The 288,358-nt window shown below is 38.6% G+C and overlaps 2 protein-coding genes, 1 non-coding gene and 2 pseudogenes across 3 annotated transcripts; 1 reads left to right on the top strand and 4 right to left on the bottom strand.

Moving 5' to 3' along the window:
• Positions 1-22,335: 22,335 nt before the first annotated feature.
• On the top strand, positions 22,336-22,474 carry LOC115032091 (U4 spliceosomal RNA). The gene has a single exon (XR_003837719.2). It is a non-coding gene; the product is annotated as a U4 spliceosomal RNA (small nuclear RNA).
• Positions 22,475-29,241: 6,767 nt separating this feature from the next.
• On the bottom strand, positions 29,242-29,538 carry LOC110302369 (elongin-C pseudogene; annotated as a pseudogene).
• A 68,715-nt stretch (positions 29,539-98,253) lies between these two features.
• On the bottom strand, positions 98,254-100,110 carry LOC147002068 (uncharacterized). The gene is made up of 2 exons (XM_085828318.1): positions 99,481-100,110; positions 98,254-98,976 (listed from the first exon to the last, which is right to left on the bottom strand). Exons 1-2 carry the CDS (start codon positions 100,108-100,110, stop codon positions 98,254-98,256), a joined length of 1,353 nt encoding a protein of 450 aa, XP_085684444.1.
• Positions 100,111-106,675: 6,565 nt separating this feature from the next.
• On the bottom strand, positions 106,676-239,117 carry Bmp5 (bone morphogenetic protein 5). The gene is made up of 7 exons (XM_021172253.2): positions 237,924-239,117; positions 185,044-185,236; positions 173,379-173,527; positions 140,428-140,622; positions 126,782-126,858; positions 112,997-113,107; positions 106,676-108,485 (listed from the first exon to the last, which is right to left on the bottom strand). Exons 1-7 carry the CDS (start codon positions 238,411-238,413, stop codon positions 108,336-108,338), a joined length of 1,365 nt encoding a protein of 454 aa, XP_021027912.1. The 5' UTR covers positions 238,414-239,117; the 3' UTR covers positions 106,676-108,335.
• A 21,273-nt stretch (positions 239,118-260,390) lies between these two features.
• On the bottom strand, positions 260,391-260,974 carry LOC110302623 (large ribosomal subunit protein bL35m pseudogene; annotated as a pseudogene).
• Positions 260,975-288,358: the final 27,384 nt, after the last annotated feature.

Raw genomic sequence — 288,358 nt, 5'->3', positions numbered from 1 at the left:
ATAGCTAAGGGAATAGAAAAGTTTGGGTGGAGAGAAAGTTCATTCACGAAACTGCCTCATCCAAAATTTTCCTTCCCTCCCCCCTTCTATTTTTTCTTTTAAAAGAAACCTTTTAGAGCAAAGTTAAGTAGGAGAAGGGAGTTGATCCAGTCACTGCTGCAGGCTCCAACACCAGTGAATGCTTTATCGACAGAGCTCTTGCCAAGTTTCCTACTGACAGAGAAGCCCTGAAATATGAACCTTGAAGTCAATTCATCAGAAAACAAATATTACATATAAATTAGCTGGAGGAGATGAAAACTGTACACATTCTCCAACTTCCATAATTATTTTGAAACAAAACAATCCCCTCCTACTTCTGCCAAAGTATTTGGCAAGCATACAAAAGTCGCTACAAATTAGCATAAAAAGACTTAAAACTGCATTTATCTTTCTAGATTAGTTTGAATAACTTCCCATTTCTTACGTTTTGTAGGTTGATATTTTGAAATGCTTTTTGGAGTACTTTTTAAAGACTCTGCATATAATTTCCAGACTCTTTAGGTGAAGACAAAAGGCAATTTTAGCTGCTAATATATTTACACTAGATACATTTATTAAAAATACGATGAAAATTCAAAGGATATTGACAATAAATATGCAGTTTTAAGAGTTTATTTTACTTTTGAAATTAATCATATATGAAATGTTTTATTGGAAATGTTCCACCAACCAGGAAATCTAAATCTATAGGGGAGATTATTGTTAGAATGGTGATAATAATAAAGATTATAACCTTTCTGGATGCCAAAGATTATATTGATATTTTATGCTCACAACCAGTTGCCACTACTTTACAGGGAATATTCTAAATTTATTCACATACATCAACTTTAATAATTCTTTTTTTAATTTGTTATTTTATTTATTTACATTGCAAATGTTGTCCCTATCCTGGTCTCACCTCTGCAACCCCATCCCCATCCCTCCCCTCTCCCATTTCCCTCTAAGAGGATGCTTCCCCACCTACCAACTCCCATCTCACCCCTTTAGCATGCCCCTAGGCGGGGCAACAAGCCTCCACAGGACCAAGGGCCTCCCCTCCAATTGATACCAGATAAGGCAATCCTCTGCTATATATGTAGCTGGAGCCATGGACCCATCCATATATACTCTTTGGTTGGTGGTTTAGTTCCTGGGAACTCAGGGGCAGGGGACGGGGGTCTGGTTAGTTTATACTTGTTCTTCCTATGGGGATGCAATCCCCTTTAGCTCCTCAGTCCTTCCCCTAACTCTTCTATTTGGGTCCCCAAGCTCAGTCTGATGGTTGGCTGTGAGTATCTACATCTGTCTTAGTCAGATGCTGGCAGAGCCTCTCAGAGGACAGCCATACTAGGCTCCTGTCTGCAAGCACTTCTTTGCTTCAGCAATAGTGTCAGGGTATGGTGTCTGCACATGGGATGGATCCCAAGGTAGGGTGGTTTCTAGATGACCTTTTCTTCAGTCTCTGCCCAACGGGGATGACATTAGCCAAAATACCCAACAGAATGGAGATAGAACCTGAAAGGCCACCTCTAGTAGATAGGCATGGCCCCCAGTTGAGAGATGGGGCCACCCATCTATCTCAAAATTTTTAACCCAGAATTACTCCTGTCTAAAGGAAACACAGGGACAAAAAACTTCAATAAATCTTAATGAAGGAAAACTAATTACATGACTTAATGTAGTGATATTTAAATTTATAATATACTCTGTGATTTTAAAAACTGCAGTTTTATTTTAAGTGGGGGAGAGCTAAAGAGATGACTCAGTGGTTAAGAGCCCTGGCTGCTCTTTTAGAAGACCCAGGTTCAGTCCCCAGGAACCACATGGAGTTCACAACTGTCTGTAACTCCAGTTCCAGGGGATCTGATACCCTCACACCAATGCACATAGAATATTTTTTCTTTTTTTTTTTTGTCTTCTATTCTTTTATATATATATATCTATATATACATATATATATATATATGTATATATATATATATATATATATATATATATATATATATATATATATCATTAGGTATTTTCCTCATTTACATTTCCAATGCTATCCCAAAAGTCCCCCATACCCCCCCCCCACTCCTCTACCCACCCACTCCCACTTTTTGGCCCTGGCATTCCCCTGTACTGGGGCATATAAAGTTTGCAAGTCCAATGGGCCTCTCTTTCCAGTGATGGCCGACTAGGCCATCTTTTGATACATATGCAGCTAGAGTCAAGAGCTCCGGGGAATACCTCTCCTGGGCATATATCCAGAAGATGTCCCAACCGGTAAGAAGGACACATGCTCCACTATGTTCATAGCAGCCTTACTTATAATAGCCAGAAGCTGGAAAAAACCCAGATGCCCCTCAACAGAGGAATGGATACAGAAAATGTGGTACATTTACACAATGGAGTACTACTCAGCTATTAAAAAGAATGAATTTATGAAATTCTTAGGCAAATGGATGGACCTGGAGGGCATCATCCTGAGTGAGGTAACACAATCACAAAAGAACTCACATGATATGTACTCACTGATAAGTGGATATTATCCCAGAATATTTTTTAATGGAGTTTGACATTCCCAATGAAGCCACGACTTCTAGAAGGTAAGCTTCAGTTGGCAGCACTGCCATCTACTTTAGTATAAAGAACTGTTTCCTCTACAGGAAGCACTTCATCCAGTGACCAATGGGGACAATGGTAAAGCAGTTTAGCCATTCCATCTAAAAACTGCCCAACTCTGACTACCCATAGCTCCAAAGGCCATGTTCAGCCTTAAACCTAAATTTGACTGCTCGCTCAACCCACTCCTGTTTCCTTCTCCCTTCCACAGACTGGGGTTCCAAGAACACTTCATAATACCTGTCTCACCTAGCAAGCTCCATCTTAACATTGGCTTTAAACCTAGCCCACAATAAATCATATTTCCACATAGTACTTAAGTGTGTTTGTGTTTATTTACAAACATTGATAAAAAATTTATACTCAGATGGTTATGATGATATATCTTATTTGGTGGTTAATATTTCTTGATTTTAGGATTCTATTTTTCTGAAGGTTTTTCTAACATAGTAAAATATATACTCACAAGAACACTATAATTTAAATTCTCACTAAAAACTGTAGATTGATTTCCATTTCAACAGTGCCAATTTCTGCAGCAAGAGAGAGAGTCCAATAAATGTTATTACCATATCAACTCTCTAACTCCTGAGAGATATACTTCAAATACCACTTCTTTTCTCAAAACTCATAGTTGTTATATAGATTCTATGTTATTGGTTTATTATAATTCTCCTCTGACAAAATAGCAATATATTGTTCTATGTTATTTTTTTCTTTTTGAAAGAGATGAAATAGAGCAATGCATTAACTTTTATAATTTTATTATTGGTTAGGCTAATATACTGGATAGTTTTGTATCAAGTTGAACCAACTACAATTATGTTGGAGGAGGGAATCTCAACTGAAAAAAAAAATGTTCCCAGACAATGCCTGCAATGTATTTTCTCCATGGCTTTTGCATCAGTTCCTATCTCTATGTCCCCACCTTGTATTCCAGTTCTGACTTGCTTTGGTGGTAAAAGCATTAGCTGAAAGAAACATTTTCCCCCCAAAATTTCCTTCTGTCATGGTGTTTAATCACAGCGATAGCATCTCTAAGATAGACAATGGTTCCAGGTCCTGGAGTATTGCTGTGATAGATCTAACTCTGCTTTGGGGGGAATCACGTTGGTAATGGAACTTTGAGCTGGGAAAGGAGCTGAGTGCTTGGAGATGAGTAGATTGTCCAGTGAGGAATTAGAAGAAAGGAAAGGTAATGGTTTAACTATGATGCATTTGTGTGTCAAGTTGACAAAGGGTCAATTGTACTTGCTAGTTTTATGTCAACTTGACACAAGCTAGAGTCATTTTGGAAGAGGAAACCTCAACTGAGAAAATGCCTCCACAAGAATAATCTGTGGCCAAGCCTAAGATATACTTTCTTGATGATTGATGATTGATGATTGATGTGGAAAGTATCAGTTCACTGTGAATGGTATCATCCTTGGGCTGGTAGTGTTAGATGCTATAAGAAAGCAGAATGAGCAAGCGACAAGAAGCAAGACAGTCAGCAGCATTTCTTTATTGCCTCCTGTGTAATAGTCTCCTCCTAGACTAAAATACTATATCCTGCAGGGAAACTCTTTAAACAAGAAGGAAACAACTCAAAATAACTGTGAGACCCAATATGGTGCCTGGAAGAAGCAGAAACAATCCAAAATGCCTGGAAGTTTGTGAATTTTCACCCATGCTGGTGTGAGCTTTGGTGATGCAGCTGTTTCTGAGCCATTTCTGCCCCATAAGTAACCTCTCACCCATATTCCTGCAAGTAACCCCAATAAAACCCATTGTTTTGCCAAGTTGTAAAGACATAGGTGATACCTATACCTTGGTCTGTAGAGAGTAACCAACCACTCTTGGTTTACTTCTGACTCACTTCTGTTCATTTAATGCTGTTAGTCCCAATCTTTGTTCTTTCCTGATGCAAGACCATTGCTTTTTATACTAATGCATTAAATTCATTTCTCACACTATCAGTAAATATTAGGCTAAACAATGGTTTTCTCCTCAGTTTTCTTAAATATTATGTAGTTTGTCCCACTCAAAACTGTTCTTGGTCAATTAGAACCGACTTCTCCTACTTAGTCTCTTACCCTTTCTTCAAAGACGTGATGAAATGCTTTTATTTTTTTCATTTCACCTCTATGTAACCCATTATATATATATATAGTACATGCCTCTTTAAAGAAGTTAGCAACCTACACAAGTCTCTGTCACATAAAAACTTTACTGGATGCATAAGACAATGGCTCCAGAGAGGTATGTGGGTGCTTCGATTTGTCTCTCTCCCCTAATCCATATTTAGGGGAAGGCCTCACCAAGTTTTGTGTCTTTGCTATGGAAATCAGACATTCTTTAGATAAAAGTTTTCAGAACAAAATTTAGGAGCAGGCACTAAACTAATCAGATTCAAGAAAGTTGATATTAGGGCAGCCAAGAAGATCAGTCATAAAATTGCCGTAAACTCTACAGAATAAGTTTGATTTACCCTGCTCTCATGACTTTTTCTAATCTTTTACCATACATTGCATGTGAAGAAATATAGAAAAAAGATTTTTTCTATTCTTATGTAAAATAATTTCTAAAACACTGTCAAGCCTAGAGAATAAATCTATTTGAATAATAATTATTAAAAGTTATTTTCTGTGGTGTTTTTCTACTTATTCTATAGATATGTGTGTATTTGTATGCAGAAATATGATGATGTATATGTAAATAAATTGCATTAGAAGGATTCTCCTAGTTAGGGTTTCTACTGCTATGATCAGACAACAGGACCAAGAAAGCAACTTGAGAAGGAGTTTATTTCAGCCCTCAGGTCACACTCCATCACTGAGATAAGCCAGAGCATGAACTCAAGGCAGGAACATCAAAATGAAGTACCATTCAACTCTCCCACAATCTTTTGTATTGGGAAATATTAAAAAAAGATCCAAACAACCACACCATCCAACAAAGGGGATATCAAATATCCATACTAAGAGCCACTTTAAAGACCTGATTCTAGATGCTTAAGTCCAAATGCAAAAAAAAAAAAAAAAAAAAAAAAGTAAAAAAATACAATATGTCTCCTCCAGAAATTAGCAACCAATTGTACTGTTCTCTCAGAGAAGCAACTTAATTAATAATTAATATACAGGACAATGATTTCAAAACAGCTATATAATATTTATATATTATAAATATTTTCAAGGAACTTAAAGGAGATATGAACAAATGCCTAAATGAGAAGTATGGAAAGGAAGAGAGGGTGAGAGAGAGAGAGAGAGAGAGAGAGAGAGAGAAACAGAGACACAGAGACACAGAGAAAGAGAAAGAGAAAGAGAAAGAGAAAGAGAAAGAGAAAGAGAAAGAGAAAGAGAAAGAGAAAGAGATAGAGGAAGAGGAAGAGGAAGAGAAAGAGGGAGACAGACAGAGAGACAGAGAAAGAAGGGGAAAGTTGGTGTTAATGGTGCTAACCTACAATTAGAGGGGCAGAACCCTAACTAAACACCTCAAGAAAGGAAATAAAGGCCTCAGCAACAAAAACAGGTGAGATGAGAGAGAAAGATTAATCTTTGACTAATGGGGTCACACAGACCCTCAAACATTACAAGCTATTGCCAATGCTATTGGTTACCACCCAGAACTTGTCAGTAAGACCCTATTGCTAAACATGCTACATATTTGAGACAAAAAACCTAGAAACATCAGGCTGGTACTCATCTGAAAGTTTTGTCCATATTAGTTCATGTTTGTTGTTGCCAGATGGTGTTATGCCCACTGCTGGAGAAGAAAAGCATTACTCAATCTCACCTAGCTGTGAACCAACCCTTCAAACCACAACAATGACTGTTCTGAGAAAATATGACCACTGGACCTACTGTGGCATGATGTTATAAAATTATCCAATCGCTCTTGGGTTGTATCTAAGGACCACTCTGTGAGATGGAATCCACACATGGAACTGTTAAGGTTGCTATATAGGCTTTATACAGGTTCTTCAGTCCTTTCTCTAACTCCTCTATTGGAGAACCCTTGCTCAGTTCAATGGTTGGTGGAGAGCATCCACCTCTGTACTTGTCAGACTCTGGGAGAGCCTCTGAAGAAACAGCTACATCAGGCTCCTGTCAGCATGCACTTTCTGGCATCCACAATAGTGTCTGAGTTTGGTGACTGTATATGGAATGGATCCCCAGGTGGGGCAGTCTCTGGATGGTCATTCCTTCAGTTTTTGTTCCACACTTCATCTCTGTAACTCCTCTTTGAAGGGTTTTTTTTTTTGTTCCCCCTTCAAAGAAGGACCGAAGTATCTATATTTTGGTCTTCCTTCTTCTTGAGCTTCATGTGGTCTGTGAATTGTATCTTGGGTATTCTGAGCTTCTGGGCTAATATCCACTTATCAATGAGTGTATACCATGTGTGTTCTTTTGTGGTTGGGTTACCTCACTCAAGATGATATTTTCTAGGTCCATCCATTTGCCTAAGAATTTCATGACTTTATTGTTTTAATAGCTAAATAGTACTCTATTGTATAAATGTACCACATTTTCTGCATCCATTCCTCTATTGAAGGACATCTTTGGTTCTTTCCAGCTTCTGGATATTATAAATAAGGCTGCTATGAACATAGTGGAGCATGTGTCCTTTTATTATGTTGAAGCATCTTTAGGTATATGCCCAGGAGTGATATAACTGGGTCCTAAGGTTAATACTATGTCCAATTTTCTGAGGAACCACCAAACTGATTTCCAGAGTGGTTGCACCAGCTTGCAATCCCTCCAGCAATAGAGGATTGTTCCTCTTTCTCCATATCCTCATCAGCATCTGCTGTCACCTGAGTTTTTAATCTTAGCTATTCTGACTGGTATGAGGTGGAATCTCAGGGTTGTTTTGATTTTTCCCTGCAGAATAAGGATGTTGAATGCTTCTTTAGGTGATTTTGGGCCATTTGATATTACTCAGTTGAGAAGTCTTTGTTTAGCTCTGTACACCATTTTTATAGGGTTATTTGATTCTCGGAAGCCTAACTTCTTGAGATATTATATTCTTTGTATATCTTGGATATTAGCCCTCTGTTGGATATAGGGTTGGTAAAGATCTTTACCCAATTTGTTGGTTGATGTTTTGTCCTATTGACAATGTCCTTTGCCTTCCAGAAGCATTACAATTTTCTGAGGTCCCATTTGTCAATTCTTGATCTTAGAGCATAAGCTATTGGTGTTCTGTTCAGGAAATTTTCCCCTGTGCCCATGTGCTCGAGGGTCTTCCCCACTTTCTTTTCTATTAGTTTCATGCTGTACCCAAAATAATTTTCTAATACCAGGTGATATGGAAATAATTATTAAATAATTTATTTGAATAAGATAAAATAAATAAAAAGGACAAAATCCTACCAACCTATCTATACCCTCTACTTCCTAGCTAAAATTTATTATTAAAACCCACAAAAAACCCAGCAGAGACAATTGTAAAGATTACAAAGTGAACACATGGATGTTAAGTGCATTGCAGAACCTGAGAAGAGGAAGCCCAAAGCTAACCATTAAGGAAGCATCAAAGAATTTAAAGACATTCAGTGCACTTTTTAAAATGCAAGCGGTATTGGGTTGGGGCACACCTTTAATCTCAGCACTCAAGAGACAGAAGCAAGCAGGTCTCTGTGAGTTTACCACCATTCTTGTCTACATAGGGAGTTCTTGGCTTGCCAGAACTAAACTGAGACTCTATATAATAGTCACTTTTCTATTAATGTAATAAAACACCAACTTAGAAGCAACTTATAGAAGGAAGACTTTATTTTGAGCTTGTGGTTCTATGATTAAGAGTCCATCACCGTCACTGTGAAGAAGCCTGGTATCAGGCAGACATGGGGGCAAGAACAACTGAAAGCTGCAAGTAAGAATGGCAAATGTCTCAAAGCCTTCTCCAATGAAACACATTGTCCAACAAGTCACACCTCCTAAACGTCCTCAAATAGAGTAACCACAGAGTAACCAACTGAGTACCAAGTGTTCAAATGCCTAAGATTATAGAGGACATCTCATTCAAACCAACACACCATGTCTCAAAAAAAAAAAAAAAAAAAGAGAGTGAATACAAGGAAATTGAAAGACAGAGGGGTTGCTAACCACTATCATGAGCACTTCTGACTTCATTATAGGATGACTGCCAAAAGGCTTGTGGAATAGCTTAAGTGTTAATTTAGTGTTTGAGGCCAGAAACCCATAGCACTTGAATTTTGCACAAGAATAGAAAATCTTATCCATAAAATATTTCTGAATAATATCATCAGGAAAATCTTACATCAAAACTCATTTTTAACTTCATGTGCTCAGAGGAACCTCTGCTCCAGGGTTGTAATTCTGAGCTTTCTCTGTTTTGTTTTGGTTTTGGGTTTTTTTTTTATTTACTTGGTTTTTCGAGACAATGATTCTCTCTATAGCCCTGGCTGTCCTGGAACTTACTTTGTAGACCAGGCTGGCCTCAAACTCAGAAATCCGCCTGCCTCTGCCTCCCAAGTGCTGGGATTAAAAGCGTGCGCCACCACTGCCCAAAACTCATTTTTAAAAAGAAAGATTTATTTCATTTTTAATTATGTATGGGAGGTTTTGTCTGTGTGGGAGTATGTACATATTAGTGCAGGCGTCTACGGAGGCAGACAGGCATGGATCCCCTAGCGTTGGGGTTACAGGTGCCTGTGATCTATCCGACATAGGCTCTAGCTAAATCTGTCATCTATGCCTCACTAGCAGGAGATCAGATACTTACTACCTGGAGATGTTAAGCCAGAGGGTCTACTGCTTCAATGTCAATAGAGAGAAAGGAGTGTGGGGGTGCAAATAGGTACAGGGAGTTCCCAAGAAATTCATTATTAGTGACTGATGTTGCTTTTCCAGCCCTTTCTCCCAACTGGAGCTTTGATAGCCAGACTCACATCCTTTAAAATTCACTCTTGCTAAAGTGTTCCTAAAATACTTACAGAATATGATATTTGAAAAATATTCAATGAAACAGCTGGAAGCCATTCCATTGCAGATGATAAACATAATCGCAGAGCTCATGCATCTTGCTCTATAATGTTACAGATACTCCCACTTAGAGATGGGAGCAATTCCTCCACCCTGTGTATCTGGGCTTGGTGTGTAGTTTGCTTTGGCCAAAAGAACATTTATAAACGCAATACAAAACAGATGCTTATAAGCCACTCGTGCATTAGGTCTTACTTGAGATACTAAGAATATCATGTAAATAAGCCCAATCCTGCAAGAGCAGAAAAAGAAATAATGTCTTGGACAACAAGCTGCCAGCTCCAGCCCATGAGGTCCTAGACCATCCACCTGCCAGCTGGCGATTAAGAAATATGGAGACAAAATAAATCAGCTGAGTCACTGAAGAATCAGATCCTATTTTACAAGTGGGGAATTGTGTTCAAGAATTGTTCTCACTGAAATCGCTGTGGTTATTACTATAAAACAGCCATTTACTGTATCCTGTAGATTCTGTTGTGTGGAAATCTAATTTAAGATAAACAGCTTAAAGCAACAACCTTTTCTCTTATTTTATGGTTATTTATTTAAGCTGTTTAATTTGAGTTTCTCTACAGGGCCATTCTACTGTAGTTTTTAACTAGAAAAATAATCACATACAATCAACTCATGTTAAGAATAATTAGAAGAGTAAGAATAAAACAAGGGGTTTGGTTTTTTTTTTTAATTTAAAAGAATTAGTAGAAAAACAAAACCAACAAAATACAAAGATCAAACTTTTGGATACTTCAACACCCTCAGAGTGACATGATGTTTTTTAATGTGTAACAAGATAAGTTTATTTAAAAAAAATGAAAAGCAAATACCAAAAAGTAAACCAGAACTAGAAAAACCATCACAACAAAAAGGTCTTAGATTAGAAATGGGAAAATAGAGGACACTGTCAGAAGATCTGAATGTGCAAATAGGAAAACAGAGATAAAAACTAGCAGAAACATGGAGGGGGCATGAGTGAGATTCCCTGAGGGTGTGAGCTTGGGAGATGCAACACTTGGAAGAGAAGACACTGCACCTCACCTGGACAGTGAAGAGAGCTGGCCCCAGATGGTATGAGCTCCAAAGAGCTGTCAGGCTGACCAGCTTAGTTACCACTAAAGACCAGATCCAGGCCTTTGTGTTGGCCCACTTCAACATCTACCCGTCTATGAACTGCTGGAGCCTGTAAAAGTCCTAGTCTTCAGAACCAAAGCTGCAAGATCTCCATGACATAGGGCAACAACAAGATATCCCAGAGGAGTCCTAGTGAGGACCAGTATTGATAGTGTAGCAGAAGTCAGAGACCTTGAACCGACCAAAGACTCACTGCAATGAACATATGCAAGAAAAACTGGGCAAAAGGGTATACTGAGTGACACACCATACATTTCAAGGCAAGACTTTTGTTTTTTCATTTGTTTCTTTTGGAGAGAGGGTTGCCTGGATGGAGGGTATGAAGGGATGAGGAAATGAGTAGGATTGGGGTGCATGATATGAAATTCACAAAGAATCAATAAAAGTTTTTTTTTAAAGTAAGAACATTTATTTATGAGTTTATTTGAGCATTTAAATATGTAGAGTAACATTTCAGAGAGAACAAAGAAAGAGAAGAAATTGTCAATACATAGTTCTCCTTAAGAAACAGAAAACATTAATTCCTATGCTAGTTTCAAAGACCAAAACTAGATTTATGATTTTGAAATGTAAAAACTTGACAATTAACTGCAAAACCGAAAAGGCTTACAAGAGGAAAAGAAAGAAAGGACAAAGTTATTCAAAGCACTTAAACTCAGCCGTCTGTGGGACTGTGAATGGGTAAATTCCTAGCTGCCTATTTTTTTTTAATTATTATTCTTATTTTAATTTTTTTTGTTTTGTTTTGTTTTTCGAGACATTGTTTCTCTGTATAGCCCTGGCTGTCCTGGAACTCACTTTGTAGACCAGGCTGGCCTTGAACTCAGAAATCCACCTGCCTCTGCCTCCCAAGTCATAGCTGCCTTTTATCAAATTTTGTAGACAAATTTCATCACGCTGGGAACACAAATGTTAATAACTAATACTTAAAGGATAGTGGAAGCTAAACACCTTAAAACTTCTGAAGAGAATTCCCAACTGGAAAAGTTAAAAATATCAACTCAAATATGAGAAAAAGTTATCAAATATGAGAGCTACTAATGAGATTCTCAGCTGTGCGGGTTTTAAAGATTTTACTGTCTATACATCTTTTCTCAGGAAGTCACTACAGGAGATAGTTCTTCAACAGATGAAACAAGAGGAAGATCAAGGCAGGAGAGATGTGTATTCCAGGGAACAACGGCCCCATCACAGATTAATGAAAACCTTCTGCATGCGTCAGAGGCAACAGGCCAAGTGGATGGCAGGAAGGAGAGCTCAAAGGACACAGAAAAACAGAGCTAATAGAATACCAGGATAGTATAGAAGGGAAAGAAAGAGAATGCCCATGCTTGGTGTGTGCACTCATGCATATATAAGGTTAAAACCATGAACTTCTTGTAGTGAAAATCACTTTGGCTTAGAAAGTCATTCTGTAGCCCAGGAAGATGGATCAGAAAGTAAAGGTATTTGCTGTGCAAACCCAGAGACTTAAGTTCAAATCCTGGAACCCAGGTAAATGGGGACAGAGGCAATTGACTCCACAGACTTATTTCCTGACCTCAAATAAATGAATATGTATGCTCACATATACATCATGAATATAAGCAAACAGTCAATAATAAATAAGCTTTTTAAAAGTATGCTATGTGTGGATTAAATGTAGATTGCATATATAATGGTTTCACAAAATGCTATTATTTGTTTTCAATCTGTACTATTTAAGAATGGGAAGTTGTTATAGGTAAGATGGGAGGTTGTTATAGGTAAGAATGGGAGGTTGTTATAGGCTATCTTTAAGATTCATCAATTACACGCACCTGCTTCTTCAGCAAACCAAGCTAGTAAATATTTCATAATAATTATTTTACTCCACCAACTTTAGAGACAAAAATTAATCCTAGAAAATCAGTAAGGTGTGGCTGGGTGACAAAAGCCACAGTACCCTGACAGCCTCTTGTATGCAGCTCTGACCCAAGATAGACTGTGCCCTCCTCTGGTGTCCACAACTCAGTGCCCTCCTCTGGTGTTCACAGCATGGTGCATGTCCCCTGAAGTCTCCTGATCCTAGAAGAGCACTCAAAAAAAAAAAAAAAAAAAGACAGAGGAAAGTCAGTCTACCATGAATTAAGGTGAATTTTTGTAATTCCTGTTTGTTTCTTTTTCCTTATTTTTTTAACTTCCTTTCATTCTTTTTATTTTCTTTGTTGTTATTGTTTGAGACAGAGTCTTACTTATACCTTATGTATTATAGTCCTGCCTAGAACTCCTTGTTTAACTGAGATTTTCAGTTGACCCTCTAACATACATCTGTCAATTGAAGACTAATATTACAGGCTCATGTCAATACACCTGGATTTCCTTCCAGTCTTCTTTATTTTTTTTTTCTTAATTTATTTATTTTTATTCTTTAACCCTTTTTTTACAGTCTAGTCTTTATTCCCCTCCTGGTCTGCCCCCTCCAACCACTTCCCATTCCATACCTCCTTCCCATGCACCCGTCTCCAAGAGGATGTCCCCACTCCTCATCACCCCCACCAGACCTCAACCACTCCCTGGGGCCTCAAGTTTCTCAAGGTTAGGTGCATCATCTCTCACTGAGATAAGGCCAGGCAGTCCTCTGCTGTATATGTGCCAGGGTCCTCTTATCAGCTGTTGTATGCTGCCTGGTTCAGTGTCTGAGAGATCTTGGGAGTCCAGGTCAGTTTAGACTGCTGGTTTTCCCATGGGGCTGTCCTCCTCCTCAGCTTCTTCCAGCTTTTCCCCAATTCAACCACAGGGGTCCCAGGCTTATGTCCATTGGTTGGGTGCTAGTATTTGCATCTGACTCTTTCAGCTTCTTGTTGGGCCTCTCAGAGGGCAGCCATGCTAGGCTCCTGTCTGCAAGCACACCACAGCATCAGTAACAGTGTCAGGGCCCCAGGGCCTCCCTTGAGCTGGATCCCAATTTGGCCCTGCCACTGGACCTCCTTTCTCTCATGCTCTTCTCAATTTTTGTTACTAAAGTTCCTTCAGACAGGAACAATTCTGCATCAGAGCTTTTGACTATGGGATGGCAACCTCATCCCTTCACTTGATATTCTGTCTCTCCACAGGAGGTGGACTCTACAAGTTCTCCCTCCCCACTGTAGAACACTTCATCCCAGGTCCCTCTCTTTGAGTCCTGAGTGTCTCTTACCTCCCAGGTCTCAGGTACATGCTAGAAGGTTCCTCCCACCCCCTACCTCCTGCGGTTGCCTGTTTCCATTCTTTCTGCTGACCCTCGGGGCTTTAGTCCTGTTCCCTTCCTATATTGATCATGTTCCCTCCTGCCCCTCTCCATCTACCCCACACACACCTCCATGACTGCTGTCTTCTCCCTCTCAAGTAGGATTGAGGCATCCTTACTTGGGTCCTTTGGCTTGTTAACCTTGAGTCCTGTGGGTTGTGCCCTGGGTATTCAAAAAGAATTTGAGGTAAAGCAATGATTGAAAAGCATCTGTAAGTCCTTTAGGGAGATAAGAAAATAAAGAATGGAAAACCTAGAGTACAACAAAGCCAACATGAACATCATACATTGCAGTTTAGGAAAAGAAGGCTAGAGGGCCAGAACGAACATACAATATCTTTGAAATCCTAAAAACAAATGTCTACTGTCAAATGTAAGTGCTCTGATGACTAAAGAAAGTAAAATATATATATATAGATAATCATTATAAACCAAACTAATCTAAATATAGCCATGATATCCAATTGAATCAGTAGAGTTCACTGTATTTATTTTTTAAAGTTCATCATTAATTAACATTAGTTGATACAAATACTTTATACACAATTATGCATAGGCAATAATTTGGTTAATTCAAAATAGGCTACTCTTGTTAATAAAATCTCAAAATAGAAAAGGCTTGTTAATATTGGTCCACACAACTGAAGCAAGCCTTTAATTAGTTTTACAGTTATATAATAAAAAAAAAATCTAGGTTAGGGTAATATTGTTAGCATACTCAAACATATCTATGTATCTTATCAACTCAGAAATAAGTGAATTTTGTATATAAGTATACCATATATCACAAGGAACATAAATCCCCCAAATCTGGATAAGATATTCACAGTATTAAATGCCATAGTTGGTAAGCAATTTATGCCCTTGCTTACATAAGATCATAATCATATTTTTTTAGAACCTTCCAAGAATTGAGGAATAGTTCCAATGCTGGTCCACCCTTATGGTTTTTATGAACTGACCAGGGAGATAGCAATACATAAAGAGGTAGGAAAGACATGTAAATCCTGCATGTGCACCCCTGACATTCCTAAAAGAATCACTAAGAGTCCATTTGAACCACTACATAGAAGAGCACTTGTATTTGGATGCCACTTTTCTCGTAAGAAAAAAAAAGTTTAGTACTTTACAAAAGACTGTAAGTATGAACATATCAAAGAGGTAATGTGTTAACCCACAAATTTACCAATAAGTGACTAGCTGACCTATATTCACTTCAAGTTATGTGTGGTTCAAATTTATGTAGTACCCATGAAATTATACAGAAAAAAGTGCATGAAGTTTCTGTGTTCTTGCAAAAAGTGAAAACTGTTAATACAAGTACAAGAATACCTGTGATCTAACACAGCTCACATGCCCCTTTCATTTAAAATAATTAATAAACCGATTTATATTTATTAATTATTCATAGGAAACATACATTTAGTTAGCACTATAAAAGCATTTGTTAGAATAAAGAGAGAATTTAAATCATAAATATAGGTATTATGTAGTCTCAAAGATAAAATAAGAATACTCAAAAAAAATAGTAAAGAAATCAATGAAATGCATCTAAAATATATATATCTAAAAGGGCAGGAAACTATAAAGGATATATTTTTATTAAAAGGATCATGGCTACATCGATGGTAACTTGAGAAATTCATCCTGGATGCAATTGGTTTTCCAGCCCGGAAACGATGTGAGCATGCAGTCTTGCTCCACAAGGCAAATCGAACCTTGATGAGCTTAGCGTGCTAAGGAGATTAGAACGTGGCAGCAGGAACAATCATCAGGAAAATGAAATGGCTAGAGCAGCAAAGAGGAAGTGAAGAGGAAGATAGAAACCTCAGAGGAACTGGAATGGTCTCATTGCTCAAGATTCTAACCAAACATGGGAACTCGAATAAAGACAAGAAATACATCATTTAACTGAATTTGCCCAGGTTTCAGAAACATCCTTCTAAGCAAGTTTGGAAATTTCAAACCTTCTCACTTGTGCTAAAAAGTATCTCTTGCAAATCAATTATGCATCTATGCATCTTGTTATATTTATCTCTTCACGTACATAGAAGATCTGTGCTTTGCCAGTTGGTTTGTACTCTGAACATCACTTGATTGAGCTAAAAGATGAGAATATTTTTTGAAGACTGCACTGAGCTTCATCCACTGTTCATATCCTACAGCCTGGTACCCTTGATTCAAAATGCAGCTGAGAAGGGAGACCATAGTCCTACCCAGAAGACAAACATTAGCGATGGATTTGGATCTTTGGTGAAAAGGTGTGTGCATCGTGGAGTGAATTGTTTGCTGAAACATCTGCTCAGCCACAGCATCCAACAAGAGTAACAGGAGAAATGAACATGAGCCACTGTACAATTCAACTCCCAGGTTCTCCAAGTAAGCTTGGGTTTCTTTACCTTAGCACTTTCTTTCAAGGTGACTGCTATGATAAACACCACCACCACAGCAAAAAGCTATTTAGGGAGGAAAGGTCTGTGTACCTTACACATCCTGGGTCACAGTCTATTGATGAAAGTTAAGGCAGGAAGTCAAGACAGGAAACTGGAAGCAGGAACTGAAGTAGAGGCTGTGGAGGAATGCTACTTGCTGGCTTCTCACCCTTGCTCAGCCTGCTTTCTTATACAGGCACAAGCCTGGCACCTTCCACATCAATCACAAATCAAAAGAATCCTCAAAGGCCAATCTTATAGAGACATTTCCTCAGTTGTATTCCTTCTTCTCAGATAACTCTAGCTTGTGTCAAGTTGAGAGAGGGGGAAAAAAGCCCCCAGAACAGATTGCAAATATTTTACTCTTTGTAATAAGAAATTATAAAATTACTAAAAATTGAAATGTTCTTACATTTGGGTGTCCACAATAATGAATGTAAACACCTCAATTTTCTTTCCCATGTACATCAATTTGTTGCTACCCTTCCAATTTTTATAGCTTTACTGGGTTGAAATAATAAGAACCCTTGAGGCCCATTGAGTCACCCATAATGGATATTAGATTCATATCTGAGGAAGGAGATTTCCTCAGAGGAGAATTTTAGATTACAGAATGTTATACTTCCTTTGCTTACCACCTAATTGGGCCTTTTGTGAATAAAGTCAACACAATTTCATACATGTGCATATAAATTTACATTCTGTGGAGATATTTTGTAAGTGAGGATTTCTAAGTACTAATAATTTATTACTTGTTAGACACACATATCCCAAGTTAACAAAACTCCAAACAAATGGATGATCAAATTTGCTAAATTCCAGCTAATACTTTCCATGATATTTCTAGGGCCTACAGGTAGCTTTCATTAAAAAAAAAATCATATGTTCATGACAAAACAGAGAAGAATTTATAAATGTAAAACAAAAATAAGTAAAATAAAAATGAAATGTAAAGTCTATTTCATATAGTCATACATTTTATATGGCTGCACAGATGAGAGAAAGTTCAAATTCATAACTTCGCATGAAACATGATGAAGTTATTGCAAAGGATTTGCTGATACAAAGACCAAAAAAACTCTTCGGAAGTAAAAGTTTCTTCGTCTTAGTATAATACAGTTGCTATAACAAAAATCTCAAATACTATGATGCTAGTCATCATTTGGACTGCATTCTTGCTGAATGTACATGTGGTTCTATTTTGCTTAAGTTAGATAAAAATGCACTATTTTGGTTCATTTCTCAGGTGTCTCCAAATGGATTTCTCTCTCATTTAATGACCAAGAAAATAACAGGTTAGAAAGCATGCAGAAAGCTGGGGGACAGGAGACCAATGTGGAGATTCTTAGTCTGGGCCCTGTTGACACGGGCTGTTTCTGAATGTAAGAAATGTTGGTGTTTAGTAGGAAGTGCTACCTGAAGATGAGAGTTAATGTTCTGGAGAAACTCTACTGCCAAAACAAATGCTCTCTGAAGTTTTTCTGATAACACAGCTCTGCTGTTATCACCCATGATCTAACCCTGATGTCAGTTTACTGGAAGCAAATAGAAGTCTAAGCTACCAAAGGCCTAAAGAGAGAGAGACCAAAAAAAAAAAAAAATTCTGTTTTGAAAAACGGTAAATCTCCTAGTCAAGTGAGCCACTGGCTATGGGACATTTTGTTTAATTTTCACAGCTTAGAGCATTACACAGAACCCACTCTTTATCCCATATTAATAAGAATGAAGGCTCTGGGCAGTGGTGTCACTCTTCTTTAATCCCAGCTACTTGGGAGGCAGAGGCAGGCATATCTCTTGTGGGTTCAAGGCCAGCTTAGTCTACAGAGTGAGTTCCAGGATAGAGAGGGCTGCACAGAGAAACCTTGTCTTGAAAAACAGAGAGAGAGAGAGAGAGAGAGAGAGAGAGAGAGAGAGAGAGAGAGAGAAGGAGGGAGAGAGAAAGGGAGAAAGGAATAAAGGAAAGCAAGAGAGGAGGGAAGGAAGGGAGGGAGGGGAGGGAGGAAGATGAAAGAGAGACTGCACAAAAAGAAATATAATCAAAGAGCAATGAAGAGGCATTTTACAGTTGGAAAAAATCATTTGAAGGCATCATTAAAATAATGTTTTGTCAATGATAGTGTGTCAAGTATCATACAGGTCTTGTGTGATACTATTTCTGGGGGGACAAATAAACAATTTCTCACCTCATATAGTGAACTAATGTGGGACAACAGACCAAAGTAGGGATACCACCAAATCCAACTTAGTAAAGCAATGTTTTATGGGGGGGTCGCTTATAGGAATGTGAATGTAGTGGTTTGAATGAGATGTCCCCCCAAATCTAAAGCATTTTATTGCTCCATCTCCAGTTGCTGGTGGTGTTTGGGTAGGTTTAGGAGGTGTGGTCCTGCCGCTGTCACTAGGGACAGGCTTACATTCTTAGCTCTTTGGTTAGTGGAAGCTAGTTGTCTGATAAGTCAATAGGTTTAAAAAAAGGCTGTTATCTATTAGTTGCAGAATGTTAGTTCTGACACAGGGATAGGCGAGAGCTGGCTATTTAGGGCTGTTAGCTAGCCCAAGATAAGATGATTAGCCTCTGGATCTGAAACATTCCAATCTCCCCAACCCCTGAAGCTCTAATCAGTCAATAGGTCTTTGCAGACAAAGCTTTTTCCTCAGAATTCTTGTTGCCACCCTAATTCTGCCTTGGAAAACTAATGCACATACTTTGTCATTATGTGTTGGAAGTATGTAATTTGCTTTTTTTCTTTTTTTAAATTTTATACATGGTTACAATTAAGAGATTTCCTACAGTCTTGGAAAAGACTTTGGACTTTGAACTTTTAAATACTGTTGAGACTGTAAAAGACTATGGTACTTTTGGAGTTAGACTAAATGCACTTTGCATTACGATATGGCCACAGGTCTATGGGAACCAAGGACTAGGATGTGGTTTGAATGGGATGTCCCCTGTAGAAGGACACAAGGTCCATGTGCTTGCAGATAAGCACTAGAGAAACTGGAATTGTTAAACACAGGCTTTTTCTTTTAATGAAGAAATTGACACTTGTTCACCGGGATGCTGTTGGCCTGGTGATCTTTTGCTAGTCACTGGAATCCCACAGACTACTGAGCACTGTTTCTCAAACAATAGACCCAATCTTCATGTAAGAGGTTCCATGTACTTTGAAAAAGTTTGTCATCATGCTTATTACAAACACTCTCTCTAGGCCCAGAGTCCTGAATACTGTCTCCCAATCAACAGAACCCATTCTTAGTAACAACCCTTCCTCCCTAGGCCCTTATCCTGAGAACTGCTTATTAGTCAATGGAACTCATCCTTAAGGGAATGGTCACAGGTGCTTTGCTAAAGAGATGAAGTTTACAAAGGCGTTTCAATGTAGCCAAGCCAAAAGCTTTGTTTTGATAGTGTTCACATGGAAACTTTTTTTTCAAAGCTTTGCTGTGTTTAAATATGTGAAAAATAAACTGTTTGGCATCAGACTCCAGAAGTTTGCACCAGTGCCTACTAACAGAGTTGAGCTTATCTAAGTTTCTGTCTTACCTCACCTGGATCATTTTTTGCCAGTCATGATGCTTGCAGGGACGCCATAGTCTCAGGCATTTGCATACTTGTTTTTTAATTAGTAGCAGTATTTGGGTAAGTTTCAGAGGTGTGGTTTTTCTGGAGGAATTATGTCACTAGAGGTAGGCTTTGAGGTTTCAAAGCTCACTTTTCTCCTTCTCCTTCTTTCTCCTTCTCCTTCTTTCTCCTTCTCCCTCTCCCTCCTCCTCCTCCTCTTCCTCCTCCTCCTCCTCTTCTTCTCCTTCTCCCTTCTCCCTTCTCCTCCCTTCTCCCTTCTCCCTTCTCCCTTCCTTCTCCCTTCTCCCTTCTTCTCCCTTCTCCCTTCTTCTCCCTTCTCCCTTCTCCCTTCTCCCTTCTCCCTTCTCCCTTCTCCCTTCTCCCTTCTCCCTTCGCCTTCTCCTTCTCCTTCTCCTTCTCCTTCTCCTTCTCCTCCTTCTCCTTCTCCTTCTCCTTCTCCTTCTCCTTCTCCTTCTCCTTCTCCTTCTCCTTCTCCTTCTCCTTCTCCTTCTCCTTCTCCTTCTCCTTCTCCTTCTCCTTCTCCTTCTCCTTCTCCTTCTCCTTCTCCTTCTCCTTCTCCTTCTCCTTCTCCTTCTCCTTCTCCTTCTCCTTCTCCTTCTCCTTCTCCTTCTTCTTCTTCTTCTTCTTCTTCTTCTTCTTCTTCTTCTTCTTCTTCTTCTTCTTCTTCTTTCTTCTTCTTCTTGCTTGTAGCTCAAGTGCTCACCCTCCCAGCTCCAGCCATCACACACATCTGCCATACTTCTATCTCTTGATGGCAACAAACTGTTAACTCTCTGGAACCATAAACCCAAATAAATCCTGCCTTTTATCTATTGCCTTGGTCATGTAGTTTTATCACATCAGTTAAAAAAAAAACTAATATAGTAGTTTACAAGGTACCTAAAGGAACAGAATTACTCAAAGTTAGCATCAGTACCAAGATCATTCCAATATTTATAGCAGCTCATGGAAGAAGTTTGGGGTTTACAGCACAGTGTAGAGGCAGCTGAAGCAGTTGGAGAGTTTTATTTCAATGCAGCTTGGTGGATCCAAGCCTTTTGCAGGCAGTTTGTTTGATATTTGCTTCTTCCATGCAGTTCAAGTGTTCTAAGCATGTCTCTCAGTCCAAGTCTTCCAGTATTTATATATATGCTTTAGAGGTGTTAAGGGCAGTGAATCTGGTCAAATTCAGGAACTTCCTTTTGAATTGTCTCTACAGGTGCACTCAAGTGCATCCCCACCAGAATGAATGTTTTACCCCAACATATTATTTTGCCTTCTTTTAATATCCTGCATCTTAACAAGCTTCCCTCCAAGATGGGTACTTTTATCTTGGATGAAATTGCTAAACAGCAGAAAAATATACATAAACATTCAGATAGATTTTGATCAAAAATCAGTGAGACTTTACGGAAGGAGAATGAAGACAAAGAAGAGCAATTAAGAGAGTTTATTAATCTTGCAGAGGATCTGAGCTCAGCTCCTAGCACCTGTGGTGGCTCATAACCACCTGTAACTCCAGATTTTGGGATTCCAACATGCTTTTCTAGTCTGTGGGGTCTCCTGCACACACATGGTGCACACAAATCTATTCAGTCTAATATTCATAGACATTAAAACTAAAACCAACCAAATAAGGAGTAAAACTCAATACAAAATATTCTCACAAAACTTAAATGTCTAGGTTTCTCAACTATGTCATTGGTAACTATTCAAATTTCTGTATACCCTTATTATTAGAAATGCATGCTTCTGATGCATTTATATGCATATTTATATATAACATGTTATATATAAATGTATGTTATAATTGAGTACAGAAACTTAATCTTTTAAATTCAATTGCTGACAAGCTAAATAGCTTATGGATTACTGTAGAGGTTCCTATTTTCCAACACTATGGAGAGTTGTTCCCCTTAGGGATGTGGTACCGTGTCACACTAACAAGAGCATCTCTACAGAGCTTTAACAAAGGGGGTGACACATCCTCACTTCAGGTCTCCAATGCAATTTTCTCATTACAAGTATAGGCAAAACTGTTATCACTTTTAAATATGAACAACAATAAAGATAAAAAGCTTAGAAGAGAAGGTGGTTGATGTTTATCAAGTTCAATGGAATGAGAAAAGCACTATGATGATGCATTGTAAAAAATGTTCCCTTTACCATTGCTCTAATATGATACACCCACTTGAAGTACAGTACTATATAAGAAGGTTCCTGTGTGATATAAGCTGAAAATCCTTATCTAATGTTCCTCAAAGTACAAATGAATGTAACAAAATTATTTCTCAAGCAAAAGTTTATTTGGAGATTGATTTTTTTTTAAAGTCAACTCTTAGCTTTGCTCAGTGGCAGTATCATACCCAATGAGGTTTATCCGAGGGGCAATTATTGCTAATTAAAGTCAACTCTTTAAAACACAAATAAGTATATATATATATGTATATATATATATATGTGTGTGTGTGTGTGTGTATGTATACATATATATATATACATATATGTGTGTATATATATACATATATATATAATCTCTTCTTCCTCTGCATATCCTTGATAATCTTATTGGGCTTTTTTTCAACCTAATAAGCTGTAAAGATAGCTGTTAATAGAGGTCTTATGGGAATTGTCAGGCTCAAGATTATTGAAGTTGTGCCAGTCAGCTTCAGTGCCAACCTGCAATAGCCAAGAATCACCCAGGAAGGAATTCTTAACAAGGAATTATGTAGGTCACTGCTCACACTGGCCTGGGACCCTGTCTCGGGTGGGAGACTGTTTTGATTGAGGGGTGAATGCATCCATTGTGAGTGGCACTACACAGGCTTGTCCCAGGAATGTGAGTGAGGAAAGATAGTACTAAGCAGCAAACCAGAATCCATGTTTTTCTTCTTTCTTGGCCCTTAACTGTGAATTCCATGCTTTAACTTCCTGTCTTGACTTCCCCGAAATAATGGGTGGCCTGAAATTATAAGCCAAACAGACCTTTCCCAGGGTGTTTTTTTGTCAAGGTATTCACCACAGCAATGAAAATGCAGCTAAGTCAAAATGACATCCACACCTTTGACTTCTCACAAATAACTTAATGCATTCGGTGTGCCCAGCTGACTTTAGTTGATCTCACACATACACATTCATTGATACAATATGCTTCACAGAATTATTCTGTAAAGTTGAAATTAAACCATGAATTGCAATAATGATATGGGGGAAAAAAGGACAAGGAGCCTGTACTTGTGGCTTCCCAGAGATTACGTTAGTTTAGTACATTACTAAACATGCCTAGAACCCAATTTCTTTTTTTATTAGATATTTTCTTCATTTACACTTCAAATGCTATCCCCTTTCCTAGTTTCCCCTCCGAAAATCCCCTATATCCTAACCCTCCTACCTACCCCCTCTCCCTGCTCCCCAACCCACCCACTCCCTGCTTCATGGCCCTGACATTCCCCTATACTGGGGCATATAATCTTAGCAAGACCAAGGGGCCTCTCCTCCCATTGATGGCCAACTAGGCCATCCTCTGCTACATATGCAGCTAGAGACACGAGCTCTGGGAGTACTGATTAGTTCATATTGTTGTTCCTCCTATAGGGTTGCAGACCCCTTCTGCTTCTTGGGTACTTCCTCTGGCTCCTACATTAGGGACCCTGTGTTCCATCCAATAGATGACTATGAGCCCAAATTCTTATCTTCAACATGCTTTGTCTAAATACTTTGATTCTAGAAGTTCACACAAAATAGATAAAATTGCATTTTTATTACATTTTTTATTATTGCATACTTTTTAAATGAATATTCACCAAACTGGAAGACTACAAATAGAATATTAGAAATTATAATCTTTAAAAATAGATTTTTATCTTTTAAGGTAGAATTTTTCAGTATTTGGGTTTCTGAAATACTTTAAGCCAGGTGTGATGGTATTTATCTATAATCTCCACACTCACGAGACAGAGACAGAGGAAAGTTTACCTAATCGACAGTGTTCTTGGACAATGACAGGAGATATGGCCCATGAAAAATATTATCTTCATGTATTCTTGAGCTTACTTTACTTTAGGTAGTTCTCAAAACCATATGGACTCAAAAAGATAATGTATGACATTTGGATAAATATAATATTAAGAATAGAAGAATAAATAAAGGAATATAATATCAACTTTGTACATATAGATGCAACTATTGTTGAGTGTCCCATGTAAATTCATCTGGCATCTGGCAGCCCAAACAGCAATTTGGAAATGACAATACTTACAACATTTAAAGGTGAATATTATATGTTGATGTAGTTGACTAATCCATCCCAAGCTTCCCCGGCAGCAGTGGTACAAGCTCCTCTCTACCTGCCCCAATGCTTTGGATTCTCAAATGAGTCTCTCTCTCTCTCTCTCTCTCTCTCTCTCTCTCTCTCTCTCTCTCACACACACACACACACACAGCCTTATATTTAGCATCTTTTAATCAGCTCAATGGCTGGGCCACTCCCAAACTTCCACGTTGCTGATGCCTCCCCTCCAATACTCCTGAATTATTACTTACAAAAATCTATATTCCATCTTTGCTACCCTAGACCCAGTGGGGAATGCCAAGACAGGGAAGCAGAAATGGGTGGGTTAGTGAGCAGGGGGTGGGGGGGATGGGAAAACATGTTTTCAGAGGGGAAACCAGGAAAGGGGATAACATTTGAAATGTAAATAAAGAAAATATCTAATAAAAAAAGAATTATACTTCAAAGCCACTATGATTTTAACAAAATACTCCAAGACTCACTAGTGAGTATTTATTCAAATACATTCATTATGTAATTGTTTTTAATGCAAACCTTAAGAATAAATTAATAGAAAAATGGGTATAAGAATTTGAGAACATCTAAACAGGAATTATGAAACCACTATAAATTACTTTTTTTTCCCTAAATTATGGTTGTAACGATGTAGTTTGGGAACTGTTCACAAGATCTCATTGGATGAAACAAATTTTTAAAATCCACATAAAACTGTCTATGGGAACTGCCTTTATCTTTGTATCTACATGAGTTTGGCTCTCAGGGCTCATTAGAGCAACTTCAGTTTTTAAGTGGATAACAGTTAATGCAGAGACATGAAGCACCTCAGAGTTCAGAGATTAAGGAATCACGTAGTACTCAGCCTAAACGAGACATCTACAACATCCTCCTTCCCCTTTGGCTGAGAAAAAAGTTCAGAAGAGGCAGAGGTCTAAGGGAAACTGTTTTGAAACAGGTATCCGTGGGACACGTCAGAGACCCAGGGTAAAACCGGAAACAACTGGTCGAAAATAAACAACACCAAAAACATAGAGCTAAAATGACTTCTAATGACATCTTTATAAGTCACTGAGGTGATTTGCCACCTCTAGATACAATTTCTACTCTAGCAGATGGGAACAAATACAGATAACCACAGCCAGGCATGCAGAGTGAGAGACCTTGGTACACTCAAACCTAAAGCGGACTGTCTCTTTCTCTCATCCCTACCCTCAGGGCTCAGGGAACCCAGTAGAAGAAGAAGAGGAAAGGGGGGCCTAAGAGAGCAAAAGAGCCAGACGGGATGGAGCATACCAAGAAAAGAAGACCCTCTAAAATCTACACCAACACAGTCTAAGCTCCCATGAACTCGGAGACTGCGGCAGTACGCCCCATTCTGTGCTAGATCCTCGGCACATATATTATGGCTTAGAGTTTAGTGTTCTATGGAATTCCTGAGTGTCCGAACAAGTTCATCTCTGAATTTTGTGCCTTCTCTGTGTCCTTCTTCCTTCTGTTTGCTTGTCTTGTCCAACATCGATGCTTTTTTTTATTTTATCTATTATATTTCACTTTGTTATGTTATATTATTGCCCCTTAGAAGCCCTTTTGTTTTCTACTGAGAAACAGAAAGACCAGACAGTGGATCTGGGTGGGAGAGGAGGAGAGGAGGAAGTGGAGGAGCAGAGGGAAGGGAAACTGTAATCAGGATCTTTATGCAAGCAAAGTCTATTTTCAACAAAAGGGAAAGAAGAAATAACATATAAGTAAAACCTTGGCTACAAAATGTCTAAAAATTAAAAACAAAATAGGCCATGAATTTGAAAAGGAACAGGGGGATTATGTAGGAGCGTTTGGAGGGGGTAAGGAAAAAGAGAAAACTTGTAATTAAATTATAATCTCAAAAAGAAAAACCTTCTATAATCATGATAAAAATGGAAAACATGTGAAAAAGTGAGAATGGAGGAAAAAATGAAGGCCGACCTTAGCCCACACAGTCCATGCTATATTTTCTATGTAAACTTCTAAAGTAGAACATTTCACTTAGCAGCAGGTAAATATGTTCCTGTTAGCTCAGCCAATACAACAGCTAGCACATCCCTTACTTTTTAACCATTTGCTCCGACTCACTGCTTTATTCTCAAATCATTATCTTCCCCCCCACCCCAAAGTCTTTTGTGGAGGAAATCCCACACTCGGAAGGAAAAATAATGAAATCCAAGCGCAAGTTCCCAATTCTGCTCCCTCTGTGCCCTTCTTTCTTTGTCCCAGTGATAAAATAAAAACAACAACCAGAAGGCCGGCCAACTCTACTCTGCCGTGGTTCTCATGCTAACCTGCTTTGTTTCCGTTGTAGCAATATCGAATTTTAAGCTAATAATTTCCTCCCTCACCGTTTTTATTGCATAACAGTCATCTGCTCTGAGAAGAATAAACCCTATCATGAGTATAAACAGGGAATGAGTTGGTTTTAAGAAATAAAATATAATTTTAAATAAAATTATGAAGCACAGAGCAGAAACATTTTAAACTCTACAGAGTTTGGATTTTTGGGACCCATATCTTGGAGAAGAAGTATTTCTTTTATTACAATTCTATTACCAAAAAAAAAAAATCTTACCTTCAAATAGTAGTGACACCTTGTAATTAAATTATAATCTCTACCTTTATAATTTAGATCATTTAAAAAATGATTTGGGGCTGGTGAGATGGCTCAGTGGGTAAGAGCACCCGACTGCTCTTCCGAAGGTCCAGAGTTCAAATCCCAGCAACCACATGGTGGCTCACAACCATCCGTAACAAGATCTGGCGCCCTCTTCTGGAGTGTCTGAAGACAGCTACAGTGTACTTACATATAATAAATAAATAAATCTTTAAAAAATGATTTGGAAAGTCGTCATAACCAATAACATTGATTCAGAGAAGGAAAATGCTTTCCCATCTTTGCCACAGACAACGCCCTTATGATAACATAACCAAATGGAACCCTGAGAAGGGAGGATGCAGAAGATCCTGAGCAAAGTGTTCCCTCCTGGCATGTATTATGGAAAAAAACTTTAGGAAGAGCTGGCCTCCTGGAAGTTGCATTTTTAGCATGACACTCAAGTACATCCTTAGTGATGGGGCATCTAGGCAAAAGAGAAGGCCTGTGTGATTCTCCGTGTCCTCAGGAAGCGTCCAACGGTACAAAGGATGAGCTGAGGATGTTTCACATCCTGACAAAGAGGAAAAGAGATGACAAAATAACAAGAAGAAGACAGACTCCAAATGGTGAGCATAGCAAGGTTTAGGATGAGTTTAAGTGCCAGGCCATAAAGCCAGTCATCTTATTATTATACATTTCAACAGAGCCTGCAAGAGAACACTCAGATAAACCCAAACTGTCTTTTCTAGGGACAAAGCACCACGTTATCCAGGTACAGAGAAAAGGAGGGCAAAGAACACCACTTTGAAGTTGATTTGCTTATATTCAATTTTTTGTTGAATTAGCACCCACTTAGTATGTCTAGCTTCTTTAACATCATAGTGGTATATTATATAACTTATTATTTTACTAAAGTTTCTAAACCAGATTCAATGTGATTTTGGAGCCAAACTTCAAAGTTATTTCTCCATATAGAGGAAATTATATGATGTGCAACCTGACATGTTGTTAATGGGCGCATGTCTCCCCTAGAACCTGACTCAGGTTGCTGGAAGACTTCAGCATGGAATTTTACATCTTTCTCTCCAGTAAAGGTATTCTCTCCACTAACAATCCCTAGATACCTTAATGCCCATGAAGGCAACACATCTACTAACAGTGTTTCATAATTCCTTGAGGTTCTCTTTGTTAGATTTCCTCTTTCTCAATCACATTTTATCTCAAACTAGTGTTTTGGGATGGGAGATAACTCCATCTGTGTGAGGTTAAATTTAAACTTCCCATTCATCAACAAGTCCCTATTCCTTTATTATTATTATTATTATTGTATTTATATTATTATTATTAGATATTTTCTTTATTTACATTTCAAATGTTATCCCCTTTCCTGGTTTCCCCTCCGAAAATCCCCTATACCCTCCTGCCTCCCCCTCCTCTCCAACCCACCCACTCCCATTCCTGGTCCTGGCATTCCCCTATACTGGGGCATAGAGCCTTCACAGGACCAAGGGCTTCTACTCCCATTGATGACTGAGTAGTTCATCCTCTGCTACAAATATAGCTAGAGCCACAAGTTCCACAATGTGTTTTCTTTGATTGGTGGTATAGTTCCAAGGAGCTCTGAGGATACTGGTTAGTTCATATTGATGTTCTTCTATGGGGCTTCAGTCCCTTTCAGATCCCTGGGTATTGCTCTGACTTCTTCATTGGGCAAGTCCCCAGTCCTTAACTTGCTTCTTTCTATTATGCTCTGGACAAAGAGTTCCTAACTCCTTCCCCTCCTGCTCTTCCTATATTCTTCCCACTTTGTGATATCAGAATGTACGTAGGCATCTGGCCATCATCTGGAACATTGGCTTCTCAGTGGCTTGCATTCTCTAAAGAAAACTGGTGTACTCCCTCTCCCAGTGGCCATCAGTAGCCAATAGAGCCTCAACTATAGTGGTACTTTGAGAGGCTTTCCTCATCTATGCTGGGATTTTTCTCTTTTGCAGGGATTACACATATACTCCAGATGCTGTCAATTCACATATCCCATGCCCTGTCTTGTCCATAAAACATATTCTCAGAAGTTTGCCACTTCCTTCTGATCTTACTCTTTTTATTTTTTAAACTGGCATTATTTATTTATTTATTGGATTGTGAAACATCCTTAATTTGTTGATATAGCAAATAAATTTCATCTCTGCTATGCAAATGACAGAAGGAATCTGCTCAGCAATTAACTTTAAAGTTCAATTTTATACAGGCAACATGCTATATGTGAAAAAAATTACTAACTGAACTACAGGTATTAAATACTGAAAAATAAACAGTTTATTATAATTTATTTTATTTAACAATCTAGGAAGTTCACGGCCATCAGCATTGCCAGTGCAATTTCAGGTGCAATTGGGAATTCAGGAATTTCAGTGGAGCTGTTAGCATAGCGGACCTTGTAGGCAAAATGCATGCACACTTTTGATAACACACATGAGAGGATCGCTCTAAAATTGACCTCCTTGGTTTCATTCTTAGCAAACTGACCTGGACCACTCAGTATGGCCTTTATTGTTCCTGGTGTTAATGCAAGTTCTCTTTTTACAATAAATTCATGACCATCAGAAGATAATAATTTATTCTTTTTGTACATCTTCTATGATGACACCAGAGTCCTGAGGAGATGGGGTATAATATGTATGCCTCAGTTAAGTCTGAGCAGCCCACATCTCTTATTCTCCAGACCTTGAACAATAGTGAGTCTTAATTGTCACTTCTGTCTCCGACCAGCAAAAAAGAGCGACGACACAGCGTTCTTCTCAAAGCAGTTTATTCAGGAACCTTTCAATATGCAAGCAGGAATCTCTCAACATGCAAGCAGGAATCTCCTCTAGCCCCCAATCGTAATCCCTTATATAACCCCTCAACCACACCCCATCAGCCCAGTCCGCATAATCTCAGTTCATTAGCCTTCGTCAAATGTGCCTTCGCAGCTCTCACAATGGATGTGGCTTATTTTCTGGTGTATGAGGAAGTCAGGTGCAAGTCATAAAACTTGGCTGCAGTCCCGGGTGCCATCTTGGGACTACCGCCACACCTGCTCCCCACACTTAATTAACAGGCATTTATGGGAGGACACTGTATGGTAATAAGCATCAGGTGAATACCATGTCTATTTAGCACAGTTAAGTGGTAGGTTGTCTGAAAAAGCCATGTGGAAACCTACTATTTTAAAGGCTTTCGAAAATATATACATATATCCTATAAATGAGAGACAGTGCTTCTTTTAGAAAGGCTATCAAGAAGCCCACTGTCAGGTGTCTGAGTAGTTGGCCAGTGAGACTCCATAGGGCATTACCAGCCACTGATGTTGTTTTTGGAGACCCTCTAGAGCTTGATTATAATATTTTATTTCTGAATATACCACATGAAAGAGCCATGGGACATAGAATTGGTGCTGACATGGAAGCTTTAGATAGTTGTCATCGTTCTGGAAGGTCTTTTGTGCACTATTGGATGATAAAAATAATTCATAGCATTGCTCATTTGTGAACCCTGAGAGCTACAATCATGATTGTCCTGACAAGATAGGCCCATTGGTACAATATGGACACAAATGTTATGGGGGTAACTAGCCAACCACTTTCTGATTTGGTATGAAGCCATCTCACAAGATAGAACTCACTGGAACTAAAAGACAAATTACTTATATAAATAATAAACCGTATTAAAACTTTATAAAGTAAGAGTTTGTATTTTTTAAATAACCAAGTATTTTGATTTAGCTGTATACTGCTTTGAAATAAATATACTTATCAACACACATAACACATATTATTTGACTATTTCTGTTGGCCCATAATCTGGACAAGGATTAATTAGGCCTCTAGTGAATCATAAGATGCACTCTAACTACTGACCAGGCTGTAGTCATCTTAAAATGACACCATGACTAAGCATTTGTTTCAAGCTCAGTCACAGAAATCTTGGCCACCCTGAATTTGCTTAGCTATTCACCAAGCTAATCTTCACTCCGTGGCATCTGCTTCTTGTATCTCAGGAGGGAGAGGGATACAGGGAAACAGCAAGAGAGAGTGACAGAAACAGAGATTAGGACAAGTTAATACAAGACCATGAATGAGACAAATGGAAATATTTAAATCTCCAATAAAAATTTCCTGCTCTATATTTTTGAATACCAATACGACAGAGGTAGACCTGTATCTCAATACTATATGAAAACACTGAATTTGTTTTCAAGCAACATTTTTGCTGATTGATATTTTAGAAGCTGAAAAATATCTGTTTAAAAAGAACTTGAGGGATATGTTTAGCAATCATATTAGACAATGTGATTTTAATACAAAGTCCTGTAGCTAAAGATATGCTAACCGGAACACACTCAGTTTCTTCTAAGGCCATTCCTTTCTATTTTAAAGATTAATATTTTAGTAGAATTATAGCTTATTGGGGAATATTAGGTTTGGGGGAGAGGGTGGAGAGATGTCTCAGAAACTAAGAGCACTGGCTGCTCTTGCAGAGAACTGAGTACAGTTCATTAGTGCTCACATGTGGCTCATCCCCTTTGTAAGTATAGTTCTGGGCATCTGACACTTCTTCTGTTCCTCATTGGCTCGTACACACATGTGCATACATGCATATATTCAGGCACACATGTGACACACACACAAATTAAATTTTAAAATATTAAAAACAAGCATTGTAGTTTGGTCTACATAGTGAGTTAAGACTAGCCAGCACTAATAACAAGACCCTGCCTCAGAGAGAAGTGGGGAAGGAGAAGGAGAGCAAGAGGCTTGGGAGGAGATTCGGAAGCTGGACCAAGTGTCTTGACAAGTTCCTGAGCACACTGTCTACCATCTTCCTGATACTATAACTTTGCAGGGACTTCCCAGGTATAGCTTGGGAAGGTATAGCCCTCTTCCAAGGCCAGTCCAAATCTTTACTTTCATTTTTCCTGGGAAATCCCTTTGGGTTTGCAATTAGAATTCAAACAATACTGTAAAGTCATTTGCCTCAAATCTCAGCATTGATGAAAAAAAAATACTTTCATGTTAACTGAACTAGTTATAAGAGGAATATATTTAGATCATTGTTTAAAATCCTCACTGTAACCTATCCTAAAATTTCTCAAAGTAAAATAGGTAAGATATGCTATTAAATTAAAACGTTTGTTTTTCTGAGCTCTGTTACATTTTATTAAAAGACATAATAAATATAATATAATGTAATATAATATATCTACTATGAAGTTGGGTAGATTGGAAAATTATTAGTCAGACTATTAACACCTACAGTAAGGACCATATATTGCCTCAACAATAGCTACATAAAAACCAGCTCTTTTTCCTAGAGCATATCCTTCCAAGAATGAAATAACAGAAACAGGCTGAGCAAGGCATCCCTGGCTCATAACTTTTCTTCTCACAGATTTCGCCCCGTAGGAATACACTTTCAGAAACCATTTTGTTTTGTTTGTTTAGTCGGTTGATTTGGTTCTGAATCAAGCACAGATACAAGTTCCATGCTAAAACCAAAGGAACCACTATAGCCTAACCATGTCATAGTCTTACAAAGAGAACCAAAACCATTAGCAGACAGACCTGTGCATGCCAACAGGATCATGTTTCAGGAATTCAAGCTTGGGATACTCAGTAATCGGTTAACCTCAGAATGGAAAACCACACGTGAAGTGTCCGAGATCAGGAACTGTTCTTTGGAAAACACCCAGGGTAACTGTCAGGGTTGGTACTGTTCCTGTGCCCTTGAGCAAAAGCAATTACATTCTCTTTTCTCACTTCTTAGCATAGGGAAACAGCATAGTATTACATACTACATACGGCATGTTGAAACCTTATAAAGATTATAGTTTCAACTTTTTTATTATGAAAGAACAAGCCATAAATTATCATTTACAGCAGGACTCATTTGTTTTACTTTAGTGTTGTGTAACTAACAGAGCATAAAGGCCTCACTCGGATTTTTTTTCCAAAGCAATATAATTCAAATCACCTTCTCTGACCTATCATCTTAAAGGTTTGGTTTCTACATAAAGGAAATGAATCATTGTGCATGCCTAGCAGGCAGTTCAGAAAGCAGTACTATTCAAACATTTCAAAAGCCTTGAAAACATTTTCTGGACCATGTTCTAGACATGACAGGAGACTGTTGTGTCCCCGCAACCATTTCTTCTTTAAAGTATTTTATGTGGAAGCCAAAAATACTCCCATTTTTTTCCAGAATTTTTTTTAAAAGTTTGAACTTTTCTACATTATGTCAAAAAAAAAAAAAAGAAAAGAAAAGAAAAAGAAAAAGAAGAAAAGAAAAGAAAAGAAAAGAAAAGAAAAGAAAAGAAAAGAAAAGAAAAGAAAAGAAAAAAAACCAAGGTCATTAAAGTCAGGAGCTGAGTTCCCATTAACCTTTGCCCTAACTTCTTAACTCTGAAGAGCATTGTGCACTGTGTTTTAAGATAAACTAAAAAGACATCTAGGAGACATATCCCAGATTCTAATCAACTGTTAAGACCTTGAAGAAGCAGAATGAAGGAATGCCTTAAATGTAAAGCTGTTCAATTTTCTAATCATTTACCAAGAGCGAGAGGATTGCTAATCACTAAAGATGCATTCATTGTAAACAGCTACTATTCATCTCACTCAAAATCACAAACAATTTTGAAAAGTTTGGAAGATGAAATAGATATATTTCATTAACCAGCTTTACAGTGTTAACAAAACTAAGTGTAACTGAAATTTACCAAATGTCTCTTCTGTAGCAGGCTTTGTGCCCTCCACTGAGTCCCTTCAGTAATTTCTCAGACTTGGAGCTGCCAGCCTTATCTGCATTTCAAAGATAAGGAGCCTCCAGGTCGCTAAGCTGGGTAAGAGAGGCAAAACTACTTAGTGGCTGGCTGGCTGCAAGGAAAGAAAGCATGTGTTTTCACTTCAGAGTAAGGGTGGTGAAGTACAAACTGCGTGATCTGTAGAGCTGGCTTCCTTCCCCAAGGCGTGCATCTTTAACCACTACACACTAAGGCTAAAATGACCTGGGCAGAAAGAATTGAGTTTGTGCTTCCTTGGTGGGAGAAGAAAGAAAATGTGGCATTACGAATCTGAAGTCACTTACTGAGGATGGTATGTTTGTAGTGTTTTCTCTAAATGCTTCCAAGCAATGCTACACAAAAGGACTTAAATGCCACACAGTTATACTAATTCTGGGTATTATTAACAAATAAAGCAAGATAGTGTAAATTCAACAGACATATGTCATGCATGTTTTCTGGCTGACTAACTCCTTTTGAATGCCCTGTTATGCTAGAAGCATTCTCTTCATGGAGTATAATCCATGAAATGTATTTCTTCAGGCTTTATATCATAGTTTGTTTCATCTTGTGCAATGTACTGTAAGTTCAGCAGACCTGTGCCCTGTTTCCTGGCTGGCCAGCAGCCTTTGAATACTGTTATGCTAGAAACATTTTCTTCATGGAGTACAATCCATAAAATATATTTCCACAGGCTTTCAACTTAGAAAACAAAACACCAGATATGTGCTTGTCTTGTGCTCAAACTGCACTCATCTATGAAAAACTAATTTTCAAGACAATTGCTGTAGCAAATTAGCATTTGGGGTTAAAGTGAATACTGCTTTGAGCTCTGACTTTGGAGGGAAATCCTTGCTGACAGCAGTGTCTCCTTTGCCAGTTAATGTCATTGACAGCTGACCCATGATCAAGAAGTTTCTGTCACAGGATTAATGGCATCAGTCCTCATGTGGCCTCTAGTCCCAGCCTTCAACACCCACTAATTCAGCAAGTTACTTCATAACATCTTTAAGGAGATTTGCCTCTTTTAAGCAAATCCAAAGTCAGCTTGGATTGTTTATTTTTTAAGAATTCCAAAACAGATTATGGTTTTAAATAAGATGGACATGAGAGAGACTGTCCCTGTCACCAAGCATGAACATAAGCTCTGTACTGACTGAACATACAGTATAATGAAGACTTAGAGAAGTATGTGGTAAAGACAAAGGGCAGACACCAAAATAAGGATCCAATGTGGCAAGTCAACACTGTTGTTGTTGTTTATAGTATTATTTAATCTAAGCTTACTACAGAGTAAGTACCAGAGCAGCAGGGTGCTGATTAGTTTTGTCAACACAAATGGGAGTGACCTGTGAATAGGGAACCTCGATTGTGAAAATGTCACCACTTGGTTGGCCTGTGAGCCTGTCTATGGGATATTTTCTTGATTAATGCTTCATGTGAGAGGAATCCAGCCTACTGTGTGCAGTGCTGCCTCTGGAAGGAAGCTCTGGGTTATACAAGAAAGCAAGCTGAACAAAGCACTCCAGGGCAGCTGCTGGCCAGCCAGGAAACAGGACACAGGTCTGCTGAACTTACAGTAAGTTGCACAAGGTGAGACAGAGGGATCCTTTTTTTTTTTTTTTTTTTTCTTTTCCATCAGTGAAATGAGCCAATTCAAGCCAGATATTACCTAAGGACCCAGCTCTACCACTCCTGGGCATATACCCAAAAGATTCTCCAACATATAACAAGGACACATGCTCCAATATATTCATAGCAGCCTTATTTATAATATCCAGAAACTGGGAAGAACCCACATGTCCCCTCAACAGAGGAATAGATACAGAAAATGTGGTACATTGACACAATGGAGTACTACTTGGCTATTAAAAGCAATGAATTCGTGAAACTCTTACGCAAATGGATGAAACTAGAAAATATCATCTTGAGTGAGGTAACCCAATCATAAAAGAACACACATGGTATGCACTCACTGTTAAGTGGATATTAGACTGAAAGCTCGGAATACCCAAGATATAATTCACAGACCACATGAAGCTCAAGAAGAAGGAAGACCAAAGTGTGGGTGCTTCGGTCCTTCTTAGAACAAAATACTCATAGGAGCAAATAGGGAGACAAAGTATTGAGCAGGTACTGAAGGAAAGGCTATCCAGAGACTGCCCCACCTGGGGATTCATCCCACACACAGTCACCAAACCCAGACACTATTGTGGATGCCAAAAAGTGCTTGCTGACAGGAGCCTGATATAGTTGTTTCCTGAGAGGCTCTTCCAGAGCCTGACAAATACAGAGGTGGATGCTTGCAGCCAACCTTGGACTGAGCATGGAGTCCCCAATGGAGGCTTTAGAGAAAGGACTGAAGGGGTTTGCAATCCCATAGGAAAAACAACAATTCAACCAACCAGGTGCCCCAGAGTTCCCAGGGACTAAACCATCAACCAAGGAGTACACATGAAGGGACCCATGGCTCCAGCTGCACGTGTAGCAGAGGATGGCCTTGACTGGCAACAATGGGAGGAGAGAACTTGGTCCTGTGAAGGCTCGATGCCTCAGTGTAAGGGAATGCCAGGGAGGGGTGGTAGGAGTGGGTGGGTAGGTCAGGTAACACCTTCATAGAAACAGGGGAGGGGAGATGGGATAGAGGGTTTCTGGGGAGGGGGAGTGGAACCAGGAAAGGGAATAACATTTGAAATGTAAATAAAGAAAATCTTTAATTTAAAAAAAAAGAAAAAATTAAAGCCAGGTTTATTGGGAAGTTGACTGAGGCCAGGGAAGACACCATGTGGAGAGTGGAGGAAGGGGGAAGAGAAAGAGAAAAAGAGCAAAGGAGGAGGAGGAGAATGGGGAGGAGAAGGGGAGAAGAGAGGGAAGAGAGGGAGAGGGAGGAGAGGAAGAGGAGAGGAAGGAAGAAGAGGAGGAGGAAGGGAGGAGAAGGAGGAGGAGAAGGAGGAGAAGGAGGAGGAGGAGGAGGAGGAGGAGGAGGAGGAGGAGAAGGAGAAGGAGAAGGAGAAGGAGAAGGAGAAGGAGAAGGAGAAGGAGAAGGAGAAGGAGAAGGAGAAGAAGAAGAAGAAGAAGAAGAAGAAGAAGAAGAAGAAGAAGAAGAAGAAGAAGAAGAAGAAGAAGAAGAAGAAGAAAGAGGAGGAGGAGACAGAGAAGGAGAGGGAGGAGGAGAAGGAGGAGGAGAAGAAAAAGAAGGAGGAAGAGGAGGAGGAGGAGGAAGAGGAGGAGGGAGGAGGAGGAGGGAGGAGAGAGGAGGAAGAATAAAGAAAGAAAGGGGAAGACCAAAAATGTCTGGATTATATAGGGAATAGCCTCTGGGGGAAGGCCAGGTCAGCCCTCAAGATGAAAAGTTCAGGGTTTGGGGCAAGGGTATGCCAGGTAATGACTGAGGGATGCTGGGAGAACCTGGAGGACAGGTCTGCATTTTTTTGTAAAATGTGCACCTCAGTCCCTTTTCCCTGGGTCTCAAACCAAACACAGAGACCCACCTTAACCCTGAACAAGAACCAGAGAGAGAAACTGGCAGAGCAGAGGGAATTTCCCAAGTGCTACTATGTTTTCTGTTCTGTTTTCTCTTTTGTCTTATCTGGGCAGCTCTTTGGTAGTAACTGCAACAGCCGTAGAGGCCAGGTTTGAGAATCAGCTGAGTCCAGAGTTCTATACAGAGAAATATCTCTCTAATGGAGATACTGGTCTTCAAAAGAGCAGAAATAACACCATTCCTTCTTTTCTCCTCTACCTGTGGTCTCAGAGCCTTAGACAAAGCACAGTAACAGAAATGGACAGTTTCCATTTAACAAACAAACCAATAAACAAGTGAGCCTTTGGGAAACAGAATATCAAGGAAATAATGGAACTAGAAGAACTCAAAAGCAAATCTAAGAAAGTACTTTTTAACTCCTAGAATCACACGCACATTGCAAATTCCTTAAATTCATTACCAGGATGGCAAAAACAAGATAGAAGGAAGAAAGAGGGAGAGAGAGAGAGAGAGAGAGAGAGAGAGAGAGAGAGAGAGAGAGAGAGAGAAAGAGAGAGAAAGGAAGGAAGAAAGGAAGGGAGGGAGGAAAGGAGGGAGGGAGGGAGGGAGGGAGGGAGGGAGGAAGGAAGGAAGGAAGGAAGGAAGGAAGGAAGGAAGGAAGGAAGGAAGGAAGAAAAGAAAGCAGAAAAAAGCTGATGCATGTGTCCTGGGCCAAATTTGGTCAATTGCCTGATAAGTCAAAAATATTAATTAACCTCACAAAATTTAAACAAAGCAAAACCCAGAGGTTTTTTTTAATCCAGAGGTTTTTTTTTTAAGATTTATTTATTTATTATTATATGTAAGTACACTGTAGCTGTCTTCAGACACACCAGAAGAGGGCGTCAGATCTCATTACGGATGGTTGTGAGCCACCATGTGGTTGCTGGGATTTGAACTCTGGACCTTCGGAAGAGCAGTCGGGTGCTCTTGCCCACTGAGCCATCTCACCAGCCCAACCCAGAGTTTTATAACCATCAGAATGTCCAGTAAATGATTCACAGTTACTTGTATCATGATACTCATGGTAAAAGATCATCAACAAACATCAATAACAAGACAGCAAGAAATCAAGCTGGAACTGAGCTTGAGGCTACCTCCCTGGTAGCTAGCTTTCATAGTGTCTGAGATGACATGCAGTCTGATAGAGTAGAAAAAAATCATCCTCTCTCTCACTCAAGTATGAGCTCTCTGTGCAATATTACTGTCCTACTGAGCAAGATGCATCCATGGGTAAACAGTGGTACTTCTGTTATGGGGGTCACCAACCACTTTATGATTGGTTTTGAGACCTGCTATGGAGGTCATATTTCTTACTTGGAAAGCTATTTATGTTGTTTTGCTAAATGAACATGGTGTACTAATTAAACTGTGTTCTACGTAACTGTGTTTCTGCCCATAGATTAGTACTTCTCTCAGCTATGGTCAAACAAATGTCTCTTTGTAGTGAGTCAGAGTTGAACTCATGTGAGTCATGTACTGACATAATTGTTTGAAGGACCTAGAATAAATGACTGTTGTTTTCCCAGACGTAAATGGAGTGTTTATATTACTCCATCCAAGGCTCAGGGAACATTGGAAAAGAAGTCACAGAAAAAAACGTAAGAGCCAGAACAAGGAGAGAGTATGGTGGAAACTATCTTCAAAGTATTGGTGTTCACTCACAGGAACTATGACTATCCAAACAAGATCTATGTAAAACTGTTGTCAATGTCTTGTTAATCCTGCAAGATTTGAGGGTAAAACCCTAACGCTGAAGCGATGACATACTTAAGTGATAGGACGTGAAGATATCAAGCTGGTACTCAGTGGAAGGTTCACCCGTTCCAGATAGGTTTTATAGTGCTAGAACGTGCTATGCATACTACTGAAAAACAAATTAATATTCGATATTGTCCAACTGTTAATTTTAGAGCTTCAGTGAGAACTCTGGCCTGCTAGTGCAATACTACCACAAATGTCATATGTGATTGGATATAAGGCCTGTTCTGCAAGACAAAAATCCACATTTGGCAATATTTTTAGGGCCAAGAACCTGTGGCTAGATAGGCCATATACTTTAGGGGAGAACTTACTACTATTATTCAAATAAATGTTCATAGTATTAAACTGACTTCTAGTAATTTATCATTATGTCCATAGATTAGTGTAGCTCTCAGCCTTCATCATAGACATGTCTTTCTGAAGTCAATGTATATTAATATAGAGACCTGCAACTGGACAAGGTGCAGGGAATAAAAGACTGTAGAATGTTAAACCTTAGATGGGTCATCTTTATCCCATGGAGGAGTCTCAAGACTTGGGGATCATTGGGGAAAGGGGCATAAAGAGTTGTAAGAGTCAGGGATGATATATAGCTACATAGAAGTAGTGTTTTCCTACAAGTAGGTAGTATATTAAATAAGATATGTATCACATAAATAAAGAAAATTCATATAGTCATGTTTCCATGTTCTACTGAATATTGATATTCAATATAATGTGAGCAGTTATATATATACATATACTCTTTAAAGTAACTAGTATAAAACATAAAATGCATGGGAACATAAACATCCCAACACTTAGGAGGCTGAGGCAAGACTACTGATGAAGCTGACCTAGGTGACATAGGGAGTCTCAAGCCAATCTGGGAAGAATAATTGAAATCTAGCATATAGCAAACTAACAAGCTAGAAAAGGAAGGAAAATGGGGAGTTGATCTAGAAAAGACATTATTAAAAATCTCTCAAGTTAGAAAATAACAACAACAACAACAAAAATCCAACAAAACCAAAAACCAACCAGAATTCCAACAAAAGTTAACACTAACACTCTTCAAGCTAATCCTCAAAATCAAAAACAAAAGGATTATTTTCAAATAATCCTTCATGAGGTCTGTACTGTCCAGATGCCAAAACTAGACTAAGAGCAAATAAATTTTAAAGAAGTAAATAAAAAAAAGGAAGAAAATTATACACAAAAATCCATGATGACTATAGATGTAAAAATTCTCAGTAAAATATATTTAAATTGAGTTTAAAATAAAAAATATTATCCATCATAATCAAGTTGGCTTTATCCCAGAGATGCAGGTATGGCTTGACTTACGGAAAATAATAAATTTAATATACCATATAAATCCTAAAGGATTAAAAAACACAAGATCCTCTCGTTAGATGTGAAAAGTCTTTTAATAAAATCCAATATTAAATTTATGATAGAAGTACTGGAAAAAGTGGGGATACTGAGTAAATATCTCAACATAATAGAGGCAATATACAGGCAGCCCGAAGCCATCATCCTAAATGGATCACTAAAGTAAAATTTGATATGTCACAAAATAAATATTTATAAATGTGCAGTATGAAAGCAGATAAAGCTCTTCCGGTCAGAAAAGCACCGGGGTAGCTAGGGCGCAGGGTCAGCTGACACTCACCAGCTACCCACAACACCCGCCACAGGATCTTAAGACTTCTGGTGAGTGGAACACAGCTTCTGCTCCAATCCAATAGCGCGCGGGACCTGAGACTGCATTAGTTAGGGAAGCAGAAACCGGCCTGAGTAGGGCCACAGGCCTCATCCAGCCGGACCAGCACCAGGGTAGCTAGAGTGCAGGGTCGGCTGACACCCGCCAGCTACCCACGACCCCCCGCCACAGGATTTTGAGACTGCTGGTGAGTGGAACACAGCTTCTGCTCCAATCTTTAAACAGTGACAACGACAACAACTAACCCCAGAGATTACCAGATGGCGAAAGGTAAACGTAATAATCTTACTAACAGAAACCAAGACCACTCACCATCATCAGAACCCAGCACTCCCACTTCGCCCAGTCCAGGGCACCCCAACACACCGGAAAAGCTAGACACGGATCTAAAAGCATATCTCCAGATGATGGTAGAGGACTTCAAGAAGGACTTTAATAACACACTTAAAGAAATACAGGAGAACACTGCTAAACAGGTAGAAGACATTAAAGAGGAAGCACAAAAATCCCTTAAAGAATTGCAGGAGAACACTGCTAAAGAGTTACAAATCCTTAAAGAAAAACAGGATAACATAATCAAACAGGTAGAAGTCCTTAATGAAAAACAGGAAAACACATCCAAACAGATGATGGAAATGAACAAAGCCATACTAGACCTAAAAAGGGAAGTAGACACAATAAAGAAAACCCAAAATGAGGCAACACTGGAGATAGAAACCCTAGGAAAGAAATCTGGAACCATAGATACCAGCATCAGCAACAGAATACAAGAGATGGAAGAGAGAATCTCAGGTGCAGAAGATTCCATAGAGAGCATCGGCACAACAATCAAGGAAAATGTAAAATGCAAAAAGATCCTAACTCAAAACATCCAAGAAATACAGGACACAATGAGAAGACCAAACCTACGGATAATAGGAGTGGATGAGAATGAAGATTTTCAAATCAAAGGACCAGCAAACATCTTCAACAAAATTATAGAAGAAAACTTCCCAAATCTAAAGAAAGAGATGCCCCGGGGCTGGTGAGATGGCTCAGTGGGTAAGAGCACCCGACTGCTCTTCCGAAGGTCCAGAGTTCAAATCCCAGCAACCACATGGTGGCTCACAACCATCCTTAACGAGATCTGGTGCCCTCTTCTGGAGTGTCTGAAGACAGCTACAGTGTACTTACATATAATAAATAAATAAATCTTAAAAAAAAAAAAAAAAAAGAAAGAAAGAGATGCCCATGAACATACAAGAAGCCTACAGAACTCCTAATAGACTGGACCAGAAAAGAAATACCTCCCGACACATAATAATCAGAACAACAAATGCTCTAAATAAAGATAGAATACTAAAAGCAGTAAGAGAAAAAGGCCAAGTAACATATAAAGGCAAGCCTATCAGAATTACACCAGATTTTTCACCAGAGACTATGAAAGCCAGAAGATCCTGGACGGATGTTATACAGACACTAAAAGAACACAAACTCCAGCCCAGGCTACTATACCCAGCCAAACTCTCAATTAACATAGATGGAGAAACCAAAGTATTCCACGACAAAACCAAGCTCACACATTATCTCTCCACGAATCCAGCCCTTCAAAGGATAATAACAGAAAAAAACCAATACAAGGACAGGAACCACGCCCTAGAAACAACAAGAAGGTAATCCCTCAACAAACCTAAAAGAAGACAGCCACAAGAACAGAATGCCAACTTTAACAACAAAAATAACAGGAAACAACAATTACTTTTCCTTAATATCTCTTAATATCAATGGACTCAACTCCCCGATAAAAAGACATAGACTAACAAACTGGCTACACAAACAAGACCCAACATTTTGCTGCTTACAGGAAACTCATCTCAGAGAAAAAGATAGACACTACCTCAGAATGAAAGGCTGGAAAACAATTTTCCAAGCAAATGGTATGAAGAAACAAGCTGGAGTAGCCATTCTAATATCTGATAAGATTGACTTCCAACCCAAAGTCATTAAAAAAGACAGGGAGGGACACTTCATACTCATCAAAGGTAAAATCCTCCAAGAGGAACTATCAATCCTGAATATCTATGCTCCAAATACAAAGGCAGCCACATTCATTAAAGAAACTTTAGTAAATCTCAAAGCACACATTGCACCTCATACAATAATAGTGGGAGACTTCAACACACCACGTTCACCAATGGACAGATCGTGGAAACAGAAACTAAACAGGGACACAGTGAAACTAACAGAAGTTATGAATCAAATGGATCTGGCAGATATCTACAGAACATTCTATCCTAAAACAAAAGGATATACCTTCTTCTCAGCACCTCTGGTACCTTCTCCAAAATTGACCACATAATTGATCACAAAGCAGGCCTCAACAGATATAAAAATATTGAAATTGTCCCATGCATATTGCCCGCCGCTTTTGTGTGTCCCCCTGGTAAGAACACGCTCAGGGCAACCGGAATCTTCTGCAGTACAAACTTTATTGCTTACCCCATCAGGAGCCAGTGGAGAAAGGAGCCAGAGAGAGAGCCAGAGAGAGAGCTCCAGAGAGAGAGAGATATGGCGGAGCCCCCTCCCTTTTATGGAGGACTGTCCTCCGCCTCGGACGTGTCACTCCCTGATTGGCTGCAGCCCATCAGCCAGAGTTGTCGTCACGGGAAAGGCAGAGCACATGGCGTGGAAAGCTACCCCGGCACATGCGCAGCTTGCTTGTTTACTACTTAGAACACGGGTGTCAGTGCCATCAGCGCCATCTTGTAATGGCAAATGTGAAGGCGGCTCCTTACACATGCATCCTATCAGATCACCATGGACTAAGGCTGATCTTCAATAACAAAATAAATAATAGAAAGCCAACCTTCACGTGGAAACTGAACAACACTCTTCTCAATGATACCTTGGTCAAGGAAGGAATAAAGAAAGAAATTAAGGACTTTTTAGAGTTCAATGAAAATGAAGACACAACATACCCAAACTTATGGGACGCAATGAAAGCATTTCTAAGAGGAAAACTCATAGCTCTGAGTGCCTCCAAAAGGAAACTAGAGAGAGCACACATTAGCAGCTTGACAACACACCTAAAAGCACTAGAACAAAAGGAAGCAAATTCACCCAAGAGGAGTAGACGGCAGGAAATAATCAAACTCAGGGGTGAAATCAACCAAGTGGAAACAAGAAAAACTATTCAAAGAATCAACCAATCAAGGAGCTGGTTCTTTGAGAAAATCAACAAGATAGATAAACCCTTAGCCAGACTCACTAGAGGGCACAGGGAAAGCATCCTAATTAACAAAATCAGAAATGAAAAAGGAGACATAACAACAGATCCTGAAGACATCCAAAACACCATCAGATCCTTCTACCAAAGGCTATACTCAACAAAACTGGAGAACCTGGATGAAATGGAGAAGTTCCTAGACAGATACCAGGTACCAAAGTTGAATCAAGATCAGGTTAATGATCTAAACAGCCCTATATCCCCCAAAGAAATAGAAGCAGTCATTAATAGTCTCCCAACTAAAAAAAGCCCAGGACCAGATGGGTTTAGTGCAGAGTTCTATCAGACCTTCAAAGAAGATCTAATCCCAGTTCTTCACAAACTATTCCACAAAATAGAAACAGAAGGTACTCTACCCAACTCATTCTATGAAGCCACAATTACTCTGATACCTAAACCACAAAAAGACCCAACAAAGATAGAAAACTTCAGACCAATATCCCTTATGAATATTGATGCAAAAATCCTCAATAAAGTTCTTGCTAACCGAATCCAAGAACACATCAAAACAATCATCCATCCTGACCAAGTAGGTTTCATCCCAGGGATGCAGGGATGGTTCAATATACGGAAATCCATCAACGTAATCCAGTATATAAACAAACAAAAACCACATGGTCATCTCGTTAGATGCGGAAAAAGCATTTGACAAGATCCAACACCCATTCATGATAAAAGTCTTGGAAAGATCAGGAATTCAAGGCCCATACCTAAACATGATAAAAGCAATCTACAGCAAACCAGTAGCCAACATCAAAGTAAATGGTGAGAAGCTTGAAGCAATCCCTCTAAAATCAGGGACTAGACAAGGCTGTCCACTTTCTCCATACCTATTCAACATTGTACTTGAAGTCCTAGCCAGAGCAATTGGACAACAAAAGGAGATCAAAGGGATACAAATTGGAAAAGATGAAGTCAAAATATCACTCTTTGCAGATGATATGATAGTATATATAAGTGACCCTAAAAATTCCACCAGAGAACTCCTAAGCCTGATAAACAGCTTCGGTGAAGTAGCTGGATATAAAATTAACTCAAACAAATCAATGGCCTTTCTCTACACAAAGAATAAACAGGCTGAGAAAGAAATTAGGGAAACAACACCCTTCTCAATAGTCACAAATAATATAAAATATCTTGGCGTGACTCTAACTAAGGAAGTGAAAGATCTGTATAATAAAAACTTCAAGTCTCTGAAGAAAGAAATTATAGAAGATCTCAGAAGATGGAAACATCTCCCATGCTCATGGATTGGCAGGATCAACATTGTAAAAATGGCTATCTTGCCAAAAGCAATCTACAGATTCAATGCAATCCCCATCAAAATTCCAAATCAATTCTTCAACGAATTAGAAAGTGCAATCTGCAAATTCATCTGGAATAACAAAAAACCTAGGATAGCAAAAACTCTTCTCAAGGATAAAAGAACCTCTGGTGGAATCACCATGCCGGACCTAAAGCTCTACTACAGAGCAATTGTGATAAAAACTGCATGGTACTGGTATAGTGACAGACAAATAGACCAATGGAATAGAATTGAAGACCCAGAAATGAACCCACACACCTATGGTCACTTGATCTTCGACAAGGGAGCTAAAAACATCCAGTGGAAGAAAGACAGCTTTTTCAACAAATGGTGCTGGCACAACTGGTTGTTAACATGTAGAAGAATGCGAATCGATCCATTCCTATCTCCTTGTACAAAGGTCAAGTCAAAGTGGATCAAGGAACTACACATAAAACCAGAGACACTGAAACTTATAGAGGAGAAAGTGGGGAAAAGCCTTGAAGATATGGGCACAGGGGAAAAATTCCTGAATAGAACAGTAATGGCTTGTGCTGTAAGATCGAGAATTGACAAGTGGGACCTCATGAAACTGCAAAGCTTCTGCAAGGCTAAAGACACCATCAATAAGACAAAAAAACCACCAACAGATTGGGAAAGGATCTTCACCTATCCTAAATCAGATAAGGGACTAATATCCAATATATATAAAGAACTCAAGAAGGTGGACTCCAGAAAGTCAAATAACCCCATTAAAAAATGGGGCTCAGAACTGAACAAAGAATTCTCACCTGAGGAATACCGAATGGCAGAGAAGCACCTGAAAAAATGTTCAACATCCTTAATCATCAGGGAAATGCAAATCAAAACAACCCTGAGATTCCACCTCACACCAGTCAGAATGGCTAAGATCAAAAATTCAGGTGACAGCAGATGCTGGCGAGGATGTGGAGAAAGAGGAACACTCCTCCATTGTTGGTGGGATTGCAAACTTGTACAACCACTCTGGAAATCAGTCTGGCGGTTCCTCAGAAAATTGGACATAGTACTACCGGAGGATCCAGCAATACCTCTCCTGGGCATATATCCAGAAGATGTCCCAACCGGTAAAAAGGACACATGCTCCACTATGTTCATAGCAGCCCTATTTATAATAGCCAGAAGCTGGAAAGAACCCAGATGTCCCTCAACAGAGGAATGGATACAGAAATTATGGTACAGTTACACAATGGAGTACTACTCAGCTATTAAAAAGAATGAATTTATGAAATTCCTAGCCAAATGGATGGACCTGGAGGGCATCATCTTGAGTGAAGTAACACAATCACAAAAGAACTCACACAATATGTATTCACTGATAAGTGGATATTAGCCCAAAACTTAGGATACCCAAGATATAAGATACAATTTGCTAAACGCATGAAACTCAAGAAGAATGAAGACCGAAGTGTGGACACTGTGCACCTTCTTAGAATTGGGAACAAAACACCCAGGGAAGGAGTTACAGAGACAAAGTTCGTAGCTGTGATGAAAGGATGGACCATTTAGAGACTGCCGTATCCAGGGATCCATCCCATAATCAGCTTCTAAACGCTGACACCATTGCATACACTAGCAAGATTTTGCTGAAAGGACCCAAATATAGCTGTCTCTTGTGAGACGATGCCGGGGCCTAGCAAACACAGGAGTGGATGTTCACAGTCAGCTATTGGATGTATCACAGGGCTCCCAATGGAGAAGCTAGAGAAAGTACCCAAGGAGCTAAAGGGATCTGCAACCCTATTGTTGGAACAACATGATGTACTAACCAGAACCCCGGAGCTCTTGTCTCTAGCTGCATATGTATCGAAAGATGGCCTAGTCGGCCATCAATGGAAAGAGAGGCCCATTGGACTTGCAAACTTTATATGCCCCAATATAGGGGAATGCCAGGGCCAAAAGAATGGGAATGGGTGGGTAGGGAAGTGGGGGGCGCTATGGGGGACTTTTGGGATAGCATTGGAAATGTAATTGAGGAAAATATGTAATAAAAATATTAAAAATCAAAAAAAGAAGAAGAAGAAGAAGAAGAAGAAGAAGAAGAAGAAGAAGAAGAAGAAGAAGAAGAAGAAGAAGAAGAAGAAGAAGAAGAAGAAACAAGGTAGGCATTCAATCACATTCCTATGATCTCAGCATTGAGAAGGTAGAGACCGGAAAATGCTTGACTATTTGAATCTGAGTCTCAGGTTCAGTGAAAGACCCTATCTAAAAAAATCAAAGGAGGAACAACTGAGGAATTAAACATGCATATACACTCACACCACCCGGGCCCACTCACACTCACCCACACCCCATACACCTACCCACACCCACCTACCATCACCACCATACACCCCACACACCCACACACTCATACCACCATACACCCCACACACCCACACAACCACACCACCATACATCCCACCTCCACACACACAGAATTCTTTATATTTCTCACTGGGGATTCCACTAAAGTATATCTTTAATTAAAGCTGGCCTTCAATGTGTTACAAAATATTATAATTCCTGCTTTAACCCTAAGACTGTCACAAAATGATCACATAAAGAGGTACTTACCTTGACAAATGACTTTCCAATCTACTTGCAGTCCAGTTTTATAATCCACTGAGACTAATGGTTAGAGATTCCACTGAAGTAACTCTGCAATTAAAGCTGGCCTTAGGGGAATTGCAGAATATTAAAATTCCTGCCATAAACCTAAGATGGTCATGAAATTATCACATAAAGAAGTATTTATCTTGACAAATATCTTATTGCATCTAACTGGAGTTCAATTTTATAATCCACTGGGAGTAACAATGAAATTTAAAAAAAACATATAAACAGTAGTATTGACATAGACACCTCTTTTCAAGGGCTGCCATATTAACTTCAGTTAACTTTCATGTTTATCAGTGAGGTCATTGTAAAGACATCCTATTTTATGTATTGTGGCTGCTTCAGCTCTTCCATTTAACAGTAGTCTTTTCCTGTGGTGATGTTGTTAATGTCATATGATTATAAAGGTGACATGCTTGAGACTGGCCTATTCCCATAGTATGTCGCTGAAACCAAGCATACAGCTGTGATGTCTAATAGCTAGGCAGCCTACCATATGTGAGGAAATATTAATTCCTTCATGTTAGGGCATTAGCTCTTAGATTGCAAGTACATTAAGAAAGAAGAGCTACAGCTGACGCCATATGCAATCAGAATTTTTAAAGTATTCCCTTAACATTATTCTGAGATTCTTGAATATCACGTGTTTAGGCCAAATGTCTTTAGTATCTGTAAGGTCCATTTGCTGTGTGATGTCATTTACTTAAGATGTTTTTCTGGTCTTTGCTTTTGTCCATATGATCAGTCTTTAGGAGAAAATGGGGTCCTGAATTCACCTACTGTTACTGAGTTGATATTACTCTGTGTCTTGAAGTACGCTTTGGATAAGATCGTGTACACCAAGATTTGGTACATATATGTTTAGCATTGTGATGTCATCTTAGACCACTTTTCCTTTATCAGAATGAAATGTTCTTCTTTATCACTTCAGATTAATTTTACTAAGTCCATTTTGTCAGTTATTAGGATAGTGATGCCTGATGTCTCCTGTTCCTATCTGCTTGGAATAGTTTTTCGACCTTTCACTCTCCTGTGGTGCCTTTCTTGAAGATGAGATAAATTTCTTATAAAATTTTTAAAGAAAAATGGACAAAGTTGCATTGCTTTATCTATTCAACTAACCCAAGTATTTAAATCTGGGAGTCAAGGCCACTAATATTTAAAGGTATTACTGAAGAGTGTGCATTGGTTGCTCTTCTTTCTTTTTGTGGTTAGTGTTCTTAACCCTCTTTATCTTTCAGTAGTTATAATTTGATTTCTTTTCTTTCTGTAGCTTGTTAGCTACACTTATTACCCTTTATTGCAGCAGCTGAGACCTTTATCACAATATTAAGTACAATATATGATGAGAAATTCATTGTCCTTCATGATCCCATCTTAAGTTTAGCAAAAAAAAAAAAAAAAAAAAAAAAAAAAAGCACCCAGCATGATGTTAGCAGTACACTTGTTTGAAGACATCCTTTACCGATTCTAGGGTTGTCCCATCTTTTTCTACTTGAAAGTCTATTGTGAATGAGTCTTCTTAACTACATGGGCATTTTGGAAATTTGCAGTGGATGTTTGGTTTTCTCATGTGCTTTTGATGAGTTTGCTGAGATGATCATATTAGGTTTGTTTGGTTTTTTTGGTTTTTTGTTTTTGTTTTTTACTATTCTTACATAGTAAATTACACTATTTTTCTCTTGTTAAATAAACCATTCATTGGATAAAACATGATTGGTTATAATATGCTAATAAATAAAAACATAAATACATACAGATATGTATATTTAATATATAATTGATAAAATTTTGTTACAATTAAATTTTAGTTTGGAATTTATAATTTTATCATTCATTAAAGAATGGTTTATAATTTCTTTCTTCAATTATTTTTAATTTTATTCATTCTATAGTTAAACAAGAGTTATTTGAGCTATTATAGATCTGGAAGAATGTGTATAATTAATAATATTTCAGTGTTGTAAGTTTAGAACATCTCTAAAGCTATAGTGGTTTGAATTTTCATTGTAAAAAATATTATTATTTGAATTCCATTTCATTGGTGGGCATAGTATTGAAGTGAGACATTTTTCTTGAATTAACTTTGATTGTTATATCATTCAAAACTTGACTATTTCATCTAATTTGACAAATCTGTTGATACATAGTAGTTCATAACCTTCTCTCTTTTGCCCTTTTTTATTGGATATTTTATGTATTTACATTTCAAAGTGTTATCTATCCCCTTTCCGTTTCCTCTCTGGAACCCCCCTCTCCCATTCCCCTTCCCCCTGCTTCTATGAGAGTGCTCCCCCACCAACCAACTCCCACCTTACTGCCCTCGCATTCCACTACACTGGAGCATTGATCCTTCACAGGACCAAGGACTTCTCCTATTGATGCCCGACAAGGCAATCCTTTGCTACATATTCGTAGAAGCCATGAGTCCCTCCATGTGTACTGTTTGGTTGGTGGTTTAGTTCCTGGGAGCTCTGGGTGGTTTGGTTGGTTGATATTGTTGTTCTTTCTATGAAGTTGCAAACCCCTCCAGCTCTTTCAGTCCTTTCTCTAACTCCTCCATTGCGGACCCCATGCTAAGTCCAACAGTTGGCTGCAAGCATCCACCTCTGTATTTGTCAGGCTCTGGCAGAGCCTCTCTGGAGACAACTATAATGGGCTCCTGTCAGCAAGCACTTCTTGGCATCCACAATAGTGTCTGGATTTTATGTCTGTATATAAGATGGACCCCCAGATAGGGCAGTCCCTGAATGGCCTTTCCTTCTGTCTCGGCTCCACACTTTGTCTCCATGTTTCCTCCTGTGAGTATAACCTTCTCTTATTGACTATCAATAACTTTAGATTTTCTAATGGTGTTTGGTTTCCTATCTAGATAAAACCTGTACCTTGTCTCACTTTAAAAAAAATTTCTCAATTAATTTGATAAGAAATATATATCAACTTTAACTATAATTTCAGTGAGTTAGTGCTAAGTTCATAAGTCTACATAGACTTCACTTTCTATTTTATTGATGTTGGCTGCACTCTTTCTAATATTTCCTCATGTTTTGCTTTTATGATGCCTTTTGTCTTTTGTTTTTTCAATGTTGAAAACTCAGGATAGTTTTCCTTTTTTTAAAATAGTACTTTCTTCATTATCCCCCAACAGTCACAGGTCATATAGATTTTAACACATGGTATATTTACATGTGTGTGTGCCTATGTATGTATGTCTATTTGTGTGTGTGTCTCTCTCTCTCATATGTGTGTGTATCTCTTTCTATACATCTCTATCTGTTTCTGTGTGTTTGTATGTCTGTCTGTGTATCTGTGTGTGTATCTGTGAGTCTCTCTGTTTCTCTGTCTCTCTATCTCTGTCTTTCTTCCTCTCTTTGTGAGGTGTGTGTGTGTGTGTATACATGCAACTAAAGTGTCAGTCCTCACCTTCTACCTTATATAAAGTTGGATTCCTTGTTCACCACTAAGTACCTGTCTTCTTGTCCCTTGAGCTTCCAGGTATTTTCTTGTCTCCACCTCCTACCTCGCTTGTAGGACTGGATTACACACACACACCACTGCATCCAGCTTTATGTGAATTCTGGAAATCCAAATTCTTATGTTTGTGCTTGCCCAGCAAGTATTTGACTCACTGAGAAATTTCCTCAGCCTATATTTTTACTTTATTTTTTGTTAAAAAGTAGTGTCAACATAATTTAAAATAAACTGTTCATTAAATTCCTCCCATTATGTCTTTCGTTTTCCATTTATATTAATATATTCTCAACACAAAGAGCCATAATCCACTCCCTTAACTTCTCTGGTACACCTATCTACCCTCTCTGGGACAGGAAATGTCAAGTTTATGTACTAATTTGGTTCTAGTCCATGAAGTTTAATCTTAACACATATGGATAGTATAGTCTAAATCGACAAAGAAAGATCCTGTGCATAATAATGTTGATGTATAGTTTTGGTCTCATACATAATTGTTCATTTAAAATACAGAACACTGACTCTCTGAAGGAATAATGTGTTAATGATTTAGGAAATGAATACATTTATTTTATCTTAATTTGGCACATCAAAGGTATTTAATTTTATTTTATGTTGGCCTAAATCAAGCAAAAAAAGTTAACTTATTTTTTTGAGAGCTTCGTGCATGAGTATATTGTTTCCACCCCTCCTCCACATCTAGATCATTCTGTATCCCCAACTCTCTCTTAAATTTATGACTTCTTCTTTAATTATCGTATATCTGTAATGGTCTCCATCAGGTACAAAAAGAAGCTTCTTTGATGAGAGGTGAGTGCTACACTTATCTGTAGGTATAGAAATTATATATACACACACACACACACACACACACACACATATATATATATATATATATATATATATATATATATATATATATGTATATGTATATATATCCTACTGAGTCCATTTAGTGTTGACCACATATATTTAAGACTGACAGCTTGGGATTAACTAACCCATCACAGGGCTTATTTATGGAAAATACTGATTCTCCCTGTCTCAAAGGTCAGTCTAAGGATACAGCCTTATGTGGTTTTCCTATGAACACTGGCATTTCAACTGGTATCATCATTAGGTCTGTCTTGTTCAGAGACCTATATTGCTGAGATTTCATGGATGTGACTTTCCTGTTATATATAGAATATATTATCTCACAGCAGATGTCCTGGTCCTCTGACTGTTGAAATTTCTCTTACCCTTCTTTTGCTGTTCTCTGAGTCTTAGATGTAAGGGTTGTATTATCTACGCGTGAATTGGGGGTGGACAACCAACAGCTGGATGGGATGATCTCTGCAATTTGACTAGTTCTGAGTTTCTGTAATAGTCCCCATCAGCTACAAAAAGAAGCTCTTTGATGAGAGGTGAGGGCCACACTCATCTGTAGATGTAGAGATAAGTCTTCAGAGTGCAGTTGGGGGTTATACTAGCTTAGGAAGTTGGTAGTAGTAGATCTTCCATTGCCTCACCAGCTGTGGATACTTGGCTAGATTTAGAACCAGATATATATCTTTTTCTATTGATTTCCTCTTAATTGCAATTAGACACCCCTCATTACAATTAGACTATCCCCCCACCAAGATATAAGTGCCACTACTTTACTCTTGGGAATATCTTCCCATGCAGGTCCTTAGTTTAGTTTGTACACTTTACACCTGGGTAAGACCCGTGGTGGCTTTTCCCGATCAGTTGTTTGCCCTTCACTTTCAGATACTATGAGAACTAGTCCTCAGAGAGGAGGCTTCCGGGTCAGTTCTAGCTCAGTTCCAAGCCCTGTGTCTGAAGTGAGTGGTATCCTCAACCGTAAAGTCTTACCTTCAGTGAGTGCTATCTTCAACAGTAGAGTCTTATCTTCAAGTTCTGGGAGTCAACTAAGGGTCTATATTACTTTGAGAATCTCTTAGACTCATCTCACATATTCAAAGAGGATTTTCCCTTAACATATACTGTTTTTTTTTTTTTTGGTTTGTTTGCTGTTGTTATTGTTGTTGTTGCTGTTGCTTTCACTCTTAGACAGTCTCTGACTCATGTGGGGAACATTGTCACATCAACCAGTGTTTCTTTGTGCAAACTATTTGTGTTATATACACCAATACAACAGTACATCATTTGTATATTTTAAGTAAACATAAAATAATATCTTTTTCTGTGGCTTTTTCAAAATAATAATACACAGGATATTTGAAAAACACGATATTTTTAATGAAATTAGATTTTTAATACAATACATTCTGATTATAGTTTCCTCTCCCCCAACTCCTCCCAAATCCCTTCTACTTCCCCACCCACCCAAATCCACACCCCTTCTTTTTCTTTCATTAGGATACAGACATGCATCTAAGATAATTAATAATGATGATGATATAAAAACAAATAAACCAAAATATGACAATACAAAAACAACAACAAAACAAACAAACAGATGAAAAGAAAGCTAAAGAAACATATATGGAAGCTGATACTCACATACACAGAAATCCCATAGAATATAAAACCAGAATATATATGCCGAGGACCTGTAAGAGAAGAGAGAAAATGAAGAAGAAGAGAAGAAGGAGAAAGAGGAGGAGGAGTAGGAGGAGGAAGAAGAGAAGAGAGAGAGAGAAAGGAAAGAAAGAGAGAGAGAGAGAGAGAGAGAGAGAGAGAGAGAGAGAGAGAGAGAGAAAGAAAGAAAGGAAGGAAGGAAGGAAGAAAGAAAGAAAGAAAGAAAGAAAGAAAGAAAGAAAGAAAGAAAGAAAGAAAGAAAGAAAGAAAGAAAGAAAGAAAGAAAGAGGGAGGGAGGGAGAGGGAAGAGATGGGAGGGGAAGGGGGAGGGAGGGGGAGAGAGAGAGAGAGACCCTGATAAAGCATGATGAGACCTTCAAAAAATGCCATTGAGTTGGTTTTGTCTTGAGCTTCTATTGCTGAGCACGGGACCCTTAAGACAGGTTTGCACGACCAGCGAGACTCCATTGAAGAAAATGATTTCTGCATTTGTGAGTGGTTATCTCACAAATTGGATATAGCTTGTGGGTGAGGGTTGATGACTTGTATCCATTTAGCCTCTCAGCACTGGGACCCCATCAGGCCCAGACTTGTGCAGGTCTTGTGCATGCTGTCTCAGTCTCGGTGAGTTCATATGAAAACATACTCTTTTTAAGGAGAGAAATGAAGGAGTAGATCCTTACTGTTATGTGCTTATATTAACGTAGAAGAGAGCTCTCCTAACTGGCAGGCATTGGTGATATTAAGCAGGCCTGAGGGCTATGAAGTGTTGAGCGTGCTCATGTGGAGCAACAGGCCACAGGAATGCAAATCACCCACAAAGCCAAGAGTGGAGCTAGCAGGTGGCTTCATCCATTCAGCTGATGTCAAAACACTTATGTCCATGCTCTTAACATCTGGAAAGACCCATTAATGCTTTTAATTAAGTAGAAGAGAGATCATACAGTGTTCCTTAATATAAGAAAACCACAGTAACAAAAGAAAAAGTATTGCCTATATTCTAAGAGTCACTTTCATTTTACATAAATAAATGCAGTCACTTTTGTTATATGGTACAGAGGTTTTACTTTCAGATTTTCCATACATCATTTCAATATTTTATGGAAAATATTTCTTTGACTTTTTGATGATTGACCAAATTTTTATAAAGAGAAAAATGTTTTTTTTTAACTTTCCTATGATTAACATTTGATACTTTTAAAAATATTTCCATTATAAGAACTTTGTAAGCCGAGCAGTGGTGGCGCACGCCTTTAATCCCAGCACTTGGGAGGCAGAGGCAGGTGGATTTCTGAGTTCGAGGCCAGCCTGGTCTACAAAGTGAGTTCCAGGACAGCCAGGGCTACACAGAGAAATCCTGTCTCATAAAAAACAAAAACAAACAACAACAAAAAACAAAAACAAAAAAGAAGTCTGTTAAAAAATCACTATATATTATTTCAGAATAATATATAGTGGAAGACTAACATATAACAGTAGAAAATCTCATTGTAGAAAAGCCTGCCTGTTTTAAAGTAAACAATTTATATATGAAATATATGTAAGGCCACACACGTACACATACATTCATACAAATACTGAAATTTTCAAGTTCTATCAGACAAGTCACCTACCAGAAACAACTTCGACTACCAGGCCCCCAACACATATGGGTTTAGTCAGAGAAGATGCACCTAATCCTCAAGAGACTGGGGACCCCAGGGAGTTTAGAGGACAGGGGGTGGGGGAAACGGTGGGAACATCCTCAAGGAGCCAGGAGGGCAGGGTGGAGGTATGGGATATAGAACAGTCTGAGAGTGGACTAAGAGGAGAATAAAATCTGGAGTTTAAAATACATTCATACATACATACATATATACATACATACATACATACATACATACATACATACACAAACCTAAAACTTACCAAATAAAAAAACCTTTTCTAAATGTGAAATTATAAAACTCATAATACATAGTGATTCTTTACATTATTAGGGCCATCTTAAGTGGGAAAATTTTAGATAGTTCATTTAGAATTATGTCACACAGCACTATATTTCTACACCACATCTCAAATGCCCCCCAGTTCAGTTGTCTCTCCCTGTACTCTCTCCCCGTACCTGATCCCCTCGCAGTCATCCTTAACTGCCCTCAGTCCACCTTCCTCCTGTAAAAACTATTTTATTTTCCTCTCCCAGGGAGAGGCTTGCATTTTCCCCTAGATGTCTCCTTTTTACTTAACCTCTCTGGATCTATGAGTTGTAGCTGTGTTATCATTTAGTTAACAGGTAATATACACTTATATGAAAATGTATTTTTTTTCAAATTGGCACATTTCTCTTTCTGAGTCTGATTACCTCACTCAGGATGATTTTTTCTAGTTTCATCCATTTGCCTATAAATTTTATGATGTCATTTTTTCAACAGCTGAGTAATATTCCATCATATAAATGTACAACATTTTTTATCCATTTTTCTTTCGAGGCACATCTAGGTTGTATTCAGTTTCTGGCTATTAAGATTAGAGACGCAACATGGTTGATTAAGTATCTTTATGGTAGGGTAGGTATATACCCAAGAGTAGTATAGCTGGATCTTAAGGTAAATGGATTCCCAGCTTTCCAAGGAACTACCATATTGATTTCAAAAGTGGTTGTACAAGTTTGCACTCCTACCAGCAATGGATAAAGGAGTGTTCCCTGTTCCACAGCCTCACCTGAGTTGTCACTTGTATTATTGATCTTAACCCTTCAGACAGGTGTAGGACAGGATCTTGAAGTCATTTCGATTTGCATTTCCCTGATGGCTAAGGATCATTGAACATTTATTTGTTTTTCAGTCATTTGAGATTCCTCTATTGAACATTCTCTGTTTAGGTATTTATCCCATTTTTAATTGAATTTTTTAAATGTCTAGATTCTTGGATTCTTTATGTATTTTAGATATTAGTCCCCTACTGGATAAAAATCTTTGCCCATTCTGTAGGATGCTGCTTTGTTGGAATAACAGTGCTATTTCCTGTCCAAGAGAGATTTTCAGTTTCATGAGGTCCCATTTATTGTTAATCTTAGTGCCTGCACTATCTGTGTTCTGTTCAGAAAGTCATCTCCTGCACCAAAAGCATTCAAGATTATTCCTCACTTTCTCTTTTATAAAGTTTAGTATATCTGATTTTATGTTGAGGTCTTTGATCCACTTGGGCTTCAGTTTTTGGTGAGGAGATAAGTATAGATCAATTTGCATTCTTCCAGTTTGATCAGGACCATTTGTTGAAGATTATGCTTTGTTTTGTTTTGTTTTTTTTTTAAATGTTTATTTCTGGCATCTTTATCAAAAATCAGGTGTCCATATGTGTGTGGATTTCTGTCTGGATCTTCAATTTCATTGATCAATTTGTCTGTTTTTATGCCAATACCATGTGGTTTTCATTACTATAGCTCTGTAGTACAGCCTCAAAATGGAAATAATGAGACCTCCAGAAATACATAGTGGGAAACTACCCATAATGCATGAAAGTCACCCTAAGGAGGACTCCTAGTAGTAGGGGGTACGGTGAGTCTCAGCTGGTCATCTCATGTTACCAGGTGAGGCTTCGAATGGCAGGACTTGGTTGCACTCGATTGAGTTGTTGACCAAGAGAATACTATGAAATTCCCCAAATAACTCAGGCTGTTGTTTAGACAAAGGGTTGCTCTCCCCAAATTGACAGTAGTGTCCCATTGCCAAGAATAATATGCATGCAAGTCACTGAACATGGAGAAGTTGAGCTGGTGCCTACACTGAATATTCACTCCTACATTCAACTCTCATTGGTAAACGAAGGTACTCTTCAGACTATGGAAAAAGAAACATGGATACCAACCCAGCCTCAAAGCCTTTGGCTAAAAATCTGTCCTGTGGGCAACTACCCTAGGGCAATGGTGACAAAGAATTTGTGGGAATGTCCAACCAATGTCTGATTTGACTGAAGACTGACTCCTTGAGAAGGAACCAACCAAGAACCAGAGACTAGCTAGCCCAGAGACCTAGGATAAAACCAAATGCTACTGTCCTTTTTAAAAAAAAAAATTCAATAAAATGATGCCTATTGATATTCTGCTATACTCGTAGATCACCGCCTTATACAGTGATCATCAGAGAGGCTTCCTTTGGTAGCAGATGAGAAGATATCATTATGGGGAAAGGAAGTCTAAATGAGAAGTCTCCATCAAATCCCTCCCCTCAGAGCACAGGGAATTCTGTGGAAATTGTAAGAGCCAGAGAGCATGGAGAACACAGGAGAACAAGGCCCTCTGGCAAAATTGAGCAAGGCTCATATGAACTCACAGAGACTAAAGCAGCAAGCACAGGGCCTACATGGGTCTGCACCAAGTGTTCTGCATATATATTATAGCTATTAGCTTAGTATTTTTATGGGGCCCTGACTGTGAGATCAAGTGGATCACTGACTCTTGTGCATTCTATTTGAACTTTTTTCTTCCTGTCTTCCTGGGTTGCCATGTTCAACTTCAATATGATAGCTTTTGCCTCATCTTATTTTATTGTATTTTGTAATGTTTAGACAAACATGACAAAAGCCTGTTCTTTTCTAATCAGGGAGAGAAAAGGAGTGGATCAGGAGGGAAATGGATGAGAAGAAACTGGGTGGAGTAGAGGGAGAGAAAGCTATAATCAGGATATATTGTATTAGAAAAGAATCTATTTTTAATAAAAAGAAAAATGAAAAACTTTATATTACACATTTGGTGAATTAATTTTATTTGTATTATTTCTTGTCATAGAAATGTGAAATTTTATATTTTGTGGTTAAAAGAGTTCATATCTTTATAGGAAAGTATTTTTCTTAACTGATTGCTATAAATTCCAAATTTGTTACTCCACAGTACAATTTGAAGTTGTGAGTTGTAATATCTCCAGCAATGCTTTGGTTTTCCCACGGTAAGTGTTTTGTGTTCGTTGAGGCTGTTCATAAATGTTGTTTTCCTGTTTAGTTCCTCCATGAGTTCATTGGTGATGCTATTTGTGTGTGTGTGACTTTTGTATACCAGAATTCTTAAATAATATTTATTGTTTACAAGATAACTAACAATGCTAGACACTTTTTCATGTATCTTATGGCAATTTATGTTTTCTTTTAAAAAGATTCAAAAATGTGAATAGATTTTTACTCACAAATTACACATTCAGTCTTTTATTCTAGAACACAATGTAAAATGAATTTCTGGTTGTTTTTAATCATCATTCATTTCACATTGCTTTACTAAACAAACAAACAAAACAAAACAAAACAAACAAACGAAAAACAAAACAGAAAACTAGCAAGTTAGAAATACCTTTCAGGAAATGGCTGCAGGAAGACAAATATCTAGAACAGAATAAAACACGTGGCATATTTTTATAATGTTGTTGTTTAAGGGTACATGTGGTATATATACACATGTGTGTGCAGATGTGTGCACCATTCAAATGTGTAGAAGCCAGAGGAAAACATAATGTTCTGTACTACCACTCCTTCATTTTTTTCCTTTCCACTGAAAATATCGTTAGAATGATGGTCTTCAATCCTCCTATTTTCCCTTCTTGCTCCCAGACTGTGGTTATGTGTGCATTCCTGACACAGACTCTAGGGATTTTTACTTCAGGCCCTGATACCAAAGCAAAAGCTTCTACTCACTGCTCCATCCCCCAGAGCCCTTTGCACTATTTTTTTATTACCTATTTTCCTTAATTACATTTCCAATGCTATCCCAAAAGTCCCCCATACCCTCCCCCCCCACTTCCCTACCCACCCATTCACTTTTTTTTTTTTTTTTTTTTTTTTTTGGCCCTGGCGTTCCTCTGTACTGGGGCATATAAAGTTTGTGTGTCCAATGGGCCTCTCTTTCCAGTGATGGCCAACTAGGCCATCTTTTGATATATATGCAGCTAAAATCAAGAGCTCCGGGATACTGGTTACTTCATAATGTTGTTCCACCTATAGGGTTGCAGATCCCTTTAGCTCCTTGGGTACTTTCTCTAGCTCCTCCATTGGGAGCCCTGTGATCCATCCAATAGCTGACTGTGAGCATCCACTTCTGTGTTTGCTAGGCCCCGGCATAGTCTCACAAGAGACAGCTATATCTGGGTCCTTTCAGCAAAATCTTGCTAGTGTATGCAATGGTGTCAATGTTTGGAAGCTGATTATGGGGTGGATCCCTGGATATGGCAGTCTCTAGAGGGTCCATCCTTTCGTCTCAGCTCCAAACTTTATCTCTGTAACTCCTTCCATGGGTGTTTTGTTCCCAATTCTAAGAAGGGGCACAGTGTCCACACTGTGGTCTTCATTCTTCTTGAGTTTCATGCGTTTAGCAAATTGTATCTTATATCTTGGGTATCCTAAGTTTTGGGCTAATATCCACTTATCAGTGAGTACATACTGTGTGAGTTCCTTTGTGATTATGTTACTTCACTCAGGATGATGCCCTCCAGGTCCATCCATTTGCCCAGGAATTTCATAAATTCGTTCTTTTTAATAGCTGAGTAGTACTCCATTGTGTAAATGTACCACATTTTCTGTATCCATTCCTCTGTTGAGGGGCATCTGGGTTCTTTCCAGCTTCTGGCTATTATAAATAAAGCTGCTATGAACATAGTGGAGCATGTGTCCTTTTTACCGGTTGGGACATCTTCTGGATATATGCCCAGGAGAGGTATTGCTGGATCCTCCGGTAGTACTATGTCCAATTTTCTGAGGAACCGCCAGACTGATTTCCAGAGTGGTTGTACAAGCTTGCAATCCCACCAACAATGGAGGAGTGTTCCTCTTTCTCCACATCCTTGCCAGCATCTGCTGTCACCTGAATTTTTGATCTTAGCCATTCTGACTGGTGTGAGATGGAATCTCAGGGTTGTTTTGATTTGCATTTCCCTGATGATTAAGGATGTTGAACATTTTTTTCAGGTGCTTCTCTGCCATTCGGTATTCCTCAGGTGAGAATTCTTTGTTCAGTTCTGAGCCCCATTTTTAATGGGGTTATTTGATTTTCTGGAGTCTACCTTCTTGAGTTCTCTCTATATATTGGATATTAGTCCCTTATCTGATTTAGGATAGGTAAAGATCCTTTCCCAATCTGTTGGTAGTCTTTTTGTCTTATTGATGGTGTCTTTTGCCTTTCAGAAGCTTTGCAGTTTCATGAGGTCCCATTTGTCAATTCTCGATCTTACAGCACAAGCCATTGCTGTTCTGTTCAGGAATTTTTCCCCTGTGCCCATATCTTCAAGGTTTTTCCCCACTTTCTCCTCTATAAGTTTCAGTGTCTCTGGTTTTATGTGAAGTTCCTTAATCCACTTATATTTGACCTTAGTACAAGGAGATAGGAATGGATCAATTCGCATTCTTCTACATGATAACAACCAGTTGTGCCAGCACCATTTGTTGAAAATGCTGTCTTTCTTCCACTGGATGGTTTTAGCTCCCTTGTCAAAGATCAAGTGACCATAGGTGTGTGGGTCCATTTCTGAGTCTTCAATTCTATTCCATTGGTCTACTTGTCTGTCACTATACCAGTACCATGAAGTTTTTATCACAATTGCTCTGTAGTAAAGCTTTAGGTCAGGTATGGTGATTCCACCAGAGGTTCTTTTATCCTTGAGAAGAGTTTTTGCTATGCTAGGTTTTTTGTTATTCCAGATGAATTTGCAGATTGCTCTTTCTAATTCATTGAAGAATTGAGTTGGAATTTTGATGGGAATTGCATTGGATCTGTAGATTGCTTTGCACTATTTTAAAAAATCTTTGTAGTGGGGTGTGTGGTGTGGCTATTCAATAACAAGCAAAGCCTAGAAGGAAACATGTTAGTTGTATAGAGCTTAAAACCTAATGCTATTTAGCAAGAGTATGTTTGCTCCCCAACAAAGAATGGAATGTTTAGCATGTATTAGAAAGAAGTCGGCATATATATAGCTGTCTCTTGAGAGGTTCTGCCAGTGCCTGGAAAATACAGAAGTGGATGCTCACAGTCATCCATTGGATGGAGCACAGGGTCCCCAATGAAGGAGCTAGAGAAAGACCCACGGAGCTGAAGAGTTTTGCAGCCCCATAGGAGGCACAACAATATGAACCAACCAGCACCCCCAGAGCTCCCTGGAACTAAACCACCAATCAAAGAAAACTTACATGGAGGGACCTGTGGTTCTAGCTGCATATGCAGTAGAAGATGACCTAGTCGGTCATCAATGGGAGGAAAGGCCTTTGGTCCTGTGCAGGTTCTATGCCCCAGTATAGGGGAATGGGAGGGCCAGGAAGCAGGGGTAGGTGGGTTGGGGGACAGGGATATGGGGGAGGGGATAGGAGGTCTTCAGAGGGGAAACTAGGAAAGGGGATAACATTTGAAATGTAAATAAAGAAAATATCTAAGAAAAAAAGAAAGAAAAGGAAGTCAACATAGAAGAAACAGTGGTGAAATGAAAAATAGAAAAGGGAATATTCCCACCATGTGTGAGTTTGGATCCAGGCAGCATAAATACAGCTTCCTGTTGTCTTCTTGATGGTTTTGTTGAATACATAAAAAACTATTCTCACACTTTGATATTTGTCTTGCTCTCCTTTCTTTTTCCATTTATACTTAAAGTAGGTTTCACTCACTTTAGCCAAAGAGGATCATAAACAGATATAAATAACTCTATTCTGAATTATATTGTCCTTAGCACACACAGTTTCTCTCAATTTTACCTCCTCGCTTTGTTGTATATTTGTAAAAGGGACTGAATGTGTAGGAGTCTCACTGGCTGCTATTGGAGTTAAAGCCATTATAATAACAGATGCCATCTGTACAGTCCATCAGGTAGGTTAGCAGGAATTCCAGGAATGGCAGTCTGTGGGTGTAGACACTATTTCTGACTTCTAGTCCTGAGTTTTCAAAGTTGCTTGATCTTGAATAGTAAATATAACATTCAGAGACAATAGTATCAATATTCCAAACGATGTCTATATTTTGGAGTCAGTATTATTTCCTTCACACCAAATAGACTATTAATGTATTAATTGTATTATATACTAATGTTTGATTGGTATATAAGTTTCTTTACAATAATATAAAGTCCTGTTTATCTACTGCTGCCATCCAGCTATATCTGAAGACATTTTTCATTATTTCACTGAAGAAATGTGATGGAGATAGTAGAGGTCAGATATTCTGCTCAACATCTGATAAAACACAGCACTCACATGCCTTTCTCTATGACAAAGAATGACAAAATTATCTAGCCCTAAATATCCATAGAGCAAATGGGGAAACCTGCAAATGGCGCATGAATCTGCCCAGTGATTCACTGATTGCAGCTGCTTGTCCTTTGTAATGGGATAGAGTAGATATGTTACTGCTGGGTTTGGGTCTTAGGCTCTGTTTATGATGTCTTAGAACACAGGCTTCACAACTGGCCTATAATATAACAAATTAGACTGCAGCTTTCTTAATTCCAAATGCATCTCCCTGTTACCTCCCCAAGTAAACTCAATTGTTCTGTTTCATTCATAAAAAAGATAGGTCATAGGATGTACATCTCAATTGTTTCATAGATTATTTACAGAGTATGTGCATTTGAATATAATTGCATTATCTATCTTAGCTAGCACATTTCTGCTCTTAAACATTTGTAAACTAGGGTATGATGTATCATCTCACTGTTATTTTTCTAAGTGCTTTTACAACTTACAGAACTATTAAAAATTACCAATATTGAGCTACCATTCTAGGTTCTTCTACAGCTTGCCTTTGCAACTCTTTATTCATTTTTCTACTAGTTCTTTGCTAACTTATATGAATTTTTATAATTTTCTAGAACTTTTTTCTTTAATTTTATTTATTTATTTTTATGTATGTGAGTACTCTGTAGCTATACTACAGCTCTCTTCAGACACACCAGAAGAGGGCATCAGATCCCATTATAGATGTTTTTCAGTCCCCATGTGGTTGCTGAGAATTGAACTCAGGACCTCTGGAAGAGCAGTCAGTGCTCTTAACCACTGAGCCATTTCTCCAGCCTCTAGAACTTTGTTTTCTTACTTCATGTATTAAAGTATTTAATAGCATTTCACCGTAAGTAAAATTATATTAATTAAAAACTATTCCTTAGAAGCTTATTAATTTTGGGGAGTATAATAATCAGCCATTGTACTAATAATATTTTCCTCTTTAGTAATTATTTTAATTATAATAGCTAACTTAAGTAAATATATTTTAGGAAAATGATCAATTATTTATTTTACCCTTAAATTGGTCTGTGATAAGTTGTGTCAGTTATCTCTTATTTTTATGCCATTTAACGTGACATAAGCTAGTTGTGCTGAAATTATAGTAACTTTTACTGAAGTAACTTTCCCAAAGTTCCCTTCTCATAAATGTTTAAAGAGGAAACTCAAGGGCAAGTTCTTCCTATAGCTAAGTAGAAAAGTGGCAAGTATCCAGTGGCCATGAATAGTCTAAGTGCTTAATGCGGATGGTTGAGAACAAAACCCATCTTTTAAGTCATCGTATTTCCTCGCTTCTACATCCTCTGGCATTCATGCATCTTGGCCTCAATTTTTTTCAGACATTTCTATAATGAAAATGTAGAGGTTTAGAAAGAAATATTGGGAAGATAAATTCATATGTAAACAATACGTCCACAGATTGTTACATAGCTCAAATTAAAACATAAGCAATGTTGTTAGGTATTCTTGCAATCAGAAGATAATGCTTCTGGATTTCAGAAGCTAGGGGGTTGTTTACAATAATGATGGCCTCACTAGGCCCAAACCTTAGCATGTGGATGTGTAAAAGCCAACAAAACAAATAAAAGTAAAAAGCGCCAAGACCAGCAAAACATTCACGTAAAACTCAAGCATATGATTGTATCCTTTAGCTCTTAAGTCACACCTACATAAAACAACACTTAATGGTTTGAAATTCACTTTATAGCAAAGTGGGGGATTATGGGAAATTAAGTCACTGTGAGCCCTCTCTTTTTTCTTGTAATACACAATAGAGAAAACCTTTTGTATTTAAAAGGAAAAAAACAGGAGCTATCGTTATGCTTAAAGTTCTAGGTATAAAACTTCCAGAAAACATAGAATTACACCTGCTGTCTATAAATCTCATATGATGAAAATAAAAATCGAATGGTTGATAATTTCAGGGAATTCCGATCTTATTATTCCATAAACTTCATTCACATTAAGAGTCTTTATTCCCATTTAAGGCATAATGCGTGTGTTGGTTTCATATCCAAATGATTACTATTTTTAAAAATGCAAACACCTAAACTTTGGAACTTTAGTAATTTTCCCTCTGTTTTTGTTTTCAACTACTGTGTTAGTACCAAGCCATCATAACATCCTGTTTATTATTACCTAGGTTAAAAGCTATGAAGCTCTGGACATCTCCATTATGAAAACACATTACTTCATAGCCATACTAAAAGTTTCCTCAGCCTAGACATTTCCAAAGCCTCTTCTCATCCAAAACTGAATTCTGAGCTGCCTGATGCACTCACTCACAGTTCTTGTTTGTTCCCTCACCAGTACATCTTTCCAGAAGCAGACATCTTTCTACAAGCTCTCCCTAACCATAAATCCATGAGTGACTGTGCATAGATTAGTTTGCACCTTGGAATTTTTCTTAATTAAAAATTGTGCACAATTTTCAAACTCCCTGATATTTATTTAAGATGTATAATCCCCAGATATATGTGTCAGTACTGATCCAGGAGAAAGTTTGAAATTAATTTCAGAGTGTAAATTTTACAGATAATGATAACCTACATGTTTAAAAATATTCAACAGAAGTTTCCCTGAAAGGGCCAGCCTTGGCTAGTTGTGTCATTTAGATACAGAGTCTATGGTACAGAGATTTTGTACCTTACCTTCTGTTAGAGTAAATGTGAATATAAAAATCAGATGATAAAAACTATACCAATTAACTTTTTTTATCATATAGCAGCTATCTGATTGACATTGTTAGAAGGTAAATATAACAACGTTTCCCTTCTCATTCCACCATTCTCATGTTCCCTATCTCACTCCTTAAACTATTTTTTGATATGCGTGTATGTACATGTGTGTATTATATCTGTATAATTATATAAATACCACCTGAGGAGACTTCCTGTCTTTTTTTTTTTTTTTTTTTTTTGGCTTTTCCGAGACAGGGTTTCTCTGTATAGCCCTGGCTGTCCTGGAACTCACTTTGTAGACCAGGCTGGCCTCAAACTCAGAAATCTGCCTGCCTCTGCCTCCCAAGTACTGGGATTAAAGGCTTGTGCCACCATGCCTGGCTTTCTTCCTGTCATTTTTATGTGCATGATTTTAGGGCTGGCCACTTGGTATTGGATAACCAGTTAAGGGGTTCAGTCCCTGGAGAAGATCAATTCCTCAGGAGCTGGGGCTGGGAGATTGTTGTGTAGAGTGTTGCTTCCACTACTCTGTTTAGAGTTTGTCTGCCTGATATAAACTGTTTTAGTCTGTTTGGATCACAAAAAATTCTCTCTCTCTCTCTCTCTCTCAACTACAGCAGATAGATTTGCTGAACACTATAGTGTAGGTTAGTAGTTACAGTAATTTAGAACATGAGTGCATTGTTCCAGGCATATGGGCTTCTTTCTTTGGTTGTGCATGCAATGTGAGATTCTAACTTGCAGGAGCTTCATGGCCAGAGCTAGACCAGGTAAAGCTGATACATGAACTATTGATTAGATCTAGGCCAGAGGGGTGGGTGGAGGTGCTCAGAAGCCAAGGTCTGAAGCTTTGCCAGGCAAATTATTTGACTTTTTGAAAAACACAATATAACCAATTTTAATTTTCTGTTCTTATTTTGTTTGTTTGGAGTGTTGAACATATATGAGATTTCTTCTCACCTATTCTCTATTCTTTGCCCTTAATTCAACAGAAGATAATCAGATAGTGCCTGAAATGGTCCAGTGACCTGGAACATGAAAAGACAAGAAAAAAGTAAGAACATATATAAATATATATGGTATAGAGATTTTGTACTTTACCTACTGTCAGAGTAAATGTGAATTTAAAAATCAGATGAAAAAACTACACCAATTAACTTTATATATTTTTATAAATATATACATTTTTCTCTGACAATGAGAACAATTAATACCATTTCTTATGGGACTATATAATCTCAGTGGTGGGAGATGAAGGATCATGGTGCCACATAAGGCTGGACAGGTAGAGAGAGGCCAGGTTAGAGGTGCCTATCTGTCATCTGAAGGAATTTTGTCCTCAGACATTAAGGTGTTTTAGGCAAACAGGTATATGTCTGTACACTCTATATTTTCACTTGGCTGCAGTGAAAATGAACATAAGGCTAGAGTGGTTATCTAGTACTGATTTAGTGGATTCTACAGTATCTACACAACAGCAATTTTTGTCTCAGTAGAAGATTATTCTGTGGAGGACAAAGAGAAGCTTGGTGTAGCTCCTCACTCTACTTAAAACATTCGCATTCCAGGAAATGTGCTTGCAAGCACTTTTGATTCTCATGCAGCCTCATACATGCCTAACTCAGCTGTGTCTAGTAGCCATCAACCAGGAGTCCTGTTCTCATGAAAGACATTTGTGAAGTTTTACAAGGTACCATATTTCATTGGACTTAAGTCAAAAAATTTTTACAAAGGGATCTTTGAAAGAGAGATTAAAACTAAATTATAGAATGAACAATGAAGAGAGTCTCATAGCCAAATGTACTCACTATCATGTAAACAATTAGGAGAGTTAAAAATATATACTAAAGTGACCTTTTAAGTACTTGATATATTTAAATTTTCTTCTAGAAATTTCATTCATTATATAAATATTTACTGAATTTGTTGAATGCCTGCTCTGTGCAGAGTTTTAAGACTGACTCTGGAAGGGCTAACTCTATATTTTCTATATATGCTATATTTTCTAACATAATGTAGGGTATATATCACTAAAGTCATCATTTTAGCTGTGCTCCATTTCCTGCCCCACAACTCTGTCTACTTTTCTGGATGCCTGCTTCCCTCAGAGACACCAACCAAGACCCCTGCCCCAAGCCCTTGCTCACCAACTCCCCTGAAAGTACACACAAGAGCAATAAACTGCACCTCATATCCTGTGCTCCATTTCCTGCCAGACAACCCTGTCTTTTCCCCTAGAGGTCACATAGGCACCAGGGACCACAGACCATGCTGGTAATAAGGACCTCAGAGCAACTTTAGGAAACAAAACCCTAGACTCCACACAGGCCACAAGACCCCCAGTGGAGACACCCTACTGTTCTTAAAGATTCTGTGGTCAGCAGAACCTCAGGCTACTCAGATCAGAAGACTGAGAGGAAACAGAAACCAAGGGGAGCAAACATCCAAAGTCTGCCCATCCATCAAAGAAAAACTCAGAAATCAGGACTTGAACCTAGAATAACCACAAAACCCACATGGCCAGAGGCCAACCTAAGAACACAATCAGCAACAGCTAGGATGACCTGACATAACCAGAGTTCAGCCCTGCTACTACAGCAAGTGGTACACATCCTAACACAGCTGAAGCATGAGAAAATGACCTGAAATCCAATCTTATGGAGATGATAGAGTCCTTTAAAGAGGAAATAATCCCGTGTAATAAATCCCTTAAGGGAATGTAGGAAAATACAATCAAATAGGTGAAGGAAATGAATAAAACTGTTCAAGAATTGAAAATGAAAATAGAAGCAATAAAGAAAACACAAACCAAGGGAATCCTAGAGATGGAAAACCTAATAAGAGTACAGGAGCTACAGATGCAAGCATCACCAACAGAATACAAAAGATGGAAGAAAGAATCTCAGGTGTAGAAGATATGATAGAAATACATTGGTCAAAGAAAATGTTAGATCTAAAAAGCTCCTGACACAAAATACCCAGAAAAATCTGGGACATTATGAGAGGACCAAATCTAAGAATAATAGGAAGAGAAGAAGATTCCCAGCTCAAAAACCAGAAAATATTTTCAACAAAATCATAGAAGAAAATGTCCTCAACCTAATGAAAGAGATGCCTATAAATATACAAACTTACAGAACAAGAAATAGATTAGATCTTCCTGCCACATAATAATCAAAATACTAAATGTACAGTATAAAAAAATAAAGAAAGAATATTAACTGCAAGGGAAAAGTCCAAGTAGCATATAAAAGCAGACCTATTAGAATTGCACATAACTTCTCAAGAGATACTTGAAAAGCCAGAAGGGTCAGGGCAGATGTCCCCCATTCTCTAAGAGACCACAGATGCCAGCCCATACTACTATATTGAGAAAATTTTTCAATCACCGTAGATGGAGAAAACAAGATATCCGTGACAAGACCAAATTATCTATGTACAAATCCAGCCCAATAGAAGATACTAGAAGGAAAACACCAACCCAAGGAGGTTAACTACACCTATGAAAACACAGGAAGTAAATAATTCCACACCAGCAAAACCAAAAGAAGAGAAACACACACACACACACCACTACCATTACCAACATCAAGATAACAGGAATTAAGAATCATTGGTCATTAATATCTTTCAAAAATCAATGGACTCAATTCCCCAATAAAAAGACACAAGCTAACAGAATGGATGAGAAAACGGGATCCATCTTTCTGGTGCATACAAGAAACACACCTAAGCATCAAAGACAGTCATTATCTCAGAGTAAAGGACTGGAAAAGATTTTTCAAGAAAACAGACCCAACAAGCTAACTGAAGTAGCCATTCTAATATCTAAGAAAATAGAATTACAACCAAAATTAATCAAAAGATATGGGGAAAGATATTTCATAACCATCAAAGGAAAAAAATCCACCAAGATGACATCTCAATTCTGAGTATCTATGCCCTAAATGCAATGGTACCCACATTTGAAAAAAATACCAAAGCTTAAATCACAATCAAACCCCTAACATTAATAATGGGAGACTTTAATACCCCACTCTCACCAGCAGACAAGTCATCAAGACAGAAACTAAACAGAGAAATAATGAAACTAACAGGCATTATGGATCAAATAAACCTAATAGACATCTACAGAACATTCCACCCAAACACAAAAGAATATACCTTCTTCTTACTACCTCATTTAACCTTCTTCAAAATTGACTATTTAATCAGTCACAAAGCAAGTCTCAACAGATACAAGAAAATTGAAGTAATCCCCTGTATTTTATCTGACCGCCATGGATTAAAACTGGACTTCAACAACAACAGAAACAACAGAAAGCCTACAAACTAATGGAAACTAAACAACTCTCTAATTAATGACTACTGGATCAAGAAAGAAATAAAGAAATTAAAGAACTCAATGAAAATGAATACACAACAAACCCAAATTTATGAGACACAGACAAGCAGTGCAAAGAGGAAAGCTCATAGCACTAAGGGACTTCATAAAGAAATCGGAGAGATATTATACTCTTGACTTAACAGGACATCTGAAAGCTCTAGAACAAAAAGAATCAAGCACACACAAGAGGAGTAGATGGCAGGAAATAATTAAACTCATGGGCAAAATCAATAAATTAGAAACAAAGAGAACAATACAAAGAATCAATGAAACCAAGAGCTGGTTCTTTGAGAAAATCAACAGATAGACAAATCCTTAGTCAAACTAAAAGGCAGAAAGAGAAAATATACAAATTAACATAATCAGGAATGAAAAGGGAAACATAACAACAGACACAGAGGAAACCCAAAGAATCATTAGGTCTTATTCCAAAAACCTCTATTCCTCAAAATTGGAAAATCTAAATGAAATGAACAATTTTCTTGATAGATACCATTTACCAAAGTTAAATCAAGACTAGATAAACAATTTAAATAGACCTATAACCCTAAGGAAATATAAGCAGTCATTAAAAGTCTCCCAACCAAAAAAGGCACAAGGCCACGTGGTTTAGAGCAGATTTTACAAGACTTGCAAAGAAGAGCTAATACTAATACTCCTTGAATTATTCTACAAAATGGAAACTGAAGGAACATTGCAAGATTCATTTTATAAGGTCAAAGTCACCCTGATACCTAAGTCACACAAAGATTCAACAATGAATTTCAGACCAATTTCCCTAATGAAATCTTATATAAAACTCCTCAATAAAATAGTAAAAAACTGCCAGACATGGTGGCGCACGCCTTTAATCCCAGCACTCTGGAGGCAGAGAAACCCTGTCTCAGAAAAAAAAAAAAAAGTAAAAAACTGAATGTAAGAACACATAAAAAGTGTCATCCACTATGATCAAGTAGGCTTCATCCCAAGGATGCAGAGATGGTTCAACATGCAAAACTCCATCAGTGAAATCATCATAAAAAATTATCATTTCAATAGATGCAAAATAGCCACTGACTAAATTCAATATCCTTCATGACAAAAGTCTTGGAGAAATTAGGGATACAATGCACATAAATAAATACAATAAAAGCAATATACAAGAAGCCAATAGCCAACTTCAAATTAAGTTGAGAGAAATTTAAAGCAATTACACTAAAGTTAGGGAAAAGATAAGAAAGAATGTCTACTCTATCATCATCTTTCAATAGAGCACTTGAAGTTTTAGTTAGAGCAATAAGATAATTAATAGAGATCAAGGGGATACAAATTTGAAAGGAAGAAGTCAAAGTATTGCTATTCACTGATGATATTGTCAGTATACCTAAGTGTCCCCCAAAATTCTACCAGGGAACTCCTATAGCTGATAAACACCTTCAGCAAAGTGGCTGGATACAAAATTAATTTTAAAAAAATCATTATCCCTCCTTTATACATATAACATGAGGACTGAGAAAGAAATTAGGGGACAAACACCCTTCACAATAGCCACAAATAATATAAAATATCTTGATGTAACTCTAACTATGCAAGTGAAAGATCTGCATGATGACAACTTGAAATATTTGAAGAAAGAAATTGAATGAGGCAAATGGATGAAACTATAAAAGACCAAGTGAAGTAACCCAGGCCCCAAAAGACAAGCTTGGTATGTACTCTCTTATAAGTGGATATTAACTATAGAGAACAGGATAACCATGCTACAATCCAGACCCCCAAAGGCTAAGTAAGAAGGAAGATCCTAGAGGAGATGTTTGAATCTCACTAAGAGGAAATACAATAGACATCAGGGGTGGATGCAGGGAGGGGAAGAGGAAGGGACCAGGAAGGATCCAGTGTGGAGAGGATGGAGGAAATGAGAAGTTTGGGAGAAAACTAATTGGGAGAGAGCATCTTTGGAACAAGCTATAAACCTAGGACAATAGAAATTCCTAGGAATCTATGAGGTGAACCTAGTTAAGACTCCTAGTAATGGGGAATAGGGAACCTTAAACAGCCATCTCCTGTATCCAGGTGAGACTTCCAATGGAGGGACACTACCCTAGCCACAAAAGATTGATCCACAGTTTGTCCTGCCTACAAGATAGGCAGGAATAAAGATTGACAGAATGACCAACCAATGACTGGCTCAGCTTGAGACCCATGCCATGAGAGGGAGCCCACCTCTGACACTATTATTAATATTCTGCTATAATTGCAGGCAGGAGCCTAGCATAACTGCCATCTGAGAGGCTTAATGCAGCAGCTGATGGAAACAGATGCAGGCCCACAGCCAAACATTAAAGGGGCTGTGGGAATCCTGTGAAACAAGGGAAGGAAGAACTGAAGGAGCCAAAGAGATTAAGGACACCACAAGAAAACTTAGAGAATCAACTAACCTGGGCCCATAGGGACTCCCCGAGACTGAACCACCAACCAGAGTATGCATGAGACGGACATCAGCCCTCTGCACATATGTTAACAGATGTGCAGTTTGGTCACCATATGGAATCCCTAACATCCAGAACAGTGGCTATCTCTGACTCTGTTGCCTGTATTTGGATCCCTTTCTGCTAACTGGCCTACCTTGTCTAGCCTCAATAGGAGAAGATATGCCTAGTCCTAATGCAGATATGTACGCCAAGGCACGTTGATATTCTTGGTACACCTTCACTTTTCTGAAGAGAAGGAGAAGGGGAGATAGGGGAGGGGAGGGGAGTGGGAGAGACTGTGGAGTAGAGAACGGAAGGGAAGATTGGGAAGTAAAGTAAACAAATTAATGAAAAAAGCAAAGCAAAACAAAACAAAAACCAACCTTCTGTTTACCTAAGACTAACAGCATTGCAAAAGCTGCATATGCAGCAGAGGATGGCCTAGTCAGCCATCACTGGGAAGAGAGGCCCTTGGTCCTGTGAAGATTCTATGCCCCAATACAGGGGAATGCCAGGGCCAGAAAGCAGGAAGTGGGTGGGTTGAGGAGCAGGGGGAGGGGGGAGGGGCTTTTCTGAGAGGAAACTAGGAAAGGGAATAACATTTGAAATGTAAATAAAGAAAATATCTAATTAATAAAAAAAAAAACAGAAACCAATAAAAATACAGAGTGGGTGATTGTGTGGCACCCAGCTCCAGCTGGTCTATTTACAACACAACTTCTTCTGCACTGAAGGCTCAGAGAGCATCATGGGAGAAGGAGAAGAAGCAATGCAAGAACCAGAGGAACAGAAAATGTGCTGTGAGATTTCATCACCTAGAAATGTGGTCAGCACTAACACTATGTACATAAAATAATATTGTACAAAGTAATCAGGTTGTATTTATTTATTTAGGAATATATGTAGATGTATAAATGTAATTAAAATGAAGAATTTGAGAGAGAACAAAAGCATATGTGGCAGAGATTAAGAGAAGTAAAGGGAAGGAGAAATGGTATTATTATGATTTATTTGAAAAATATATTAATTCAAATTTTTAGTTTAAAAACATAGGATAATATATAATACAAAGTCTAAAATTACAATAATAAGTAAAAGATAATAAATATTATGTATACATACTTAACTCACAGTGTTGGTATAGACAAAAGTCAGTCCTGTTTCAACTGTTGCTCCTTCTTTGCAGTGTCCTGTTGCTTCTTTGTCACTGACAGATCCTTGTAGAAATGTATCTTTACAATGTTGATGTTTCTTATCTAGGTTCATTGCCATGTATTTACTATGCTCTTCTGGGATAGAGAACAAGTGCTATAAAATCAGGAACCAGACTTATAAAATAAAAATGTCTGAAAATGCAAAAACAACTTGTCACAATAAAGTGAAAACTTTATTGTGAAACACACACACACTCATCATCATCTTCTTCGTCATCATCATCATCTTGTCTTGCTAGGTACCATCCTGTGTATTTTATGAAAGACTTGTTTTGAGTTATAGTAGGTATCTCTTGTAAGTCAGCCTCTACAAGTCATTACAAGTCATTTAGGGAGCTGAAGTTTACCTACCTAGAAATGAAGATAATAATGCTAGCTTGGAAATATAGACACTGAGTAGATAATACATCATAAATGTTCATGGCAGAGTCTAGCACAGTAGGAACTAGAAACCAAATCCATATTTGGAAGTAACACTTCCTCTGTCTTCATGGTTTATCCTCGAGAATACTCAGTCTGACACATCACTGGAGACAGGGCTTGCAGATTTATTAGATGTGGTGAGAAACATGGATGGAGTGAGCAGTGCTTTTTAGGAGTATGTCCCAAATGAGAGTTCATCCATGTCTGGGGGAAAATGTATATATATGAATATAATTGACAACTTACACATTTAAGATTTCCAGTGAATTTTCAATCGTTATAATCCCTTCAAGCATTAGTCTGATTTGGTAAAAAAAAAAAAAACAAATTAATGGTAAAAGGGTCAGAATTTCTCAGTAATGATAAGGATTCAAAGGACGGCACACTATTAAAACTATGACCCAGCTTCCCTGACATTTAGAGTCAGGACTTGATGCTTGCAAAAAGGGCAATGATGATTCACATCCAGTAGATCCATTTACTTTCAGCCAGTTATAATGACTGTCACAGGAAGATTGTTGACACTGCTACATGACCCTCAGGCATTGGCACCAAGTGAATGTGCAAACCGTGACCCAAATGATAGCTTTGCTAAATCCCCAGTGTTGTCAGATAGCAAAGTACACTGTCCCAGACTGACTTCCTGGAATAACCTTTGATCTTCACATCAACAGTAAAAATAATTACTAACTTTGGCCAAGCCAGGATTAGTCATTTCTTGTGAGTAGCTAGCTGCACAGCTGGGGCCAGACGTGCAGATCTCCCTTAGCAGAACCTCGCTGACAGTCCTCCTGCCTGTATATCAGCTTGTCATTCGTTTATCAGGGGCCAAACATTTTTCTTTGTAAATGTGTGTAAAACAGTCTCAGAATGTCAAACAATAACGAAGCAAGGCCCAGCACGCCGAGGTTCACAGAAAGGAAATTTCCCATCTGTGCACATCAAACAGCACCATGGGCAGAAACGTAAAGCCAAAAGCTGCACGTGCACACATACGTTAGTATACCTTCTCAATAACCCATCCAAGAAAAGAAGAAGACTCTTCAAGGAACATGCCCAATGTTTCAGCCAGAAGAAAAGGACTACAAAGGAAAATTGGAAGTAGTTTGTAAAATGTTTTAGTTCACATTTTTTGTTATTTTTCATTTCTATGTTGTAGTATTATTGTTATTTTAGGAAAATAACACACACCACAAATATTGCATATGAAGTTTCATACCTGTAGTTGATATTTGAAATTCTTGTTATCTAACTAGAAACCTTGGTTTCTTCAATTCGTATCATTTAGAAATCAGACTCTCTGCTCAGGCCTGTGCATGGAGAATACAAGCGAATCCATGACTCTTCCAGCTCAGGTGGAGACTGCCGGATGCTCCTGAGAAATGACAAAGTTCATTTAGAGTGATGGTTGGCTACTAAAAAGACAACGAGCAAAGCAGGGAGTATTAAAGGTGACGGGTGTGAGCAGACTGCTGGTGACTATTGAGGGTGACTGTCGTGAGCAGACTGCTAAGAACATTTGGACAAGAAGTCACTAGCATTGGTGCTACCAGACACAGCACTTCATCATGAGGAAACCTTGAACTGAATCTGTCTCTGCAAACAAAGCAGCAAGGACAAGTGTCCTGGGTGACAATGAACTTCTTCCTAACCCCACAGAAGACAGGAAAACAGGGGGAACCAGAGAAAGGAACCCATGGAAACTGGTCTTAGTCTGTTTTTCCTGGGCCTTGAAAGCTATATCAGCAGGTACATTTTCCTTAAATACATGTCATGTTTCAGGACATGTTTTGGATTCTTTTCTGGAAGGTGTTGCAAACACAGAAATGCTTGAGCTCCCTCAATAAGTAAGTGAATACAAAAGGAAAGTTTAAGAGTCAGGCTTACATTTTTGAAAAATAAATCCTTAACACTTTTTTTACTATATTGATTATATATATGGAATGTGTATACATATAATATATACAGAGAATATATATTATGTGGAATGTATATTCCATATATGGAATATATGGAATATATGTGAGATATATGATATATGAAATGTGTGTGTATGTGTGTGCATGTGAGTGTGAGAGTGTGTATATGCATGTGAGTGAGTGTGTATGCATGTGAGTGTGTGAGTTTGTACATGTATTGTGTGAGTGTGTGCATGTGAGTATGAGTTGTGTGTGTGTGTGTGTGTGTGCATATGTGTAAGCCAGCCAATGCATGCAGGCGGAACACTCAAACATTATCTTTTTTTACTAAAAAGAAAGTGAATATGATTAAAATATATTGTTTGAAATTCTCAAAGAATACAATGTTCTTAGATATATAACAAGAGGAGAGTTTTCCGGTTAGCTTTCACAGTTGCCAAGAGCCTCCAGAAGCCGATTTTTACATTCAGTTGAGTGTGTATCCTAGATGGTCTGCTTTTATTCAGGTATCACAGGAATACGTATGGAACCCAATGTCCCTGTTCCTGTTGCTAGAGCTTATCCTGGACCTGCTTATTGGACAACTGACATCCAGGTGACTGGACTGACTTAATACTTTAAACTATGCAACAATGTCACCTCCACCTTCAGATTAATGGTATTTTATTAAAGAATGTAGTGACAGAATTTTACCATTCTAAAATTGAATTAAAACCTGTTATGTGATTTGTAAATATTAGAAAAATGAACCAAAACCCAGACACACATGAGCCCTATTAGCCAGGAAAAGATAGTCAAATATTTATGTTTGCTTTATAGATACTAAGCCTTTAAAATTCATACTAGCTCCTCTTTTGTTATCTCTTCCCATTGTTTATCTTGATGCAAAATTAAAAACTATGAATGAACCATATATAACATAAACCAATACTATCCAGACCTTAAAATTGTTAGAGTTTCTTCCTTTTGCAAAAGCAAACACACACACACAGACACACACACACACACACACACACAAATTCCCTTTGCAAGCCTCTTGGTGCATGGTGTGCCTCTTTAGACCCAAGTTAAAGAGAGTTTCTGAGAAAACAATTGTCTAGGTTACCGCAGCTAATGCAACCACCAGGGGTCTTTATCAAGTTCATTTTTTTCTTACAGTTAAAGAATTGAAGATCCAATATATATAAAGAACTCAAGAAGGTGGACTCCAGAAAATCAAATAACCCCATTAAAAATGGGGCTCAGAGCTAAACAAAGAATTCTCACCTGAGGAATACCAAATGGCTGAGAAGCACCTGAAAAAATGTTCAACATCCTTAATCATCAGGGAAATGCAAATCAAAACAACCCTGAGATTCCACCTCACACCAATCAGAATGGCTAAGATCAAAAATTCAGGTGACAGGGCCCCCAATGGAGGAGCTAGAGAAAGTACCCAAGGAGCTAAAGGGATCTGTAATCCTATAGGTGGAACAACAATATGAACTAACCAGTACCTCCTCCCCCCTCCCCACCCCCACCCCCCGGAGCTCGTGTCTCTAGCTGCATATGAATCAGAAGATGGCCTAGTTGGCCATTGGTGGAAAGAGAGGCCCATTGGTCATGCAAACTTTATATGCCTCAGTACAGGGGAACGGCAGGGCCAAGAAGTGGGAGTGGGTGGGTGGGGGAGTGGGTTGGGGAGGTGTGGGGGACTTTGGGGACAGCATTGGAAATGTAAATGAAATAAATACCCCCCCCCCAAAAAAAAGAATTGAAAGACAAATCCAGGTGTGGTGGCGCACGCCTTTAATCTCAACACCTGGGAGGAAGAGACAGAGGGATCTCTGAGTTCAAAGCCAGCCTGGTCTACAGAGCAAGTTCCAGGACAGCCAGGGCTACACAGAGAAACCCAGCATCAAAAAACAAAACAAATAAACAAGAGGAAGAAGGTAGGAGGGAAGAAGGGGAGGGGAGGAGAGGAGAAAGATTCTTTAACACTATGGGAAAGAAACCAACTCTCTTCTATATAATTTATAGCACAGCCACTAATGCTCAAATCAGAAGCCTGAAGTGAGACATACTTCCCACGTGGATCACATTTACCGCCAGAACTCTGCCCTTTTAATTCCCCTCTGCTCGAATATCTGCTCAATTCTTTGCTAAATAATTTTTCTTGAGATATAATGTTATTCCCTAAAAGTTTAATCTTTAAAAATATTAAGTTAAATGACTTTGTATATTTAAAAGATTATATCACGAAGTCAAAAAATATTTTCATCAACTACCCCAAATGTCATTCTTTTGCATGTCTTTGAGGTTTACACTATGACATTATAATATGTAAATACCATAGTTGACTGATGGTAGGGAATGTCACTGAAGGAAGGTTAGATATGTGTCTAATGAATTTTATTTTTTCAGTTTGGTAGTATGTATATACTCGATTTATTAAACTTACTTTAAAATTATATGTGCATTTTATTCACATAGAATATCTATTTCATAATTACAAAAGTGATATTTCTCCAAATAAGTTAAGAGCTAGGAATCATTTTTTAACAACAACAAAAAAAATCACAACCTTTGCTATAACTAGCAAACATGTATGTTATAAAATATGTCTAAGCATAGACACTGGGAAACACAGTTACATCATGAAGTATGATTACCCAGAGGAACCGACAGAATATATATACATACATTTTTTCAATATATTTTATTACTATTATATATGTGTGTGTGTGAATATTATTGTATATGTACATAGATACCAAACATAGAAGAGGTAGAAAATTCAGTATTTTCTCAGTCCACAAGATTGAATGTCCCAACAATCCCAATCTGACATTGGAGACTAGAGGATTCCTGGGGAGCTGCTAGTCTTCAGTCTATGATAGACTCCTGAAGATGTTTCTAATATTGGTGAAGAAAAATGTGGCAACAATCAGGTATGTGAATGTGCCCTTGAGAGTGAGGTTAGCCAGTGAAAGCAAAGATCTTTTTCCATGTTCCTTCATCTGGGCTGCCAACAGACGATGCCACTCTCACATTTAGATTATGTCTTCCTGCTTCATGTAATCTGATTAAGAAACTCACTCACAGAGGTACTCAGCAGTGTCATATTTTAGTTAATTCCAGGTGCATTCAAGTTGACAGCCAAGACAGAACCATCAAAAATGGCTTTGAAGCTAAGGGAGATGTTTATAAAGGAACACTGACAAGTCTTTATAGATTATACATGTTAATTTCCTGTCTGATGCGTGGCTGATAGCATTTTTCTCCCCTTCTGTGTTGTGTCTTTACTCTGCTGATTGTTTCCATAGCTGCAGAGAAGTTTTAAAATCTCATGCAACCTTATTTGTCAATGACATTAACCCTACTCGTCAATGATATTATATAAAGAAATCAACCAAATCAAGAACAAAAGCCAAATAATCTAAGCAATAAATCGATAAATGAATTAGTTCTCTAAAGAAGAGGTATTAATAGCCAATCGATATAAAAAGAGATGTTCAAAATCCTTAGCTATGTGGCCATTCAAGTTAAATGGCAGTATGAGTCTATGTCATTCAGTTTAATCAGATACCATCACGAAATAAACCTTAACGAAAGCTACTAAGGATGTGTGGGGAAAGAAAATGTATACACTGTGGCTGGAAGTTTCAATTAGTGCAGCTGCTAAGGGAATCAGTCAAAAGGTTCCTCAAGAAACCAACAATAGCAATACTGTGTGATCCATCTATTCAACTCCTGGCTTTATTTTTGAATGAAACCAAGTCAGCACACCAGACATCCTGGCAAGTTCTTATTTATTGTAACTCTCTCCAAAACTAGTCTGTATGCCCACTCATACATAAATGAAGGAAGTCTTTCTCAATGGGTAAAAGCATTGCTGTGCAGGCCCGATGACCTGAGTTTGATCCCTGTAACCTGAGATGGAGGGAGAGAACTGACTCCTGAGACTTGTCCTCTGACCTCCAGATGTGTGCCTCTCAGACATGCGACACTCATACATATACACACACGTTGTGCACACACCGATAATAAATAAAATTAGAAGCAAAAAAAGAACATGTGGTGTATATACAGGCAGTGGTGTTTACACAACTGCAAAGGACAAAATTTCATCACTTGCAAGAAAATAGAAAGAACTGGAAATTGTCATTTTATGCAAAATAACCCAGATACTCTTTCTGACATATGGAATTAAGATTTCATAAAAATGGCATGAAAGGAGGGTGTCCATTTGCAAAGAGGAGCTGTGGGAGAGAGAGAAGGGTCAAGAGGGTGCTGAACATGACCACATCACTTGATGCATAGGTTGAAAACATCCCAATGAAACCTGCAATCTGTAAAGGGAATATATGTTACTAATAAGAAAGAATGCTAAAAGTGAATTTGTAAAACTTATTCTAGAAAATGTTTCATTTGTCAGAAAGAGTTGTGGCCAATTATAAGGTACTTTCAACTTTTCCTAGAAAAGCATAGTAATGTGCATTTTTAATGCAAAACTTAGCAAAGTGGTCCAACATCAACAGCATGATAAACTGTTGGTATTTAGGAAGAGGAAACTTTATGCCCAAATTTCAGCAAAAATTTAGAACTCATTAAATGTTGTTTTAAGTATACTTGTTCTTTTCATTAAAATTCTTACAAGTTTACAAGTGTTTCAATAATGTCACCCAAAAATTCAGGTGACAGCAGATGCTGGCAAGGATGTGGAGAAAGAGGAACACTCCTCCATTGCTGGTGGGATTGCAAGCTTGTACAACCACTCTGGAAATCAGTCTGGCGGTTCCTCAGAAAATTGGACATAGTACTACCGGAGGATCCAGCAATACCTCTCCTGGGCATATATCCAGAAGATGTCCCAACAGGTAAAAAGGACACATGCTCCACTATGTTCATAGCAGCCCTATTTATAATAGCCAGAAGCTGGAAAGAACCCAGATGTCTCTCAACAGAGGAATGAATACAGAATATGTGGTACATTTACACAATGGAGTACTACTCAGCTATTTAAAAACAATGAATTTATGAAATTCTTGGGCAAATGGATGTATCTGGAGGATATCATCCTGAGTGAGGTAACCCAATCACAAACGAAGTCACTTGATATGCACTCACTGATAAGTGAATATTAGCCCAGAAACTTAGAATACCCAAGATACAATTTGCAAAACACAAGAAAATCAAGAAGAAGGAAGACCAACGTGTGGATACTTATCCCTCCTTAGAATAGGGAACAAAATACCTATGAAAGGAGTTACAGAGACAAAGTTTGGAGCTAAGACGAAAGGATGGACCATACAGAGACTACCCCCCCCCCCGGGATCCATCCCAAAATCAGCCACCAAACCCAGACACTATTGCATATGCCAGCAAGATTTCGCTGAAATGACCCTGATATAGTGTAAGGCTATGCCAGTGCCTGGCAAATACAGAAGTGGATGCTCACAGTCATCTATTGGATGGAACACAGGGCCCCCAATGGAGGAGCTAGAGAAAGTACCCAAGGAGCTGAAGGAGTCTGCAACCCTATAGGTGGAACAACAATATGAACTAACCAGTACCCCAGAGCTCTTGACTCTAGCTGCATATGTAGATGATGGCCTAGTCGGCCATCATTGGAAAGAGAGGCCCTTGGCCTTGCAAACTTTATATGCCCCAGTACAGGGGAACGCCAGGGCCAAGAAGTGGGAGTGGGTGGGTAGGGGAGCAGGCTAGGGGGAGGGTACAGGGAACTTTCAGGATAGCATTTGAAATGTAAATAAAGAAAATATCTAATTTTAAAAATCATAAAAAAAGAAAGTCTGTGCGAACAGAAAACTGGCTTAAAGTTTTGGTGTTTTGAGGCTGATAATATTTGATAGATTTATTTTTTGTGTGGACAAAACAATGAGTTTCTGCATTTACTCTCACACGGGTGATGCATAGAGAGAGGTGCTAGAATAAAAAAGATGGAAGAATCTGGACCATAATGCTTTGGGACTCTATACTGTTGGCTGAGACCGTCCGTTAATCTGTTCTAAGGAAAATTTCAATGTGACCAAAAGAAGTAGCAGGCACACTTTTGCCTTTGAACCATCTTTTTAGAAGTAAAAGTACAAAAGAAATCACTGATACAAAACAGAGAAACTAATTAAATGTCCAGAGACTTATGAACACTTGACAGTTGTTGCTTAAAACTTCTGTGTAACTTTCTTTCCTGTGTGTTAAAAACTAATAACAACATACTTTACTAATATAGATATCGATTCACATTATATAGGATATTAAAAAAAAGTAAGTTTTTGTATAACAAGAGAAAGGGATTTTTTATATATATATAAAAGCTGAGAACTGTGTTGTCACACACATAAATTAGCCTCACAAAACTTATTAGCTCTAAATTCAGGATCTGGGTTGGCTCAGTCAGCGCCTCTGAGCTTCATAAAGAAACAGGTCAGCAGTACTGAGAGACTCGGGAGGATCCTGGCTCCATGTTCTCTTCAGCAGCGTCCAGTTTCTTGCGACACAAAGAATGGGGTCCCTGTTGCTCACCGGTTGGTGTTGATAGCTGTTCTCAGATTCATCCACGTTGCCTTATCCCTCCATCCTCAGAGCCAGCATTGCCTTTCCACAATTTAATCTCCTTTTTGGCTTCACCTTTTCATTGTGCCACTGCTGCTGCTGCTGCTGCTGCTACTGCTGCTGCTGCTGCTGCTGCTGCTGCTGCTGCTGCTGCTGCTGCTGCTGCTGCTGCTGCTGCTGTTCCTGTTGCTGACACTGACAACCAAAACGACGTTTAATGTGACTTTCTGGCTCTTCTGTCTCCACCACTTCATTTTAAGACTTCAAGTGATTACTTGAATTCCGTCAAGATGGTCCAGGTCATCTCCCTGCCCTACAGTCATCGGAGTAGCCACCCAAATTCCATCTTCAAGATCCCTCAATGAGGCCTTCAGGAGTCTAAATTATGACATAGAATGGGAATCTTGGAACGAAGTCTTTAGAAATCTACTTAGAGTTGTTGCACTAACAAAAACTGTGAGCAATGCTGAGCAAAACAAGCCTCCGCTTTGTGTTTCTTCTCTGACAGTTTCCCCTGCAGGGCAAACAAATGCCAGCTTCCTTCTCTAGCTATCTATACCCAAGCCCCTAGTATAGAGGCCTGCAGACAGATAGATATCTGTGAATAGTTGTGATAAATATCCATAATTGTTAAATGTTTGACTTGTCACACATTCTTTTCAGCTTTACTTTTAACTAGTATAAAGTCATATATTTTTACATTTAGTCTTACATTAAAATACAAATTAATGCAGCATCTTTAAAGAATTTTGTTTAAAACATAAACTTTATGATTCATTTCATTATCCCTAGATGCCCACATCGAAACTGCTATATCCTGACTTTTTTTTTCATCTTTAAACAGTACATTTTCATGCAGTTGTTCTGATGTAGAATGTATCCATTGCTTGACTATCTAAGAAGAAAAGAATTTACCCAAACCACACTTCATCACCCTCTCCACTTCCTTACCCCCCTAGTACATTGGTGACCTTGTCAGATTGTATTTTTTCAGGATAGCTGCATTAAGCTATCCCATCCCTCATCAGACACAGCAAAACTTTCTTTCGAGTTGAGACGTGGAATATTTGTTCCTCCCCTGATTCTCACATGCGTTTGGAAACAGCAGAATTGACGCTACTTGACTTCTAAGGGTCGGCAATAAAAGACAAAACAGCTTTCTCATGATTCTCTGGGGATGTTCTTTCCTGGAATGCAGCCATCATGCTCTGAGGAAACCCAGAGCACAAGGAGAGGTCATGTGTCGATGTTCCAGCCAACAGATCCAGCTGAGGTCCTAGCTGACAGCCAGGATCAACTGCCAGACATCTGAGGAAGTCTCGGTGATGACTCCAGTGCCAGCCATTGTCTGCCTATAACCACAGGAGAGACCCAGAGTGAATAGCTGGCTGAGCCCAACCATTTCTCAGAAGCAGGAGACAGAACAATGTTGTTATTTAAGATTGCTAGGTTTAGGGCCAGCAGTGTGAAACTGTTATAGCTGCATTTTGTCTATATTGTTACATTTTATTATTTCAGCATTCTATCTAGATTTAATTTATGTTTATAAAAAAAATTAAACAGTTTATTTTAAATCTTTTTCATCTTTTAACATCTTTAAGTTTCTAAATAAAGCATATTTTGTAAAAATATTTTTTCAGGACTCCCAGAAGGAGCATCAGAATTCTGCCTCCCTGTTTGATTGATGTCATGATCAAGTAATGTGGGTTTTATATATTTGTTGGTTTGACAAAACTCTATACTGCCTTGATGTTCATTATACTAACTCAGCTTTGCCCAAGTTTGGTGGCTGGATGAATTCACTGCCCCAAACAAACAGAAGAAGCAAAGCTGTTAGAAAATACTTGCATCTTTTGTATAATTACTTTTTTCAAAGTATATGTAGCCAAAACCTTACCGACAAGAAACGCCATAGTGGGTGTCTTTAATACAAGACAAAAATAAAGTGGATACTCTATTCTATTACTCTTTACCTTTCATATTGAATATTTTAACATAAGCAGAATTTAGTGAATTGTGAGTATATAAATGTAACATCATGACAAACTAAGAGACATTATAAAAACCTTACTGTCTGTCACTCAATCTTGCAAAGTGATAATGTTCTGCACTACAGTCCTGTATACTCTCACAAATGCCAGCTACCATTGTTCAGATATCTAAGGAAACCCTCTTGCTTATGTTTTGATATTTATTCATTTATTTGTGTGTGTGTGTGTGTGTATCTGTGTGTACAAATGTATGTATGTGCATGTGCTTCAGCACACCGGGAAAATCAAAGGACAACTTACATGAATTGGTTTTCTCCCATGTGGCAGATACCACGACCAACTCAGGTTATCCTCCTTGGTGCTAAGCATCCAACCCTCTGAGCCATCTTGCTGGCTTGCAACCTCTCCATACAGTACCTTTACTCTTCATTGTTCTTAAGTCAGATGAGGGTGCTAAGGAGGGAAATATTGTAAATTATGAAATACTAAGGTTTCTCTCTCATGCTCATTTTCTTGACAGTAGATCAGTATAGAATACCTCGCTGCTTGCGTCGTTTAGCTTAAAATCACTTGCTTGGTAGTGACTTGCTTTGGATTACTGGTAAGCACAGTCAACTCTCTATCCTATTGCCTTGCAAAACCACCTCTGAGTGCTTTTCTACTCTGCGGCCGACTCCACTGCACCGTTTCAGCTATGCTATAGACACAGATACGCTCTTGTCCATCTGTTTGGCAACTCATGGTATCTCACTGCAGTTTAGGGACATTTTCTTTTATTGCTTATTTGGTTTCCATAACCTCTTCCCTCTTCTCTGCTGTCAAATGTCTTAGGTCACCATCAAGATCTGCCGACTTTTCCCCTAATACCATAATATTTGTCTTAAGTTCTGCACCAGGAGGAAGGTCTTTGTATCTTCATCCTGTATCATTAGCTAGCTTTTCCACCCTGATCCATATATTCCATTTGCAAGATTTGTCTCAACTTTGGGAGATAATATTTATTTCTTACTATTTATGTATTTATAGATAATTGGGAGTGGGGTTATTTATGACCTTCTGTTAACTTCTTGATGTAAAATTCCCATCTATCTCATTGAATAAAGCCAGCAATTCTTACCATAATCTCCCCCATGAGAAGTACATGGGAGGATCTGGAGAGATTTTAGCTTGTCAGGGCTGTGAGCAATGCCGTAGGATCTCATGGGTAAAAGTGGTGCATGTTAACCAATATCTCATCCTTCAGAGAACTGACGCTCACAAAAAAAAAAAAAAGTCAGTTGGGCCAAAGTTTAAGAAGCCCCAGAATAAATCTATTAGAAATATGAAAAGTTCTGTTAATTCCTTGTTTCACACTTAGTGGATACATTTCCCATTATATCTTTGTATTATTTCTGCCCACCTCTAAGGGCATATTTAAACAAAGTATACATGATTGACTCAGATATTTTCTGGTGTTGTGGAACAGTATAAGTAGTATACGAAAATAAAAATTGAGAGGTCGGTCATGAATTATAAATTTGGAAATTTAAAGAAAAAAACAATCCCACAAATGAAAATACTAAATATTGAGATCAGGTTGCTAGGTACAATGGCGTTTGTCCCAAAACATAAGGCTTTTTTCCTTTGTTTAAAAAAGGAAACAAATTAAAAGGGTTTGTTAAATTTCTTCATTCTTTTATCTACTTATTTTTGATTAAGTGATGTTTATAAAATGTTGGCACCTGACTAGATATAAACAATAGGGATAATAGTACCCACATTGACAAATAACCTTTGCCATTAAGAAATAGTACCACCATGCAGCATGAATATAAACACATAAATACATATTTAATAGACAATGTTTAATATATCAAATATACTAGCTAAGTACTTTTACTTCATTGGTCTAAGATCAATAAAAGCATAATTTGTCAGTAGATGGGAGAGTAAACAACTGGTCTAGCACACAAACTTCTTCCCATCATCCACGTTCATCCTGACCACACACTGTGCTTCCATCAGATGATGTTTAAAGTTAAGATTGTTCCTTATCTTTGATGAATATAAAGTTGTCTGTTAATATTCAGTTGTGCAAAGGCTTAACCCACTCTTGACTATGGCACCTATTTATGTTTTGAATATATCTGCAAATACAAAATGAACAATGCAAGATGGGAATTAAAAGTGCTTCATGAAGTCCCATTTGTCAATTGTTGATCTTAGAGCCTGAGCCATTGGTGTTTTGTTCAGGAAGTTTTTCCCTGTGCCCATGTGTTCAAGGCTTTTCCCCACTTTCTCTTCTATTAGATTCAGCATATCTGGTTTTATGTGGATGTCCTTGATCCACTTGGACTTGAGCCTTGTACAGGGAGATAAGAGTGGATCAATTTGCATTCTTCTACATGCAGACCGCTAGTTGAACCAGCACCATTTGTTGAAAATGAGGTCTATTTTTTCCCACTGGATGGTTTTGTCTTCTTTGTCAAAGATCAAGTGACCATAGGTATGTGGGTTTATTTCTGGATCTTCAATTCTATTCCACTTATCTTTCTGCCTGTCTCTGTACCAATACCATGCAGTTTTATCACTATTGCTCTGTAATACAGCTTGAGGTCAAAGATGGTGATTTCCCCAGATGTTCTTTTACTGTTTAGAATTGTTTTCACTATCCTAGATTTTTGTTATTCCAGATGAAGTTAAGAATTGCCCTTCACACCGGGCGTGGTGGCGAATGCCTTTAATCCCAGCACTCGGGAGGCAGAGGCAGGCGGATTTCTGAGTTCAAGGCCAGCCTAGTCTACAAAGTGAGCTCCAGGACAGCCAGAGCTATAAAGAGAAACCCCGTCTCGAAACACCAAAAAAAAAAAAAAAAAAAAAAAAAAAGAATTGCTCTTCACATCTCAGTGAAGAATTGAGTTGAAATTTTGATGGGGATTGCACTGAACCTATAGATTACTTTTGGTAAGATGGCCATTTTTGCTATGTTAATCCTTCCGATCCATGAGCATGGGAGATCTTCCATCTTCTGGAGTGTTCTTGGATTTCTTACTTCAGAGACTTGAAGTTCTTGTCATACAGATCTTTCAGTTTCTTGGCTAGAGTTACACCAAGGTATTTTATATTATTTGTGACTATTGTGAAGGTTGTTTTTTTCCTAATTTTTTCTCAGTCTGTTTATTCTTTTTTTTTTTTCAATGTAAAGTTAATTTATGGTTGGAGGGATGGCTCAAAAATGAAGAGCACGTGATGCTCTTGCACAGGACTCAGGTTTGGTACCTAGCTCATAACTCTGTAACTCCAGTTTCAGAGACCTGATACCCTCTCTGAGCTCAGAGGGTACCCAGGATGCGCACACATATGAAAGTACATCTTGTAGTGGGCTTAAAATCATACAACCATACTTAACAATCAATTTCTTCTCCTTTCTTTGGTTTCTGAAATAGGGGCTTGCTACATAGCTGTCTGGTCTGCTACTATTTATCCCGAACTGAGGCCAATCCTTCTGTCCCAGCTTCCCTAGTGCTGAGATTAAAGGAGTACACAACCACTTGGCTGAGTCCTTTTTTTTTTTTTTTTTTTTTTTTTTTTTGAGACAGGGTTTCTCTGTATAGCCCTGGCTTTCCTGGAACTCACTTTGTAGACTAAGTTGGCCTCAAACTCAGAAATCTGCCTGCCTCTGCCTCCCAAGTGCTGGGATTAAAGGCGTGCACCACCATGGAGTCCTTCATTCTTCACCAATTGTTTTATCTCTTCACTTTTGGTGAGTTATTTTTGATATTTCAACTTATTCATTAAAAAATGACTTAATAACTGCCTTAGCTAAGAGAGTTATCAGAGGTATGCAGGGAAGGTATGGCTTACACCTAAACTATACATTTTATGAATATTTAAGATATATATATATATCTGAATATTTAAGATTAGCTAAGTAAGGCATATTCCTGAGCTAGCTAAGTGAGGCAAGGTTTTATCTCCACAAAAGTTCATTTGGTTTGTTGTTGTTTACATCTTTAAAGATGTATTTATTATATGTAAGTACACTGTCGCTGTCTTTGGATACCCCAGAAGAGGGCATCAGATCTCATTGCAAATGGTTGTGAGCCATCATGTGGTTGCTGGGATTTGAGGCCAACCTGGCCTAGAGAGTAAGCTTCAGGACATACAGGGCTACAACAGAAAGCCCACCCCTGGTTTAAAAGAGAACACACAAAACAAAACACCCTACTATTCACTCACAAAGCAATTCTGCAGGTACCCAAGAACTATGAAATACAGGGATGCACAGGGGATGGGGAAGGAATGATGTCTTTTACTCAGTGGCCTGAGGCACACTTCCCCTCCTCAGCCTCGGGAAGGGCAGCTGTAGATAAGCAGCACTGGTTACAGATGTGTTTTATACCCATCCAAAAGAGGCTTATTAACACCTCAGCTGTGTTTTTCTGCAGCAGTGTGTGGGGCACTGTTACTGCTAATCCCAGAAGCCCCCAGGGTGGCAGGGGCAGAGAGTGGGTAATTCACCAGAAAATGGCCCCTTGGATCACGCTCTTCTCCACGGCTCCTCTCAAGTGCTTAATTAAGAGCTGACTACTACAAACTAAAATGGAACTGCAGTTTTGAGAACTGTCCAGGGAGCCGCAATGATTCTGCAGGGAGAATGGAGGCACATTAGGAAAAGGAGCCATTTTCATTTGCCATGCCATTTCCTCTGTGGAATGGGGTTCCTGGGGCATCAGGTCCTTCGGAGTGTCTCTTAGTAACGACACTATTTCATTTAATTTCATCATGGACAAATCAGAGCAAGGAGCTGTCATGAAAGCAGTTGTCTAGCTGCCTTGTCCAATCTGCCTGCAGACCACATGGAGCTGAGTGCAGCTATGAACACAGGCTAACATGAAACCATGCTTTTACTCCTTGTAATTTACTGAATGGGTCTTGAGTGTATGAACTGTGTGTGGGGAGCTTTTGGAGCCACTTGGCAGGGATCTGACATTGGGACAGGACATGGAAGTGAGTCCAGGCAGGAATCTAATTTTAGGCAAGAACACAGCTTCAGGCAAGAATCTGATTTTGGACTAGGACAGGGATATCTTGGACTTCCTGCTGAGCCCTTAGAAACCGTGATCACAGGCAGGACTTACTCTTGTTTTCGTTGTTTGACTATTTGTGTTTATTGTATTGCTTCTTCCTCAACCTAGAACTGATCTTATTATCTGCATGTCATTAAAATGGCATAAAAAGCAGATTGGGGAAGAAAATAAACCCTCCTCAGAACTGGCTGGGGTCATGCTACAGTGTTGTCTAATTGTCTTCTTTTTAATCCTCCCTCCTGCCCCAGAGAGCCTGTTGACTGAGCTGGCTTGGTTATAAATCACAGTGCAATCTGTGTCAGGGTTGCTGCAGAACTGGTCTTCTCTGGGGAAGAAACCCTGAGGGCTGCCATGCTCTGGTAGATGGACTCACAGCCATGCATACATTCAAGTACAACCATGGGTGTGGAGGGTGGGGATGGGAAAGGATGGGGGGGAGGAACTTTAAATAAACCACATATGTATAAAGTAAGCAGTAAGATTGGGTGAGGGCTGGAGAAGGCTCAGGACTGTAATTCCAGTTCTAGGAGGATTTGGGTGACCAGATTGGCATCTTTACTCACAACTTCCCTATCCTGCCCCCTTGTAAAATTTAATAAATTTATTAGAATCTGTGTGCACAAGCATAAAGGCCAGGAGAGGGTGTCAACGCTCCTGGAGCTGGAGTTTGAGATGGTCATAAGCTGCCCACATGCGTTCTGAAACTCAGGTCCTCCTAACCGCTGAGACATCTCTCCAGTCCTTTACTGTTTATAGAATGTGTTAGCTCACAAATATAATCACAGCACTCAGGGCGACATAGAAATGGTCTTGGAAAAAAATAGGAAAAAATTTTTAAAGATTTATTTATGATATGTAAGTATTCTGTAACTGTCTTCAGACACCCCTGAAGAAGGCATCAGATTGCATTACGGATGGTTGTGGGCCACCATGTGGTTGCTGGGATTTGAACTCAGGATCTTCAGAAGAGTGGTGAGTGCTCTTAACTGCTGAGCCATCTCTCCAGCCCTGGAAATTATTTTTAATATCAAAAATTAGACTCGGAGACTGCATTAGTTAGGGAAGCAGAAACCGGCCTGAGTAGGGCCACAGGCCTCATCCGGCCGGATCAGCGCCGGGGTAGCGGGAGCGCAGGGTTGCCTGACACCCGCCAGCTACCCACGACCCCCGCCGCAGGATTTTGGGACTGTTGGTGAGTGGAACACAGCTTCTGCTCCAGTCCAATCACGCGGGACCTGAGACTGCTCTGGTTGGGGAGAGAGAAATCCGGCCTACATAGGGCCACAACCCTCTTCCGGTCAGAGGAGCGCCAGAGCAGCTGGGGCGCAGGGTCTGCTGACACTCGCCAGCTACCCACAACACCCGCCACAGGATCTTAAGACTTCTGGTGAGTGGAGCACAGCTTCTGCTCCAATCCAATTGCGCGGGACCTGAGACTGCATTAGTTAGGGAAGCGGACACCAGCCTGAGTAGGGCCACAGGCCTCATCCAGCCGGATCAGCGCCGGGGTGGCGGGAGAGCAGGGTTGCCTGACACCCGCCAGCTACCCACGACCCCCGCCGCAGGATTTTGGGACTGCTGGTGAGTGGAACACAGCTTCTGCTCCAATCTTTAAACAGTGACAACAATAACAACTAACCCCAGAGATTACCAGATGGCGAAAGGTAAACGTAATAATCTTACTAACAGAAACCAAGACCACTCACCATCATCAGAACCCAGCACCCCCACTTCACCCAGTCCAGGGCACCCCAACACACCGGAAAAGCTAGACACGGATTTAAAAGCATATCTCCTGATGATGATAGAGGACTTCAAGAAGGACTTTAATAACACACTTAAAGAAATACAGGAGAACACTACTAAACAGGCAGACGACAATAAAGAGGAAGCACAAAAATCCCTTAAAGAATTGCAGGAGAACACTGCTAAAGAGTTACAAATCCTTAAAGAAAAACAGGATAACATAATCAAACAGGTAGAAGTCCTTACAGAAAAACAGGAAAACACATCCAAACAGATGATGGAAATGAACAAAACCATACTAGACCTAAAAAGGGAAGTAGACACAATAAAGAAAACCCAAAATGAGGCAACACTGGAGATAGAAACCCTAGGAAAGAAATCTGGAACCATAGATACGAGCATCAGCAACAGAATACAAGAGATGGAAGAGAGAATCTCAGGTGCAGAAGATTCCATAGAGAACATCGGCACAACAATCAAGGAAAATGTAAAATGCAAAAAGATCCTAACTCAAAACATCCAAGAAATACAGGACGCAATGAGAAGACCAAACCTACGGATAATAGGAGTGAATGAGAATGAAGATTTTCAACTCAAAGGACCAGCAAACATCTTCAACAAAATTATAGAAGAAAACTTCCCAAATCTAAAGAAAGAGATGCCCATGAACATACAAGAAGCCTACAGAACTCCAAATAGACTGGACCAGAAAAGAAATACCTCCCGACACATTATAATCAGAACAACAAATGCTCTAAATAAAGATAGAATACTAAAAGCAGTAAGAGAAAAAGGCCAAGTAACATATAAAGGCAAGCCTATCAGAATTACACCAGATTTTTCACTAGAGACTATGAAAGCCAGAAGATCCTGGACGGATGTTATACAGACACTAAAAGAACACAAATTCCAGCCCAGGCTACTATACCCAGCCAAACTCTCAATTAACATAGATGGAGAAACCAAAGTATTCCACGACAAAACCAAATTCACACATTATCTCTCCACGAATCCAGCCCTTCAAAGGATAATAACAGAAAAAAACCAATACAAGGACAGGAACCACGCCCTAGAAACAACAAGAAGGTAATCCCTCAACAAACCTAAAAGAAGACAGCCACAAGAACAAAATGCCAACTTTAACAACAAAAATAACAGGAAACAACAATTACTTTTCCTTAATATCTCTTAATATCAATGGACTCAACTCCCCGATAAAAAGACATAGACTAACAAACTGGCTACACAAACAAGACCCAACATTTTGCTGCTTACAGGAAACTCATCTCAGAGAAAAGGATAGACACTACCTCAGAATAAAAGGCTGGAAAACAATTTTCCAAGCAAATGGCATGAAGAAACAAGCTGGAGTAGCCATTCTAATATCTGATAAGATTGACTTCCAACCCAAAGTCATTAAAAAAGACAGGGAGGGACACTTCATACTCATCAAAGGTAAAATCCTCCAAGAGGAACTATCAATCCTGAATATCTATGCTCCAAATACAAAGGCAGCCACATTCATTAAAGAAACTTTAGTAAATCTCAAAGCACACATTGCACCTCATACAATAATAGTGGGAGACTTCAACACACCACTTTCACCAATGGACAGATCATGGAAACAGAAACTAAACAGGGACACAGTGAAACTAACAGAAATTATGAATCAAATGGATCTGGCAGATATCTACAGAACATTCTATCCTAAAACAAAAGGATATACCTTCTTCTCAGCACCTCATGGTATCTTCTCCAAAATTGACCACATAATTGGTCACAAAGCAGGCCTCAGCAGATACAAAAATATTGAAATTGTCCCATGCATCCTATCAGATCACCATGGACTAAGGCTGATCTTCAATAACAAAATAAATAATAGAAAGCCAACCTTCACGTGGAAACTGAACAACACTCTTCTCAATGATACCTTGGTCAAGGAAGGAATAAAGAAAGAAATTAAGGACTTTTTAGAGTTCAATGAAAATGAAGACACAACATACCCAAACTTATGGGACGCAATGAAAGCATTTCTAAGAGGAAAACTCATAGCTCTGAGTGCCTCCAAAAGGAAACTAGAGAGAGCACACATTAGCAGCTTGACAACACACCTAAGAGCACTAGAACAAAAGGAAGCAAATTCACCCAAGAGGAGTAGACGGCAGGAAATAATCAAACTCAGGGGTGAAATCAACCAAGTGGAAACAAGAAAAACTATTCAAAGAATCAACCAATCAAGGAGCTGGTTCTTTGAGAAAATCAACAAGATAGATAAACCCTTAGCCAGACTCACTAGAGGGCACAGGGAAAGCATCCTAATTAACAAAATCAGAAATGAAAAAGGAGACATAACAACAGATCCTGAAGACATCCAAAACACCATCAGATCCTTCTACCAAAGGCTATACTCAACAAAACTGGAGAACCTGGATGAAATGGAGAAGTTCCTAGACAGATACCAGGTACCAAAGTTGAATCAAGATCAGGTTAATGATCTAAACAGCCCTATATCCCCCAAAGAAATAGAAGCAGTCATTAATAGTCTCCCAACTAAAAAAAGCCCAGGACCAGATGGGTTTAGTGCAGAGTTCTATCAGACCTTCAAAGAAGATCTAATCCCAGTTCTTCACAAACTATTCCACAAAATAGAAACAGAAGGTACTCTACCCAACTCATTCTATAAAGCCACAATTACTCTGATACCTAAACCACAAAAAGACCCAACAAAGATAGAAAACTTCAGACCAATATCCCTTATGAATATTGATGCAAAAATCCTCAATAAAGTTCTTGCTAACCGAATCCAAGAACACATCAAAACAATCATCCATCCTGACCAAGTAGGTTTCATCCCAGGGATGCAGGGATGGTTCAATATACGGAAATCCATCAACGTAATCCACTATATAAACAAACTCAAAGACAAAAACCACATGGTCATCTCCTTAGATGCGGAAAAAGCATTTGACAAGATCCAACACCCATTCATGATAAAAGTCTTGGAAAGATCAGGAATTCAAGGCCCATACCTAAACATGATAAAAGCAATCTACAGCAAACCAGTAGCCAACATCAAAGTAAATGGTGAGAAGCTTGAAGCAATCCCTCTAAAATCAGGGACTAGACAAGGCTGTCCACTTTCTCCATACCTATTCAACATTGTACTTGAAGTCCTAGCCAGAGCAATTGGACAACAAAAGGAGATCAAAGGGATACAAATTGGAAAAGATGAAGTCAAAATATCACTCTTTGCAGATGATATGATAGTATATATAAGTGACCCTAAAAATTCCACCAGAGAACTCCTAAGCCTGATAAACAGCTTCGGTGAAGTAGCTGGATATAAAATTAACTCAAACAAATCAATGGCCTTTCTCTACACAAAGAATAAACAGGCTGAGAAAGAAATTAGGGAAACAACACCCTTCTCAATAGTCACAAATAATATAAAATATCTTGGCGTGACTCTAACTAAGGAAGTGAAAGATCTGTATAATAAAAACTTCAAGTCTCTGAAGAAAGAAATTATAGAAGATCTCAGAAGATGGAAAGATCTCCCATGCTCATGGATTGGCAGGATCAATATTGTAAAAATGGCTATCTTGCCAAAAGCAATCTACAGATTCAATGCAATCCCCATCAAAATTCCAAATCAATTCTTCAACGAATTAGAAAGTGCAATCTGCAAATTCATCTGGAACAACAAAAAACCTAGGATAGCAAAAACTCTTCTCAAGGATAAAAGAACCTCTGGTGGAATCACCATGCCGGACCTAAAGCTCTACTACAGAGCAATTGTGATAAAAACTGCATGGTACTGGTATAGTGACAGACAAATAGACCAATGGAATAGAATTGAAGACCCAGAAATGAACCCACACACCTACGGTCACTTGATCTTCGACAAGGGAGCTAAAAACATCCAGTGGAAGAAAGACAGCATTTTCAACAAATGGTGCTGGCACAACTGGTTGTTAACATGTAGAAGAATGCGAATCGATCCATTCCTATCTCCTTGTACTAAGGTCAAGTCTAAGTGGATCAAGGAACTTCACATAAAACCAGAGACACTGAAACTTATAGAGGAGAAAGTGGGGAAAAGCCTTGAAGATATGGGCACAGGGGAAAAATTCCTGAATAGAACAGTAATGGCTTGTGCTGTAAGATCGAGAATTGACAAGTGGGACCTCATGAAACTACAAAGCTTCTGCAAGGCTAAAGACACCATCAATAAGACAAAAAAACCACCAACAGATTGGGAAAGGATCTTCACCTATCCTAAAACAGATAAGGGTCTAATATCCAATATATATAAAGAACTCAAGAAGGTGGACTCCAGAAAGTCAAATAACCCCATTAAAAAATGGGGCTCAGAACTGAACAAAGAATTCTCACCTGAGGAATACCGAATGGCAGAGAAACACCTGAAAAAATGTTCGACATCCTTAATCATCAGGGAAATGCAAATCAAAACAACCCTGAGATTCCACCTCACACCAGTCAGAATGGCTAAGATCAAAAATTCAGGTGACAGCAGATGCTGGCGAGGATGTGGAGAAAGAGGAACACTCCTCCATTGTTGGTGGGATTGCAAGCTTGTACAACCACTCTGGAAATCAGTCTGGCGGTTCCTCAGAAAATTGGACATAGTACTACCGGAGGATCCAGCAATACCTCTCCTGGGCATATATCCAGAAGATGTCCCAACCGGTAAAAAGGACACATGCTCCACTATGTTCATAGCAGCCCTATTTATAATAGCCAGAAGCTGGAAAGAACCCAGATGTCCCTCAACAGAGGAATGGATACAGAAATTATGGTACATTTACACAATGGAGTACTACTCAGCTATTAAAAAGAATGAATTTATGAAATTCCTAGCCAAATGGATGGACCTGGAGGGCATCATCTTGAGTGAAGTAACACAATCACAAAAGAACTCAAACAATATGTATTCACTGATAAGTGGATATTAGCCCAAAACTTAGGATACCCAAGATATAAGATACAATTTGATAAACGCATGAAACTCAAGAAGAATGAAGACCAAAGTGTGGACACTGTGCACCTTCTTAAAATTGGGAACAAAACACCCAGGGAAGGAGTTACAGAGACAAAGTTCGTAGCTTTGATGAAAGGATGGACCATTTAGAGACTGCCGTATCCAGGGATCCATCCCATAAGCAGCTTCTAAACGCTGACACCATTGCATACACTAGCAAGATTTTGCTGAAAGGACCCAAATATAGCTGTCTCTTGTGAGACGATGCCGGGGCCTAGCAAACACAGGAGTGGATGTTCACAGTCAGCTATTGGATGTATCACAGGGCTCCCAATGGAGAAGCTAGAGAAAGTACCCAAGGAGCTAAAGGGATCTGCAACCCTATTGTTGGAACAATATGATGTACTAACCAGAACCCCGGAGCTCTTGTCTCTAGCTGCATATGTATCTAAAGATGGCCTAGTCGGCCATCAATGGAAAGAGAGGCCCATTGGACTTGCAAACTTTATATGCCCCAATATAGGGGAATGCCAGGGCCAAAAGAATGGGAATGGGTGGGTAGGGAAGTGGGGGGCGCTATGGGGGACTTTTGGGATAGCATTGGAAATGTAATTGAGGAAAATATGTAATAAAAATATTTAAAAAAATAAATAAATAAAACACCAACTGGTCAAAAACAAAAACAAAAAACAAAAAAAAAACAAAAAAAACAAACAAACAAAAAAAAACAAAAAAAACAAAAATTAGACTCATTCTTACATTCATCCAAACTCAATTAGCTATGGAGAAAGCTGCAAGCCTACTTTCTTTCTTTCTTTCTTTCTTTCTTTCTTTCTTTCTTTCTTTCTTTCTTTCTTTCTTTCTTATATGTAAGTACACTGTAGAAGAGGGAGATTGTTACAGATGGTTGTGAGCCACCATGTGGTTGCTGGGATTTGAACAGTCAGAACAGTCAGAGTAGCCAGGGTAAGACTAAAACATCTCCATATGACATAATCCATGCTATATGTATAGAAAGGAACAGAAAGTGTTCTAGATAGAAGGAAGCCTTGTTTCCTCTGCCCACCCCCATTTTTCCTAAGAAAGCCAGGTGTGATTGGCGTACATCTTTGATCACAGCAAGCAGATCTGAGATTTTCTGTAGTTTTGAAGGACTGTAGCAAGGACCAAGGAAGATAAAGAAATTCATCACTTTATGGTGTTCTTGCTTGCTTCCCTCAAGGTTAGGATTGAGGCCCAAACACAAGTGCACCCAAGGCCTGACTGAATGAGGTAGGCATCTCAGAAGACAGTGACTTAGTGTCAACCAGCTGCTGTGAATCAGCAAGTACCTTCATCCTGGGCAGTGGGGATGACAGGCTGAGAGTCTGGTTGTGACAAGGTGGCAGCTGCTGTGTTCGTTCAATTTCATCTTACAGACAGACAGCTTTGCAAGCAGCAGTTCTGTGAACCCCTAATGATTTCTTGCTAGGCAGCCTTCTCTGGTAGGAACCACGTTCCAGTAGGAATCTGGCCCAGCACAGACTTGCAGGCTGGAGTGCTTAGTCAACGACAAGGACAGGAACCTTGTTCTTGGAGATCCATTTCTTGGTTGCTGGGATGGTCTTTATACAAAATGGACAATACAAATCTTGAGGCTCCTGCTGTTCCCAGTCCGGTGGGATCCTGACATGAAGAGGTCCTCCCTTATCACAAGATTTGTGCTTATAAAAAGACTAAGCTTGGGCTAACAGCTCTGCGTGGCAGGCTCTCGGGTTTAGCAGCTCCTTGGGGCCACGGGACTTTAGGCTCAGCAACAACTTGAGATGAAGAGACTTCCGGCTCAGCAGATCCTTGAGGTGAAGAGAAGTCTTGGTCATCCAGGAAGTTCTGCGGCACCTTGTACACATCATAGCATCGTAAAATCTCCATTAGCTTCTGCTGCTTCTTCAATGCTACAGCTTCCTTCTTCTCCCACATTTCCACTGTCTGCTCCAGAATCTTCTGGTGCTCATTCTGAAGCTCTTCTTCTCTGACCTCCAAGGCCTTATTTTCCGAGATCATCTTCTGGTTGTATTCTCTCTCCCGGTGCAGCTCACTCAAAAAATAGGCCTTCAGTTTCTCCCAGGAGGCCTTCTGTTTCTCCCAGGAGGCCTTCTCTTCCTCCCAGGAGGCCTTCTCTTCCTCCCAGGTGGCCTTCTCTTCCTCCCAGGTGGCCTTCTCTTCCTCCCAGGAGGCCTTCTCTTCCTCCCAGGAGGTCTTCTCTTCCTCCCAGGAGGCCTTCTCTTCCTCCCAGGAGGCCTTCTCTTCCTCCCAGGAGGCCTTCTCTTCCTCCCAGGAGGCCTTCTCTTCCTCCCAGGAGGCCTTCTCTTCCTCCCAGGAGGCCTTCTCTTCCTCCCAGGAGGCCTTCTCTTCCTCCCAGGAGGCCTTCTCTTCCTCCCAGGAGGCCTTCTCTTCCTCCCAGGAGGTCTTCTCTTCCTCCCAGGAGGCCTTCTCTTCCTCCCAGGAGGTCTTCTCTTCCTCCCAGGAGGCCTTCTCTTCCTCCCAGGAGGCCTTCTCTTCCTCCCAGGAGGCCTTCTCTTCCTCCCAGGAGGCCTTCTCTTCCTCCCAGGAGGCCTTCTCTTCCTCCCAGGAGGCCTTCTCTTCCTCCCAGGAGGTCTTCTCTTCCTCCCAGGAGGCCTTCTCTTCCTCCCAGGAGGCCTTCTCTTCCTCCCAGGAGGCCTTCTCTTCCTCCCAGGAGGCCTTCTCTTCCTCCCAGGAGGCCTTCTCTTCCTCCCAGGAGGCCTTCTCTTCCTCCGAGGAGGCCTTCTCTTCCTCCGAGGAGGCCTTCTCTTCCTGCCAGGAGGCCTTCTCTTCCTGCCAGGAGGCCTTCTCTTCCTGCCAGGAGGCCTTCTCTTCCTGCCAGGAGGCCTTCTCTTCCTGCCAGGAGGTCTTCTCTTCCTCCCAGGTGGCCTTCTCTTCCTCCCAGGAGGCCTTCTCTTCCTCCCAGGAGGCCTTCTCTTCCTCCCAGGAGGCCTTCTCTTCCACTTCCTGTTCTAATGTCTTACTGACCCTCTGTGTTGCTTCCAGTGCCACCTGCTTCCTCTGTAGCTGCTCATGGAGGTCAATGCACTTGTCTTTCAGCTCATGGTTTTCTTGGTAAAGCTCCTTGCTGCGCTGTTCCATCTCTTCTACCTTTTCCTTATCGAGAATAACCATTATGTCCTCGTCAGGGTCTGGACAGAACTGGAAAGGGACACTTGTTCCCCGGACCAAACCATCTTCATCCACATAGCAGAACTGGTAGCGCTCCACATCCTTGGGAAGGTAATAAGCTTTGAATTGGATTTCCTGCTGTGTGGCTGAATCCTTGTTTTGGTCTTTTGGCAAGGGAGCCCACATGAAGGTATAATACTCCTGAGTGGTCTTCCACCCTACTTTAAAGATGCCAATCCAGTCCTTGGGTCGAGGGATGAACTTTTCAGTGAGGGTGTAATAGCACATGATATCTCTTCTAGGAACATAGAACTTCTCCACATTGTTAAACAGGACCTGAGGGAAGTTGCCATGTTCCAGCAAGGTAGGTATGGGGCACTGGTCCATGGTGGAGTCCGGGCACAGCAGCCAGCAGCAGCAGGGGAGAGAAAGGCGGGTGGCCAGAGTTTAAGGACTGAAAGGATGGTCCCAGCCTGTTTATTCTTTGTGTATATGAAGGCTACTGATTTTCCTTTGAGTTAATTTTATATCCAGATACTTTGCTGAAGTTGTTTGTCAGGTGTACTAGTTCTCTGGTGGAATTTTTGGGGTTGCTTATGTATACTATCATATCATCTGCAAATAGTGGTACCTTGACTTCTTCCTTTCAAATTTATATCCCTTTGGCCTCCTTTTGTTGTCTAATTGTTCTGGCTAGAACTTCAAGAACTATATTGAATAAGTAGGGAGAGAGTGGGCAGCCTTGTCCCTGATTTTAGTGGAATTGCTTCTAGTCTCTCTCTATTTAATTTAATGTTGGCTGTTGGTTTGCTACATTTTGCTTTTATCATATTTAGGTATGTGCCATGAATTCCTGATCTCTCCAGAACTTTGAACATGAAGGGGTGTTGTATTTTGTTGAAGGCATTTTCAGCATATAATGAGATGATCATCTGTTTTTTTTTTCCCTTTGAAGGTCAGTTGACCTTGAACTTACAGTCCTCCTTCCTCTGACTTCTACCTGTTGGGCAATGGGAATATGATCACACCCAGATTATTGTTATTGGGTTGGTAAAGTTAATATAAACAATGCCTTATGATATTATGTAACAAAAATTCATATGCCCTCATATTTAAAAGAAAGCACACTACTTAGTTATAGTTTTTTCTAAAAGACAAACTTTGTTCAGATTTTATTCATACATGTCAGGGACAAAAGAAAAGATAAATTGCTTCAATATAATCATATATTCTTGCCAAAAATGTTCTTTAAGTTGCTGGATTTATGTTTTGAAGTTGGGTAAAACATTGACTAGAACGCATTATATATCATGGTTGTTCTACACATGACTACTAAATCATATTTGCTAACCAGGTACATTTGCCCTCTTCCAACTGATCCTATTTTTTTCCTATTAGTCTATTAATTCTTGTGAGAAATTTGCTAATATTTTTACAGAGAAAAGAGTACATTCGACCTTTATTAATGTAAAAACTTTCTTATTTATTTAAAGTTTTTACTTTTAACTATGTGCACATGTATCTGGGCATGGATCGGTGCATGTGAGTGCACTGCTCAAAGAGACCTGAAGAGGGAGTCAGATCCTCCTACTGCTGAGATTACAGGAAGCAGCTACAAGCAGCCAAATAGATGCTGGACTTGGATCTGCTGAAAGAACAAGTGTTCTTAACCGCTGAGCCATCTCTCTGGCCCCTAATTTTATAGTATTAGGCACATTAAAATTTTAAGAGTAGATGATGTTGAAAGCTCCGATGTGATATCTCTCATTGCCTCTAATAAAGATTTTTAAAATTGCAATGTAATTTATTTTATTACTATAATTACTCAGTTTCCTTTAGTGGATACTGTTCTAATATTTGTATGTCCCTTGGTGTTATCCTCATCTTTCCTGTAGTTTTAAATTTTAAGCATATTTCTTTTTAATTGCATGTCATGAACATACTTGTTGAAACAATTATTTAAAATCAACCAAGGCAGCAATGATCCCTTTAGTCTGTTTGCATTAAATGTTATATGATTATCTAGACCCCTTTCTGCTTTGCTTCTGTATGTATTATTTTGCCCCTTAGACACATTTCTTTCCTTTCTTTTCCTATTGTATTTGTGTGAACTGATTGAATTTTATGACATTGCAAGTACCTCCCATGCTGATATAGAGTGGCTGTTAGAATAATTTAGTTTGAGACCAATGTCATCCATACCTTGTTTCTGCAAATGAAGTGCTCTGCCACAGCCACCCTCCTCCCTTTGAGTCATTTCTTTAACTGCTTTGAAAATAGAGAAGCAAGTTTGAATAGTTATGTCAGAGACACAAAAGCCAAAAACTATAAGCTTTGTTTTGCTTTTTTAAAGAATTATTTATTTTATATATGTGAGTACACTGTCTCTGTATTCAGACACATCAGAAGAGGGCATGGGATTCCATTACAGATGGTTGTGAGCCACCATGTAGTTGCTGGAATTGAACTCAGGACCGCTGGAAGAGCAGCCTGTGTTCTTGACCACTGAGCCATCTCTCCAGCTGCAGTATACTTTTTATAGAAAAAGTTTAGATGGGACATACTAGTTTTCAGGTCTGGTTTTATCAGGAATCTTCACCGTGAATTCTGAGGAGAAAACTGAAGATGTTTTTAGTCATCATTAGACAAAACTATATTATCCATCACCTCAGAACAGTGTCACCCTGTCTCAAGCAAACAACAAACACCCTCTTCAATTACCAACATCTAAGCACGTGTATTTTATGATGATAGTGCCAGTCATTCTATCTCAACTCAATTTTAAATGCAATACAATTGGTTTTTTTTTTTTGAGGTACATCTTTTAGCAACAGACTTGCTTTTAATACTAAATTTTCTTTTAGTTTCTTGCTTTATTTGCCTTGAAATGCTTTTATATTGCCTAAGATTTGGGAAGATAATTTTGGCTAAATTCATACTTCTAAATGACATTTTTTTTTCCTTAGCAAAATTTCGAAGACAGGAAGTATGTGTTGACTGATTTCCAATTTGAGTATGATGCTTTGTTTGATGGGCCAAATATTAGCCCAAAACTCACCTTCAGTTCCCTGAAATAAACACATGATAGGGCATCCTTTGATACATATGAACTTTCAATTCCCCTGTAAACTGCCCTCTCTTCATCTATCTCGCTGTCGTCTTAGGGAAAATGTCTGCAGATCTAACTCACTAAACCAGCACATCTAATAAAGTTTAATTTTTTTTCCTTCTTGGACCTATCAGCCCATTTAAAATATTTCATATAAGATTTTGCTTTCCTCAAAAAGCATATCACATCTACACATTATCAAGGATATACTCAACAACTGGATAACCTTTCTGATTTGTGTTACCTATGTTGTTCTGTTTAACCCTTACAGTACTTCCTGCATATCACTCTGGCTATGAGCTTCACATGTTTTCAGTGGGTGGTCCTCAAGGCCTGGGATGACACCACAGTCCCCAGACAGCATCTCCCTGTTCTTTCTCCAATGTATTTTCAGATCCACTAGAGGACCGTGAAAATTCACAAGTGTGATTTCTGGTCACAAGTTCACACAAATATCCCAGAAGGCTCTTTTCCTCTCATCATGCAGAGACACATCAAATTTCTTTGCTATCTGGTTCTGGTTGATTTCTGGATTTACGGAGTGGTCTCTAATATGTTCTTTTCCACGGCATAGGGAGAAGCATTTGTTCCTGCCTATAAGGCTTGGTAACTAAAACCAAAGCTCCAGGCCACAGTGGACACTCCATTCTCTGGATTATATCAGCCTTATATCAGGCCTCCGTGGATTTATTCCTCGCTTTTAACAATTCCTTTCCTTTGTTTACAGCCTTGCAATGCATTTAAGAGTATGTTTTATAGATCAGGGCCTTGTTCAGCCCTCATCAGATGGGAACAAATACAGAGACCCATAACCAGACATTGTGCAGATAGTGAAAAACCTTGGAACACTCAGCCCTAAAGGGGATGTCTCTCTCAAATCTCTCCCCTAAGAGTACAGGGAATTGTGAGGAAGAGGATGTGGGTAGGTTGTAAGAGCCAAAGGAGATGGGGGACACCAAGAAAGCAAGGCCTTCTAAATCAACACAAGCAAAGTTCATAGGAGCTCACAGAGACGGAAGCACCATAGACAGGACCTGCACTGGTCTGCATCAGGTCCTCTGCTTGTATGCTATGTGTTTCTTATGGGACTCACTAGTATACTAATAAAATCTCTGACTCTTGTGCCTTCTTGGGTTCATGTCCTTCTCTTGGTATCTTTTACCTTATTATATTTTAAATGAATAAATTAATGAGTAAATAAATAAATAAATAAATGCCTAGCCACTAGGAAAAAGGTTAACAGCTGAACTGTCACGTATACCTACTGTAAGAATAAAAATTAGTTTTCTCCAAAAAAAGTGACCCTGGATATTTCTACCACTCCAGGGCAGGCCTCATGTTCAGCAGGAGTTGACCAGCACACAATGGACTCCACAGTTTTGTGAATGTGTGCTTCTATTTGATTGCAGTTTGCTGTTTTGTCTTGTTTAGGAGGTGTCTTATTTTGTTTTCTTGGTTTGGGGGTTTTGTTGTTTTATTGGGTTTATGTTTGTTTATTTTTTGAGAAAGAACTTAAAGTAGGGGTGAGGGGAGGATCTGGAAGGACTGGGAATATGATCAAAATATATTTAAATTTTAAAATTATTTTTAAACAAAAAGGTATGTATAAAAAGAGTATTATATATATATATGCACACATGTGTCTGGGAGTGGGCATATGTTCTTGCAAACAGAATAACGATTACTCTGTAACTTAAGCTATCTTACTGATCATACAGCTCAAGTTTTAAAAATTGTTCTTTCTGGGATATTTTTCAGGAAAACAAATATAATCTGCCATTTAAATTCTCTTTTACTGAATTTCACTATTCATTAGTAGCCATGTGTACTGAAAGGACATAATATTACCCACAATCCCCTCAATCAGGTCAGCTTCTATTTCAGCCCAGGCAACGTCTGGAAGCACCTAATGTAGTAGTCTCCTTTGTGTGTCTGTCTGTCTGTCTGTCTGTCTCTCTCTCTCTCTCTCTCTCTCTCTCTCTCTCTCTCTCTCTCTCACACACACACACACACACACACACACAGAACAATTAAATAATTTCCAGAGCTGAAGGTACAGTTCAGTTGTGTATCAACATCGACCTTTCATTAGAATTGAAAGTAAAAGGGCAAACTTTAATATAGGGTTTTACTTTTCTGAAATTTTGTGATTTGTAAAGGCTGTGGGTTCTCTTGATTTTCCTCTCTGAGCGCTTTGCCTTTCAGATGCCATTAACGGATATCCTCGTGGCCTGATCTTCTGAGCCCCCTTGCTCCTTCTACAACAGCCACCTTTATACCCAAAGCAAGTGCAGCCTTACTTTATACATAAATAAGAAGAAATACTGCCATCGCTCACAAGTCTTCATACTTTCTCCTGTTTTCATCTTCTCCAACTTGATAGAACACAGATGTAGACTCGGCGATGTGTCTGCTTTATCAACTGCCATATCTTCACTCTTCGCTTCAAACTTTCCAGCCTGCCTCCCCTCAAACAGGGGGGAATCAGAAAGCATACGAGAACATGTGACTCAAGACGGGATCTGAAAGATAGATTGAGCACTAGACTGGACAGCTACAAGGTGGTTGCCTGTGTTTGGGGATAAGGATTTCTTCTGCCCTGAGCAACACTGCAATGTAAGCTAATTATTCATTGTAAATGTCTTGAGAGATCACAGTTGCCAGCCTGTAGAGTTGCCAGCAGGCTCTGGCTCGGATTTGATGACGATGATACAGGGAATATGAAGTGGTGGTTCCTCGGCTGAAAAATAATTTTGGGTTTTCAGTCTGTTTTCTTTAGCTCGATGTAGAATTCTTTAGCCTTGGTTTCTTTTATTTAAAAAAAAAAACTTGAGTGTTTATGATTTATGTCCCCTTGTTTCCAAACTGGATAAAGCACTTTCACAAAGCAGAACACGTGAAAAGTAGAAACATTTCCAAAGTGCACAAAAACGCCAGCACCCTAGCTACTTATAAAGACTTAAACCTATTAAAAACTAAATTTTTGTCTCTGGCAATAGCTAGAATATTACTAAGATAATATTAAGAACTTAGGACAATTATTTGAGACCATCCTGAGTACACACACACATATAATTTTTGGAAGATGCGAAATCAGTGTCACTTAGAGTGTTTCTTTGTATGTACGCACGTGTGTGCCCCTGTGTTTTCAGGTATGCATGAGCACACATACAAGTGGAGGTTCAGGGCCACCTCGGATATCCCTGCTGAGGAGACACCCACACTGGTTTTTGAGACTGGATCTTTCACTGGGATCTGATTCTCGCCACCTGGGCAGGCTGGAAACGCCTGGTGATTCTCCCTTTCGTCAGCACTGAGACTTCGAGTGCACACCTCAGCATCCTGCTGGCTCTGGGGATTGACTTCAGCTCCTCATGCTGCTATGCAGCACTTCACTGAGCCACCTCCACAGTCCCTATTCTCACCCTCCTTATTTCTTGTTCTATACGAACAAGAAAAAAATTAACTGTTTTTCCACTCTTAATTATACTTACTATTTTAAATATGTCTTTAACATTTGGACAGATGTTTTTTTAAAGCTATAAATCAGAGACTGGTATTTTATCCACTTATTAGTTGAGTGAACTATGAGAAGTACAAGGATCGTCATCGACTGAAAGCAATTCATGACCTATTATAATTAAGAAACATTTTACATCTGATAAATATTATAGTTCAGGATGCATTTACATTTTTTTAATAAAGAACTATGCCACACATATACACACACAAATCACAACAGAGATTGACATTATGAGTTTAATAAATTTTAAATGTAAACATACATCCAAGTAGTACATTTAAAGAATAATATAATAGAATTCTATTTCTTAATCTCTAGCCTTATCCTCACTGATACACTATTAAGTTATTAACTAAAAATATATTACTTAGTGCATCCCCCAATATCATCAATATCATAGTTTCTATATTGTAAACTGTGTTTTAAAACATTGTAAAATATCTGAAATACAAACAAGCCACAATGTTTGAAAGTTAGTAAGGATGGATTCTTGCTTGAAAGCTACAAGCGGGGAGCTGGGAATGGCGCTCCATGAATATTTTCAGTTGATTGCTACAAGCCTCACCATGGAGCTCACAAAAAGTTGGAAGACTAGAGCCCCACTCCTCAGAAAGTCAGCGTGGGCTGGAGAAAGACCTTAGTAACCAGTCACCCTTCCAACAGAGATGAAATAAATAAACATCAGAGAGAAAAGTATGTGCGTGAACGCACACACGCATGTGCGCACACACACACACACACACACACACGCATGCATGCACACACGCACCACACTTCACACCACCCCAGAACCTTCCCTACCCTACTTACTCATGCTCAGAGGAAGTTTTCCAAAATCCCTTTGTAAAATTGGAGTTTTTCCACTGAGTTTTTTCCCAAAAATGTGAAAAACAGGATTTAGCTGTTTTAAAATGGTGGTTCTGTCAAAGCAACTCTGGGAATTTTTTTTTTCAGTTTAATGTCAATATTCTCAAGCTGAATAAAATCCCTTATATCACATCAGCTGACGATGTCTGTTATAAAGGCAAGTGACAGCAAGACACTGTGCTGGCGTGATGGGTTCCAGCACATTTTATGCATGAAATGACTCTTGTCTGTAGGGAATGGAATGGAGTGCATGCGATTATTTCCTTACTTTGGGTTAAGTTTTAAACAAGAAAGAAAGAAAAAAACCCACTGTAGCAGTAGTGTTCTAGACAATGGCTGGGCTGATTTATTTGAGGTACTTTTTTGTGTCAGTTTGGAAACAGGTGGAAGTAGACTCAAGCCTGAAGCTTTCATCCTCTTGCAAAAACAAAACAAAAGAAAAACAAGCAAACAAAACAAAACAAAACAAAACAAAACAAAACAAAACAAAACAAAACAAAAAAATTTGCCGGTCAGAAGCAAGAGGCAGCATGTTCCTAGAGTTCCACCAATTCCATTAAAGGGAACAGTTAAAAGAATTACAAAGCCTTCCAGCTTCTGTGTCTTGCCTACTGATCACTAACTCAAATCCAGTTCCACATTTTACTTTACCGAAGAAGCACAAATGGTAAACAATGTGGTTTTGAAAATTTTGGTTGTTAGTTACTTTATTTCTAGATATCCTATCTTAGTTTTAGTTAGTGCAATATGTCAGATATATTCATTTCCCTCCAACATTAAGCTGTCAAAGGAATTCTACTTAATATCAGAAAGTTATTTATATTAGCCTTGAGAAAAATGTTAGCATCGTGTTAAACTAGACCCACCACACCCCAACAAAAGTTAGAATAGGAATCTATTATATAATAGGGGGATCTTTAACAGGTGTTACTGGTAAGGTATCCAAAAGAGAATACATAATTTTAAATAAATAAGAAGTGTATATACATGATATCATACATAGAGAGATGAAATGACCCAGGTTGATTGTAGGAAATTCCCCATTCCCCTGCTTTTTATTGCGGTCATAAACATAGCACAGATCTGTTTTGTTATTATCACAGGCACTTCCAGCTAGTGGCAGCCACACGAACGTACTACCATATTTCTGTACTTTTTCAAAATGACATTGGAGCTGTCATCAAAATACAGGACCGAGATGGCATTTAGTTTGGTTGGAGCACAGCAAGGCTTGGGAACATGGTCAGGAAACATCAGGTGTACCTGGCAAAGAAAGAAGGGGGAAAAGAAGGAGATACGTCTGTTAGAGAAGTGCGGTGAACATTTATTTCATTGCCATCTTTAAGAATATGATGTTTCTATCACAACGCTTTGATGAGGGAACTCATCGCCTGACTCCTTTATACCCCGTTGATGACTGGGCGGGGGCTGATTGACAGGGCACATTCTCGATCAACAGTCACTAAGAATGAAACCAACAGGTCTAAGTAAGTGTGGGGATGGGGGCTTGTAATGCAGTTCATCCAATAAGGCAAGCTCTGGAAGGAGTATATTTTTTTTTCAGAATTTTTCTTAGAGAAAAGCATAACATTTTGTATTGCCCTGCTTGTAACTGACCCAGTCTCTTCTACACACACTCCTCGAGTAACAGAGGCTGTAGGCTCAAGTCAGAGAAGACACACTTGAACTTAAGAAAGTTCTAAGTCTGCAAAATATTGTAACAGGATAGTTAAACGATACCTCACAGACGCTGTGCCAACTTTTACTTTTCCACGGGAAAGATAAGCTAAAAACCACAATGAAATAAAATCTATATTTGTTTTGCCTGAACTCGGGACCCTTTTCCTCCTACTGGGTTGTCATAGCCAACTGTGATGTGAGCGTTTGTGCCCAGTCTTATTATATCTTGTTAGGCCATGTTCACTGGATATCCCTGGGAGGCCTATTCTTCTCCTCTTTCTTTCTTCCCTCCTTCCTTCCTTTCTCTCTTTCATTTGTTTGTCCATACATTCTTTCTTTCTTTCTTTTGTTGGAGGGTGAGGAACAGGAGAAGTGGACCTGAGAGAGAGGAGGTGAGGGAGGGGCTTTGAGGAGAGAAGAAAGAAGGAATTGTGGTGCCTCATAATGTTATGAGAGAATAAGAATTTTTTAAGAAATCTAGTCCTTGTTTTAGAGCAATAAGTTCAACTCCTTTTCAGCAGACTAGAGTTTAACATTATTTTCCTTTCCCTACACACTGCGCAGAAAACTGCCAAAAAGCAAGTTGAAACTGAAGCCCGAGACCCAGATAGTTCACAAATTGAATATCCATTCTCCTTAAGAGATTGAAAATGTAGCCGTGTGGCAAAGTGGAATGCTTAAATACAGGCTCGGGGCTCGTTTTGATCACACTGGAAGTTTGCCTGTACATTATAATAATTGAGCTAGAAGTCAGAAGATGGCTCCCACCTACTCTGGCCCTTTCCTCAAAGGAGTTTATGGGAAGTCCCCACGATGAGCCTTAAGGGATCTACAAATGAGCAAACACAACCTCTTAAAGTTTTGGCTTCACAGGGCCCTGGCTGAAATGGTCTAGGAGGCCTACGTGTGAGCAGGAACACAGGACAAATGAGTGATCCCACATGACCTTGAAATTTCCTAAGGCCTCACAAAACTACAAGTTGGAGAACGTCTCCGGATTTCAGATGCAGCTTATATTCCTCTTCAGCTTCGTCTCCTGTAACCCTCCAGGCATGACTGAGAAACCCCAGGCTTCAGTGGCCTTGGCAGCCTCAATGAGCAGCAGCTCCAAACAAGATGTCTTGTTCTTGAATGGTTCTTCGAATGTATTAGCCACTAACGTGTTCTTCCTTTACAAAGAGCATGCCTGTCTGGTTGCTCCACATGCTTCGCAGAACAAATGTAAAAACATTCACAATACCAGAAATACTAAAGTCAAACTCGAACGGGAACTTGAGTTTTGTAATGATGTGTCTAATATAACAGGGCAATAAGCAAGTCTTCCAATTTCACATCAAGATTTCTTTTATTTTTCCTTTAACTTCAATTCTAGACTATAGCCATAAAAAGAAAAGACTTATTTATATATTTATAAGAAAAAATTAGTAAATAAGGAAAGCAGATAACTTGATGAAGGATTTTTTTATTAGTAGCCATGCTTAGCCTGAGGGAACCTTGATATATTGAATATGTGTCTAAAGAAGCAGAATTCTGTTTTCTTACTCAGGCATTATTATTTTACAAATGGAAACAAAAACAGATCAAGAAGTGTTTGAGAAGTCAAGTAGCATTGTTTTATAAGCTGTCTTGTTAGAGTTTCTATTGCTGTAATAGGGCATTGTGGCCAAAAGCAACTTGGAGATAAAAGAGATGAATGCATTTTATAACCTGTAGTCCATCATCCAAGGAAGTCAAGGCAGAAAGCTGGAGGCAAGAGCTGAGGTAGAGGCCATAGAGAAATGCTGCCTTCTGGCTTATCCATCATGCTTACTCAGCCTGCTATCTCTTAGCACCCCATACCATCAGCCCAGAGGTGCCCCCCCACACACACATACACACTGAGCTGAACCCTCCCATATCAATCATCAATCAAGAAAATGCACCCGGGCTTCACCACAAGGCAATCTGACACAATTCTAGCTTGTGTCAAGGTTACATAAAACTATTCAGTGCACAAACTAAAAGCAGCTATTCCTCTCTGTCACTGCACACATAGTGGTCATACTGTCTCTTCAAACGATGAATCAGCACCATGCCTCATACAATCTACCAGAAGAAATCTAAGTACAGTATCTTCACAGAGCCAACCTGCTCCCCATTGCTCAAGGATACTAATCCATATTAAGGAGTATTTATGAGGAGAAGGCACATCTGACTTGAATTCTTCCTGGGGATTTGCTTTATGCCTCACACATAATCATTAAAGTAGCCTATCTCATGAAAAGGGCATTTTATATGTGGCTATTGAAACACTTATTTGATTTCTTTCTTTTCCTCTCCCTGGTTTTATTTCTAAACATTTTAATCAAATCCATGCTTACCCACCATCGACGAGCACTCCAGGACAGGCTAGTCTACAATAAAGTCAAGAGTGATCCCAGGAAATGAAAAGGATTTCCCAGGGAAATATAACATTGGCTCCCCTGAGATCAGCTAACATGTATGGTGGGCCACCTGTGTGTAACACTTGTGACTGTACAGGGACAGGGGAAAAGGTGGCAAATCAAGGAGCTGTGAATGCACACTAGGAGGGCCAGCCACATCAGCTGCAGAGATGAGTGTGCGGTGATGAGCTCGCAGACTAGTGAATGTGCTGGGATCCCCGGAAGGCAGAGTGGGAGGTTCAGTCCAATGGAAGGGTCAAGCAAAGGAGGACTAAGTCTGAAAGAGAGAACTGACCAGGCAGACGAGTGTGAGAGGGGGTGGGGAGATGCCTCAGTTTGGCAAAGTGCTTGCTCTGAAAGCATGGAGACCTGAGTTTTATCCCCTCAGCGCTCAAAAGAAACAAGTAAGCAAACTGGACACGGGACTGGAGTGGTGGCTCAGCGATTAAGGGTGCACACTCCTCTTGCAGGGGTTCGGTTCCCAGAACCATGATGGGAGGCTCACAACCACCTGTAAGGCCAGCTCCAGGGGTAGTTCAGAGTCTTCCCTGAGTGAAAATGAACCTTCAAAAGGAAAGTAATCCCAGGTAAGCATCAAGTGTTTTACTACTTGATAAGTATGCTTATATATTATCCTATCCTATCATATCATATCACATCATATTCTATTTATGATTCCTTATTTAGAAACTAGCTACTCTGTCCATCAGCTTTTGAGTTTAGATGGATGAAGGGGAAAGGTAAAATTTCAAGGTCAAGTGCAAAGTCTAAGAATTTGGAGCAAAACTTCCTAAATAACCCTCCCTCAAACAATAGCATCATTCTGCCATTAGCAAAACAACTCTACTTCTATCATGGCTTCCTGATTCTAAAACCATGTTCTCTTCTTCTTCTTCTCCCAGATACATAACCACAGTTATAATATTAACCCAGACACTAAGTAGCGATTCTATAACATAATTTAGTGCACCTCATAAGAGGTCGCTGATTTCCAGAGACCATCCCACGGATACATCAGGATGCTTAGAGAGGCTGTGTATGTTCAATAGATGTAGGATAATCACAGGTCACTGAGTCAATGTGTTCCTATCTCATGCACAAGAATATGCTGAGGATACTAGAAGTTCAATCCTTTCTAAATATCTGAAAGGATGGAAGAAGAAAACAGGGAGGTAATTTTCCTTTGGAAAAAAATAACAGGAAAAAGAGGAAGTGAGGATAAGGAAAAATCCATAGGAATTATTCTATTACGTATATACTATTTTCAGTGACTGTAGTACAAAAGTATATCAAGAACTTGCCTAAAATAATCATATCAAAAGCTCTCAGGATGAAGATCACGCAGCTGTTATTCAGTGTTTCAGTAAAGAGTACTAGTGAATTTCTAGTTTAGAAACTCATCTGGCTAATCATCGTGTAGTAATAAAATCTATGCAGGGCAGCAACATTATTTAATTACTTGAGTTTTCCCAGTTGAATTTGTACCAATTCTGAGAGCAGGATTATTGATTTAAGCCAATCTTAATTTCTTACTATACCCATAATTGTTACTCCAGCTACAAGTTACAAAGGAATTTAAGAACTTGAGGTTGATAATTAAATTTTCTCTAAAGCAACTCTATACTGTGTTTGTATTATAAGTCATCTTCATCCCATAAGCATAGAACATACCAGGGTCTGGACTATGGCATGGTTGGTGGCATTCATATGGGCATTAAGTGGAAAAGAACATTCTCCATCACAATAAAATGCAGCATATCCTTCTGGTGCTATGATCCAGTCCTGAAATATACAAAAGCAAAAAAAATAATATCATCTAAACGACAGTAAAGATAGATAATTCTTAAGCAGTAATCAAAGATACTCAACCTAAATAAGTTTCCTTTCTTAGTCCAACAATTATTCTAAAAGTTCCGCTTCTCCTATATCTTTTCATTTTTAGTTGAAATTTTCAACTGAAGTATAAATATTTTCACAAAAAAAAAATCCTTTCTAATTTCTCCCAAGAGGTTACTATATAAAACGTAGTATACATTAATCATTCAGCATTTGAGAATAAAACTATGATCACAAAATAACATTCTAAATATTGTTTAAACTGGGAATGATTAACTCTGGGGCATTCAAGTGAACCAGAAAATGTGGGGAGAGGATGAAGTCTTGAGGGAATCTGTGTTATTGACACGAGCCCAGCCAAGTCAAGGATCGCAGTGATTCATGGGAATAGCAAGGACTCCCCTCGGTTAGGCTAGAGGAATGGCAAGATGGTCCCTGGGTCAAGCTTAGAGGAATGGTAAGTCCTCCCCAAGTTGAAGTATGAATGTTGACAACATGTGCAGAAAGTATCAACCGCAGCTTCCTCCTCCAGGATGAATACAGGCTGAGACTGCTCCCTCCAGAGACCCCCTATCAGGATTACTTAGCACACCTCCATCTTGTTCGCCTGGATATATTAAGTTCTGAGTTTCCCAGCTGCTGCTGGTATGTCTCCATCAAAACACATGACCCACCCAACCCCAGATTTTCTGTTTATAATCTGTCACTTCTTCATTCCAAAGCTCTGCAGGCCAAGGCAAGTGGTATCCAGCATGGGTCCTTGACTACAGAGAACACACATTGGTCAGGCCAGGGAAAACTACAGAGGCAAGGGCAAGTGCATAAAGAAAGCATCTCTGTAAGTTGGGTGTGAACGGTGGGATGAAGAGAATCTGGAGATAGTTTGTGCTCTAAGGTGGATTTGGAGGAACTGTACATTATTTTGGCATCCACCCAATCTCCAGCTAGACAAAGGATCTTTATGAAACTATGGAAATTGGCAGCTGTCACCAAGCTTTTTAATATTACCAGTCAATTGCTGATCTCAGTGCACTCCATGTGGATAAAGGAGAGTTGCAGCCCTGAGATCAGACAAGATTTGATATGTCACACAGATTCCCACACATATGTATGACAGCAACTCTTATAATGAAAGCAAATATAATCAGTAATTAATTAAAACCCACTTGCAGGGTTTTGAACACACAATATCAATACTGCAGATATGGCCCAATTACATTGGCACATCCTAGAAATTCAGATGGCTTAGGGGCAAATTGTCCCCACTGCTAATATTATAAGAACTATCTTTAATGAGCTTCAGGGTTTCAATTGCTCTAACTTGTTAAAACTTTCCTTGTTGGGAAAAGTGGCTGTTTGTTCTTCATTTCTGCCATCCTTACAGTCTGGTATTGAGCATTGCAACAAAATACATTGGGACTAAAGGTAAAGACTCCCTAAACATCTAAGTAATAAAAATGGGCAGACATGAGGGGCAAATGAAGTCCAGAGGGAATGTATATTGCTATCATGAACATGGCCTTGTCAAAGACTCCAAGACCTCAAACTCAAGGGAATGGCAAGGCCTTCTTCCATTGGTTAAGTAGAGATATTGACAGTATATGCATAAGTCATCAGTCCTCAAGGATAACTGCAGCTGGACTCAGCTCACCTACAGAGACGACATACACACACACGCACACACACACACACACACACACACACACAGAGACAGAGACAGAGACACAGAGAGAAAGACAGAGAGAGAGACAGAGACAGAGACACAGAGAGAGAGAAAGACAGAGAGAGAGAGAGAAAGAGAAAGACAGTTTCTGGGCTGCTGCTGGTGCGTCTCCATCAGAGCATGCAGTTCATCTGATCCCAGCTTTTTTTCTAAGCACATCTGTCATTTCTTCATTACCCTGTTGCCCTAGTCAGGTCAAACCCAAAAGCCAAGCAGGCTTCAGCAGGAAAAGCCATGGAGAACAGGCTGATCTCATTCTCACCCCTGCTTCTTAAGTCATCCCTACTGTTAAGTCATCCCTACTCTTACATCATCCCTACTGTAAAGGTCTTGCAAGCTGATGGAGTTTTACCTTCTGTTTTATCCCCTGTTTTTCCTTTCATCCTTATATTAATCTACAGTCTTTTTAGACAAAACTAATTAGAGCAATTTCCTGAATACTGCACATGAAAAATCTTAGGAAGTTAAGAAGTATCCAATGATCTCCCCATTCCCACAAAAAACAAATATAAATATAATTTTAATCATAAAATGTCCCTTTTTATGCTGCAGAGGACACTCCATTGAAGAGGCAACCTACAGAATGGGAAGAATTCTTTGTCAACTATGTGTCTAACAGAGGGTCAATATTTAGGCTGTATGAAGAATCAAAACTATTAAACATTAAGAAAATAAACAACTCAATTTTTAAAATGTGAAAAGAACTTTAGTTCTCAAAATATGGCATACAAATACTTAAGAAACTATTTTTTTTTTAATATTCAACATTCTAAGCCACCAGAAAAAAGAAAGTAAAAAACTTTTGGAAATTTCACCTTCTATTAGTCATAATTCCTAAAGTAAAAACAAATATAAATGACAAATGCTGATATGGAGAAAGAGAAATATTTATTCACTGCTGGTGAGACAGAGACATACAGTCACTATGACTCTCATCACTGGGATGCCTCAAAGAGCTTAAAGTAGATTTAACCTATGATTCAACATGGCACTCTTAGACGTAAAACCAAAGGACTCTATATCTTACTATAGAAATGCCCACTCATCCACATTAGCTATTTATAATAAGTAGAAATTCAAGACAGCCTAGATGCCCATCAGCTGATGAATGGAAAATAAATTGTAGTATAATTATATTTTTGAATATCATGCTGCTCTTAATACAAATAAAATTAGCAGGTAAATGAATGAGTCTGGAAGCAATCATTATGAATGAAGTAACCCAGACCAGAAAGACAAATATCACCTTTTCTCTATTTTATGAATGTTACCTTTGAATCTTCAGATATGTGGTTTTTATTTGAAATATATGTAAAAGTCGAGAAATTATAAGGAGATATGGGGAGGAGCATTTAAGAAAAGTAAGGTGCAATGCATCGGTATAAAGTGTTAAATGGGACTAATGAAACAGGAAAGGTTAAATCTGAGTGGAAGGGGGGATTGTAGGGTAGAGGATGGTGTATATAACATTAAAGACCTTTTATTAGATTCCATATAGAAATATATCACTGTAGAATCTCCCTATGTATATGTATATATACTTACACATACAGAGAAAGTTTTAAAATGGAATTACTCTAAACAATGTCCCTACTAGACAAAACAAACTAACAAATAAAGAAACCAAGTGCCAGGGATGGGTTGCTTCTTTAAGAGTTGTTACCAGTGAGATTCTAAAGTGAGATTCTACAATGAGAAGTACCTGCTGTCAAACCCTGAATCATCCCCAAAACTGTATATAAGTCCGATCCGGGAAATAAAGGTGACCTAAGAGCTGAAACACTTGGGGAGAGATTGGCTGTCCCAAAACGCTGCCTGAGGCCCTGTGGCACTGCTCACATTAAAAGCTCCACACATTAAAAGCTATTCTCTATCAGTGCTCTTGGTTACCTTTCAGAACTTGGCAATATGACTCTGTTGCTGAAGATACCACACACTTGAGTCATAAAACATTGAGAAATCTAGTGGCATCTATCTGGATGCTTCATTTTTACTGGCTGGCTTAGTGCTAGAGAGTTCCATCCATATTAATTGTGGGGTGGTGGGCTGTGCACAGATAGCCTGGTCCCGGTTGAGCATAGGTCTGGAACCCCAGAGCCCCGGTGGGCAGAGATTTCCACCTACACTGGACTGCAGGAGTTTGGCCAAGCCTCCTGGGCACCTGCTCCTGTCACTTAGCTACAGCCTCCCACAGCCCCCCTGCAGAGAGGTATGAAGCATCAATCACATAGTACCAAGCCCTCCCACATGCAAATAAGGTTTCCCCAAACTCTCAGTCCAAGCCAATGAGAAGTACCTGCTGTCAAACCCTGAATCATCCCCAAAACTGTATATAAGTCCGATATGGGAAATAAAGGTGACCTAAGAGCTATAACACTTGGGGAGAGATTGGCTGTCCCAAAACGCTGCCTGAGGCCCTGCGGCACTCCTCACTGGCTTGTTGACTTCTCCTTGGCCCAGCCAGACCCAACTTAGTGCAGGGCAGCCTGGAATTGCAGCAAGGCAGAGATGGAGGTGGAGCTGACTGGCACAGCAGGGAAGCGACTTCCCCTCCCTGCCCAAATTTCCTTCTTTTTGCTGGAATCCTCACACCAGGTCTGGCCAGAGATCTCCATGGAAAACCTCTGGTACCCAGACGCACAATTAATCTCCCTACCTGTGAACTATATCAACTACAATGATGACTGGCCTGCCAAGACATGCCCACTGGTGCAATAGAGGTTCTAATGTCATAGGAGTAAACAACCATTTTCCATTTGGATATGTTACGTTCTACAAGATGAAAGTTACCTGGCTCCAGGGGAGAATCTACTGTTATTATGCTGATAAATGGACATATTGTTAACCAATTCCTTTTTTTTTGATTTTTAATATTTTTATTACATATTTTCCTCAATTACATTTCCAATGCTATCCCAAAAGTCCCCCATAGCGCCCCCCACTTCCCTACCCACCCATTCCCATTCTTTTGGCCCTGGCATTCCCCTATATTGGGGCATATAAAGTTTGCAAGTCCAATGGGCCTCTCTTTACATTGATGGCCAACTAGGCCATCTTTCGATACATATGCAGCTAGAGACAAGAGCTCCGGGGTTCTGGTTAGTACATCATGTTGTTCCAACAATAGGGTTGCAGATCCCTTTAGCTCCTTGGGTACTTTCTCTAGCTTCTCCATTGGGAGCCCTGTGATACATCCAATAGCTGACTGTGAACATCCACTCCTGTGTTTGCTAGGCCCCGGCATCATCTCACAAGAGACAGCTATATTTGGGTCCTTTCAGCAAAATCTTGCTAGTGTATGCAATGGTGTCAGCGTTTAGAAGCTGCTTATGGGATGGATCCCTGGATACGGCAGTCTCTAAATGGTCCATCCTTTCATCACAGCTACGAACTTTGTCTCTGTAACTCCTTCCCTGGGTGTTTTGTTCCCAATTCTAAGAAGGGACACAGTGTCCACACTTTGGTCTTCATTCTTCTTGAGTTTCATGCATTTAGCAAATTGTATCTTATATCTTGGGTATCCTAAGTTTTGGGCTAATATCCACTTATCAGTGAATACATATTGTGTGAGTTCTTTTGTGATTGTGTTACTTCACTCAAGATGATGCCCTCCAGGTCCATCCATTTGGCTAGGAATTTCATAAATTCATTCTTTTTAATAGCTGAGTAGTACTCCATTGTGTAAATGTACCATAATTTCTGTATCCATTCCTCTGTTGAGGGACATCTGGGTTCTTTCCAGATTCTGGCTATAATAAATAGGGCTGCTATGAACATAGTGGAGCATGTGTCCTTTTTACCGGTTGGGACATCTTCTGGATATATGCCCAGGAGAGGTATTGCTGGATCCTCCGGAAGTACTATGTCCAATTTTCTGAGGAACCGCCAGACTGATTTCCAGAGTGGTTGTACAAGCTTGCAATCCCACCAACAATGGAGGAGTGTTCCTCTTTCTCCACATCCTCGCCAGCATCTGCTGTCACCTGAATTTTTGATCTTAGCCATTCTGACTGGTGTGAGGTGGAATCTCAGGGTTGTTTTGATTTGCATTTCCCTGATGATTAAGGATGTTGAACATTTTTTCAGGTGCTTCTCTGCCATTCGGTATTCCTCAGGTGAGAATTCTTTGTTCAGTTCTGAGCCCCATTTTTTAATGGGGTTATTTGACTTTCTGGAGTCCACCTTCTTGAGTTCTTTATATATATTGGATATTAGTCCCTTATCTGATTTAGGATAGGTGAAGATCCTTTCCCAATCTGTTGGTGGTTTTTTTGTCTTATTGATGGTGTCTTTAGCCTTGCAGAAGCTTTGTAGTTTCATGAGGTCCCACTTGTCAATTCTCGATCTTACAATACAAGCCATTACTGTTCTATTCAGGAATTTTTCCCCTGTGCCCATATCTTCAAGGCTTTTCCCCACTTTCCCCTCTATAAGTTTCAGTGTCTCTGGTTTTATGTGAAGTTCCTTGATCCACTTAGACTTGACCTTAGTACAAGGAGATAGGAATGGATCGATTCGCATTCTTCTACATGTTAACAACCAGTTGTGCCAGCACCATTTGTTGAAAATGCTGTCTTTCTTCCACTGGATGTTTTTAGCTCCCTTGTCGAAGATCAAGTGACCATAGGTGTGTGGGTTCATTTCTGGGTCTTCAATTCTATTCCATTGGTCTATTTGTCTGTCACTATACCAGTACCATGCAGTTTTTATCACAATTGCTCTGTAGTAGAGCTTTAAGTCTGGCATGGTGATTCCACCAGAGGTTCTTTTATCCTTGAGAAGAGTTTTTGCTATCCTAGGTTTTTTGTTATTCCAGATGAATTTGCAGATTGCACTTTCTAATTCGTTGAAGAATTGATTTGGAATTTTGATGGGGATTGCATTGAATCTGTAGATTGCTTTTGGCAAGATAGCCATTTTTACAATGTTGATCCTGCCAATCCATGAGCATGGGAGATCTTTCCATCTTCTGAGATCTTCTATAATTTCTTTCTTCAGAGACTTGAAGTTTTTATTATACAGATCTTTCACTTCCTTAGTTAGAGTCACGCCAAGATATTTTATATTATTTGTGACTATTGAGAAGGGTGTTGTTTCCCTAATTTCTTTCTCAGCCTGTTTATTCTTTGTGTAGAGAAAGGCCATTGATTTGTTTGAGTTAATTTTATATCCAGCTACTTCACTGAAGCTGTTTATCAAGCTTAGGAGTTCTCTGGTGGAATTTTTAGGGTCACTTATATATACTATCATATCATCTGCAAAAAGTGATATTTTGACTTCATCTTTTCCAATTTGTATACCTTTGATCTCCTTTTGTTGTCGAATTGCTCTGGCTAGGACTTCAAGTACAATGTTGAATAGGTATGGAGAAAGTGGACAGCCTTGTCTAGTCCCTGATTTTAGAGGGATTGCTTCAAGCTTCTCACCATTTACTTTGATGTTGGCTACTAGTTTGCTGTAGATTGCTTTTATCATGTTTAGGTATGGGCCTTGAATTCCTGATCTTTCCAAGACTTTTATCATGAATGGGTGTTGGATCTTGTCAAATGCTTTTTCCGCATCTAACGAGATGACCATGTGGTTTTTGTCTTTGAGTTTGTTTATATACTGGATTACATTGATGGATTTCCGTATATTGAACTATCCCTGCATCCTTGGGATGAAACCTACTTGGTCAGGATGGATGATTGTTTTGATGTGTTCTTGGATTCGGTTAGCAAGAACTTTATTGAGGATTTTTGCATCAATATTCATAAGGGATATTGGTCTGAAGTTTTCTATCTTTGTTGGGTCTTTTTGTGGTTTAGGTATCAGAGTAATTGTGGCTTCATAGAATGAGTTGGGTAGAGTACCTTCTGTTTCTATTTTGTGGAATAGTTTGTGAAGAACTGGGATTAGATCTTCTTTGAAGGTCTGATAGAACTCTGCACTAAACCCATCTGGTCCTGGGCTTTTTTTAGTTGGGAGACTATTAATGACTGCTTCTATTTCTTTGGGGGATATAGGGCTGTTTAGATCATTAACCTGATCTTGATTCAACTTTGGTACCTGGTATCTGTCTAGGAACTTCTCCATTTCATCCAGGTTCTCCAGTTTTGTTGAGTATAGCCTTTGGTAGAAGGATCTGATGGTGTTTTGGATGTCTTCAGGATCTGTTGTTATGTCTCCTTTTTCATTTCTGATTTTGTTAATTAGGATGCTTTCCCTGTGCCCTCTAGTGTGTCTGGCTAAGGATTTATCTATCTTGTTGATTTTCTCAAAGAACCAGCTCCTTGATTGGTTGATTCTTTGAATAGTTCTTCTTGTTTCCACTTGGTTGATTTCGCCCCTGAGTTTGATTATTTCCTTCCGTCTACTCCTCTTGGGTGAATTTGCTTCCTTTTGTTCTAGTGCTTTTAGGTATGTTATCAAGCTGCTAATGTGTGCTCTCTCTAGTTTCCTTTTGGAGGCACTCAGAGCTATGAGTTTTCCTCTTAGAAATGCTTTCATTGCGTCCCATAAGTTTGGGTATGTTGTGGCTTCATTTTCATTGAACTCTAAAAAGTCCTTAATTTCTTTCTTTATTCCTTCCTTGACCAAGGTATCATTGAGAAGAGTGTTGTTCAGTTTCCACGTGAAGGTTGGCTTTCTATTATTTATTTTGTTATTGAAGATCAGCCTTAGTCCATGGTGATCTGATAGGATGCATGGGACAATTTCAATATTTTTCTATCTGTTGAGGCCTGTTTTGTGACCAATTATGTGGTCAATTTTGGAGAAGGTACCATGAGGTGCTCAGAAGAAGGTATATCCTTTTGTTTTAGGATAGAATGTTCTGTAGATATCTGCCAGATCCATTTGATTCATAATTTCTCTTAGTTTCTCTGTGTCCCTGTTTAGTTTCTGTTTCCATGATCTGTCCATTGGTGAAAGTGGTGTGTTGAAGTCTCCCACTATTATTGTATGAGGTGCAATGTGTGCTTTGAGATTTACTAAAGTTTCTTTAATGAATGTGGCTGCCTTTGTATTTGGAGCATAGATATTCAGGATTGATAGTTCCTCTTGGAGGATTTTACCTTTGATGTGTATGACGTGTCCCTCCCTGTCTTTTTTAATGACTTTGGGTTGGAAGTCAATCTTATCAGATATTAGAATGGCTACTCCAGCTTGTTTCTTCATACCATTTGCTCGGAAAATTGTTTTCCAGCCTTTCATTCTGAGGTAGTGTCTATCTTTTTCTCTGAGATGAGTTTCCTGTAAGCAGCAAAATGTTGGGTCTTGTTTGTGTAGCCAGTTTGTTAGTCTATGTCTTTTTATCGGGGCGTTGAGTCCATTGATATTAAGAGATATTAAGGAAAAGTAATTGTTGTTTCCTGTTATTTTTGTTGTTAAAGTTGGCATTCTGTTCTTGTGGCTGTCTTCTTTTAGGTTTGTTGAGGGATTACCTTCTTGTTGTTTCTAGGGCGTGGTTCCTGTCCTTGGATTGGTTTTTTTCTGTTATTATCCTTTGAAGGGCTGGATTCGTGGAGAGATAATGTGTGAATTTGGTTTTGTCGTGGAATACTTTGGTTTCTCCATCTATGTTAATTGAGAGTTTGGCTGGGTATAGTAGCCTGGGCTGGAATTTGTGTTCTTTTAGTGTCTGTATAACATCTGTCCAGGATCTTCTGGCTTTCATAGTCTCTGGTGAAAAATCTGGTGTAATTCTGATAGGCTTGCCTTTATATGTTACTTGGCCTTTTTCTCTTACTGCTTTTAGTATTCTATCTTTATTTAGAGCATTTGTTGTTCTGATTATTATGTGTCGGGAGGTATTTCTTTTCTGGTCCAGTCTATTTGGAGTTCTGTAGGCTTCTTGTATGTTCATGGGCATCTCTTTCTTTAGATTTGGGAAGTTTTCTTCTATAATTTTGTTGAAGATGTTTGCTGGTCCTTTGAGTTGAAAATCTTCATTCTCATCCACTCCTATTATCCGTAGGTTTGGTCTTCTCATTGTGTCCTGTATTTCTTGGATGTTTTGAGTTAGGATCTTTTTGCATTTTACATTTTCCTTGATTGTTGTGCCAATGTTCTCTATGGAATCTTCTGCACCTGAGATTCTCTCCTCCATCTCTTGTATTCTGTTGCTGATGCTGGTATCTATGGTTCCAGATTTCTTTCCTAGGGATTCTATCTCCAGTGTTGCCTCATTTTGTGTTTTCTTTATTGTGTCTACTTCCCTTTTTAGGTCTAGTATGGTTTTGTTCATTTCCATCATCTGTTTGGATGTGTTTTCCTGTTTTTCATTAAGGACTTCTACCTGTTTGATTATGTTATCCTGTTTTTCTTTAAGGATTTGTAACTCTTTAGCAGTGTTCTCCTGCAATTCTTTAAGGGATTTTTGTGCTTCCTCTTTAATGTCTTCTACCTGTTTACCAGTGTTCCTTTGTATTTCTTTAAGTGTGTTATTAAAGTCCTTCTTGAAGTCCTCTACCATCATCAGGACATATGCTTTTAGATCCGTGTCTAGCTTTTCCGGTGTGTTGGGGTGCCCTGGGCTGTGCGAAGTGGGAGTGCTGGGTTCTGATGATGGTGAGTGGTCTTGGTTTCTGTTAGTAAGATTATTATGTTTACCTTTCGCCATCTGGTAATCTCTGGGGTTAGTTGTTGTCGTTGTCACTGTTTAAAGATTGGAGCAGAAGCTGTGTTCCACTCACCAGCAGTCTCAAAATCCTGTGGCAGGGGTCGTGGGTAGCTGGCGGTACCCCGGTGCTGGTCCAGCCGGAAGAGGCCTGTGGTCCTACTCAGGCCGGTTTTCTGCTTCCCTAACTAATGCAGTCTCTGGTCTCGCGCACAATTGGATTGGAGCAGAAGCTGTGTTCCACTCTCCAGAAGTCTTAAGATCCTGTGGTGGGTGTTGTGGGTAGCTGGCGAGTGTCAGCCGACCCTGCGCCCTAGCTACCCCGGTGCTTTTCTGACCCGAAGAGGCTTGTGGCCCTACGTAGGCCGGATTTCTGCCTCCCCAACCAAAGCAGTCTCAGGTCCCGCGTGATTGGACTGGAGCAGAAGCTGTGTTCCATTCACCAGCAGTCTCAAAATCCTGTGGCGGGGGTCGTGGGTAGCTGGCGGGTGTCAGCCGACCCTGCGCTCTAGCTACCACTGTGCTGATCCGGCAGGATGAGGCCTGTGGCCCTACTCAGGCCGGTTTCTGCTTCCCTAACTAATGCAGTCTCAGGTCCCACGCAATTGGATTGGAGCAGAAGCTGTGTTCCACTCACCAGAAGTCTTAAGTTCCTGTGGCGGGTGTTCTGGGTAGCTGGCGAGTGTCAGCCGACCCTTCGCCCTAGCTACCCAGGTGCTTTTCTGACCGGAAGAGCTGTAAACCAATTCCTAATGACTTGTTAAACCCATAGGCTACTGTACCTCTCATTCCTTATCACAAAAGTTTGTATTGCAGTTCATAGTGATTAACACAGACATCCATACTAGACAAGAGACTGTGGAATGATCAGCCCTAAATGAAACATATATACTACACCCACCTCCTTCCAAAGCTCACACTGTGGAAGGAAGAGCAGAAAGATATTAAAAGACACAATTTGCAGTACTTGTGACAGCATGCACAAGACCCAAAGCCAGACCAAATCTCAGCGTGGAGAAGGGAATTGTATATGTAACCCCACCCCTAAATAAGTTTCTATTAAAATATTTGAACAGCACAAATTGGTCTTGGTTTCTTTTTTAAGAAATCTAAAGTTGGAAGAGTAAGGAAATGGGAAGGACCTGGGAAGAGTTAAGGAAGGAGAGTGAATATGATCAAAATATGCTAGATGAAAATTTCAAGGTAACTAATAAAATATTTAAAAACAAAAATACCAATAGAAATATATAGTTTCATCTTAATATTATTTTGTATCATTATTTTAATTTTGTGAATATAATACTCTGAAGGTTGCTCATAAACTGAGAATTTGTTATAATAGAATGTTGGGAGCTATTAAGATAACTCTATTGTCTTGATCTCCAAATTGGGCCTCTCCCCTGAGAAGAAAAGGGGGTCAAAAGCAGGTTACCAATGCACCATTCAGAGAACAACCACAGAATGTTCCAGCCCTAAGTCAGCGCCAGATGTCCTGACCACACCCTGATACCACCAAGTTCATGCTTCCCCGTGTAGCTGCCAAAAGAAAAATTTCCACTGCCCCACCCCTCCTGCTGAGAAATACTTCCTCTTTTGCTTGTGCATTTAAGCCTTGAGCCTTGCTGAATACAGTGACACCTTGATGCTACTCAGACTGCTTCTGCCCTGTCATTCCTGCACTTGGTGTCAGTCTCTCCTCCCCCCATTTGGTTCTTAGGAGGTCCCCTCGAGACCCTCGAATAACTGGACCTGCTGGACGGGTCAATAGAATACCAAAAGAAATCTGAAAACTTCATATTTAATTGTTTTCAGAACCGTTAAAGTTATTTTTCTAAATTTCCTCTTTACCTCGTTTGTGAAGCATATTTAAAAAAATAATAAGAGTTTCAAGTGAAAGAAAAGTATTCTTGCAAACTTGGTTTATGATTAAAACTTTATAGCTGGAATTTCTATTTCCTAAACAGAACTGTGATAGTAGTGGAGCTAATGTAGGCATTTATAATAATCCAAGCAAGTATTTTATCTTCATGAAATTAAAAGTTCTAGAGATGCTGTGAAGAAGACTCAATATGTGAGAGTGCTGACTGCGAAAGCACACAGCCTGAGTTTGGATACCCAACACCCAGGTAAAAATCTGGGAGACAAGGGGATGAGGGAAGGGAAGTCTGTCATGTGTTGGGGGTTTGATTTGTGCTTACAAGGAAGTTCACACTGCAGGTCCCTACCAATAGTTGGTTTGTTTTTTTGTTTTGTTTTGTTTTGTTTTGTTTTGTTTTGTTTTTTAACAGGTCAATAAAGAGCCAGCAGCCAATGTCTCAGCAGGAGGACTGAGGTGGGACTTTTGGAATTCCTGGGAAAGAGACGCAGAGAGAGAAGGAGCAGGATCGCCATGATGGGGAAGCAGAAATCAGACTTAGGAGCCCTCAGACAAGTAAGAATCCAGGAAATCGGCCCCAGGGGCCACTCCCCCAATTGGGTCTGGGGTAGCGGAGATGAAATACAGATTTAGCAAGCATCAATTCAAGAATAGCAAAGGGGAGTCCAGGAGTGACCCAGTCATTGAGCTAGTATGGCATATTAAAAATTACACAGCTTGTGTGTGTCTTTTCATTCGCAAATCCAGAGAACCCTGGTGTGTAATGTGATCATGCACTGGGAGCTCGGAGCAGTTTAATAATTTACCGCTATAGTCATGCTTGCTTGGAATCCCAGGATTTTCTACATTGAAGTAGGAGAGACATGACAATCATTGGCCCTTCCTGGCAACCATCATAGCCCCAAAGACAATGAGCTCCAGACTCAGTTGAGAGATAATTATTTCAAAGAGTTAGGTGGAAAGGGCTGGACACATGATGGTCTCTTCTAGCCTACACACATGCTCACAGACAAGACACACATGTGTGTATAAAAATGAACACATTGGTAAATATTTATTATATATGCAGGGCATGGTGGTACATGCCTAGAATCCTAATACATGGGACACTGAAGCAGAAGAGGGAATCAAAGACATCGTGGGCTGCATAGTGAGTTGCACGACTCATCTGCAAATGCAAAACAAAAGACTTGGGATTGTTAATGGACAGTATTGTCTTATTCCTTAGATAGTTGTTAAACCCAACCGATTATGTTCCAATAAGGAAAAAAAAAAAAAAAAAAACAAGAAAATGATATGTGTGAACCACATGCTGAATAGTCTTCAAAATGGTTATTATATAGGAACAATTACTAACAAAGACTAGACTTGCTAAGGATTTTAGATAAAACAGAAAAGAAGCCCCAAGTTGAGCAATCTTACCTGCCATCCCAGATCTCGGAAACTCACATAGAGTTCGTGCTTCTTGCAGGCTTGTTTTTGTTCACTGGTATTATAATCTACAGATTAAACAAAAACAAAAACTCAGGTTTTAAACAAATGACTGCCTACTAGGTATAGAGGTATATAGTTTCTGTTATGAGATTATAAGATAAGGTTTCCAGAAGATTTTGTTTTGAAGATGTAAAACAGGAATTTGAGACTTGACCAAGAATTTTGGCTGTCAATCAATTTTCATGTGTAGAATGTAGATAATATCATTTGCTTTATAAAGTTCTGAAAAGATTTCTATTGCCATCTATATTCAGGCATAGGCTGGTGCTGTAATTCACTGAGTTCTAACTTTAGCTGTGTCATTATTCATTAATCCAGTCCTACTATAGTGGTTATTTATATAAATATATGCTGCATGGTCATACAATATTTTCTGCCTAGATACTTTCAGAGGAGATGCCAATTTCTTTGGAGATCTTATTTAAATAAGTGCTGTCAATATAAAACATATATGCATAGTCACTTTAGGTATCTTCATCCATGACTAATGGAGGTACCCAGGCAAAAAAAAACCAAAAACCAAAAACCAAAAAACACAAAAACAGTCAGACAAATAGCTCAGACAACCCACTCCCTTCTCTCTTCATTCTCACGTCCAATCTGTCAGGAAGTCTCCCACACAACTTTCAATAGATTTCAAACCCACTTTCTTACAGTCTCCACCATTACTCCTGGACCAAGCCACCGTAACTAGCCAGAATTACTGTCATATCATGAGTGGTAGTCTTTCTCCCCTTGTACCCCTACAATAAAGTGCTAAGTGGGCTTTTATCAAATTAAATATACATTTGTCTGATAGAAGCCCTGCTATGGTTCCAGCATCACCAAACATGAGACATCTACAGAGTGAATACAGGCTTGCTGTGAGGTGGTCCCCTTACCTCTCTCACTCATTTCCAGTAATTCTTCTCCTCCTTGCCTTTGCTACCCATAACAGCTACCTCCTGTTACACACACAGAGTTGAATCTGGACCTCATTCAGGGCCCTGACTCTGCTGTACTCTTTTCCTGGTATTTTATTGCATGGATATCAACACAGCTGAGTGCTGTATTGTTCAGTTATTTTCAAGCACCATCTTCTGTAAAAGGGTTGTTCACTAACTAGCACGTTTAATATTGTAACACTGATGCCAACAGTCCCCATTGCTCTGATCACATAAACAAGTGATGTACATTTCACTTACACTCAGTGACCTTCTCTGCGATTGGTTACTCTTTACATGCATTACTTCTTATCTCTGTGCTCCCGTAGCATAAATCTTCACCAAGTCAGAAAACCTGCTAAACTCTGCTTCATTGATATATATCAAGTACTAGAAATAGCAATTGATACATAATATATATTTCATAAATATTTGGTGAATTAATGTACTTATTCCCTACAGTTTTCCATGAATAATTTGACAGATACATTATTTTTATTACATATTTTGCAATGTATTTTTAAGATGTTAAAATTTGTATAATTGTTTTAATAAATTAAATGTGAATGTAAAATTCTATTTTGCATCTGAAACATAGTAAAAATCATTTGTAAATGTAAAACTTTATAAAACATTTTCTGTGTTGTCTCTGGAATTCTCTCCCACTCTTTACAAATAACATTCTAAAATATTTGTATTATTTTCAATGAGAAAAAGGGAAATGAAGGAGAAATAGATAACATCCTTCAAAAAAATTTTGTGTCACTATTTCACCTTCCAACTTAATGACTGAATTGCAAATAAAAGAGTCTTGAACCAGAAACCAAATGCTGACTCTGTTATCTTTATAAATATTTCAAATGATTATTTGTTTGATATCAGTTTAGAAAATGAGATAGTATAATTTCCCTCTTATGTAATGACTGAATAAATATATGTTAATAGTGAGAAATAAAGAAAATTTTGTTTCAGTTTCTGTCCTCTCGTTTTCAGGGAAACTTCTTCCTTAATCTGAATAATACAACAGTTTTATTGAGGCAGTGTATGAGTATGTTTTTAACCAAAAATATAAAATGAATATATTACATACACACATAGATAGATAGATAGATAGATAGATAGATAGATAGATAGATAGATAATAGATGATAAATAGACAGATAGACAGACAAACAGAATATTCAGAAAATAGATGATAAATATAAACTACATGTATGGTTATTAGAATTCCATGCTTATAAAAAGGAAAATGAATAAAATTTAAAGGCCCAAATATCTCATTTCATTAATAGTTTCATAAAAAGTAAGTGATATATATACACATATGTATACACACATGGAACAATGGATTCTTGTTCCAAGATTCTGATGTCATGGAGAGTTATACCTGTATGCTTATTCTGTCAGAAATAAAAATTAATGGGCACTAGGTGAAGTAAATATTTTACCCAAATCAGCAAAATCTGTAGTTAGGGTCACTCTCAATAGTTGGCAGCGTAAGCTGCAGGAAGAAGGTCTAAGAAATGATGTTTATAGCTTTAAAAATATTGACTGGCAGCCCTTAGGAGATTAAATAAAATGGACATAATTCTGCTGTTGATGTACAGGTCTACAGATGAAGTCATGTGCCCAACCCCAGTACGCCCACAGATTGCCAAGAATCTTGACCTTCTCCTGGGGCTCCTTACCCCACTTTATAAATCACCAGACCCAGACCTTCAGGACAGGCCACATTGCATGAAGGCACATGCAACATATCTATACTCCCCTTCACAACTTCTCCCAGTTCTGATCACCCAGTTCTGATCTCCCAGTTCTGAGGGATTTGTGCCAGACCCCTCTTCAGGCTCAGCCAAGCCCACACATCCTGTATATGGGGCAAGCCTGGTGAGTCTGCCTGACCCTATCCTGCCTGTACATTACTTAATTTTAAGACCTGAAATCACAAGAAGAGCCTGAACCAGCCTGATGAGCCTGAAATATATCTTTCCAAGGCTCCAGGTTCAGACCAGGTGGCACAGCCTAAGCCCCAGCCTGGCATGCTGTGCCCACATTAAATATACAAACAGCAAAAGACCACATGACTAGAGCTCATATTAAAAATAATATGAAGGATAAAGACACCACCTCCACTACCCCACCAAAAATCCACCAACCCTCAAGAAATGTTCTCCAGCGAGAATTATAGATGAACCCCAGGATATAGAACTTTAAAGAAAAGTCATAAACTTTATCAAAAAATGAGAAATTTAAGGAAGACGTAAACAGCTCAGTAAAATTATAAAGAATAAACTCAAAGTGAGAAAGTACCTGAAGGATTTGCAAGGAAACACAAACATAAGTCTGAATGAAGTGACTGAATTCACAGAAGAGAGAGAAAACATTGTCAAGAACTCAAGCTGAAATGAAGTTGTAATTGAGAAACTAAATCACTCTACTAGAAAAGTCAAGGGATTCCATCCATCCCAGTAGAATGGGTTAAGTAGAAGACAGAGTAGGACTTGAAGATAAGTAGAGGAACTAGAACAAACTAGGAGAGAATATTATTTTTTTACTCATAGGAAAGGAACATACTGGAAATGTGAGATGCCAACAAAAGACAAAATCTTTAAATTGTAGATTAGGGAGAATAATCACAGGTTAATGTCAAAAACTGGATCTTCAATAAGATTATAGAAGAAAACTTCCATAAACTAATTAAAAGAATATTCATAAAGATGCAAGAAGCACACAGAATCCCAACAGGCATGCCAGAGAGGACCCTGTGGTAAATCATAGTTATGTCACAAATATACAGGAAAAAAAAACAAGAAAGATTCTTGAAAATTTCAAAAGAAAGAACACAAATCGCATTATAGAGGAAAAACCTACTAGAAAAACACAGCTAATTCCTCAGTGGAAACTTTTAAACCCAGAAGAACCTGAAGCAATGTATTCCAAGATCTAAATATCACAACTGTCAGTCAAGATTACTGTGCCCAGAAAAACTATGTGCCAGCATTAAAGGAAAAAGAAAAGCTTTCCACGGTTCAAATGGGCTAAGATATTCATAACTATCAGGCAACTCAAAGTAAAATGTGGAAGAAGTACTTTGGACAGAAGAAAGGAATAAGCAAAAGCAAGAGACTATAGAAATTCCCATAATTACTCAGACACAAAGTGTGACTAAAACCAGCAAAAAACAAACAAGATGACTACAACCAACACATACCTTTTGATAATAACTTTAAATATTAGTGGCCTTAACCCTCCAATCAAACGGCAATGGCTATTTGAATGGATTTTTAAAACTTTATCTTTCTGTTATCTCCAAGAAACTCAGATTGAAAGGTAGACAGCATCTGAAAATGAGAGGATGGAAAGAAGAATTCCAACACAAAGGGAGCAGGAATCAAACAAATACTACTCCTAATGCCTGGCAAACTAAACTACAAATGGAAATGTGCCAGTGTAGAGAGACAAAGACACTTCATTCTACTTAAGGGAACAATTAACCAAGAAGACATTGCAATCATATATATATATATATACACATATATATATGTGTGTGTGTGCATATACATATGTATATATACGTATACGTATATGTGTATATATATACATATATATATACACGTATACGTGTATATATATATATATGTGTGTGTGTGTATATATATATATATATATATATATATATATATATATGCACCAAGCTCTGGTAAAAACAATTTCATTTACAGAATTTACTACTGGAATTAAAGAAACAGATTAACATCAAACTATTAACAGTAGTAGGTGACTTTAATATCTCACGTTCTCCAATAGATAAATCATCTGGATGAAAATTAATATCATAATTAAATGGTATACATCATATGGAATTAACAGATATCTACAGAATATTCCACCTGAAACCCAATGATGTGTGTGTGTGTGTGTGTGTGTGTGTGTGTGTGTGTGTGTATTTATACACATAAACATATCCAGCAGGTCACGGAAGCTTCTGTAATAAAAAATACATTCTGAGACAGAAAACAAATCTTTAAAAAATTCAGAAATTTTGAAGTAACTCCATGTATCCTATATTGACCATAACGTAATAAAACTTGAAGTGGACAGCAAGCAAGTCTCTAGTTAGTGCACAAACCCATGGAAATCAAAAACATCATTTTGAGTGACGAATGGGCCAAAAAAGAGTCAAGCATAAAAGCAATCAAATAAATGAAAGTTAAAGCTACTTGAGATTTTATATCATCCCAGTCAGAATGTCAGGCAGTGGGTAGAACTAGAAAATAATTTTTACTGAATGAGCTAAGCCAGACTTAGAAAGACAAAAGCCACATGTCTTCATGTGAGGTTAAGTTCCTGGCTCCGTAGCATCACATGTCTGTTTGATAACCTGGAGAAACCAAAGAAACTCGGAGATCAGAAAGGTACCACAGAGGAAGGAAGAAGAATCACTAGAGACTGAGGTAGCAGAGCAAGTAAGATGAAGGATCTAAGGAAGGACTAAGGAAGTGGTAATGTGGTGAGTTCAGAAGGAATGGGAAGAAGGAGGTTAAAAAAAATCACACTAAAGGTGTTTGGAAGAGCCATAAAGGAACATACTATTTTTTTTACTTTTTCCTAAAATGCATACCATTGTATATTTACATATAGATGTACAGTTTACACTTGGTCCAACAATGCTCCTGAATAACCTTAGTCTGTCTAATACCATTCGTAAGAAACCCTGGTTTGAGTTGTTGATCAATCCAATTATACTCTCAGATGCAAAGATTGAAGGTAGCCTTGATGTTGATAACACTACACATGTAGGACACAGGACTTGGAGGATACAAGCGGAGTCTGACCATAGACCCACCTCCCTGGAGACTAACTTTCATAGTCCAGGATGGTGCTAAGTAAGCTGCCAATAGAGGAATTGCCAACAGTCTCACCCAGCTGCCAAGCCTATAAGTCACAACAACAAACATCAAGGCAAGTTATTCTCAAAGGTGCAATAGTGGCACTGGTAGCAGCAACCAAAAGCTGTCTGATTGAACTTAAGGCCCATCCAACAAGAGGAACACCATGTCTGGTGCCGAAAACCTAGTTAAGGGATTAGTGAGGTCATGGATATTAAGAGGAGATCCCAAAACCACCAGTTTACTAAACCAGCATACTACCTAAGTGCATTCAAAATACTTTCCTTATTCATACAGACCAGAGTAACTTCCAAGCCTCACCAAAGAAGCTTCCCTTTGCAAAAGATAAAGACCATTACAGAAAATCACAACTTATCATTATACAGAGAAGAACTGACCCTGGGAGCCCAGCCTAACTGGATTCATCTCCAACACCACTCCTACACTTATAGATGGCTCGGGCAACACGGAAAAAGAGAAGGCAGAAAGATTGTATGACCAGAAATAAAAGGAGAAGAAGATCAGGGAATCCACTGTGTGATTGTCTCCTAGAAACTTCCTTGACAGGGAAGCCTCACCCATTACTTAGCTGCCTATCTCAGAACAAGCACAGTAGACAGGTAACATGAAGCAGGAAATCTCTCACAGAACCTCCACCCCTAAACAAAGTATTCCAGGTAACTGAGGGATACTGAGAGCAGAAGGATCTTCCCTTACAGATAAGGCTCTAATAGAGATAAGGCTCTTAATTGCCTAGCCAATACCAAATGACCATCCCTAAAATCATGCGCTTGCAAACAACACTGAATGGAATCGGAGACTGAATTTTCATCTGTTTGTGTGTGTGTGTATTTGTGTTTGTATTTGTGTGCATGTGTTGATTATAACAAAGAAGTGGAGGTCAGGAATTTGAGATGGGGTGAAAAGGAGAAATGGGAGGACTACTGGTAAAGAAAAAGAACTAAAAGAAATTATATGTTTGTATTTTAATAAATAAAAATATATTAAAATTTAAAAAGAAGTCATGATAAAAATTACTAGTAAGTTCTGGTGCAACAGCCAATACTACAAACAATACACTAACTTACTTCAAACATATTTCCCTGGCATGGTTTTAACGGTAGTAGCATTGGAAAAATAATGTCAAATGTTGAAAATATTAAGTACTTAGGCAAATTTTATAACTGATTTCTAGAACAATACAAATTTAATTTTTATTTAAAATATCATTCTATTTTTTACCTAAAAATAATAATAATAAACCCACAATGAAATAGAAGTGGGGGAGTAAAAACCCTGAGATCTATATAAACTTTTAATGTTCTGAGCTCTGACTATTGAAACAGCAAATGAAGAGCTGCCATCGGAAGCCATGCTGAAGTCTGTGGTCTGACTGGGGTCATGTTAATCTGGGTGGCCTGAACTACAACCTGAGAGGGCCGTGTCTGGGCCTATGGTGTTATTGCAACTTGGGTCTGTGTTGATGTCCATGGTCTGGGTTACCACCAAAATCCATGCGGATGTCCGTGGTCTCTGCAGTGTGAGACCATGTTGACGCCCATGGGTCGTGCTGCCTCAGGGGCCACATCGATGTGAATAGCCTGTACTGTCGCCTGAGGTCAAGTGGATGTCCGTGGTCTGGGCTGTCCTCAAGGGCCTTGCCTGGGTCCAGGCCCTACCACATCTGGGGGCTATATCCGTGGTCTGTGCTGAAGAGTAACAGTCTAAACAGGAACCCATCTTAGAGAACTTTTAGAAAGTGTGATAAGCATGCTGAAGTCGGCTCCCCACAATCGGTGACTTCTGGTGGGGGTGTAGGAGGAAAAGGACTCAGCTTTACTTAAAGGGCAGGCCACTGAGAGTTTGACCGTGCTTCAGAGAGTATATGGATAACACATATTGGACTTGTTTTGGTTTTGTTGTTGTTATTGTTCACTTGTCTTTGTTTTTATTATTATTATTATCTGTTTTTTAATTTTTAAGTTTTCAGGGGGAGGTCACAAGGGAGTAGGACAAACATGTAAGGACTGGTAAATGAGAGTGATTGAGGTGCATGATGTGAAATTCCCAAATAATCAATAAAAATAAAATAGATATGAAAAAGAAAAGGCAAATGAAGATACACTGGGCTGAGTATATAAATGGAACGATAATTGACTAAATTAGGGAAAAACAAACAAACAAAACAAAAAACTTCCATATATCTATCAACAATGTTGCACTTAAGAGTTATCAAAGATAACTTCTAGATGATATATAGTAGGTATAGTTGATAGAGTAATGGTAGATAGATGCAGATATCTATATGTAAACATATTTTATATAGAGAGATTCAAAACAGAACAACATTTAAGCATGACAACAGTTTAAATTAACTAATATGTTGAAATGTTTTTCTCTTTCAAAGCAAATGATATTTTTTAACTTTCTCTTTTTAGTTTTCAAAAAAGAAGTAAGCAAATAGAGAATTAGGACAAAAATTAATTTATTCACAGAATATGATAAATATAGCCTAATGAAGCTCAAAACAGACTGTTCAATAGGGTGACTTTCACATATTCTTCAAGGAAACTTTTGATAAACCTAAAAAGAGAGTCAGGTTGCTACACTATGTGAATTACCAACTTGAATGTGTACAACATGCCCCAGAGGGACTGCTGCTTTCATTTATATAGGAATAGATGTGCTTTGGAGGGGATTAATCTGTGACACAAAACAGTAACCAATAAATTAACAGCTACCTGGAAGGTTTCCTTAATTCTGTTTAGCCAAGCATCCCTGAAACCACACCAGTGGCATCTACACCTTTGAGTAGCTGTACTCAACCTATGGCCCACAACCCCTTTGGGCATTCAATGACCCTTTCACAGTAATTATTTATCAGATATATTGTGTATCAGATATTTAAATTAGGATTCACAACAGTGGCAAAATTAGTTATGAAGTAGCAATGAAATAACTTCGTGGTTGGGTAATATGAGGAACTGCATTAAAGGGCTGCAGCCTTAGAAAGGTTGAGAACCACTGCCTTCGAGGCTGCTGACATCAAATTCTATCTACAAACTTTGGATTCAAACTAGCTGCTAGATTTCTCTAGACAAACGCTTCCCAAATGTCTCCATTCACTGTTTGTCCTTCTGGTCTCACTTTTGATTCCATACAAACTCTGAGTAGTTACGATCAACAGTCACCTAGTGGTCATATCCCAGACTACACACCTAGTAAGTGATGCAGTCAGTATTAATGGATAGATGATAGAAAATGAAATGTGCCAATAAGAAGCCAGGGTTAAGTAATGACATACTGGATGTGCCAGAGTAATTGCTTGGGAAAGATTGCTAAAACCTTTCACAATTCACAGAACAATCAATTTTAAATGTTAATTTCTATACAGATCATCTAGATTAGAAATATTTTTTTATATGTAGCATTGTGGGGGTTTTCCTTTTTTTTTTAACTTTTCATTGATTCTTTTCATATCATGCACCTCAATCTCACTCATCCCCTCTTGTCCTCCTAACAACCCTTCACCCATGCAACCTCCCCTCTACAGCAAAACAAACAAACAAACAAACAAACACCCTCATGGCAGAAGCCATAGTGTGTCACAGTGTGTCCCACAGTACACCCCTTTGTCCACACGTCTTCGCTTGCAAATGTTCATTGCATTGACTCATAGGTCTGGTACATGGCCACTGGCTTTTGCTCCTCTGTCAATACTGTAACTACACTGGGACTCTTGACAGATATCCTGCTGTTGCCCTAGGTTATGGGAGATTCTGTAGTTTTGGTTCTATAGGACCAGCCCCTTCATGCACCCCCGCAGTTCATCAATGGGGTAGATGTTGTGTTGGGGTGGGTCAATTCAAAGACCTGGATCTGGGCATGAGAGTTATCTGAGCTGCTCACCCTGCTGGTCTCCCTCTCTCATGCCCTAGGGGCTGGCTCATTGACATCCAGGGCCAGCTCTACTGTGCTGCCCAGGTGAGGAGCAGGCCTGCTCTCCCAGGTGCTGAGGCAGGAAAGTGGTAAGACCAGTTCTCCTGCTCTGGTGTCTTTGAGGTCAGTTCTCCTCCCTGCCATTGGTAGCAAGAGGCAAGGGAGGGACATCTCTCCCTCATCCAAGTCACCACAAGGCAGACAAGTGGCACACTCACACCCTCCCCGCTGGCTCACACGCACTGTGGGATTTTCATTCCAGTGTTAATTTTAGAGACTTCACTCAGAAACAAGTAAAATGTTCATTTAAAATTATATGATTACACTAATTCTAGTTTTATTAAAAATACTGTGACATTTTAAAAGAATCCGACCATTTTGCTAGGAATATGACTAAATCACATCTAAAATACATAAGATATCATTTATGATGGTTTTTTGGCGATGTATTTATAAAGCATCCTAGATAATTTAATTGAGTCTAGTCTCTTGTTTGGATTGATATGTTTCAAAAGGTATGTTTCCATTGTATACATTAGACAAGAGGTAATACTTACTTTATTTGAGAATACATGCAGAATGTTTGAGTTAGGATTAACTGTATGAGAGAACAACCCTGAGACACTATCAAGGCTTTAAGCAGGACCACCACATGACCAGATCCACTTTCAAGGACTCTTAGTACTAAGCATGTGGTAAAATGTTTTCCAGAGTTCTGGAGTGAGCTGGGACTTGGCATATTTCCTGTTAGCTTTCACAGACTCTTAATACTCTGCTGTTTGGAGTACTTTATGTAACTCTTGAAACAACATCATGGTCCATGGGTTCCTTGAAAACCTTATCAACCTAAAGCCTTTGTATCCTCAAGAATGGCTGGCTTAAAATGTAGCTAATGTCTTTTCTTCTTTCCTCTACCATCCAAATTTTAAAAAAGAGAGAGAGAGAGAGAGAAAGAGAGAGAAAGAAAGAAAGAAAGAAAGAAAGAAAGAAAGAAAGAAAGAAAGAAAGAAAGAAAGAAAGAAAGAAAGAAAGAAAGAAAGAAAGAAAGAAAGAAAGAAATTGGGCATGGTCAATGTGACATTATCACTATCTTCTACAGGATCCTGTTCAACCTTCTTGACAAAGGACCTGAGACTGGCAATCTCTGAAAAAAATCTAAAAGCAATGATTCTACAAATATTCATTTGAATTTGGAAGGTGGTTTTCCAGGCGCAATCATAAGTATTTGGTGGGCACATACTTTTCTAGCCTCTCCTGTAGGATTATGTACAGGACAGGGAACATTGAGAAGCCCTAAGGAAGGACTCATACTTTTCTCCTTAGCCCTCCTTCTGTCTTCTCCCTCCCACACTCACTCCCTTCATGCCTTCTTTTTATCATCTCTCTTTGTTTCTCTACTCCCTTTCCTCCTCCCCCCCTCCTCTTTTTTTGTTTTTACACAAACCCTAGAGAACTCAAGTTGGCTTGGAATTCTGGATTTCTAGCCTCAGCCTCCTAAATAATGGGATTACACAAGTGCCTCACCATGTCCAGTATAAGACTCTTTGAAACAGGACAAAAGTGAACTAAAATAGCCAAAATGACCTGTCCTGGATTTTGATTCACCTATGCCAAGTGCTTTTTCAGACTTCCAATACTTTATGAGATGCGTTTAAAACTGCAATTTGACAAACTTCTATCATTACTTTCTTTAACGTGCCTCTACCCTGTGTTCGTCAGGGAGTCTTTGTTCTATCATTTATTATAAAAGCCTGGTACTATTATAGCATCTATTATTTATATTTGGATAATTTTACATTTTCCCTGGCATTTCAAGCCTCACAAGTATCAAGTGTTCTGTTTATGTTACCATTCCCTCTCTTTCAGCCCCACCTTTTAACCCAAACCCTTGGAGGCTTTTCCAGTCTGCTTGATTATTACCTATTGAAAGGTTAAGTCTCACAGAAAACCAGCTACTTTCTTATTATCAAAATATGAATGAGCTTCAAAACCATCTACCACATATTTTACAGAGATGCTTGCCAAGGACAAACTTTGCAAAAAAGAAATATTAGTCTATATTATAATAAGCACATACACTAAACGTGTTGGGAAACTGGTGAAAAGGCTCCTGACTGCTGCTCCATATGTTTTATTCATCGATGGTTATAGAAGGACATTTGTTACTTTGTGGTCAAGAAGAGAAGATAAATAGAGTTGGCCCACATGGAAAAGGGCTTTGATGATTCTGGTTGCTGGAACCTTCTGCCAGAGTAATTATAAGCTTGACTAATAAGAGCATGGCTGTCCTTTGTGCTTTCCAGCTTCCTCAAAAATTATTGACGATTCTACTCAGTTTTAGAAAACTCCTTTCTTGATGCACAGTGCCACATTAAGTTAAAAATATTCCAGTCAAATTCAGAAACTTTCTATCTGAATATATATATATATATATATATATAAATATATATATATATATATATATATATATATATATATATATAAACTTTGACAAGGTAGTAGTTGCAAGAAGAGAGAGGGGCTTAGACTATTTTTCTCCATTTTCATATTTAGAGACTATAGTTTTTGCCAAACTAAATATTTTGTGAGGGTCTTTAACAAAGTAGTATAAAACTACCATTATTCTTCAATAGAACTCTCTTTGAAAGATTCATTTTATATATGTAGCATTTAAGTCAGCAAAACGTAGTACCATATATAATTATCTCCTATTGCCTCTTTTTCTAGGCATACCAAATGGATTTCTGCCTAACATGGTTAATCTGACAACTACACCTTAGGAGGGTGAATGAATTCCGTCTTTTGAGAATCTCGGCTTCTAGAAGATTTGTTACATTGAAGTAACCTCAAAAAAAAATGGAGATTTTAAAAATATTAGTGAAAGCTATTTGAAATTGGATTCCTAATTTGCTGAAATACTGTTGGCGAGAGTCACAGCTATTCTATGCATCTGTTTGTCCATTATGCCTTGCAAAGTACTGTGCATATATGGTGGTTATAAACATAGAAGCATATACGTCAGTAAACATATGCTAGGATTAGTCAGCCACCAAATCTATTTTTCATAGATGGATATAGATTATTTTAATAATGTAGACATCAGTTTCACCTCATATGAAACATGCTTGTAGCCTAGACTAACCAGGGCCCTTCTTGACATAAAGTATATAGTTAAGTCACAGGCGTTTGCCCACTCTCTAATCAGTGATGCTTTTATCTCCTCTTCTAACCAAAAGGAGATTAAATTAAAATCAAAGTAGATTTATATCAGCTGCACATCTGTAATGTTTTGCTGAAAAGTTTTATGTATGCACGAGATTGGATAGTCCAGGTATCAGCCCACCCAATAATAATGTGCCTTCATGTGTTGAAAGATTCCATTCAAACACATCCTGACTGTCTGACAGTCTGCCATGCTCCTGCTTCTAGAAAGAGCTACATGATTCACACCTAAACACGAAAGAAGGAACTGTATGCTGTATTCATCTGGTTGACCATTCCTTGAGGAAGTCAGCCTGCAAACTGTGTCATTTCATTTTGGCTAGACTTTGTTGACTTAGCCACTTCATAACTTTATTACTGCCAGCTTGATTTTAATTTGAATGGAATCTTTCAACACATGAAGGCACATCATAGTTATTTTTAAATGAATTACTGAGTGATTCACCAGTGAAACATTCTGGGGATGCTAGAAACATCACTTAGATGATTTAATGTACCAAATGAAGGTATATGCAGCTGGCAAATTTATTGTGGCAACTTGACTTGCAACATAGGACCCAATAATTCTCAGAGCACAACTGTCATGCTCATTCTATCTTACCTCCAGCACTGGGCATCCTGGAGGGGTCCTGATGAGAGTTAGATTTATTGCGGTTTTGATTTTTCCGTTTGCTGGCTGCTCTCACAGATCGAAGAAGTACCTCACTTGCCTTGAAGAAGGCCACCATGAATGGTTGTTTTGACTGAGGTCCATGTCTCCCCACAAGACCAGCAGATTTTACATTGATGCTGCGTCCTAGAACAAAATATATAAACATGTAGTTTATGAGAAAGATAAAGTAGTGTGAATGAGCCTGCAATACTTTGAAGAGGAGAAAACAATTTAAGCCTTATCTGAATGTTTTCTTTATAGACTTTATAAACTAAGGATTGGATTCTCATAAACCTTGATATTTATGATTAAATAAATATTTAGGCATATTTGTCTCTCTTGTCCCCTCTACCACAGCATAGTACACATAGAGGCATACCAGGTCGCATCCCATGGCTACTCTCGCTCACTGAATTCAAGGAAAGTGATAGACTTGTTTTCCAACAGCCTAGAAATTTCCACATCAAATATAGTTTCCAAAGTCAACTCTGGGATTTTCTGCATTAAAGGCCCTATAATTTTTTTCTCTAAGTGATAAAGATTGACATGCCTGAAGGGAATTTCTACTTCTTCCAGCCAGTTTCAGCTTTTCTTGGGTAAGTCAGCTCCGCTAGCCATTTCCCTCTCACTTCTGGCCAATATCAGGAAACTTCCCAAAGTTGTTTACTCTACCATTAGCATTCTCCCTGTCATTCTGGGAGACTTCTGGAAATACAGCCTCTTGTGAACTCCATTCTCATTGTAAAATGTTTTTGAACAAACGGAGATTTTTTTTAACTTTTTATTGATTCTTCACATCATGCACCCCAATTTCACTCATCTCCCCATTGCTTCATACCCACCCTCCAGCTTTGTAATCTCCCCACAAAAAGAAAACAAGATAGATAGATAGATAGATAGATAGATAGATAGATAGATACATACATACATACATACATACATACATACATACATACATACATAGACGTCTTGCTGTGGATGTTGTTGTGTGTCACATAGTATACCCTTTATTCATACATCTTGCAAATGTTCATTGCAATGAGTCACTGGTTTGGTTTGAGGCTTCTGACTTCTGCTACACCATCAATACTACATCTTAACCAGAACTCCTCTTGGATATCCTGTTGTTGACCTGAGTCATGGAGATCCTGCAGCTTTGGATCTGCAGGAGAGGCCCCTTTACATGCTTCAGCAGTTCATAGATGGGACGGATGTTGGGGTGGGACAACTCAAAGCCCTGGGTCTAGGCCAAGGTGGTAGCTGAGTTGGTCAACCTGCCAGCTCTCCTACACCCACATCACCAGGGTGTGTTCTCCCACTTTGCCCAGGAGAGGGGCTGGACCGGCACTCAGTAGAGTGGCCCTGCATCTCACCTGGGCAGTGCTGGAGAGATGGCCTCAGTAATGTGGAAATTTCTAAATTCCTCTCCCAGTGAGTTTCCATGAACTGAAAGTTGCCTGAGATTTCAGAAGACTCAAATGAAGTCTGGTAACTCTCAGTACAGAAGGAAATTCTACGTGAGCTTATCAATGCTTGCTTGATTTGTACTTAGTTTATATCTTAGACCCTTGTTAATCTATACATGTGGCTGCACACCAGAGAAAGAGGGAGAAACCAGAGTGTATTACAAGTCAGGGTATCCTAGGCTCTAGAAACTGAGGTGAATTAAACTGCCTTTCCCATGGAGTAGCAATAATATTTATAATTGTACCAGAATGTTTAGAGTACTTGCTCTGAGTATACTATATAATTTTCTGGGTGCTTTCTATGCATTATTTAAATATGGTTTCACAAACACTATAGGAGTGAGTTACTACTATGCTTCCAATTTAAAGTAATTGTCACTTTAAATTATATGTTTATATAAAATGAAACTAGATGATGTATATACTATATATGTAGTTAATATATATTCTGTGCTATATATACACAAAGAAAACCATTGATTGGTTTCTAGTTCCATGGAAATCACACACACACACCCCAAAAAGGTGAACTATTTAGTTTTCTGCTGTAGCTTTACATGGGAATTACTCAGACTTATTGCAGTTACTAGTCTAGATATGAAGTTACTGATCCTGTAAGGGTAATATATAACATGGCTTGAAATATGTGCATGATTGACTCTGGCTTGCCCCTTGAGAAATGTGCATGTTTTCTTAAAATATTTATTCAGCCAAGACTATGAAGCAACCTCCACTACAAGGTCCACTACAAGACCAAACCAACCAGAGAATAAAGAAAAGGGAAGCAAATCCCTAAGACAGCATCAGTGTCATTTGACCAAATAAGCCCTTGTTTCTAAGATAGTGTATTTTGGCAACATAAACAGTTTTTTGTGCGCATGAATTGTACAGAGAGACTTTCTACCATCAGAAAATAAGTGTGTGTTGCAAGAGTTCATACAGCTGTTGTAAGAGACACAGAGGTCCTTCACATGTTGCGATGCTAGTTCTTAAAAGAAAGTTTGCACCAATCCAGGCAACATGGGTATCGTCAACAATTGTCCTATAACAGAGAAAAGTTATCCCACAAGCCCTTCTGCAGTCAGTCCTACCAGGAAAAGGCTTACAAATAACCCAAGCAGTAAACCTTAAACAAATAAGCATACAAGTTTTCCTTTCAAATGCAAACGTATGGTGGCTCTGTGCCAGAGTGTATATACTTCTTAGAAAAACTGTATCATTGGCATAAATGAAAGAGGCAGTTTGATTTGTGGTTAGAGTAGTTTCCATTTTGCTTCCACTGTAACAAATGTATTAATTCAGCTCAGACTTCCTCCTTCTGGCAGTCCTTGTGCTGTAAAAAGAGAAATTAGAAGTTCCAGCCAAATACCATACCTTGAACTGACCCACTTCAATACATAAACACTTTTACAACGTGTTTATTCAGGTGTAGCCCTTGAAATCTGTTTAAGAGTTTCCAGCAACAGAGAGCTCAGCAAAAGAAAAGAAAATGCAAACTGAGAAACTTGACTGCTGTGGAATAGAACTGGCAAGCTGTTCTTTTTTTTTCTTTCTTTCTTTCCTTTTTTTTTTTTTTTTTTTTTTTTGGTCCTGTTTTGAAATATAACATAAAAAAGTATTTGTTGAAACGTTTACTTTGATATTTTAACGAAGTGTTAATTTAACAGTAGCTAGACTTTACTTGTATATGTTGATGACTGCAGGGACCATTTTTAATATATGATCTTTCTGATTCTGAAACAGGTTACTGTAAAGGACTTCACAGTGGGGAAAAAAAGGTTTTCTAGTCATTACAATATGCATTGACTTTTATAATTAAAAAAGCACTTAACTCCACATTCCAAGTTTCCTTCTGTTTGCAATGTTTCTTTTTTTTTTCTTAATTCCAAAGTCTCTCAGTGTTTTTGGTTTTAGCTATAGAAAAATAATACTGCTTTAAAAATTTATGTTCATAGAATATATTACATATAATAAAAATAGTGAAAATTTTAAAATTTAATTTATCATTTTTAATCTTATAATTAAATGTATAGTATATGTTAGGTATTGGAAATATGAAATAGATGGAACCTAAACCATTATCATTATTATTATTTAAGAAAACTGTGATTTTTATATTACCAAAGCTCTTCAAAGCTGTCCTTGTTTGTATTCGTTTCCAAGTTAAAAAAATAGACACAAGGACTGAAAAACAGATTGAATATGTAATGGAAATTAAATTGTGAAATTAAATGACCATTAATATAGGGAAGGTAAAGATGTTAGCCTGAATCCACAGTTGGGCACATTAGGACTCACACGTGTCATGCAATGGCAAAAGCTTAACAGCTTCAATCAAACAGGGATACATTTGAACAAAGCAACAGCCTACACAATGGGAAAATATTTTACCAACTACATATATGATAGTGGAATAATATCCAAATTATATAAACAACTCATCAAACTATATAGCAAGAAAACAAATAAGGCAGTTTTTTAAATGGGATAAAGATCTAAACAGAATTCTAAATGAGGAAATTCAAATGGCTGAGAAACATTTTAAAAATGTTCGCTATCCTTAGCCACCAGGGTAATAGAAATGAAAACTACTTGAGATTCCATCTTACACCTAACAGAGTGGCTCAGGTCAACAACACAGATGAAAGCCCATGCCAGTGAGGATGTGGAGCAAGGGGAACATCCACCCATTGCTGGTGGGAGTGCAAACTGGTACAGCCAGGCAGTCGTAGTCCCTCAGGAAGCTAGGAATTGATCTACCCTAAGATCCAGCTATAACACTCTTGGGCATATACCCAAAGGACACTTCATTCTACCACATAGACACTTGCTTAACTATATTCACGGTTGCTCTATTTATATTAGCCAGACATTGAAAGCAAGCAAGATGTCCCTCAACAAATAAATGTGTAAAGAAAATGTGGTACATTTGCACAATGAAGTAGTGTTACTCAGTCTTTAAAAAAAAAATGAAATCATGAAATTTGCAGAACAATTGATGGAACTAGAAAACATCATCCTGAGTGAGGTAACCCAGAACTAGAAGGACAATTGTATGTATGTATGTATGTATGTATGTATGCATGTATGCATGTATTTGCTTATATATAAATATTAGCTGTCAAATCAATGATAATCAAACTAGCATACATAGAACCATAGATGTTAAGTGTAGAATAAGGGACTAGGAAAGACAGATAAATCTCCCTAGGAAAAGGAAAAAGAATACATAGTTATGAATGACTGGGACAGGGTCTGGAATGGGAGGGACAAGTGGAGAAGAAAGAAGCAGATGAGAGAAGGAATATGGGGAGAAACAGCTAAAAATAAGAGCGATTTGAGGGGTAGTATGAAAACCAATGTGAAGATGTTGACCTGGTGTCTTCACCCCAGTGTTCTAGCTTCTTTGGACAGGAAAGTACTCTGCATACAACCAAAGGTAGAACATATACATCAAACCAGCTACAAACCCTTTGGTCTCCTGCCTGAAAGATATGTTAGTGAAATGACGGTACAAAACTATGGAAATAACAAGCCAATATCTGATTTAACTTAAGGCCTGCTCAAACCCAAACTCGGCACTGCTTGGGTAACCAAAAACCTGAGACTGGATAACCCAGGGACCTAGGTTAAAACCAGATGCCGCTGTCTAAAAAGTGGTTGGGGAGGACTCGTAATGACATTCTGCTATAATTATAAGTCAGTGTCTTGTTCAGTCCTCATTAAAGACGCTTCCTCCTGCAAGAGATGGGAACAAACACAAAGACCCACAGCCACACAGCAGAGAAAGAGACCTTGGAACACTCAACCCTAAACAGGATCCCTCCATCAAACCCTCCCCTTTGGAGCAGAGAGATTCCTACAGAAGAGGAAACAAAAGGAGTGTAAGAGCCAGGGGGATGGAGAACATCAAGGAATCAAGGCTCTCTAAATCAACATGATTGAATTACATATGAACTCCCAGAGACTGACGCAGCATGCACAGGACCTGCAGGGGTCTGCACCAGATGGGGTGCTAGAGCTGAAAGAAGAGGATGCATGCCCCCATCCCTAACCCAGAAGCAATGTCCAACTGATAACCACTTGCAAATAAGGATTTTAGTTTCCTCCATGGGAGACTCACTGGGGAGACAAACTATGCTTAAATGCAGGGTGCATGCCCAGGTTGGCCCACAGAAAACAAACTCAGAGGCATTTTTGGAGACTCCTGTCTGCAAGTGTCATAGTGTCTCATAATGTCATGTCAGGGCTTTTCCTGTTGAAAAACAGTAAGATTTTATTTATATATCTTCTTTCTTTCTCCCTTTCTTTCTCCCTTTCTTTCTTTCTTTCTTTCTTTCTTTCTTTCTTTCTTTCTTTCTTTCTTCCTTCCTTCCTTCCTTCCTTCCTTCCTTCCTTCCTTCCTTCCTTTCTTGCTTTCTTGCTTTCTTGCTTTCTTGCTTTCTTGCTTTCTTGCTTCTTTCTTTTTGTTGTTGTTGTTTTGTTTTATTTTTTCGAGTCAGAGTTTCTCTGTGTAGCCCTGGCTGTCCTGGAACTCACTTTGTAGACCAGGCTGGCCTCAAACTCAGAAATCCACCTGCCTCTCTCTGCCTCCCAAGTTCTGGGATTAAAGGCGTGTGCCACCACCGCCCAGTCTATATATTTTCTTTTATCTTGTTTTCCATTGCAGTATATGTTTGCATATTTATTATAGCTTCCAGTTTTTATGGGATTCCTGAGTGTGTCTCTGTTTCTCATTCCATCTCTTGGGCTTTCTTACTTCTGGTTGTTTCTTTTGTTCCATCCCAATGTGTGGGGTTTTTTTTTTATTTTATTTTATCCTATTTTAATTTATTTTATTAGTATTCCTTAGAAGCCCATTTGTTTTCTAATGAGAGATAGAAGAAGGTGGATCTGGATAGGAAGGGAAATGCGAAAGAATTGGGAGTAGAGAAAGAGGAAACCATAATCAGGATATATTATGTGAGAAAAAAGCATTTACTTTCAATAAGAGAATGGGGGAGGAATGAGCTATATAAAGCAAGGCACTAAAGACTATAAAGAAGTAACTTTTGAGGCTGAAAGTCAGAGTTGTTTCTAGCTCTATTACAATCAATTCGTCACTAAGCCTAGAAACAAAGAGAAAATATCGCATGCCTTTTAAATCTAAATTTCTGTAAAATGCTAGGAGCTAGTCCTACTTTGGGACTTGGTTAGCTGAGTGACACAGTAGAAAACACATTCTCCCTGTGTGAGAGGGATGGAAGCAATAGAATGAGGTCTAAAATGGTCTTCTGTATCAGAATCAGAGTTCAAAGAATCAGAGGAGCTCTCTAGATTAATAGACCAGCAATCAGAAGACATTAGCAGTTCTGTACTAATGCAAGAGATAATGCTAAAGGAGAAAATAGCTCCCTTGTAAAATACCTTGTCGGAAATCTATGTTCTGGGCAGGGGCAGAGATGCAATGAAAGGATAACGGGAGGCAAAGGACTTGGTTGTGAGGAGTTGTTCAAGTTTAGATACACATATACTCTCCCACACATGAGGAAGAGGGGGAGAGAGGTGAAGAGGGTTGAAGGCTTGCAGAAGAATGTGGCAGCCTTCCAGTGCTCTCACTAAAGGCTTCTAGAGACAAAGGGATGCCGTTTGTAAAGAATAAATTCAGCTGATGTTTAAGAAAATGCTTGGGTTATGAAACACAGTAATTAATTTTTTTTAAATATAGGAGCCTAGAATTTTATGCTGGCACTGGTATTATCTTTTTGCCTGTAGAATAAAGAATGCCCAGTCAATGGTGCCAGCGTTTGGAAGCTGATCATGGGATGGATCTCTGGATATGGCAATCACTAGATGGTCCACCATTGCATATACTAGCAAGATTTTGCTGAAAGGACCCAGATATAGCTGTCTCTTGTGAGACTATGCCAGGGCCTAGCAAACACAGAAGTGAATGCTCACAGTCAGCTATTGAATGGATCACAGGGCCCCCAATGGAGGAGCTAGAGAAAGCACCCAAGGAGCTAAAGGGAACTGCAACCCTATGGGTGGAACAACAATATGAACTAACCAGTACCCCGGAGCTCTTGACTCTAGCTGCATATGTATCAAAAGATGGCCTAGTTGGCCATCACTGGAAAGGCCCATTGGACTTGCAATCTTTATATGCCCCAGTACAGGGGAACGCCAGGGCCAAAAAGGGGGAGTGGGTGGGTAGGGGAGTGGGTGGGTATGGGGAACTTTTGGTATAGCATTGGAAGTGTAAATGAGCTAAATACCTAATAAAAAATGGGGAAAAAAAAGAATGCCCAGTCAATCTCTGTATGCAAAATGTCATCCTTTTTGTACCCTAAAATTGTTGTGCAGGTCCCAGGTGATAAAAAAGAAACAAGAAGTTGCTAGCATATGTGTGGGCATTTTGGCCACTGCTTGTTTAATTACAATGTGGGCAAGCAATAGGATGAAGGTGTCTACCAAAGAGCAGAGGATTGCCCTGAAATAGAAATCATTAGAAAGATAAATGAGACTGAACTCCATTCTACTAAAATTTGTTTTATAATAGAGAATGGAGATTTAAGATTTCAGTTTCTACCACTCCAACCTTACTGGTTTGAATAAACACTGAGAACAGAGGGTTGGGGCAAATTCACCAAGAACCCAGCTGAGTCTCTTTCAGATTTACCTTAGCAGAGAAGTTAGATCACTGTACTGTACCAAAGGCCTATCCTAAACTTCCTGCTTTATATTTCTAGGTGATTTCTTCTGGAAAAAAAATATGTAAAGTCAAACATCTTTAATTCTTTCAAAACAGGGTTGTTGAAGATATTCTGACAGAAAGCAGAGTCGAGCTGATGCACTGCTAAGTGCTTCTAAATCAGGGCATTTCATTTCCCTGGAGGATATGCAATCTGAAAAGCATTCATTTAAGAATTTATCAGAGTCTACGTGTTGATATCCCTATAAGACATTAGAATAAATTCTTTAAACCTTCCTGTAAACCTATTGCTGCTGACTGACTAACCCAGAACACCTGTGATGGAATATGAGCAAATTAAGTCCCCTGTCTTTGAAGCAAGACATACAACACCCGTTACTGCCGACTACACAGAAAGCCAATCAGTCCCCTGTTTTACATTGACATGTCTGCTTGATCTCATGTTCAGCCTGTGGTAAGTTTGATTCTAGTACACATAAGCCATGGATTCAGTAACTCTAAAATATACTTGGATTTTGCCCTTTTTGGAAATCAATTATTTTAAATGTATAGCGTTTTCTGCCTACCCTATATACTAAATTATGCTCATATTGCATTTTAAGCAGTTTAGTCAAGATATAATTTTATCTACTTGAATTCCATACATACTTAAAGTCAGTGTGGCCTTAAATTATGAATCTTCTAATCTAGCTACAGATTTCAACTTTGATGAAAATATGCATAGCTTGGGTTATATAGCAGAAAGGCAGACCTAGCTCCAGATATAAAAAGCATACGAACTTCCAGTACTCCAAACATAACTTAACAAGGCTGCTCAAGTTCTCACAGGATTCACACCTAGTCATAAATTCAAACACAAACAAAAAAGGCTTAGATTTTAAACTATTTTGATGTTACTGGAACCTGAAAGGTAGGTGGTATTTTGAAAAAAAAAATTTTTTGAACTTTAGATCACATGGTTAGATTTTTCTTTTAACAATTCTTCATATTCTGGTTAATAAGTAAAGTATAAGAATAATGTCTTTCCTGAAACTCTGGGCTTTCATTTTTAGAGTGACATTTAAACGAGCAATTTTAAACTAAGCATTTTCCTTTCATGTCATACATTTATAATTCTATGCTATTTTTAAATATGTCAAAAACAAAAGACGGAATGAATGGACTAACATACCAAACAGGTGTGGAACTCTGTGACTGACAAATTAGGACAAAATGGCCTCTCAAGGGGCTGGAGAAACAACTTAGTGGTTCAGATTTCTTTCTGTGTTACCACTAGGAACAGAGTTAGGAACCTCTCAGCACCTATTTAATAAGCAGAATATCTGACAAATGTCTGTAACTCCACTCCTGAGAGATCTGACTACCTCTTTTGTCATCGTTACATGTGTATGAGCAGGCAACACACACACAAATTCACACACATGGACACGGAAGCATACATACACATTTTTAAATATGCTTAATACAGAAGTCTCAAAAAATATTGACAAGCATGTCCTGACACACTGATATACCCTGAGAGCAGGAAATTTTCTGTGATTAATAAATATGGCAGCTGAATGTCGAGTGTAGTGGTGCATGCCTCTAATCCCAGCATTCTAGGGAGATAGAGGCAGGCAGACTTCTGTTAAGTCTAAGGCTAGCCTGTTTTACATAGTGAGTTCTGGGAAAACCAGAGCTACATAGTGAGACTTTATCTCAAAAAGGAAATCAAGGAAGGAAGGAAAGAAGGAAGGAGGAGAAAAGGAAGAGAAAGGTGGCAAGGTAGAAGACTGAGTACGGAGATGAATAACTAACACTGAAGAACTTTGAAAATGCTACAGACAGGCCTGAATAATCTATACACATCCATGCACATGCACACACACACATGTACATGCATCATGCATATATGGAGTATAAATGGAGTCATCCTATTAACAGGGGACAATGCTTCCCCCAGACAAGACAGAGAACCAAATAAAAATCTTTATGCCAAGTATATGTTACTTCTTTTCAGCTGTTTGTCAGTGAAGTCCTATAGACCATCCCTCCCTAAAATTATAAGCTATTGCTATTTCTCTTGGTTAACTTCCAGAACTTGATGGCAAGACACCCCCCCCCCCATTATGAAGAAACTAAATAGTTGAGTCATGGGATATGAAAAAAATCGAGCTGGTAAAGACTGGAAGCTCCAGCCGTTCCTACTGGCTAACTTTTGATGAGCTGGAAAATACTATGTATGTTACCAGCAAGGTTAGGTTATCAACAGTTTACCAGCTTCAAATCCCGGGAACTACAACCACAAATATCCTTCTAAAGTATGCCTTCTGGTGCAACAGTGGCAGAAGACCTGCACATTGTCAAACTAGGCAAACTCCCAGCATGGACAGCGGAGGGACTCACAAAGGCTCACATGTAGCTGAGGATCGATCAGCAACTGATGGCTGATAGGGCTAAGGGAAGTCACTTTTCTTCAAGGGCACAGTCCCTGATAGGCCACCCAGGCTTCACTGCATGGTCCTAAACCCATACAGACAGCACTAAGTGGACTAAGGAGGTTTACAAAAAATATAAAGTACATAAAATTTAGAGGAAAAATACTGGGGATGAAAGGGTGGGAACTTGAGAGGAGAGAAAGGGCTACAGATCAAAATGGATTGTACACAATTATTTGGAAATAATAAAAAAGGAAAAACAAAAATGCATCTCTTATACATAAGATCTCTTGTGCAATCCCTACAGAATAAATAGAGAGAGAGAGAGAGAGAGAGGGAGGGAGAGAGGGGGGAGAGAGAGAGAGAGAAAGGAGGAAAGGAAGGAAGGAAGGAAGGAAGGTAGGTTAACAGTCTTGAACATGGCAAACATGGCCCTGACAGGTTTGCCCTTACTCTACTCCCCTTTGCTAAACTGGTAGATAGCATTCCTAAAATGAGCCCCCAAGGTCCATTCCCTCATCTGGCCACTGACCCATTCCTGAGACAAAACACCATGATCCAACAATCAAAATTCATTATTTGTCTAACATATCCACCCAGAATTTACCAATTCACCCTAGCACAGACTCCTCCTATTCTCCTAGACTTGAGGTCACACAAAAGAGAGATGCTGTTGGGGGGCAGGTGGGGGAGGGAGGGAGGGTGGGTGGGCGGGTGAGGAGGTAAGCACCCTCTCAGAGGTAGGAGAATGGGATGAAAAGCTTGGGGTGGGGTGACATGAAAGGGGAACAACTTTGCAATGTAAATAAATAAAATGATTTAATAAATAAAAACCCACTCCTGGAAAAACAAAACAAAAAACACTTGCTGCTTCCTGCTGTCTGCTTTTGCATGATCCAGAGGCCCCACCATGACTTGCCCTGCTGGGGTAATAAATCTCCCTTGTGCTGAGAATTTGGTGTCTGGATATGTCCTATACTGACTCTGGGGGAGGGGCAAACCAATTCCCTCCTTACATTTTGCTATGAGTCTAGGCCAACTGTGTATAGCTGATATCATGCCAGGAAGTGTTACATAGCAAGCCCCTGTCTCACACAACAACAAAAGTAGTTATAAAATAGAGAAAGGGGACTCTTAAGGAAGGGGCTAGGGGATAAATACAAAGAAGGTAGGAGAAAGGGTTAAAAAAAATAATAAGGCTGGTAAGAATACAAAGTGGTGTAGCCACTCTGGACACTGTATAAAGAATCCTCAAAAAACTGAAAATAAATCTACTGAATGACCTAGCTATGACACTACTTTTCATACGCCCAAAGCACTCCACAGGTCCTAATCTATTCTCAATATCAATAAAATGGAAGCAACCTAAATTAAATGTCCTTCAACAACAACAACAACAACAACAACAACAACAACAAAAACATAGTATAAAATGTAATACTATAATGTAATTGTATAAAAAATGAAATCATGACATATTCAGGCAAATGAATAGAACTATAAAATCATGACATATTCAGGCAAATGAATAGAACTAGAAAAGGGGGTATTTTCTTTCCTGTTTAGATAGTTAGTTAGTTAGTTAGTTATTCGCCTTATATCCTGATCGCAGCTCCCCCATCTTGAAAGTTCCCCCCTCACATGGCCTCTCTGCCATCCCCCTTCACCTCTGAGAAAGGGGTGGTCCCTCCCTTGGAAAACAGTTTTGACCGAGATAATCCAGATCAAGAAAGGCACATGCCATATGTTCTTTCATCTATGGCTCATAACTTCAAAATTTGAGATGTGAGTATAAAACCTGAAGTGACCAGAGCAGCCAGGAGCATGGCAGGAGCAGACGAGTGATAGAACCAGCCAGATCTAGGTGATAGGATGGGGGAGCAAAAAATGAAGAGGAGGGTCTTTAATTGGAGAGAGAGAAGGGAAATAAATATAGAAGGAGAGGGATAGAGGAGGGAACCAAAATCCTTAGAAAATCATTATTTTATATTTACCTAAAATTAATATATACATATAAATGTATATTATTTTAATGAATAATATATCTATCACTTAAATGAAGTTATGCCACATACTAATTCTGATAATATTCCACGGAAAATCTATACTAATAACAACAACAAAAAAAGTACCAGGCATGAGAAACTTCCTTTCAAATTGATCATGATAGCCTAAGACACTCCAAAAAATATACTTTATTTCTATTTCCCTTGGTTGCCTCCCAGAGGGTGAAGGTATGTTTCTATTGCTGGCGACACCACTTAGGATGTAAGACTCAGAAGCTCTGAAATGGATCTGAACTGAAAGCTTCCCCCCTGAGGTTTAGGTTTACCTTTTACAATCCCAGATGGTGCTCTGCAAGCTGCCAAGCTGCGAGCATTCAAAAGTCCTACCAATCGTATGCCTACGAACCACAATGATAACTAGACTGCTGTGATATACTCAAAGGTGCAATAGTGGCATTCAGTCTTGGCAGAAACCAACAGCTGTCTAATTGGACTTAAAGCCTGCTCACAAAAGAGGAATGTTGCCTGGTACTGGAAACCCAGGGTTAATAACACTATGGATCTTAGAGGAGAACCTGTTACTGCACCTTTACTAAGCAGTATAGTTTCTAACTCTATTCTAATTATTCTCATGCTTTCAGGTAAGGGTAGCTCTTACCTCTCATCAAAACATCTTCTCTTTAAATTACCCAGAGACCACTACAGAAATCTACAACTGGTAATAACACAGAGATCAACTGATTTGAGGGTGCCCAGGCTCAGTGGATACATCTACTAAACCATTCATACAACAGTGAATGTTGCAGAACAAAGGGTATGAAGACTGTAAGAGTCAGAAGACCAGGGATTCATGGCACGTTTGTGTCTCCTAGAAATTATAGGAAAGCTACATCTATGATACTGCAATAGTATAGCTGCCTAAGAAAGACCTGAACAAAGACAAAACTAATACACAAGGCTATCACAAAAGAGGAGACTATAACTAGACCTATTCCAAGCAAGAACTGCAGGCAACTAAAGACAACGGCAAGCGAGAGAGTTAGTCTTCCCCAGGAAATAGCTCCCTAGCTGCTTCCCAATATCAACTGGTCATCCCTGAAATTGTATACATATGAGCAACACAAAACTGACTCAGCAGATTTTATTTACATATTTACACATAAACAAACATGCATGCTAATCAAGGGGAAAGTGAACTTGATTTTGAGAAGGAGTCGGGGAAAGGACATAAGAAAGTTTGGAGGAAGGAATTGCCAAGACCTGCACACCTTTGGGATTGACCTGGCAAAGAAGAACCAACAGATGCACACACACACACACACACACACACACACACAAACCTGGAATTGAGCAGATGTATACACTCTCACCAGCTTCCAGAAACTTCCTGCATTTCTAATGTACAGATAAACCGGAAGGCAGGTTTACTACAGCCAGCTGAAAAAGGAGGTGAGCTAGTGGTACTCCATGTACGGATAGTGCCCTTTGCGTGTACTGTTTATAGCCATAAGTTAACCAGTCATCAGTATCCGGACTTGAGTTGGGGAAGGCCTTGCCATTCTCTCCCTAACCCCTTACCCCACCCAGCCTGGCCTGGGGGAAGTCTTGCCATTTGCATGACTCTGACTCATTGGTGTCAACAATCCTCATTCATACAGGGAAGGATAGACTCAATCAGCATGGGGCGTTTGGTTGAAGGGGAGAAATGATATGATTATATTTTGATTTAAAATTTTTAATTAAAAGATAATAACAATTCCAAGTAATATAAAGCTTTTGAATAAACTCACTTTCCTCTGTGACTGGGACACATTCAGAGTATAGAAGCATGAAAGGGGAAGGAGTTTTCACTAAAGCTTGCCTCTATCTCTAAACACTTTGCATTAGAGGATCTACTCCCTTGACTTTGAGATGTGATGGGGGCTGGAGAAAGAAGTTATGCGTGTGAGCTGAAACACTGGCAAGGAGCTGGGACATGACCGGAAACACAGTTCTTGAGAACCAAAGCTCTGGAGACCCTAAGAAAGGAAGACCTGGGGAAAGAAAGGCTGAGACGCACAGAGGAGTAGAGACAGAGATCTGTGTCCTGTGTGGATGCTTTTCAGCAAATTCAAATATCTGAGAGTCTGGAGGTCAGGACTGGGGTGGTGGAAAACAAGTCCAGCCTCTTCCACAGGCTCAGCCTGAAATGAGAGCTCACTGCCTCCCGCATGGCAGAGCCCACCAAATGCTTCCTCCTTGGCCCCAATTTTCATCTGAAATATGAATCTCAGACCAAAAATTGCAGTTTATCTTCACAAAAGCTCTCAGTTTTTAATATCTCTTGTCTTTATATAGCCCCAGTCCCCCTGGGACCCTATGAGCCTTGCAGACACCATCCCTCTCATACCCCAGAAAGCCTGGCTAGCATTTTGTCTTATGGCCCTCATTTATTTTAAGAAAGCAGAAACATTCTTTTCACTAAACCTTAAGAAGAATGAATTATTTTTAGTCTTCTTTCCAATTACGTGACTTTTTATACTAAAAAAAAAAAAAAAAAGTATTACACTGAGAAAAAAAATTTTTTTTTCCTTAAAAAGAATAGAAGTAGATAAAGCTGTGGTAAACCACAGACTAGCAGGAATCTACCTGAGGACTCTAAACTCTTGATGAGTTTTGTTATCCATCAGAAATGCTTTTCAAATTGAAATTTGTTTATTTATTTATTTATTTTTACTTGTATCGGCCGTAAGATTTGCCTAGTGCTTGGTGTTTGGTTTACACGGTGACAACAGTCTTGGAAAAGCACTCAATGCAATGATGGTAAAGTTGTGGGTGTCTGAAGAAATCATCACTTTGCACTCACTTATCCAGAACTCTGTTATCATGGAGAACAGTGTACTTCATTAAAGATTTGACCTGATTTGACCTTAATTTTACATCCTATACCTGATCATATGCTGTTACTACTACCATGAAAATAGAAGGTCAATAAAATATTTTAACAATGGGAAAATAAGTGAAGAGAACAGACACCAAATACAAATACCTGATTAGCATTAAGTGTCCACATTCAACCCTTTCCCCCCGATATTGACGTAAAATACTTGGGGCTGGATATAGGGATGCATTCTTGTGATCTAGCATTCAGGGCTGCACCCGAAGCATGTGAGCTGCTATCAGTGTGAGGCCAGCCTGGACTATAGAGCAAGGTGCTTTCTCCAGCACAAACAAGTAACTAAACAGAAATGTATTTAGCAGTCATTTCTTTTATTTCCTTCATACATAGGAAGTAACAAGATAACAAGCATTCCTCTTAGGAAAAAAAAAAAAAGATGCAAACTTTCATTGACAATGTTCCTGTGCTCAGTCAACTCAACACTTCCGACACTAAAACAAGAGCAACAGATGCCCAGGCCTGAAGCCAGGTTACACCTGGTGCTGAGCAAGCATCTCCAACTCTATTCCTCACAAAGCAATGGTTGTATCTTTTTAAAATAACACTCAGAGTGGTCAGATTTTAAAATAATACTTATAATTTATTCTTTGAAATGTTTATACATATATACAAGGTATCCTGATTGTATCCTTTGCAGATCCCTCCACCTCAGAGACACTCAACACATCTCCATTCTAACACCAGGTCCTCCTTCTAAATTCATTATGAATAATTCATTGTAATAATTCACCCACTGATTCTGATTGGTGCTAATGACATGTACATGGTGGTATATCATCCACTTAGGCACAGACATCCTAACAGCAGTCAGACTCCTAAGGTAAAGTGACTCTTTCTGCCCCAGCAGCCATCACTGTCAAGAGCTGTGGATAGGGAGCAGGGTCCTATTTTAAGATCACTTTCAACCCTATAGTAGTATCTTTTCCCCTCTTGGTGCTAGTAATTTATTATGGTCTCTCAAGTCTCTCTATAAAAACACTCCCCACACTGTGAAGAACAAGAACAACTCTCATCATAGTCTGTCAATGGGACATGTAATATAGCTGTCAAAAACAAAAACATTTATAGTTCAGAAATAGCCAGTCCTGGAAAGACAGATTGTTTTCCCCAAGTGTCTATTTCACAGAAATGAAGACATCATACTATAAAGAAAGTAATAGCCCTTTGCAGGGCAGGGGGGGTGTTATGTGCGGGCTTCCAATCACCATTCCCTGCTTTAAGTATTAATAACCATGCTATCGACTTCCATTGTTAGCTCTTTGTTGGTCACTAATTTGAGTTTTCCCCTTGACCTTGTGAACCTACAGCAGGCTGTACGTTGAACTCAGCAGCACAGAACCCCTGAAAAGTCCCCTGACTTCGGACGATTTTTTTTTCTTTCTTCTTCCCAGTGAGTTGCCTGTAAAGCACTGTTGTCAATTTATAATTTACATTGGAAAGTGAGGTATCACCAAGAAGTTAAACTCATATAAAGAATAGAGATGTTATGTGGTATCATGTATAACTATTTCACAGTATTTGTGATGATGGCATTACTGTGAAAAATATTTTTCCCTCAGAGCTTCAGTAGAGCCATAGTGAAGAGCCCAGAATGGACGGGACCATGAGAAGCACTGGGAGATGTTCTGACGTATTTTTTGTCGAGCGTGTTGGTCCATAGCTACGTTTTTGGATTTACAGAAAATAAAACACAAAATATAGATGTAGAAGAAGTTTTTCATATCCATTTTCATTAAATGGAAGCTTTAAAATGACGGAATGGCCTGGAGAGATGGTTCAGTGGTTTAGAGTACTAAATGCACTTCCAGAGGACTCAGGTTCAATTTCTAGCTCCCAATGTCTCACAAATATCTGTAACTACACTCTAGGGGATCCAACAACCTCTTCTTGCCTCAATGGGCACAAGGAATGCTTGTGGAGCAGACATAAATGCAGAAAACACACACACATACACACACACACACACATATATATATATACATATATATATACACATATGTGTTTATGTATGTTTAGATATAGATATAGAAGTAGATGTAGATATAGATATATTAATAGTGAACTGTATCTTTCAACAATCTTTTTAAATCCACCAGTTCTAAGTAACACTTATCTTTAAATTTCTGCTTTTAAAACCTATTTCCATGTGTGTTCTTGAGTTGTAATGCTAAACTTTGGGTAACTAAATGAGAATTATAATATAGCCCTCATTCAGTAATAAATACATTAGAAATTAAAACATAAGACTTTGCTTTTAAAGCTAGCTGTTAAATTATATGAACATGATAAAATAGCTAGAGATATTCCTTTTTTGACTTGTTCAATTATTTTGTTTTGTTTTTTTTATATAATGTCTCATGTGGTCCAGCTGTCCTCAATACACAAATGAAGAAGACGTTGAATGTCTGGTTCTCCTGTCTCCATCTCCCAAATGCTGCTGTTATAAGTATGTACTTCTATACCCAGCAACTTCGCAACTTTAATAGACTACGGAAAGTATTCTATCACATCTATTCACAATGGATACATATACAAAACACTTCCACACCTAAGTCGTAGGGGACAGTGAAAGAGGTGGGGGCAGGGCAAAAGAAAATTGTAAGAGCCAGAGGATCAGGGAGTTTGCTATATAACTATGTCTCCTAATAATGTCAGCAGCTATATCCATAGAGTCTCATGAACATGGCTACTCAATGTGCACTGAACAAGGACGATACAAATGAACATTATGGATGGGGGAAAATTCCAGAGTCCTAAACCCTACCTACACAAAGAACTTCAGATGACAGAGGAAAGCTGGGAGTGGGAGGGGAGGTTCCATAATGGTTGCCCAGTGCCAAATGGTCAGTCTTAGAAACATACATACAAGTAGCATTGATTGCATTAACTGAGCAAATTCTATTTACACACACACACACACATATACACACAATACACACACACACATATATATACATATACATATATACACATATATACATACACATACATGCACATACATATATGAGTATGCTTGCAATAGCAATTGTGAGGAGGGGTGTGTGGGAGTTTTGAAGGCAGGAAAAGAAAGGGTAAAATGTAATTATAACCTCAAAAATTAAATAGTAAGTTATTTTCTATTTAGAAATAATTATACATAAATAAAACAGACCACAAATACAGTATATTTACAAGTATTGGGTAACAAAAAGAATACATAGCAAAAAACAAAGATTTTTTAAATATTAGAATCACGATTCTATATCATCAGTGATCATGCTCAGAATACAGGGTTTTCAAAACAGCAATTCTGCTTAGGGAATAAAACTATCCAAGCATGCTGACAAATAAAAACAGAATTTCTTTTAAACATTTTGGGGAAAAACATTTTCTGATACATTGCTTTCCCAAACATAATCTTGATAGCCAAGATCCCAAGACCAGGGATGTCACTGTCCACCGCTTAGCTTGGGTGTTGGGAGGATGGAAGGTGAGAAAGGGGACAGGGTAGATTCAAGGTTGATTTTTTTGTGTGTGTGGAAAAATAGTGAATTTTAGAAACTGCATGTTGGGCCCCCTTCAGAGTGGATTTGCTTTCACTGGATAAACCACAAGCTTGAGTATTCATTGATATGTATACGACTATGGGGTAATGGGATCCATAAAATAAAAGAATTGATAAACTGAACTTCACTAGGATAAAAATTCCTCTTCTGTGAAGGTAATGATAGACATCTTACAGATATGGAGAAAATGTTAAAGGACTATCACCCAGAATTCATAAATAACTTCCTTAAAAGACAACAAGGAAAGAAGGTAAGCCAGGATTAGAGCTATATGCTGCAACCCAGCACTCTAGACACAGAAACAGGAGAATCACAAAGTGAATGGCATTATAAGGTACAGTCAGGGTCTCTGTCTCAAAAAAGAAAAAAAAAAAGAGTGGGGCAGTGACTTAGCCACTATACCAAAGAGGGTATACAAAACCTATTGGATGTGAAGAGATGTTCACACCCAATGCCATCAAGATATGCACATTTACTGGCCAAAATCAGAAGAACACATGCTGTGTTTGTGGAAATAAAAAATTGTACAACACCTTTGGAAAGTTTGGTAAATTCTTATAAAACACTTTGTAGGTAATAAGGACTGAACATAGGCCCCCAGGCAATGCAAACATGCTATCACTAAGTTATATTCAAAGCCCCTTTATTTGTGTTTATTTTAGACATGGCTTATCTGAGCTTTCCTAGTCAGTCTTGAGCTTTCTGTACAGTCCAGGCAATCCTTGAACTTACCATGGTTCAAGGTAGCATCCTAACTGGCTGTAATCGCAGGCCTGTGCCACCAAGTCCATCTCAAAGCTAACCATGCTTTTACTACATAATGCTACAAACCTTGGCATAGAGTTAAAGATGTATGCCTACACAAAAACGTATTTATGGATACTGTATTAAATGTGCCAAGTTGAAGTTGGAAGCAACCATGATATGCTTCATTAGATGAGTGGATAAATAGGCTACAGTATATCCAGATGACAGAATAATATTTAATGATTACAGAGAAATGAGATCTCAACCAAGGAAAAATACATGGCGAAAACTTAAATGCATGGTCCTATATATAATAAGCTATACTAAAAAGGCTATGTCCTGCATGATACTAATTATGCTACGTGCCCAAGAAGGTAAACAGTGGTGAAATTTAGAACTCGACAACTGTCTAGGACTGTGGAATGCATGGGCAAAGCATGGGAGTCAATGTAAAATATTCTCTGACAATAGAATGGCAGATTCAAATCATTATAAGATTTTTTCAAATCCAAAGGTTACAAACTAAATGTGAGACTTAATGTAATCTATGGATAACTATTAATCATTGTAGTGTCCTCAACTGTAATAAATGTGCCAGCCTAGAAGGGATGTCTCAAAAGAAACAGGAAGATTATGGTATTTTAGGAGAATGGTAATAGTAGGTTCTCTTCTAGGGTATATGTCTTCTCCAGCCACTGGTAGTTGTCTGGGTTTATAATATCAAGCACAGATTCCCTCTTGTTGAACAAGACTTACATCGAACTAGATTACCATCGTTTACTCCCAAGGCAGAAGTGTACTGCACCATTGTGGAGATCTTCCCAGACCACTCACTTGTGTGATTTCTTGACCTTACATCTGGATAGGACTATTGGTTGCTTTATGCAAATATGTATTGGTTGCTTTATGCAAGTATCCATATTTGTTCTATTTTCTGCTACTAAACACTCTGAGAACTAATTCTCAAAAGCAGGTTTCCAGGTCAGTTCCAGCTCCATTCTTCTAAGCTGTTTCTGAAGTGCATGGAGCCTTCCATGATAAAGTCTTAGCTGCAGGTTCTGGGAGACAACCAAAGCCAATGGAAGTATCCTATATTGATTTGGAGGCCTCCTGTTTTTTGCAGCAGATGGAGACTATTACAAAGATCCACAACTGGTCAAGTGCACCATGGGATGTCCAATCCCAAATGATACATCTACAATCTAACCCCTACACATAAGACTCCGAGGAGATCTTGGTGGAAAGATGAGAAAGACTGTAAAAGCCAGAGAACCAGAATTCCTGCTGCAAGATAGTATCTTAGATATAACAGGGATGCTGCATCCATGAGATCTTCACACGGTAGCTGTCTAAACAAGACCTAAGTGACAACATCACCAGAAAACATGGTAACAAAGACAGAAGAAATTTAACAAAGCCACACTCCTAGGTGAGTCCCAGGCATTTAGTGGCTGCAAAAAGGGAAAATCAGTTTACTTCAACTATGTGCCCTGATAAATTACCCAATCTGAAGTAGTCATCCTATACCCTTGTATGTACAAGCAACACTAAATTGACTCAGTAAGTTGTGTGTTATGAGTGTACATATGTGTGTGTATGTGTGTGATAATTAATGAATGATTTGAAAGGGAGGTGAGGGAGGAATTGTAGTAAGGAGAAGGAGGGGTGGAAATTATGTTAATATAGCACTCATGCACGAAATTCTCAAAAAATAAAACCTTTAAATTAAAAAAAGAAAATCAATCAATCAAAAACCATTATTCATCAGCACAGAAATGAGAGAAAGAGGCTCATTATCAAATTCATGATAAGTTAAATTTGGCTTTATTTAACATTGGAGTGAATGACTGACAGAAGAAAAATATTTTTCTTCTAATTTATGAATTTAGAAAATCATGATGCTATAAGAAGCTGAAAGAAATATTGAAGTAGTTTAATTTTGAAAAAGAAAACATACCAGGAATGCTTCCACTTTGCAGGGGACAAATCATAATACTGGGGAAAGGTATAAAAACTCAGAGGACGTTTCTTGTTGAGCTTGTCTAAAATTCATTATTCTCCTGTAATGGTTATTTCAATACCATTGTTTTATTAGAAAATTCTAAAACGTATGGGATTTTTTTTCAGTTTGGATCTTATACAAGAGCTATAAAGTACACAGCTGAAGATGAAAGAAGCTAGCTCTGAAAATGGTTTTAGTTAATGGGCAAGATTCTTATTGTTCCTACAACTAAGTATCTTCATATGCAGAGGGAAATAACAAGTGTGGTTTCTTTAAAAACCTGATTTTAGAAGCTCAACATAATGCTTACTATTAGTGAGCTCCTGGCTGTTTAGTTTTTATAAATATCATTAACGTGATTTCAGCTAACCACCCCCAATTTTATTTAAATATTTATTTTAGATGAATTAAGAAGCTGGTAAGATTCTCAGTGGGTAAAAGTACTTGCTGCCAAACCTGAGGGTCCACTCAGTAGAAGGAGAGAAAGATTCCTGCAAGCTGTCCTGTGACTTCACACTAGCAATGTGGCAGACACGTTACCCTGATACCCGACACACAAACAGAAGAAATAAATTAATGTCATGATTTAAATGTATTAAAGGTATTGCTGGAAGGTAAAACCTTTATTGGCTTTGTAGGATTAAAAAACATGGAGTATTAGCACAGAACAGTTGATGTCAGTCTGAGCAATGCCCAGAATGAGAGCATAGGCAAGCAAACATGTATACAGAATGAAAATGTGATTTGCTAGAGTAAGCTCAAGAATAAAACATGTATAGTTTATGAAATTCACTATGTATTGTTTGGTTGGACAATGCATACATTTAACACTAATTATCATGTTTGTTTAAATAGTCATGAGAGACAAAGGCATACTGAGCTTCGGTCATTCTTTTGCAGTGGACAGAGGGCAACTGAAAAGTTTTTTAAAAAATGAGAAATCTGTATTCTGTGATAAGCTCTAAGATGTTATCCCACTCACAAAACCCTGGGGTCTCAACTTACATGGCTTTAAAAGGCTAAAAAATACAGACTTCAAACCCCAGAGGAAATCTCAACCATATTTATTTTTGTGTAGAAATCTTGCCATTTTTACCATGAATGTACATGGGTTTTTCTCATTGGATAATTTTACAAATATTAGTATTAAAATGACCAATGTATTTGTGTTCTTTGACCGCCTTTTAAATATCTAAGGCCATTACTCAAACAAAAGCCTGATTTTCAAAACTTTAGACATTATGACAGGCCATGCTTTAATGCCTTTTAAATGATATAAAAATATGATACAAACAGAAACCACTCAGAAATATGAAAATTTTTACACTGAATTTTATGATTTGCGTTGTTAATGAATGCTTTCTTAGGACACTATGGGGAAAAAAAAAAGAATATTAAGCTGGTGAACGCTGTAAGGTCTCTCTGGAAATGTTAACAATCACAGACCTTCAATTACAAAATGTCTATGTGGTCTCTTACATGACTCCTTGAGAATGTGTATATGCTTGGCATTTCTCCTCTGCACATGCAAGAAAAGCTAAGTGACCTTTCTTTCTTCCTTTGTCTCCAGCAATGTCTCCGTCTCTGATTTATGCAAGAAAATATTTTGACTTGTGGGCATAATGCGGCCTGTTTAAGATGATGGGTGTCTGTGCACTGTGTTCTTTCTGTGTACGGTGCTTAAGCGCTGGAGGTGCCTGAAGGGTAAGCGAGAGCTCAGGTTACCATCGGCTTGCTGTTATCTGATAAGATCTTAGAAAGTTTCTGAGTGCTGATCTCCTGTGATACAACAATTTACATTGCAACTAAAGGTCAACTAAATGGAAAATGTTTCCGGTAACACGTAGTTCATTACATAACAGAACAATCCCATGGTCATTAGCTATACATTTTTTTTAGACATTTTCTTCTCATATTTGGGCCCAAAACTCTGCTTGTTTCACACATTAATTTAATTTCTGGACTATAAAGAAAACAACTACTTTTGTCTATGCATTCTATTTCTTAAAGTATTTAAAGATAAACCTTCTTCAAGAGCGTATCCTCTTCATTTATCCTTATAACTCATTCAAAACTCATGCTCTAATTATCCCCAACATTAAACAATGTACAGAGGGTATATTCATCTAAAAGAAAGCATGGTCATGTATGTTCCTTTTCTACCTGGAACAGTGGGCAGGATGTGTGATTCATGTCAGTTCTAAGATTTAGAGACTTGCTATTTATTTATTTGAGACCAGCAGTCATTTTTGTTACCATAAATTTACCAAGGGGGTAGGCTCCAAATGACTTAATTGCTTTCTAAGATAAGATTCAGATAATGGAAAGGAATGCTATTAAATCTTTAAATGTTTTCTAAAATCCTTCAGTGGATATAGTTCAACCTTTTGAACTTCAATAACTTGATAGTGAGATACTGCATTCAAAACAATAGGGTCAAAAGAAAACAATTGCCCTTGGTCTATAATTTCTTCTGCTACTTATTTGCACTGTCAAAAGATATTCAGATTAATCAACCACATAGATCATCTGACCCTTGAAACAGATCAATAGTCATTTGGCAACACAAAGTAATATATGGATGTCTTCGTCTGAGGCTTCAATGACAGTTCCACATATAGTAAAGGTAATATAATAAATTCTATTAACCAGATGGTTCTATTTTAAAAGAATAGATTCAGGAAAGAAGAAAAAAAAAACAGATTCAATTTTCACTCATGCAAACTTGCTTGAGTGAAATTTACATTTTAGAATGTAAATTTGATAATTTGCACATTGGTCTAAGGTACATGAAACCATTAGATGCTGTCATATATGTTTCTGATTATAAATAAGCTAATGGACCACAAGTCACCATGAAACTTTTGGAAATTCTAATGTTAACAGAAAATATCTAGAAAGATATAGGACAATGTAGTATTGGGGAAGTAATTCATTGGTATGTTAAAATATCCTACATATATTAAGGAAAAATAAAATATTTTTAAATCCCTCAAGGTTATAGAAAAAGGCAAATACTAGCCCTTGTTAGCATCATTATAATAGTTGTGAAATTACAGAGATTAAAAAATAAAAATTATCAGTTAAGGACTAGAGAACATAAAAAGAAAAGCCTGGGAAATTAAAGTTTTAAAATACTCCAACTTTATAGTCCGAAAAGCTAAAGACATTTTTTTTAAGTTTTCACAATGACCTTAGTGAGTGAACAAATTTTTTTTACTATTAAGATAAAATTTTAAAAAGCTTTGTGAATCAATAAGCAGGAAAAGTGTTAACATCTGAGAAGAAGACAAATGTGTGTCTATGTTATCAATGTTACCAACATTTCTGTTCCTCTGGGAACTGCTAGCCCTTGTAAATTTACCTCAGGAAAAAGACACATTTGAACAATCTTTTCTACCTCTGGAAAGATAAACTTTATCCTATGATAAAGTTGTTCCACCGAGAGCTACCTCCACCCAAATGCAGAGCCAGGGACTTTTATTCCTACCCTACTGTGCACCAGCTGCTTCCATCGAATGTAGCTCCACACTTCCTTCAGAGTGGTCACTATTCCATTCTTTCATTGTTGTCAGAGTTAATATTTTAATCTATTGTGCTTGCTAGTGATTTTTTTTTCAACTTTATACAAATTAGAGTCATTTGGGAAGAGAAAATCTCAACTGAGAAAAACTTCCCACCAGCCTGGCATGTAGGCAAGCCGTTGGGGGCATTGTCTTGATCAGTGATTGATGTGGAAAGGCCCAGGTCACTACGGATGGTTCAACTCCTGGGTTGGTGATCTTGGGTGGAAAATAAATCAGGCTGAGCAAGCCACAAGGATCACGCCAATAAGCAGCACTCCTTCATGAGCTCCGAAGCAATCAGTTCCTGCAGCCAAATTCCTCCACTGGCTTCCCCTTAGTGATGAACTGTAATGTGGAACATTAAGCTAAAATAAACCCTTTTCTCCCCTCGTTGCTTTTATCCATGGCGTTTTATCAGAACCGTAGAAACCTTAACTAAGACAGAAATTGGTACCAAGATTGTGATATTCCTATGACAGGCCTGACCACCTGTTTTGAGGGAGAATTATGGAACGACTTTCAAATTTCGAGCTAGAAAAGCCATTGAGTGAGTGGTCAAAGGTTAATGAGCTCTTGTGGGAACTTAGATAAGTCCTGAGACTAGTGCAGCTGACGGATGACTAGCTGGTAACTTTCCAGAGGGAAGTATACGCATCCCTTAAAGACTCTCAGGGTCATTTATACATATTTTCAGTTCAGAACTACTAAAGTGAAACCTTTGCATCGCTGGAGAAATTGATACCAGACAGCTGGGGCTGAGAATCAGTTGTGATTAAGAATAGACCAACTTAATTGAGGACAAATCTTCTTGGAAGTGTTCCCTTGGGGTCAGCACAGGACACAGAAGCTGTGGTCCACAGATTCCAAGGTTGTACGCTGGGCTAGCAGCCTAACTTGGTAATGTGTAAGAGTCTCCCAAGGAGTACTCCTTTGAAGGCATAGAGTGCCTAGATAGCAGCTGAGGCTTAGAACTGTACAAGCCCATTGTTGAACACACAGTCTCACTTACAGTAAACAGCCCCAGAATTGAAAGCGTCAGGGAAGCTTGAGGATTGATACTATGGGTTAAGGGTCCCTGAAGAGAACCCATGAAAGGCTATCAGTGAAGGGCAGCAGATATCCCAACATATTGGAGATGCCAGTACCATGGAATGACCTCCACAGAGAGCAGCAGCCATGGAGTGAGACTACCTTGAACCTGTCAAACAAGCCATGTGTACTGAAAAATGCAAAGCTGGAGAAATGGAGTTCTTTGGGGCTCAGAGAGCTATGAGACCAGACCTCAACACTGAAGTTTTTGCACTGTTAAAGTGTGGTTTTGATTTTATTTGGTTGTGACTGTACCTTCCCTCTGGAAATAAGAAAGTCTTCAGCTTGTTATTTTGCCACTTTGGAGCCTTTAAAAGAGACTTCAATGTTTGGGGGGACTTTGGCATTGTAGAGAGACTTTGCATATTTTAAAGGGAATGGAATTTTAAAGGGTTTGCATTTTTTTAAAGACTGTGTGACTAAAAATTTGAGATAATGTTTTATATAGAAATATTAATACTAACATACCATCTGGAGGATCAGTGAGAAAAGAAAGGTTGTAGTTGAATAGTTATGTGTGTGCTTTTGTGTGAAATTGACAAGAGGTCAGTTGTGCTGGCTAGAATTTTGGCAATTTGACACAACCTTGAGTCATTTGGGATAAAAGAACCTCAATTAAGAAAAATCCCCCAGGACACTGGCATGAAGGCAAGCCTGTTGGGCATTTTCTTGATTAATGATTGATGTGGGAGGCCCAGTCCATTTTGAGTGGTGCCAGCCCCTAGGCAGGTGGCCCTAGACTGCATAAGAATGCAGGCTAAATGAGCTGCCCATGAGGAGAAAGCAGTAGTCCTCCATGACCTCTGCATCAGCTCCTGCATCCAGGTTTCTGCCCTGACATCCCTCAATAGCAGACTATGATGTTGAACTATAAACTGAAGTAAACCCTTTTATCCCCAAGTTGCTTTTTGTTATGCGTTTATCACAGCAGTAGAGACCCAAAGTACATCATCTATTTTCTTAATTTCTTCTTAGAGTCCCTATATATCCAGAGCAGTCATCCTGTTCAGTCAGTTTTCATCTTCTAATAAATTAATAGTTAAAAGTTTAAATTCTATAAGCTCTAACTAAATTTCTGTCTTTGACATGAATCAATTACAATGGAATTTAATTTTGATTAATACTCCAGTGGTCTTTTTCTTTTGATAGGGATACAAAATTTAGTGGTGTTTGTAAATCTCCTACTGTAAGCCCAAAGTTTTACTTTGACATAATGGATAATGACTTTCTTCATAAGCAAAAGGACTTTATAGGCTTATTTTTAAAAGCACTTTATATTATTTTGGGACATTAGACAGTATACTAACTAAGCAACATTTTGATGATTTGAATTCGAGTGAATCAGAAACATATGGGTTGGATTTTCCTTGACACACAAACAAGTTTGAAAATAAAAGAGAAAAAGTCATTGGCAAAATTCAACCTGAGTATTGCCAAATATAAAATGCCTAAAAACAGGGCTTTTAAACCAACATTTTAATGAACCCCAAAATACTGTCTTTGTTTTTCCATCCTTAAATTATTCTATAAATTTGTGTTTTAAAAAGAAGGAATTAATTTACTCGGAAGATTTAAACACATAAAGTACCAAACAATGGAAAATTACCATGTTAGGACGTTGGATGGAGATGTTAAGTCTTAAAAGTGAGATTAAAGTACTATCTGATAAACTATGTACATGTGTGTGTAAGAATTACATATATGTGTTAGAAATGTTCATAAATACCTAGTAAGTCCAAGAATTCTGTCTTCACAATTTAGAAAACTGAATATCTTAAGTAATAGAAGATCTAAGCCTGTTTACTATCTTTTTAAAAATAGTGCCATCATGAAAGAATGCTGGACAACTTTGAAAATTATTTTGTACACTGCATAAAATAGCGTATCTGAAGTTTCTGGATTTTGCAAAGGAAAAAAAGGAGATACATTTGATTTGTTTTGTAGAGACAAACAAATGGAGCTGAGAAAATCATGCGTAAAGCATGAAAAAAAATTCAGTAAAATATCTTTAAAGTTTCATGACAGATCCATTGCAGTTCATTTGTCAAATTGCTAAAAAGATGACTTCACAGATAGACATATTTTCCACAGGTTCTCTGAGTCATAATGCTGCTCTTTATTTCAATAGCCTTTTGATTTCCAAGATATATTTAGACCTGTTTTCCATTTTTCTTTATAGGGTAGGATAAATAAAATTTAATAATATATCTCTCTGGCTTTCTCCTTATTTTGTGATTGAAGCTATTTAACCACTGGACTGTGGTTTGCTCTTGTTGACATGTGGGATACAAAGGCCTTATTTAATTTTCAGGATAGTTTTTTAAGTATAGCGTATTACATTTTATTCACTTACTTTTGGGTGCATATGTATATGTTGGGGGGGGCTGTGAATATCATGATGCACTCATGGAAGGTGGAGGACACCTTGCAAGAATCAGTTCATTCCTTCTACTGCATGAGGCATTGGGGAGTGAAGTCAGGTCATCAGGTCTGGCATAGGGTGACTTTACACACTGAGTCACTTCACTGTCCCTCAAGACAGTTTGTGTTTTGTTTTGTTTTGTTTTAATGCATGTGTCCTGCACTGTGCCAAGCACAGTAGATCCAACTGTAAATGAGAGATGCACAATTCCTGACACCATGAAACTGACATTCACTCAAACACACAATCACAGATTAAGTTCCTGTGGTTGATCAAAGCAACAACTGTAATTTCCTATGACTCATGATCTAGTTGCAAGAGTATACTATACTTAACTCAGATTGCATTCTCCTTCAGTGATTCTGTTCACTTTCTTAATAATGCCTGCAGTCATGTTATACATGAAAGTTGTTCTGCCCAATTCTAGATGGTTAACTTTCCCCAAAGCAACCATCACTGCCATTCTCTTTATTTACTAATATCATTTCCTCTTCCAAGAATAATCAACTACCCCTCCAGTTTCCATGACTACTCCTCACAGCCCCCAAATATTCTCTCTTCCTCACTCCCTACTCCCCCCCCTCTCTCTCTCTCTTTCCTCCCCCTCCCCCTCTCTCTCCCCACCTCTGTTTTTTAAGATCCCACCCCAAATCCAGGAATGTAGAAGCCAGCCAGTGATTGTCTAGCATGCAGGAAAGCCTGAACTCTAACCCAACACCACATATATCTGGAAGAGTGACTCATGCGTGTAATCCCAACATGCAAGAAGCGGAGGCAGGAGGATAAGATGATGAACATCTCATCGGGCACCTAATACATTTGATACAGTGGGATACAAAGGCAGGACCTCCACAAAACATAGGACTTCACTTAAAAAGTATATTCACAATCCAATGTCGCAAATAAAAAGTGGTCTGTCGGCTGTGTGAATACCTTGTTCTTCACTCTTCTCTGCAGGAAAGGATGGAAGAAGCTTGACTGAGAGCCTTGAGAGCACACACCTTCACTGGGAATGTGCAAGAATGCAAGAAGCTTTAAAAGCTGCTTGAGCACAAAAGGGAAGCAAGCCTGGCACACTTGACTATTTTAATATGTTCACAATTGACTACTTCAGAAATTTTGAAAATCACAAAAGGTAGGATTCAAACCTAAATTTAAATTCTAAAAGTTTGAAGTATTTGAAAACAGGTTAGTGTTCGTTTATTTTAGGTTCAAATGATAAATACTATAATAGTTTTAAGACATAATTACTCATAAAATATAAGAGAAATAAATCAGGGACAATTATAAGGTCAATATATAAAGGCAAGAACCAATCCCTGACACTGTATACTGATAATCCCTGTATAATCCCTGATACTGTACTGTCATTGCAGACAGGAGCCTAACATAACTGTCCTCTGAGAGCTCTGCCTAGTAGTCAATGGAAACAGATGCAGACACCTACAACCAAGCATTAAAATGAGCTAGGGAAGTCTTGTGGAAGAGTTGGAGAAAGGAAGGATTGGAGGACCTGAAGGGGACAGGGACTCCACAAGAAGACCAACAAAGTCAACTAACCTAGACCCAAGGGGTGTCCCAGAGACTAAACCAGCAACCAAAGAGCAAGCATGGGCTGGACCTAGGCCCCCCGAACATATATAGCAGATGTGCAGCTTGGTCTTCATGCATGTCCCCCAAGAGCTGGAATGGGGGCTTTTTATGAATCTGTTGCCTGTCTATGGATCCTGTTTCCCAAACTGGGAGGCCTTATCCAGCCTTAGTGGGAGAGGAGGTGCCTAGTCCTGCAGAGACTCGATGTGCCTGGGTGGGGTGATTCCAAGAGGAAGCCCCACCCCCTTCTCAGAGGAGAAGGGTGGCATAGAGAAGGGGATGTGAAGGGTGCTGGGAGGGGTGCTGTGATCAGGATGTAAAGTGAGTAAGTAAGTAAATAAATAAATAAATAAATACGAAATCAAATTGGATAGTGAAAGAAATAGGCAATAGTGGGGGAAGGTGGGGGGAGAGCAAACTTTCAGAAAATGTGTGTGCAGTGTGAGGAGGGGAAGGAATTAAAGGAAACAAACAGGCTGATCATGTTTCATAGATTCTTGATTTGTTTAGTTAGACATTTCAGGCGTGTCCCCTGGGAGAACACTGGGATAAGTACACGACACTAATTTAATTTCTTCTCCTTTTGGGCCACATACCAAGGAAGAAACAATTGACTCCACCCCCACAAAGCTGATCTCCCAGTCTGTCCATAAGTGTACAGCAGTCTAAGACTGGGAGGATTATTGGAAACTCATTTAAATACATTTTCCTCAGTTTACATTTATGACACTTAAACTTGATGATTTCCAACAATAATTTCAAGTCCATACATAGAAAACATCCTACAATGCAACCAAATTGAATTGCTTACAACATTTTTTAATTCAGTATCACAAATGAAAAAATCTGTGGAAGAGTTTTCACTTGGGGGCAGAAGAGTCCAAGACTTTATCTAATAATACTTTCAATGAGAACTAATTTTTTTTTAGATCAGGATTTGGAGGCACATGAAACATTCACTTGATGAACCTCGTGACATATTTAATTTGTGACTGACCTCTCATTCCTTGGAGTCACACATTGTTTATCGTGTCACAGACAGTCTATGAACCTGGTTATGGGAGAAACAGAATCACCAGGAAATCTTAGCACATGCAGATGCTACACCTGTTGAGAGACTCCAGACAGAAACTAATTGGGTTTAAGTGTGCAGTCTATTATGGCGAGAGAAAGTGAGTCACATTCTAGATGCAATGTCCTGATCCTGAATTGGGGAGAAAGTATGGGTAGTGAAGCTTAAATAAGGCTATCGTCTGCTCAGTAAGGACTTTGAACCCCAAGCTTTCTGAACCTACGTGTAACATGAGAAGGATGTAGGGCATGAGATAACAGATACCCACAAAGCATATTTTGAAATATTTAAAAACTTTAAAACAAACTAACACGCTTTTGAATAATTATGTTCTACCTTCTTATTATGACAAATATAATTTGTGGCCTAAAAGTATAGGTTTAAATCAGAGTGTTTGGACTCTGTGTGATCAAGGGCTGACAAGGTTCTAAAACAAAAGAGCTTAAGCCTCCCTGCCCTTATTTGATTGCACCAATGTTCTTTCTATATAGTTTACAGAGGCTATTCCATTTGTCTGAAAAGCGCATCCCTACAACATCTACCACTAATCGTGTCTTCCTTGTCTTTTTGGAGTACTGCTCAGTTCTACTCACTATATTCTTCCCCCACACCATAGCAGGCTCAGTAACATCACCATGTGGCCATTACTTTGGGTCTCACCCTTGGCAAACTTCAGGAAGCCACTTCTGCATTTGCTTACTGCCACTGTATCTCTGGCATCGACGTACACAGCACATAGTAGGTCCTCAGTGAACACTTGGGTGCAGAAGAATTAGAATTTTGTCTGAGATTCCTAAAGTGACCCCTTCCATGGTTGATACTAGAACAATTATCTTTGACAAAATATCACAGCATGTTAACAAGCCCCTGAGATTGCACTGTGTGATTTTTTTGTGACCCTTGCTCCATCAGCATCCTATCTCCTTCCTTGTATTATTTATTGCCAGTTCTTCTGTTTCCTGAAAATATCCAATAGACTTTTTCTTTTTAAGATATATGTTTGAATAAAAATATGTGTGTCCCCAAGAACCACAACAAAGCCATAGGTCCATACACTTTCATGTTATATTGCAGTAGTTTTGCTAGTTTCTATATGCAGCTTTAACAACAGGTTGAAAATGTTCCTAAGAACAAAAGTGGTTCCTATGTTCTCCACCACTGCTCAAAGCCAGGCAATTCATATATAGTAGATAAATAAAACTCTATATGCTGATTTATGGATATTTTGCATAATCCTAAGTAATGTGTTGCCTTGGACATAAATAATAAAGGTTCTATTAAATAATACAAAAAGCCATGGGTCTAAGCAAAGCCTCATTAAAAGCATTTAGGTCAGGACTTACCATCCCCCGTCTCTGCACAGAGCTGTAAGCCCAAATTGTTCTGTGGATTGATCACCCAGTGATTGCTGGTCACAGTGATATCAAAGACAAGCCAACCCACATCTAAAGCTTGTGTCTTCCTTGTATCTAGCAGAAAAAGATCTGCATCCCTAGGAGAGAGGAATGAAAAATAAATTAAAGGTTTAAACGAAGGTCATAATTTCTCATATGAAAGTAAAAATATTTTAAAAGCACTTTAAAAGTAACAGGAGTTAATTAAAGAACAAGGATACGGGTGACTCCAATGGCAAGCGGTAAGACAGCCATTGCCTACCTCCCAACCCAAACCCAGGACTTATTAAGACTATCTGAAAGTCATTTCTATCTTTCTGTTTCTCATTGTCATTTCATGCTAACTTAATGATCTTAATTTGGTTCCTGGTCATCAGGATGCCCTCCAACAAACATCTGTAAGTACATACCCCTTAACAAAAAAGAAAAAAGAAAAAGAAAAGAATTAAAATGAATTTAGACAGAAATGAAAGTAGCTGCTCCAATTTGGATGAACGCGGACTCTCGGAGGAGCACAGGCAGGGGAGGTGTCAGCGTCTGTTTTGGGATAATTGATTTATACTTTATATTTTTAATATAATACTTTTGTGGATAGTGAAGTCCAGAAGGAGTCATTAAGTGTACCACTGCATAAAGAGGCAAGCCTCATGAGTGGAGAGACACAACCCACAGTGACAACGTGTGTCCTTCCCCTGTGAGTCCACGTTCCCTTGTAACAATCATGGCAGTGAACAGGAATGCATGTGCACTTGAACGATCTGAATAATGTCATGATTAACATTTATAAATACATGTCGATCTTAATTGTGCTATTAAGTTTATGAACGTATGTTTGTTAAATCACAGAGAATGGCTACACATGTTCTCCTTCTGCTACTGCAGAAATGCATTGTAAAATGCTGAAACTCTGCCAACATAAAAAAAAATCACTAGTATCATTTTTAAGTGAACTTTTCTACTGTTTTGAATCCTATTATTAAAGAGCATATTATATAGAGGGAAGAGTAAAGCTATGCTGTAATGACCTCCATAATGTCTCCTCAAAGATGTCTCTAAAATATAGAAATTTTGAATAACTAATACACAGATTTAAAAAAATCAAAAATTGAAGTATTTCTGACAAAAATGAAAGTGAAACTCTAAATCAATATTTGAGGCACTCCATAGTCACTACGTCAATTTTACTTGGTTTATACTACTCACTGAGCCTTCAGAGAAATTAAAGTAAGTGAATAGGACAATCAAATCACCTAGTTAGCAAATATGGCACTATAAGTATTCAAAGTGCTTAGCAGAGGAAGGCTGAAGACATGCTGAAGTCTGATGCAGGATATAGTTTGACATATTACAGACTTATGATGAGCAGGAAGTGCAAGGCAGAAAGATTCATATTGTACACAAGTTTTCAGGACCCACTGCATTCATTTATACTCGACAACATCAATCAACTTTCTTCTTCTCCTAACTTGGGAAAGCCACCAAATATATAGAATAAGTAAAATATTTTAAAAATAGGATTCCTCATAGTTTTACAGTATTTGATAATCATCTCTGAAGTTGTATTCTTTTAAACTAACCACTCTACTCACTACTTAAACGCAAGTCACCGTATCTTTGAAAAGACTCAAAGGCTACATAGCTCTCAAGATTGCTCCTTTCTAAAATATGATATAGTTTCCCAATCATTTCTTCAAAGATGATGGCCCCAATCATTAAAGCACTTGAAAAACAAGAGATTAAAAAGAGTGCCTGGCAAATACAGAAGTGGATGCTCACAGTCATCTATTGGATGGAACACAGGGCTCCCAATGGAGGAGCTAGAGAAAATACCCAAGGAGCTAAAGGGGTCTACAACCCTGTAGGAGGAACAACAATACGAACTAACCAGTACCTCCCAGAGCTGTGTCTTTAGTTGCATATGTAGCAGAGGATAGCCTAGTCAGCCATCAATGGGAGGAGAGTCCCTTGGTCTTGTGAAGATCATATGCCCCAGTACAGAGGAATTCTAGGACCAGGAAGCAGGAGTGGGTGGGTTGGGGAGCAGGGCGGAAGAGGGTATAGGGGACTTTGGGAATAGTATCTGAAATGTAAATGAAGAAAACATCTAATAAAATTTTTTTTAAAAAGAGGTAGCTTTGGATGTAAAGTGTATGTATGTGCACATGTTCACATACATATGTCCATGTAAGTGTATGTACATGCATTTGGAGGCCGAAATTTGATATGACATACTTTCCTCAATCACTCTCTATGTTGCTTTCTGAGATGGGATCTCTCCTGAGCCCAGAGATCACTTATTCTAAGGTGCTGGCCAGGGTGGTCCAGGGGTGATCCCGCTCCTGCCCCTCATCACTGAGATTGCTGCTGTGCATCACCTCTCCCTGCTTTTTACTTTTATTCTTTGACATGGGTATGAAGGTCCAAACTCAAGTCTTCAGGCTTAAGTGGCAAACAGTTTACCAACAGTGATGTCTCCCCAGAGCCCCACAAAGGGATAATTTTGATAGGTTACATCAACAAAGTTCTTCAGGTAACCATTTAGGTGATATTTTCTACTATTTTAAAACTGTATTACATCATCATTCCATAAGAGAAAAAAATATCTAAGGTCAAGTCACAAATCTTTCTAATATGTCCCTCTTTGCTACTAACAATAGATTTAATGCATACCTTTAGAGGGAAACCATGCCACAGACTTGTGCAAGCTTTAAACGTCTGCATTTCCATGACAAATTGCAATGTAACAGATGACAAATCCAAAAAGGGTGGTATCAAAAAACTATGCATTCTAGTTCACCTTGGAAGGGTTCAGATAGTCAACTGATTTCATAGGTACCAACATGGTTTCCTATTCTTGAACAAAACTATTTTATTCTGATTATTTCTTTTGTTTCTCCTTTTTCTATTTATATAAAAACTTGCACATTACCTCCAGACAATAAAATTTGCTTTAGGGTAATAAAGTATATTATCAATGAACACAGTGGCAGCCATTCTATGAGTTCATTCAAGTGTGCAAACCTTTTTCTTTTTTTTTCCAAGACAGGGTTTCTCTGTGTAGCCCTGGCTGTCCTGGAACTCACTCTGTAGACCAGGCTGGCCCTCGACTCAGAAATCCGCCTGCCTCTGCCTCCCAAGTGCTGGGATTAAAGGTGTGTACCACCACGTGCACCACCACTGCCTAGCCATGTATGCAATTCTATTCACAGTTGTAACTTAAAATAAACCCACTCTAACTCTATAGGAAATTAGGTGTGAATTCCTGTGTATTATAAAATTTCTCTACAAAGAACTTTTATCACTAAGAATAGTTTTTAAAAGCCTTATCATTTCCCATGAACAGTATACAATAAACCTGTTACATTTGACTGTTGTTCCTAAGGATCGTACTTAGGACCTCATGCATGCTAGTCAAGAGCTCTGGCAATGCGCCTGTACTGTGACTGGAAGAGAATAAAATCTTATTGTTTTAAGGTACCCAGACTTTTAGTAGTTTGCTATAGCCACTTCAAGGAATCCACACACTCACTGAATTGGAAGACTCCCCACGTGAAACAGAGAGTTCACTAATATAAAGTACTGAGGAAAACAAGGAGGAAAGCAAGCATGCCTATAAAATCCTTGGGCAGTGAGACTATCAGTGGATGACAGGCAACAGTAGAGTTTTAGAAATCTAACTGCAATGGCTGAGAAATGAATGAGAAAGTGAAAGGATTGGATTGTGATTTGGGGGGCTAAGGGACAACAGAAGCAAGTAGGAGAGGTTCTCTAATAAATGATAAATGATGTTGCTTATACAGTGCATTTAAAGACATACTCATAAGACAAAGCGTTTACTATGTTAACACAAGAAAATCTTGGGTAGACAATATTGGATCTCCTTTAAAACCAGCATGTACTGTTATGTCTTCATAGCACTACACTTGAAGTTCAAATACAAAACTTCTTTATGAATAAAATAGAGGCAGAGGATTAGCTAATATGCTTACTTTTGATCATAAACCAACAATTACAGTGACATTTGTACTGCTTTTATTTATATATTCTTTTGACCTTGCAATGGACAGCATCTCCATTTGCATTTTTCTGCATAGTTCTATGAAAGGTGCTGTATGACATACTTGTGGATAATGTGTTTTCTTGCTTCCTTCTCAATGCAACTGACACACATTTCACACTGATAATTTTCCTACAACCTAAAGCAGGAATGTAAGATTTTTGGATCCTCTGCATCTTTGTTAGAGTTTCCATTTCAGAGATAAAACACTGATCAAAAGAAACCTGCAGAATAAAGGTTTCATAGTCTAACAAAACAACTCTATCAGCTAGAAGACAAATATTCAAACATGTGAGCCTATAAGGGACATTTTATATTAGAACAGAATGTGGCCAAGAACAGCTTGGACAAACTGCTAGGACATTTGCCGTTCTACTTCATCGCTACAAGGCACAATCACATCTCCACACTGCCCAGGCTTTCTCAAATTGAAACTCTTTCATCATCTTTCTTGAGTTTTTCTTTGAATAACTTATAAATTCTAGGAAAATAATTTACTTACACGACATTCATATCATGGCTTATATTGGAAGGAAATTACTGGGTCAGGAACTCAAAATTAGTGATATAATCAGTTACCAAACAAAAATTCCTCAGCTGTCTCATCACATAAATATTGCCACCACACTCCTGAGGAATTAATCTGGTACTGAGCTCACTAGCTAAACATATCACAATAATAAATTATAGTTTCTGAACGCTGTCTTAAAGTTTGCCCAGTCCCCAGTGGATACATCTACCAGACACTCAGGGAGCCCGGCAGAAGAGTGAGTGCATACAGAGATTGTAAGAGGCTCATGGAGTTTGCTGTGAGATGGTGTAACGCCAGAAGCTATAGCCACAAAGTCTCACCTATTTGACAGCTTAAACATGAGCCAAACAAAGATGACACAAATGGATGTGCCAAAGACGATGGGAAAACCCCAGAGACCTCAACCCTACACAAAGAATGGACAACTAAATAAGCGAAAGGTGGGAGAGAGAGTTTTCCTGGGGGAAAGCATCACAGGTGGTTATCCAATACCAAATAGTCAGCCCTGAAAGCATACACACAGGTAACATTAAACACACTGAGCAGGTTGTATACAGGGATAGATAGATAGATAGATACATACATACATACATACATACATACATACATACATACATACATACATAGACTATATATATAGATATCTGTAGTAGGTTGTACTTAGAAACTTATTATATATAATTATATATTATACATATATTTATATATAAAATGTTGTATAGTTTTATATATTTAAATTTTATATTATAATAGATATATATTCCTAAATACAGCTTATATGTGTATATGCTATATATACATATAGCATATAACAACAATGAAAAATGCCATGAACTTGAAACAAAGCAGGAGGAAGTAACGGAAGGGCTTGAAGAGAGGAAATGGAAGGGGCAGTGATTTAATTATGTTATAATATTAAAAATAAAAGAAGTATATGGAAAAAAGGTAAAGTTTAGATTGTGTGCTGTTTTTAGATGTTTTTAGATGACCCTTACTATTTCATACAAAACAAACACGGACTTCTAAAATTCTGAAAATCATGAGTATCGGTATTCCAGAATATCTGATTCTGTGTCATATTTTAAATATTGAGATTTTAAAATGAGCACTTGGGATCAGATTATTCGTTGTTGGTTAAAGGAGATGCCTGGTGCCTTTTAGAAGGTTTTGTAGGACGCACTATACAAACTCAGCGTAACCACACATTCAATGCCTGTAGTACACACCCAAATCCCACACCATCCCCGTCAATGTGACAACCAAAAAGACATTCAGACATTGACAAATGTTCCCTAGGGAGCTGTGGGGCCCCAGTTGAGAACCAGTGATAGAATAAAGCTTGATCCCTGTATACCAAGAAATGTAAGCTGTGCTTGACTGCTGCCTTGCACTAGCAGAATCAACTCCACCCCCTTCCAGAGTCCTCCTCTGCTCTGCAAGTCTCATGAGGCCAGGAAATCGTCCAGTGTAGAAGCTGTCAACATACATTTATTTAGAAGAATGTCCACAGAAGAATCCCAAGTCTTAAAGAAGCACAAAGGGGGAGAGATGGTGTAAACGGGAAGCTGACTGTGGACTGAAATGATGACAGCAGAGCTAAATACACCAAGGAATGAAGGCAGCTAATAACATTGGGCAGTCTAGCCTAAAATGTTTGTGCAGTGGAGTCCAGAAATGTATGCCCATAGAGCATCAGACTCCTAAAAGGCTCGTGTGTGTGTGTGTGTGTGTGTGTGTGTGTGTGTGTGTGTGTGATTTTTAATTCAAATGTAACACTTTAGTACAGCATCAGACACATGTGTCTGTTAAATGTACATCACAACCTATGTGGCTGTTGATCATTTTGTTTGTATAATATGATTTAATTAATAACATTTTTAGGTATTTTAACATTTTAATGTATAGTATTTTAAAGTTAAAAATCCAACCCTTCCTCTGCCTCTAGAAAGTTCCTATCCACCCTGAATGATAAGTCCCAGAGCCCTCCCCTGAAACTGGTCCCCCACCCACGTGAAGAACTCATTTCCCTTCATTCACATTTCCACATCACTTAGTGCATACTTACATCATAGTTCTTAGCACATTGTATTATTGTTATTAAAGTCTGTGTGAGGCAAGCTGTCTACATCCCATGTCCCCCAGGCTATGAGCTTTTGAGATCTTATTTACTCGGCCTTGGGTCCTCTGTGCTTGCTCAACAAAAGCGTGCGTGTGGCGCTCAGCTGCATGAGCTGGAAAATTTAATAGTGTGGAAACCTCATTTCTCAATAATGTCAATATATGAGGTGTGACTGAAGAGCGGTGCGTTCTGTATGAGATTTGGAGTTGTTGGTTTTATATAAAACGATTAAAATAAATGAAATGATAGAAAAATGTGTTACCTCTTTAGCAGGAAAAATACAGACTTGGATGCCTATCAGAACACTTCTTTAAATTGCACGCATTTAAATGTGCATAAGCATAAATCAGGAATGTAAGAGATGGTAGGAATAAAATCTAGAATGTAAAGAGTTGTAGGTTACATAGACGAAACAAGTGGGAAAGTAGATGGCATTAGGGCTCTATCCACTTTGCAGTGAGGTTGCTTAACACTCTTTGAGGATTCACAAGCTAGCTGGCTAATCGATCAGCTGAGGTCTCTTAAGTGAAACATCCAAACATTAGACAAAGTGATAGCAAAGTTTCCACACACACATACACATGAAGGCAGGACCTTACAAACAGTGAGCTTCCATATGAGATAATGCATATGTGCTATTAAATGCACTGAACCAAAAAGTACAATCTATAAGAATCTCAACTGCTTCTGAAGTTTCCTGAAAATACATTAAAAATTTACAGTTCTGAGGCTAGAGAGATGGCTCACTGGTTAAGTGCACTGGTTTCTCTTCCAGAAGTCCTGAGTTCAATTCCCAGCAACCACCTGGTGGCTTGCAACCATCTGTAATAGGATCTGATGCCCTCTTCTGGTGTGTCTGAAGACAATGATAGTGTACTCTCATACATAAAATAAATAAATAAATCTTTCTGAAAAATTTACAGTTCTGGTGATAAAAGCTTTGAGATGTGACATACATTTTGAAAATATAAGAAAACTATTTTCTTTTCCTACCTCTATTTTAGTTATTTAAGGAGCAGCAGGTATATATTCATATGACAGACTACATACAGCAAATGATTTTGAAGATTTATTTGAATCTTAAAATTACTTTTTTGTATTGCAATTCTTTCTCTTTTAACTGATCATACACTGTGGAATGTGGCTTTATTTTTTTTTACCTTGATTCCTGTCTCACAGAATTAAAGTTAAATTAGCATGAAAAAATTCAATAAAATAAATAAAGAGAAAATATTAGTTCTAATTTTCATTGGGGAAAATTCCTTCCATAGCTTAAGAAATATAAGAGAAACATTTTTAAATCCTAGTATTTTGACATTCGTCCTCACTGAGGAGCAGCTGGGAATTCTACTTAGCATATATGTAGTATAAAGTTTTTTCCCTCTATCTCTTTCTCTTTCTCTATACCTTTCTTTTTCTCTCTTCCTCTTTCTCTTTCTCTTCATATGTGTGTACAAAAATATCGTAAGCACAAAGAATTATGGGCTTGAATTGGTCAACTTTCTATTACTACAAATGAAATATTTAAAATAATAAACATACAAATGGAAAAGAGTTATTTGGACTTGTTATTTTATCAATCCCAGTCCTGATCAAGTAGCCCAATAAATACTGAAGCCTTGTAGGGAGGAATGCATTGTGGTAGGGTTTTGTGGCTGAACAAAGTATCCATCAATCATGAGGTGATGCATGGACAAAGATTGAGTAAAAGTTTCAACTTTGGAAGCCATATCCCCACAGTTAAAAAAGAATCTCTGACAAAGCTCCTATCACCTCTTAGAGTCCCAGGGAACCTCAACAGTCCCCTTCTGAAGGTCACACCTTTAACATACAGGTCTTTAAGGAACATTTAACCTCAAAACTATAACAAGACCTGAAAAGGTGTCTTTTTATTTTGGTCAATATAAAATTTTATATTTAGAATCAGTCAAAATATTCAGAATGAGGAAGGCCAGATGTATTAAACATTCTTCTGAAAAAGACATGAAATGTTAAATAACCAAGAACAACTTAATGTCCATTAAAATACACCAGACTCCTCATCATAAATAATAGTGATGTCAAAATATTAATTCAGATCAAACAACTTAGTAGAACCAGGAATAAAAAGAAATGTTTACAACATCCTTCCTTCCACTGTAGAAAAGATAGTTATAAGTAAAATAAAATTAGAGTTGAGAAATATTAAGTAATGTTCAAAATACTATTTTCAATTATCACTTAACTTTGAAAGGTATACCATTATTTCATGCCAAACAGATGTTTTATAGGACTCATTACATGCACAGGTATTGTGCCTCTATTTTATAAGTAGAACCACTAGTATACTTTATGAGTCACACTTGAAATTCCATCACTTGATAGGCAGAGACATAGATTCTATAAGTTCTAAACTAGCCTGGACTACATACAAGATATTTTAACTTTAAGAACAACAATGAAAATCAATGATTAAAAACACCACTACAGTGAGAGTTTTTAAAAATATAACTCACCTGTGGCCAACAACTACTGTTAAGAAAATGACACAGATCTTTCTGACTTCTTATTAGTTCTCTTATAATAGCAGTGCATATAGAGCAAATTTTATTAAAATGATCCTCCTTAATTGGTGTTCCATGGGATACTAATAAGTGCTACACATCTAAAACTCAGTTAAAAAATAATTCTGAAGAAGGCCAGCTAAAACAATTTTTTTTTTACCCTTGAGATCTTTTTAACCATGTGACTTTCTGTTTAGCATCATGAGCATTCTACAGGTCGTCAAAGGTATTTGACTTCAATTTTTTATCTTCAATAAGTATTGTGAGAGACTAATAAATTGTTCTTTGGGAAACTATAACAATTAGAACATCAAGGAAAACCTAAACACTGGAAAACTATAAAGAGTTATCAAGGTAAAGAGTGACTACACATAGAACCTTAAGTATTTACCAAAGGACACAGAAGTTCCCCATGAGAAAGTTCTGATCTCCTGAATGGAAGCTACTGGCAGATGAAGAGCTTCTGGCTATAACATGTCAACTCTTCAACAAAAATAGCTAATCACTATCTCTTGTGAGGCTATGCCAGTGCCTGGCAAATACAGAAGTGGATGCTCACAGTCATCTATTGGAGGGAACACAGGGCCCCCAATGAAGGAGCTCGAGAAAGTACCCAAGGAGCTAAAAGGGTCTGCAACCCTATAGGAGGAACAACAATATGAACTAACCAGTACTCCCTAGAGCTCGTGTCTCGGGCTGCATATGTAGCAGAAGATGGTCTAGTCGGCTATCAATGGGAGGAGAGGCCCTTGGTCTTTTGAAGATTATATGCCTCATTACAGGGGAATGCCAGGACCAGGAAGCAAGAGTGGGTGGGTTGGGGATCAGGGAAGGGAAGAGGGTATAGGGGACTTTCAGAGAGGAAACTAGGAAAGGGGATAGCATTTGAAATGTAAATGAAGAAAATATCTAAAAAGATAGCTAATCACCACAAAGATGACTAACTAAAACATTTCTGTGTTAGATTAAAGGTCAGAGAACATGTTTATGAACTATAGTTAATACCTGGTTCTTCATTTGCATCAGTCCATTATCAGTGATATTTTCAGGCTCTTAATATTTTGATCTATCATCTGTTATCATGCAGTTTCCAAATATCTTTAGAAAGGATGGGCACTGGTTGTCTGTCAGAATCTAATATAAGTAGAACTATCTTTATTCAAAATACACATAACTAATTGTATAATATCCCACCCCTTACCTAGCAAACAAGTCCTTTCTGGTTTACAGAACTCTGATCTATTTAAATAATATTATATGAAATTTTGTGTAGGTATAATAAAACACAAATTTTCTTGACTGAAAGGCAAATTGACAAAATGAGACAAAGACAAAGAAAAAACAGAGAGAGAGACATGATGCCATTTCATACATGGATTGGTCAGTAGTAGAAAATTCTGTAAAATGTTGGAGGGATATTTTTTTCTGAGACAGGGTTTCTCTGTATAGCCCTGGCTGTCCTGGATCTCACTTTGTAGAGCAGGCTGGCCTCAAACTCAGAAATCTGCCTGCCTCTGCCTCCCAAGTGCTGGGATGAAGGCACGCGACACCACGCCCGGCTGGAGGGATTCTTAATATTTACTTATTCATTTCTTTTCATTTTTAGACATATTTTGACTTTTTTTTTTTTTTTTTTTTTTTTTTTTGGTATTTCGAGACAGGGTTTCTCTGTATAGCCCCGCTGTCCTGGAACTCACTTTGTAGACCAGGCTGGCCTCGAACTCAGAAATCCGCCTGCCTCTGCCTCCCGAGTGCTGGGATTAAAGGCGTGCGCCACCACGCCCGGCTACGATATTTTGACATTTTTATTCAGTATATATGTGTGTGCATGCATATCAGGTGTTAAAGGATATCAGTCAGAAGAGAAATTCAGTTAGGGTTAAAGGTGGTTGTGGGCTGCCTGAAATAGGTGCTAGGAGCCAAACTATGGTCCTCTACAAGACTGAGAGCTCTCAACTGCTGAACCATTTCACTAGCTCCTTATTCTTACTGTTTAGTGTTCTTTTTTTATATATATTTTTTTATTACATCTTTTCCTCAATTACATTTCCAATGCTATCCCAAAAGTCCCCCATACTCTCCCCCCCACTTCCCTACCCACCCATTCCCATTTTTTTGGCCCTGGCATTCCCCTGTACTGGGGCATATAAAGTTTGCATGTCCAATGGGCCTCTCTTTCCAGTGATGGCCGAGTAGGCCATCTTTTGATACATATGCAGCTAGAGTCCACAGAACTGTTTAGTGTTCTTTACCTGGCTCAGAATCTCCTTTCATTCAAGAAAATGTTGTAAATTACATAAGCTATGAATGGCGTTTTTACTAAAATCCAGTCCTTGCTAGGATAGTCAATATAACGTTGATACCTGTTTGTGTATTCCTTGATGATCTGATATATGCTGATCTTAATTGTTTCATTTTCAAATCGATGGTTTCCCTTGTCCTTATAAATCCGGAATTCGGCTGCTGTCACTGCTTCTCCATGTGGAATCTGGGTCAGATCAAACCGAAACTCTTTGTAATGCCTCCTCTGATGAGAAAAGTCCTTGTCTCTTTCAACTGAAAAAAAAAAAAAATAAGGAATGAAGAGAAAATGTTAGCTCCTTATAAAATATGGAAATCAATGATAAATTCTCCGCCTTTAAAAATGAAAACAAGCAGGATAGTATAAAACTGAGAAAACACTAAAACCACAGACTCATACATGTTTCCAGTTAAAGGAAATTCCACAAACCAACAGCCTTTTGGTTCAAATGCAATATAACCGTCTGGTTTTATACAAATTCCTGGATCCTAAATGGAAAGACTATCCAAAGAGTTTTTTTTTTTTAAGTGAAGGTTGTAAAGTGATTGCCAATATGTATCAAGTACCAGAACCTAGGTTTCATACAAGAACAAAAATGATGACATAGAAGCCTCCAGAGTTTCGAGTGAAGTCATAGCAAAGAGGGGAGGAGGAAGAGTCTGTAACACAGGACATTATGTGACATTTTTGTAGGCAAATAAATGAAGCAAAATCTTTTTCTGATTTAAAACAAATTTATTTTTTAGCTGATCCATAAAAACCGAATTTACATTCATGTGATGCTTCCTTTGTGTAATTCGGAGGTATATGCTGTCTAAGGTTTCAATCAGGAGAAATACATGTCCTCTAATGGGGATCATTCCTTTACAGCAATGCTTAAAACTCCTTCCTCCAGCTTTATGAAGCATATATTAAACAACATTCATTCTTCTGTGGGACAACATACCAGAACAGCTTTCTCTACCTGACTGCAATGTATACCAGAAGAAAGACCACTTCTGCAGTGACTTCCCCAGATGAGAGCAAGTTATCTAATTACTTAATATTTATTTACTTACTTACCTACCTACCTACCGACTTACTTACTTTCTTTCTTACTTATGTGAATGAAATAGCTTTCCTCTATTCTAAGGCTCTTGCATGGATGCTTGCTCTGGCGAAGTGTAACATCTTCAGACCTCTGTCCTCAGAGTGAAATGAGAACCCAGCTCCCCTCTTTTAACTACCTTCCACCAAATGAAATAAAAAATATAGCTCTCCTGAGAATAGTAAAAAAAAAAAATGCTGAAGGATTTAGAGCAATACATTTCAAATACATTGTAACACGATTTGACTTAGTGTGTGCTGTCTGACAGGTTTTTCCTAGTGGCTACCAGGCGTTCCTAATGAGCTAGTTACATAAAGGATTCATTTAGGAACATTCACTGTTACCTAATGGCTTAGTTTCTCTGGTTTTTGAGTTTTCAAAGATCTTAATCACTTAGGATAATATGATATATTATTATAAAAAAACTGCTATGATACACAATATCCAAGGCATTTTATAATTACCATCAACAGTAATTTTAACATTTTACAATGATTTTTTCATTCCTAAAATTTTATTGCAAAAAGGTTTAAAAAATACACACACAAGCACATACATACATACATACATATATGTGCTAGACTTATAAATTTAAAAAATTGTGTTAGGGTACAAAAATTTCTTTGAATTAGTTGACATGATTCTGATACTGTTGTAAGTATTCAGAACTTGGGGATCTAAACTAAAGAAAGGCTTATAGTTGGTGAAAGGAGAACATGGCTATACAGTTATGACACTACGGAACTGAGCATCAAAATGTTTGTGCTCCAAAGCCAGATGAGAGACACTTCTGAAGCAAGTCATGACTAAAACACATAGCATTCCTGGTCTTTGTTATTCAAAAAAAATCTCATGTTTATTTTCAGCCATAGTAGGTGATTTTGGGAGTCAGGGGCCCTCTGCCTACTTACAGCTCAGGCACTATGATTAGCCTCTGAAAACAAGAGGATGAGAGTTAGAGCCATCCCTGTGCTCTGGGGCTCACCGGAATGATGAATTTTAGCTCTATGACTCGCACTAGCGCTACTTAACATGATTTAGTGAAGTGTGTTCCTTTAAAATATCATTATCTTATTCCTAATAAAGACCTATGTTCAGAGGAAATAGGAGCACTTTCTCTAAATGAGGCAAATGAGGCTATCTTAGAACATTGTTTGGATTCATACTTCTGGCCGGCAATAGAATAGACAGAGTGTCCCCCACCTTCCTCTGTCCATCCACTCCTGCCTGAGAAAATGGCAGCAGTAATGGCAGAAAACGCCAGTTAACTGGGTGGCTAATCACTGAAAGTGCATTTCTGAATGTTAAATTTGCCACAATTTATGTTTTGAGAGGACTAAACTAAGCTATCTGAATTATTATTTTTGTATATAATTTAAATCAATGGATGGTGACACTGTCCCTTGACAGTAGTTAGTAGCATTTGTCTGGCATAAACTGATACATTCTGCTGTGCAGAACCTCATCTCAGAGCTGCTTTTCATTGTATTGAACATGGAGGAAATAAAGAGTGACACGAAAGTTTCATCCACGGTTGCTAAATGTCAGGACCAGCCTGCTACTCCACGTATACACTACTATTTCTTCCTGTTTTATTAGTATGAGAATAAATTCTTGAATTAACAACTCTAAAGAATTTTGTAAAAATTTCTTTCAGTCGGGAGGTGGTGGCGCACACCTTTAATCCCAGCACTCGGGAGGCAGAGGCAGAGGCAGGTGGATTTCTGAATTCGAGGCCAGCCTGGTCTACAAAGTGAGTGCCAGGACAGCCAGGGCTACACAGCGAAACCCTGTCTCGATAAAAACAAAACAACAACAACAAAAAATTGTTTCAGCTTCATTTGGTGACTAAACTGGAAGTCAACTTATATAAAATGATGTAAAGTCTCTACCTGTCCCAGTTCATCTAAATGTTTGCGTTTCTATATAAAGTCTGTGCATTATCTAACTAACCCCCTCCCAGGGCTGGAGAGTAAGAGCATTGGCTGCTCTTCCAGAGGTCCTGAGTTCAATTCCCAGCAACCACATGGTGGCTCATAACCATTTTAATGAGATCTGGTGCCCTATTCTGGTCTTCAGGCATACATGCCCGAGACTGCTGTATACATAATAAAAAAATATTTTTTTAAAAAAAGTAACCTCTCCTAGACCCTAGGTAACTAGTTCTCTACCTGACGACAAGTACCCACTGAGACATTCACAAATATGTTTACTCCATTCTACAAAGAGGTGATATCTAGTATTATAAATTATAGCAACCATTAATCAAATTTTCTTATTGAGATTTAAGTCAAAACTCATACCATAATCCTGGCTATGAGAGTTGACATGTGACTGTCTTAGTCAGCGTTTCTATTCCTACACAAACATCATGACCAAGAAGCAAGTTGGAGAGGAAAGGGTTTATTTGGCTTACACTTCCATACTGCTGTTCATCACCAAGGAAGTCAGGACTGGAACTCAAGCAGGTCAGGAAGCAGGAGCTGATGCAGAGGCCATGGAGGGATGTTCTTACTGGCTTGCTTCCCCTGGCTTGCTCAGCCTGCTCTCTTATAGAACCAAGACTACCAGCCCAGAGATGGTCCCACCCACAAGGGGCCTTTCCCCCTTGATCACTAATTGAGAAAATGCCTTACAGTTGGATCTCATGGGGGCATTTCCTCAACTGAAGCTCCTTTCTCTGTGATAACTCCAGCTGTGTCAAATTGACACACAAAACCAACCAGTACAGTGACCTTCATGGAATCCAATCTAAAGTATGCATTTCCAAACTGCAGATAATTTGTACTAATGTTAAATAAGCCATCTACTCTTCTGGAGTCTAGTCTGTTTAGCCCTCAAGAAGACAACCTTTCAGAGTTTAATTAAATTTGTATTAAAAGTATATCACACAGAATCAACCTATATTCTCTGATCAGAACAGCAATTGAAATTCCAGAGTACATTGAAGCTAGCAACCAAAGAAGACTTATTTATATGGACTTCAACACCAAATAATGCCCACAAAAACCCAGCATGGTAATTTAGGTTCCTGCAAAGAGTAATTCTAGAAAGGTGGCAAATATTAATACCTCTAAATTGAAAATAAGAAATTGGATAATGAAAACTAGGTGGTAACAAATGTCTGTTTTCCAAACATCACTCTACAACTTTCAGAAATCCAAGAAAAGCCATCCAACACTACATGTGTGTTGGATACTCATTTTGTTGGATAATTTTACTTTATATTATAACTGTTTTCAATATTAAAATGATGTGTAACTCTCCAGCTGGGTTGCTTTATACCTTTAATTTCTTCATGAGATCCCATTGAAAAAATCAAAGTTCCCAAAGTAGTTTTTTTAACAGAGGTATACATAAAATTAATGTTCTCAAAATTAATATTCTTGCCTTCTTAAAAGCAAAGTCTTACCTCTTCGTGTTGTGAAAATTTAGTAAATATTAAGCATTTTAATGGACCACAATGCATTATATGTTAAATGGCTTGGAAAACTTGGAAAAAGTACTCAAGAGCAAAACTCAGAAATTCTTCTTCTGTTGTTAGCGTTTATATTTGTATTATACTAAATGTTTTCTTTCATTTGTTCCTTCTGTGCTTGCTGAATCAACTAAATGCAAGGTGTTTCCTCAACCTTTTTTCCTATCATTTTTAGTAAAATCTGCTTCACTGGAACAAAAGATCAAATAACTATAAAATCCATAATCCTATTTTGCTGAGGCAATCTATTATAATCCCCTCCAAAGCTCAGGAAATATTAAAGAAGGTGCGGAAAGAATGTAAGATCACAACAAAGATAGAGAGAGAGGGGCAGGGCTCAGGGAGGGGGAGGGACACCAACTTCTGCCATGCTTCTGTTGGTGGTGAGTGTTAGCAGAAGCAGAGGCAACTGAATAAGGAAGAAGACACTTCCAAGGAGACATCAAGCAGGAGCTTGGAAGAAGTTTGGAATCTCAAAGGCCCAGTTCATAAAATATTGGAACTTTTAAATAGGTCATTTTCATATATGTCTTAGCATATTCTATCTGTTACATACTGGCCCCTTGGCTAGGGTTCCAGCCTTCTTCTTTGCCAATAAGTGTCTGCCATAGGCCAGTTTTGAACACCATGCTTTTCTGGATCTCATTCCCTGCCCACTCTTCTGTCTCAATTCTAGCTTCCTGGACTTTCCTGCATTAACAGTAACCACATTAAAGAACACAGACATTTTCTCAGCACCTCTAGGACACCAATGAATTGCAAGAATTCAATCACTGTGCTATTTGTCTTCTTCAACTTACTACAGAATAGAGCTGTATAAGCTGTGAGGCTATTTCGTTCTTAAACACACAAAGGTTCACACAAAACTGGGCACTTTGAAACCCTGTCATGGAATCTGGAGGATCCATGGCACCCTACCACTCCCTGGTTTAAATAAAAAATGATGGTTGGTGACAAGAGAAACATTTCCTTCACCGGAGAGATATCTATGTTCATGTAAACAAACTCTTGCCTCTAAGCTCCTTGCTCCTATTGCAACCTCAATACCCTGATGAGACTCATTCAGTCATTAGGTGGGTGGGAGAAAGAAAAAAAGATGTGAAAGAAGGATGAAGAGATGGCTAAGCAGTTTAGAGTGTTTGAGGGTTTTATGGAGTTCTGTTCCTACAACTGTGTTAAATAGCTCACAATTGTCTGTAACTTCAGCTACAGGGCATTGAGCAACCTCTTCTGGCCTCTGCAGATACTACTTCCATGCACAAACTCTCACACAGACACACACATACATAAGTATAGGTATGTATGTAATATATGTATTTTATACATATAAACATAAAAATAAAATAAAGCTTTTATTAAAAGACATAAGAGTAGATAGAGAGACATGAATGTCAGGAGGAAGATGGAGAACAGTCAGAGTTGGAGAAGCAATCAGGAGAAAATGGGGTAAATATGACTGATCATATATGTCATGTACATGTACTAAAATGCCATGCTGAAACCCATCATTAATGTATAATTGACATATGATAATAAAAGCATAAAAACTCTTTTTTAAAGATTTTTATTTATTCATTTCATGTATATGAGTACACTGTAGCTGTATACATGATTGTGAGTCATCATGTGGTTGCTGGGAATTGAACTCAGGACCTCTGCTTGCTCCAGCCCCACTCACTCCAGCCCCACTCACTCCAGCCCCACTCGCTCCAGCCACATTAAAACTCCTAATTAATGACAATATACATAAAAAATAACCAACATCAGTGGACTTAGCTCATTGGAGCCAAACTCAGATTTGTCAAAATAAATTGGAGAACACATGATACAACACTATGCTCTAGTAGAGAAAATTTCATTCCCTAAACTTATACATATTATTTATTTTGTATGAAGCAAAATTGAAACTATTAGGAAAAAATATAACTACATCTGAAGTCCATTGTATCAGTGTATTGAAATATAATTCCAATTAAAGCCCATTGTATCAATCAGTTCCCCTATGATCATTTTATTTGAAAAGAGCACTGCGGCCTTTATTAATGTCAAAACTCAGCAGAGCGCATTTCTCTAACAATCATATATTGGCTCTACTTTTTTGACACATTCTACTCCTGTTACCTTCCATTTGTGTCACTGGAATGTTTCAAATTGGAAAAAAAAAAAAAAAGCCCTCGTATGGTGTATGATGGTGCACGCTGTGTGTTCCAATGGACAGGACTATGTAGGCAATTGCACATGGTATCATGAGGAATTACCAATAAATCTATCAACATAGTATTGTTTATTTGAGCTCATGAATGTTAATGGATCTTTTAAAATTCCAATTTGTTTTACTGAGCACACATACACACCAAAAAAATCTATCAAAAATGTGATAATAGCATAATCTGTCAAGTCAGAATCATACAGGTAAGTCGAAATCAGAATCATTGAGCTTCTAGCTTTTATTATATGTTCTCCATACATTTTTATCTACATGAACCTCCAGACAAATCTGGGTAAAGCAATATAAAGCTTAACTACCTTAGTACACTGACACAAATGATTTCGTATTATGTCTGTCTTTAAAGCCAAACACCTAAATGTGATGATATAAAAGTGTATAAGAAGCCAGGCGTGGTGGCGCACGCCTTTAATCCCAGCACTTGGGAGGCAGAGGCAGGCAGATTTCTGAGTTCAAGTCGAGCCTGGTCTACAAAGTGAGTTCCAGGAAAGCCAGGACTATACAGAGAAACCCTGTCTCGAAACACAAGAAACAAAAAACAACAACAACAAAAAAGTGTATGAGGTAAGATACGAATCAGTAGATTCATACTCCATCATAGAATGAGTTTATAGTATGACATTGTTTTAAATTATTTTTACATTTTTAAATTTTAGTTTATGTGTATGAATGTTTTATGTGTGTGTATATATTCATATGCATCATGTACATGCCTGGTGCCAGCACAGGACAAAAGAAGGGGTTGGATCTCCTGGAACTAAAGTTATGTATGGGTGATTGTGAGCCATCGTGTGTGTGGGAACCAAACCCAGTCTCATAAGAGCAATTAGTCCTCTTAATTACTGAACCATCTCTACAAATCTCACTGCTGCCACCACTCCTTTGAGACAGGACTCACTGTGTAGACCAGGTTGGCCTCAGCTCACAGGGCTCTGCTTGGCATCTGCTTCTTGAGTGCTAGGATTATGGATCAGACCATGTTGTAGCTTAAAATTGTAAATTGTCAGAATTCTGAAATTAACAGGAAGCTGCTTCTGCTCAAGATACACACGCCATAGACATTTATTGTTAAGATAGTGTGTTCTCAAATAGGTTCCTTGCCTAATGATTTCAACACTGATGGAAACTGGGGAAAAAAATGTGCCCTGGTCTAAATGTTTTTATGTCTATAATAACTGATGACTGAAGTTGTTTGACAAGAGATAACAATTTATTAATAATTTATCTTCAGTTTTAGAAAAATATATCCCTGGGCAGTCTGTCTTAATCTCATAGTCATGAGCTATACCTGAGAAGACAGAAATATCATGGGTAGCTGCAAGACCCAGACAACCCTTTCTAAGAGGATGGCTAGATGCTGAAAGTATGGAAGAGAAGGTGTAACGCTGCTGTGTGAACACTAACCTGCATGACTTCTCAAGAATCCCTTCCTTGGTCCACTAAGAAGCATAACTGGGCCCTGGAAAGACTGTTTGCGGGTAAATGAATGCAGGTTTTATCTAAATGAACAATCATGCCAGAGGTCAGGCAAACTCCAGATTACAGAGCCCTTGGAGGCTCTTAGCACCACTGTGGTATATGACTGTGAGTATTAGTTGTCTCCTTAAATATTGCAAAGCATTCTACCAAGTTGGTATTCACATTTCCTAATGCTTGTATTCCTAAATGCTCACGACTACATGTAACCTTGGGCTTTTACACACACACACATAAATACCTAGAGCACAAGCTTTGGCTTATTCCTTGACTAGCTTGTGACTTATATAACCCATCCAACTTTCTCTGAGTCCAGGGCAAATCTCCCATCTCTGACTATCTCCCAGAATTCCAGTCACTTTACAGAAATTCCCACCTTCTACTTCCTTCCTTTTGCTAATAGGTCATCAGCCTTTTATTAATTAACAGGTGATGCTTCCACACAGTACACAAGAGATTATTCCAATTAATGGTCCAATATTTATGTAATATTTTGTTTTAAAACTGTTAACAATTTAGAAGCACAAGTTACTAATCTTAAGGAAGAAAAGGGTTGACAGTGGCTGTGCTCCACGGTAATTTAGGATACTAAGAGGATAGGCTATAAACATCAATTATTGTCTCAATAATTAATCATAAACAATGAAAGCAATAAATAGACAGGTGATTGGTTAAGTAAAATTAATATGATTCAAATTTTGCTTCTTCTCCCTTATGTGAACCAACAAGGTAGCATCTTCATTTTTTCCCATAATTTAGGTAAAATATGAACTTCTTCGATACTAAAATATTAGTTGATTACAAAACAAAGAATAGTCTCTAGGTCTTACAATTCCTTATTTGGTATTCTTTGCGACAAAGCTCTTAAAGTTGTTGTGTTATTATTTGCTTAGTTTTTGAGTTTCTGACATGACTGGCCTGAAACTTGTGATCCTCCTGCCCAAGGCTCCTGAGTATAGGGATTATATATGCAAGCTGTCCCACCCTATCCACACAGTTTCGCCTAATTATGATGACTAATCCTGTCTCAGTGTAAAATTTCCCAAGGCCAACCTTTCTACATGCTCACATCTTCATTTTTAATCATGCTTCCCTTTCTATGCATTTAGCCTTTTCCTCCTCTTTGTATCAATTCCCAGGACACAGCAAAATCCTGGAAACATTTTTCTATGAACAAAGTTGGGTTTATTGACTTTTTTCAATATACTTAGTGAGTACATGATTCAGGGATAGGAATATTAGAAAGGAGTCATGATTGTATGACAGATGATTTGGGCCAAGATTCCAGGAGGTTGTTTGTTTTATTTTGTTTCACTGTCTGAGCATTTGTAACCCAAGCTGACATCAACCTCATTATGATCCTGGCTTCGCCTCCTGAGGGCTGACACTACATATGTGAGCCACTTTGCTCAACTCAATTAATACTTCCCTTCTAGAGGATCAGGCTTTTTTAGCATTTGACATAGTGATGAGGAAGATACAATAGAGCTACAGTTCGTAAGGAAACAATAGCCAGAACTATAGTCTACAATGGGATATGATGCATAGCCATTTTGAGATATGCTTAAGGCTCTTATCCTTGATCTGTGCTTTGATATAGTTATGAAGTGGTCTTGCTCTTGTCTGCCTCCCTCATTGTCACAGAGGACATCTGCCCATTGCTGTTGTTCCTTGGTTCTATTTCCACTCACCCAGACTATGCCAGCGCCTCCCAGAAACTCCCATCTGAGCTGACAGATCCAGGATGAGTCCTGACACTATGCTGCTTTGTCTTCTTTCTCACTCTCCACACTCATCTTGCTTACCCTAAAATAGCTACTGCATCAATTTATATATTCAGTTATAAAATAATCACTCCTGGCATGTTCTAAAACAAACCTTAATACCTAAGGAGACAGAGGAATCAGAAAAGAGCCCAAAATGATCAAGAAGAATGGTCTTTTTTCAAAGTGTGGTTATAAAGATAACATGCTATCTTTTCATATAAAGGAGGAAGAAATGGGATGATAGATATAGAAGAGGAAGGGAGAGAAGCAAAGGAGGGAGGGAAGGAGGGAGGGACAGGGGGAGAGATGAGTGGAGGGAGAGTTCTCACCAAAAGAAATATCTCTTCCCTCTTGCATTATGATTACGCTGCCTTATACCTATCACATGAATAAAACGCTTAAGGGACTTATCTGTGCTTCCTACATTTCTGCTATCTTGATATGTTTCTTGATTCACACCAATAATAAATGGTCAATAAAAGTTAACTATCTGAATATTGCTTTCCTCATGTAGAATAAAGTTTTGTTAACTAAAAAAACATAACAATGTGGCTGTGTTTTTTTTTTAATTTTGTTATTAAAAGAAAACTCAAACTAGAATTCTAGGCGAGTAGACACAAAGCAATAATATTTACTAGGCATCCTATATGGATGCTTCATGGCTACAAGGGGACTACAGAGTGTTACATGTTACTCTCACGTTGCCAGGAAACATCAGTCCACTGAAAGTCACTAACTTCTGAAAGGATACTCACTTCATTATTTTCAAATGTAGTCTAGTGTATGGAAAATATTTTCTTCTTATATTATAAACATTTTTGTAAAGATAATTATTAATTAGAGGTTAAAGACAAATGTTCATATGTATGGATTAAATATTCATATCAATACTAATGTTAAAATTAATGTAGAACAATACAAAAACAGACTTGATTAGCAAATTTTATATAATAAAAAATGGTTTCATAATAATAAATGATGACATTTACTCTAAGTAAAGGACTGTGGTATCAATATGCAAAAATTTTTGAGACCAGTACACAGGCACAGCTTTCTTATAGGCACCTTTTAGCAAATGTTTAGAGTTTAGTTCTCATAGTCTCTCTGGCGGAAAAAAACTGGATCCTTTTATAGATTGCCTGCCTCTTGAGATCACCAATATGATTCCTTTGAACTTCACAGAATGACCTTGAGAAGTCTTAAAATACAACATTCCATATTTAACCAACCGAGAATAATATGGTTTAGAGTAAGGTCCTGCAGAATAAAAACTGTCGTTTTACATCTTGAAAATTGTGAAATAGCAGTTCATCCATAGTGAATATCTGTGATTGTCTGCAAACACGGATGAAAGGCTGAGTGAGTTTTCTTCTAATATCACTCTGTGGCTTCTCTAATAGGCTGATATCATAAAGGCACAGTGGGAGCATTCTCTGGGTGAGTGATAGAGAAGCACCTGACTTAGTACCTCAGTACTCATGCTTGGTTACAAGACCAGAGGGTCCTGAGTCACAAGACCTAGTAGCCATTGTGCTACTGTGAAAAATTAGATATAAAATTCCATTCTCCCAGACAGCTCTCTCTCAGTGCTGACCTCCACTCTTGCTTCCTTTCGTTACAATTCAGAGATGAGCTGCTGGTCATCTCACACATGTTGTGCAAGTGAAGCCACACACTGCTACTCTGTCCATGATTAGGGTCTGTACTTTATTTCTATAATAACAGACTTTCCACACCACACTTTTACTATATGCAATACTTATTTAGAAAAAAATAGGAACATTCTACTCATACCCTATGGAAAGAATCCTTGAAAAAATAAATAGTTCACAATTCTATTAAATGTATTCAGAATCTCTCTATAGGGGATAAAGTAAGTGTAAGACAGAGTTTCTATAGCTAAAGGGTATATTTTTTTTAGATAAGCAAACAAACGAATGCCATTCTCAAATTCACTGCTTCAACTGTTAAATCTGTCTGATAACACTCATGGAGTTTACTCAAGCTCAACTTACAATTCAAGCTGATATTTCCTTAAAGTATACTCTATGTTTTCAGTAAAGTCGGGCTCAGAGAAATGTGACTATTCTCGCTGACATCTGAAGTTCACCGTTATAACATCCCTGTCAAGGGAAAGATATCCTAAAGAGATTTACATGTGCCCTACTTTTGAATAGTGTAGGTAGAACAAAGGATCCCAAAGAATTAAAGTAAAGTATTTCTCTCCCTCAGTATACCCTTCTGGGAGAAAGAAGAGATGAATCTCTGGTATGAGCCAGAGGAGGAGCTAGCTAGCCTTAGAGGAAAAGATTTCACACAGTTATGGCATTTACATATTTGTCTTCTGTCTCAACTTTTCTATAAAATCGCTAAACTTCTACCACAGTGGTTCCCAACCCATGGGCCACACCCCCTTTGGGAGGTCACATATTAGATAGCGTGCATATCAGATAGTTACATTATGAGTCATAACAGTAGCAACTAGTTACAAAGTAGCAACAAAACAATTTTATAGTTAGGGGTCAGCACCACATGAGAAACTGTTTAAAATAGAGTTGCAGGGTTAGGAAAGTTGAGAACCACTGGTCTACAGAAAAGACAGAGAAAAAAATAGGTTTCTGTCTTCTGGGCTTGGCCAAACTGAAAATAAATCCAGTATTCTTATCCATTTATTTCCGATTTTCTTTCAGGAAACTCTAGGCTTATCAGCTTGAGTGCTTATCTAAGTGACAGTAGCGAGCCAATGACTTGTTTCCATGCTTCCTAAGGTAAGGAATAAAACTGTGAGAGTGAGGGATGGGGAGATGACTCAGCAGACAAGATGACTCACAACCATCTCCGGTTCTTGGGGCTCTGGGGCTTCTGTGGGCAACAGCCACATATATGGTTGCACATACATGCAAGAAAAAAGTACTTACACATAAAAAATTAAAATAAGTAAATCCCTAAGATATATACATTATAAGAAGATATTAGGAATGAATGCCTTCGAACGTAGTGCTCACTACTTCTGTTTAGGCAAACATCACTAGTGGCTGCAGGTGGTTGTACGTACAAGCTAACTCCAACCCCAGAGACTGTAAGGCTGCACAGCACTTCTAACAGGCCCGCTTGTCTACCTTCAGCTCCTTCTTCAATCCCTGACCCACAGTGACTGTTCTATGCATGTGCGGTCTGGGGTTGGGATGTCTTTCCACATAACGGTGGTAATTCAATTAGAGCTTTTCAATCACCTTTGCTTAAGTCAGTGGAGTTCTTGCCTCAGGAAATAGCATTATTCCAAATGATATATATAGCTTAGACAGAATCCTTGTGTCATATATATATATATATATATATGTGTGTGTGTGTGTGTGTGTGTGTGTGTGTGTGTGTGTGTGTGTGTGTGTATTCATTTTAACACTATGTTGTTACTTAATAATATATTCTAACCTGGTAGAATCACTATGATTCTTTATGGGTTTATTACTTTTGGAGAGAAGGGAAAGCTAATTGAAGCAATGTGTTTCTTTTAGAATAATTAATAAATTCTAAATAATTTTCAGAACAGTTTATAGATGATAAGATATTTTGAAAAAACATCTATCCCTTATGTTCTTGTAAACTGTCCTTTATAAATACATAAAAATCCTTGTTAATTTTTCTTGATATATGTGTGATGCATTCAAATTTTTCATACTTATAACGTTTAAATGTCCTTTTAAATTATTGAAAATTGTTTACTAAAAACTGTGTGTGTTTTTTTTCACACAACTCTAAATGGGATGTCTCTATCAAATCCCTCCCCTCAGAGCTCAGGGAACTGCACAAACAAGGAGGCAAAAGAGTATGAGCAAGAGGGAACGGAGGAAACCAGGAGAACAAGGCAACAGGGCTAAGTTCACATAAACTCATAGAGGCTGAAGCAGGAAGCACAGAGACTACATGGGTCTTCACCAGGTCTTCTGCATACATACCACAGCTTGCAGCCTAGTTTTTTTTCTCATTGTTTGTACTCCTGAGTGTATAAACAATTGGGTCTTTGATTCATATGCCTGCTCTTGGGGCTCTTATACTTCTATGTGTTGCCTTGTCCAGCCTCAATATGATGGGTTTTGTTTTATCTTATTATATTTTATTTTGTCATAGTTGGTTGCTTTCTCTTAAAGACCTGCCTGTTCTTTTCTAATAAGAGACAGAAGGGAATGTATCGGAGGGGAGAGAAGGGTGGGCAGAGAACAGGGGGACTGTGCTTGGGATTAGGAAAACAACCTATTTTCAATAAAAGGAGGAAAAGAAAACTAAAATTCAAAAAAGTATGGTTTTGTGACTTATTTGTTTAACTATTTTACCTGTCTTAAATTCAAAGTGAGTATTTATTGTTTCAGTCCTTATATTCAAAAATAGAAACTAGGATACATAATATATGACATGGGTAACAACTCTTGATAGCACATTTTCAAAAAATTATGAATGAGATGAATCACTGCATAAATATTAAAAGATTATTTTCTATAATTCAAGATCAACTTCAGAACAGTTTAATAAAAATACACCAGGTGTCAGAATCAGTAAAAAAAAAAAAAAAAAACACCCATGTGATTGCCTTACATCTTATCAAATGAAACTATACTGTAAAGATGGCAGAGGAATCCTCACTGGCTGATCTGGTTACACATTCCCAGGCACTTCTATGCTGGGATTTAAGGTTAAACAGAAAATATAAAGTTCATTTGTACATACTCTTCCAATGTATTCAAACTTAATAACTTCTTGAATCTCTGATCCAACTCTATATTAATTATCAGAAAATATGTTTTCTGACACTGTTGTTCAAGCTACACATATTCCTTATGTTATTTAGTATTAATCTAGCTAGTATATATGTATTATTACATAGACACTTGAGTTCACTAGCAGAATTGATGAGTTTCTTTCATGTGTTAAGAAAGCCTATTGTATTCATAGCACAAATGTTGAAAGGAGAGAGAGAGATGAAGGAAGAGAGGGAGAAGGGGAGATGGAGGGAAGAAGGAAGGAAGAAAAGAAGGAAAGAATAAAGGAAAGAAGGAAGAAAGGAAGGAAGGAAGGAAGGAAAGAAGGAAGGAAGGAAGGAAGGAAGGAAGGAAGGAAGGAAGGAAGGAAGGAAGGAAGGAAGGAAGGAAGGGGACAGATTGTAGAGGAGGGAGGGGAAAGGAGGAAGGGACAGGAGAGGAGATAAAGGGTAGGAAGGAGGGCGGGAAGGAGAGAGGGAGAGAGGACAAAATTAATCTCTTAGAGGTAAAGAGTATAATGACTGTCAAGCTCAGTTAGAAACACAGAAATTTTTTTCAGTAAAAGAAATAAAGTAGCATGGATCCAAAAGGGGGAGGAAATGGGGAAGAACTGGGAGGAATAGAGGGAGGGGGAAGTGGACTGAGATTATAATGTATGAGAAAAGAAATAAAAGAGTCACAAAAGAAGAAAATGGGAAAGGGTGATTAAAAGACAGGAGAAATGGTGTTCCAAATTCACCCAGATAGTAATGTCTCTGCAATAAATAATGAGGAAGAAGAAAATATAAAATAATTTGAATCATTTATTTGAAATAATGAATTTCATAAGTAAATATGTCTGGTGGATGCTTAGCCTACAGGACACACAGCTTAAAAATTTAGGATCCCGGAGGCAAACAAAAGATTCCACAAGTTTCTAGAAATCAAAATGAAAAACAAACGCATTGGCAGGGATAAAAAATCAAAATGCTTTCATACTAGAATTGGATATTTAGCCATATTGCCAAATATTACATAAAACAAAAGTGTGTCCTTACATGGATATATAAAATCATAAAACCTTTTTCAATAGTTTCCTGGCAAATTAGCTTCACCAGAACCAGAGAACAAACCAGCAGTAGACACTGTAACATTTTCTCTCATTGGAATCCCAGGTTCAATCATGAGATCTCAATGAATGCATGAAGCATATTTATTGAGATAATCAACAACATTCAGAGAATTATAAAAATATTAAAAAACAGTTATAAAAAATCATGAGAGACATCCATAAGATGTGCAAAACACTTATAATCTCGTCTTACATAATATATTTAATGGGTGAAAGAGAACCTCGTTTTTAGGAATATTTTTCACAATTAATTTTATGGAAGCCAAGACCCTGTCTCAAACTTCCATCAAATTCAGAACAAAGAATGTCTAAAAGTTCCTTAAAAACTTGAAGACGATTGAATATTGTGGATGGAACAAATGGCCAGTGAGAGTGAACAGACAGAATCTCTTTGATTTCTAGTGTGCATGTGAAAAGCTTAGCGGTGTAAAGCTAGCACATCTTCCACTCTGCCCATCAAATTGCAAATAACTCAAATGGCAAATAACTAAATAATTCAATTCATGTTGATTGACCACCTATAGTGTGCAGAGTGTTCACACTGAAGCTGGGAGAGAACAGCATGTATTGTCAAGAATTCAATCTATAGACACTATTTTTGGTCTACATACTAAGCCACATTGTTGAGGGCTCATGGGAGACATGGTTCTATTTTTCCATCCCTCTCTCTGTCTGAGGCTTGGATTCTGTCCAGTTTCCACCAACCCATTTTTTCCCTTCTAGAATGCCAATTATAGCTTTTATTTTGTTCAGAGGGAAAGCAACAGATAAAGGAAATTTGCAACACTTGAAAACCCCATCAATGGCAAGGGACTACGAAAGGAATTTTCTGTCAGAAACAATTTAGAGGAAGGAGTTACAAACACTTTTCAATTTGAATATAAAGCTAAAGTGGGAGATGAACTTGAAGTTAAACAGCCCTGCTTTAGAGCTTTGAAAAACAGACACATAATCAATACCACCATGGGTATGTTTTCAATATGGTTTGATTTGGCATAATGAAGTATTGACTTTCTTCTTTCTTAAATATCAAATGAAATTATGGGTGTATAAATGTGTATCTAGGCATGAGCTGCATGACTTAATTTCTACAAACAAAGCCACATAATTAGCCAGTTGGTGAAGTGAGAATACATAAAGAATTAAAGCATCCGAAAAATGAACAAATAATTTAATTATAGGTAGTATCCACCAAAAGTTCAAAAAAAATGCCATACCATAAATTAAAGACTGCAAGTACATTGTTTTAATAAATACTACATTTTTTAAAACTCAGTTGGCGCAGCTCATAATAATCTCAAAAGCCACAGTTACCTCATTTCTACAATAGCAGGGGTTGCCCTAAGTACTAAGAGTGAACCAAACAGGATTACATGGATTTTAAATGTTTACTCATTATTGCTTATTTATGTGTGTACAAATATTTTTAAAAACAAGGGTCTGTTTAAAAAGTAAAGTTTAATAAAGAAAAAAATTTTCTCCACCCCTCTAGAGAAACTTACTTGGAAGTAAACTCAGTCTATCGTCCAGCGGTATCATGGGATTTGATTGAGTTATGGACGGATCAGTAGTAAGAATGTCATCTTTGATTACTGACTTTGTAAGTTGCCAGTTGACAGTTTCTAGGCTGTGAAGCACTTAACACCAGACCTTCGTCAAATACACATTAATAAAAATAAATGTAAAGTAGATGTCATTGAGAAACTGCCCAGTGTGTGGTGAAAACTCTCCCAGCCACTAGATAAAGTCTTCAGGTTTTTTAAGTTTTAAAATAAGCATTCATGCCTTCATAAAATACAACTAATTGAGCAAAGAGGATAGAAACACAGACAGGCTTGATTTTACTCAAAATCATCTCTCTTTTAATGCTATTTCATTAAATATTGCCCTAAACACTTCTGGGAGTATTGTTCAGATCTGGAGCCTCTCCAAGTCATTTATATCTTTTGATACATCCTTTTGGACCCATTATTACCCTAGAGAAACTTCTCTAAAATCACAGTGTCATGGGGTGCTTAAGCCATACCCATGTACCACACTAATGCAAGCAATAAACAATAAAATCCATATCTCTTCTCATTGTTGTTGTATTTTATGATTTCACCAAATCTCAAGAAAAACGCTTTAACAAAAAGTATATAAATAAACATAAAACATATTTAGATAATATATTTAAATACTTTATTATATTCTTGTGGTGATTTGAATATGCTTGGCCTAAGGAATGGCACTATTTGACAGTGTGGCCTTGTTGGAGTAGGTGTGACTTTATTGGAGGAAGTGTGTCACTGTGGGTATGGGCTTTAAGACCCTCATCCTAGCTGTTTGGAAGCCAGTCTTCTCCTAGAGGCCTTCAGATGAAGATGTAGAACTCTCAATTCCTCCTACACCATGCCTGCCTGATTACTGCCATGCTCCTGCCTTGATGATAATGGACTAAACCTCTGAACCCCTAATTCTGCCCCAATTAAACATTGTCCTGATAAGAGTTGCCTTGGTCATGGTGTCTGTTCACAGCAGTAAACTACTAACTAAGACAATTCTTCAGTTAGACTGTGGTTGTATTGGACTCTTTAGGCAGAGAAAACTCAAAAGAGTAGAAAAACAATCCAACAGAAGCTATTGTTCATATGATTCACACAAACAGAAAAAAACAACCACAACAAACAATCCAATCTCAGCCACCTACATACACATAGACACACAGGCAGTCTCCCTTGGCCCATCCAAACTGCATGCCTGCTTTGCATTGCTGTGATGCATTTTCAGATGCTAAGAGACACCCACGTTTCAATAAACACTCATAAAATACATGCTGGCATATTTATCTATGCCAAAGTATGTTGCTTTCAGGATTGTAAAAAGAACTGAGGAATATGTTGTTTGAATTCATATACTGAATCTTTTTTTTTATTACGTATTTTCCTCAATTACATTTCCAATGCTATCCCAAAAGTTCCCCCATACCCTCCCCCCCCCCCCACTCCCCTACCCACCCATTCCCACTTTTTGGCCCTGGCGTTACCCTGTACTAGGGCATATAAAGTTTGCAAGTCCAATGGGCCTCTCTTTCCAGTGATGGCCAACTAGGCCATCTTTTGATACATATGCAGCTAGAGTCAAGAGTTCCGGGATACTGGTTAGTTCATAATGTTGTTCCACCTATAGGGTTGCAGATCCCTTTAGCTCCTTGGGTATTTTCTCTAGCTCCTCCATTGGGGGCCCTGTGATCCATCCAATAGCTGACTGTGAGCTTTTTAATAGAGCCATTTCTTAATGAGACAAATGACTTGAGAAGGTCAAGATTTGAAAAATATTCTCAGAAGTTTTTAAAGCAATATTTAATGAAATAGCATCTAAAGACAGATGGTTTGGGGTAAAATCAAGCCTATCTGTGCTGCTGTCATCCTAAATGTAGCAAAAAAAAAATGTTAATCATACACTTGGATGAATTTGAACAATCACAATAAGGAGATACCAGTGAAGATGAGAATTTGCTGCTGCTCAGCAGTATTTTAGAAATGCAGTCCTGTTTATATAGTCGAGGCTATTCATTCTTTCTCGGTGCTCTTACTCAATTTCATTCTGTGAATACATTAAAAGCATCAGAGTTTTGTAATCCTATTGCTAGACCTGTACGTGTATCAAACAGGAAGCTTGGATGGATTAACCTATGTAAATGTTGCTTTTCTTTCCTCCGATGCTGATGAGAGTTGTACACAAGAAGTGCCAATACATGATGTGAGCTGAGCCCAAAGTGTTTCTCTCTTCTATCATTAGGCCTTGGCCTGGAAGCTCGCTAGCCTCCATACAATCTAATATACTCAGATGACTGATTCAATCCAGCTTCTCTTGCCTTCTGACTGAATTGCTCTGCTTGGCATCATACTAATGTCAGCAATATGTTCTAATCTTCTGGCTCCTTCTTTCTCTGGTTCATTCTGTCTTCACCTATGTCTAGCTTGTTCTCTGTAACCTGTCTCTGCAAAACTGTCTTGGTAAAAACTACCATACACACACACACACACACACACACACACACACACACACCAAACCACATACCTTTCTCTCTTGATGTTCTTAAGTAGCATCTCTTTCCTGTACTTTTCTCGTTAGAGTTGTATGTATTCAATCTCTGACTCATTCTGCCAAATCTTTCTCTAATTCATCATTTTGTCTGCCCCTGAATTAGACATCACTTTCAAACATAGCTGCTTCCTTCTACAAACTAACTTTCACATTCATTGCCATGGATTAAAGATATATACTAAAATTGTGTCTGTCTTCTGGCCAGATCATATAGACCTAAAAGGTCTTTGGATGTGATCACTTTCCAGAGCAGTCATGTTACTGGATTAAAATTCCTCTACAAATCTGTGATACACATTCTAGTTGAAATCTCTTTGTAAGCATAGGCTATTTGTATCTCTTGAATGGTGCCTGAGTTGAATGAATTTCTAATAGTCACATTAGACTGTAATCTAATTTGGGGGAGGGCACTAAACAGTGTTCCAAAACAGTGAAATCATGTTCTAGTCCTGCTAGCAAGCAGCAAGAGTCCCAGTCATGGGACTAACGTTGATGCTGTCATTCTGGTTAGAATTTGCTATTCTAATCTATACAATTATAATTTGCCCCACTGAATATTGAATACTTTCTCATATTTTTTGCCAATCATGACTTTTGAAGTAACAGTTCAATTTTTATTTCTATACTGTTGGACATGCTTATAGAATTAACATATATTTTACTTTTATTTCTTTGTGTGTGTATGTATTCATATTCATGAGTATATGTGGATGTTTTCTGTGTAAATGTAGGTGGAAGTCAGAGATCAACATCTAATGTTTTCTTCAATTTCTCTCCACCTTTTTTTATTTTGAGAAAGGATCTCTGACCGAACCTAGAGTTCACCTATGCTGATACGCTATCTAGCCAGCTGGTACCTGCATCCTCTTGACTCTGCCTCCCTAGTGTAGGATTGGAAGTAAATGTTGCTGCTCTTGGTTATAAAGGTGCTGGAGATGACACTCAGTGCCCCATGTATGTGCAGCAAACTTTTAACCAATGAAGGCTTCTCTCCAACCTCCTACTTACTTACTTAGTGGTAATTTATGATTGGAAATTTTTCATTTTAATGAAATCTAATTATTTATTTTTAAGAAGATGATTCTGTTCTAAGTCAGGAAGACAATTTTATGGTTTTATTTACTAGGCATTGATGTATTAAAATAGCAGCTCGCATCTGAACATAACACACCAGGCCAAAACAGTTCCACTTGTGAGAGGTTTACTGGGAGATTGAGGGACAAGGAAGGTGGCTGAAGAAAGAGAAGGAAGAAAGAGAGAGGGACAAGGTGATGGCAGAAAGAGAAGGGGGGAAGGGGGGACATTCCGCTTATATATATGGATAATGACGTAACACAGGTAAAGGTGGGAGGTGAGCCAAGTGGATTCTGGGAATATGGTAGCTGCTGTCTTGGCAACAGGTCTGTAGGTCCCACCTATGTGATGTCACAGGGTTCGGAGGTCCTGATGTCAACAGGCATGATAGTTTGAACATTCTATTTGGTATTATAATCTATCTCTAACATACACAAACAGTAGAAAATAGTGGTTGGAAGGCCCTTCTTTCTCTGTATTTTGTTCAGCTGTGCCAGCATCATTTGTTGAAAAGAGCTTCTTTGACACATGCCAGTTTCTCTCCTCCTTGAACTGTTGGGCCCCATTTTGGCCCTGGTTTGGGCCTTTCGGACAAACCAGAGCCTGGCCCAAGTTTCTGCGGCCTTGTGGGAGAGCCTAAGCCTGGCTCAAGTTTTGAGACCTGTCTCAGTCACTTCTGTATCGGGATGACTCAGCAAGACCTGTTTGGGCCTGCCTCTGCCCTGCGGTTGCTGATGTAGAGCTTTGCCATTGGGCCTGTCAGTCACTCCCTAACTTCTGCTTCCCCACCTCCTATGTCATTTTACCCCACCAAAAATCCCCCTCCCTGTGTTCCAAACCTATTTAAGCAAGAGACTGATGCCATAGAGTTGAGTTCTGCTTTGATAAGTCTCTCCTTTTGGTGTGTTTCTCTTGGGTCATTCCACTCAGCCCCAGTGGCACCGGGACCTCTCTCCTCTCGCCTGGACCTGCCATCAAGGAGCCGGGATTGAACCATTACAGTTCTACCAGGTTATATTGGGACTATGTGCTACATCATTGACATATCCATCTATTCTTTTTGTTTCTGCACTCTCATGGTCATTGTGACTTATTCTGAAAATAGATAAGAAAATTCTTCTAGTTTTTCCAAGGCTATTTTGAAGATTCTAGATTGCTCACATTTGCATAGACCACTTAAGAGCTGTTCATCAATTTACATCTCTTTAAAAACTTTCAAATATTTGAATTTTGATATTGGATCTGTAGATTGAGTTGTAAGTCAACTCAAGGAAATTTGCTGTCTTAAGAGCCTTGAGTTCTCTAAGTCCTAATTCAGTTGTTCAAGTCTTAATTTTTACTATGCTTTATACAATTTTTACAGTACTTTTATTCTTCCTTTTATTGACCTTCTTTGGAGACTTTGTATGTATATTATTCAAAATAAGACAGTCTTACTTCCTTTTTAATCTTCATGCCTTTTATCTCTTTTGATTTATTTTCTGGCTTGGATCACCAGTGCAATGTTGAGTTGACAGTGACCATAGTTTGACTCATTTTATCTGGCATCTCAGTATCTTCTTGCTTAACTTTCAGGTATAATATATCTGGATTGTATGTAGACATTCTTGTGATACTGGTATGTTTATTCAATTTACTGAAATTTTAAATTTATTGCTTTTACCTCCTCTCTCTCTCTCTCGCTCGTTCTGTGTGTGTAAGAGAAAAGTGAGTAAAGGTTCCATGGAGGCCAGAGTGTTGAATCACCTGGAGCTGAAGTTACAAGACATAATTATGAGCATCCTGACAGAGGTGCTTCAACTGTGTTCTCTGCAAGAGCAATATGCTCTCTTAACTCTAAACCATCTCCATCCCCAACATGCTCCAAGTATCTTATCTGTGCCTAAAGTCACAATTCATATTTTCTTATTTAAAGAATCTCAGTTTTCACTCAGACAAAATAAATGTGTTTATTCTAACCGCACTTTAATATTGAAATGCTGGTTTGACTTAATTCATTATTTTAGAAATTCTATTCATTTGCCATCTGTTTTTCATCTCATGAGATGAGAAATCAGTCATCTCTCAAGTCATCCGTTTACTGGCTGCAGTGCATCTGTTTTCCTCTGGCTGCTTTCAATAATCTTCACCTGTGGTTTTCAACAATTCCAGGTTGATGTGGTGAGGTCTGGCATCACTGAGTTCATTTCTACTGATCTGGTTATGGCAATGCCACATTTTCCGTCATTTAGTTAGACATTGTGAGAGAGTCTGTATGTTCCCATTCTTTAAAGGATGTTGAATTTTGTACTAGTTGAGAATTAAATGCCTGTGATTCCTCTCAATTATCTCAGATCTTTTTTATAATTATAATTTCTTAGGATGAATTTATTGCAGTCATTAGTTCTAGGACATGATCCTATCTTAGTCATTCTTTCTCGTAAAGACACCACCTCTCTCTGGTGGTCTCTTTGGTTAGTTGGTTGGTTGGTTGGTTGGTTGGTTAGTTGGTTTATACTCTCTTAGAACTTGGTATGCAACTGAGAAGGACCTTGGACTTCTAATCCTCCTTCCTCCATCAGCTATGAACCACCACACTAGTTGATGTGATGCTGAGGATCAAGGTCAAGAGTTTGTGCAGGCCAGATAAGCATGCAACCAGCCTCATAGGTAAATAACTAAATTTTAAAGTAAACAGGCTATCTTAGTATGCTTCTTGGAAGAAGCATAAAAATTTTCAAACAGTTTAAATATTTAACCTTTATAAAACTAGATAAACTAAACTACTTTCTAAGTCAGTAAACTTAACCAGCTAAATTCTAGTAACTTATCTCTATTTTGTCAGTTGGAACTAAATTCATGCATATTGCATCTATCATTTGATTTTGTTTGCAATTTTCTTTTTGCCCCAATTCAGAGTTACATTGTTTTCTGAATTAATTTAACTCTTAAAGGCTGATTTCACAAGGATTAGACTTCCTTCATTGCTAAAAAGCTAGATGATCAGTAAGCACAAACATTCAGGAGAAGACTGAATTAAGCTAAGGTCTATAATAAATCAAGCTGCTATCTAAAGATACTTTGGAAAAAAACCTGATGAATTTGTTTAGACGGCTTCAGGTTTTAGTAGTTCAATGTTAAGTGAAAGAAATAAACTGTAATCTAATTTCTACTTTATAGATATTTTAGTCTTAGAATAACTTAACAAATGGGCAGTTTATAAAGTAAAGTTTTGTGGAATTATTTCACTAAACATTATAAAAGAACCCCCATTCTCGCTACACAGTGGATCTGCCCTTGACCAGGAATACTCATCTGAAGTGACAGAAACATTTTATCTGGTATATTATCCTGTCATATATAACCTTTGATGCCCAGTATTCCCTTAACAACCACACAGTGAATAAGTTTTTAAAAAAAAAATGGCTTTTCGAAGCTCTTGAGCCAAGAGTCAAATGCAGGGTCCAAAAACCTGCGTTTTTGCTACACTTCCTTGCAAAACAAAGCAGAACCAAAGAAATGATGGATTCTATACGTTATTTTAAATTTTAAATAGTGCAGTTTTATTTAATTAAAAGGAAATCTTAAATTATAATTTGTTATCAATCGTGGTTTCTTATGGTAAGTCAGGCCTGGCTGCACGCATGTTTGTGAATAGCGCATGCGCTGTAGGAACAGCTGTCAGTAACTTTCTTTGAATCTGCCTTTACATTCCGAAGGCGTCCCTTCAAATTTAATTTGCTTTCTGCCCTCCCTCTGGATAAAACTTCAGATTGGGTCTCTTAACGCAGCATGGGCATATGGGCTGATTATTCTGCCTCCTGGATTAAGTCATTTCTCCCATTAAAAGAAGTTTCGACTCCTAAGCAGGAGTCTGAGTTTGTAGATGGCCCACTCATGACTGCTCTCCTCTGCTGTGTGGCTACCATCAGACTTCATCAATCTCAATCTGAGCTCATTAATCAGATGAGAGCAATGCCAACATCATTTTCCTGAAACATCAGGAAAATGAAATTTTAAGAAGAAAGTGGTCTTTTTACAGGAAAGATGTCTTATCACGAAAGTACACAGTTTTATAATTAGACTATGGATCTTTGATACAGTTTGAGGGCATGTATATAAGCTAGAATTAATTTCAGTTTTTGATGGACTCTTTTTTGTTGTTGTTGTTTTGTTTTGTTTTTTGTTTTTTGTTTTTTGAGACAGGGTTTCTCTCTATAGCCCTGGCTGTCCTGGAACTCACTCTGTAGACCAGGCTGGCCTCGAACTCTTGAACTGGACCTCATGAGTTTTGTAAATCACCAATGTATACAAGTATTATCCAAACTTGAGACTCCAAAACAGGTCATAGACTATCATTAAAATTCAATGTGATTAATAAGTAGAAATCCAATACTTTTGCCTGTTTTCAGTAAACATTCTGAAAATTTCCTTTCTTGTGCCTTGAAATCTGGTATCTTTAACTTTTGCCACAGTTCTCTTGAATGCCCACAAAAATAATCATTAAGACTTTATATAAATGAAATAGTCAAAAAAATTATGTGGACAAAAAATATTTAATGGTAATTAACACCAACCAAATATTTTCTAAAGGGCTTAGATATTTATCTAAAATGTACACTTTGAAATATTGACTTTGTCACATTTAATTCAAGTTGATTTCAAAGACAAAAGAATGACACCTTGTATGTATATCACATAGCTTCAGTTTAATTCACCATGTACGTGACTGTCAGTTGTATTTATTATTTCCTATACACATGAAAGCCCATAAACAAATTCTATTCTGCAAGTTATTTGCAGCATAGTAAAATTTTAAATCCCCCAGAGGACATTCACCAAATTTTATGGCTAATATCTTTACACTGCACATGCACATAATGAGAAACAGAGCTGTCATATTTAGTTCAACGGACTTTTATAATGAGATTTATACTTTTGCCAAGAAGTCTGAGTTTCACCACAGATATGCTGAGACAATGGGAGACAAACGTGAAACTCTCTGTATGTTCCAAGGTAGGATTTTACAATGCAATTTACTTGCTATCTCCAAGTAAATGAAAAACTCTATAGAAACTTCACCTCATTTGTGAGCAGTTTTGGTGTGGTGATGTCGTCAGGAGGTAGCTTGTATTAATGAACTGGATGGTGTCAGTTAGTTTCTATCTGTTCACTTACTGTGAAATGTCTACTACTACTTTATTGTGGTCTTTATTACTATGAAAATTATTGAGCAATAGCAACTATTTATTTTAACAGATCTTACAAAGTCACTTATGTTCATTCATCTTGGTTAAAGATGAGGCCAACAGCCTACCATTAAAAATAATGCAGGAGTCCTTCCCAGGAAACATAGGGAAGCAAGAATCGATTCCTTTCATGAAAGGGACAAAGTTGTAGTGCTCTGGCCCTCTGTGACATGGATGTGTGCCCTACTCCTCTGAACTCAATTGAACAAATGTACCCAGTCACTCTTGGAAAACATACTAAACCATTGGACAGCTGTTTTAACTCTTCATTTGTATACTGATGTAGAATTTGGTGCCTGGGACACGAACACCAAACCCAATGTCTCCCTGATGTTCACCCCCTACCTGTCATCTCTTGCTAAGGAAATCAGAGGCTGTAGTGCTGTCCTGTAAAACAGTTGCAAAATTCATGGAGCATCAGAACACTATGGGAAAAGCAAGGGATATTTTGAAATATAAGTCATTGCAGTGAAGAATTTCCGTGGACCCTCCGCTGTCTTGGAATGCCTCAGCAGATAAAACCCCCTAACTACAAGTTGCTCATCCTTTAGCATTCAATAGCAATGAAGATATTTTATAGGAGCTGACCTGGAAGTTCAACAAGAAAGGAAACACGGAAGTAGAGCTAAGTCATTGTCTTATAATTTTTAGTTACTTTCTCCTCTCTATTTTCAACAATCAATTTAAATGCAGTACACAGACAATAAGTAACAGAAAAGCATGTTCAACTGTTGGTTTTGTAGTTCTTACTTGCTGTTGGTTTATTTTTATAGACACATGATCATGGTTGCAGATGGTCCTTATTATATCATGAGAAAGAAAATGAGACTCAAAGCAGTTTAGACGAGGTGGCAGCCTGGGGGGTTGTGATGGCATGATATACACCCTCGTGTCAGACACTAATCGTTACCCATCTCTTCCCTGCAGTAGCAGACCATTTCCCAGTCATTTATCTCTTTCTTCATTAAACTTGCACTTTATACACTAATTGCTACCCTCTTCCTCTGTCTGTGTGTAGCTGATCCAGTTTCTGGTTATTTCTTTTCCTCTCAATTTATATATTTGAATATTTGTGACCATCTGCACTTTTTATCATTTTAAATACATAATTATGCATATTTATGAAGCATAGTGGAGTGCTGTAATATGTGTGTACCCTGTAACAATAAACAGGATATCTTACGTGATTTTTCCTTTGTGATAAGAACAGGACATAAAAGCTTATCACGTAGGATGGGGACACACACACTGTCCGTGGAGGTCAAGAATGCCTGAAGACAGGTCTGTTTCCTCTCCCTTCTTTCTTCATTATCTGACTGAAAACTTCTGCATTAGAGGCCAGATACGAGGACTGGAATTTTGAGGAGGCCCCTAGACACCTGATTAGTTCAATGACCTCACCCACTCATCCCCTTCCCAGTCACCTCAGTTTCAGGCCTAAATTCATTAAAAGTCTCCCAGACTTGTAGCTCCTTGGTTCAGTGTTTCCTGGGACCCTTGTCTGCAGGAACTCTCCTTCCCCTCTCCCTCCCTCCTAAGATTCCAACTATGAATCTGTAATAAATTTCTCCCTAATGTTTTACCCACTGTGGTCTGAGACTTTGATTCTTCAAATCTGTAAGACAAGAACCCCAAAGCCACTGGCTAGGGTTGGCTTTGGTAGTCCTTGAGTTTCCTGGGAACTAGCTCCCAACAATGAGGAAGGCTCTGTTCTTCTCAATCCTATTCTAATATTTTCATGTCACTCAGACATTTAGATGTTTATGTGAGACGATTCCTTTCATTGACTGGTTTTTATACAGTTTCTATTTTTTAAGTTTTTTTTTTCATTTTGTGAATTGAATTGGTGTGTGTGGGCAAGGGAGTAGGTGTGTACATGTGTATGCTCACGAACACACATGTTTGTGCACATGCATGTGGATATGTGTGCCAGACACTCACATGGAAATCAAAAGATAACTTTCTGTTATCTTCTGAGGAGTCTGTTCTGTCCTTCCACCGTGTGGGTCCCAGGGATGGATCTCGGGTTATAAGGGCATAGAAGCGAGCATCCTTACATGCTGAGCCACCCCACCAAAACTATGGTACTTTTCTAGGGAAGTAAATATTGCTACTAACATCATAATCTCCTAAAAGTGAAACAGCACTTCAAACTTCCCCAAGGTAAATCACCGATCTTCTGTGTTTTTTATCTGAACCAGAGCACTCCCAGAGAGAGCTCTGTGAATTATATTCCAGTTAAATAGGGTAAGAATGATAAATGTTTCTAACATAGATAGTTAGGATTTTTATGAAACTACTTTTTAAAACTTTTTAAGAACTCTTATTTACTTCGGCAAAACCACTGGTTTGTTTACACTTCCTTGCATGAGGTCAAAGTTTTACTTAATCCAGAACCTTCTTTGTGTATAGTTCCGTAGCATTGCCTGTAAAATACTGTTTGTTACCCTGCTTCCTGGAAGACCACCCGAACTCAAGAATAAACACCTTGCAAACATCTGGAGGACTCCTAGTTTCTGGCTGACCAATTGCGGCGGCTTTGTTATAATCACTCAATCACCAAAAGAATGCAAATTTGTAAACAAAACAAAAACACCGCAACCCAGCTACTGCAGTTCATTTCCTGTTTTCACTTAGCACCGGCACACACGGGTTAGTTGACTGGCACACCGCTCATAATTCAATATATTCATACTGCTCATAAATCAAATCAGATTCAGCTACTGGAGCTTAAATGGCATCACAATGGGGAAAGGGTACTTGGTAATATGGTTTGCTTCTGTGACATTTGTATTGAAAACTGATGTTCTCTGGGGCACTCACAGTTAAGATGAACTAAGCAGCTTGAGCTGAATTCTCAGCCAGGTAAGCTTTTCTCAGCTCTGGACTGGTGGTGCATACATTTAATCCCAGCACTCAAGAGGCAGGTCTCTTGAATTTGAGGCTATCACATCTACATAACAAGTGCCAGAACAATTAGAGCTATAGTGACAGTCACACATGGTACCATTAGCAGACCAAGACTCTGTGGCTAGACAGATCATAGGCTCTAAGGAAGAACTTACAACTAGTATTCTGGTAAATGGACGTATTATTAGACTGATTCCTAATGCTGTATCTTCATACCCACAGGTCAATGCATCTCTCAACCCACACAAGGGAAGCTCCCTTTTCAGTAGATGGGGATTAAGAAAGAGACTCCATATGATTAACAAGTAAAGAATAAGGGATTGAGCTGGAGGACAGGAGTGGGTGGGTTGGGGAGCACCCTCATAGAAGCAGGGGGAGGGGAGATGGGATAGAGGGTTTCCAAACGGGAGATATTTCCATTTACACTGAAATGTAAATAAAGAAAAAAAATAGATGACTATAGGTAAGAATAACAAATTGCATAGTTTGAAACATAGAAGAAAGGATTTTGAAGTTTTTACCATAAAGAAATGATGTGTTTGAAAGATAAATATTTACCCTGATTTAATCACTACATAGTGCATACATGTGTGAGATTATCACACATCACATTATATAAATTTTTATATTTTTATATTTATATAAATACATACTTTTGATAGTTTTATACATCAAAGTAAACTTAAAAATAAAAATTTTAAATAAAAAGAGAGATTATAGAAGGCCAGACAAATGAGGTATCTATATCACACTCCCTACTCCTAGGCTCAGGGATGTTTGCAGAAGAGGGAAAGGAAAGAATATAAAGCATGGGAACAGTAAGGAATCAGGACACAACAGTGTACAGCAGGGGGGGATAACGGTAAGGAATCAGGACACAACAGTGTAGACAGCTGCACATGGGAACTCAGCAGTTGTGACAGCATGGGCAGGCACCTTGAAAGCCGGAGTGGGACCAAGTCTCAGCATGTGAGGGCAGTCAGGCCCGGAGTCCCATTCCTAATAAGAGGGCTAGTAGAATCTCACTACTACATGTTAACCACCAGTTGTGCCAGCACCATTTGTTGCCTATCTCCTTGTACTAAGGTCAAATCTAAGTGGATCAAAGAACTCCACATAAAACCAGAGACACTGAAACTTATAGAGGAGAAAGTGGGGAAAAGCCTCAAAGATATGGGCACAGGGGAAAAATTCCTGAATAGAACAGCAATGGCTTGTGCTGTAAGATCGAGAATTGACAAATGGGACCTCATAAAATTGCAAAGCTTCTGTAAGGCAAAGGACACCATCGATAAGACAAAAAGGCCACCAACAGACTGGGAAAGGATCTTTACTTATCCTAAATCAGATAGGGGACTAATATCTAATATATATAAAGAACTGAAGAAGGTGGGCTCCAGAAACTCAGATAACCCCATTAAAAAATGGGGCTCAGAGCTAAACAAAGAATTCTTACCTGAGGAATACCGAATGGCTGAGAAACACCTGAAAAAATGTTCAGCATCCTTAATCATCAGGGAAATGCAAATCAAAACAGCCCTGAAATTCCATCTCACACCAGTCAGAATGGCTAAGATCAAAAATTCAGGTGACAGCAGATGCTGGCGAGGATGTAGAGAAAGAGGAACACTCCTCCATTGCTGGAGGGATTGCAAACTTGTACAACCACTCTTGAAATCAGTCTGGCAGTTCCTCAGAAAATTGGACATAGTACTACTGAAGGATCTCACAATACCTCTCCTGGGCATATATCCAGAAGATGTTACAACTGGTAAGAAAGACACATGCTCCACTATGTTCATAGCAGCCTTATTTATAATAGCCAGAAGCTGGAAAGAACCCAGATGCCCCTCAACAGAGGAATGGATAAAGAAAATGTGGTACATTTACACAATGGAGTATTACTCAGCTATTAAAAAGAATGAATTTATGAAATTCCTAGGCAAATGGATTGACCTGGAGGGCATCATCCTGAGTGAGGTAACCCAATCACAAAAGAACTCACACGATAAGTGGATGTTAGCCCAGAAACTTAGAATACCCAAGATACACGATACAAAGCACATGAAACTCAAGAAGAACGAAGACCAAAGTGTGGACACTGTGCCCCTTCTTAGAATTGGGAACAAAACACCCATGGAAGGAGTTACAGAGACAAAGTTTGGAGCTGAGACAAAAGGATGGACCATCTAAAGACTACCATATCCGGGGATCCATCCCATAATCAGCCGCCAAACGCAGACACCATTGCACACACTAGCAAGATTTTGCTGAAAGGACCCTGATATAGCTGCCTCTTGTGAGACTATGCCAGGGCCTAGCAAACACAGAAGTGGATGCTCATAGTCAGCTATTGGATGGATCACAGGGCCCCCAATGGAGGAGCTAGAGAAAGTACCCAAGGAGCTAAAGGGATCTGCAACCCTATAGGTGGAACAACATCATGAACTAACCAGTACCCCGGAGCTCTTGTCTCTAGCTGCATATGTATCAGAAGATGGCCTAGTCAGCCATCAGTGGAAAGAGAGGCCCATTGGACTTGCAAACTTTATATGCCTCAGTACAGGGGAACGCCAGGGCCAAGAAGTGGGAGTGGGTAGGTAGGGGAGTGGGCAGGAGGGTATGGGGGGACTTTTGGGATAGCAATGTAAATGTAAATGAGGAAAATACCTAATAAAAAATTTTTAAAAAAATAAAAGGAATCTCACTACTGGCCAAGGAGCTATTGGCAAATGGTGGGAGGAGAATCAGTTTTCTCTAAGAATATAGCCATTTGTACATTGACAAAGTCCAGTAGAAGGCCACACATCCAAGAATAAATGAACAACACAAATTCAATTTGGGGAAGGGGGAACATGGAGTTCCCTATGTGGATAGGGAAGGAGATGTGGATCTGGAAAGAGTTGGGGGAGGGATAAATATGACTAAAACACATTGTACAAAATTATCAAAGAACTAGCACACACACAAGGTTGTATTCCTTTTCTTTCCAATCAAAATAGCCCACATGATTAGACCATCTTTTAAGTTCATGTAAACCAACTGTGGGTCCCTATTAATTGTACCCCAAAAGTCAGTAACTGCTTGAAGGAGTGAGTAGCAGAGTGGATATCACCTGTGTATCCACTTCACCTCAAACCCAAATATGACCACCAGTAACCTGCTGCATCCTAGAAGATGCCCTGCTGCACACCCATGCAATAACAACTCACATATTTTGATACAACAGTTATCACCACTGTGTTTTCCCTTTTCTAAGTTAAAAGGTAAATTATTGATCCATTTGATCTATATTTATCATGAGGCTACTGAGTGTAAGACACAGTTCCAAGGATTGGGAAGACAGCGATGAATTATCGTTACAGAAATCATAGTATCCTGTAGAAAACTGCAGTTACAGCAGTGAATGGTTAACGAACATACATATCACATGGTGGTTGGAGCCATCCTCTGTACATGTACACACATACACACATAGAGACCTGTATAAAGGCATAAAGAGTAATATGAGCACTGTTTCAGGTTAGGTGATAGAGGAGGAACTCTCTGAGGTAATGGTTGTCTAACCAGGTGAAAGGAGACTACACTGCTCGGGCAATGAGAACGGCAAGCACATAGGTCCCAAGGAAGGAGAGTGCTTGGCTTTCTGTAGAACATGTCAGTGAGCATGCTTGGTTGGAGCTGTGATCCATCAGCAGAGTGGAGGGAAAAGACAAGAGTGCTGCTTAGGGTCTCGGCCATTTGTACAATGTAGTAAGGAGCTTGGATGTTATGTTTCTAATGATGGAAAACCTTTGAAAGGCTTCCGTCAAGTGCTCCTAAACCAACTAAATGATTTGGAACAGATTCACAATCTGCATTCATTCAGTCCCTATTAACTTACTCTACTTTTTCTACACATATTTTAAATCATGGGACCCAAAAGCAAGTGAAAATAATCTCAGATCTTTCTTTGAAACCAGGAAAACAGAACTATTTCCATCTCCTCTTAATAATCTACACATTGACAGCGCCTGCACTCAAATTACATTTCTGGCAAAATATGTCTCTTCTTGAATGTGCAGCCAAACTTTTAACCTTCTGCATATATTACTTTTCAAGGACTGTAAGGGTTATGTTTTTATCTTGAGCTGGAGTAGAACTTCGTATTTATCTTTAAAAGGCATGTATTCTTTCTGATTTAAAATGTTTGGGATTCAAATGCCAGGTGCTAGCCTAGATCAAGCTAGAAATCCCTTCATCAAATATGTATTCATTCTCTCCCTCTTTCTCTCGCTCTCTCTCTCTCTCTCTCTCTCTCTCTGAGAACAATTCTCTGATAGAATGTAATTATATATTATTACATGTTATATGAGTATATTATATCTTGAATGTTATATTAATATTTAATATGACAAATATAATACTCAGAGAATATGTTTCATCCCATTTTCTGACTAGTTGCATAATACTAGCTTGTCCAAACTGCAAGTTTCTCATAGTCAACTTATATTACAGGGCTTATCATGGTTTAAATAAAAAGATATATAGATGTAGATATAGGTATAGATATATAGTCTGTGCGTTAAACATGTATCTAATCTGAAAACTCATAGTTATTTCCAAATTTGTTTTAACTTTAGGATAAAAGGAGTATTCCCAGAAGAAATTCCCTGTCCCTTCTTTCTGTACAATCTTTACAGCCAGGGCACCATGTCATGCAATTTTTCTACTATGTTGTGCTTAGTTTCTTTGTTATTTCAATGGAATAAAGAAAAGGAAAGTTGTTTTGTTGTTGTTGTTGTTGGTGGTGGTGGTGGTGGTTGGTTGGTTGGTTCTTTCTTCTGTCTTGTTTTTTTCTTAATTTTCCTTTCCCCCATCTAGGCAGCTAAACAGGTCTTTGTGCTGTTTCTTTTAGGGGATGTTTATATTTTATAACAGAAGCTACTTATAAAAACAAAACAAGGCAAAATCGAACAAAACCAAACCTACTAGCATGTCTTCGGACAGATTATACTGTATACATACATCTGGGGGCAGGCAAGAGTTGGTTGAATGTTTTAAGCAGGAGACAGGAAGGAGCAGTAAGCAGAGCTGGGGGCCTGACAGTGTCATTTTCCTCACCAAGGGGAGAGGCAGCCCAAGAAGTGGTGCAGAGGGAAATGTCAGCACAGATGCCACCTTGGCATCACTGGACTACTCTAGAAAACTCTGGGAGCTTAGGAAAAAGAGGCCCACAGTGTTTCCTACAAAAGTCAGAAGTATGAACAGCCTTCTAAGAAGTACATTTCGTTACAACGATATCTTGTATGCATGAATCTATAATGCAGCTAAAGAATTCATAGTAATTTTAGTAAACTCAAAGAGTAGTTGTAACTCAACTTTGAATGCCTGTCACCAATGACACAAACAAACCAAAAAAACTATCCATACTTACATACCAATGACTTAACAGTTTAACAGTTTAAGATCATTTTTTCATTTATATTTCTAGCTACCTTCACTATATAGAAATAACTCCAACTGAGTTATTGGTATGCTGTGTGCTTGGTAAAAAGAAGAGAGAACTATAAAAAGAAAGCATGCAAAAATACGTAGAACTTACATAATACCAAAAATAAAGAAACCACTGGACTTGATTCTCTTCCCTTTAAGGCTCAAACCCCAAAATTACAAGATTGAGCCACCAAACATAACTAAAAGTGTTCCTCCACATATATTTAATCAAATTAGCACTTGGCCTTGACCTTTTAAGTGTTTCCTTTTTCTTGGGGAGAAAATTGTTTAGTAGTGATCTAGTCCAATCTAGCCTATTAATAAAACTTTACCGTCTCTGTTAACAGCTCATACTTACCCTAGTGAACATTCTAAAACAAACATGATTCATTTTAATATTAATTAAATACTTAATTCCTGTTAGTTGTAAGCATGATGTATTGCACAGAAGTTTCTATATGTGCTAGTATTTCTTTCCTGACCACCCTGCTTCATGAATATCCCGTTATACCCAAGCCCTACACAGCAAATGCTGCAATGACATTGTAAGTCTTTATAGTTTTACAACAGTCTGTGTTAAGATTTGTACTGAGATTAATAAATTCCCTCTTCTTCCAGCTATGAATTTTATTCTAATTTCAAAATGAATGTTTTATCAGACACACTCTTAAATTAAAATGTCTGCTGTTGTTATAGTTAGGAACTTATATACATATACTTATATAGGCATGCAATAACAATTAGCAACAACAGCCACGACCCAAAAAGGCCATGAACTTGAAGAACAGGAAGAACATGGGAGGGTTTAGAGAGAGGAAAGGGAAAAGAGAAATGTTTCCATCAAATTATAACCTCAAAGATTAAAAATAAATAAATACTACCGCTAATTTATAATATCTCATCTTCCCCCTCTTTCTAAACAACTTTAAGTTTTAATGAATGCCATTACATTTCTACTAAGATCATTATGGATAGAAGGTTAGCCTTTGAGTCACTCTGGGTCTGGGAAAGAGGTCTGTTTTCTGTTGAGAATTTAAAAACAAGAACACAAGCAATTATATTCACTCTGCTTTTGCCATTATCATGCCTCAAAAACTCTGGACAATGTCAGTGATAAAACATCCCTTCCAGTAAGAACAAATGTGTTGATACAAGTTCAAAAATTGCCAGTTGGTACATTTTTATCATTTTTTTTCCTAATGAGCATTGGATTCTATGGATGCTCACAATACAGCACAATGACACCATGGGGAAACTCATAGCACAATACAGCACAATGACACCATGTGGAAGCTCACAGTACAGCACAGAGACACAATGGATCGTGAAATTTTTAGGTGCAGTTATACCTTTTCTATAATAAGCATTGTTAGTCATTATACCAAACCAACCAGTAATATAAATAAGCCACAAAATTCCAAATAATTATGAAATTATAATCAAACATAATAAAATTCTTATTAAGTTATTTTAGTGGAATATTTTCAAATATGAAAAACTTGAAAGTTTCTAGAAGCAGTTTAAAGAAATAAAACCAGGGGCTGGAGAGAATGCACCGCTGTTAAAAGTACATGCCACTTTTGCAGAGGTCTTGAGTTTGGTTCCCAACACTCATAACACAGCAAAAATGGCCATCCTACCAAAGTCAATCTACCGATTCAGTACGGTCTTCATCAAAATTCCAGTTCAATTTTTCATAGCTCATGAAAGGACAATTTTCAGCTTCATCTGGAAACTAAAAACCCAGGAGAGCTCACGAAATTCTCAATAATAAAAGAACTGTTGGAGGCATCACCATTCCCAATTTCAAGTTATACTACAGAAATATAGTAATAATAATGCCATGATATTGGCACAAAAAAAAACAGATACATTAATCAAATTGAAAATCTAGACATAAATCCTATATAGACACCTATTTTTAATAAGAAGCTACAAAAATATTCCAACAAATAATTCAGGTCAAACTGGATGACTTCGTGTATAAAAAATGCAAATAGACCCATGCTTTTAACCCCATACAAAATTAAAGTCTCAGTGGATCAAAGACCTCAACATACAGTCATCCTGAGTGAGGCAACCCAGAAAGACAAGCATGTTATATATCCACTTACATGTAGATATTAAGTTCATGATAACTGAGCTGTAATACATAGAGCTACAGAGGTTAGATATAGAATAAGGGATTGGGGGCAGGGAGACAGATAGATCTCCCTAAGAAAGGGAAATAGAATAGATAGTTATGGATGGATGTGGGAGGGGTTGGAAAGGGAGGATCGAATAGAAAGGGGAAGGGAAGAAAGAAAGCAAGGAGGGAATACAGGAAGAGACAGAAAAAGCTAAGGGTCATTTGAGGAGTTGTATAAAAATCTAATACAGTAGAAGCTTCCTAAGATATACATAAATGAAGGTGATCTAAATGAAGTCACCAAATAATGAGGGAGAGGCCAAACTGAACATTTGTTGTCACCAAATGAAGCCTCTAGTCCTGGGACTGGGTTACATCTGTTTGAGTTGTTGGCCAAAGGAAACGCCTAAACAACTTGGGCTGTTGCCAGTACTATAGGCTGCTCTTCACAGACAGCAAGATCCCATTGCTGGAAACAATACCTACACAACTCATTGAACATGGAGAAGCTGATCTGGTGCCTACATAGAGCCTTCACCTCTATGTGCTATCATCTTTGGTACAGGAAGGTATTCTGAATGCAACCAAAGAAGAAATAAACACAGAGCTATCCACAAACCCTTTGATCTACAATGTTGTCTTGCTTTCAAGATACACGAGTACAATGGTGGTACAGCGCTTGAGTGAGTGATCAAGCAATATCTGATTTGACATAAGGCTCATCCCTTATTCTTTGAGATCAAATCCATACCCAACATGACTTGGGCAACCAAGAAACTGAGACTAGGCAGTCCAGGAACCTAGGACCAAATACTACTCTTCTAAAAAATAAATAACATAGCAATAAAATGAGTCCTAATGACGTTCTGCTGTACTCGTGTATCAGTGCCTTGCTCATCCATCATCACAGAAGCTTCCTCCTGCAGCAGATGGGAACAAGTACGGAGATCCATGTCAGACATTATGCAGAAAGTGAAAGACCTTAGAACACTCAGCCCTAAATAGGACGTCTCCATCAAATCTCTCCCCTCAAGGCTCAGAGATCCCTGCAGAAGAGGAAACGGGAAGAGTGAAAGACCTCCAGAGGGGATGGAGGATACTGTCCTCTATGTCCATATGATCCATGCACATATGAACTCACAGACACTGAGACATAATGCACAGGGCCTGCAATAGGTCTTCACCAGATGTGGTCCTAGAGATGAAAGGAATAGACACATGCCCCCATCCCTAACCCGGAAGCTATCTCCAGTGGATAACCACTTGCAGAGGAAATCATAGTTTCCCCCAAGGGAGTCTCAATGAGGACACAAACTACTCTTAAAAGTGAACTGAATGCCCAGCAAAAGATGACCAACAGAAACTCACTCAACAGCATCCATGAAGGTGCCTTGTTCATAATGCCATGTCATGGCTCTTCTCATTTTTAAATTTTATCTTATTGTCCTTTATTTATATTTTTATTTTATTTATATTTTTCTTCTCTTTTTTACCGTAATGGGTCCTTTGTGTATATATCATGGCTTCCAGTTCACCATCTTTATTGGGTCCCTGAGCTTGTAAGTGAGAGGGTCTGTTTCTTGTACCTACTTTTGGGCTCATTTCTTCCAGTCTATTTTGTCCTATTTTGATGTTTTGAGTTTTGCTATTTTTTTATTTTATATTTTGTTATTTAAAAAAGAATCTAAAAGATTCAAAGCTTCCTTGACAAGAGGTGGGAACTACACTTGTCTGATGGTATAAGGACAAGGTTTAGACTGTAGCTAGGGATTAGACCATTTAGTAAAGTGATCACAGGCTCCTCTCCAAGATTCTTCTGGCATACTTTTAAAAGCAGAGATTATTCACCTAGTTCTCAGACATTTAGTTAAAACTTGATCATTTTTTAAAATGTTAATAAATTAACAACTACACCTCACATTTTGTATTGCCCCTGCTTGCTATCTAGAATTAAGGACAAGTGGGTAAATTCTCTTTATATATTCCAGCACTTTGTTTTGGAAAATATTTTTGTGTTTGAAATATTTTCTTTTGGAAATAAATTAATTACCCTAAATCTCAGCCTTTAGTTAACAAGATATGTGAGGGGTAGGAAAAGACAATGAACTTAGTATTTATACAGCACAGAGATAATAAACTAGCTAAGTTAACCCACTTAGCACATTAGTGGCATTCACTCTATAACTATGACAAATCGAGAGAGGTGCACCAAGTGCAGAGTTGTCAGTGTTATGTAGAACACAGAGGAGATTCCAGCCACAACTAGTGTGTGAGACCAAGCCTGTCTGTTTCTATCCGACCAGTCATTTCCTAATTTATAGACAACCATTGTCTTACAACCCTCAGCTTCCCCTCCAGCAGGTTTCCCAGGAGATTCACCAGTCAGTCTGGATCAGGGAAGCTGAAACACGACAGGGATCTTTAGCTGCAGACCAGCTCTTCCTGTGTGGCCTGCTGTACCAGCCAACTCAGTGGGGCCCTTCCAGCTTCTCACTGATTTACTCCGTCCGTCCTCACAATCTCCAGCCAGCCCTTCAAGGCCGATTTACTCTTTGCAACTCTGACATCCTAGCTGTTTCCTGTTTTGCCAAATGTTACTCCTTGTTCACGCCAGGTTTGTCTCTTAAATGTCGGAATCAACACCAGAGATAAATCATAGCTCCACCCCTCATAACCGGCAAGTTGTATAGCGTGGCACAAAGACTGGTACCCTCGGGGGCTGCAGGGTGCTTACCTTCTTCTCCCTCACGATTGGCTGCTTCCTTCAGAAGACTTTAGGCACATCATCCTTTACTCAAACTTCTCTAAGAGTTAGACTTCAAGAAGACCAGTGAAATCATCATTAAAGACTTTTTTCTAAAACATTTTATGTTGTATTTTAATATTTTATGTCCACCATTGATGTGTTGAAGACATTTCGTAGTCAATAAACAATACTGTTTGGAAAACACATGGACGGTCACAGAGGTAAAACAATATTCCTATAACAGCCATCCAATAGTACTTGTAAAGGCAGGGCAACACAGCAAAGAACAGTAGGAGCTCTCAGTCTAGCCTGTCCTATTATAAGATGTAGTATTTGCAACAAGTGACTTAACACCTCGGATTCTCACTGTTAGTCATGTAGTTCAAAGCAAGGAACACTTGCTATGTATTTAAGACACTGGATGTGTGTCTGATAGAGCAGAAACTGTTAAAAATCTTAATTTCTACTTCTGTCATTTCACTTTGATAATCTGGTATTTTGTAATGTGAATTATTATGTCAACACTAACAACTGGGTGATAATCTTCCTACAATTTGAGGCATAATATGGCTGAGTGTATAGAGGCCCTTGCTACTAAGTGTGATTACCTGAGTCTGGTTCCCAGGTCCCACTTGAGGAAAAAGAGAATACATACAGAATACATACACACAAACAGAGAGAGAGAGAGAGAGAGAGAGAGAGAGAGAGAGAGAGAGAGAGAGAGAGAGAGAGAGAGAGAGAGAAATGTATATATACATTTATATAATCAAAACATTTAAATCTACACTTTGCTGCTCTTTTGTCCCACAATAATAGTCAACTGTTAGTTAAGAGTAAGACAGTCATAGAATACTAGTCAGCTTCTTTTCAATTATTACCTAGTAATTACTGTCCAATGTTCAGTAGCATGAGCAGATTTAAGAGACTGCAAGGAAAAGATCCTCAAACCAGATCTTGGAACTCTCGTTTGTTTTAGGAGTTCTGAAATGTATTTCCATTGACTCATTATAAACTGAAGCAGTATCACATTCATGCTATAAAGCAACAAAATCAACATCGATCATCGTTTAGTTAACAATAGAAAGCAGGTTAAAAGGCTTAATCAAGTACAACTAAAGAAGAAACATAGAACCAAAGGTCAAGACATAGACCAAACATCTCAGTTTTGGAAAGCCCATTGTTTGGGTAAGTATTTGAGCTGTACCTTTCTGGAATGTACAGTTAACATCCACTGTGAAATGGAAACCTGCTTTAGCATGGCCCAAGCCTCCAGAGTCACACGCTCCTGGAGCTGCGCAGCTTTCTGATAGAGCCACGAACTCTGCTACAGTGTGGTCTCTCGACTGCTTCCTGCTTTTCCCAATAAAGGCTTCCTCGGGTTTTGTTCAAGGTAACACACTTATATAGAAAGAGCTGAGGCTTGAAAAATATTTTCTTTATGCCCAAGAGGTTAATTCAAACTAGATATTTAAATAACAATACACTCTTTTACAGGTTTGTGGGTATGTTTGGTTTTACTTAATGATGAATGTATTTAAACATTTAATGTGGAAGAGAAAAAAATTGAATGGTAAGTTGAATATATAGTCTTACTCTATGCTTGGAATGGTTATTTTTAGGATTTTTATCAAATCTATATTTTTCCACTATATGTGCTACATAATATCAAGAGTCAATGTAAATATTATGATCTAAGTTACATATACTCCATGGATACTTTTAGATAATTTGTAAGATAGTTATTGTAATTTAAACAAAATACCAAGACTTAGCTGTTATGGGGGGGGGGAGAATTAATCCAAACAAATAATTTAACAAAGTCACAAAATTTAAGGCTGAATTCTAAACTGAACAATGTTTGCGTTGAGGATGAGGCTGACACTGAGCGTCTTCAGAATAAGAAATTCAAACGTAATCTGAGTTACAGACAACAAAAAGGCCTCAAGGGTTTCATGATTATTTGAGCACCGTGCCTTTCCTTCTTGAAGGTCAAGAGTTCATTCACTCAAAACTTCATCATAAGACAGTCATTAAAAACGTAAGATCAAAAGCAAATTGACTTAGGAAAACATATATTAAACACTGCCACTTTCCCCCTCTTCTTCAAAGGACCGTTTGGAGAATGTCTATTTTCTTTCAATCAAAATCATTAAATTGTATATAGCTTTGGCTTATATTCTCTTTCGCCTACTTCATAATCTCTGCGCTAAAACTAAAATCACACAGTAGTCCCAGGAATCTGACAAGGGTAATATGAAAAGCACCTATCAGAAGCTTATCACAGAATCTATGCCTGTGGGGCTTAAAGGGGAGTACACAGTAGGTCTCCTGAAGGAGTTTCCAGGCTGACATCATCGGCCCTGCTTACGGAGCACAGGAGTCTTACTCGTTAGTTTTACGTTATTGGACCCAAGCAGGAGACAGAAAACAGTGTATGAGAACGGCTTATCTCGATTCATGATTTGAGAGACAGTTGTTCCATCATGGGTAAGCACAGCTTGAGAGCAGATGGCTTTCTGGTTGCAGAGTGGGTGGCAACTTCTCTTGTAGCCCCAATTAGGAAGCTGAGAATCTTTGTTGACAAAGAATTGGAACAATCATCAGTATCCACCCTCATCAGAACTCTTCCAACTGATCAGTCCTATCTGAACTATCCACACCCACACCCCCAAAACTGTACCAGCTGCTGGGGAGCGCGTGCTGGAACGCATGCGCCGGTGTTCACACTGTGCGTGAAGCCCTAACAGTCCTACAAGAAGGCAGTCAATGAAACTTGAGACTTCATTCTGGTTTTATTTGAATAGAGGAAAAGTGGCATGCATCTTTCAGATTGTTCCTGATGCATCTACTCTTCCAAATCCTGGTGGACTGTGAGTCTCCGTTAACCTTAGACACCTTAGCATCTGTTCCAGTAGCAGTCGCAGTGGAAAATTGACGACCTCATGTAGGTTCACAGGCCCGTGGCAGTACTTTATTAAGTCCAAATTACAATTTCTCTTATGATCTCTACTTCAAAAGGTAAAGGTAAAATAAAGTTATAATAAAGTGAAATGGTATGCTCAAAGATATTCCGTTTTCAAAGACAAAGCTGCTAGTCTCTGCAAACTCATCACACTGAAACCATGTTGGGAAGTGAAGGAGGATGACGTAGACCCTCCTCCCTCAGCTCAAAGAATTCGCGAAGGAGTGTTGACCCATATGGTGAGCACTTTTCCCTTTCTGCCCACTTGTATCCAGTTATATTCGCATAATGAAGTTCAAGTTGAACTGTCCTTTGCTGCTTACTTAATAGTGAAAGAAAAATGTAAAAATTTGGGGATAGGTAGATGGCTTAGCATTTAAAAGCATTTCTTGCACCTGCATACATCCCAGGTATAGTTCTCAGCACCCACATGGCAGCTAAGAGTCATCTGGAACTCCAGTTGCAGAATTTCTGTCTCTCTCTAATGGTTTCCTGGGGTACCACAGACACATAGTACACAGACATACAGGCAGGCAAAACACACATAAAATACAATAAAAGTAAATATGTCTTTTTATGAGACAAAATATAAAAATTTAAGAGGTAAAATAATAATACCTAATAAATTTGAAGGCGAACCTGAACTACTGGGAGTGAGCATTCTAGTGAGTGCTTCCTGGTGATTAAAGGAGAGGAAGGTGGTTTTGGCCTCAAGTCTCGGGGGTTGGTTATTTATGAGATGAAAATCGCTGAAATGCCTGCTGTTCTACTAAATTCTGCTTCTGTGACTCAGAAAAATTCTACCTAGGGAGAGCAGAGGTAGCAATCGAGAAAGACAATAATCCCAATTTACCTTACCATAACATTATGTTTTCTTGCAACATTAATTATGGAATGTGAATGTTGCATGTGAGGATATTATATGATTGCACTCAGAATCCAAACACTAATGTACAGACATGAATCATTTTAAAATAGCGGCTTAAGGGAAGCCTTGAAAGGAAGAAGTGATGTTCTCCATCCTTTGCCTCCCTGAATGTTGGCTCTCCTGTGTGCTCCGTGCTCAATCTCCTGTCTAGGTAACAAAGGCTCTTTCTGTCAATGCTATTTCCCTCTCTTTAGCAGTTCTTTGAGTATTTTCCATGTTTGTTTCATCCTTTAAGAACTCAGTTTGTTCTACAATAGCTTTAATGCCGAAATCAGCAGTCTACATACAATTTACAGATCTTATTTTTCCTCCAGCATGGAATGGCTGCTTTCACCAGTTTGTTTTTTCAACTCCTGAAATAATTCTCTGTCAAGAGAAAATATGATCCTCCCTTTAAATTTTATTCTAATAAAAAAATTCAACATGTGTGTAGCTTCTACTAAAAGAAAAATATTTCTAGAAGCAGAAGACCAAGCATCCAATTCTTTGTTCATTCTTTTGTGTCCAAAATCTCTAGTTTGTACCTCAAGAGTGGCTCTTTGCCACAGTTTGCAGCTCTGCCCTCTGCATCACAAGGGTTTCAGGGGCTGCCAGTGAGTTCTGTGACTCTCACTTAGAAGCATAGGTGGGAAACCTTGGCCAGGAATACAGCCTAGGAATTCATTGTTTGCTTCCCTTCCCTGCTGAATATCTGAGGGTTGCTTGGTGGCATCTCATTCCCAAGGCTACAGTTCCTCTCAAGGTCCCTTTACCATACATCTGTCCTGAGAGATTCTGGTAACAATTTCTAGCATGTGCCTACAGATAATGAAAAGTCCTCAGCTACTCTGAGTTACTAAACTATCGCCTACATTTTGTTGAGGCAATCTGATTACAACAATATAAATATTAATCAGATTTTCCTCAAAAATGATTCAGCTTACAAGTGTTTCCTCTTTTCTTCTGGGACTCTGGACAAACACTGGGGTAAGACAGGGATAGATGGGGTGTGGTTCTTACTGCTGACACTGGTAAGTAAACGCCACATTCAGGCGCCCAGTGTATGTGGGTGTAGATAAGATAGGCCTCAAGCTTAGTAGGGCCTTTTCTTTAGTCTCATATTCCGCTGGTACCATCTTTGAATTGCTAGGCAGTTTTAGTCCAGGGCTCCCAGGTTTTGTTTGGAGGGTTGATTGGTTGGTTGGTTTTTCTTTGTCTTGTTTCACATTATGCACCCCAGTCCCACTCATCTCCCCATCCCCTCCTACCCACCCTCCACGCTTGCAACCTCCCCCCCTACAAAGAAAATATAAGACAAACAAACAAAAATAAATAAATAAACAAACCACAGAAAACATCTCCGTGTGGAAGCTGTAGTGTGTCACCGTGTATCCCACAGTGTGTATCATCTGTCGACACATCTTCACTTGCAAAATAAAAATATTCATTGGATGGAACATCCAGAGACTGCCCCACCCGGGGGCCATAATCAGCCACCAAATGCAGACACTATTGCATACGCCAGCAAGATTTTGCTGAAAGGACCCTGATATAGCTGTCTCCTGTGAGACTATGCCGGGGCCTGGCAAACACAGAAGTGGATGCTCACAGTCATCTATAAGATGGAACACAGGACCCTCAATGTAGGAGCTAGAGAAAGTACCCAAGGAGCTAGAGGGGTCTGCAACCCTATAGGTGGAACAACAATATGAACTAACCAGTACCCCAGAGCTGAGTCTCTAGCTGCATATGTAGCAGAAGATGGCCTAGTTGGCCAGCATTGGGAAGAGAGGCCCCTTGGTCTAGCAAACTTTATATGCCCCAGTACAGGGGAATACCAGGGCCAAGAAGTGGAAGTGAGTGGGTAGGGGAGCAGGGCAGGGGGAGGATAATGGGGACTTTTGGGATAGCTTTTGAAATGTAAATGAATAAAATATCTAATAAAAAATTTTTAAAATATTCATTGGAATAAGTCATTGGTCTGTTTTGAGATCTCTGGCTTCTGTGACACCACCAATCCTGGATCCTCACCCGGACTCCTCCTGTTGTTCCTCTGTTTCATGGAGATCCTGCAGTTTTGGATCCGCAAAACTGGCCCTTTCATGTGCCCCAACAGTTCACAGATGATGTAGGGTCTGGAGTGGACCAACTCAAAGCCCTGGATCTGGGCCTGAGATGTAGCTGAGCTGGTCAGCCCATCAACTCTCCCCCATCTGCCCACCAGAGTGAGCTCTCCAGCACTGCTCTGGCTAAGCCACCCAATGCTGCCACTGGCTGGAAGTAGAGTCAGCTCTCCTGTTCTCATGCACTCCAGCCCACTCACCTGCTCCCACACCTAAAGGCAGGGCCCACACTCCCAAGTGCTACAGCCAGTAGGGGAAGAGTTAGTTAACCCAATCTCATGACCTCGGGGTCATCTCTCCAGGACTACTGTGAGTGGGAAGGGGTGAGGATGGGGAAGGAATTACCCCTGCGGAAGAGCTCACAGTTTTAGCCCACACTGGGATTCACAGATATTGTAGCCACTTTTATAAATATGCTATAAATGCTGAATACAAATGCAACCCAAATAACAATCCCAGATGCTTTTTCATGCCTTAATGTCTTTTAAACACTGTACTGGAAGCTATATACACAGTAATTCATTTCATTCTTTGACAGCCTGTGACAGGGACAGAGCCACAGAGAACTCAACCAGCTTGTGCAAGGCTATACTGCCTGCCAGTTTAAACACTGGATTCCAGATGAGATGGTCTAGCTTCCTCAATGCTATGTACCTCCATCATGGGAATCATAGCAAAGACAACACTTAAATGTAATTCACAAATGAACCTTAAGAACAGTAACCTGCCATTGATGGCCATTCTGAAAGAACTGTGTTTCCTACGCAGAAAGGCTACGGACAGAGTCAAAACGGCCAAACAAACCTGTGCACACCCAATGACAGACACTGGGATTCTCTTAAAATAGCACCAGTGTTCATGATTGAAGAATTTCATAAAAGTTACAAAATGTAATGTTTTTCTTGTTCGGAGACATTCAAATAAAACCCAAATATGGTTTTACAGAACTTGATCATGAATTTCTTAGGGCATACATTCACTTATGTATATATAATACTTGTGGATGTGGGTGTGTGTACATGTCCGTTTGTGCATGTGTGCCACAGCATTTGTTGGTCAAGGGGCAAATTAAAGTAGCCACTCCTCCCATTTTCCCATGTGGAATTCAGGGATGGTCTCAGCCTGTCAGTCTTGGTGACAACTGCCAAAACTTGGGAGTGGAGGGGGGCATTTGTGTGTGCATGTGTCCTCAAGCGTGTGTGCGTGTGAGTGGGTGTGTGCGTGGGTGGGTGGGTGGGTGTGTAATTCTAGAAAGCCTATTCAATATCAAGAAGTTGTTAACACTCAGTTCTAGTAACTAATTAAGTAAACACAATATCTGAGATATATTTTAATTATGTTCGTTTGTTTCTAAAACACAGAATTATTTCTTGCATCAAGAGAACTTTAATACCCCAGTGATTATAAATGAAAGGTGAAAGGACATATTCCGAGCCCATGGACACTGCTGCCTTAGAAGTTACAGAATTGCAGGTTTTTACTTTAACTGCTATAATACTATTGTAAATTCCTCATGACTGTCATGTAAGCATCACACAGTACTGATTTAGCTACGTGCCTGCTGAGCAGAGAATAACACAGTCTCTGTGGATATAGTGTCATTGTTAGGTTCTTTTCTTCCAAAAGTACTAAACATCACCTTATTAATCTACAAATATCTTTCCCTGACATTTTAAACACTTTTTACATCAACATATTTTTTTCTTTTCTTTCTTTTTTTTAATCCATCCACCACTGTTCAAACAACCCTCATACCAATTGCAAAGATGACGACGACTTGTTCATGTGGATTATTTAAACATTTCTGGGGGAGGGGTGGTAGATAAATATACCCATCATTATTTTTATCTTACTGTCAAGCTTTGTGAGCTGAACCTTAAACTTCCCAATGTCAGAACAAAATGAAAACAAGCCCCTTTCCCCTCCAAATGAATGAGCTGGCTGACAAGGTTAGCTAGTGTGCTTAAAGGATATCTTAGTCACGGGTATTATTTTAAGAGATGAGCAAGGGGGGAAGCCCCGCAGCCTGGCTCGTAAAATATGAACTGAAGGTGCAAAGAAGACCTCATAAATACTGCTTAGAACAAGGGACTCAGTGTTTCCCTCCCGTCCTGTGAGTGGCTCTGTGATCTCAGCCCCTGTCTGTTAGGGAAACCTCTTCCTTTGACCTGTGGCTTTTTTTTTTAAAGCCAAGCTACTACATTATTTACGACTGCACATAGTGGCTGGTCTGTGTGTTCCTTGTGCACATATACTGAGACATATACTTTTCTTTTCCCCAAGTCAGTATTTTAATGCAGAGGATGAAAGGGCTTTTTGCTAGAGCTAATGTGGTCGGGATGCTAAATCAGCTTCTGAGCCAGCATGAGGCAGACGGAGGATTTCCCAGCACAGTTTCCACCTGTACACCTCAAAGGCCAGCTCTGAATAACTACCCATTCACTGCCATCTTTGGTACTTTTTAAAAAGTATTTTATTTGTCTGCCTTATCAGCATTGCCTTAATCTAGCTCATTATCACCTCTTGAGAATTTAATAAAGGAAATAATTTTTTAATATTAGTGGCATTAGTCTTAAATAAGGATAATATAAAGAAAAGTTGTATGAGAATTGAATGCTGAATTAGTTTTCTTCAGTGCTGTAGTCTTTCCAACCTTTTGCTTGGTTTTAATTCTTTTCCTTTAAAATTTTAATTATCTTTAAGAATGGTAAAGTAAAACACCAATTAAGTTTTACCAAAGGGAGCCTCAAATAGAATAGAAAAGGAGGCGGGGAGGGGTGGGGTGTGAGAGACATCACTGCAGGGGACAGCAGAAGTGGAAGGATTCTAATGCCCCGAGGTGCTCTCCTCCCTGTGGGTGGGGGCTGTGACCAGCACACCATTACCTTTTCCTTCTCAACTACTGAGAAAACAGGAGGCCTTACCTAGACTCTCAAACTGGAACTAATTGATTTTCAACTAATCTAAGCCTTTACTTATAAAGAAAGTAGGACCAAAGGCAAATCACAGGAAGGGTGGGAGCGGTAAAGACCACATGCCAAGAGAGCCTGGGGCTCCAGAAACTAGAGAACTAAAAAGGGGAGAGTTAAGTGTTGGATCTGGGGAAGGGGAGAGGAAAGGGTGTGTAATTATAGACGGGAGAGAGTAAGGAGCCAGAGGCGGTGCTTGGAGCCTTTCCAGCTCTTTCTATCTATCCATCCCTTCCTAAGTCCACAGTAACTTGTCATTAGACTTTTGAAACTGACTATTTGCTATTTGGTAGGCGACCATTAAGATAGATAGATAGATAGATAGATAGATAGATAGATAGATAGATAGATAGATAGATAGATAGATAGATATACATACATATATATATATATATATATCTTATTAAACTATGTTTAAAATAATCTCCCTCTGGGCAGCTGCACCAGTCATTTGGCCATAAAGTAGCTTTAAGACCCATAATCTAGTTGTCTTGATTATAAATGAGAATGATCATTGATGAACAGGGAAATAGTTTCGTCCTTAGCAATAATTTTTTTTCTTTAGACAGAGAGAATAATTTAAAGAATGATTGCTGTTTGGCCCAATAGTGAGATCTCTTGTTTCGGACACAATCCATGGGTAGGTGCTACAGTGGTTTCCAATCGTCTTTTCTCTCAATCCATCATTTACATTAAAATCTTTTGTGCGTTTATGGATGTGTTTATATTACACCTGTTAATAACTCTGTTATAGAGGCTCCATGCCTTAGATTGCACCTTTATATGTTTATGTATAAGTTCCCCTCCACTGAGCACCTGAATCAGCCAAAAGCAGAAATGATATAAATGAGGACACAGCATTATATTTTCTCAATATCAGGACAGTTTCTTGATTTTCCTAAGGGAGCTTCAAGTTACTGTTCCCTGTACTTTTCCTTTCATATCTAACATGCTAAACATGTTGTAAATCATGAAAATCTTAAAAGTTACATCTATATGCTTTATGCTAACACATAAGTATATATTCTTAAAATATAAAAAGAATTGAAATCAATGCACCAATAAGCCAAAAACAACTAATAAACACAAATGTCAATTTTTGCTTTCAGAAAAAATATATGTAGGCAATAAATAACACAAGCTTCCCATTTTTATGGTTTGCTCTGAAATATTTAGTGTTGTATCATTTAATATCGTTAAATAATTCATCAAAGTGTTGTTTTCTAATTTTTAAATATCCCACAACTGTATCTTTATGTGAGTGGAATTGTACTAAAATATTAAAGGTGCACAATCTATTCGTTTGCTTAAGTACTTCATACATAAACCAAGTAAACATTTAGGAAAAGAGATATAAAAAGAAAAAAAACTACCAGAAAAATGATATTTTGTTCTTCAAATTCAACAAAAATTTGACTGATATTCAACGATTTGAGAGTAGGGGATTAGCTCGTAAGTCTCTTACTATAACAAAACAAAATATGATCGAACCATTTAGATTTGTTTCTGTTAAGTGAACAAGTTGCTAAAATAATTTAAAGGTAAAAATAATGAGTTCAGTTTGTATGTCGATGCTTACATAGCCCGAGTCCTGTTACTTACATTTCTTTTTTACCTTTTCCTAAATTATAATCTTTTTTCACTTTTAAACGTGAAACTAATTCACAAGAATATTTAAAACTAAATATTCTGTTGGCTACGATTCTGAATCTGGATTAAGTTAAATGAGTTACAGGTTGCAGATGCTGTCTACATACGGACACACCCCGGTGCCTTCCTCCAAACACGCCCTGCCACTGCTCACCGAACTCACTGGACTTGGTCTCCATGACATAGATGGTTTTTGAGATACTAAAAAAATAAATTGCTCTTGAGCTCCGTAACAGTGTGAAACACAGTTGCAGGCAGGATCTGCTGGTTACTGTTACATTAAAAGCATGGGAACGTTTGTTCAGTGTATAATGATACTACACATTTACCTAGCCAAGTGTGCTTTGATTTGTTGTGTGCATGGAAGAGGCACAGAGGTGAGGTAGACTAAGCAGTGATTGGCTGTAACGTTTGGTTATGTGAGTAGGCGTGGTCTAAGCGTGACAAAATTGTAGCTCAGCTTCACTTCAACACAACTACAAGAAACTCATCCAGGATGGATCAGAATTCATTTTCTAGTCATTTCTCATGAGACGTTTAGTTAGGGATTACTAATAAGGAAGAAAAAAAAACATATGACTTGTTATTGAACATCACTAAGCACCTATTTGAGCAGGATCAAAATGAGTAAAGTTTCTAAATTTTAAATCTAATGTTATTTCCCTAGAATAAAATAAATAATTCTATGTTGATATAAATATGATCTTGTACACAGCTGTGCCGTCATATCATGGCTAACACAAGAAAAATGTCAGTAATTTAAATGAAAAAAAATATTACTTAATGGTAAAACAGGGTTCTAGAAATCATTGAATAAATTCTTTTCTGTTTCTTTTCTTATTTTATCTGTATTTATAGAAAATAATGGCATACAAGTTCAAGAAACTAGTAATTTTTTAAAATAAGAACCCCTGTTGCAAATGAGCAAAAGATTCAGTTTAATGGAATATATTATTAAGACAGATAAATGTCTGAGTATTATTTCTTAATCACAACTTCTCTTTTGTCACATTTTAGATGACATAAACTTCATAAGTAAAGTTGGTCTAATCTTTTAGATTTGGTTCTCTAACGTGAACAAATCACTAAGCTAATTTAAAGGTGAGCCAACGGACTTAGCTTTCTATTTAGACGCTCATGTGGTCCAAGTCCATGTAAGATGTTTACATCTAAATATAGTGATTTTTGTGCTTTGCATTTAGCTATGCTGAACGAAAGCTGTTCTCCTGACATTCATGTGCTTGACTGAAAAAGCTGCAGAGTAAAATGTACTGTGAGGAATATTCTCATGCCCCTAACACTAAGAAGAAACAATCAGACCAATTTAAAACTAAGTTTTATTTGAAAGCTCTCACAGAAGCCTGCTAATTATATATACAAAAGGAAATGTCATGCGGAAGACCTGCAGAGCACCTGACGTGCAGTAGACAATGACTTTCTAAAGCTGAGTGGTAAGAGTTTTGTCCCTGGTAACACAAAGCATATGATATAGTAAGCCCCTTCTCCCGTGTCCAGGGTTTCCAGAGAGTAAATGACCACAGCACATTAAGAAATATACATTACAAACCTGGCCACATGTCACCAAGACTGGTTGCTATCTGACTTCTCAAAAAGTATTTCCTTTGAGATACTATGCAAGAATATTTGTGCTAGGCATAGAGTAAAATATCTTGAAGTCAACCCAGACTGCATTTTCAACGAAAATTTTTAAAGGTTTTACTTTGTAAGGTTCTTGATTCTTTAAAGTTTACTAAATTAAAGTTGGTTAAATTTTTAAGTCTTAAAACTAAATCATGTTTAATGTTACTTTCCTTTAAACATCTAAAGATAGTCAAATCATCCTTACTTTATACTAAAGTATTTTAAGTTAAAACGGCCCTTGTAAAATCATTTTAAGTTGGTAAGCTATTTAATATTCTTGTGAGAGGGCATGCTGGGTAGTGATCTTCCATGTGAGATTGACAATGTTTAAAAATTACCATATAGCCCCAGTACTGAATGAAATATAATTTTAAGACTTATTTTCCATTATCTTTGTTGATATTTTTAGGAATTATCAACTAAAAATTTTTATCTCAAAGGAGAATTTGGTATAGATAAATACTATTAAATCAAGTTTTATATTTATCTTGCCTATGTCAAACATCAACTAGATATAATTACATTTTAATCATTAAACTTAAGGAATGTGAGACTGAAACTTCTTTTCTAAACTATTTTTTTCACTGAAGCCCCTTGATTTCTAATATTTAACAGCTCATTTGATCTTGGTTAATTTCATTTAGAGATTTTCCCCCCTAGGTGAGAACTTTTAAGTAGCATATAAATATGTATTCATATGCTCTTTAAATCACTAACAAAAAATTGGTTTGGAAAGTTAGTTTTATTTTCCCACACATATAAATAAACACTGGGTCCTTGCTTTTTTCTTTTCTTTCTTTCTTTTTTCCCCTTTTGCCCAAAGCACTGCTATCCTAATAATTTTCCCTTTTTACAGGATTGCCTTTTATGCACATCTTTAAATTAAATTTTAATAAGCTCTCAAAGGACCAAATTCTATCCAAATTGTGACTGTTTAATTTTAGTTTTCCATGTTAAAAATATGTGACTCTGTAGCATAAAACAAAATCGTATATCTACATAGAAAATGAAACAGAAGCTATGAAGGGGAATTTTATAGAATGAATATATAAACATGGCCACCTACCAAGAGGCTACTTTAACATTAGAAAAACTTCCTCTTTATACTAACACAGATGAACAAATAAACGAATAACATACCCAAGTTGACAAAGCTCATGACCATGTCAGCATCATTCAGAAAGTTGGTATCATGTAGGCTGGCAAGAGGTGGGCTCTGGGTAGTCAGAGGAGTCCTTGGAGGTAAGTGCAGACGATGCGCATACCCATTGGGAGAGGCTGGGTATCCCTTTCTTGTCTCTTTGGCCTCTCCAGCCAGGGACACCCTCAGCAAATACTCCGACTCCTCAGGGTTTTCTTCGCTAGCCATGGCATTGTAGAGATCCAGCATAAAGAGGGGGGCAGAAGATGCTTGTTTCCCTGGTGAAAAGGGCCTGGGTCTGTGAGGCAAACCCAAAATAGAGAGAATTTCCCTCTGTATTTCCCGTCTTTCATGGTTCCGTAGTCTTCTATAAATAAAACTGGAGTGAACGTGATTGTCTCCCAAGCCTCCTTTTGCATAACCCACTTGAACCCAGCCGCTCCAGAGGAAGCCCACAATACCCCTAAGTAAAAATACAGTCCAATGCATTTTTGTGCAAGAGCAAAAGTCGATATTTTTAATCCTTCTTGTCCACTTGGAAAAAAATAATAATCCAGGATCCTTGGAGGTATACTTCGCCAGTAGATGTAAAAACAAATTTACCTATTCTTCATGACAGTGATATTTCTGAACACAGCACCCTCAGTCCATTTTCTTCTCCTGCTTTAAATATTTTAGAACACGTCAAGAGTAGCTATTCCTAAGAAAGTTGAAATTCAGATTTCTAATTATCCACAGTTGTTAAGAACTTTTGAGGCGCTGATGTAGCAAAAGCTGGCTAAAATTATTTGATCAAATAACCTATGCATTCCTATGTGAATTTATGATAATCAGGCCTTTGGTATTTGAACTGACGAAAGCTGGTCTTCTGATAGACTGGAGCTCCCAAGTTCTCTTCACTTGCTCTGACTTCTTCCCAACGCTTGAACTCTTTCCAAAACAAATCCTGAGGTCTGAATCCCAGATCTACGCTGATCTGCACCTTGGTGTTGGAATTAGATTTGTCCGGCAGCCTAGTGATAACTTGAACATCTCTTGTATGGTCTTAGTGTAAAACAAGACCCAAGGTTACACTGTTCAAGTAAATGTGTTTCCCTGAATTTACTTGCAATCCTTCCTGTAAATCCATTCAATCTCTTCCCCCTTCTTACAGTTAATTCCACCTCCAGCAGGCACAAATATACCAGCCCTCTTCAAGGGAGATCTAAAGAGAAATGTAAGCACAACCCTGCTGGGAAAGAAGAGGCTTCTCCTTGTAATTTGAAACTGGTAAAGCAAAAAGAAGTTAACCCTTTTGCTACCAGAAAAGCCTCCATTTTCGCAATTTTATAGCCATGCATGTAACATACAACAGTGATCTATGGGGTGTACGAATTCCAGGGAGGATAAAAGCCAGTTTTCAAGTAACAGGCTGAAAATGTTGCCACCCAGCCATACAGAAATGTTTTAGGCTTTTTGGTGGAATGCATTTAATACACTTCTATATTAAGTCTCAGGTTGTAGCAAATTAACTTGGTATGACTCAGTGCCATACTTGAGATTATTTCTAGCTTTTGAAAGTCATTAAAATTTACTTCTTAAAAACTGAAAAGACAATTTTTAAAATTGGGATAAATTTATTGATTCTTAACGACAACTGACTATTTTAAAGTAAGAAAAAGTAGACAATGAATTATTAGAAAATATATTTGATTCCAAAGAAAGAGCAGTTGTAATTCAGGGATACGAATTAGATAGCTCCAACTTAATTATCTGTAGAAAAGATTTAAGCAGAAATAATATTTACTTCTGACTATATCAATAGCTGAAATAGAAATATCTTATTTATAGTATTATCTTCCTTAACTTTTACTCCATCACCACCGAAATGTAGTCATGCTTACTACAAGATATTTATTACCAAGTGCACTCAGTACTTTGATTTGTTTTAAGTTGTACAAATAAACACCAGTTTGTTTGCTAAAGATCAGGTACCCTGCGTGACTACACACAAATTGGAAGTGGAATTTCTGAACTTTGATGGGTAGAATAGAGAAAGTGTGCACCTTTCTAAAATGCCATACCTAATCTGAGGAAATGAGCGAAGTATGTGTTTATCCTTAATGGTTAATGCCTTTAAAATTTGGAAGTCTGCAATGTTTCTCTGCCTGCTATAATTTTCCTCTCAGGCACGCATTTAACCTTAGCGTTTACAGTGCTTTCATTGTCTGGGACAGCATTCCGATAGCAAGGTAAATTTATCCAGTGAATTCTAGAACTGTGGTGAAATTCTAATGTTTTATTTTTCTTTGCCGAGAGGTGTCTCATTCCTTGTTTAATTTCTTTTAACGTATTTCCTCTGAGTGAATGAAACAGTCATATTTCTCATGGTCTTCAGTTCATCAGTGCATGCAAGACACTGAGGGGACTTCCGACTCTGGAGGAATGCGTCATTTCTCTTGTACAGATCACTAGGAAAACTTGAGAGTGCAGTTGAATGTTTTCCCTCACTGAAAATTCTGCATCATTACAGGATGCCACTGCAGTCAGAACAGCAGCTCAGAGACTACACTCAGGGAGGGCATTGTTGTAAAAGAGATATCACAAGGAAGAGCAGCCATGAAGATTTTCAGTGACCAGATACCACTGCAATAAGCAGTAGTTTGAACTTCTAACATCCCTGAGAATTTTTTTTTTACTTAGCATCCAAACCAAACACCAAATTTTGGTCATCAGGACAGATTCAGATCAATTACTCTTTTGTGTTTATAAAATGTATCAGGTAGGCTATGGAAAACCTCTGTATCTTAAAATACATTTTGCATGCTGTGAATTTGCTTTATGTCTCAAGAGCACAGTGGGGTTACAGAGTAAAATCAGCTTCACTAAAGGTGGAAGCAGTTCTTATTACGTATGTATCTATTTTTTAACATACTTGAAAAATAAAAATAAAACCAACGTCATGTCTCAAAAACTGTTTTCCTGAACCATAATTTAAAATACCAATCAGTATAATTGTAATGTAATTGCTTACCCAGACGTATATAGCCTTCCATTGTATTGGCAATAAGTTGCTAGCAGGCTTGGTCAGATTTTAGTATCTACTCTACCCCTAATACAGACTAGATTTAGCCCACATTGATTTTTCAAATGATTGATGAGGAGAAAAAAAATAAGAAAAAAAAATCCTAAGACTAAACAGGAAATGCTACTATATGAAAAGTTAGAATTGCTTTCAATTAAGAGTAAATTACTTTACCACATCTCAATTCCTGGACAGATTTCTACCTAAGTGTTTGAGAGCAACTTGAAAGATAGGGTAGATTTTGTACCTACAAATTAGGGGGGAGGGGGGGAAAGCACACTTCTGAGTATGTATTATACAAGGGATTGAACACGCTGCAGAGTCACACACCAGAAAGAAGAGGCAAGGCTAGAAGAAAAACCTGGCTCATCACGGGAATTATTCTTAAAGATCACCAAGAGGCACTTCCACAAAACCCTCGCCTTTCCTTATTGCTTTGGAACAAGTTCCACAGCTCGCTTTTCTTTTAAAGTTTCTTTTCTCGTTGAAATCTGATGCCTTTCTCTCTTGGATCTGTTATGCAACCATACCCAATATACCAATTTCAGCTTTCCCAGATTTTCAAAAGAAGAAACTGTTTCAATAGATAGTTGACGCTTTTGTAACTCTTTTTTTTTTTTTTTTTTTTTGTATAGAACTTCCTTCTTGTCCCTCTTGAGCTTTGGTTATTGCTGGGTTTTGATGTAGAAATAAAGTATCTGGAAGAGATAAAGTCGGTAGGTATCCATGAGACCATTTAGGTGGCTGGAGGTGCTGGCTGCAAAGAGAATTCTGGAAAGGCATCTACAGTGTCAGCTGTGTCCAGAGGAAGGCAAAGCAATACTGCAAAACTGTTTTCTGACAGATTGTTTGTTTTGGTTGGTTGGTTGGTTGGTTGGTTGGTTGGTTGGTTTGGTTTGGTTTGGTTTGGTTTGGTTTCTTACAGTGACCTCAAAGGCACTATAGTCATGGGTGGCCTACATTTTATCTGATCATCAGCTACTAAATGAAATCTAGGAAACTGATAATAAAGATACTAGATATTAACAAGCTTTTGAGATGTTTGTTATTATTCAATAACCAGGACAGGACTATATCAACAGGATTTCTCAATATGCTCTATATTCATGTTCATAAGATTGTTTTATATGAGTTCAAGAGAGTAGATATTAATTATAATAGTTATTTCTTGAGAGAATAAACCAACAATTAGCCATTAAAGAGTAGACACTCTTAGTAGATCATCAGTCTCATGATTCCATAAGTACTAGATTCCAAACCTGTCAGATAATTGCCATGACTCAGAAAGAAAAAAAAACTGTGTAATGAGTTACATTCGTTCTTCAAACCCTTGGTTATATTATTACAGTGAAATTCTATTAAATTAAAGTTGGTAACCCTGATAGAGTTGGTTAATATCTGTTCCTGTCAACAAATACCTCGTTCTTTTGAATGACAATGGTTTGTTTCATTTGTGTAATGGTTAATCTCGTTGTCAACTTGACAGAATCTGGGAGCGAAGAGTTTTGCTTCTCTGTGAGTCTGGATTGCTAACTGAAAGGGATGGAACGATCCCAGAGTGAGCAATACCTTTGATTGGCACTCTAGCTATTAAGTTCTGTTTCTTGTGCTTGACCTCTTTTCCTTTTTGGTGTGTGGATCTACTCCACAGCTGCTGCTGCTGCTGTTGTTACCATCCTTCCTGGCACCAGAACCCAGTTCTTTGGTCTTTCAATATGAACTGAAGGCCTGCAGCCACCTGGGAATCCTGGAACCTATTGTATCTAATGGAAACTGCCGACCAATCCATATCATAGACTGAGTAGGCACTGAGTTATCCATCTCACCAGAACAGAGGCAGCCGTTGTTCAATACCCCACCCGCATCGCATAATCACATCTAGTTAATACCTTTTTGCAATAAATGTTCATCCCACCAGTACTGTTCCTGTACACAACTCTGATTAGTACAATGTTTTGCCCCAGTGCTGTTATTATGGCCTGTATTGCAATGCAGGAGGCTGAAAATGACCACAGTTTGTTAATTAGATTTTAGCAATAATGGAAATTGCTTGCAAAGTCTCAGCAGAGTGGAGATGCATTGAAGACACACAGATAAAGTGGAGCATGGAGAAAAGCATCAAACGAGGTGTGTGAGTAAGGGCGAAGTCACCATTCTTAAACCCACACCTTACACTATGAAGATGGCTGACTCTAAAGATAAATGGAACAATTCAAAATTTGTAGAAATGTTACAGTTCAATGACAGGCATGGTTGCCAATTTACCCTAGTAATTCCCATTAACAGCAAGATAACCCTCAGAAGAAAATAAAATTTATAAGCATCACAATTGATAGTCAAAATGATCCAATTTGAAGAAAATTTTAAAATTGCATAAAGCAAAATTTCTTTAAATGCATAGTATTTAATTTCGTAGTACCTTTTGTTATAGTGAATAGAAAATATTTCACTGTGGTCTTGACAGATGGCTCAGTGGTTAAGAGCACACACTGCTCTTGCAGAGAACCTGGGTTTAGTTTCTCAACATTCGTGTGGTAGCTGGACCCCATCAGGGAATCCAGTTCCTCCTTCTGGCTTCTGCAGGCACCAGGAGCACACACGGTGCACTTACACACATTCAGGCAAAACACTCTTACACATAAAAATGAATAAACCCTAAAAGGACTTTATAGAATTCTCCTTAGAAGCTTTAGGATAAATACAGAGGCTAAGAAAGTACCCTCAAATATGTCATAGAATGTGTCCAATTTTTTAAATCATATATGTACATACATATATACATATACAAACATACATACACTTATGTACATACACGTCACCCAAAAATCCTCTGAAAATTAAGAGAGTATGGGCTTTGCTTTGTAATGTATAATATCCTTAGGAAATATATTAATGTGTAATATGTATAAAAACTAACATTTGAACTGTATCATATAAAAATCCCTCTGGTAAGGTTGAATATAAGAATTAGCACTTGTAGACAAGGATGTAGATTAAGAAATGCTAATAATGAGTTGTGCAAAGACCAAGGAAGTCACAATTCTTGATATGGAGTCAAACATTAATACCTTTAAATGGTTAGTATGTCATCAGAGTTGAAAACTCCCAAGAGATATTCTGAGACAAATATACAGGATTGTACATTAAAAGGAGTATGTTCCAGAGTCATGATAAAAGTTTCTAAATAAGAGTCAGATTTTTTTAATTGTTCATTGATTGTTAATAGATTCTTAATAAATGTTTATTTTAAGTAAATACACAATGTTTGTTCCAGGAAATCATTTACATCATCCATATACTGAATACTAGCTTATTCTAGGTCTGTTGTAAAAATAAATATTCTATGCTTTTTCTACAGGTCAGTTGCTTCTAAAAAGATTTGCTCAGATACTGAAACTTAAATTCAGAGTCAAAAATACAGCTTCCTATGAAAAGTCTGTACTAAGGCATAATATAGATATGAATCGATCTTTTTCATAAGATCGATTCTTTACTACACATTTTTTTTATTGGTTTGTAGTTCTTTCTTGAGCTATCCTGTACATCATAAGGCCTCCTCCATTATATTACACAATTCATTTGGACAACAGTCATCTGACCTCACCAAAGTAACCCTCATGCCTGTACTGGATATGCCCAGTTTTGGAGGGTTCAGACTCCTGGTGTTTGGAGAGCCTGTTTCTGACACAGTGTGCGAAGTTTCTTCTCCATTTTCCACTCACATTGGATCTCTTCCCCATCTTTACTTTCAAGTTACTTTCTATATTTAAATCCTATTATTTCTCTTCTTATGCTTTTCATTTTCTCTCGTTTTGATCTGTTGCTCCGTTTACAATAAACTTTATCTCTGTGCCCCTAATTTTAAAAGCCTTATCAGCCCACCCCAATCCTGCTCCCTGCTCTTTCTTATCTAGAACTCTCTCTCAAGTGTCACTGTTTTCTTTATCTCTCACCTGTCACCAGTCTTCCCAGAGAGCGGGATTCCACTCTCCGCCTTCTTTCTTCTTCCTTCCAGAATTGTTGAATGGGTTTATCTTCTACAGCTCCACATTCCTCAGCACCACACTGATGTTACTAAGGTGCAATCTGATAGATTTACCCCAAACTTTACTTTTAAGATGCTTCTCTGCAAATGGATAGAAATACTGGTGACTGGTTTTAGCATAATCCTTTAGAAAAACAACTGTCAAAATTATAACAATTATAAAAATAATAACATCATAACAATAAAAAATAGTAAAACTCAGGTAAATAACTCAAATTATCAATTATAACTGAAGTTTTGGCCAATGTCAGACTATACTTGGAATAAAGAATAATTATCACTGGACTAAAGTATAGCATCTTTCTTTCAATGTGTTTAATCCTAATTTGTGACACATTTGTGTCAATACAGGATTCTAATTAAAAATACAATATAATTTCCTATTATATTGGAACATCAATGCCTTTTATATTTTTTAATATCTTTCTAGAAAGCTTTTCTAGGATAATATTTATTAATAATATGTTACCTTCCAGCCATTTTTAGGGAAACAACGTTAAGTTACGTTGTTTATAGTTTCTACTGTCATTCTGGAATTTTTCATATGGAAATACGCTACTTATTTGCACATAGTTTTTTGTTGTTGGCATTTACCATTATATGCTGGATATCAAACAGATAATTGTATTACTATCAGCAAAGCTCACATATGAATTGATAGAATTAAACCAACTGGGACCAGGGCTATGGTTTCATAATTACGTACAAGTGAATTTTCATAAACAAAACTATTTGTGATCCATATTAACCAACAGGCTTGAGCAAACTTTTAAATATGCTTTTTAAGTCTGTGAGAAAGACTTCCTTAAACAAAGATTCATGTGAAAATGTTTAATGAACAGACAGGAACAAACGGCAGCTGAACCAATCAGTCCTGCTTTAGTACTCCTCCAGGTAGCTGGGAACATCGTCAGCGCCCTCAGCTTTCTTCAGTCAGAATCTTCTGATGTCAACGGTATTTGGCTCCACAGTTGTGAGTATAAGACCGTATTAACATAACTCCCTCGCCAAAATGACGTGCAGATCATTCACATGCACTGATATCAGAATCATTTAGACGAATCAAACCAGTAACTACAGAACATGATCTCCAAACTCATCGTCTATAATATGGACGCGATTGTCTTTACAGCTAACCAAATGCTGCCAAAGTAACTGTCTTTTTTTTTTTTTAAAGATTTATTTATTTAGTTTATGTTTATGAGTCCAGTGTAGCTGTCTTCAGACACGCCAGAAGGTGGCAACAGATCCCATTACAGATGGTTGGGAGCCACCATGTGGTTGCTGGGAATTGAAATCAGGTCCTCTGGAAGAGCAGTCAGTGCTCTTAACCACTGAGCCATCTCTCCAGCCCAGTAACTATCATTTTTATCATTTTGTGCTTAAAGAATGTCATAAAATTCTTTGGTTCTTTTACTTATTTTTCCATGCCCATGAGTTGTAGGTATAGTGTTTAACAAAGAATCTGCTTGATGTTTACAATCAGGAAAATAAATTGACATCTTACTCTCCGAATGATGTTGGAAGTACGCAACCAGAAGGTAAGTAGAAACAGTAATTTAACTGAATCAGTTTCTTCACGGATAAAAGGAGAGAAAATTTTCTAATTGTGAAGTATTGAATGCATTAAATAAGAGGATGTATGGGAATATGTTTCATACGTGTCAGTGCTTAATAGCTTATCTTCAGGAGTACAGTGGCTCAGTAAAATTGAGATTCTTTTTTATTTTGTTATTGGCTCTCCTACACTAACACACTAAGAGATGGTGTTTATATTCTTTATTCAGTTAATCGGGTAATCAGAGAAAGAGAATATACCAGTCTCTGAAATAACGTTGTCATGTCTGTGGATATCAAAAGACTGGAATTTTGTTGTGTTATCTTTCTGCACAATCGGCTCACGTTTTTGAAAGACATACAGCCATTCACGAAGTTCTCTCACAAGCTTCTCAGTGTATCTTAAATCTGGTCTACCTGAACCCTAGCACTGTGGCAAAGGCAAAGGGAGAAAATAATTTTTAAAAACTTATCTGATTGATCTATTGCTCATGAGTTGTTTAATTTAAAGTGTGCACTTGTCCTGACATTCTCCATTCTTGTTGATGGATATAGTCAGCTTAGGAACACTGTGAGCATTTTCTTGGCTTTGAGTCAATTTGGCATTATACAACCAGCTCTGGGCTGGGAAAGGGGGCATGCAATGCACAGAGCGAGCTGACAGCAAGGGTGTGAGAGCTGCCAGTGGGGACATGTACTCAACTCTCTCTGAGCCACAGAACTGATTCAAATACTAGATTTGCTTCCATCTATTTTGTTACCTGTGCTGAAAGATCACTTAACACCTCTGCCCGTTACCTTGTCTTAAAGCATTGGTTATTAATAATATGTTTAGAAGGTTATTGTGATTCTCAATAACATGGTATGAAAATATTCTTTTATAACTACAGGGCAATCATAACTGCATTTGATTTTCATACCTTCACTGAAATTACAAAGAATATTTAGCGTGCTACTATACATTTAGAATAAACAAAACTATTAGTGACATGGAAATATAATATGCAACATTTCCCAATCAAAATTTGCCATGAAGTGATTTATTTAAGTAGCTGGTAACTGTCATGAGAAACATATTCTAAGGCTAGTCCTCCACAAGAATATTTTAAGGGAGAATCAATCTGTCTTAAAATAATTGGAGAGACAAAATAATATGGTAGTTAAGAAGTATACTCTGAGTAAAGAAAGAATGTAAATGCTGGTCCTGCATTTCATACTTTTGCAATCAAATATTGTCAGCATTTCTTGCTCTTTAGCTAAAGATAATGATATCTGATATATCCGATCATATGGGATTTTATGACGATCAAATGAAGTGATAAGTGTAAGAAGATTTTTAGCTGGGAGTGAGTGTAGAAAAGGGAAAACAAAATATTTAGCCCAGGAATTGGCCCTGGTTAAATAAGAATGCCAGGTTCCATTAGATTTCACACCCACCTATGGAATTCTTGAAGTATTATTACATGATCACATCCAGAAGCCTTGTGTTTAAAAGAAAAGAGAAAAGAGCTCCTATCTATAGCTAACTAATCAGCCAAAAACATTTATCTCAAGAACATTTCTTCCGCCGCCATGACCCATGACAACACTATCCAGGGTTTACCAAATACACTGAAGGAGGAGCTATCACAGAATATGTCATCCCCTTCAGCTGAAAAGATGATCTCACCTTTTTTTTAATTAAATAAATTCTTTATGAAATACTACATATAGGCAAGTGGATCTAGCATGAGTCCAGTGTATAGAGTCAATTCATGACTTGGAATTTTCCTTTCTATCACTGACAAACCAAAGACTCTTTGTCACTTGGGCTCTTTCCTCTGAGAGGCAAGGAGTAGAAGGAAGATAAGATTAAAGCTCGCCTACCCTGTGCTGTCTTAGAAATGCTGGTTATGTTCTGTGACTAAAGGACTTGAAAATAAAAATATCACTCAAAAAATCTTTGTCACCAGTACATATAACTAAAAAATTAATGCATTTGATTCTTTTTCACAAAATTGAATATTTGAAAATCACCTTGACCCAGAAACTTAAAATAGCTATCAGTCTAGCACATGGTAACCGTACTTAAGGTTTGTTTAAAGTTGAAAATGCTGCATAGAGTTCAGTGATTACACTGCCTGGTATTTTCAAATACAACTATTTCGTCCCATTTACGTATAGCGGAGAGAAGTAGGTAAACTTCACAAGTTCAGAATTGCAAGCACGATAACCAGGATCACTGGCTTTTCCTCATGTCCGTGAGACTGGAAAGTCCTTGGGTGTTTGGACAAATTCAAACCTGAAATCCATGTACTGCTTTCAGACTATGGTGCCAAGCCTTACTTAAGATGGTGACAATCCACAGCACTGTTGCAAGACTCTGACAAACACTGACAGGCTCTGACTATTAACGCTTGCAAAACGAAGTTTGCCTCAGGTAAACATTGCCTCAGTATTTGTCTAAGATTTTGGAACAAATTTAGAAACCGGGATAGACTCATTTGTTGGAGTTATTTCCTTCGGTTGTTTTCATTATAATACTAAGATCTTTTTTTAAAATATGTTTACTACAAAAGAAGTAACCCATTTCTGCCACTAAGGGCTTTTGTTGTCCTGTTATGTCTAGAGAGGTCACAGTTACCCTGTTGTAGAAATTTTTCATTTTTAATTATTTTTATGTACATACATGTGTATAGTGAGCATGTCTACTAGAGAGTCTACAGTAGTAGCTTTACATAGAGGTTTTTCTAAATATCTTTGGTGTTGCCTCTCCAGTGAAGTTTCATAGACACGCACCCCCAATATTACAGGCTATTGCAGTTGTTTATGGTTACCCCCCAGAAGTTGACAGTAATATCCTACTGCAGAAGATACCACAAATTTAAGTCATAGAATATAAGGAGATCACTCAGCAACTATCCAAACTGGCTAGCTTTCATAAGACATTATGCAGGCTACTGGAGAAGAAAAATAAGCATCAAACACACCTGGCTGTGAACTCTACAAGGTACAATAATGACGGGCCTGGCTAGACTTGTCCACTGATGTAACCGTAGTTCCAGTTTCATAACCACTCTCTGATTGGGTATCTCTCATGCTACATAAGATGAAACCCATACCAGTCACTATTACAGGACCAAAGCCCATGGCTAAACAGGTTATAGGCTCTAAGAGAGAACAGACAACTATTACACTGCTAAATGAACATAGTCCTAAACTGACTTCTAATGACACCTTGTTATAACCATGGCTCTCTCAACCCTCACCTGATGAGCTCCTGTTTGCAGTAGATGATGATTTCCAAAGGGATCCACACTGGACCACGTGCAGGTGCTGCAGAATGCTTAGCCCTAATGGAACAGATATCCATATGCCTTCCTCCCAAGACTGGAGCATCGCTGCAAAAAAAAAAAAAAGAGGGCAGAAAGAGTGTACAAGCCAGAAACAGCAGCTGACTACAAAGAAACGATGTTCTCAGAGAACAGCAAGACAGCTGCACGTGCAAAATCACATTGATTGTGACAACACATGTAAGGCCAGTGGGAATTCAAACAAGCTAGACCAAATCCAAGCATGGAAAGTGATGTGAATACAAACTCCTACCCCTACTTGAGGAAACTGTTACAGCTGGAAGAGGGGAACCTCCTTTCTCTCTAACAATGTAGCCAGTGGCAAGTCAGCTATATTCCAGTGGAACATCCAAGAATATTTGGGCAACACACATTTGTATTGATGGGGGGTAGGAAGAAGAGCACAACGTTGGGTGGGTATGGAGAGAGGGTGGACCTGGAAAGAGTTGGGGGAGGAGAAAGAATACAATCAAAACATTTGTGAAACTTCCAAAGAATTAATAACAATATCTTCTTTCTTCCTTTCTTTCTTTCTTTCTCTCTTTCTTTCTTTCTTTTGTTTGTTTTTGTTATTGTTTTTTTGTTTGTTTGTTTTTCGAGACAAGGTTTCTCTGTATAGCCCTGGCTGTCCTGGAATTCACTTTGTAGACCAGGCTGGCCTCGAACTCAGAAATCTACCTGCCTCTGCCTCCTGAGTGCTGGGATTAAAGGCGTGTGCCACCATGCCCGGCTACAATATTTTCTAAGAAGAATGTTTGTATGTGCTCTCCTTCCATGCTGTTGTTTGTGATTGTTTATTATTTGTTTCTTGGGAAAAAGAATTCTAAAGTGAGCATGATAGTGGAAAGCCACTGTCTGACATGAACACAGAGTCTGTATTGCTCCCGTCATTTATTAATCTTACACGAAAACAAATTACTGCTCGCCTACTGTTACAATGAACCAATTTCTATCGAAGACTGACTAGAAGCCCAGAAAGATAAATAACAGCAAACTTCGTAGAAAGTGTAAAGCCTGCACGTTGACTGGATAATGGTTTGTAAAATGTCTCTCTATCGATCAATCTACCCATCTCTCTCAGCCTCCTTCCGTGTGTGGTCTCTGTCTTTGTGCTGTACAGAAGACTTCAAATAGTTCAATGCAAAAAGTCTCTAAAACTGTTCTTGTGAAAAGCACTTCTGCTCAGTTATAATTATCGTTTGGTATATGTCATAGCGATGAAACTGCTTACAGTTTCTTTTAAAAGCGCATTAGAGGCAGAACCCTTGATAATTTCACCTCTAGAGAAATGGGCTTACACAGAAACCCAGGAGGACACTGCCACCTTTTGGCCGTATGATTGAAAGTTACCACTGCCTTTCCGAATGAAAGTGTTTAGACAATCCACTTTTACAAATTATAATCTTATCATTGATCATAGTCCTATCACTGATCATAATCCTATCGTTGATAGTTTGGAAATATATACCTTGAAATTTTGTTTCTCCATTATACTACTTGTTTTAAATATTAGAGTTCGCATTTTGCTAGGTTCATCTAAAACCTTTTTAATTTAATGCATGAGAACTGTTACTCTTGTTTATTAAGCTTTATAAAAAGATGGCTAGCCTAGTAATGAAAATCACAGAGACACGTTCACATCCCAGAACGCACCCAGGAGCCGTCTGTGCCACTTCTCATTGCGCATCCTGCCCACCCTCGCAGGGCAAAGTTGCAGCACCACACTCAAGATCACCAAGGCACAGACTGCATTTCTTACAACTTTTCAGGCCATAGATGTTCCGTGTATGCACCTATAGAATAAAAATGACACAGGAGGTGTCTCAGCATGTCTAGAGGCTACGAGGTGAGTGAAAAGGAAAAAGGGCTAAGAAACTGACATGAATTTTCATTTTGAACAGTGATTTTGAAATCAGTGAGTTATTTCAAATGATGATGAAGTATCTTGTCTACATTTATTCTTCGCCCTTCATTCTTCTTAACATTTCACCATTTTTCCTTCTTTCCAACATCCCAATATAAAATCTCAGTCATGATAACCTTAAGCTCATGACTTTAACTACTGTTGAAATTTAGTCGTCAGTAATTAATTTTAGTTGTAGCTTCTTTTGCAACTCCATATACTCAGAATATCATTACTTTTTGGATATTTAACATGATATCAACCAACAGCACCTTCATCTCCATATGTAAAATGGGAAGTACGTTAGCTTCCTGTAGTAATGCACATAGTACACAGTACATGCAGCATTAAGTACTTGGAGTTGATGATGTCATTCTTGGCTTCAGTGGTGTGACATGCTTCCCACTCTTAGAAAAATGATATTGTCTAACTTTTAAAGAAGACAACATAACTATTTACTGTATGTGGTGAGCTCAAGCCTAAATTTCTGTTGGTCTTCCTAAGAAACTTCAGGTCCTCAGAGCAGAACGGTGAAAGAGTTGTAGCTAAGCAGCACTCTTGTCCACGTTTTCTCTCTTTACTTTCCTTTTGAGCCCGTGGAGCAACAAAGCAGAAACCTATGCATACATTATTTCCACTAGCATTTTTCAAAACTGAAATGCCTAGATATGTAAGAAAGAAACCATGTCACGGAAACCAAGACGGAAGCAAGTGGAAGCGTGGATTAATAACAAACAGATCAGAAAGCTCACCAGCTGGGCTTGGAGTGGAGGTAATATTTTAGCAGGATCAAGATAAGGCCAAATAATTGTATTTTTTTCTACTATTCCCCCATTTAAACTTTGGTACTGATTTAGAATTGGACTAGCTCATCCCCCATGTGCAGCAAGCAAAGATTAACAATACAGTATAAGATTGCTTGTGGACGTGGGAAAGTTCTTCCGGCAGCTCTTGGGAAACACAATGGACTATTATTCTTACATGCTTAGCCCTTTCAAGGCCTCTCATGACTCCAGGGGCTGCAACTTGGATGCGCGTCTTTCAATGCCCTGATGCTACCTGTATTTCTTACATCTGCCTCTTACAATCAAAGAGCACCTTCGGATCAGGGGATTCGCTTTCCTATCACTGAAACTTCAGTGCTAGACAAACAAGTATAGCTAGTCTAAAAATGTTTGTGACTGATTTAACTAGTGGGAATCATTCAACTAAATGTTGGCTATTCAATATCTTAGGGGAGTGCCTTGAAGGCTGTGAAAACATCTGAAAATATATTGCCATTTATTCCAATTGTAATTTAAATATATTATAATTTCTAAAAGTTAGACCATGTGTTTAACCTTTACGCTCAAGGAGATAAAAATATAGCATTCTTCTAAAACTTCGTACCTCGTTCCCAATCTCCATTATCAAATTTCAGGCAACTCTACTGAAATTAACAAGGTTTCTTTCTTCTAGTATTTCTTTCCACAGAGCATTTGTGTGCACCAAAATTCAAAATCAAATATAGCTGCTGGGATTTTGAGGGTTAGCTGCCTAAACGGCATTCCAGTTCACAAAGAAAAGGGATAAAGGATGAAGAGCAATTCAAGCAGAGTCTGAGAACGTTATCATTAAAGTGAAGAAGTGAACTTGACTGGTAAGCAGCTAGGAACTACAGCTCAGGGAAAAAAACTGAGGGGCTGCACTGAGGCTCATCAACAAAATACCTGCCCACGACAATTCTTTGAAAAAGCGTTATATCCGGATGTAGAGATGATTCTGTGGTTGAAAAGCTTACTCTGTAAACTTGAGACATGCAGTTCAGTTCTCAGCCCCCTTGTGATGAGCTATAGGTAGTGCAGCATAAAAGCCCATAACTAGGTTTTTTAGATTAATTTTTATTAGATTCTTTATTTACATTTCAAATGTTATCCCCTTTCCTGATTTTCCCTCCAAAAAACCCCTCCCTCCTCCAGCTCCCCCTTCCACCTGCTCATACAGAAGTGGATGCTCACAGCCTTCCACTGGACAGAGCACAAGGTTCCCATAACTAGTTTTTAAAAGCTGAATAGTATTCCATTGTATAAATGAACCACATTTTCTGTATTCATCCTTTGGTTGAGGGGCATCTGGTTTGTTTCCAGCTTCTGGCTATTACAAATAAGTCTGCTGTGAACATAGTGGAGCATGTGCTTCTGTGGAATGGTAGGGTGTCTTTGGGGTATATGCCTAGGAGTAGTGTAACTGGGTCTTCCAGTTTCTGAGGGACCACCACACTGATTTCTAGAGTGGTTGTACCAGTTTGCAATCCCACCAGCAATGGAGGAGCGTTCCTCTTTCTCCACATCCTCGCCAGCATCTGCTGTCACCTGAGTTTTTTATTCTAGTCATTCTGATTGGTGTAAGGTGGAATCTCAGGGTTGTTTTTGCGTTTCTCTGATGGCTGGGGACATTGAACATTTCTTTAGGTGCTTCGCAGCCATTCGAGATTCTTCTGTTGAGAATTCTCTGTTTAGATCTCAACCCCACTTTTTAAGTTGGGTTATTTGGGGTTTTGTAGGTTAACTTCTTGAGTTCTTTATATATTTTGGATATTAGCCCTCAGTCAGATATAGGGTTAGTGGTTTTTTTCCCAATCTGTAGGTTGCCGATTTGTCATATTAACAGTCTTACAGAAGCTTTTCGGTTTCATGAGGTCCTATTTATCAATTGTTGATCCTAGAGCCTGAGCCATTGGTGTTGTGTTCAGGAATTTTTCCCCTGTGCCAATGAGTTCAAGGCTCTTTCCCACTTTCTCTTCTACTAAATTCAGCATATACAGTTTTATCTTGAGGTCCTTGATCCACTTGGACTTAAACTTTGTGCAAGGTGATAAATATGGATCTATTTTCATTATCCTATATACAAACTGCCAGTAAGATCAGCACCATTTATTGAAGATGCTTTCTTTTTTCCACTGTATGGTTTCAGCTTCTTTGTCAAATATCAAATGTCCATAGGTTTATGGATTTACTTCTGGGTCTTTGATTCTATTCCATTGTCCAACCTGACTGTCTCTGTACCAATATCATGCAGTTTTTAACACTACTGCTTTGTAGTACCACTTGAGGTCACGGATAGTGATTCTCTTAGAAGCTCTTTTATTGTTGAGGATTGTTTTGGCTATCCTGGTGTACTGGCTGGTTTTATGTGTCAACTTGACACAGGCTGGAGTTATTACAGAGAAAGGAGCCTTAGGTGAGGAAATGCCTCCATAAGATCCAGCTATAAGGCATTTTCTCAGTTATTGATCGGTGTGGGGGGAGCTATTGTGGGTGGTGTCATCCCTGGGCTGGTAGTCCTGGGTTCTACCTGGGTTCAGAAAGCAAGCTGAGCAAACCAAGGGAAGCAAGCCAGTAAGTAACATCCCTCCATGGCCTCTACATCAGCTCCTGCTTCCTGACCTGCTTGAGTTCCAGTCCTGACTTCCTTTGGTGATGAACAGCAACATGGAAGTGTAAGCTGAATAAACTCTTTCCTCCCCAACTTGCTTCTTGGTCATGATGTTTGTGCAGGAATAGAAACCCTGACTAAGACACCTTGTTTTTTTGTTTTTCCAAAATCATATCAGTGAAGAATTGTTTTGGAATTTTGATGGGCACTGCATTGAATCTGTAAATTGTTTTCTGTAAGAGAGCCATTTTCACTATCTTAATCCAACCAATCCATGAGCATGGGAGATCTTTCCATCTTCTGATATCTTCGATTTCTTTCTTCGGAGACTTGAAGTTCTTGTCATACAGATCTTTCACTTTCTTGATTAGAGTCACACCAAGATATTTTATATTATTTGTGACTATTGTAAAGGGTGACATTTCCCTAATTTCTTTCTCAGCCCATTTATCCTTTGAGTATAAGAAGGCTAGTGATTTGTTTGAGTTAATTTTATATCCTGCCACTTTGCTGAAGTTCTTTATCAGGTTTAGGAGTTCTCTGGTGGAATTTTGGGGGTCACTATGTGTACTATCATATCATCTGCAAATAGTGATACTTTGACTTCTTCCTTTTCAACTTGTATCCCCTTGATATCCTTTCATTGTCTAATTGCTCTAGCTAGAACTTTGAGTACTATATTTAATAGATAGGGAGAGAGTAGGCAACCTTGTCACTGATTTTAGTGGGATTGCTTCAAGTTTCTCTCCATTTAATTTGATGTTGGTTTGCTACAAAATACTTTTATATTTAGGTATGTGCCATGAATTCCTGATCTCTCTAGGACTTTGAACATGAAGGGGTGTTGTATTTTGTTGACAGCATTTTCAGCGTCTAATGAGATGATCATGTGGTTTTTTTTCTTTCAGTTTGTTTATATAGTGTATTATGTTGCTGGATTTTTGTATATTGAACTATCCCTGAATCCCTGAGATAAAGCCTACTTGATCATGGTGAAAAATTGTTTTGATGTGTTCTTGGATTCAGTTTGTGAGAATTTTACTAGGCCTGACACTACTATGCTATGATGTGCTTACAAATCAGAGCCTGGCATGGCTATCCACTGAGAGGCACTTCCAGCATCTAACTGAGACAGAAGCAGATACTTACACCCAACCACTAAACTGAAGTCGGGGACCCCTATAGTTGAATTAGGGGAAGGATTAAAGAAGCTGAAAGAGAGAGTGACCCCCACACAAAGATCATCAGTCTCAACTAACCCAGACCCCAGTGAACTCCCAGAGACTGAGCCACCAGCCAGGAACATACATGGGCTGGTCCGAGGCTGCTACATATATAGCAGAGGTGTACCTGGTCTGGCCTCAATGGGAGAAGATGCACTTAATCCTGGAAAGACTTGAGGTCCTAGGGAAGATGAAGGCCTGGTAGGGTAGGGGAGAGCACCCTCTTGGAAGCAAGGGGAAGAAAGAATAGAATGAGGAACCATGGGAGAGAGGATTTGGGGGTGGGGGACAACAACTGGAATGTAAATAAATAAAATAATATTTTTTAAAAGTCCATAACTCCAGCACAGAGAAAGTAGACAGGAGGTACACTGTGGCTCGGTGGCTGTCAGCCTGGCTGAGAAACACTTCAAGTCTATGCAGGTGCTAAGGCACATCCACAACAGGCACACATGTCCACACACACACATGCACTTAACAACACACCCGCAACACATTCACACACACATACATACACACTCACAACACACATACACATACAACACACACACATATACACACACATACAGCATTAGAAACAAGGGATGGAACAGAGAGAATACAAGTTCAGAATAGAATATTAGACTAAATAGCTGTAAACAGAAAGAAAACATAGGTCCAGGTGAACGCAGTTGTTTTTTTCAATAGCTGAACAGATAGGAAAGAAATGGGTAGTCATGTCCAGATAGTACTCAGCCTGAAGATAGAAACAAAGATGGAGAAATTTTCAAAGGGGTGGAAAATTTTCCATTACAAAATATTTCAAAGAGGCCACCCAAGATAAGTAATACAAATGATCTACACCAATATACTACCGAGAAACCATGAGAGACCTCTGGTTCAAAGGTGTTTGGCAAGGTCTCCTAAATAGAAACCAGATTTTAAACTTCATTGAAAAGCAAAATCCATTTTGATATAATGACAGCTGTTTTACAAAACATCTTATGAATAAAAAGAAGAAGATAAGTTTGTGACCAATAGGACAATTAGAACAGTGGTTCTGCTGCGAACGGGAGCATGTGTGTCTCCCTAGTCGATATGTTAGTGTACAGAGGATCTGGCTTGCACGTGTCTGGTCACTTAATGCACACGTAGATAAACATCAGTGGTTGTTCTGTGATTCTCTTCCCTCCAGCAGTTTGAACGTTTGTCCCATCATCTAAAATTCTCCCATCAAGGCTCCCTTAAAGTGCCCTGCTCTCTGCACCTCCCGTAAGCCATCTGTAACAAGCACTTAAGCAACTTACTAAAATGTTGCTTTCGCTCCCGCATCTTCAGTGTTTTCAGTTCTTTACCATCACCATGACATAAGTTTGCAGATAGAGAATGGGAACCTCAAAGCTGATGGTCCTCTCAAATAGTTAAACCTTATTCCTCTGTGACTTACCACTGCTCTGCTAGTCCCTACAGATAATATTCTATTTTCATCCAAATCCTGCTCCCCATCTGCGACTCAGTCCAGATGTCATCTCAACAGGGACATTCGCTTTGATGTCCTTAGGTAGAAAAACACAAGATCCCTTTCTACTGAGCAATCTGACAGGCTTGACTTTTCATAGTTTCGCTCACATTTTTCAAAAGCCATAGGTGTTGAACTTATCGGTGCAGGTAAAAGTTTCCTAAAAGACAGCAAATAGCCTGGAGATAGAAAACACACCTCCTATATCTTGAGATATGTAGCACAAAGTTTTACTCAGTAGATGGTCAATAATACCAGAAATCTGTGAATCTGTTTGTTAGCTATACAAAAGGAAGAAAAATGAAGAGAAAATTGGGCCCAAGAGAATGACACAGGATTGTGATACTATTTATTCAGTAAGAGAGCCATTCAAATCTCTCTATAATTATTATTTTGAATTTTCACTGATTGTATATTGAAAGGCTTCTTAATGCATATTCTGTGCTGGTAATGATGCTCACAGTAGATCCACCAGAACACACTGAAAATGAATGAATCTGGATTTGGGTTTGCGGGAGGGGGGGGTCCATATTGGATGGAGTTAAGAAGATAAAGGGTTCTAATTTCCCATTATCTCAAAAGAGGACTAAATTAAGACTAGACTATTGGATCCATAAAAATTGTTTGTATGAATAATTCTGACTTGATTCAGGAAGTAAATCTGGAGTATATTTTACACCCAAAACATTTTATGACATTTAGCACAGTCATAAAATATAATAACTCATACAGCACTTCCCCAAGAATCTTAGAGTCTAGTGGGAAAAACAGAAAAATTGATAAAACTTGTGATCACAATTTTTTGAAGGTAAGCCTAAGACTTAACATGCCTACAGAATATTACCCATTGCACTACCAGAGTTTGAACTGGCTACCTTCTCACATGGTCAAAATGGTAGAGACTCACAGATGAAAACCAGGAGTCCTCCTGTGAACAACTCCATACACACCAGCTTTAGTTCCCCACCCTGAACACCTCAGCTCTGACAGATCTGGTGGCTGCAGACTGGTGGTTGCAGAACAGAACAGAACAGAACAGAACAGAACAGAACAGAACAGAACAGAACAGAACAGAACAGAACAGAACAGAACAGAACAGAACAAAACAGAACAGAACAGAACAGAGTCCAGGCTGCTTGCCTTTCTCCTCCTCCATCCTGAGAACATTGCGGTTCCTCCACCCTTTCCATGCTGGACTCAAGCTCTTCAAGTCGGATTTACCACAGATCAGAGTATTCTGTCAGAAATAATAAGTCCACTCACAGAGTGGAACACATATGTAATTTAAAGTTTTCCTACTGTGTTTTAAGCAGAATCAGTGTAATTAATAAGGTATTCTTTTAATTCTACATACCCAACATATTAGCATTCTAACGTGTTACCAAACATTAATGAACTACTGGGTGTTTTTTTTTTTTTAAGTTTATTTTTATGCTGTCTTTGAAATTTGGTGTTGCGTTTTATGCTCAACGCATGCTCAGGTCACACTAGTCACCAGTCAAGTGCTGAATAGTGGCTTCCATAATAACTGCATATGTGTGTATGTAAGATGTACCCAGGGATACTGTCATACATGGGAAGACTGAGGATCTTGCTACTCATGAGAATGGCCAATACATTGCAGTTAGGCATCAGTGTGTGTGTTAGTTAGGGTTTTACTGCTCTGCACAGATACCGTGACCAAGGCAACTCTTATAATAAAGGACAACATTTAATTGGGGCTGGCTTACAGGTTCAGAGGTTCAGTCCATTATCATCAAGGCAGGAACATGGCAGCATCCAAGCAGACATGCGGCTGAAGAAACTGAGAATTCCACCTCTTGTTCTGAAGGCAGCTAGGAGAAGATTGGCTTCCAGGCATCTAGGACAAGGGCATTAAGGACACGCCCATAGTGACACACTTACAACAAGGCCACATCCCCCAATAGTGCCACTCCCTGGGCCAAGACTATACAAACCACCACAGTGTGTCTCGCCTGTCCTACCCTCAGTTAACAAATTTGGTGGAGGGTCCATGCCTTCCTTTGGATCTTGTCAGGAGAAATCATTGTGTATACTTAGTTCTATATTTGTTTTTGTCTTTATGCTTTTAGGAAAAGGTTTCACTATGTTGTATTAGATGCCCTGGAATTTACTGTGCAGAACAGGCTGACCTAGAACTTGTGGCAACGCCCCTGTATCTGTCCCTTGGTTACCTTATAGGCATGTACCATTACCTGCTACACAAGATCCAAAGCAATGGGGATTTTTTGGTTTTTTTTGTTTTTTTTTTAGTTCTATGACCAACTCTGGGAATGTTTAATGCACAATGGTGGTAATCTAAGCTTGCGGATCAGCTGATACAGTTTACAGTTTAACGCATACTCACTTTGCAATGGCATCATGTACACAAAGACCCACATTCTATAGCTGGGAACTATGATAGCTCTGAACTATACACGCAGGTTTGTTCGATCGTGGTACATCTGGGAAGGATCGCTAGCGTACCAGTTGCGCCTCTTCCAGAAAGATGTCGTCATTTTATCCAGGAGTTTACTCTGGGTCTTGCTGCAGAACACAAATTCCCTCAAGCGCTTCTTTTCTTGCAGTTGACTTTTTCCATAATTTTTTCTTATAGCCGGCCTTTCTCCTTAGCCAAAGGCCAGAATGAAGTCGGAGGAAACGATGCACTACCGATTTTACTGTCTTTCTCTTGCCTTTCCGTGTGCTGCAGTATGTTAGAGCTCTGACTGGTGGCTTCAGGATACTGGGAACCAATGTGGCCACTCTATTAAGGACTGTTGTCCTTAATAGAGTGGTGTCCTTAATAGTGCCAGGTGTCCGACAGATGTGACAAGTCTTGGAGCAGAGGAAAGAACTGATGTCCGAATATGTCTAAAATGAATGGTGCACAGTGAAGAATTAAGACAAGCATTCCTGGCACAGTTCCAATAGGTTGAAGATGCCAAGACATTCAAGGGACGGAATATTCCTGAGGCAGCTCTAACGGCGACCTTGAAGATGGAAGCCGCCATCTTGCAGTCTCCCAAAGCAATGTTAAACAGTGATGTGTAGCATGATTCTTAGCCCTGATTCAAAAGGAAGTGTATCCATCATTATTCCATTAATTTGCTTAGAATGTCAGCATGTATATTTTATGTTCATTATTCTTTTTTTTTAATTTTTAATATTTTTATTACATATTTTCCTCAGTTACATTTCCAATGCTATCCCAAAAGTCCCCCATAGCGCCCCCCACTTCCCTACCCACCCATTCCCATTCTTTTGGCCCTGGCATTCCCCTATATTGGGGCATATAAAGTTTGCAAGTCCAATGGGCCTCTCTTTCCATTGATGGCCGACTAGGTCATCTTTCGATACATATGCAGCTAGAGACAAGAGCTCCGGGGTTCTGGTTAGTACATCATGTTGTTCCAACAATAGGGTTGCAGATCCCTTTAGCTCCTTGGGTACTTTCTCTAGCTTCTCCATTGGGAGCCCTGTGATACATCCAATAGCTGACTGTGAACATCCACTCCTGTGTTTGCTAGGCCCCGGCATCGTCTCACAAGAGACAGCTATATTTGGGTCCTTTCAGCAAAATCTTGCTAGTGTATGTAATGGTGTCAGCATTTAGAAGCTGCTTATGGGATGGATCCCTGGATACGGCAGTCTCTAAATGGTCCATCCTTTCATCACAGCTACGAACTTTGTCTCTGTAACTCCTTCCCTGGGTGTTTTGTTCCCAATTCTAAGAAGGGGCACAGTGTCCACACTTTGGTCTTCATTCTTCTTGAGTTTCATGCGTTTAGCAAATTGTATCTTATATCTTGGGTATCTTAAGTTTTGGGCTAATATCCACTTATCAGTGAATATATATTGTGTGAGTTCTTTTGTGATTGTGTTACTTCACTCAAGATGATGCCCTCCAGGTCCATCCATTTGGCTAGGAATTTCATAAATTCATTCTTTTTAATAGCTGAGTAGTACTCCATTGTGTAAATGTACCATAATTTCTGTATCCATTCCTCTGTTGAGGGACATCTGGGTTCTTTCCAGATTCTGGCTATTATAAATAGGGCTGCTATGAACATAGTGGAGCATGTGTCCTTTTTATCGGTTGGGACATCTTCTGGATATATGCCCAGGAGAGGTATTGCTGGATCCTCCGGTAGTACTATGTCCAATTTTCTGAGGAACCGCCAGACTGATTTCCAGAGTGGTTGTACAAGCTTGCAATACCACCAACAATGGAGGAGTGTTCCTCTTTCTCCACATCCTCGCCAGCATCTGCTGTCACCTGAATTTTTGATCTTAGCCATTCTGACTGGTGTGAGGTGGAATCTCAGGGTTATTTTGATTTGCATTTCCCTGATGATTAAGGATGTTGAACATTTTTTCAGGTGCTTCTCTGCCATTCGGTATTCCTCAGGTGAGAATTCTTTGTTCAGTTCTGAGCCCCATTTTTTAATGGGGTTATTTGACTTTCTGGAGTCCACCTTCTTGAGTTCTTTATATATATTGGATATTAGTCCCTTATCTGATTTAGGATAGGGGAAGATCCTTTCCCAATCTGTTGGTGGTTTTTTTGTCTTATTGATGGTGTCTTTAGCCTTGCAGAAGCTTTGTAGTTTCATGAGGTCCCACTTGTCAATTCTCGATCTTACAGCACAAGCCATTACTGTTCTATTCAGGAATTTTTCCCCTGTGCCCATATCTTCAAGGCTTTTCCCCACTTTCTCCTCTATAAGTTTCAGTGTCTCTGGTTTTATGTGAAGTTCCTTGATCCACTTAGACTTGACCTTAGTACAAGGAGATAGGAATGGATCGATTCGCATTCTTCTACATGTTAACAACCAGTTGTGCCAGCACCATTTGTTGAAAATGCTGTCTTTCTTCCACTGGATGTTTTTAGCTCCCTTGTCGAAGATCAAGTGACCGTAGGTATGTGGGTTCATTTCTGGGTCTTCAATTCTATTCCATTGGTCTATTTGTCTGTCACTATACCAGTACCATGCAGTTTTTATCACAATTGCTCTGTAGTAGAGCTTTAGGTCCGGCATGGTGATTCCACCAGAGGTTCTTTTATCCTTGAGAAGAGTTTTTGCTATCCTAGGTTTTTTGTTATTCCAGATGAATTTGCAGATTGCACTTTCTAATTCGTTGAAGAATTGATTTGGAATTTTGATGGGGATTGCATTGAATCTGTAGATTGCTTTTGGCAAGATAGCCATTTTTACAATGTTGATCCTGCCAATCCATGAGCATGGGAGATCTTTCCATCTTCTGAGATCTTCTATAATTTCTTTCTTCAGAGACTTGAAGTTTTTATTATACAGATCTTTCACTTCCTTAGTTAGAGTCACGCCAAGATATTTTATATTATTTGTGACTATTGAGAAGGGTGTTGTTTCCCTAATTTCTTTCTCAGCCTGCTTATTCTTTGTGTAGAGAAAGGCCATTGATTTGTTTGAGTTAATTTTATATCCAGCTACTTCACCGAAGCTGTTTATCAGGCTTAGGAGTTCTCTGGTGGAATTTTTAGGGTCACTTATATATACTATCATATCATCTGCAAAGAGTGATATTTTGACTTCATCTTTTCCAATTTGTATCCCTTTGATCTCCTTTTGTTGTCGAATTGCTCTGGCTAGGACTTCAAGTACAATGTTGAATAGGTATGGAGAAAGTGGACAGCCTTGTCTAGTCCTTGATTTTAGAGGGATTGCTTCAAGCTTCTCACCATTTACTTTGATGTTGGCTACTGGTTTGCTGTAGATTGCTTTTATCATGTTTAGGTATGGGCCTTGAATTCCTGATCTTTCCAAGACTTTTATCATGAATGGGTGTTGGATCTTGTCAAATGCTTTTTCCGCATCTAACGAGATGACCATGTGGTTTTTGTCTTTGAGTTTGTTTATATACTGGATTATGTTGATGGATTTCCGTATATTGAACCATCCCTGCATCCCTGGGATGAAACCTACTTGGTCAGGATGGATGATTGTTTTGATGTGTTCTTGGATTCGGTTAGCAAGAACTTTATTGAGGATTTTTGCATCAATATTCATAAGGGATATTGGTCTGAAGTTTTCTATCTTTGTTGGGTCTTTTTGTGGTTTAGGTATCAGAGTAATTGTGGCTTCATAGAATGAGCTGGGTAGAGTACCTTCTGTTTCTATTTTGTGGAATAGTTTGTGAAGAACTGGGATTAGATCTTCTTTGAAGGTCTGATAGAACTCTGCACTAAACCCATCTGGTCCTGGGCTTTTTTTAGTTGGGAGACTATTAATGACTGCTTCTATTTCTTTGGGGGATATAGGGCTGTTTAGATCATTAACCTGATCTTGATTCAACTTTGGTACCTGGTATCTGTCTAGGAACTTCTCCATTTCATCCAGGTTCTCCAGTTTTGTTGAGTATAGCCTTTGGTAGAAGGATCTGATGGTGTTTTGGATGTCTTCAGGATCTGTTGTTATGTCTCCTTTTTCATTTCTGATTTTGTTAATTAGGATGCTTTCCCTGTGCCCTCTAGTGAGTCTGGCTAAGGGTTTATCTATCTTGTTGATTTTCTCAAAGAACCAGCTCCTTGATTGGTTGATTCTTTGAATAGTTTTTCTTGTTTCCACTTGGTTGATTTCGCCCCTGAGTTTGATTATTTCCTGCCGTCTACTCCTCTTGGGTGAATTTGCTTCCTTTTGTTCTAGTGCTTTTAGGTGTGTTGTCAAGCTCCTAATGTGTGCTCTCTCTAGTTTCCTTTTGGAGGCACTCAGAGCTATGAGTTTTCCTCTTAGAAATGCTTTCATTGCGTCCCATAAGTTTGGGTATGTTGTGGCTTCATTTTCATTGAACTCTAAAAAGTCCTTAATTTCTTTCTTTATTCCTTCCTTGACCAAGGTATCATTGAGAAGAGTGTTGTTCAGTTTCCACGTGAATGTTGGCTTTCTATTATTTATTTTGTTATTGAAGATCAGCCTTAGTCCATGGTGATCTGATAGGATGCATGGGACAATTTCAATATTTTTGTATCTGTTGAGGCCTGTTTTGTGACCAATTATGTGGTCAATTTTGGAGAAGGTACCATGAGGTGCTGAGAAGAAGGTATATCCTTTTGTTTTAGGATAGAATGTTCTGTAAATATCTGCCAGATCCATTTGATTCATAATTTCTCTTAGTTTCTCTGTGTCCCTGTTTAGTTTCTGTTTCCATGATCTGTCCATTGGTGAAAGTGGTGTGTTGAAGTCTCCCACTATTATTGTATGAGGTGCAATGTGTGCTTTGAGATTTACTAAAGTTTCTTTAATGAATGTGGCTGCCTTTGTATTTGGAGCATAGATATTCAGGATTGATAGTTCCTCTTGGAGGATTTTACCTTTGATGAGTATGAAGTGCCCCTCCCTGTCTTTTTTGATGACTTTGGGTTGGAAGTCAATCTTATCAGATATTAGAATGGCTACTCCAGCTTGTTTCTTCATACCATTTGCTTGGAAAATTGTTTTCCAGCCTTTCATTCTGAGGTAGTGTCTATCTTTTTCCTCTGAGATGAGTTTCCTGTAAGCAGCAAAATGTTGGGTCTTGTTTGTGTAGCCAGTTTGTTAGTCTATGTCTTTTTATCGGGGAGTTGAGTCCATTGATATTAAGAGATATTAAGGAAAAGTAATTGTTGTTTCCTGTTATTTTTGTTGTTAAAGTTGGCATTCTGTTCTTGTGGCTGTCTTCTTTTAGGTTTGTTGAGGGATTACCTTCTTGTTGTTTCTAGGGCGTGGTTCCTGTCCTTGTATTGGTTTTTTTCTGTTATTATCCTTTGAAGGGCTGGATTCGTGGAGAGATAATGTGTGAATTTGGTTTTGTCGTGGAATACTTTGGTTTCTCCATCTATGTTAATTGAGAGTTTGGCTGGGTATAGTAGCCTGGGCTGGAATTTGTGTTCTTTTAGTGTCTGTATAACATCCGTCCAGGATCTTCTGGCTTTCATAGTCTCTGGTGAGAAATCTGGTGTAATTCTGATAGGCTTGCCTTTATATGTTACTTGGCCTTTTTCTCTTACTGCTTTTAGTATTCTATCTTTATTTAGTGCATTTGTTGTTCTGATTATTATGTGTCGGGAGGTATTTCTTTTCTGGTCCAGTCTATTTGGAGTCCTGTAGGCTTCTTGTATGTTCATGGGCATCTCTTTCTTTAGATTTGGGAAGTTTTCTTCTATAATTTTGTTGAAGATGTTTGCTGGTCCTTTGAGTTGAAAATCTTCATTCTCATCCACTCCTATTATCCGTAGGTTTGGTCTTCTCATTGTGTCCTGTATTTCTTGGATGTTTTGAGTTAGGATCTTTTTGCATTTTACATTTTCTTTGATTGTTGTGCCGATGTTCTCTATGGAATCTTCTGCACCTGAGATTCTCTCTTCCATCTCTTGTATTCTGTTGCTGATGCTGGTATCTATGGTTCCAGATTTCTTTCCTAGGGTTTCTATCTCCAGTGTTGCCTCATTTTGGGTTTTCTTTATTGTGTCTACTTCCCTTTTTAGGTCTAGTATGGTTTTGTTCATTTCCATCATCTGTTTGGATGTGTTTTCCTGTTTTTCATTAAGGACTTCTACCTGTTTGATTAGGTTATCCTGTTTTTCTTTAAGGATTTGTAACTCTTTAGCAGTGTTCTCCTGCAATTCTTTAAGGGATTTTTGTGCTTCCTCTTTATTGTCTTCTACCTGTTTACCAGTGTTCCTTTGTATTTCTTTAAGTGTGTTATTAAAGTCCTTCTTGAAGTCCTCTACCATCATCAGGAGATATGCTTTTAGATCCGTGTCTAGCTTTTCCGGTGTGTTTGGGTGCCCTGGACTGGGCGAAGTGTGAGTGCTGGGTTCTGATGATGGTGAGTGGTCTTGGTTTCTGTTAGTAAGATTATTACGTTTACCTTTCGCCATCTGGTAATCTCTGGGGTTAGTTGTTGTCGTTGTCACTGTTTAAAGGTTGGAGCAGAAGCTGTGTTCCACTCACCAGCAGTCTCAAAATCCTGTGGTGGGGGTCGTGGGTAGCTGGCGGGTGTCAGCCGACCCTGCGCTCTAGCTACCCGGGTGCTGATCCGGCCGGATGAGGCCTGTGGCCCTACTCAGGCCGGTTTCTGCTTCCCTAACTAATGCAGTCTCAGGTCCCGCGCGCAATTGGATTGGAGCAGAAACTGTGTTCCACTCACCAGAAGTCTTAAGGTCCTGTGGCGGGTGTTGTGGGTAGCTGGCAAGTGTCAGCCGACCCTGCGCCCTCGCTAACCCGGTGCTTTTCTGACCGGAAGAGGCTTGTGGCCCTATGTAGGCCGGATTTCTCTCTCCCCAACCAGAGCAGTCTCAAGTCCCCCGTGATTGGACTGGAGCAGAAGCTGTGTTCCACTCACCAGCAGTCTCAAAATCCTGTGGCGGGGGTCGTGGGTAGCTGGCGAGTGTCAGTCGACCCTGCACCCTCGCTACCCCGGTGCTTTTCTCTAATGAATTGTTTTTAATCCAGCATGACTAATTTGATACATTTTCATAAAACATGAAGGGATAACTAAAGTTAAAGTGAAAATGGTTGTGATTTACAGAAATAAAATCCCAGTCTCCCAGTTTGTCCACTCAATGGGTGGTTGGAGTGCTTCCCCAAATAACCACTTATTTTTTTAAAGTGTCATGTGAGATATTTTTTTAAACAAAACAAAATAATGGTAATTAAAGAAGCAAAGCTTCAGCCATACTAAGGGGTTTCTTGTCTGCAGGCTGTCAAGACTCATCAGTGTGCAGATGAGACCTGCTCATCATGTGACTGCAACCCATCAGTCCTAGCTGCTTTTGAAAAGGTTTCCATTTTTATTTAAATTACTAATGGATCAGAGAACAATTGTTTATTTTTTCTCTTTGGTTTTAGATATTAATAATAGCACTACTGGAATTTTTTTGAAAGAAACTATTTTTATAATTTAGTAATTTAACATTTTTTTTCCTTTTCATTGCCCACTCTTGGCAGGGCTAGGGTATCTATTTATCTTTCAAAATGATAAATCTGACTCAATATTTTTTATGTGCGTATAAATAAGTATTTTGGTGTGCTACACAGCTTTTTCACAATACCAGTAATTTGTCTTGTTTCTAAAGAGTGGGCCAGTCCTAACTTATCTTGGTGTTCAGCAAGGGATGCAGACGGAGAGCTCACTTCTGCAGAAGGACTGAGCAGTACTAAACAGTACTAACTTAACTTGGTGTTCAATAAGGGATGCAGACAGAGAGCTCCCTTCTGCAGAAGGACTGAGCAGAGGAGTGTCTTTCCCACCCATGACTGTAAGAATGCTCTCTGGGAGGACTTCCATCGGGGCAGAGCAGGCTGCACAGCCAAAACGGGACGGGCACGTTGGGCAAGCTGCTGGAGCGACTGATGTACAGTTGTTATTTGTCTATAAATAGAGCTGTTTATGGCAATTTAATACCACTCTCTTTGTAAAGTGAATAAATATTCATCTTTATTAAAAAAAAAAAAAAAAGAACTAACCAAGGTTAGGTTCCATGTATTAAGTGCCATACCAGGTTAAGTAAATGACATTAAATTAAAGATTCCTTAAAAATAAACTAGATTGAAAAAGAAACGTATTCATTGGGAGCAGTGTGTCTCGACCTTCCTAATGCTGAAATCATTTAATACAGTTCTCATGTGGTGACCCCCAACCATATAATTATTTCACAGCTGTAATGTTGCTACTTTATGAATCATAATGCAAATATCTGGTTTGCCGTTGGTCTTAGGTGACCCCTATGAAAGAATTGTTTGACCCCTGAAAGGGATTGCGACCCAACAGTTCAGAACTACTGATCTAAAGGAAGCCATGGGCAGATCACTGTCAAGAGCCAGGCAGATCCAAGGCTTCCTCAGAGGCCCTGATGAGAGAAGGACAGACAGAACCTACTTCTGTGTCCTTGCCCAAGGGCAGACTTGGCAAGGTCTTGTCTGGGGCTGAGGCTGAGGCTGACCCCTTTAAAGGGTCAAGGTTTTCATTCCTGAGAACATGGCTTTCCCCCCTGAAGAGACTGGAATTATCAGACCCAAGGATACTATATGCTTGGTCTATGACCCATTTGAGATCTCTTGTGATCCCCTGGAGTAACATTGTTCCATTAGCTTCCTGCTAGCTTCATCCTATTACTTGATAGCTTCCCACTGACTCTGGCCCATTTTTCTCCTGAGAATGGTATATAAAGTACAGTACTTTCCATAAACTTGTATGGCATAAGATACAGCTTGTGCAAGACCTTCTGACCCAAGCTTTTCAATCTTCCTTATGTTCTCGTCCCTGATAATTCCCCTTAGGACCTGGTCACTGAAGAATGACCTGCTGGCCCCAGTCAAACACAAATTACACAGTAGAAATAAATTGAAATACATGAATAATTATATTTAGGTGGATCTATCTACAAGTAGAAAAAGCTACCATATTGATTAGGTAAAAATATAAAAATAAAGTATCATTCAAGAGATATGATAATCGTCAATGAGCCAGAAAATAACAGAAAGGAAATAGGAGAAAAATCATACAAATGTTTCATATACTCCCCCCAAAAGCTACTAAGACTCTGATAATCACAAAACTTAAAAACTGAAAATGCGATTTGACATGGAGGCATTTACCATACATCATATATATATATATATATATATATATATATATATATATATACACATACATACATATATATACATATATATATTACAATATATTTACCATACAATATATGACTTACATAAAAAGAAAGATCAATATCTCTATAACTTCATGTACTTAAGAAAATAGCCAGCAATGCAGATAAACAAAGTTGAGAATTCACAAAAAGAAATGAACATAACACCAAAACCCAACATTTCAGGAGTTCTTATATAGTAATAAATTAATTAAATTAGAAATCACACGAAACATTTAACAAACTTCATCTAATTAGAGCATGAATAATTTTGAACTGTCAATTAAGTAATATACATCTTGCTAAATTAAGCACAGATAATTAATCATGTAATTGTCCATAAGCTAGTCTCAAAAATTTTTCAACATATTAGCTTAATTTTCAAAAGTTCTCACACCAGAATGCAATAGATCAGAATTCTTTATTAATAAAATAAAATGTCTTATGCTAGTATTTTTTATGGTAAACATCTTGGAGCTGGGAGATAGCTCAGTGGGTAAAGTACTTGGTTCACAAGTGTGAGGACTGCAGTGCTTGGTAGGCATAGCAGCCAGAGGAGGAGAGTTTGAATCCCTCGAGAATCATCTCCAGGATAAAGTGAGAGGCCCTGCTCAATACATGAGGTGGAAATGATCAGATAAGACACCTGACGTCAACCTCAGGTCTCCACATGTGGCACACACATCCATCATGTGGACATGAACATGTCACCCACATACACATCTAAAAATAAAAATAACTCACATTGATAAAGAAATTATAATGAGGGCTACAGAGATAGCTCAACAGTTAGGCACACAGACTGCTCTTCCACAGGATCCGGATTCAATTCCCAGCACCCACATGGCAGCTCACAACCGTCTGAAACTCCAGTGCCAGGGAATAGGACACTCCCCCTCTTCTGACCGCCATGTGTGCCAGGCACGCATGCAGTGCACAAACACACCTGCAGGCAAAACACCCATATTCACAGAATCAATTTAATTTTTTAGTTACAATAAAAATAGCTATATATCTAAACTTGACATATGATGCAAATAGTATATATAAAACAATACAAGCCCAAATAGAATTGAGAGGTAAATGTATAACATAAATGTTTATATTGTAAAGAATAGGGGCTATTAGCAAAGACACTACTTAGGCAATTTTAGGAATTAGGTAAAATATTAGCTTTTAAATTGAAAGATTTTAAAAATAAATTGCAGATTTAATACATCCAAAATGTTATTTACAAAACTTTTTTTTACCTTATATTCAAAGTGTTAGGTAGCTAAACAGGCAATAGCAGGCCGTGTGTGTGTATGTGTGTGTGTGTGTGTGTGTATGAATATGAATATGAATGTGTATATGTATATGTATATAAATACATATGGAAGGAGAAGGTACCAGAGCTTTTGCTGGAACCCGTTAAAGGAAAGCTGTCCTCTTCCCATCCAAGTAGCAGAACCTGACTTCTCACCCTCGCCCTGTGCTGTGAAATAATATGCTGAGTGCCTCAATTACTACATACTATTATCTCTTTCCTTAAGAGTTAATTCAACTAGGTCTATCAGTCACCTGCACATCTGAGACCACCTCTCAGGAGAGCTAAGTCACCTGGAGATAAGCTGAAGGATAGGAAGCCCCTTAACTGAGTGACCTTATGTACTCCAGAGCCTATCCCTCAATGCAACTGCACACACATTTCCACAACTATGCCTGCCTGCTTTCCTAAGATGTAATTCAAAATGTATTACGGTTCCTTCTCCACCCCTTTCTATCCAGTATGTGTGTATGTCTGTATGTATATGTGTGTGTGTGTATGTATGTTTGTATGTATGTATGTATGTATGTATGTATATGTGTATGTATGTATGTATGTATCTGCTAAAATCCCAAGTACACTTGCTCTCCCACTTTGGACATCCTCGTCTTTCTGTAAAGAACCACGGCCCCAGTTGCCTGCCTTGACTGCTGACCCTGTCCACTTTCTTAGATCCTATCTCAAAATTCTTCCTTTCCATTCTTCTTCATTTCATTTCCCTCCATGGAGAACTGAACCTCCAAGAGAGAGATGTACAGACAGCTTACCCTGTTGGTTTTCTTTCAAATACTAAAGAAAACGGTGCTGTGACTTCATTCTGAGACTGTGTTTGAATCTTTTTAGCAACAAAACTAAGACCTCAGAGATGAGAAGCCTGATTCTCAAGTAACAAAAGCAATTAGACTTTCTCTGTTGTTGATTTAATGTTAGTAAAATAGGAAAAGTGAGTAATTCCACAAGATAAGAATTTAATATTTTTAAGTTTAATATTATTAATTTTGTCAGGCTTGTTAACAAAGTCAAGATTTTTTGCTAATATTTATTGCTGTGAAAATCACTCCAGTCTCATATTTCTCATATTACAAAATTCAGAAGCCTCACCCCGGGAGGGGAAGGGAGAGGGGGTGCTCCCTGTTAGAGTAGAAAAGATGACATCATTAAAATCTGCTCATGCAAAATCTCTTAATTGGCCACTTGTAAGCAACCATTTTAAAATGATTTATTACATTTAATGCCCTATTTATCTAAGGCTAGAAATATTGTAGCTGTGTCCCTGAGTTTCATATATCATTTTAAACAATTTTGTCCACATTGAAAGCACATAAGCTTAAGAAATGCAAAGTGACCATGATATTTATACCTAGACCATCAACATATAAAATATGCAATAAAAATTTGGGCATTTATTGTGTATTTTACTAGTGATTTCAAATTGAAGAAAACAAAACAAACAAACAAAACAAAACCCTTACCTCCAGGTAATCCTACCATTTAAGTCCTGGAGTATATTTGTTATTATAGTTATGAGGTACATATTAATGTATTCATTTGTGTCATGAGCACTATCTCCTAAATTTATAAAAAGCCTAATTTGTGTATGTGTGTGTGTGTGTGTGTGGTCTTATAGACCTTTAACACACTGAATCAGTAATTCCTAATTTTGCTGCAGAAGTAGACTCTAAAATAATACATGAATGTCTTATGTATAGCTCTGTGTATCAATACCAATTCTCCTGACTCTTTTATATGTATGCTTTCTGTATTACATAAATTTTCTAAGTTGCAAAGTTTTGGGAGAACACAATAAATCTGGTGTCCTCCAAACGAGAACGGGTGGTACTACATTTTCCAGATCTGTGTCTGTGTATCGCCAATGGTATCATGTCTATTCTTTTAAGCAAAGGTACCCAAACACACTGTGCACTTCAAGCAAGAATAGCTATTGCACATTTTCACCTAAGAATCTGTACACAAAATCTTCAAGCAAGTTTTCCTTGAGTATTTGCTCCTGTTGGTTATGATTTGGAAAACTTAATAACTACTGTGTGTTAACAGACCAAAAAAATGAGTAAAAAGTATTTTTGCAGTCTTTGGGGATTCACCAACAAAACAGACCAATTCAAGAATGGACTCCATGTAGGCCTGAAGAAAGAGCCACTCCTTCTATGCTCTTAATTGCTAGAAATTGGCCATAAAGGTTTGGTTGGGACTCACTCCTTTACATGTGTGGCTTAGTCCATCTACATGCACTCAGATTAGACCAGGTCAGATATTGTCATGCCACTGAGAGATAGGCAGGATAAGATGGCAGGACGTTTGATCAGTGATGTTTTCAGAGACTATTGTTCAAAGATAGGAGAAGCTTGTCAGAATAAAAATGAAGTCACACTGGGGCATGCAAGCATTTGCCTATAATTCCCACAATTAGAAGCCTGGAACAGGGGAGTCAAAAAGTTGATGCTAGCCCAAGCTTCATAGTGAGACTTTGCCTCAATATTTTCAACAAAAATGGAGTCATGTGTGCCAACCCTTCCTAAAGTACCTAAAAGCCAAGATGCTATAGAGAAGCGGTTCTTATACATAGTTACCTGATACTAATTGAATGTGTTTCTAACTTTGGCTCCTATCTGTATTCTGTTTGTGATATTTACTTCAGATATTTCACCTCAAGGCTGAGGGGTAAGAAGAGTAGGGAAATGTAATCTTCCTTGAGGGAATGACAATGTACAAAAGACTGTTGTGCCCCCACCTTTGACTATTAGACTAACAAAAAATGGACTCCAAGAAATTGTAAGTTCCTCGGGAATTCTATGCTGGGGGGAGGAAATAGGTGTTGTCTGGTGTTAGTACGAGGGAAAGCTTATCTCCCAGAAAGGGGTTTATAACTGTCAGACTATCTTGCAGAAGGGATTGGAGATAGATGGAGTATAAGATCACACCTTAACTAGGATTCTATAGTTATGCACCCATTTGACCCTCTATTTAAATCTCAACCTCCTGTCAGAGCCTCTACACGGACTTGGTGGCAGAGGCTGGGTAAATGCTAGTGAACTTCTGTCTGACTTTTAGCAAAGTAGAAGTTGCATCAAATAACTCTTTCTTGCTTCATTTGTTTAATTGCCCTATTGTATCCCAGTGGCCAAGCCTAAGCTGGCATGGCTTCCAGAGCCCAATCTCTTACCCTAACAACTCCAGAAGCAATTATAACTGTAACATCAAAAAGGTGGTGTCACAAGGAACTAGTCCCTTTCAGACACCATACAGTCTCTCTTGGTTCATGTTCTCACCTTGACTAAACAAAAATAACCAAACCATTTTGATATTTCTTCAGTTTAAAACCAGGCTAATTTTCTATTGCTGTAACAGAAAACCATGACCAAAGCAACTTATAAAAGAAAAAAAAAATAAAATCGAGCTTACAGTTTCAGAGGGTTAGAGCCCATGATGTCGGGGCAAAGGCGTGGCAGTATGCACACCTGAGGCAGGAAACCGCATGCACACTGGGAGTGACATGAATCTTTTGAAATCTCAGTGCCCACCTCTAGTGACACATTTCCTCCAACAATGCCACAGCCTAATCCCTCCCAAACAGTTCCCCCAACTGGGGGTCACATATGCAAACATATGACTCTATGGGGACCATTTTCGTTCAAACCAGCACATTATACTCCCTGGCTCCCATAGGCTCATGGCCATATCATAATGCAAACTGTATTTAGTTCAACTTCAGACATCCCCATAGTATTTCCATCTTAACATGGCTTAAAGGTCTGAAGTTCAAAGTCTCTTCTGAAACTTGAAGCAATATCTTAATTGTAACTCTCTGTAAAATCAGAGCAAATTGCACACTTCCAACTTACAATAGCAGAAAATATGCATTTCCATTCCAAAGAGGGAGAAATTACAACATAGTGAGGAAACACTGGACCAAATCAGGACCAAAACCCACAGGGAAACGTCCAAATCCTGTAGTCCCATGTCTATGTTAGAGGGCTTAGATGGGAAACAGTGTAGCCCTCAGGTCAAAGTGGGGATTTATGGAAGTTAAGTGATTAATAGAGTCTTGGCTGAAGTCCACAGCCTGAAAGCTACTCTAATAAATCCTCTTTTAATATGCAGATACCCATTCTATCAGTCCCGTTCCTTTAGAGAACCCTGAATAGCGGATTCTCACTCAGTAGTATTTTCATACTTAAAAGTCTGCTTAGATTTGAACAAAAATTAAACTATCATTAAGTGTGAAGAAAACATCAAACGTTTTAGAATTTTCTCCTAGGGTATGCACAAGTTTTTAAAAGACTAATATTATTATAAATTTTATAATAATATAAACAAGAAGTGTCTACCTCCTGAGCATAAGCTGTTTCCACAAAACTTTCTTTTTTAGTTCCAGTTGTAAATAACACTGTCCATTGTTAATGATAATTTCAATCCACACTGAAATGATATTCTGAGATGTGTGGCTGGTAAAACAAATAATTAGTCATGGAATTGTATTGCATATGGAAAGTATCCGTATTCATCCTCAAAACTGTAAAACCTGTATCTTTATTTCTTAAACTCCTCATGCCACAGTTGGTTTTGCTGGGACCTGTCTCCTGCCTGAAAAACTACATTTATCTGCCATGTCTTCTCCTTGCATCTTCAGGTGCCTCCCCACACAATCACTCTTATTATGAATTCCTCTTTGCCAAGTGTTCTTTTTCTTCAGTAAGGTTCTGTAGCTCCTCGACTATGAACCTGTATGTTCTGGAGAGCCCAGATGTGTACTGATCACTCTCAGTAACGTATTTATAAAAATTCACACGACTGACAAGACAGAAACTTAGAGGTAGGTACCATCACCAAGAAGACCCATTACCCATAAGGATGAGTAAACACGGTTGGTTTAATGACGGTGACAGTGTTAGAGGGTCCAAGTGATTTTCCATATGATCCCTCTCCTATTATAGATAATGTGTATATAAACCTCACACAGGGGCAGCTATTAACAAGCAAGAATAAATGACTGCCTCACTAAAATTCTGAATATTAGTGGTGTACACATCATAAAGCTAGAGAGAACAGACTTTCCATAGGTAAGGCTGGATTCCACAATTATAGAGCCTAGACATGGTGATCTCTCTCAGCTTATAAAGGGTCTTTACAGCTCATAAGAGCAGCTGTAGCTGAAACATCTCCTTGGCAGGACATGTTCAGCCAGTGGCTGCACAGCACATCTGGCCACATAAAATCCTGTGTGGTTACCAATGACTTTGCTCTGTGGGAGTTTAGAGGAAGAGACAAGAATTCAGTACAGAAATGTCTGGTGTCTTTACAGTGAAAAAAGACAGTAAACACACACACACAGGTAGAGCTTTTGAAGGCATCTCATAGCCTAGGCAAATTACCTACCAGCGTCCTTGCATGTGTAACCAAAATGGTTATAGAGGAAAATGGAAAAAGGTCTATGACTACTATAGCTAAAACACCTTATCTAATCATGAAAACAACCCTAAGAAATACTTGAAAGACCGTTTTAAGGAAGAGGACTGCAATGAAAAGAGTAATGGTTATTTTAAAAAATAAATAAGATCCTTCTAGAGCTACAGTCCAATGGCAGACAGCTAGCCTAACATCTGTAAGGCTCGAAGTTCAAACCTGCCTACACACATACACAATACACACACGCGCGTATAGGAAGTTTGGCTACATCAAAGCAGGGCCTCGGGTGTGTGAAGACATTCTTGGCATTTTAGCTGGTAGAAAATAATTGATCTGCTTGTATGTTCTCTTACCTGGTAATAATAAGGATGTTAGGTCAAAAATAGAAGTGGGCAAAAAGGTGCATATTTAGGGGACTTCCAAAGCCCAAGCTCATCTGGCTCAACAGTTGCCACATTTGGCATCTTGACAATCATAGAAATTGTAATCTGTTGGTTAGCCTTATAGATTCTAAAAGACATATGAGTTATTTTTTCCTTTTCTGAGAAGTTCAGTTTGAACCTCAGAACAACACGAATAAAACAAAACACATGCATAGATGTATTCAGACATAAACATTGGATCCTACTATTGTTTCTAGGTATGCAGGGAAATGTAAGCATATTATCTGCCCCATTTGATCTAAATCTAAACTACTAACTCCTTAAAACGTGTTTATGGGGCTGGAGAGATGGTTCAGTGATTAAGAGCACTGACTGCTCTTCCAAAGGTCCTGAGTTCAATTTCCAGCAACCACATGGTGGCTCACAACCATCTGTAATGGGATCCGATGCCCTCTTCTGGTGTCTAGAAACAGCTACTGTGTACTTATATATGAAGTAAATAAATAAATGTTTAAAAATAAAAAACGTGTATATGAACCCCAGACCCAAGTTAACATTGTCCCATACATAAGTAAACAAGAGAAGACAGGGGTTAAATAAATACCCTTTTCTTTTTCTTTCTTTCTTCCTTTTATTTAATGAATGCTTTTTCTAACATATAATTTTTCTTTGCTAAAAAAAAAAAAAAGCATGTATCACACAAATCCTGACACTGCTATAATCACAAAAGACCACACATGGTATGTATTCACTGACAAGTGGGTATTAGGCAAAGAGCATAGAATACCCACGATACAACTCATGGACCACATGAAGCTCAAAAGGAAGTAAGACCAAAGAGTGGATGCTTCAGTCCTACTTAGAAGGGGGGGACAAAATAATCAAGGAAAGTAGAGGGTTAAAGGTTCTTTGGAGGAAGAGAAGAGGGGGAGGGGAAAAAGAGGAGAAAATCGGGTATGGGAGGAGATGGGAGAGATATCTAGAGGGTCAGGAAATTAAACAGAGCAATGGGGGATGGGGAACTGGGGATAGCAACCAGAAAATCCCAGATACCAGGAAAGCAAGAGCCTCCCAGGACCCCATGGAGATGACATTAGCTGAAATACCCCACAAAGGGGAGGGAGAGCCTGTCAAGACCAAATCCAGAGGTTAGGCATGCCCCACGCCCCAGTTGAGGGATGAGGCCACCCACCCATCCCCAAAATTTTAACTCAGAATTGCTCTTCTAAAGGAAATACGGAGACAAAGAGTGGAACAGAGACTGAAGGAAAGACCATTAAGAGACTGCCCCACCTGGGGATCCATCCCACATGCAGACACCAAACCCAGACACTATTGCGGATGTCAAGAAGTGCTTGCTGACAGGAGAGTGATACAGCTGTCTCCTGAGAGACTCTGCCAGATCCTAACCAATACAGATGCGGAGGCTCACAGCCAACCATCTGACTGAGCACAGGCACCCCAGTGGAGGAGTTAGAAGAAGGACTTAAGGAGCTGAAGGGGCCTTATCTGGCATCAATGGGAGGTGAGGCCCTTGGTTCTATGAAGGCTTAATGCCCCAGTGTAGGGGAATCCCAGGGCGGGGAGACAGGAGTGGATGGGTGATTGGGGGAGAGCACCCTCATAGAAGCAGGGCGAAGGGGGGATGGGATAGTGGGTTTCTAGAGGGGAAACCAGGAAAGGGGATAACATTTTAAATGTAAATAAATAAAATATCCAACAAAAACTTATAAGACATTAGAGATTCAAAGTTTTATATATGAACAGATATTCCAAATAACAATAAATTATTTTGTTGTTACTGAGTAAGTAGTAACAGATATTCACAGGTAAATTCATGGATCTGGAAGCAGTCACTCTGAGGTAACCTAGACCCAGAAGACAAATGGCATATGTGTTCTCTCGTCTGTGGACGTTAGCTTTAGAATCTTCAGATACATGTGTTACAGTCGTAACACCCATAGATATCAGGAAATTGTTAAGAAGCCAAGCAAAGAAGGGCTGTCAAAAAAAAATAAGTAAGTAACAAAAGTCCCGGCATGGTTGTTATGAAAGAGGAGCACTTACTGGCTGATGGTGGGAGTGTAAACTTCTATCAGGGATGCTTCTTTTGTCCAAAGATGGGGATACGCACAGGACACAGCAGCGCAGCTGCCCTTATGAACTCACAGTAGTGATGGCAGCATGCAAATAGCTGTGCAACTCAAGAGAGAAAAACATCATCCTGCCACAGAGAAAGAAGATCCTACCCCTAGCTAAGGACTTTTGGCAATGAATAATGGCTAGGAGAGAGGCAGTCAAGGTTTTTCTTCCTTCGTTTATTGATTAAAATATAATTATATCCCCATGACGTGTCCTCTGTTGAACCCCTCCAAAGTCCTCCTCACTTTCTTTCAAAATCGTGGCTTCTTTTTCTTTGATTGCTATTACTTACACACACACACACACACACACACACACACACGTGTGTGTGAATACGTATATGAATGAAACACCCTGGACCCATTTAGTGTTCCTTGTGTGTACACGGTTTTAGGCCTGACGACTTGGCATTGGCTTTGGTTACTGTTATAACTCTGAAGAGAACCAAGGCAGCTTGTAACAAAGAATAGTAAATTAGAGACTTGCTGACAAGAATGAGTCCATGATCACTATAACAGGAAGTGTGGCAGCAGGCAGGCATGGAGCTGAAGCAGTAGCTGAGAGCTTACATCTTATCCAGAATGGACAGAGAGAGAGAGAGAGAGAGAGAGAGAGAGAGAGAGAGAGAGAGAGAGAGAGAGAGAGAGAGAGAGTCTCTTCTTGGCTTGGACTTTTGAAATCTAAACGTCTACTCTAAGTGACACACCTCCTCCAACAACACATAACTCCTAATCTTTGCTCAACAGTCAACCAACTGAGGACAAAATATTCAAATATATGATCCTATAAGAGACCATTCTCATTCAAACCACCATGGAATGCATAATCATTTAGAGGCCTGGGGGGAACTAATCTCTCTAAGAAATCTTAATTGCCTGTAGCTCTTTCTCCAAGGATGAGACCTCACGAGAGTTCCCTCATTAATGTTGGCATGCCATCTGGTGTTGCAATTGTTCAGGTCTTGTTTAGGCAGCCATATCGTTGAGAGTTCATGGGTCAGATCTAGAGGACACAATCTTGCAACAGACTTCTTGGTCCTATAGCTCTTAAAATCTTTCCACCCATTTTCTGCAGTGTCCCCTGAGCTCTGTGTGTAGGAGCTGTTATTGTAAATGTATTAACTGAGGCTGAGCACCCCACAGTCAGTTTTTTGTCTGCATTTTGAGCAGTTGTAGCTTTCCATTTGGTCACCATCTGCTGCAGAAAGAAATTTCATTGAGGAAAAATAGGAGTTACACTTATCTGTGGGTATAAAGAGAACTATTGAAAAGCTATAGAAATCGTACTGGCGTAATAAACTACCAGTAGTAGTTTCTATTCTAAGATCCAGGGCCTCACTGCTAATGGGTATTTGACTAGGTTTACAATCTTAGGCATGATTGCCTCCTGTTAACTGGACCTTAAGTTCAATTAGAAAATGATTGGTTACCATGAAGATATAAATGCCACTATTGCACTTTTAGGGATATTTTTGCCGGGGTGCTTATAGTTGTGATTCACGGGCATCACAATGAATAGAGTAGTAATTGCTTTCCTCCCTTAATAGCTTGTTATGCAAGCTAGGCCTCAGGAGGAGACTTTTGCATAGACTGAGCTCAAATCTTCTGAACCCTGGGTCCAAAGTGCATGGTGTCTTCAGAAATAGTAAGTTACCGTAACCTGTTGGGAGGTAACCATGGGCAAAAGAAATATCCTGTGATGATTTTGGAGTCTTGTGAACTCGCCTAACCAACAACTCAAAAAGGCTGTTCCTACGGACATTGTTAGGTAGTTCATGAATCTTTGAGGAAGAATTAGCATACCAAGTGATATACCTTTAAATAATATTAATAATTCATTCTCTGTGGCTACTTCCAACACCCTTCGTGGTGTTATTCAGCCTTCCTCCGTCCTTTCCGTCATTGTCTTCCCTACCCATTCCTCAGTTAAGGAAATGCCTTCATTTTTTCCCATTTCCCCTTCTACTCCCGGCATCCTGCAGTGGTGGTTTGGATGAGAATGGCCTCCGTATGCTCACGGTAATACTTGGTCCTTAAATGGTGGAACTATTTGGGAAGGATTAAGAGAAGTTGCCATGTTAGAGGAGGTATGTCACTGGAGAGCAAACTTTGATATTTCAAGACTCTTCCTAGTCAGTCCCACTGTGCTATTTCCTGCATGCCATTCAAGATGTGAGCTCTAGAAGAGCTTGCTATCATGCCTTTTCTGACATTATGGACTGTAACCCTCTAAAATCAGAAGCCCAGTTGGCTTATGTATTCTGTGATGGTGTTTTATCAAATAAATAGAAATTAACTAACATGATGCTGGAATTGGGAAGTAAGATATTGCTGTGTGATGTATTGTAGGACAGACTTTTCTTAAGGAGATGTGGGCATGCACACGCACACACACACACACACACACACACACACACACACACACACACACACCTCCTATCCCCAGGTAGGGAACCTATGACAGATCAAGGTCCAACTTGGTAAACCAATGAGTTTCACTGCAGCTACCTACATGAGCAGAAATGGCTGAGACAGCTATGTCACCAAAGCCCACCCCAGAATGGGTACCAGCTCACAAAACCCAGAAACTTGAACCACACTGAGCAGATGGCAGGCAGCCAAACAGGTTGAACAGTGTCCTTTCCAGGTGGCTCAGTTGGTCTAAACATCACCTAGGCAGCTCCATTGGTCTCAGCTTATTCCAGATTTGTCTCAGGTTCTTCTTTGCAGCTTGGCTTGCCTGAGAGTGACTCTCAGCAAATTTTTTTACTTACTCTTAAGATGGAGGGTCCTAGTGAATCTGGTTGGTTTCAAAGACTACCTAAAACTATTTTGACTTACTTTCTGTCCTTAGGAGCTTCCTTGTATGATAGAACAAATGTAGAAAGGCTTTTGAAAGTTGAACTAGAAATTGGTTGAATGCTGTAAACAGAGCTTAATGGTTGTACTGGCTGGTTTTGTGTGTCAACTTGACACAATCTGGAGTTATCACAGAGAAAGGAGCCTCCGTGTGGTAAATGCCTCCATGAGCTCCACCTGTAAGGCATTTTCTCAATTACTAATCAAGGGTGGGAGGGCCCATTGTGGGTAGTGCCATCTCTAGGCTGGTAGTCTTGGGTTCTATAAGAAAGCAAGCAAACCAGTAAGTACCATCCCTCCATGGCCTCTGCATCAGCTTTTGCTTCCTGACTTGCTTGAGTTCCAGTCCTGACTTCTTTTGGTGATGAACAGCAATGTGGAAAGTGTAAGCTGAATAAACCCTTTCCTCCCCAACTTGCTTCTTGGTCATGATGTTTGTGCAGGAATAGAAACCCTGACTAAGATAATGGGCCACAATAGCTGGAGCTTGGAAGATAATACTGATACCTATACAAGCTGATTGAACTCAAGAGTTTCAGTAGGGGAAAAAAAACATTAGCAACTAGACTAGAGACCATCCTTGAGATGTTCTGGCAAAGAATGTAGCTTCTTTCTGCCTACATCTCAAGGACTTACTTGAAGTAAAGTTGAAAAGAAATGGACTTATTTCTTGGGTAGAGATTTCAGAACAGCCTCATAGTGACTCTGTCTCATGATTACTAATTATCACTCTTATGCAGGTCTACAAAGAAAAAGAACAAATGGGAAGATACAAAATGTAGAATTCGAAGAAGAAAGAACTCCAGCAATTTAATGTTGGAGCCTAGATGAAGAGATTAAAGTGAGGCCTGATCTTCAGTGGAATTAAGAGAGCCGTGCTCTCAAATCAAGACCCTAACCCAGCTATGCTTCCAACCTGTGAAAGGAACAGACTGGAGGGATTCCCTGCTCCTACAAAGCAACAACGAATCAAAGCTGCTGAATTCAAAGGGACAGGGTTGGCCCCAGGCTGGAAGTCAACCATGGCAGTGTCTTACACCTGGTGCTAGCTTTAGAGTTGTGAAGAATACACTAGTAAAAGGATTGTAGAAACTTCCTCAGTTGTTACAGAAAACAGCCAAGATCAGGTGTGTTGCAAGGGAGTACGGAGGCCCTGAGAAGCCATTGTATGAAGCTGTAAAACCGAAGACTGTATTGGCCTGGAGTCCTCAAGATATTGGAGATGCCAGGGCCATGAGACATTTCGCCAAGGAAATGCACACAGTATTGGAACCAGCCTAAGGATGAGATGTATGTCACAAGCAGCAAAGTTGGATGGGTGAGTCATATAATCCCCTTAACATCAGAGAGGGAGCTACAGGAGTTTTGTGTTGCCCTGTAGGTTTTCAGTCTTGCTTCTGGTCCATGTTTTTCTCACTATGTCCTAATTGTTTTTCCCTTGTGTAATGATGTTAATGTGTACTCTGTGACGTTGTATATTGGGATTATATAATATGCTTTTTTATTTCAGGGGGTTCCAATTAAGATTTCCTTGAGTCTCAGATTTTCAACTTTGGACTTTTAAATAGTGCTGAGACTGAAAGACTATCAGGACGTTTAAAGCTGAACTAAATGCATTCTGCATTATGATGTGGCCACCGGCCTGTGGCGTCAGAGAGACAAATAGTGCATCTTGAATAAGAATGGCCCTCATAGGCTCCATTTTATCTTCAGGCCCTGGCATCTATATTCTATGTGATCTGTCCTACTTGTAAGGCTTTCCCCTGGTTTTAAAAATTGGTCTCAATTCCAGCTTTTTTTCAAGTCCTCTCCAAAATTTCTATTCAATTCAAATCTGCAACTGTCTTCTCCATTTCATTGTCTTTTGTTCGTGTTTTCTTGTGTTCACTTGGGTGTGTATTTTCTTCAAAGTCATTGTGGTGGTTTGAATATGCTTGGCCCAGGGAGCAGCACTATTGGGAGGCATTTTTTTTTTGGAGAAAGTGAGTTTCTATGGGGGTGGGCTTTGAGACCCTCCTCCTAGCTACCTGTGAGACAGTCTCCTTCTGCTGCCTTTGGATGAAGTTTGAAGAACTCTCAGCTCCTTCTCCAGTACCGCTCATATCTGTACACCACCATGCTCCCGCCTTGACAATAATGGACTGAACCACTGAACTTGTAAACCAGCCCCAGTTAAATGCTGTCCTTATAAGCGTTTCCTGGGTCATGGTGTCTGTTCACAACAATGGAAACCCTAACTGAGACAGTCATTCTTTTTAAGTTCATTAAACTGTCTGTGCCTCTTTTACTTCTCAAATTCTTTGATAAAGCTTATGATTATTCTTGTATGCTGGGTTAATCTAGGTAATCCTAATAGAGAGAATTTCTACAAGACTACTAGATTTTTTGTTGGGGATTGGGGGGCTAGGGGGATGGAAACAGTACCATCCTGAAATTTCATATTGGTTTGATTTTGGTTTGGTTTTGTTTTAATTAACACTAAGCACCTGCACTGGACGTGGTGGGGCACACATTTAATTCCAGCATTCAGGAGACAGAGGTAGGTGGATCTCTAAATTCAAGGCCATCCTGATCTACAGAACATCTGGAGCTACACGGAAAAACCTTGTCTTGAAACAAAACAAAGCAAAACGAAGACTAGGCATGTGGATCTATTTTGTTGGTTTCATGTCTGATTTGAACATAGCAGGCTATTGCTGAGGCCCAGAATGTGCCATCCAACCCAAATCTGTAGGTTGAGAAAGGTACATGTGGGGCTGGCACCTGGTTGTGAAGCTCAAGTTAAGTCCAGTGACTCAGGAGAATGCAAGCAAGGGGTAGGATCAGACAGAATCAAGCATAGCCTGACCACAGAATCTGCAGGCTGCTCTGGGTCTGGCGAGTGGTTCTGTTGCCCTCTTCTGGCCTCCTTGGGTACTGCATACATGTGCACCAGTGTGCATGCAGACCGAACACCAATATATACAAAAATAAATCAATCTTAATTAGAAAAAGGCAAAAAATTAAATTTATTTATTTAAGAACGTGTGTGTGTGTGTGTGTGTGTGTGTGTTGCTGTGGTGTGTGCAGTATGTTCATTCAATGTCAGAGAACACCATGGATGGATCTTCCTTTCATCCTGTGGCTCATGTGGCCTTAGCATGGTAGCAAGAGCCTTTACCCGATGACCATCGATCTTCTGCCCTGGAGCTGCCATGTCTAATGCAAAGTGTAGCAAAGATATGGCCTAGGCAGACCCTTAGATGAACGATGCTGTAAGCCACATTGAAAACCTTATACTTGACCTTGCCCTCATGCCTGCTTTTGGTGATAGCTATTTCATACTGTCAGGCCATAGACACAAATACAGTTTTCTCCTCTGAATCATACCCATAGAAACTCTTAAAAATAATATTCTCCAAACAGTAAGTTTTGATGGGGTTTTCCTCAGAGTGACAGAAATCTGCTAACTGCTTATCAGGCCAGGAGTTAAATAGCAGCATTTTGCTTTTGATTTTTTTGTTTGGTTGGTTGGTTTGGTTTTCAGAGATTGTTGATGATTTTGGGAGTCCAATTCAATTATGATGTAAATCCAATGTTAAAAGAATCCTCTAAGGAGACTTCCTTTATTTAGGAGAAAACAGTTTCACCCGTAACCATGGCGAGTTGGCATTGTTGCTATTGTTTTGTAAGCTGTTGGTGGGACTTTTCTGACTTTTAGTCTAGGTTTTACTCAAATACAACAGATGGCAATGATTACACTTTTATAACCTTCCCTTTAAAAAGAAATGACTAAACAGAGCACAGTAAAATAAACAAGCTTACTGCCCGGAGGGTTTTGTTTCACATTTTATTAAAACTAAAACTGAGCGAAGTAACTAGTCTCTCCTCAAACATTGAGAGGCCCCGCTCTAAAGATTACTGGGGCACAAGGGTACGGTAGGTGAGGACCAAGGGGATGGGGAGGGCAGGGAGAGGGTGTGGATCAACACAAACTAAACATGTATGGCAGTGCCATAACAAAACTCCCGCTCTGCCCAACATGCATTAAAGGGTACAAAATAATAATACGTTGCTTTTATGCCACTTCTGATTCCAATAAACAAAACAAACAATACAACAAAAACAACATGGCCACAGGAATGATTGCTCAAATCAGAATCAAATGTGTGACCTAAGAGAAATTCCCTGACTTGTGAGACTTCTCACATGTCTCAAATCCTAAGGTACCAATTTAGATGTAATTAATATCGACAATGATACACTTAATAGCAAAACTTTTCATTAAAACACTTTCAGGGTTCCTAGTACTATGTAATATAATGTAAACATTCAGTCTTCTTAGTATTATGCAATTCTCCATGTTCCAGATCTATGTTCTCACTCATGTGTGCAATCCACATGATAATCTAGGTAAATACAGCAACAAATACACGTGTGCAGAGAGTATACCATGAAGAAAAGTCAACAAGAAAAGCTAAATGCAGGAAAGAACTGAACACAGGTCACGCACACCAGTTATGAAACAGGATATAAAGCCAGTGGTGGTGGCGCATGCCTTTATTCCCAGCACTACAGAGGTGGAGGCAGGCCCATCTCTGAGTTCCAGACCAGCCTGCTCTACAGAGCAAGTCCCAGGAGAGCCAAGACTACACTCAGAAACTACATCTCAGAAAAAAAAAATTAAAAACCGTTTGGAAAACCAGAATCATAAAGAGAAAGAAAATCAAAGAGATGTTCAGAAGTAAACTGTGACGTTTCTGCTACAGTTTCTCAGAGCATCTCATTCCATGCATGTCTGGAAAGAGCTGTGTGTGTGTATGTGTGTGTGTGTGTGCACGTGCGTGTGCGTGCGCACGTGTGTCTGCGCACGTTATGTACCCCTGCCTACATACCTGGTCTGGCCAAACCTTCTTGACAAGAACCGGCCTTATTGGTCTTTCAGACTTTCTATGGGAATACTCTCAGAGGATCCTCAGCCCCTCCATGCTCAGGTAACCTTTGAGCTAAGACTGCATGGGGGAAACATGCACTATAAATTATAATGTAGAGACCTGTATTAGTCAGGGTTCTCTAGAGTCACATAGAGTCTTATGGATAGTCTCTATATAGTAAAGGAATTTATTGATGGCTTACAGTCTGCAGTCCAATTCCCAACAATGATTCAGTAGTAGCTGTGAATGGAAGTCCAAGGATCTAGCAGTTACGCAGTCCCACACGGCAAGCAGGAGAAAGAGCGAGAGCGAGACTCCCTTCTTCCAATGTCCTTATATGGTCTCCAGCATAAGGTGTAGCCCTTTAATCCCAAATGACCTTGAACTCGGAGATCTCCCTGTCTTAATCTTCTGGAATCCATAGCCACTATGCCTCAAGATCTTCATACCAAGATCCAGGTCAGAAACTTCTATCTCCCAGCCTCCAGATAAGGGTCACTGGTGAGCCTTCCAATTCTGGATTGTAGTTCATTCCAAATATAGTCAAGTTGACAACCAAGAATAGCCACTACAAGACCCCTCAGCAAACTGGATAGAAATCAGCATGGGTTGGGGAATTAGACATGAAGTCCCAGCCATAGTCAAGAAACTATTTTTGACAGATAGATACTGGAAGAGGGGAAAAAAAAACATTTTGTCAATAGAGCAACACTGGGTGTATCAAGCACACTCCAGGACAGGATCCTTGCTTAGGAATAGTTAATTCCAAGCATGGTCACATGTTGCACATATGCCTTGTTCAAATACATGCAGTTCTGATAATGGTCACATGTCAGTGCATATCAATGTGTGCACGTGTGCAATTTCTGAGAATGGTCAATTTCTGGTGCATATCACATGTATATATAGATATGTGAAATTTCTGAGTGTGTTCAATTTTCAGAGCATATACATGCATGTATTTTCACACATACATCTTCAAGCATGGTTACTCATCAATTTGTATGTGCATATTGACATGTGCATTTCCCAAGCTTAGGTACATGTCATTATGTGTGTGTTCATATGTATGAAGTATGATCATACAGAACATATATGTATATTCACACACATACATTTTCTAAATCTAGTCACACGTTGGTGCATATGCAGATGTTCACATGTTTGGAAGTCCCAAAGCCATCTCATATTGACACTTATGTATTCATACATGTAAAGTTACTAAGTATAGTCTAATGTCAGTTAACATACACATGTTCATACATTCTTAGCATAATTATATATTGGTGCATATGTATGTGTTTACACACATGCAATTTCAGAGTGTAGTCACCTGTCTAAGCATATGTGTCTATCCACGCATGTTCACTTTCCAAGCATGGTCAAATTTCAATGCATATGAGCATGCTCACACATGTGCAGTCCCAATTATAGTTTCATGCTGAAGAATGTATATTCACATCTACACCATTTCTGACCACATGACATGTGCAAGGTCTAAGTGAAATCACATGTCAGCACCTATGTGTATGCCACAAAACAACACGGACACCAAGGTGGGTTCACGCAGCAGCTTCTTTACTTGATTCTTTTTATCTTCCAGCTCTCTTCCCCAGCAGCTTCTTCCCCCGTCCTTCTTGCAGCGAGGGCTATACTCCTATCTCCTGGCAACTGACCTCATCTCGCTCCACCCCACCTCATCCA

This window comes from Mus caroli, unplaced genomic scaffold (genome assembly GCF_978045245.1).
Source record: "Mus caroli unplaced genomic scaffold, Mus_caroli_1 scaffold_11, whole genome shotgun sequence".
Taxonomy (NCBI): Eukaryota; Metazoa; Chordata; class Mammalia; order Rodentia; family Muridae; genus Mus; species Mus caroli.
The sequence above is the reverse complement of the archived record's forward strand: the minus strand, read 5'-3'. Positions and strand labels throughout refer to the sequence as shown.

Excerpts from the sequence above, each read along its gene's own strand:
- LOC147002068 (XM_085828318.1), bottom strand. The coding sequence starts at position 100,110 with ATGGACCAGTGCCCCATACCTACCTTGCTGGAACATGGCAACTTCCCT. Across the intron at positions 98,977-99,480 it reads CCTCCTGGGAGGAAGAGAAG|GCCTCCTGGGAGGAAGAGAA; the intron begins GCCACCTGGGAG and ends GAGGAAGAGAAG.
- Bmp5 (XM_021172253.2), bottom strand. The coding sequence starts at position 238,413 with ATGCATTGGACTGTATTTTTACTTAGGGGTATTGTGGGCTTCCTCTGG. Across the intron at positions 173,528-185,043 it reads ATCAAGGAATACACAAACAG|GGATGCAGATCTTTTTCTGC; the intron begins GTATCAACGTTA and ends CCTCTCTCCTAG. Across the intron at positions 113,108-126,781 it reads TCCGAGATCTGGGATGGCAG|GACTGGATCATAGCACCAGA; the intron begins GTAAGATTGCTC and ends TGTATATTTCAG.